This window comes from Rana temporaria, chromosome 2 (genome assembly GCF_905171775.1).
Source record: "Rana temporaria chromosome 2, aRanTem1.1, whole genome shotgun sequence".
Lineage (NCBI taxonomy): Eukaryota > Metazoa > Chordata > Amphibia > Anura > Ranidae > Rana > Rana temporaria.
The window spans coordinates 506587079-506875436 of NC_053490.1; the positions used below are offsets into that span (position 1 = coordinate 506587079).

At 44.1% G+C, this 288358-nt stretch overlaps 1 protein-coding gene across 2 annotated transcripts; it reads right to left on the reverse strand.

The window, feature by feature from the left end:
* Nucleotides 1-64984: 64984 nt before the first annotated feature.
* Nucleotides 64985-205184, reverse strand: RUNX1 (RUNX family transcription factor 1). Of its 2 annotated transcripts, XM_040338943.1 has the most exons (6): nt 203692-205184; nt 184210-184366; nt 144092-144196; nt 119436-119627; nt 71689-71850; nt 64985-65803 (listed from the first exon to the last, which is right to left on the reverse strand). In XM_040338943.1, exons 1-6 carry the CDS (start codon nt 203962-203964, stop codon nt 65313-65315), a joined length of 1380 nt encoding a protein of 459 aa, XP_040194877.1. In that variant the 5' UTR covers nt 203965-205184; the 3' UTR covers nt 64985-65312. The 2 variants fall into 2 exon arrangements, with proteins under 2 accessions (XP_040194877.1, XP_040194878.1); XM_040338944.1 differs by lacking the exon at nt 119436-119627.
* Between the last annotated feature and the right edge of the window lie 83174 nt (nt 205185-288358).

A 288358-nucleotide genomic window follows, 5' to 3' on the forward strand; every position in this document is an offset into this window, starting at 1 on the left:
GACTCCCATGTTAAACGGTAATTTCTCCTGTGAAGTTGGGGAACCCATTATCAGCCTGTCGTAAGTCCCATGGACCCGGAACGTGGCACACATGTAGCCCCATTTCTCCTCTACAATTGTGCAAAGCTTATTGTCTGGGGGACCTACGGCTGGGGAGCACCTATTTTTCAAAGCCAGGCACCCCTTCCATAGACTCCCATGTTAAACGGTAATTTCTCCCGTGAATTTCGGGAACCCGGTACTGGTCTGTCGTAAGTTCCTTGGACCCGGAACGTGGTACACATGTTGCCTCATTTCTCCTCTACAAGTGTGCAAAGCATATTGTCTGGGGGACCTACGGCTGGGGAGCACCTATTTTTCAAAGCCAGGCACCCCTTCTATAGACTCCCATGTTAAAAGGTAATTTCTCCCGTGAATTTCGGGAACCCGGTACTGGTCTGTCGTATGTCCCCTGGACCCAGAACGTGGTACACATGTAGCCCCATTTCTCCTCTACAAGTGTGAAAAGCTTATTGTCTGGGGGACCTACGGCTGGGGAGCATCGATTTTTCAAACCTGGGCACCCCTTCCATAGACTCCCATGTTAAACGGTAATTTCTCCCGTGAATTTGGGGAACCCGGTACCGGCCTGTTGTAAGTCCCCTGGACCCGGGAACGTGGCACACATGTAGCCCCATTTCTTCTCTACAAGTGTGCAAAGCTTGTTGTCTGGGTGACCTACAGCTGGGGAGCACAGTGAGGCATGGGCACAGTGAGGCATGGGCACAGTGAGGCAGGGGCACAGTGAGGCATGGGCACAGTGAGGCATGCAGATGGACACCCTAGGCTTATACTCAAGTCAATACGTTTTTTCCATTTTTTGTGGTAAAATTAAGTGCCTCGGCTTATATTCGGGTTGGCTTATACTCGAGTATATACGGGTATATAGGAACAACTTTGGTTAGTGGGCGCAGGTACAACAATCAAACAGAATGAGGGGAAGAGCCGCCCCTCTCCGGACACCCCAAATGGGTACAAGCTGTGTCATGGAAAGGGGAGTGGCACATCCAACCCACAGCTCAAATGCTATGGGAACTGGCGGGGATGTGTCCTTCTAGAGCAGGCATGTCCAAAGTCCGGCCCGCGGGCCAGTTGCGGCCCGCAGCCTGGTTTTATATGGCCCCCCACTTGCAATTTGCTTTTATCACTTTTGTGGCCCCCCAATCTCCGCACGGGGTAAGGATGAGCTTGGTTTAAAAAAAAAAATATATATATATATATATATATATATATATATATATATATATATATATATTCTCTAATCTAATAAAAAAAATAGCTCATCCTTGCCCTGAGTGGAGCTTGGGGGCCACAGAAGAGATAAAGGCCAGATTTCTCAGGGGATAAAGAAGAGAAAATATATATTTTTTTTTACAACCTGAGCTCATCCTTACCCTGAGCGGAGCTCTGGGATTTGTTGGGGGCCAAAGAGGAGATGAATATATATATATATATATATATATATATATATATATATATATATATATATATATATATATATTCATCACACACAGCCACAAAGGTAGGAGAATTATTTTTGGGCAGTGTATTAGTGCTCGGATAAACACACTGACACAGAAGAATTTTATTGGTTCAAAGAATGTCAGGCAAAATGGTCGGCCCTCACGCACGTTCACTTCATCAAATCTGGCCCTCTTTCAAAAAAGTTTGGACACCCCTGTTCTAGAGTCTGCTACCCACTTAACCAGGTGATATTTTAGCAAAGGTGGTAGTAAGGAGTAAGGATAAAGAGAGAAGGAAAGAAAGAAGATGTATAAAAAGAAGAATAAGATGTCCTTCCGGAATGTTCTACCAAAATCGTTTCATCCAATTCACAGCATCGTCACCTCCCCCAGTCAGTCCCCTCCCCCCACACAGTTAGAACACACCCAGGATACACATTTAACCCCTTCCTCACCCCCTAGTGTTAACCCCTTCACTGCCAGTCACATTTATACAGTAATCAGTGCATTTTTATAGCACTGATCGCTGTATAAATGTGAATGGTCCCAAAATTGTGTCAAAAGTGTCCGATACGTCCGCAACGCAATATCGCAGATCGCCGCCATTACTAGTAAAAAAAAAAAAAAATCATAAATCTATCCCCTATTTTGTAAGCGCTATAACTTTTGCGCAAACCAATCAATATACGCTTATTGCGATTTTTTTTAAACAAAAATATGTAGAAGAATACGTATCGGCCTAAACCGAGGGAATTTTTTTTTTTTTTTTTTTAAATTGGGATATTATTATAACAAAAAGTAAAAGATATTGTGTTTTTTTTTTCAAAATGTTCTGTCTTTTTATGTTTATAGCGCAAAAAATTAAAATCGCAGAGATGATCAAATATCACCAAAAGAAAGCTCTATTTGTGGGGAAAAAATGATAAAAATATAATTTGGGTACAGTGTTGTATGACCGCGCAATTGTCAGTCAAAATGCGTCAGCGCTGAAAACTGAAAATTGGTCTGGGCACGAAGGGGGTTTAAGTGCCCAGTAATTAAGTGGTTAATTAGGCAAATTAGGCGATCGCCTAAGGCCTTGCACTCACAGGGGCTTCGCAGCTGCCTAACTTGCCCAAGGCATTACCCCAGTTTTGAGGGACAGGGGACCTTAACGCTGCTGTGCTCAGGCAGCGTTATGCGCCCCGACTCAGGAGTGGGGCCGCCAGCGTCCCTAACCACCAGTGAATATTAGTGACACCACCCCTTGTGACGTCAATGACCCAGCATGCCCTCAGTCAATGTCATCACAAGGGGCGGGTTCACCAGGTGACATTACGGGCCACCCCTTAGTTATTAAAGAGCAGGATCTGGGGGCCGCCTTGTTAAAAGGGGCTTCCAGATTCCAATAAGCCCCCTTCCCACAGACCCCCACAGCCAGGGTTGTGGGGAAGAGGCTCTTGTTCTTGAATAATTTTTCCCATCATGGGCGTGAGTGGGGCCCCATGTCAAGTTTTGCCTAAGGCCTCACAAAGCCTAGAGCCGCCTCTGGCATGGCGTTATGCTAGGTGGTAAGGGTTTGGATTCCGAAACAGAGTGTAGGAAGTGAGAGATTTGTTGGTGTCTGTAAGTTTCAGTTGGGGGCATTTCAAGGATATTGATATAGAGATTGAGGGTGAGTGGACCCGATGAATTCAAATAATGACCTATTCTGTATAGATTTAATTATTTCATGAAAATATTGCACTATGGCCACTAGGTGGAGCTGACGATCTTTGTAAATAAAGATCAGGGGTAGGCAACCTGGGGCCCTCCAGCTGTTGTGGAACTAAATTTCCCATGAGGCATTGCAAGGCTGGCAGTTACAATTACTCCCAGAGGCATGATGGGACTTGTAGTTCTGCAAGAGCTGGAGGGCCCCAGGTTGCCTACCCCTGCAATACGGCGATCATTGCTAACGGTTGTGCAAATGCTTGAGGCACCATGGATTGCTTTTTTTAGAGGAGCAGAAAACTCTGCAACCAGTGTGAGGGAGGCCTCAGAGGAATGTTGGATACCTGCTCTCCCTTCCATCCACCGGCCCCTAGCTCATTACAAGGACCCACTTGTGATTTAGGGACAGGAGGATGGAACCGCGGAGCGTGGCGGGGGACGTTGGCACCAGACACTCCTGGCACAGTGTCAAATGTGAAGATTCTTCAGGCGGCCAAAGCTCTCATTACAGCAAATATGTGGGTCAGTTCCAGGGCCATGATAAGGGGTGGGCAGAAGGGGGTGGCTAATCTGGGTGCCATGTGTGTTGTAGGGATAGGGGGCTGTAAGCTCAGTCTACTTTAAGGCCGACAGGAGTAGTGACATCGGCATCACTACTTCTGTCCGGAAGCAGCAAAGGGAGGAAGAGAAAGCTGTGAGGAGGTGCAGGCTGTGCTCTCTCTCCCTCCCCCTTTTCCTTATAAGCTCACACATAATGAAGAGGGGAGGGTGCAATTTGCCACCTTTTCAGTGGGCACTGGGTGATCTTATCCTAGCACTGGTGAGTGCCGCCAGAGTGTTCCTGTGCAGGCAACTTTTTATTTATTTTATTTCCCGATAGCAACTTGATAGGTTGAAAATTCCTAAAATGTCTTTGTTCACCACAGGTAGCTTATGGTGGGCTTTAGTTAGCGATCGGGCCGAGTTCCGGTGAATAAACCTCTGTGATTGGTCACCGGTGTTCTTTGTGTTTTTTTGCTTAAAGAATGATTCTCATGCATTTGCATTGTACACATGCCTTAAACATTTATTAAAGTATTGCATTTCAACATGTTATTCCAAATGGTTTTCTCATTCTTCTAATTCAGATTTTAAAATGAGCAACAAAAACCTGAAGTGGTTGTAAACCTCAGACATGAAACAAAGCATATCCCTCTATACTGTGTACTTCTCTCCATCCAGAGCGCTAAGTGTCATTTCTGTCTGCTGCTCCGTTCCTCTCTTATCAGCATGAATCACCTCTGACAAGTTTTCCTGACACCAAGAGATAAAAAGGTGACAGGGGAGGGAGCTCCAGCACACAGCCTGTGATCGACAGCCTCAGCTCTGTTCCTGTGTGAAGGAGGGTGTGTCCCTTCCCTCCAATCAGCTCTCCTCACTGAGCTCTGCAGAGTGTAACTTAACCACTTAAGGACCGCCTCCTTCAGATATACGTCGGCAGAATGGCGCCAGCTGGGCACAAGCATGTACCTGTAGGTCCTCTTTAAGTGCATTTTTAGCTGTGAAAGTGACAATGGTCCCAAAAATGTGTCAAAATTGTGCGAAGTGTCCGCCATAATGTCGCAGTCACGAAAAAAATCGCTGATCGCCGCCATTAGTAGTAAAAAAATAATAATTAATAAAAATGCAATAAAACTATCTCCTATTTTGTAAACGCTATAAATTTTGCGCAAACCAATCGATAAACGCTTATTGCGATTTTTTTTTACCAAAAATAGGTAGAAGAATACGTATCGGCCTAAACTGAGGGAAAAAAAAGTTTTTATATATTTTTGGGGGATATTTATTATAGCAAAAAGTAAAAAATATTGTTTTTTTTTCAAAATTGTCGCTCTATTTTTGTTTATAGCGCAAAAAATAAAAACCGCAGACGTGATCAAATACCACCAAAAGAAAGCTCTATTTGTGGGGAAAAAAGGACGCCAATTTTGTTAGGGAGCCACGTCGCACGACCACGCAATTGTCTGTTAAAGCGACGCAGTGCCGAATCGCAAAAACTGGCCAGGTCCTTTACCTGCATACAGGTCCGGGTCTTAAGTGGTTAAGCTCTCCACCCCCTTTTTTTCTTACAGCCCAGTTTTCTGTACAAATTCAATGCAAAATGGCCACCTGGAGGCGTTCTGTTGGTGTACAGAACTCCACAGAGATGTCAATTCCTGCTCGCGTGATTGGTTCACTGATTTTCTCAGAAGTCTACAAGTCAGAATTTAGGTATCACCTGCAATAGGAATTTATTTTTTGGGGGTGGGTTACTCCCCAAGGGCTAATTACTGCTAAAGGGATGCAGACACTGCAACTTTCCACATTAGAATACTGAAAGTGCACCAGGTGATTATAATGAATCAGACCCTCCCACTTACAATCAGTCTGCACAGGACATGGTGAAATAAACAGCAATTATTTTAGGGCAGAAACAGGTAGGAATGTGCTACAACCCCTGCAGTGTGCATTGATCAGCTAGAGGGTATTGTTTTTTTGTTTTTAACTCAACAAAAGTGGAGTTACTCTTTATGAGCTTTAAAGGTTGTTAAAGCGTCACCTATGAACTGTTTTCTTATATGTATTTCATGTGTGTTTACCTGGATTCCATCTTTTGTGGACCTCTAACACCCCTAAAAATATCCATTGGGTCTCTGCTGTGGGAGGCTTCAGAGGTCCTTTACGTATTTTTAAAGACATCAGAGACCCAATGGGTGCTGTAGGAAGTATCAGAGGTATTTTACATATTTTAGAGACATCAGAGACCCAATGGGTAAAAGACCTCTGATACCTCCTACAGCACCCATTGGATCTTCTGATGTCTCTAAAATTACCTAAAGGACCTCTGAAGCCTCCCACAGCATCCATTGGGTCTCTGATGTCTCCAAAAATACGTAAAGGGCCTCTGAAGCCTCCTTCAGCATCCATTGGGTCTCTGATGTCTCTAAAAATACATAAAGGACCTCTGAAACCTCCCACAGCATCCATTGGGTCTCTGATGTCTCTAAAATTATGTAGAGGGCCTCTAAAACCTCCTACAGCATCCATTGGGTCTCTGATGTCTCTAAAAATGCGTAAAGGACCTCTGAAGCCTCCTACAGCACCCATTGGGTCTCTGATGTCTCTAAAAATAAGTAAAGGGCCTCTGATACCTTCTACAGCACCCATTGGGTCTCTGATGTCTCTAAAAATATGTAAAGGGCCTCTGAAGCCTCCTACAGCATCCATTGGGTCTCTGATGTCTCTAAAAATAAGTAAAGGGCCTCTGATACCTTCTACAGCACCCATTGGGTCTCTGATGTCTCTAAAAATAAGTAAAGGGCCTCTGAAGCCTCCTACAGCACCCATTGGGTCTCTGATGTCTCTAAAAATAAGTAAAGGACCCTGAAGCCTCCTACAGCACCCATTGGGTCTCTGTTGTCTCTAAAAATACGTAAAGGACCTCTGAAGCCTCCTACAGCACCCATTGGGTCTCCGATGTCTCTAAAAATAAGTAAAGGGCCTCTGAAGCCTCCTACAGCACCCATTGGGTCTCTGATGTCTCTAAAAATAAGTAAAGGACCCTGAAGCCTCCTACAGCACCCATTGGGTCTCTGTTGTCTCTAAAAATACGTAAAGGACCTCTGAAGCCTCCTACAGCACCCATTGGGTCTCCGATGTCTCTAAAAATAAGTAAAGGGCCTCTGAAGCCTCCTACAGCACCCATTGGGTCTCTGATGTCTCTAAAAATAAGTAAAGGGCCTCTGATACCTTCTACAGCATCCATTGGGCCTCTTATGTCTCCAACAATATTAAAGGGACTATAAAGCTCCCCTTTGTGTCCATATAATACATCTACAGCAAGTACACAAAATAACACATTTAAATTAAACCTGTATTGAGAATATACAAAGGCAGCCATTGTAGAACTATAATTCTGAAAATTCTAGTTTCCTGGCAGTATATAGATTTAGTATTTTCTGAGTCATTGACCCAGAACAGTCATGCAGATCAGAAGGTGTTCAGTGTCCTCTGATTTCACTTGCTACATGCTTGTTTCAGGTCTGTGACTCAACGTTTGAGGTTAAAGGCAGCCAAGCAACTGGCATTCTCAGTATGTTTCTCAGCACAGGTCTCGTTTGAAAGTAAATATTGCAAGAGTTTTTGTTTTTTCATTACAGATCAGTTAGAAAGATTTAGGATTTCTCTTCCTCAATGTCCTTTCAGTTGCTTTAATTTAAACATAAAGTACAGTATATCACAAAAGTAAGTACACCCCTCACATTTTTGTAATCATTTGATTCTATCTTTTCATGTGACAACACTAAGGAAATGACACTTTGCTACAATGTAATGTAGTAAGTGTACAGCTTGTATACCAGTGTACATTTGCTGTCCCCTCAAAATAACTCAACACACAGCCATTAATGTCTAAACCGCTGGCAACAAAAGTAAGTACACCCCTAAATGAAAATGTCCAAATTGGGGACAAAGTGTTAATATTTTCTGTGGCCACCATTATTTTCCAGCACTGCCTTAACCCTCTTGGGCATGGAGTTCACCAGAGCTTCACAGGTTGCCACTGGAGTCCTCTTCCACTCCTCCATGATGACATCACAGAGCTGGTGGATGTTAGAGACTTTGCGCTCCTCCACCTTCCATTTGAGGATGTCCCACAGATGCCCAATAGGGTTTAGGTCTGGAGACATGCTTGGCCAGTCCATCACCTTTATCCTCAGCTTCTTTAGCAAGGCAGTGGTCATCTTGGAGGTGTGTTTGGGGTCGTTATCATGTTGGAATACTGCCCTGCGGTTCAGTCTCAGAAGGGAGGGGATCATGCTCTGCTTCAGTATGTCACAGTACATGTTGGCATTCATGGTTCCCTCAATGATCTGTAGCTCCCCAGTGCCGGCAACACTCATGCAGCCCCAGACCATGACACTCCCACCACCATGCTTGACTGTAGGCAAGACGCACTTGTCTTTGTACTCCTCACCTGGATGCCGCCAAACACGCCTGACACCATCTGAACCAAATAAGTTTATATTGGTCTCATCAGACCACAGGACATGGTTCCAGTAATCCATGTCCTTAGTCTGCTTGTCTTCAGCAAACTGTTTGCAGGCTTTCTTGTGCATCATCTTTAGAAGAGGCTTCCTTCTGGGATGACAACCATGCAGACTAATTTGATGCAGTGTGCGGCGTATGGTCTGAGCACTGACAGGCTGACCCCCCACCCCTTCAACCTCTGCAGCAATTCTGGCAGCATTCATACGTCTATTTTTCAAAGGCAACCTCTGGATATGACGCTGAGCACTCAACTTCTTTGGTTGACCATGGCGAGGCCTGTTCTGAGTGGAACCTGTCCTGTTAAACCGCTGTATGGTCTTGGCCACCGTGCTGCAGCTCAGTTTTAGGGTCTTGGCAACCTTCTTATAGCCTAGGCCATCTTTATGTAAAGCAACAATTCTTTTTTTTAGATACTCAGAGAGTTCTTTGCTATGAGGTGTCATGTTGAACTTCCAGTGACCAGTATGAGAGAGTGAGAGTGATAACACCAAATTTAGCACACCTGCTCCCCATTCATATCTGAGACTTTGTAACAATAAGGAATCACATGACACGGGGAGGGAAAATGGCTAATTGGGCCCAATTTGGACATTTTTACTAAGGGGTGTACTAACTTTTGTTGCCAGTGGTTTAGACATTAATGGCTGTGTGTTATTTTGAGGGGACAGCAATTTTACACTGTTATACAAGCTGTACACTCACTACACAACATTGTAGCAAAGTGTCATTTCTTCAGTGTTGTCACATGAAAAGATACAATAAAATATTTACAAAAATGTGAGGGGTGTACTCACTTTTGTGAGATACTGTATATACTGTTGCGTTACATTTTAAGTTCTGGAACAGAACGACAATGTTCCTGGTCTCTAAAGTCACTACGGTAAGTCTTCAAGATGAAGATTTCACTGTCAGGTCCTTCAATTCCGCGATCGTCGCACGCGGTCGTCTCAATCACTCGTTTTGATGCAGTATTTCCAAAAGCAAGCTGGAAGAGAAGAAAAAGGGAGATTACAATGGAAGTTCTTTAATGGGGGCTTCCATCCAACAAAATAAACGTGCAATATCAGTATGATAACACAATGCATCCAAATACTTTGCATCACAATTTCTAAATGTCAACTTTTCTTTATTTACATGGGGTTGGCAGGTGACCATGTTTACATATCTAATGGATAATGGCTACACGTAAACAATCGGGTAACACACACTATGGGGTAGATTCAGGTAAGGAGCGTGTATTTGTGAGCGGGCGTAATGTATCCTATTTACGCTACGCCTCCGCAACTTTGACAGGCAAGTGCAGTATTCACAAAGCAAAGTTGCGGCGGCGTAGCGTAAATAGGCCGGCGTAAGCCCGCCTAATTCAAATGTGGAACATGTGGGCGTGTTTTATGTTAATTTATTGTGACCCCACGTAAATGACGCTTTTTACGAACGGCACATGCGCCGTCCGTGAAAGTATACCAGTGCGCATGCTCCAAAATAACCTGCAAAAAGCCAATGCTTTCGACGTGAACGTAAATGACGCTCAGCTCTATTCGCGAACGACTTACGCAAACAACGTAATCGATGGAAAATTCGACGCTGGCCCGACGTCCATACTTAACATTGGCTGCGCCTCATATAGCAGGGGTAACTTTACGCTGAAAAAAGCCTAACGTAAACGGTGTATTTGTACTGCGACGGCTGGGCGTACGTTCGGGAATAGGCGTATCTAGCTGATTTACATATTCTAGGCGTAAATCAGCGTACACGCCCCTAGTGGCCAGCGTAAATATTGCGTTAAGATACGACGGCGTAGGAGACTTACTTAGACAAATTCTGGCGTATCTGATTCTTTGAATTAGGCGCCAAGATACGACGCCTCACACTCAGGCCGGGTACTCACGACCAAACATGTATGGTGAAAGCGGTCCGTCGGACCGTTTCCACCATACATGTCTGCCAGAGGGCTTCTGTACGATGGTTGTACACACCATCGTACAGAAGTCCGCGCGTAAACAATACGCGGGGCGTGTCCGCGGTGTCGCCGCGTCGATGACGCGGTGTCGCCGCGACAATGACGCGGCGACGTGGGCGGCCCGCCTTTAAAATGCTTCCACGCATGCGTCGAAGTCATTCGACGCATGCGAGGGACGGCGGGCGCCTGGACATGTACGGTAGGTCTGTACTGACGACCGTACATGTCCGAGCGGGCAGAATTCCAGCGGACTGTTTTAAAACAAGTCCAGGAATATTTGTCTGCTGGGAAAAGGCCCGGCGGGCAAATGTTTGCTGGAATTCGGCCCGCTCGCGCCCACACACGACCAAACATGTCTGCTGAAACTGGCCTGCGGGCCAGTTTCAGCAGACATGTTTGCTCGTGAGTATGGGGCCTTAGAGATACGACGGCATATCTGGAGATACGCCGTCGTATCTCCTACCTGAATCTGGCCCTATATTGCCAAAAGCAAGGTCCATAAAGACATGGATGAGCGAGTTTGGGGTGGAGGAACTTGACTGCCCTGCACAGAGTCCTGACCTCAACCCGATAGGAAACCTTTGGGATGAATTGCGTGGAGACTGCGAGCCATGGCCTTCTCGTCCAACATCAGTGCCTGACCTCACAAATGCACTTCTGGAAGAATGATCAAACATTCCCATAGACACTCCTAAACCTTGTGGACAGTCTTCCCAGAAGAGTTGAAGCTGTTATAGCTGCAAAGGGCGGGCCAAGTCAATATTGAACCCTACAGACTAAGGCCTCGTACACACGACCGAGGAACTCGTCGTAAAAGAAACATCGTTTTCCTCAATGAGTTCCTTGTCAGGCTTGTCGAGAAACTTGACAAGCTTTCTTTGCGTACACACTGTCAAGACAAAATCTCGTCGTTCTCAAGCGCGGTGACGTAAAACACGTACTACGGCACTATAAAGGGGAAGTTCCATTCCACTGGCGCCACCCTTGGGGCTGCTTTTGCTAATCTCATGTTACTGCATGTTAAGTAAAAGTTTGGTGAGAGGCGATTCACGCTTTTCAGTCTGTTACAGCGTGACGAATGTGCTATCTCCATTACAAACGCTACTTTTACCGAAGGTGCGCTCCCATCTCATACTTTATTCTGAGCATGCACGGGTTTCTAAGCATACACACGAACGTGTTTCTCGTCGTAAACCAGCCTGACAAGAAACACGACGAGGAAATTGAGAATCCTGACGAGGAAAAAGAGAACTTTTTTTCTCGTCGAGATCCACAACAGTTTTCTCGGTGATTGCAGTGCTGTAACTCAGAAGGGCCTCGGCACACAGGGGTCAGGGACATTCCCTGCTACCCTGGGTTTGGCAATACATCAGAGAACCTTAGGCCTTGTACACACGGTCGGACAAAACCGATGTGACTGGTCCGTCGGACCGTTTTCATCGGTTCACCTCTGAAGTGGCCGTACGGCCTGATATGCGTACACACCATCAGTTCAAAAACCGATCGGGTCAGAACGCGGTGACGTCAAACACACGACATGCTGAAAAAAACGAAGTTCAATGCTTCCAAGCATGCGTCGACTTGATTCTGAGCATGCGCGGCTTTTGAACCGATGCTTTTCTGTACTAACCATCGGTTTGGTCCGATGGGGCAGCGGTCCATCGGTTCGGTTTTGAAGCATGTTTTGAAATTTTGGACCGAAGGAAAACAGACCGATAGCCTATACACACGGTCGGTTTGGACCGATGAAAATGAACTTCGGTTCATTCTCATCGGACCAAACTGACCGTGTGTACGGGGTCTTAGTGAACAAACAGCATCATGAAGGCCAAGGAACACACCAGACAGGTCAGGGATAAAGTTGTGGAGAAGTATAAAGCAGGGTTAGGTTATAAAAAAATATTCCAAGCTTTGATCATCTCACAGAGCACTGTTCAAACCATCATCCGAAAATGGAAAGAGTATGGCACACCTGCAAACCTACCAAGACATGGCCGTCCACCTAAACTGACAGGCTGGGCAAGGAGAGCATTAATCAGAGAAGCAGAGAAGCAGAATCTGGTAACTGGAGGAGCTGCAGAGATCCACAGCTCAGGTGGCAGAATCTGTCCACAGGACAACTATTAGTCGTGCTCTCCACAAATCTGCCCTTTATGGAAGAGTGACAAGAAGAAAGTCATTGTTGAAAGAAAGACATAAGAAGTCCCATTTGCAGTTTGTGAGAAGTCATGTGGGGGACACAGCAAACATGTGGAAAAATGTGCTCTGGTCAAATGAGACTAAAATGTAACTTTTTTGTCTAAAAGCAAAATGCTATGTGTGGTGGAAAATTAACACTGCACATCACCCTGAACACACCATCCCCACTGTGAAACATGGTGGTGGCAGCATCATGTTGTGGGGAAACTTTTCTTCAGCAGGGACAGGGAAGCTGGTCAGAGCTGATGGAAAGATGGATGGAACCAAATACAGGGCAATCTTAGAAGAAAACCTGTGACTGTTAGAATGACTGCTGTTAGAATGGCCCAGTCAAAGTCCAGACCTAAATCACATTAAGAATCTGTGGCAAGACTTGAAAATTGTTGTTCACAGACGCTCTCCATCCAATCTGACAGAGCTTGGGGCATTTTGCAGAGAAGAATGGGCAAAAACGTCCCTCTTTAGATGTGCAAAGCTGGTAGAGACATCCCCAAAAAGACTTGCAGCTGTAATTCCCCCCTGACTCAGGGGGGCGCTATACAAATGCACACCACACTTTTCACATATTTATTTGTTAAAATGTTGAAAGCAATTTATAATTTTCCTTCCACTTCACAATTTTGTGCCACTTTGTGTTGGTCTATCACATAAAATCCCAATAAAATACATTTACGTTTTTGGTTGTAACATGACAAAATGTGGAAAATTTTCAAGGGGAATGAATACTGTAGATACATATGATATGTGAACTTGTTTAAAGTGGATGTAAACCCACTCTCATCCTCTCTAAACTCCTGCCATAGTGCTGATCTATAAGGATATAGATGCCTCCTGCATGTATCCTTACCTGTCAAATGTCTCCCCCTCTGTCTGTTATAAGAACTGAAAAACTGCAGATTCTGTGGGTGGGTCTGTTGTCTGGAGCTCTGTGGGTGGAGTCGTGATGTCAGTAGACTCCCCGCCCTCCTCTACACTCCCCTTGTCAACGTGCATTTTTTCCTGTGTATTCCTTACACCAAATTCTGCTATGATCACTAAAATCCAGTCAAAATCCAGAAAAGTAACCACATGACTTCAGAAAAGGAGTGGGAATTAAAAAATAATGCCTGTCTCCAGGCTAGTGCATGAGATATGTAAATAACCTGTCACTCACAGCAAGGGGGAAGAACGGACTAAGGTTTTTCTCTGTAAGTCTGTTTTATTTCACTGAACAATAAAAGAGGATTGCTCAGAGCTGCATTAACTCTGTGTGGCAAGACTGGGCACAGATGATAGGAAATCTTGTTCTCTACATTGTGACATCAAAACAATAAAAATAAACTGGGGTTTACATCCACTTTAATTAAGGTAGAACTAATCTAATTATCCATTTTTCTATGCCTGTTAAAAATCTGTCTGGGGGTGTGTGACAACAATGCTCAGCAGGTTCAGTGCCAGAATCTCTGAAAGGGGAGGGGTTAGGGGGTAGAAGACCCTCCCCTGAGGATGCTAGTGATCTTTGAACAAGGTATAGTACAGAAGGTCTGTGTCTCCAGATCTGAGTTTTAATATAAAAGCCTGTGGGCCAGATTCACAGAGACTTACGACGGCGTATCTGGAGATACGCCGTCGTAAGTCCGATTGTGCGCCGTCGTATCTATGCGTCTGATTCTTAGAATCAGTTACGCATAGATTTCCCTAAGATCCGACCGGCGTAAGTCTCTTACACCGTCGTATCTTAGGCTGCATATTTACGCTGGCCGCTAGGTGGCACTTCCGTTGATTTCAGCGAGGAATATGCAAATTAGGTAGATACGCCGATTCACAGACGTACATCCGCCCGGCGCATTTTTTTACGTTGTTTACGTTAGGCTTTTTCCGTCGTATAGTTACCCCTGGGTCTATGAGGCGCAGCCAATGTTAAGTATGGCCGTCGTTCCCGCGACGAAATTTGAATTTTTTACGTCGTTTGCGTAAGTCGTTCGCGAATAGGGCTGGACGTAATCAAAAGCAATGATGTTTTGCGGCGGATTTTCGAGCATGCGCACTGGGATGTTTTCACGAACGGCGCATGCGCCGTTCAAAAAAAACGTAACATGCGCTGGGTCAAGCCAAATTTAAATAAAACACGCCCCCAACATCCCCATTTGAATTAGGCGGGCTTACGCCGGCCCACATACGTTACGCCGCCGTAACTTAGGGCGCAAGTTCTTTCAGAATACGGAACTTGCGCCCAAAGTTAGGGCGGCGTAACGTATTTGAGATACGTTACGCCAGCAGAAAGATCCGCTGATCTATCTGAATCTGGCCCTGTATGTTTTGCCTCGAGGCAAAAATAAAAATTAAAATCCCCCATGCTCTGTATATTTTTTTTTTTCAATAAATACAGAACATGCCCTCTGTGTGCCTCTCCCTCCAGCAGCTGAGAGCCTACAGAGAATCACTCTGTAATTGCCGTGCCAGTCGCTTTAATTGGGGGGGGGCACATGGGGGGGGCAGTATGATGTTGGGGGGGGCAGGGCCCCCTGTGGCCCCCCCTGGTGACGCCTCTGAGTACACATAAGTGATTTGATTTGAGTCCTCACCTCGTTTTTTGGACTTCCTGGGTAAGCCTTGTGAAACTTTCCTAAAATGCTTCCCTTTCATAGGACTGTGGTCTCCCAGTTCATCGACTTGGTCAACAGATTCTTCCTGATGGAAAGCAGGGTTGGCTTGTTCTTCCCGTAAGTCTTCCTGCAACGGACCAATCACAACAGAACAATTATCTTATTATCACACATACGTGGTCCATATAGAGAATTCGGTGTTATTCACTTTGAGGTCATTACAAAGGTGAGGAGGAAAAGAGATGAAACCTCCACATACAGAAAGGCTTCTTCACAGTTCTAAGCCTCGTACACACGATCGGATTTCCATCGGACAAATCCGTGGAATTTTGTGCGAAGGGCGTTGGCCATGAATTACTTCTGCATACAGACGGCAGAACTATGTCAGCCAACATACACGAAACAACGTGTTTTTTCAGCTCTTTAGCACCACCCTTTGGGCAACTTCTGCTAATGTTGTCAAAGGCCCCGTACACACGAGAGGATCTATCCGCTGGAATTGATCTGCGGATCAGTTCCAGCGGATAGATCCGCTGGTGTGTACATCCCAGCGGATCTTTTTCCGCGGATTTTTTTCGGCCCGACCGATTTCCAGCAGATAAAAATTTCTTAGCATGCTAAGAAATCTATCCGCTGGAATCGGCTTCAGCGGATCGATCCGGTGGTCTGTACAGACTCACCGGATCGATCCGTCCGATTCCCTCCCTCGCATGCGTCGTAATGATTAGACGCATGCGTGGGTATCCTTATATGACAGCGTCGCGCACATCATCGCGGCGACGGCGCGACACGTCATCGCGATGGGATTTCGGCGCGGATTTCGATCCGATGGTGAGTACACTCCATCGGATCCAAATCCGCGGAAATCCTCGAGAGGATTTATCCGCGGATACGGTCCGGCGGACCGTATCCGTGGATCAATCCTCTCGTCTGTACCCGGCATTATGGTTAGCATTGGTTCGGAGCATGCGTGTTTGGACTTCTGTACACACGATCGGATAATCTGACGGCACACATTTGTTGTCGGAAAATTTTAAAGCATGCACAGCCAACGTTTGAAATTCTGACAACAATTGTCCGATGGAGCATACAGACAGTCGGATTTTCCGACAAATCCCTGCCTTTACACACACATGAACTTTAATGGCATCCCAGTCTTAGTCTGTAGGGTTCAATATTGAGTTGGTCCACCATTTACAGCTATAACAGCTTCCACTCTTCTGGGAAGGCCGTCCACAAGGTTTAGGAGTGTCTATGGGAAGGTTTGACCATTCTTCCAGAAGAGCATTTGTGAGGTCAGGCAGGACGAGAAGGCCCGCCTTGCAGTCTCCACTCTAATTTCAGGTTGAGGTCAGGACTCTGTGCAGACCAGTCAAGTTCCTCCACCACAAACTCGCTCATTCATGACTTTATGGACCTTGCTTTGTGCGCTTGTTCAAATCATTTGGTGGATGCTCCAAAGTTGCTCCCAACTTTGTGGGAACAGTTTGGGGATGGCCCCTTTCTGTTCCAACATGACTGCGCACCAGTGCACAATGCAAGGTCCATAAAGACATGGATGAGCGAGTTTGGGGTGGAGGAACTTGACTGGCCTGCACAGAGTCCTGACCTTAACCTGATAGAATACCTTTGGGGTGAATTAGAGTGGAGGCTGCGAGCCAGGCCTTCTCGTCTAACATCAGTGCCTGACCTAAGAAATGCGCTTCTAGAAGAATGGTCAAACATTCCCATAGACGGCCTTCCCAGAAGAGTTGAAGCTGTTATAGCTGCAAAGGGTGGGCCAACTCAATATTGAACCCTACAGACTAATAGCTAGATTCAGGTACTTGGCCGCAACTTTGCGGTGGCGTAGCTTAAGGCATTTAAGCTACGCTGCCGTAAGTTAGCGAGGCAAGTACATGATTCACAATGTACTTGCCTGCTAAGTTACGGCGGTGTAGCCTAAAGCGGGCGGGCGTAAGGGCGCCTAATTCAAATTTCTCTAAGGGGGCGTGTTTTATGTTAATGGTGCTTGACCTGATGTTTTTGACGGGTTTTTTAACTGCGCATGCGCCGGGCGCCTACATTCCCCAGTGTGCACTGCGGCTAGGTACGCCGCACGGGCCTATTGATTTTGACGTGGACGTAAACAACATAAATCCCTATTCACGGACGACTTACGCAAACAACGTCAAAATTTCGAATTTCGACGCGGGAACGGCGGCCATACTTAACATTACTATTCCATCTATTTGATGGAATAACTTTAGGCCTGTAATGCGTTACGTAAACGGCGTAAATGTACTGCGGTGGCCGGGCGTACGTTCGTGAATAGGCGTATCTACTGATTTACATATTCTACGCCGACCGCAATCGAAGCACCACCTAGCGGCCAGCCTCAAAATTGCAACCTAAGATAGGACGGCGCAAGCCATCGTAACTTAGATATGTTTAAGCGTATCTCTGTTTGAGAATACACTTCAACATAGGTCGGTGCAGATTCTGAGTTAGGTCGGCGTATCTACTGATACGCCGGCCTAACTCTCTCTGAATCTAGCTATAAGACTGGGATGCCATTAAAGTCCTTGGCCCGGATTCACAAAGCACTTACGCCGACGTATCTCCAGATACGCCGCGTAAGTGTAAGTATGCGCCGTCGTATCTATGCGCCGTGCCCATAAACTGAGATACGCCTGAAAATAGGCTTCATCTGACCGACGTAACTTTCCTACGCTGTCGTATAGTGGGCGCATATTTACGCTGGGTGCATTTTCCGCTCCCATTGATTTGCTATGCACATATGCAAATGAGGGAGATACGCCAATTCACAAACGTAGTTGCGCCCGGCGCATAATATACGCGGTTTGCGTAAGTCGTACGTCCGGCGTAAAGTTATTCCCCATATAGGAGGCGCAACTCATGCAAAGGTATGGACCAGGGAACACAAGCCGTCGTATCTTTTGTCGTTTACGTTGTACGTGAATATGACTAGGCGTAGGTTACGTTCACGTCGTAGGCAGTGATCCGTCGTATCTTAGGGAGTAGTTTCCGACGTGATTCTGAGCATGCGCACAGGGATGCGTCCACGGGACGGCGAATGCCCTGTATGTTATTCGTAACTTTATGACGCTCAGTCCTTCATTTGCATGGGGTCACGCCTCATTAGCATGGCTCACGCCCACTTCCACCTACGCTGGCTCACGCTGAGGAAACCCAGCTTATCTTTAACAGCGAGTGGGAGCGAGGGCTTTGTGAATCCAGTGCTTACCTCTGTGCGCTGCGACGGCGTAGCGTAAAAGAGATACGCTACGGCGGCATAAATATGCACCGATGTATGTGAATCCGGACCCATGTGTGTAAAGGCAGGTGTCCCAAAACTTTTGACAATATAGTATATATTCAACCACATATAAAAATAATAGTTGGTGGCTACCAAAACACAAAAACGAATAAGCCAAACATGCCCCCATCAAAAAGGAACAAACACATGAGCACACCGGGGGACTTTACTATGTCCATGGCTCATGGCTGTGGAAGTGCTGCACAATAAATGGGATCTTATCAACGTGTTTCCTTTCACAGAGCAGCAATATAGTGGAACAAACACAAATGTCTAAAACCTGCAGCCTGGAAACTTACCATTCTGTTCTTCTTTCCAAACAATTTGTTGGCTGAAAGGGAAAAGGAACATTAAATTAGATGTTGGTATACTGATTTTGGGCATGTTCATTTCACAACACTGAATCTATTCAGTACTATGGGAAGTTGTGTTAACTTAGCTGAATGTACAAACTAAGTTATCCTATCAAAAACGATTTTACGTTTTAAAATGCAAGTGTATAGACGACTGTATCCTACAACTAGGACTAACTCAAGAAATATAGGTGTCAGGATCTGGATCACCTGCTGGTGGCACTGTGCTTCCCAGAGCTGAAGTTTGTAGTTCCAGTGTCCACCAGCTGGTGTCATCCAACAGATCCCAGTAATGAGCACCACCTGGTGCTGGCTGCTGGGAGGGTATTTAGTCCCTGTTCTGCTGTTACACCTCACGCTCCATTGTTTTTCTTGCTACAAAAAACTGCAAGCAGGTATCTTCCTCTTTGATCGTGCTCTCTGCCTAGTATCTTTACCCTGAACCAGAGGCATAACTAGAACCTTCAGGACTCTTTCCATCAGTCCCAGTGCCCTTTCCTCTGGTGCATGTACTAGGCGCATGGGTGCTCAACCTGTGGCTCTCCAGCTGTTGCAGAACTACAATTCCCATGAGGCATTAGGGCATGGGTCTTCAAACTACGGCCCTCCAGTTGTTCAGGAACTACAATTCCCATCATGCCTAGTCATGTCTGTGAATGTCAGAGTCTTACAATGCCTCATGGGATGTGTAGTTCCGATAAGCTGGTTTGCATTGGTACCAGTGAAGTGTGATACATTAGAAGATTTGAGAGCTAAACAACTGACAGAAGGGTCCAAAGATGCGTCTAAAGTCCGAAAAATAATGGCGTTGATTTTTTTTTTATTGGAGGTTAGAAAGCCTTAGATACATTCGGACTGGTTGCCAGGTGCAACGCCTCTCCTTTTCCTTTCTGCTTGTTTTTCTTATGTAAAAAACAGTGGCCCGGATTCAAGTAGATTTGCGCATTTTTTACGGAGGCGCAGGGCAACGTTTTTGCCCCGCGCCCCCGCAAAGTTACTGCGCTGCCCTTGATTCACGGAGCAGTAGCTCCGTAAATTGCGTGGGCGCGCCGGCAAAATGCCCGGCGTAAGCGCGCGCAATTTAAAAGATCCCGTAGGGGGCGGGAATCATTTAAATTAGGCGCGTTCCCGCGCCGAGCGTAGAGCGCATGCTCCGTCGGGAAACTTTCCCGACGTGCATTGCGGCAAATGACGTCGCAAGGACGTCATTTGCTTCAAAGTGAACGTGAATGGCGTCTAGCGCCATTCACGATTCACTTACGCAAACTACGTAAATTTCAAATTTCGCGACGCGGGAACGACGGGTATACGTAACATTGGCTGCCCCTGCTAATAGCAGGGGCAGCCTTACGCGAAAACCGCCGTACGGAAACGACGTAAATTGCGTACGCAGGGCTCGCGCAACGTTGTGAATCGGCGTTAGTATGCAACTTGCATACTATACGCTGAGCACAACGGGAACGCCACCTAGCGGCCATCGCAAGAATGCAGCCTAAGATATGCGGGCATAAGAGCCTTATGCCGCGCATATCTTAGGCTGCAGTCGGCGTAACAAGGTTCCTGAATCAGGAGCATTCGTTACGCCGGGGCAAGTAAGCAATTGCGCTGCGTAACTTATGGTTACACAGGCGCAATTGCTTCTTGAATCCAGGCCAGTGTGATTTAAAAAATGTAAAACAAAAGTTGATCAAGTACAGACAATAGATGTACGTCATTCCAACATTTCAAGTTGATAAATAGTCTGTAGCCGTGATTAAACATTTTCCTTGATTACTATGCAGCTATGCTGCCATATTGGGCATCTGACGCAGCTTGACGTCTTTCTAAAACCGTTTTGTCAAACCGAGGTAAGACAGTAGAATTAATGTTTGGAAACAAATTACTGTATGTTCTTTCCCCTCGTAAAAAGTCCTTTATTCGACTCCAACAAATATGACCTCCTGACCTTGGACAAAGGATGGTAAAAATGTCTTCTTGTTTTGTCTTTATCAAGATGGTTGGCATTTTTTGAACTTGATTCTATTTAATAGATGGATAACGTGTCCGCTCTTCTCAGAACGGCCCTCTGTTCTAGTGCTCTCCGTGTACATAGTCTCACATTCCTGTTATTTAGAAATTCAGTCTCTTGGAGATCAGGAGGAACGCCATAGAAGAGTGTGAAGTGAGTGCCCCGGGAGTTCACAATGAGAAGGATGTGCTTGACACGGTCACCTTCTCTTGGCAACAGGTGCCTAGCCGGGTAATAGATTTTGGCAAACCATCAATATCTGAATACTTATTGCTTCAGCCAAGCCTTTGAATTATGAGGGTGACATGACAAGGGGTCAACAAAGACACCCAACACAGTCAGAAGCCCTTAAAGCCCTTGCGAGAAAATAAAACACTACACCAGTGGCGGCTGGTGCTCAACATTTTTGGGGGGGCGCAAACGTAAAAAAAAATTGCAGCCTCACTGTGCCCATCAAATGCAGCCACTGTGGAATCAATTGTCACCACTGTGCCATGCCATCAAATGCAGTCATTATGCCATCAATTTGCACCACTGTGCCATGCCATCAAACGCAGTCACTGTGCCATGCCATCAAACGCAGCCACTGTGCCATCAATTATCAGCACTGTGCCATGCCATCAAATGCAGTCACTATGCCATCAATTCGCACCACTGTGCCATGCCATCAAACGCAGTCACTGTGCCATGCCATCAAACGCAGCCGCTGTGCCATGCCATCAAACGCAGTCACTGTGCTATGCCATCAAACGCAGTCACTGTGCCATGCCATCAAACGCAGCCGCTGTGCCATGCCATCAAAACACAGCCACTGAGCCATGCCATTAAACGCAGCCGCTGTGCCATGCCATCAAATGCAGTCACTGTGCCATGCCATCAAACGCAGTCACTGTGCCATGCCATCAAACGCAGCCGCTGTGCCATGCCATCAAACGCAGTCGCTGTGCCATGCCATCAAACGCAGTCGCTGTGCCATGCCATCAAACGCAGCCGCTGTGCCATGCCATCAAACGCAGTCACTGTGCCATGCCATCAAACGCAGTCGCTGTGCCATGCCAAACGCAGTCACTGTGCCATGCAATCAAACGCAGTCACTGTGCCATGCCATCAAACACAGCCACTGTGCCATCAATTGTCACCACTGTGCCATGCCATCAAACGCAGCCACTGTGCCCCTCAATTGTCGCCACTGTGCCAATTGTCACCACTATGCCCCTCAATTGTCGCCACTGTGCCAATTGTCACCACTGTGCCCTTTAATTGTTGCCACTGTGCCCATTGTCACTACTGTGCCCATTGATGCCACTGTTCCCATTGATGCCACTGTGCCCATTGTCACTACTGTGCCCATTGATGACACTGTGCCCATTGTCACTACTGTGCCCATTGTTGCCACATGGCCGCCGTAACTTACAGGAGCAAGTGCAGTATTCACAAACACTTGCTCCGTAAGTTGCGGCGCCGTAGCGTAAATGGGGTCGGCGTAAGCGCGCGTAATTCAAATGTGTAAGGGGGGGCGTGTTTTATGTTAATGTGTGTTGACCTGACGTGATTGACGTTTTGTACGAACGGCGCATGCGCCGTCCGTGTACATATCCCAGTGTGCATTGCTCCAAATGACGTCGCAAGGATGTCATTGGTTTCGACTTGAACGTAAATTACGTCCAGCCCTATTCGCGAACGACTTACGCAAACGACGTAAAAAATTCTAAAATCGAAGCGGGAACGATGTCCATACTTAACATTGAGTGCGCCTCATAGAAGCAGGCACAACGTTACGCCGAAAAAGCCTTACGCAAACGAAGTAAAAAACGAACGCCGGGCGCACGTACGTTTGTGAATCGACGTAACTAGGTAATTTGCATATTCTACGCCGAAAACAACGGAAGCGCCACCTAGCGGCCAGCGTGAGAATGCACCCTAAGATATGACGGCGTAATAGAATTACGCCAGTCGGATCTTAGGCTAATGTCGGTGTATCTAGCTTTCTGAATACAGAAAGTAGATACGCCGGCGCAGCTTTGAATTTACGCGGCGTATCTATGGATACGCCAACGTAAATCTTTGCTGAATCTAGCCCAATATGTTGTACTTTTTGCTATAATAAATATCCACAATTTTCTTTTTTTTTAAAAGCAATTTATTTCTCAGTTTAGGCCGATACGTATTCTTCTACATGTTTTTGGTAATAAAAATCGCAATAAGCGTATATTTATTGGTTTGCACAAAAGTTATAGCGTCTACAAAATATGGGATAGTTTTATGGCATTTTTATTATTTTTATTTTTTTATTAGTAATGGCGGAAATCAGTGATTTTTATCGTAACTGCGACATTATGGCGGATACATCGGACACTTTTGACACAATTTTGGGACTATTGTCATTTATACAGCGATCAGTGCTAAAAAAAATCACTGATTACTGTGTAAATGACACTGGTAGGGAAGGGGTTAAAGCAGAGGTTCACCCGTATATATTACTTTTTTCCCCTAGATTGATGCTCGTTTTGTCTAGGGGAATCGGCTAGATGTATTAAAATATGATCCGTACTTACCGTTTACGAGATGCATCTTCTCCGTCGCTTCCGGGTATGGGCTGCGGGACTGGGCATTCCTTCTTGATTGACAGTCTTCCGAGAGGCTTCCGACGGTCGCATCCATCGCGTCACGATTTTCCGAAAGAAGCTGAACGTCGGTGCGCAGGCGCAGTATAGAGCCGCACCGACGTTCGGCTTCTTTCGGCTACGAGTGACGCGATGGATGCGACCGTCGGAAGCCTCTCGGAAGACTGTCAATCAAGAAGGAACGCCCGCTCCCGAAGACCCATACCCGGAAGCGACGGAGAAGATGCATCTCGAAAACGGTAAGTACGGATCATATTTTAAAACAAATAGCCGATTCCCCTAGACAAAACGAGCATGAAGCTAAGGGGAGAAGAGAAAAAAAAAACGAATTGGGTGAACTCCCACTTTAAATACTAGGGGCCGATGAAGGAGTTAAGTGTGTCCTAGGGAGTGATTCTAACTATGGGGGGGGGGGATGGGCTACTACTCCCGATCACAGGGAGCAGTAGATCACTGTTCTGTCACAAGGCAGAACAGGGAAATGCCTTGTTTACACAGGCATCTCCCCGTTCTGCCGCTCCGTGACACGATTGTGGGACACCGGCAGACATCGAGTCCACGGATCCCGCAGGCAAGGTCATGAAGCTTACTACGGGGGCGCACGTGCTCACACGGCGGGATTTTAAAAGCAACGTACAGGTACATTGCTCTGCCCAGCCGAGCCATTCTGTCAAAGTATATGTTCGTTAGGCGGTTGGCAAGTGGTTAAAGTGAGCCATTAAAAAAAAAATGCCCAATTCCCATAAAGAACATGCCTGGGGGGGTGCAGGGTGTGGTGCCCTGCTTGCGATGGAGGGATAGTGGTTACTTCATTGCTCAACAATGGCCAAATTTAGGCAATGATGTAACTCCTCCAATCCTCGCTCATTTGCTTACGTGGCCTGGGAGTCCTGTCCATGTAAATAAATGGGCCGGATGCCATCAGTGGTCGGTAAGGATGCAGTGGTTGCAAGCACCTGCTGCTTCCTTAATAAGCATTGAAAGCTGAACCTCCAGTGTTCGCTCCAAACTTACGTATAGCGCTATCCAAATATAGAAAAAAAAGATTTGTCAGGAAATATATTATAAGGTTTTTCTGAAATAAAATAGTCCTGCATTTGGCTACAGAGAGTTTTGCAAAACAAAAAATCATTGTAGACCGTTATCAGGTCACTGACATGAAGATGATGAGCCCCCCCCCCCCCTAGTGACGCCACTGCCGAGACCGGCTGCCCTATACTGTGACCATAGCAGGAAACCTTACCTCTAATTCCTGTGATCTGAGCTGCAAATCTAGAACTGGCAATTTGTTCTGCTTTCTCCAATAAAGCTAAAAAAGTCACAATTCCATCGCGCTCGTCAGTCTCCGGGCGTCCTCCTTCTGTTTGTTCTGATTCCTCTAAAATAATAAAATGTGTTTATTTTTGGCATATAAATTCATCAACTATTTTTTTATTTTTTTTATTTGCTCTCTTTCAGTTTCTACATTATATATATATATTATTCTATTGCTGACCGATTATAACAGGAAGCTGTTTTGTTATATGTAAATCAACCAGACAGGATTTTTTTATGTGAACCTCAGGAAAACAGATGAATACACAGATAAAATACATAAAACAAATATTTTTTTTTTTTTTTGTCATATGATTTGCATTTCTGTTCATCCATTCCTGAGATTTACAAGGCTCTGACACATAGGGGTTGATTTACTAAAACTAGAGAATGCAAAATCTGGTGCAGCGCTGCATAGTAGCCAATCAGCTTCTAACTTCAGCTTGTTTGATTAAGTTTTGAAAAATAAACCTGCAAGCTGATTGGCTTCTATGCAGAGCTGCACCAGATTTTGCATCCTCCTAAATAAACAGCACAGTCCTGTATGGCAGGCTGTAAACCTGATTTTTTTTTTTTTTAATCTCTGCTGGTATCCCTCCTTATGACTGGACAGTGAAGGGAGAAGCAAAATACAGCTGAGATCACCTCTCTGCTCTCTCCTCCTATCAGGATTCTTGGACTGAAACACAACGGATTGACTCTTTGTGCTGCTTTTCCCTCTCCTGCTCTGAACCCTGCTGTATAGGCGACTGAAAAAGGCTGATACCAAGTCAAATACAGATATAAGCTAAACTTAAGGGCTGAAAAAAAGCCATAAATGACTGCACCTCTGTAATAATACATCAGGGTTGCCAACCTCCTGCAGCATTTTTTACTGACAAAACATGGAAAACATTTTTCCTGGCAACCTGAGAAATGACAAAACTCCTATTGAAAACTAACACAGAGAATATTTGAACAGTATAAACATGGGGGCAGATCCACGTAGCGTGGCGCATTGTTGCGTCTGGCTTAGCGTATCTTTGATACACTAAGCCGCTGTAACTTACAGTGTATTTTCCTTATCCTGAAAGAATTTGCGCCGTAAGTTACGGCGGCGTAGTGTAACTTTGGCGGTGTAAGGGCGCGCAATTCAAATGGATGTGATGGGGGCGTGTTTTATGTAAATACGTCTTGACCCAACGTAAATGAAGTTTTTTTTAAACAGGGCATGCGCCGTCCGTGGGGGTATCCAAGTGCGCATGCTCGAAATTAACCCGCAACAAGCCAATGCTTATGACGTGAACGTCATTCTACGCAAAGCCCTATTCGCAAACAACTTCCGCAAACGACGTAAAATTTTCAAAATTCGACGCGGGAACGACGTCCATACTTAACATTGAGTACGCCTCATATAGCAGGGGTAACTTTACGCCGAAAAAAGCCTTACGCAAACTACGTAAAAAAATGCGCCGGCCGGATGTACGTTCGTGGATTTGTGTATCTAGCTAATTTGCTTACTCGACGCAGAAATTGACGGAAACGCCACCTAGCGGCCAGCATAAATATGCACCTTAGATCCGACGGCGTACTAAGACATACGCCAGTCGGATCTAGCCCAGCTTTAGGCGTATCTTGTTTTGTGGATACAAAACAAAGATACGCCGGAGCAAACTAGAAGTTACACGGCGTATCAATAGATACGTCAGCGTAACTTCTTTGAGGATCTGGCCCATGATATGGAAACACTGACAATACCCATAACAAAGTCATTTGCCTGATTTACACTTAAAAAGTCAATACAGCATGAAATTATCAGCCCCTGATATTTACTGACAGTTGTAAAAAAATATACAGATTTTTACAAACTGTCAGTAAATTTACTGGCGGTTGGCAACCCTGTAATACATTATTACATTAAATGGAAGCATTGTAAGCAATGCTTCCATTAAAATTTAATAATGTATTATTACAGAGCTGCAGTCATTTATGTGGTTTTTTTTTTGGGTTCCTTGAGTTTAACTTTAAGGATCTATCTTACATTCATGATTTTCATTTTTCGAAAATAACATTGATGGGTATATTTTTTAAATCGGTCAAGCTGACATTCACTGCAGGTGAATAATTCAGTTATCTGGATTCACGTAGAGGTGCCTAACGTTAGGCAGGCGTAGCGTATGTCATATACGCTACGCCGCCATAAGTTAGAGAGGCAAGTGCTGTATTCACAAAGCACTTGCGTCCTAAGTTACGGCAGCGTAGCGTAAATGTGCCGGCGTAAGCGCGCCTAATTCAAATTGTGAAGAGGTGGGCGTGTTTTATGTAAATAAAGCATGACCCCACATAAATGAAGTTTTTAATGAACGTGGACGTAACCCAGTGCGCATGCTCCAACTTACGCCGCAAAGACTCATTGCTTTCGACGTGTACATAAATTACGGCCAGCCCCATTCACGGATGACTTCACGGACGACTTACGCAAACAACATAAAAATTTTAAAATTTGACGCGGTTCCGACGTCCATACTTAACATTGGCTGCGCCATCTTTTTGGTGGAATATCTTTAGGCCTGAAAACGCCTTACGTAAACGGCGTATCTTTACTGCGACGGGCAAGCGTACGTTCGGGAATAGGCGTATGCCGCTGATTTACGCATTCTAGGCGTAAATCAGCTTACACGCCCCTAGCGGCCGGCCTAAATAGGCAGCTAAGATACGCCGGCGGTCGTATCTTAGCTAGATTTAAGTGTATCTCAATTTGAGAATACACTTAAATATACGACGGCGCAGATTTAGAGTTACGGCGGCGTATCTACTGTTACGGCGGCGTATCTACTGATACGCCGGCGTAACTCTACCTGAATCTGGCTAAGTATATTTAAAACATGTGCACCAGTAAGATACACCTTCAGCAAAGATTCGGTAAAAATCACATTGGCTGCTTTTATAGACACCAGTATCAACTAAGCACTGGACAAGCACATTTTAAAGTTAATTTTGCATAATTAAAAAAGATCTAAATGTCAGAAAGTGATTTAGTAATATAATAATTAATATTAGCAGAATTTTTCTTTGTGTATAATTAGAAATTATATATGATTAAGTAATATAATAATTAATGTAAGTAGGATTTTTATTTGTGTATAATTAGAAATGATATATATTATATATGATTAAGTAGTATAATAATTAATATTAGCAGAATTTTTCTTTGTGCATAATTAATAGAAACAAAATCTTATAGAAATTAATATTATTATTATTTTTATTATTATTTATATTATTACTTCAATAATAGTAATAGTAGTACATTATAATTAAAATGATAATATTCGGTTGCTTAATTAAACTTACGGATTTAACAGAAACAAAGGGAAAAATACGATAGACTAAAAATGAAACATTGTTATCTCAGTTTATTTAATAATTTTATTATTTTAATTGTAAGTGGTTAATAGATGCAATGCTAGCATTTAGTGTTTTCATTAAATTTTCTAATATGACCTTTACTGACATTTACATTCAGACATTTAAACAGGTACAAAATCGAAACTTAAAAAAACTACTATAACATTACAAGGGGCACTTCCAGCAAATGTTTTTTTTCATTATTATTATTTTTTTTTTTATAAGTATAATTAAACTTTATAAGCACCCCTGGAACAAAATAAAGACTTGTAATAACTGTATTCATGAATCAGGATACTGTATTTCTAACTAGAGTGTTAAAGTGTATCTAAACTTAAGAACAAATCAGTAAAATATATTGCAGCTTGCCCCTTTATCATTAGATATGGTGGAATTCGTTTTTTAAGCCTTTTTTATTTTTATTTTTTATTTCACCTTGTGACCCTGCCAGTAACACACTTCCGTATCTACGGAGGAAAAGCATTGTTGACCTAGGAGAGGAAGGAAGTGTGTTTGGACTACAGAACACATACTTCTTCTCCTTAACAAAGGTGGGGGGTGTTATGTAGTCCACAGAGATAGCTGCGAACATTCCTATCTGATCAAAGAGCACAGGAGAGTCATCGGCTCATAAGAATTATTGGCAGAACCAGCAGGGATTTCTTTGCACTTATCAAATAGATATAACAAATCACTTTCACTAAAAAGGGATGAAATAAGAGAAAGTCATTGTGTGGCTTTACATATACATGAGCATTTGAGCAACCCCTGGTGTAAGTCCTCCTTGTAGGAGAATGCATGGGAAACCTAAACTCTGGGTTCATGGGAACACCTAGCACTTGTGTGCACAGCCCTAATAGTAATGGGATTGATGTACTAAAGGAATAGAGTAATCTTTCTCAGCCAGAATTCCATGGAACCCCCGGGGTTCCTCCAAAGGTTACTAGGGGTTCCTTGAGCTATAAAACTATTTTGTGTCCCATTAACCACTGCAATCAATAATAGCTATCTTTAAAGAGGAAGTAAACTCATTTTTTTCTTCCCTGCAAAGTAAAGGCATAATGTGCTAGTATGCATCGCAAACAGGCACATTATTTAACACTTACCTGCAAACGAAGCCCGCGTCATCCTTGCTGCAGGCCGCATCCATCTTTGCCCGTTGTCCTTCCGGACTATGTGACTGACCGGAGCTGCGTGACATCATTACCACGCATTCGCGCGGGTGCCGTCAGTCACGGCACATGCTCCTGAACATTTAGGAGATGTTTACAGTACCTAAAGGTATGCCTTATTCTAGGCTTACCTATAGGTACAAAATATAAAGGAAAGTTTACAACCTCTTTAGGGAGAGTAGTCTTCCCTCTGATGTCAATGCAAAAGTGTTCTTCTCCCACTGACCACTAATATAAGAGGGTCCATCTCCCACTGACCACTAAAATAAGAGGGTCCATCTCCCACTGACCACTAATATAAGAGGGTCCTTCTCCCACTGACCACTAATATAAGAGGATCCATCTCCCACTGACCACTAATATAAGAGGGTCCATCTCCCACTGACCACTAAAATAAGAGGGTCCATCTCCCACTGACCACTAATATAAGAGGGTCCTTCTCCCACTGACCACTAATATAAGAGGGTCCATCTTCCACTGACCACTAATATAAGAGGGTCCATCTCCCACTGACCACTAATATAAGAGGGTCCTTCTCCCACTGACCACTAATATAAGAGGGTCCATCTCCCACTGACCACTAATATAAGGGGGTCCTTCTCTACTGGAAATTAATATAACTGTGTCCGCCTCATACTGACCACTAATAAAAGGGGATTATTTTCCAATTGACCACTAACATAAGGGAGTCTTTCTTCCACTGACCACTAATGTAAGGGGCCACTAACATAAGGGGGCCAATTCCATTGGCCACTAACATAAGGGGGGTTTCTTCCCACTGGCCCCTATCAAAAGGGGGTCCTTCTCCCATTGACCACTAATATAAGGGGGTCCTTCTCTGCTGAATATTAATATAACTGGGTCCTCCTGACAACTAATAGAAGCAGGTCCTTCTTCCACTGACAACTAATGTAACAGGCCACTAACATAAGGGGATTAGTGTTGCTCACGAATATTCGTATTGCGAATATTCGGCTCGAATATGGCATATTCGAGTATTCGCGATATATTTCGAATTTCGCGGTGAATATTCGCAATTCCGAATATTCGCATTTTTTCAATTTTATTTTTAAAACAGATCACATCCTATCGACGTCTAAAAGCATTGCTGGTATGATTAGAGACCCTGGGCCGAGTAGCTAAGCTGAGGCGATCCTTTTATGTTGCCGAATATAAAAAAAAAAAATTGCGAATTTTCGCTAATGCGAATGCGAAAATGATTGCGAATTTTCGATAACTGTGGTAGGAGAACTCTGATTGTCTCTGATGCAAAAGGGGGGGGCTTTGTGTATGTTTCTGTTATGAATATTTGTATGTTTGATATTATTTTTTTTTGTAAGAAGGAAAAAATTGCGCATACCTTAAAAAAAGGGGAGAATACAGCAGCAACTCAAAAATGTTATACAACATAAATTAATACAAGACAGAAAATGGAGTCGCTCTACAACAGCCGTCACTAAATGGCGGCCCGCGGTCCGAGTCCGGCCCGGGTGGCGCTTCTGCCCGGACCGCCATTATCATTTTAAATTTCAGCGTTGGTTTGCTGGGGCCGCGGGTTTCCCCAGCAACCAGTGACGCTGAGAGCGGAGAAGACAAGCAGTCACGGGCCGCGAGGTAGGGGCGTGACGTCACGTGCGTGCCCCGCCCCCTGCTGCATGCGGGTCCACTCCTGGCTCTCCTTGCGAGATTGGGGCGTGACGTCACGCGCGCGCCCCGCCCCCCTGCTGCTCGCATTTCCCGGGCTCTCCTTATCGCGCAGCATGCAAGGTATGTGACAAGTTAATTAGTTGTCACTAATGGTCAGATTTGTTTGTTATTGTGCTGTCATTAATGGTCACGCTGATGGGCACCTTTTTTTTATGTTAAGGGGCACTCTGATGGACGAATTTTATTTTAAGGGGCATGCTGATGGGTATATTTTTAATGTGCACACTGATGAGCATATTTTGTTAAGGGGCACACTGATGGACACATTTTGTTGTGCCCATCAGAGTGCCCCTTAACATAAAATATACCCATCAGCGTACCCCTTAAAATAAAATGTGCCCATCAGAGTGCCCATTAACAAAAAATGTTCCCATCAGCATTTCCCTTAACATAAAATAAGGGTCACGCTGATGGGCACCTTTTATGTTAATGGGCACTCTGATGGGCACATTTTATTTTAAGGGGTATGCTGATGGGTATATTTTATGTTAAGGGGCACTCTGATGGGCACAACAAAATGTGTCCATCAGTGTGCCCCTTAACAAAATATGCTTATCAGTGTGCACATTAAAAATATACCCATCAGCATGCCCCTTAAAATAAAATGTGCCCCTCAGAGTACCCCTTAACATAAAAGGTGCCCATCAGCGTGACCCTTATTTTATGTTAAGGGGCATGCTGATGGGAACATTTATTGTTAAGGAGCACTCTGATTGGCATATTTTATTTTAAGAGCAACACTGATGGGCCCTTTTTGTATTAAGGAGCACTCTGATGGGCAGATTTTATGTTAAGGGGCACATTTTCTTGTGCCCATCAGAGTGCCCCTTCATATAAAATGTGCCCATCAGGATGTCCCTTAACATAAAACTTGTCCATTAGAGTGTCCCTTAACATAAAATGTGCCCATCAGTATGACCCTTATTTTATGTTAAGGGGCACGCTGATGGGCACATTTTATGTTAAGGGGGACTCTGATGGGGACAGCTGATGTAAAGAGGGACTCTGATGGGAATGCCTGATGTAAATGAGCGCTGTGATGGGGACCCCTAATGTAAAGGGGTGCTGTGATGGGGACCTCTGATTTAAAGGAGTGCTGTGATATGGACACCTGATGTAAAGGAGCTCTGTGATGGGGACCCCTGATGTAAAGGGGCACTGTGATGGGGACCCCTGATTTAAAGGAGTGCTGTGATAGGGACACCTAATGTAAAGGGGCACTGTGATGGGGACACCTGATGTAAAGGGGCACTGTGATGGGGACACCTGATGTAAAGGGGTGCTGTGATGGGGACACCCGATGTAAAGGGGCACTGTGATGGGGACACCTGGTGTAAAGGGGCACTGTGATGGAGACACCTGATGTAAAGGGGCACTGTGATGGGGACACCTGGTGTAAAGGAGTGCTGTGATGGGGACCCCTGATGTAAAGGGGCACTGTGATGGGGTCCCCTGATTTAAAGGAGTGCTGTGATAGGGACACCTGATGTAAAGAGGTGCTGTGATGGGGACCCCTGATTTAAAGGAGTGCTGTGATGGGGACACCTGATGTAAAGGGGAACTGTGATATGGACACCTGATGTAAAGGAGCTCTGTGATGGGGACCCCTGATGTAAAGGGGCACTGTGATGGGGACACCTAATGTAAAGGGGCACTGTGATGGGGACACCTGATGTAAAGGGGTGCTGTGATGGGGACACCTGATGTAAAGGGGCACTGTGATGGGGACACCTGGTGTAAAGGGGCACTGTGATGGGGACACCTAATGTAAAGGGGCACTGTGATGGGGACACCTAATGTAAAGGGGCACTGTGATGGGGACACCTAATGTAAAGGGGCACTGTGATGGGGACACCTGGTGTAAAGGGGCACTGTGATGGGGACACCTGGTGTAAAGGGGCACTGTGATGGGGACACCTGGTGTAAAGGGGCACTGTGATGGGGACACCTGATGTAAAGGGGCACTGTGATGGGGATCCCTGATTTAAAGGGATGCTGTGATGGGGACACCTGATGTAAAGAGGTGCTGTGATGGGGACCCCTGATTTAAAGGAGTGCTGTGATGGGGACCCCTGATTTAAAGGAGTGCTGTGATAGGGACACCTGATGTAAAGAGGTGCTGTGATGGGGACCCCTGATTTAAAGGAGTGCTGTGATGGGGACCCCTGATGTAAAGGGGCACTGTGATGGGGTCCCCTGATTTAAAGGGATGCTGTGATGGGGACACCTGATGTAAAGAGGTGCTGTGATGGGGACCCCTGATTTAAAGGAGTGCTGTGATGGGGACCCCTGATTTAAAGGAGTGCTGTGATAGGGACACCTGATGTAAAGAGGTGCTGTGATGGGGACCCCTGATGTAAAGGGGCACTGTGATGGGGTCCCCTGATTTAAAGGGATGCTGTGATGGGGACCCCTGATTTAAAGGAGTGCTGTGATGGGGACACCTGATGTAAAGGGGTGCTGTGATGGGGACACCTGATGTAAAGGGGCGCTGTGATGGGGGCACCTGATATAAAGGGGCGCTGTGATGGGGAAAATGGGGACTTGAGATTCGGACCTCGGCCCAAAGAAAATTTTAGTGACCGGACCTCCTTGAATTTTAATTCAAGACCCCTGCTCTACAAGAATAAAAAATATGTCTAGTGACAAGACATGTGGGCAAATTATAAAATAAGCAAGCGCAAATAACTTGTGAAATACACAGTGAAACAAATATATAAAGAAATATAGTCCCAATAATAGAAAAATAATCTTTCATAAAAATGTCTTTGATATGTGAAGTGAAAAAAAGTCCAAAGCATGCAGCATGAACGTGTTCAATCTTCAAGGTGTTTGATTGACAAACGGCTGTGACAGATGGATAGAGTAAAGAATCACCACCAATGCAAAACACTTTTTATTTTCTATTGTAAAATATCACAAATATTCTGAGCCAATCAGAGTGCTCCTTCCGCATTTGCCGAATATTCGCAATTATTTTGTATTGTAAAATATCAAGAATATTCTGAGCCAATCAGAGTGCTCCTTCCGCATTTGCCGAATATTCGCAATTATTTTGTATTGTAAAATATCACGAATATTCTGAGCCAATCAGAGTGCTCCTACCGCAGTTATCGAAAATTCGCAATTACTTTCGCATTCGCAATAGCGAAAATTCGCAATCATTTAATTTCGATAAAATATCACGAATATTCGAATTTAGCAAATATATCTTGAATATTCGACTATATATTCGAGATATATCGCGAAATCGAATATGGCGTATTCTGCTCAACACTAAAGGGGATCCATTCCATTGGCCACTAACATAGGGACGTCTTTCTTTCCACTGGCCCCTATCAAAAAGGGATCCTTTTCCAAATGACCACTAATATAAGGGGGTCAATACCCCATGGGCCACCATTGTAATGGTCTACTACAAAGAACACCAATGTAAGAGGGCACTACAATTTTGTGTGTCTTTTCATTATTATTGAAAATAATTTTGTGTTAATAAGTGGGGGTTGTCCCATACTATCCACCCTGGGCATACATAATCATTTAGCAGGGATTCACTGAGACATAATCCAATCATGTGCGTGCAAACCTGAATTTTTAGTCTCCCTTGCAGATGGTTGAGTTTACAAAGTGAACCCAGCTTCATTTTACTTACTAAGCTACGTGTACCTTGACATTGCTAAGTAAACAGCTTTAGTAAATCAATCCCAATGCATCCATAAATATGATGACCCGTATAATGAATGAAGTCATGGAATGGTACTTTGGCTGTCCTCTTGCTCAATAGAAGCAATGCTATACCTGTAATGTATATTTTGCCATTTGCACATACCTTCTCCAAGTCGCAGAGCGTCATCTCGTCCCTGTGGAGCACATTGCACAAGTTGGGTGGTGGAGAAAAGTGCCATCACGATGAGACTAAGAATTACTATAGAGTCCATGCCTATGTACTAAGAGTGTTGCTATTGGTGAGCGCCTTTAAGGAAGGCTTGTCAGAGCTTTCTGGCACCAGGCGAGCTGCGGCCCCTCTTATAACCCAGTGTCCCCCCCAACACATCGGAGACCCCAATCAAATTCCACTTTGCTCACTCACATTGGTGACATTTGGCGGCCAGTCCCTGACTCTTCTGTGTGGCTTTCATTGTGTCCTCTCGGTAATAGCCTTGCCAACGTCAGAGGCTCATTCTCTGCCTGTGCAAACAACATTAAATGTGTGTTATCACTGCTTGTACAGGGTCCCCCCAGATGTGCGCGCAAACTGTGCAAAGGATTCTCTGATTCAGCTATCTGTGTTCCACTAAATATCTCAGGACCCTCATTGTCCTGGAACTGCATGCTAATAAGGGGCTAATTGCCAGCAAGATTCAGGAGGCCCAATGACGTCAGCAGTTGCCACAGTAAATCTCTGAATCGGAGATGTATTAGTAATTGAACCTGCGATCATTAACCAGTTCAGCTCTCCCACCTGTACACCCCCCTATGGACCAGAGCAATTCTTACATTTTCTGCTATGGGCCACTTTATTCGGCAATAACATTGTCATTGCAAATCACTACAAATATTGGGCTAGATTCAGGTAGCCCTGCGTAATCTTGTGCGGGCGTAACGTATCTCCGATACGTTACGTCGCCGTAAATTAGGGCGCAAGTTCCGTATTCTGAAAGAACTTGCGCCCTAAGTTACGGCGGCGTAACGCATGTGCTCCGGCGTAAGCCCGCCTAATTCAAATTTGGATGATGTGGGCGTGTTTTTTGTAAATTTAGTGTGACCCCACGTATTTGACGTTTTTTACGAACGGCGCATGCGCCGTTCGTAAAAGAATCCCAGTGTGCATGCTCGAAATTCCGCCGCAAATCGTCAATGCTTTAGACGTGAACATAACTTACGTACAGCCCTATTCGCGAACGACTTACGCAAACGACGTAAAAATTTCAAAATTCGACGCGGGAACGACGTCCATACTTAACATTGCGTACGCTTCATAGACCCAGGAGCAACCTTACGCCGGAAAAAGCCTAACGTAAATGACGTAAAAAAATGCGCCGGGCGCACGTATGTTTCTGAATCGGCGTATCCAGGTCATTTTCATATTATACGCTGAAATCGACGGCAGCGCCACCTAGCGGCCAGCGTAAATATGCACCCTAAGGTACGACGGCGTAAGAGACTAACGCCAGTCGGATCTTAGCCTAATTTCGGCGTATCTTGCTTTCTGAATACAGAAAGAAGATACGCCGGCGCAGCTTAGATTTTACGTGGCGTATCTATAGATACGCCGGCGTAAATCAATGCTGAATCTAGCCCATTGTTTTTTTAGTACAGAAGTCTTCCTTTTCGAGGTTTCCTCTCAATCCAAAGAAAAAAAAAATGACTAGTTATAAAATAAAATAAAAGGCAAGCTTGGATGAACCACCCTAGAGCTTCTAATTATCTAAAGAACTGAAACGTGTAAAAAAACTGACCTTCAAATTCAACTTAGGAGTAAATGATCTCTTCAATATTGAATGTAACAGCTTAATAACCGCTCTCCGCTTACACTTAGAACCCAATTGGGGTAAGCGAGACCAGATATTTTAAAGGGGTTGTTACCCTTCCTTTCAGGCCTCGTACACACAACCGTTTTCCTCGACAGAATCCATCAAGAAACTTGGTGGCAGAGCTTTTTTGCCGAGGAAAACGGTCGTGTGTATGTTTTTCATCGAGAAAACTGTTGCGGAACTCGATGAGAAAAAAAGAGAACAAGTTCTCTTTTTCCGCGTCGGGAGTCTCAATTTCCTCGTTGTGTTCCTCGTCGGGCTGGTTTTCGACAAGAAACCCGCACATGGAGTGTCAAGCTCGCCCCCTCCCTTCGACTACAGGAGAGTTAGGACACTCTCTACGTTGCAGATAGAGAAAGGAGCTTGTGTTAGTGGGCGTCCTGACTCTCCTGTAGTCCAAGGGAGGGGGCGAGCACGACACTCCACACCAGGGAGAAAGCCTCGCATTACGGTGTGTAGTTACAGACAGAAGAACAGGAAGTGAGGATTTCTCAGAAGAAATAAGGACATTTAAAAGCAAAATGGAAGGATGAGGTAAGTGAAGGAGGACTGCACTAAGGTAAAGGAAGCTATTTAGGGAAAACATTTTTTACCTCTACAACCCCTTTAACTGGCAATTGCACGGCCATGTAACGCTGTACCCAAATAAAAATTATATAATTTTTCTCACACAAATAGAGCTTTCTTTTGGAGGTATTTGCTCACCACTGGGTTTTTAAATTATTATTATATAAACAAAAAAAGACCAAACATTTTGAAAAATGCAAACAAACAATATTTACTTTCTGCTATATGAAAAAAGGAAACAACAACACAAGTATAGAGTAAAAAGTATTTATTATTACACATATGATTTGATAATACCAACATGTAATGATCAGTTAAAAATATATCATAACAAAAGACAAAAAAATAAACGAAAAACATAGCAAAATTACACAGCAATCATAGAATAGTATCATAAATACTCTCCAGTAATTGAAAAATCTCCGGTACCCAACGTGTTTCTGGTTCAAGCCCTTCATCAGGGGTTTTGGTATATTCTACTATGCGAACAAAAAAGTTGGTAAAACACTTCAGAAGATGGCGTCACTGGAAGCCTTCTGAAGTGTTTTACCAACTTCTTTGTTCGCATAGTAGAATATTCTCTTTCAAATCAGCGTCTACTCACCTTTCGGTAGGTGTCCCATGAGCAATTTTTTTGTCTTATTTTTTCCTTTATGGTTGCCAATATCCATGTCATATTGCTATGATATTCCTCTTTTTATTTTAGACAAATTTAAGATTACACATGCTCCTATCCAATACCCTTGACGAAGGGCTTGAACCAAAGTTGAGTTGGGTACCTGAGATTTTTCAATTACTAGAGAGTATTTATGATACTATTATATTCTATGCTTGCTGTGTAATTTTGCTATGTTTTTCATCATTTGTATTATTTTATTTTTCTGTCTTTTGTTATGGTATGTTTTTAACTGATCATTACATGTCGGTATGATTAAATTTTATGTGTAATAATAAATACTTTTTACTCTATACTTGTGTTGTTGTTGCCTTCAAATTCCCAAGCAAGGGGTGTTTCCTTTTTTCGTTTATACAGTGGAACCTCGGTTTAAGAGTAACTTGGTTTGAGACCGTTTTGATTTCCGAGCAACTTTTTTTGAACAATTCTGACTCGGTTTGCGAGTGTTGACTCGCAAGACAAGCAGAATTCAAGCTAAATATGCCTGAGGTACGGGGGCGCAAAAGCCGAGCAGAGCCGAAAATAGGCCTGCAGTACCTCATTTGGCCTGAGGTACGGGGGCGCAAAAGCCGAGCAGAGCCAAAAATAGGCCTGCAGTACCTCATCTGGCCTGAGGTACGGGGGTGCAGGAGCCGAGAAAAGCCGAACATTGACCTGCAGTACCTCATTTAACCTGAGGTACAGGGGCACAGGGCACAGGAAACGAGCCGAAGTGTCTTCGGGCCTTTTCGGTCATTTTCGGCACTCATTGGCGCCCCCCACCTCTGGCCGCATTTGGTATTGCATCCCATTGAAGTCAATGCGGAACAGATTATTTTCATTTCCATTGACTTCAATGGGAAAACTCGATTTGATATGTGAGTACTTTGGATTACGAGCATTCTCCTGGAACGGATTATGCTCGTAATCCGAGGTACAACTGTACTAGGGATGTGGCAACAACACACAAATTTCTAATACAGTGAAAACTCATTTATATACATACATATACATAACATATCTAATAAAAATAATACAATCTCTTCATAAATGTATTGGTTTATTAGATATAGGTAACCACTACTCTTTGAATTCGGTCTTTTAGTCAGATCGCTGTTTTCTGTACACAGAGTTTTGCGTGTTTGTAAACACAAAACTCTGTGTATGATTGGACACAGCCGATCAGCAGGTTTTTAGCCAAAATCACTGGCAAAAATATGCTGCCAAACTTGTGCTGTGTCCAATCACATTACAGGTCGGCAGGAGGCCAAGAAGCAAGCCAGCAACATACATGTACGTTGCCGGCCTGCACTTGCTGCCGTATATTCAGGGGAGGGCTTGCAGGGGGGGCAGGGTGGAAATCTCACCCCCGGGCTGGTGACACTATGCACAGCCACCGGCCGCCACTACCAAATGCTGTTTTTGCAGAGCAGGAATATGCCTGCTGGAGCTCTGTTAACACAGGTCACGGCTGCTGCTCACCTCCCACTGTGCAGCCGTGCCTGTGTCAGCTCCGAGGTAGATGGCTGCAGAGCTGAGCTATGTCTCATCTCACACATAGCTCAGCCTCAGCGCACACCAGCGCTGACATCCGCTTCTCTCTCTGCACAGACACGAGGAGAGATAGAGCTCATCTGCTCCTCCTCCTTCTGAGTCTGCCCTGCCCACACTCCCTGGGCATGTGTGGGCACTGGACAGGAAGTTTGAACCCAAAAAAGCATCAGACAGCCTGCCTGCGCCTCGGCCTCCATCCTGGTAAGCTCACCCTTTCTAGTCTCTCCTGACTCCCAGTGTATAAAAAGGGGTGCTCTGTGGACTTTGTTAAAGGGGAGGGGGGCATGCTTTGGTGAGCAGAGACCCTCTTTACACAATAGTCCACAGCATGCACCCTTAAATAAAGTTTCCCAGAACACCCCTTACATCAGATCTGTGCGGACTCTGATGCATATGGGGTCTGTGTGGACTCTGATGTAAGGGGGGCCTCTGTGTGGACTCTGATGTAAGGGGGCCTCTGTGCGGACTCTGATGTAAGGGGGGCCTCTGTGCGGACTCTGATGTAAGGGGGGCCTCTGTGCGGACTCTGATGTAAGGGGGGCCTCTGTGCGGACTCTGATGTAAGGGGGGCCTCTGTGCGGACTCTGATGTAAGGGGAGGCTCTGTGCATGTGATCATGAAAAATCTTAGACTGTTTTCCCCGATCCATCACTTTTCCACGCTCTATGGGCCACTTGACTGGACTTGCCCCCCAGGCCTAAGGCTGCCAGCCCTCCCCTGCGTATATTTACTGTAATCGGTCAGCAGGTGGTTAATGGTTTTGAAAAAAAGGGAATAAAAATGAAATTTCAGGAAAATAGTTAAGAGGAGAAGGAGAAGAAGGAGTTAATAAAGCTGATTAGCTGGGGGAGAGAACACAGAGGCGCCACTCTAGTGCAGTATGTTGCATGTAATTTATTGAGCAAGTAAAGCAAACATACTCACAAAGGTAAATAACATTGAGTGTGTAAAACCATGGAACGTCCGGGAGCGGTGGGCCGTGTCGATGATGGTACTTCCGGGTGACTCGAGGGAACAATAGGCCTATTGGTCCCTCGAGTCACCCGTAAGTGGCGTCATCGATGCGGCCCACCGCTCACCTGGAACTGACGTCACAGCCCCGTCTCCCCGTGTGACTGAGATATAGGAAGTGTTGGCACCCACCAGCGCTACCCACTTTACTACACAGCCATTTGAAGTGACTTTCTTCCCGGGCTTTCAATGGTTTTACACGCTCAATTTTATCTACCTTTGTGAGTATGTTTGCTTTACTTGCTCAATAAATTACATGCAACATACTGCACTCAGAGTGGCCCCTCTGTGTTCTCTCCCCCAGCTGTTTCAAGATTTGCTTCATATCGTCACATTTACTAAAGACAAATAGCAGTTGCTCCAGAGCTTTGTAAAGCTTCACTTTACCAAGAATACCCAATCACACGCAAGGAAAATTAACCACTTCCCGCCCGGTCAATAGTATATTGACGTCCAGGAAGTGGTTCTGTTATCCTGACTGGACGTCTATTGATGTCCTGCAGGATAACAGCCGCCGCGCGCCCGTGGGGGCGCGCATCGCGGCGATCGTGGTGCGGTGTGTCAGTCTGACGGAGGCTCTTTACCACATGATCAGCCGTGTCTAATCATGGCTGATCACGATGTAAACAGGAAGAGCCATTGATCGGCTTTTCCTCACTCGCGTCTGACAGACGCGAGTAGAGGAGAGCCGATCGGCGGCTCTCCTGACAGGGGGGGTTCGGGCTGATTATTCATCAGCCATAGCCCCCCCTTGGATGCCCACACTGGACCACCAGGGAAGCCGCCAGGACCACCAGGGAAGCCTTCAATATGTGGATGGCCAGGTACATCCCCCATGGCCATCCACATGTTCCAAAAAATGCCAAAACTATACCAATCAGTGCCCACAAATGGGCACTGACTGGCACAACAGTACAGTAGTTAAAACAGTGATGCCCAGCAATGCCACACACCAGTAATCAGTGCCAGTCGGTGTCTCTCAGTGCCACTTATCATTCCCCCTCTGTGCCCACCTATCAGTGCCCATCCGTGCCCACCTATCAGTGACCATCAGTGCCCAGCTGTGCCACCCATCAGTGCCGCCCATAAGTACCCATCAGTGCCACCCATAAGTACCCATCAGTGCCGCCCATGAGTGCCCATCAGTGCCGCCTATCAGTGCCTACCAGTGCCGCCTATAAGTGCCCATCAGTGCTGCATACTAGTGCCACCTATCAGTGCCCATCAGTGCCGCCTATCAGTGCCCATCATCAGTGCTTATCAGTGCCACCTCATTGGTGCCCATCGGTGCCGCCTTATCAGTGCCAGTCAATGCAGCCATATCAGTGGTAGTCATTGAAGTAGAAAACGTATTTAAATAATAAAAACAAAATTAACAGAAAAAAATACAAACTGTTTTAAGTGCCTGGTATGGAAGTGGTTAAAAAAAACATGGGGCCAGATTCACAGAGCAAGTACGCCGGTGTATCTACTGATACAGCGGCGTACTTTCAAATTTGCCGCGTCGTATCTTTAGTTTGAATCCTCGAACCAAGATACGACGGCTTCTGGCTTCGATCCGACAGGCGTATGCCTTCAGATCGTAGGTGCAATACTTCGGCGCCCGCTGGGTGGAGTTCGCGTAGTTTTCCGTGTCGGGTATGCTAATTAGCTTTTTCCGTCGATCCACGAAGGTACGCGCGGCCGTCGCATTCTCTTACGTCGTCTCTAGTCGGCTTTTCCCGGCGTATAGTTAAAGCTGCTATTTTGTGGCGTATAGATAGACTTGCCATGTTAAAGTATGGCCGTCATTCCCGAGTCAAATTTTAATTTTTTTTTTTGCGTAAGTCGTACGTGAATAGGAAAGGACGTAACTCACGTCTAAGTTCAAAAAATTACGTTGGTGCGACGTCATTTCGCGCAAAGTACGGCAGGAAATTTCAAAACGGAGCATGCGCAGTTCAATCGGCGCGGGGACGCGCTTCATTAAAATGAATCACGCCCCCTACCCGCCCAATTTGAAATACACGCCGAGAGATACACTACGCCGCCGTAACTTACGGCGCGAAATCTTCCTGGATTCGACTTAGAGCCAGGTAAGATACGGCGGCGTAGCGTATCTCTGATACGCTGCGCCAGGGCAATTCTATGTGAATCTGGCCCATTATTTTTGCTTGCACATGATTGGATGATGGAAATCAGCAGAGCTTCTGTTCATTTACTAAGCTCTGGCGCAACTGCCTTTAGTAAATCAACCCCAGTGGCTAACATAAAGGTGATTTTACAGGCTGAAAAAAATAAAAATAAATGCCAAGTGGCTGTAAAAGAGGCATTTTTTGTATTCATGGTGTGAATGAGGCCTTAGGGATGTTTGATAGGCAGAATATATAGTGGCGGAAAATATTGTACAATATATGGTTTCACTCTCTGACATATTGTCTTGGCAACCCTGTGGCATTCCACTTGTGTTCTGGAAATGTCACCTTCACCGGTATTGCTGGCCGGATATCTCGGTAAACACCATAATCTGTAGTGAGCAGATGATGTCATACAGAGCGTTGTTAGCACAGGACGCTGTACTATCACTCTTGTGTATATTGGAATCCAGAGAGATTGATCGTTGAGAATGTTATATTGTGCGCTGTAACTTTTTTTCCTTTGGTCCCACACGCAGTTTGCTTACGTGTGGGACCAACACGCGCTTTCGCCTTTGCGTACGAGCATGGGAGGATGAAGGCACTTAAATTTTTTATTTTTTTCATTATTCATTTATTTTATTTTGTTTTTTTTACACTGTTGGTTTATTAACCACTTAAGCCCCGGACCATTTTGCAGCTAAATGCCCAGGCCAGGTTTTGCGATTCGGCACTGCGTCGCTTTAACAGACGATTGCGCGGTTGTGCGACGTGGCTCCCAAACAAAATTGACGTCCTTTTTTCCCCACAAATAGAGCTTTCTTTTGGTTGTATTTGATCACCTCTGCGGCTTTTATTTTTTGCGCTATAAACAAAAATAGAGCGACAATTTTGCGAAAAATGCAATATTTTTTACTTTTTGCTATAATAAATATCCCCCAAAAACATATATACATTTTTTTTTCCTCAGTTTAGGCCGATACGTATTCTTCTACCTATTTTTGGTAAAATAAATCGCAATAAGCGTTTATCGATTGGTTTGCGCAAAATTTATAGCGTTTACAAAATAGGGGATAGTTTTATTGCATTTTTATTAATTTTTTTTTTTTTACTACTATTGGCGGCGATCAGCGATTTTTTTCGTGACTGCGACATTATGGCGGACACTTCGGACAATTTTGACACATTTTTGGGACCATTGTCATTTTCACAGCAAAAAATGCATTTAAATTGCATTCTTTATTGTGAAAATGACAGTTGCAGTTTGGGAGTTAACCACAGGGGGCGCTGTAGGAGTTAGGGTTCACCTAGTGTGTGTTTACAACTGTAGGGGGGTGTGGCTGTAGGACTGATGTCATCAATCGTGTCTCCTTTATAAAAAGGATCACTCGATCGATACGCCGCCACAGTGAAGCACGGGGAAGCCGTGTTTACATACGGCTCTCCCCGTTCTTCAGCTCCGGGGAGTGATCGCGACGGAGCGGCTATAAACGAATAGCCGCGCCGTCGTCCCGGATCGCTCCCCGAGGGAATTCGCCCGCCGCACGCAGCGAGAAGGCAGGGACTTATATATACGCCCATCTGCCTGTCCGTGCCATTTTGCGGACGTAAATAGTCGTGCGGCGGGCGTTAAGGGGTTAAAAAAAAAATTACTTTTATTGCTGTCACAAAGAATGTAAACATCAAGCAATAGACAGTGACAGGTACTCTTTAGAAATAGATCTGGGGTCTAAAAGACCCAACATCCCTCCTCTGCATTTAAAAGCATTCAAAACACCAAGATCAGTGTTTCTGAATGCTTTAGATTTTTTAAAACTGGCGCTGATGGTTTCCGAGTAAACCAGAAGTGATTTCATGTCATCGCTTCCAGTTTACTGTTATGAACAGCCGATCAAAGCCGATCCAAGCTTTGCTTGGCTGTCCGGGGGGGGGGGGGGGTGCGGTGGGACCTGAGAACCCAGAGAGAGCCGTGGAAAGCGGCGGAAAAGGGGGGGTGGCGTCCCCTCCTGCTGCTTCTAATAGCAATTTAGCAGCTAGTAAGTCGCTCTGATTGATATTACAAGAGAGCCGACCGCCGACTCTAAAAAACGATAGCATGTAATGCCTGGTCGAATCCAGACCTCCAGGCCTTGTCATGTGACCCTCACACTAGGTTTTGCAGCTGGAATTCCCATCTGCCACCTTCTCACCCTCCGCTCCCCACTGTCACTTGTAACAAATACTTGTGGCAAATAATATAAAACAATAGAAAAAATTCTATAAAATAAATAATAATAAAATAATATAAAATATATAATATTTAAAAATTAAACCGGTGGACCCGACTGTCAACGACAAAAGGTCAGTATGGCCTCGTACACACGGCCGAGAAACTCGACGGGCAAAACACATCGTTTTGCTCGTCGAGTTCCTTGTGAAGCCGCCGAGGGTCTCGGCGAGCCAAATTTTCCCATTCCCGTCGGGGAAAAAGAAGACATGCTTTCTTCTTGGCCCGACGAGATCCTCGTCGGTTTCCTCGTCGAAAAGTGTACACACGATCGGTTTCCTCGGCAAAAAAAACAACCCAGCAAGCTTCTTGCTGGTTTTTGCCGAGAAACTCGGCCGTGTGTATGAGGCCTCAGGCAAAGATATCCAGGACAGCAGGTCAGCCAAAATGATCCAAAGGCTCCAGAATCCACTCAGTAGGATCTCGATGGTGACGACAACAACTGGAAGGTAGGTGACCAGATAGGATTGCCACAAAAAGCTCACATCCAGGAAGGTAAGTAAAGAAAAAAGGGGCTTCCAATGGTACAGGTCAAAAACTAATTTTTTTATTGATAAAAACCAACATACATGAGTTAAAAAGTTATCACGAGTAAAAGCAATATGGGGAGCCGTGAACCAAATCCATATTGCGTTTACTCGGCCTCAGACGACGTCTATGACGAAACGCGTAAGGCGGAGCCATGCAAATTACGTTACTTCTGGTTTACGAGTGCCTCGGGTGGAAGCGCACACTGTGAACCCCCTCCCATCCGACTCTGGATTACTCTGCTATATATTAGCTTGCGCTATTCTCTTTTGGAGTAAACACCTATGGCGTATTGTACTGTTTTTTATTGATAAAACCCAACATACATGAGTTAAAAAATGATCACGAGTAAAAGCAATATGGGGAGCGGTGAACCAAGCCCATATTGCTTTTACTCGACCTCAGACGACGTCCATGACGAAACGCGTAAGGCGGAGCCATGCAAATTACGTTACTTCTGATTTACGAGTGCCTCGGGTGGAAGCGCACACTGTGAACCCCCCCCCCCCTCCACTCTGGTTTACTCTGCTATATATTAGCTTGCGCTATTCTCTTTTGGAGTAAACACCTATGGTGTATTGTACTGTTTGTTTTTATGTTTTTTTTTTTTTTTATAAATAATTTTTGGTACTACACCATGGGAGCCATTGCTGTATCTACAATTGCCTTAAAACTCCTGGACACCAAGTGATTCCTAAGAGTCTGCAGACCCTGCGATCAGAAGGATTAATCGCTCGAAATCATCAGGACCGGAGTTTATTTGCGGAATACCCCTGCAGGGGTTATAGGAGCTGGTGAGTGGGGACCTATGAGGGGGAGCACGAAAGTCACCCGCTGAATAGCTGCCACAACGCGCACCATTCACTGCGGAGCTTTTTGTTGACCGTTTCATGCAATTTGTGTGCAAATTGCCTGCCTTGGAATCTTTGGAAGCAAACTTGCATGGACAGTTCATCGTATATTAACAGTTTTTTTCACATACATTATGTGGTTTTGATCATCTTCATTTTTATTTATATATCTTTCACTGATTTATCACACTATTGCATATTAGTATGCTGAGCTTTATTAGCATTTTTACGGGAGGCGTTCTCCGAAATGTTTACACTGTGTTCTTTGGTTATCACAGGCACTATGTATTAGTAGGTATTTACTAACACTATTTTAGAGGAGTAGATCTCCTAATCATCACAAAGGCCCAGATTCTTGTACACTGGGCGTATCTCTGCGGCGGCGTAACGTATCTGATTTACGTTACGCCGCCGCAAGTTTTTCAGGCAAGTGCTTTATTCACAAAGCACTTGCCTGTAAAGTTGCGGCGGCGTAGCGTAAATCAAATTCAAATTCGGCGGGTAGGGGGCGTGTATCATTTAAATGAAGCGCGTCCCCGCGCCGAACGAACTGCGCATTCGCTGTCCGTAAAATATCCCAGTGTGCATTGCTCCAAATGACGTCACAAGGACGTCATTGGTTTCGACGTGAACGTAAATGACGTCCAGCCCCATTCAGGGACGACTTACGCAAACGACGTAACTTTTTAAAATTTCGACGCGGGAACGACGGCCATACTTAACATTGGCTGCGCCTCATATAGCAGGGGCAACTTTACGCCGGGAAAAGCCTAACGTAAACATCGTAACTTTACTGCGTCGGCCGCACGTACGTTCGGTAATTCGCGTATCTAGCTAGTTTGCATACTCAACGGGGAATTCGACGGAAGCGCCACCTAGCGGGAAAAAAAAATTGCAGTTTAGATCCGACGGCGTAAGAGACTTAAGCCTGTCGGATCTAATGGATATCTATGCGTAACTGATTCTAAGAATCAGACGCATAGATACGACGGGTCAGATTAGGATTTACGACGGCGTACATGGCGCTGCACCGTCGTAAACCCTTTAAGAATCTGGGCCTTAATACTGATTTAGTGTTTCACTTACACTTGTACCACAGAGGCGTATGGTTTTACCCTCCTATAGCATTGCACAGGAGATTTTGTCCCCACACACGTTTTACCTACTGCATTTATTATATGTAGCTACAGGGAGGGGGCAACAATATATCACTTTGGTTTTTTATGTACATATTTTTTTTTTATAATAGGTGACCCCACTTAGCTTGTTGGTACACACAGCCATATAAATAGAGACCTGATAGATCACACTTCAGGCTATAGGTAGTGCCACTGACCCCAATATCTTTTTTATACCTAGAGCTTTCCCCTTGGGGGCTCATTAGGGGAGGCTGCAACCTTTTTTTACCTAAGCGCAGAATTTCCAATCTTTGGAGTTCAGGAATGTGGTATACACATAGTGCAGGTTTCAGGAGTGTGCTACATACAGAATACAGAGTTCAGGAATGTGGTATGCACAGAGTGCAGGTTTCAGGAGTGTGCTACATACAGAATGCAGAGTTCAGGAATGTGGTATGCACAGAGTACAGGGTTCAGGAGTGTGCTACATAGAGAATTCAGAGTTCAGGAATGTGGTATGCACAGAGTACAGGGTTCAGGAGTGTGCTACATAGAGAATTCAGAGTTCAGGAATGTGGTATGCACAGAGTACAGGGTTCAGGAGTGTGCTACGTACACAATACAGAGTTCAGGAATGTGGTATGCACAGAGTGCAGGCTTCATGAGTGTGCAACGTACAGAATGCAGAGTACAGGAATGTGGTGTGCACAGAGTGCAGGGTTCAGGAGTGTGCTACGTACAGAATGAAGAGTTCAGGAATGTGGTGTGCACAGAGTGCAGGGTTCAGGAGTGTGCTACGTACAGAATGAAGAGTTCAGGAATGTGGTTCATGAGTGTGCAACATACAGAATGCAGAGTACAGGAATGTGGTGTGCACAGAGTGCATGGTTTAGGAGTGTGCTACGTACAGAATGAAGAGTTCAGGAATGTGGTGTGCACAGATTGCAGGGTTCAGGAGTGTGCTACGTACAGAATGAAGAGTTCAGAAATGTGGTATGTACAGAGTACAGGGTTCAGGAGTGCACTACATACAGAATGCAGAGTTCAGGAATGTGGTATGCACAGAGTGCAGGTTTCAGGAGTGCACTACATACAGAATGCAGAGTTCAGGAATGCGGTATGCACAGAGTGCAGGGTTCAGGAGTGTATTACAGAGTTCACGATTAATGATGTGTACAGAGTGCAGAGTTTAGGAGTGCGCTATGCACAGTGTGCAATCCCAACCACCCTCCCTGAACTTCCTCACATATCTCCTACCCTGACTGGCTTTAGTACCTCTCTGTGTAGGTGGCTCTGCCTCACCTTGCAGGGAGCTGGGGGTGAGAATTGAGTTCTGCCATGTTCTAGCTGCAAAACTGGGTGCAAGGGCCGCATGACAAGGCCTGGTGGGGCCGGATTTTGCCCGTGGAACTTGTGTTTGGCATATGTGCACTAGGGGGAGGAGAAGAGGGGAAACTAGGGGTGGAGAGCTGCTGTTTAGGCAGAAAATGAGTGACTAAAAGCACATAAAACGCTCAAGTCAGGCATAACACGGGCACATTATAGTATGAACAAGCTAATACCATTTAGGGCTCATTTCCATACAATGTCACACAGCATTCAGTCTACAACTATTTTTATTTCTTTTTTTTAACGTTTATTTGGATAATGAAACAGCAAACATTGAACATTCGCCCTTATGCAAACTCCCCATTACAGCGACCTCTGATGTCACTTTTTTTTTTTTTATTTGTAAACCCTCTTATACGAAAGAGTTAAACATTTCCATGCTCCTTATGCTGTATATAAAAGTGAACAAGAAACAAAAAAAAATAAAAATAAACAAACCCCAAAACAAGTCTCAATTCAGTGTTTTTTTCTTTTTTTTTTCTTTTTTTAAGACAAGGCAAACATTTTGCGAAAAAGTCTGTAAAGCCGTTTAATTAAAAAAGCATCAGGAATCTCATGCTAAAAAAAAAACAAAAAACAAAACAAATAATAATAAAAAAAAAAACAATTGAAATCTATTTACAGGTATATAAATACAATTATTATTATATCACAAAGATAAAAAAAAAAAAAAAAAAGATAAATTATTTTAAAACATCCCAGAAAATGCACAATGAACATAAATGCTACATATGTTTATGATATATTTTTTAGATGGCTGTATTTCCAAAAAAAAAAAAAGGTTCACAAAATACATAAATATATATGGCTTTCAGAGGAACCTCATTGCCTAACATGGATATATTGTGCATGGAGCTCCAGGCAAAAAAATTAAAAATATATTTAGATATATCCATAGATGTATCTATATCTATAGATACATCTATATGTATATATAGATATATATATACAGAGAGAGAGAGAGAGAGAGATCTATCTCTCTCTCTCTCTCTCTCTCTATATATATATATATATATATATATAGGTATCTCTCTCTCTCTCTCTCTCTCTCTCTATATATATATATATATATATATATATATATATATATATATATATATATATATATATATATATATATAGGTATCTATATATATGTATATATATATATATATATATATATATATATAAAATTAATCTATCTATATATATATCCTGTTTTTTACCTGTGAAATGATTTGTGATTCCGTTCAGCTAGATCTGTGATTCTATTCATCTAATCCAGTGATTCCCACAGGTCTAGCACACTGCACAGCCGGCCGGGTGACACTCATTTTCTATTTCATCTTTGCAACTTCCTGTGTCACCGGCCTGAGCATTGAACCAGTCATTTGATAATGCTGATTCCTTGTTTAACAAGCATAGTAGTGATAGAGGAATCTGCAAAGTTAAATTAATCAATACAGTATGGATAGGCAAAAAATTTTTTTTTTTTTTTTTCCTAGAATGGAGTAGGGAACAGTTAAAACCTTTGCAAGTTTCATTTTTCACAATTTGTGTCCCCTTGGGGAGATTTCCCTTCATTTCCTGTACCGGTAATGCAACAGGAAGTGAGAGGAAGTGGGGAATTCCACCTGTCACTGGAACAGGGGTCCCCATTTAAAGCTTTCCCCCTACATCTTATTATGGGGACACCACTAAAGTTTTCAGCATTTGTGTCGTCTTGGGGAGATTTCCTTTCATTTCCTGTACCGGCGATGCAACATGAAGTGGGGGAAGTGGGAAATTCCACTTGTATGCCTAACAGGGGCCCCCATTAGAAGATTTCCCCTTACATCCTATTATGGAGACAGCACTAAAGTTTTCACCATTTATGTCGTCTTTGGGAGATTTCTCTTAATTTCCTGTACCGGTAATGCAACAGGAAGTGAGTGGAAGTCTGGAATTCCACCTGTCACTGGAACAGGGGTCCCCATTGGAAGATTTCCCCTTACATCTTATTATGGGGACAGCACTAAAGTTTTCACCATTTGTGTCACCCTCGGTGGGTTTTTCCCTTCATTTCCTGTACCGGTGATGCAACAGGAAGTGCGAGAAAGAGGGAAATTCCACTTGTATGTGGAACAGGGGTCCCCATTAGACGATTTCCCCTGTCATCCTATTATGGAGTCAGCACTAAAGTTTTCACCAGTTGTGTCCTCTTGGGGAGATTTCCCTTCATTTCCTGTAGCAGTGATGCAACAGGAAGTGAGAGGAAGTGGGGAATTCTACCTGTCACTGGAACAGGGGTCCCCATTTAAAGATTTCCCCCTACACCTTATTATGGGGACACCACTAAAGTTTTCACCATTTGTGTCGTCTTGGGGAGATTTCTCTTCATTTCCTGTACCGGTGTTGCAACAGGAAGAGAAAGGAAGTGTGAAATTGCACCCGTCACTGAAACAGGGGTCCCCATTTAAAGATTTCCCCTTACATCTTATTATGAGGACAACACTAAACTTTTCACCAGTTGTGTCCCCTTGGGGCAATTTCTCTTCATTTCCTGTACCAATGATGCAACGGAAGTGAGAGGAAGTGGGAAATTGCACCCGTCACTGGAACAGGGAAGATTTCCTCTTACATCTTATTATGGGGACAACACTAATGTTTTAAATTCCACTTTCTCTTCCCGTGACAACAGTCATCAGGACAAATAGAGGTGAAGCATCCCAACAGGTGACAAAGATAGCAATCTAAAGCTGAGAGGGTCCTTCTCTAATTTAACCAATCAAAAAAAAAAAATCATTTGGGTTATATATATATAAAAACACACATATATATACACATACACACACATATATATATATATATATACATACACACACATATATATACACATACATATATATATATATATACATACACACACATATATATACATGTTGTTGCTGTTTCTCTCTGGCTGTGCATTATGGCAGATGTGTGCAAATCACAAGGCTGGCTTGAGTTCTGCTTTAGTGAATGAAGCAGGTTATGGCCGTTCATCTGATTCTTCACAGACAATATGGGCCAGATTCTCGTAGATCCGGCGTATCTCTGCGGCGGCCTAACGTATGTCATTTACGTTACGCCGCCGCAAGTTTTACAGGCAAGTGCTCTATTCACAAAGCACTTGCCTGTAAAGTTGCGGCGGCGTAGCGTAAATCACCCGGCGCAAGCCCGCCTAATTCAAATTAGCCGGGTAGGGGGCGTGGAGCATTTAAATTAAGCGCGTTCCCGCGCCGAACGTACTGCGCATGCGCCGTCCGGAAAATATCCCAGGGTGCATTGCTCCCAAAGACGTCGCAAGGGCGTCATTGGTTTCGACGTGAACGTAAATGGCGTCCAGCCCCATTCACGGACGACTTACGCAAACGACGTAAATTTTTTAATTTCGACGCGGGAACGAGGGCCATACTTAACATTGGTTGCCCCTCATATAGCAGGGGCAACTTTACGCCGCGCAAACCTAACGTAAACGTCGCAACTTCACTGCGTCGACCGCGCGTACGTTCGGGAATTTGCGTATCTTTGCATACTCGACGGGGAAAACGACGGAGGCGACACCTAGCGGCAAAAAAAAAAAAAAATGCATTTAAGATCCGACAGCGTAAGAGCCTTACGCCTGCCGGATCTAATGGATATCTATGCGTAACTGATTCGTAACTGATTCTAAGAATCAGTCGCATAGATACAACGGCCCAGATTAGGACTTACGACGGCGTACATGGCGTTGCGCCGTCGTAAGCCCTTTGAGAATCTGGGCCTATGTTATTAAAGGATCCGGGTGATAAAAGCATGGACCCAGAAGGGGAACATTTTGGGGCCCATTTCCTTCTTTGCCGCGTGTTAGGGATCGTGCGTTGCATTGGGGCATCCCATTGAAAATGAATGGGCCGCCACCAGATCCTAACGTGCCTAAAATCGCATTTTTCTTGCAATGTTTCCTTAGTGCGTCGGGGTGCCATCCAAAATGAGTTGCGCCACAATGCAGCAACACATCACGTGCATTACTGCAACGCGTTAGTGCAAATAACTGGAACGTTTTTAGTCTTTTTTTAAATAAAGTTTCGAAAAACTTGGCGCTGAGTTCTCTGAAGAGCGAGAGATAAAAGGTTGAATGGGAGTGGAGGAGAAAGCTCTGGCGGGACTAAATTTATGGCGATAGGAGGAAGGTCAGGGACCCTTGTCTCAGTATTTGCTCTGGGTGAATGACTCACGGCGCTCTGACGCCAGAGGTCCAATCAGTCAAATCAATCACTCAGAAGGAGATGCTAACAATGGGCTAGATTCAGGTAGCGGCGCCCATTCTTACGGCGGCGCAGCGTATCGTATTTACGCTGCGCTGCCGTAAGTTAGAGAGGCAAGTGCTGTATTCACAAAGCACTTGCCTCCTAACTTACGGCGGCGTATCGTAAATGGGGCCGGCGTAAGCGCCCCTAATTCAAATGATGATGAGGGGGGCGTGTTTTATTTAAATTAATGGTGACCCCGCGTATTGTACGTTTTTTTACGAACGGCGCATGCGCCGTTTGTGAAAGAATCCCGGTGCGCATGCTCGAAATTCCGCCGCAAATCGTCATTGCTTTCGACGTGAAAGTAAATTTCGTCCAGCCCTATTCGCGAACGACTTACGCAAACGACGTAAAAAATGCAAATTTCGAAGCGGGAACGACGTCCATACTTAACATTGGCTGCGCCTCCTAATAGCAGGCATATGGTTACGCCGAAAAAGCCTAACGTAAACGATGTAACTAAATTGCGGCGGGCGTACGTACGTTTGTGAATCGGCCTATCTAGGTCATTTGCATTATCTACACCGAAAACGACGGAAGCGCCCCCAGCGGCCAGCGTAAAATTGCACACCATTATACGCCGCCGTATTCAAGTTACGTCGGCGGAGGAAGCCTATTTTTTTAACGTATCTGCCTTTGAGAATCGGCGTAAAGATACGACGGCGCAGATTTGAAATTACGGCGGCGTATCTGGAGATACGCCGCCGTAACTTCTACCTGAATCTAGCCCATTGCGTTTTGGGCTTCACACCTTTTTGCTTTTTCGATGGATGTGTTTTCCATTGAAATGAATCAAAACGCGTTAAGACGTATGTGAGCGCACAGCAACTCGTCACAGAATAATGTGCTTTTTGACACGTATTGGCATTCAAAAGTGAATTGTAAAATGCGTTAAAAATGGCAAAACGATGCCGGGCGGCAACACACCAACCTACATTTTGATGCGTTTCCATTGATTTCAAAAGCAAATGCATTGATGTGTATAGACTAGGGGCCTCATTTTCTTGCCTTATAAATACTCATATGCTCTTTACCTCACTTGGACCCAAGCCACGCCTGTTGAAACAAATTCTGGCCCCCCCCCCCTTCTATTCAGCAGTCCAAAATCAAACTTTCTATTGGCTGCTGAGGCTCTGGTACAGAACTGCGGGGGCGGGTACAAGTCAAGCAAGTCACACCCAGGAAGGGAGGATTTGAAAGGCGAGATTGTTACTTTGTACATATCTGGAAAAGTTTAGTGGAAGGTGATACAGCCAACGTCCCATCCAGCCATCATGTAAAGCAGTAGTCTCCAAACTGCGGCCCGGGGGCCGGATGTGGCCCTATGCTTGCCTTTATTGGGCCCTTGAGGCACTATTCTACCAACTGACACCATCAATGGGGCACTATTCCTTCCATCAAAGCCAATAATGGGGCACTGAAGCCAGGGCATTTTCTACAACCACTGGCCACAGTCTGCCCCCCCCCCACCCAAAGCCTGAAGGACAGTAGACAGAAAACTGGCCCCTTGCTTAAAAGGTTTGGAGACCCCTGATGGAAAGGAACGCCACTACCCGTTACTATGGCATTTCCCTTAGCCTTGAATGGAGGCTTATGGAAGGTAATAGGCTGCACAGATATGTAAATGTCGTATATTTGGGATTTCTATACATGTATGGCCACATAGGGGCAGATTTTATTGGCTTCCCACTCATGTCATCAGTGTAATTGGCTATCACAGTGATCACATGATAGAGAGCCTGTCCTACCAGCTCTTAATTACCACTCAGAGCGACAGCATGGTCACAGTGCTGGAGGCTTACAATGGAGCGCAGTGCAGAGACAAGATCCTCCAGTGCCCAGGGTAAAGATTCCAAATTTCACCCCCCTCCCCAATTTTGTGCGAGCCTATGAGGAGGAGGGGGAGAACACAGCCTGCACCTATTCCCATTTCTCCGCTCCTCTCCTTGCCGCTTCCAGTGCTGAGCTGACAGAAGTAGTGATGCCACTGTCACTACTCTCATCAGCCTTATAGTAGAAGGAATTTGCGGCGCCCTCATCCCTGAAAAACATGCTGCGCCCAGGGCAGCCGACCCTTCTGCCCACCCCTGATGGAGCGTCCTCCCAGCACAAAACCTGCAGCAGCAAGGAATAGACCCACCTTCATTACGGCATATTAATGCGTCGGATGGTGGGAAGGGGTTAAACTATATTTAAAGCCACAACTTTTGGAAGATTTTCTTTTTTGGTTAGCTGTATATTACTGGGGAGATTTTCACTTCCTGTCTTGAACAAGAAGGAAGAAACGTCTCTGAAGTCAGGGATATCCTCCCAATGTCCCCATTGTGAATAAAGTCTCCATTGCCTTTTTCCTGTTTCCAGTGACAACCTCAAATGTTGGATTTTCTGACCCAGAGACAGTGGTCACAAGAACAAATATAAGGGTGAATCTACCAGACAGACACCCCCCCCCCCTTACCCTTTTGGCTTTAGATACACTTATAGGCCCAGATTCTCAACCGAGATACGACGGCGTATCTCCAAATACGCTGTCGTATCTCTGCGTAGCGCCGTCGTATCTATGCGCCTGATTCTTAGAATCAGTTACGCATAGATATCCATTAGATCCGACAGGCGTAAGTCTCTTACGCCGTCGGATCTTAACTGCAATTTTGTTTTGACCGCTAGGCGGCGCTTCCGGCGAATTCCACGTCGAGTATGCAAATTAGCTAGATATGCGAATTCCCGAACGTACACGCGGCCGACGCAGTAAAGTTACGACGTTTACGTTAGGCTTTTCCCGGCGTAAAGTTGCCCCTGCTATATGAGGCGCAGCCAATGTTAAGTATAGCCGTCGTTCCCACGTCGAAATTTTAAAAAGTTATATCGTTTGCGTAAGTCGTCCGTGAATGGGGCTGGACGTCATTTACGTTCACGTCGAAACCAATGACGTCCTTGCGACGTCATTTGGAGCAATGCACACTGGGATATTTTACGGACGGCGCATGCGCAGTTTGTTCAGGGCGGGGACGCGCTTCATTTAAATGATACACGCCCCCTACCCGCCGAATTTGAATTCCGCCGGGTGATTTACGATACCCCGCCGCAACTTACGGAGCAAGTGCTTTGAGAATACAGCACTTGCCCGTGTAAGTTGCGGAGGCGTAACGTAAATCAGATACGTTACGCACAATTTTGCGCGGCTGTACGTGAATCTGCCCCTAAGTAAATTTCCATTATTAATTTTCTCCTCTCAAAGCCATCAAAACCTTTTAAGGACTTCTAATCACAAGAGACAAGCGTCATTAGCCAACTCGCTCTGTGAAAAGCGGTCATTACCAATGATCTGTCACATGGGAAAACCTGACGCCAAAGTTTGGAAAGGGAAAAGTGGAGCTCTGCTGCCACCTGGTGACAACCATGGTGCATAACCAGGACATACACTGTTGTACACTATTGCTGCCAGTGTGGAGATAGAAGCTTTTAGCAGGGCATGAATTGATGATGTAATTAAATATTTCACATATGTGAAGAGGTTCTCCACTTGCTCACCAGGAGCTGGTTCAGTGATTGACAGCTCAATAAAGAATGGCTCCCACCTAAACTTAAAGCGGAGTTCCGGCCACAATTTCACTTTTTAAATATAAATACCCCTGTAATACACAAGCTTAATGTATTCTAGTAAAGTTAGTCTGTAAACTAAGGTCCATTTTGTTAGGTTGTTACAGCATTTAGACACTTTATAAAATAGAAATTGACTGGGGCCATCTTAAGTGTGGGCATCATGAAGCCAGACTGTATGACTCCCTGGATTTCAGCCTTGCAAATCTCGCACATGCTCAGTGCTGCACAAGCAGTGTCAGATCAGGTTTCAGCACCTGTGCTGTCCAAGTCACATGATTCTTTGAGACTGGGGAGTGCACAGATTCCTGGAAAGTTACACCCACTACATTCCCAGGAGTCTGTGCGGTGTAGGTTAGGAAGCATTAAGCACCTAGGTGCAGGAAGTGGGAAGATTAACTATTCTGCCTAGCAACAACACTTTGAAGGCATCTAAAAAAAAAAAAAAAAAATTGTAAAGGACTAATGACATTTTTCTTAAAACTACTGATGTAATGTTATATTTATGGGTGGAACTCCACTTTAAAACTCAACTCCAGGAAACTTTTTTTTTCTAGTGGAGGATGCGGGCAAAGATCCTGCTACCTCTCCCATGCCAAACTTAAAAATGATCACTTGAAGTTGGGCTGTGCCTACACTGCAAGCCTTAGCTGGTTGTTTAGGTCTAGGGAGAGTCCAAGCAGGGCTGTCTTAATAGCATCATGGGCCCCTGGGCAAAGTAATGCTCTGGGGCCCCTACAATGATGACAGTGCAGGTAAACGGACATCAAGTAGGTAGGAGGCAGACTGCCTCCCCTGTGTATATATCACTCTCAGTGCCATCATGGGGCCCCCAATTTCGAGACAGCTTGGGCTCATAGACCAGCTGCTTTGGGGAAAGTGCAGGGCCCCCCCCCCATGCAGCTGTGGCCCCTGGGCAGTGCCCAGGTGTGCCCTCTCATTAAGAGAGCCCTGAGTCCAAGCACTTTACGTCACTTGATCCTCTGGACCCTCCACTGGTCTTGATGATGTCAGGACCTTAGACTGCTGGAGCCTGGGGGAGAAGATTCTACGGGGACGAAAGGAGGATCGTGTAAGTAAATCTGCTCTTCCATGCCCCACAGACCTAAATGATGAATTAACCATTGCACAAATGTTTAAATTACCAAAGGTTGGGGCTTTAGTTCGTTTTTTTTTTTTTGTAGATGTTGGAGCATTAAACCAACCAGTGTTCTGTGGTCCTTCCATCGCCATTCTTGGGGGCTCCCATTTTCCCTGCTGGATTGTTAATTATTGGATATTATAGAGAATGTAAGGCCTCGTACACACGACCGAGTTTCTCGGCAAAAACCAGCAAGAAGCTTGCTGGGAGATATTTTTTTGCCGAGGAAACCGGTCGTGTGTACATTTTCGTCGAGGAAACTGACGAGAAACTCGACGAGCCAAAAAGAGAGCAAGTTCTCTATTTCCTCGACGGGAATGGAGAAAATTGGCTCGTCGAGTTCCTCGACAGCCAAAAAATGAAGTCGACGAGGAAAACGATGTGTTTCGCCCGTCGAGTTCCTCGGTCGTGTGTACGAGGCTTTAGGCCTCGTACACACGACCAAGTTTCTCTGCAAAAACCAGCAAGAAACTTGCTGGGATTTTTTTTTTGCAGAGGAAACCGGTCGTGTGTACATTTTTCGAGGATCCCGTCGAGCCAAAAAGAGAGCATGTCTTCTTTTTCCTCGATTGGGAATGGAGAAACTTGCCTTGTCGGGTTCCTCGACAGCCTAACAAGGAACTCGACGAGGAAAACGATGTGTTTCGCCGGTCGAGTTCCTCGGTCGTGTGTACGAGGATTCACAGGAATTGCTGGGACACACAAAGGTAGACATGAACACCCAAGTTTCCCAGGTAGACCGGAGCCAAGTCTGGAATTATGGCAGGTAGATCTCACCACTGGAGTATCCAAGACATATATCAGGCCAGGCATTGGCCAGGATCCTCCAGTAACACCGCTATTATTATTGGGTGGAGTGATCCTTTAAGAAAATGGAGTGCCATGTTAAGTTTGAGTCTTTATCTGAATAGATCTGTCCCAAGATGGTCTGGCTGTACAATTTTTTTTTTCCTAAATAGCTTCCTTTACCTTAGTGCAGTCCTCCTTCACTTACCTCATCCTTCCATTTTGCTTTTAAATGTCCTTATTTCTTCTGAGAAATCCTCACTTCCTGTTCTTCTGTCTGTAACTCCACACAGTAATGCAAGGCTTTCTTTCTGGTGTGGAGAAAGCCTCTTGAGGGGGGAGGGGGCGAGCAGGCCAGTCAGGACACTCTACTTTGCAGATAGAGAAAGGAGCTGTGTGTTAGTGGGCGTCCTGACACTCCTGCTCGCCCCCTCCCCCCTCAAGAGGCTTTCTCCACACCAGGGAGAAAGCCTCACATTACTGGGTGGAGTTACAGACAGAAGAACAGGAAGTGAGGATTTCTCAGAAGAAATAAGGACATTTAAAAGCAAAATGGAAGGATGAGGTAAGTGAAGGAGGACTGCACTAAGGTAAAGGAAGCTATTTAGGGGAGAAACTATTTACCTTTACAGCCCCTTTAAGCTGTCTGTGTCTATTGCAGATTTCAGGTAGGGGCTCAGACCTACTAAAGCCCTAATGTGGAAGTTCATAAGCCAGGGGCTGAGTGTCCCTTGAACAGCTTCCCGCTGCAAATAGAAAGAGTGGAACTTTTTGAGGAACTCTTCAAGCCTCCATTTTTTTTTTCAAATTTTTAAATATTTTCAAAAGTTACCAGATCCGTTATTTCATTATACACTTTTTTTTTTTGCAACAGCATTGTACAAATACAAACAAGCCGAAAAATATATTTATATATATTTATATTCATTCTGTAAAAAATACTAAATAAAACAAAAATTATTTTAAATAAGCCAGTTAGTGCTGCCTGCAGCCACTTTTTTTTTTTTGCATTCATATTTTTTTTTTTTTTTTATCAAACACTGATCTGAAGGCCTGCTTTAAAATACTCTTCAAAGTTGATCTGCAATAAGTTCATTTAAATATTTATTTTTTATTATTTTATATATAGAATCCTGTATTTTACAATGTTTTCAGTCAGTGCCGTTAAAACCCTTATAAACTGCGTTAAAGAAATAACATTGAAATAACAGTTATTTTTTCACTTTAAGATCACATATGACATGCAATGGCACCAAATTTGGCATGAAGCGAAATCATACAATGAAAATGTTGGCAAGAGAAAAAAATAAGATACAATGTTAAATAATATCTCCCTTACTGCAATTAAAAGAAAGGCCGTGCCTAAAATGTATCTGAAGGGCAAACTTTGTTTTTTAAAATTTTGGATAGAATAGGAAAGGGTTAGAACTTCTGCCATGTTTATTTTGCTCTGTAAAAAAAGGCTAAATGGAAGCACCAGATCAAAGATCTTTCTTTTTATTTTTATTCAGGTTAAAAAAAAAAAAACATAAAACAGCCAACACGTCCTGGAGGCTCGAGGATTTCTTCTTCAGGGTTCAAATATTATATGTGGTTCAAAGGATTCAGAAACGGCACAATTACCACTGTGCTGAATGAATGGTACAGAGTGCTGGATCTCAGATACGTTACGCCGCCGTAATTTAGGGCGCAAGTTCTGTATTCAGAAACAACTTGCACCCTTAGTTACGGCGGCGTAACGTATCTGTGTCAGCGTAAGCCTGCCTAATTTAAATGTGGATGATGTGGGCGCGTTTTATGTATATTAACTGTGACCCGCGTATATGACGGTTTTTACGAACGGCGCATGCGCCGTTCGTGAAAAAATCCCAGTGCGTATGCTCGAAATTCCGCCGCAAATCGTCATTACTTTAGACGGGAACGTAAATTACGTCCAGCCCTATTCGCGAACGACTTACGCAAACAACGTAAAATTTTCAAAACTCGACGGCCATACTTAACATAGGATACGCCTCATATAGCAGGGGTAACTATACGGCGAAAAAAGCCTAACGTAAACGACGTAAAAAAATGCGCCGGCCGGACGTACGTTTCTGAATCGGCGTGTATACCTAATTAGCATATTCCTTGCGTAAATATACGGAAGCGCCACCTAGCGGCCAGCGTAAATATCCAGCCTAAGATACGACGGTGTAAGACACTTACGCCGGTCGGATTTTAGGGAAATCTATGCGTAACTGATTCTAAGAATCAGGCGCATAGATACGACCCCGCAACTCAGAGATACGACGGCGTATCCGGAGATACGCCGTCGTATCTCCTTACTGAATCTGGCCCTTAGTTGGCAGTTTATCATCTGTTGGGAATCCTCATCCCGGGTTCTGCAAGATCCTCATAGCCAGCTTGCTCTCCAGACCTCTAATGCCACGTACACAGCGTTCGATGTGAGCTTTTGGTCGGAAATTACGACCGTGTGTACGCTCCATCAGACTATTTCTGTCCGAATTTCCGACAACAAAAATTTGAGAGCTGGTTCTTGTCGGAAATTCCAATCGTCTGTATGCAATTTCCAACGCACAAAAAAACACGCATGCTCAGAATCAAGTCAACGCATGCTCGGAAGCATTGAACATCATTTTTCTCGGCTCGTCGTAGTGTTGTATGTCACCGCGTCCTTGACGGTCGGAATTTTGTGTGACCGTGTGTATGCAACACAAGGTTGAGCCAACATTCCGTCAGAAAAAAATAAATCCACGGTTTTCTTGTCGGAATTTCTGATCGTGTGTACGCGGCTTAAGTCTAGGTGCAAGAGCAAGAGATTTGACCCACACGTTTCACCTTCCCTATTTCTCCTCTTTTTGACTTGACTTGTTTCTCTTTGGAAAGGCTTTCTCTCTCTCTCTTCCTGTTAAGTCTAAAGGACTGGAAGGGAAGAAAAAATACCCCCAATGCTAAAACAAAAATACATGACAGAAGTTGTATTTATTCCTTATTCCATGCAAAACTTCAAAAAGAAGTATTGGCTTTAGACACGAAGGCTGTGATGCTGAAGGCCAGTAAAATTGGCCAGGTGGTGGTGGTGGGGGAGGGAGACAGAACCAAAAGCTACCTCTGCAACCAACCAGAATCCATCTTCCTTTATTCTTGATGCTACAAACTAGTTTTTGATTGGTGGCCATTGCTACACACCACTGCTTGCTGCACTTTCTTATTACAAGTGTTGATATCTATACAGTAGGCCAAGTACAAGTCATTTACATCCCTCTAGGTCAGTGATGGTGAACCTTGGCACCCCAGATGTTTTGGAACTACATTTCCCATGATGCCCCCCTACACTGCAGAGTGCATGAGCATCATGGGAAATGTAGTTCGGAAATATCTGGGGTGCCAAGGTTCTCCATCACTGACCTAGGTGCTTAGAAGGTCCCAGCATGCCTTGTAGTAGCACAATATGATGGAAGAGGCACTACTCATGATTAAATCTGAGATCGATGGGACCATGCTTGACTATTGCTTGTGGTTCCTGAGGAAAGCAATGGATGTTGGGCGATGTGACATCAACCTACTCAGTGGATCAACCTGGATACCTTGTTTTCTGACTTAATAATTTATACACTTTATTCCATCCTTTCTGGTGTAAATCCAAATGTTACCATATCATGGCATGAAAATGAAGAGTACCATTTTCTCGAATCCCTTTTTTGCATCCTAAATGTTCAATACGGAGGAAAAGCTATTAGTAGTCACATCATTTATTGGGCTTGTTCTGAATTGTTGAAGATGTCTTGTAGCTTTGCCAGGCCACGTCTTCTGTGCTAATGAGTGTCAGGTAAATACCCCAAAATGTACGTCCACACAGGTATCACCTTAACCTAAATTCCATGGAATGTGTCAGGGCAGATGATGATGGTCCAAATACATTATTTTGAGGCCAGTGACATTAACTTCTCCAAGAGCATTCTTTAAAGCAGTGGTCTCCAAACTGCGGCCCGACAGCCAGATGTGGCCCTTTATTGGCCTTTATCCAGCCCTTGGGGCACCTTTCTTCCCAATGATATGGGGCACTATTCTTCCTGCTGACACCAACAGTGGGGAATAATTCTTGCCACTGATACAAATGATGGGGCAATATTCCTCCCACTAATATCATTGATGGGGCATTATTCCTCCCACTAATACCAATGATGGGGCATTATTCCTCCCACTAATATCAATGATGGGTCACTATTCCTCCCACTGATACTAACAATGGGACACTATTTCTTCCACTGATACCAATGATGGGGCATTATTCCTCCCACTAATATCAACGATTGGGCACTATTCCTCCCCACTGATACTAACAACGAGACACTATTTCTTCCACTGATACCAATGATGGGGTACTGCTCCTCCTACTGATCACCAACCCTAAGGCCACGTTGATCAACATGTACAAATATATAAGAGGTCCATACAGTGAACTTGGTGTTGAGTTATTCACTTTACGGTCAACACTGAGGACAAGGGGGCACTCTTTACGTCTAGAACTAAATACATTAGTATAGTAGTTGGGTATGGTTAGAATAGATGTTGCATTACTGCTTCCCCGGTCCCCACATGGGGAGAGTTCTCTTCACTTCCTGTCTAGGTGATGGGTATCAACGGGACAGGAAATGAAGTGAATTCTTACCATCAGAAGTATAATTGCTACCCTTACCACCTTCTGTGTCCCCCCAATGTTCATTAAGGGACCAACAGTGAAGCTTAGTAGGCAGAAGCAGGTGGGGCAATGGTAGCTCTTTACTGGCAAATTCAGCCAACTAAATCACTGGATCTACAGATTCTTTTGAATTTCTTTAAATTGTTTGCTGCTTACGTTGCTCAGGCTTGGACAAGCTTTACCCTTATGCCGCGGAAATTACGACAAGAAAACCGTGGATTTTTTCCGACTGAATTTTGGCTCAAACTTGTGTTGCATACACACGGTCACACAAAATTCCGACCGTCAAGAACGCGGTGAGGTACAACACTACAACGAGCCGAGAAAAATGAAGTTCAATGATTCCGAGCATGCGTCAAATTGATTCCGAGCATGCCTTTTTTTTTGCATTTCCAAGAACTTTTCCCGTTGGAAAAATTGAGAACCAGCTCTCAAATTTTTGCTGTCGGAAATTTCAGACAGAAAAAGTCAGATGGAGCTTACATATGGTCGGAATTTCCGACCAAGAGCTCACATCGGACTTTTCTTGTCGGAATTTCCGATCGCGTGTACATCATAAGGGTATAGTTCATGTCCACCAAGGACTCGTACGGTTGCTTACAAGATGGCTACACAAGGAGCTTCCTTATAATTTGTTCCTTAAAGAGGAGTTCCACCCAAATTTGGAACTTCCACTTATCCCACTCCTCACCCCCTTACATGCCACATTTGGCATGTCATTTTTTTTGGGGGGGGGAGTGGGGGCTTCAGGAAGAGTGGGACTTCCTGTCCCACTTCCTCCTTCCTGTAGGCGATTAAGCTTAATCGCCTACAGGAAGGGGCTGCTGTAGGCGATTGCCTAGGACACGTCACAGGTCCTAGGCAATCTCCTGGCCAATTACACGGCGCAATTGCCGGGCGCGCATGCACAGTGCCGCTCGCGCATGCGCAGTGGGTGCCTGGCCGTGAAGCCGAAAGCTGTCACGGCCGGGTGCTCACAGTGACAATGAAGACGCCGGCCGGGGAGGGGGGGGAGAGGAGCGGAGCCCCGGCCGGTGCGTCCCTGGAACGCTGGAGCAGGTAAGTGTCTGTTTATTAAATGCCAGCACCTACACTTTTTGTAGCCGCTGACTTTTAATAAACATACAAATTGGCTGGAACTCCCCTTTAAAAATCCTTTGGCCCTTCAACGTACTGAATATTGCAAACAACAGTAAAGACGAATCCGGGGATCAACATCAATCAATTGGAAGCCAACTCTTGGCTAATGTGTCTGCTGCAAGCTGCAATTTGATTGGCTACATTTGGTTACTGCAACTTGTTTAACTTTGCTTTAATAAATAAGGCGATCAGTGTCTGTTTTATCTGAAAACAAAAATAAAAATAATAATTTGAGTATTGATATCCCTGCTCTAACCCCCAGCTCCTCACACTGTTTCTTACCCCATTAATGCACAATTTGTTTTGCACAGGTCAGGCTATTTTAATTATTCAGTCTTAGCACTGCCTTCCGAGGGAACAAAAAATATGGCAAATTCAGGACAGATCATTTTTCCCAATCACGCAACAATATGTAAACAATTTTCTTGTACATCTGGGATAATACAAGGAAACAAACAACCCTGAATACAATACATATTTAAATAAAACAGCCACTCCTCAAGTGGGGCACTATTATCCAAATAATTGCATATCATTGCCCAAAATTAACAATTAAAAAACGTTAAAAAAAGACGATGCAAAAACGTATGTAAAAAAATGTAAATTATACCTGAAAGCAATAGAAGAAAGCACAAAAAAGGCTTAAGGTGCCAAAAAAGGTAAAACAAAGAAATGGGCGGCTTTTTTTTTCCTTTACAAAGAGTTTGTGTGTACAATGTAACAGGAGCATGGAAAGCTTTTTTTGAAAACATTTTTTTTTTTTTTTAAAAACATAAGCTGTTCAAATAATTTAGGGTGAGATTCCCAGCCTTTAAATCTTCTTTTTTTTTTCTGTCCAGGTTTTAAATAAAAAAAAAAAAAAAAAAATAGAAATAAAATTAAAAAATACATTTGGATGACCAGTCGCGATCAGATAGTTGACGGTCCCTCCAAACTCTGCACAATAAAACTGTCCATTTCCGCAAAGTCATATCGTTCAGCTGTACTGACGAAAAAAATTATAAAAAAAAATGAGATAGACGTATTTAAATAATTGTATTTCTTTGCCAGGTGATTTCACAGCATTCTGAGATCGGGTCTATCCTCAGTTCATAGTTTTATAGACTTTTCAGTATCTCCTGGCACTAAAGAGATTTCACATGTAAATGTCACACAGTTGACGTCCTATTTTTTTCTTAATATGGCCGCCAGACCGCTTCCTCCAGACGTGCCGTGGTGCCCATGTTGGTTGGCGAGTTGCTGTGGCTTCCTTCCGTTTCCACGTCGTTTTGGTTCGGGAGGTTTGGGTTTAAGAGAGCGGACCCCGTGGAAGCGTTAGTGCAAGGGGGAAGGATGCGAGGAGGTGACCTGTCTCCCCCCGACATCATGGAGAATTGGTATGATCCAGCCGGTGTTCCGTAATAGAGATGGTACGAAGGGGAGCTGGTCTGGAAAGGTCCACCTTGAGCCTGAGAAGATCCTGGGTAGGGCGGTGGTAAGTAGGTGTGGTACCTCGTAGCAGTGTTCATGGCTGACATGCCGATACCAATTCCTGAACTTACTGGAGTTGGGGCGTACGTGAAGGCTCCAGGATAGTGCATGCGGGGGTCTGAAATGGACGGCAGGCCGGAGAATTGGCGATCGATTCCGACTCGGGGGTCGCTAAATGCCGTCAGGTCTGACGCTCCTGAAAGGAAACAAAAAAAAAATTACAGATAAGGGGCAGGTTACAAATGTAGGGGAAACACTGCTCCAGGTGAGCAAGAAGAGCCAATCCTGTCACTAGTCCCTTCTGGCAGGTGCTGGCATGGCTGGCCAACCAAGAAGATAGAAGGAGATAGCCGCACACCGCAACAGGATAGTAAACAATGCTTCTTTAATCCCTATAAATTACTGGTAATACAGCACAGGAGTCCAAGGATGTTAACGTGTTTCACACAACATAGTGCTTAATCATAACATATGGTGTTAACGTGTTTCACACAACATAGTGCTTAATCATAACATAGTGCTTAATCATAACATATGGTGTTAACGTGTTTCACACAACATAGTGCTTAATCATAACATATGATGTTAACGCGTTTCACACAACATAGTGTTTAACCACTAGGGTACCGCACGCCGTCAAATGACAGCGGGCGGAATACCCTATTGTTCTGACAGGACGTCATATGACGTCCTGTCATTTAAAGCCTCTAGGGCGCGCGCGCCCCCGTCGCGTCACTGGGGACACAATGCACGTGCCCGGCGGCCGCGATGGCCGCCGGGCACCCGCGATTGCCCAGTAACTGTGCAAGGACCTGGAGCTCTGTGTGTAAACACAGAGCTCAACGTCCTGTCAGGGAGAGAGGAGACCGATCTGTGTCTCTTGTACATAGGGACACAGATCGGTCACCTCCCCCAGTCACCCCCCTCCCCCTACAGTTAGAACACTCAATAGGCTACACATTTAACCGCTTCCCCGCCCCCTAGTGGTTAACCCCTTCCCTGCCAGTCACATGTATACAGTAATCAATGCATATTTATAGCACTGTTCACTGTATAAATGTGAATGGTCCCAAAAATGTGTCAAAGGTGTCCGATCTGTCCGCTATAATGTTGCAGTCCCGAATAAAGACGCAGATCGCCGCCATTCATAGTAAAAAAAAAATATAAAAAAAAATCATTATGTCCCCTATTTTGTAGGCAATATAACTTTTGCGCAAACCAGGTTATTGCGATTTTTTTTTTTACCAGAAATATGTAGAATAATACGTATCGGCCTAAACTGAGAAAAAAACATTTAAAAAAAAAATGGGATATTTATTATAGCAAAAAGTAAAAAATATTGTGTTTTTTTTTCAGAATTGACGCTCTTTTTTTATTTATAGCCCAAAAAATAAAAACCGCACAGGCGATCAAATACCACCAAAAGAAAGCTCTATTTGTGGGGAAAAAAAGGACGTCAATTTTGTTTGGGAGCCACGTCGCACGACCGCGCAATTGTCAGTTAAAGCGACGCAGTGCCGGAAGCTAAAATCTCGTCTGGGCAGGAAGGGGGTGTATGTGCACAGTAGGCAAGTGGTTAATGATAACATATGATGTTAATGGGTTTCACACAACATAGGGCTTAATCACAATATATGATGTTAACGTGTTTCACACAACATACTGCTTAATGATTAAGCACTGTGTTGTGTGAAAGGCGATAACATCCTTGGAACCCTGTGCTGTATTACTTGTAATTTTTTGGATTAAAGAAACGTAGTTCAGTATTCTGCTGCAGTGTGCTTATTATCTCCTTCTATCTTCAAGGGGCAGGTAAGCTTAAAACACGGGCAGCCACATTCTATAAAACAATGGTTGTCTTAACAGAACACTTTGAATTTGCTTTTTTGTCACCTGCATCCCTTCCATCATCTCCTGTCTAACTTCTTGTTACGTAGACACAACTGAGAATGGGAGGAAATATGTTCTTACAGGAACAGGTGTCCCCCATAAGTAAATTTACCCTTTATTCCTGTTTAGGTGACAACTCAAAATGTTGGACTTTCTTTCACTTTTAAAGCGGAAGTCCGCGACTCGCACATGCGCAGTAGGGAATCGGGAAATGAAGCTGCAACGCTTCACTTCCTGATTCCCTCACTGAGGATGGTGGCGGGGGAAGCCGAGAGCCGAGCGATTGATCAGTTCGGCTGCCGACATCGCGGGCACCCTGGACAGGTAAGTGTCCATCTATTAATGTATTTGTAGCTGCTGGCTTTTAATAATTTTTTTTTAGGCGGACCTCCGCTTTAAGGCATAATTTAACTTACTAAATAAAACATTTCCTATTTTGCCCCTCTCTCCTCTCTTATACAACTGCTAAAAAAAGAAAATGTTTTATTTTTACAGTTATGTGTTTTTTTTGTGCTTCAAAGCAGCACTTTCTGATTTCCAGCCTTGGCCGGGTCCCTCTGCCTCCTGGGACTGCTACATCACAGCTATCCCAGGAGGCGATGTGTTAGGAAAGCTACACCTTTGTGCTGCATGTGCGCACACGTGGCTAATTTCCAGGGCCGATCCCAGGGTCACAGACGCCTGGGTGCAGAAATATTTCTGGCGCCCCTACATGGGCGTGGTCATCTTACTAACTCCTCCCCTTTACAAACGTTTCTATGGCTACAACTCAAACACAGAGATGCTCCCCTAAGAAGTCTTCATTAGTGTCCCCCATCAGAGCCCCCCCAACAGGTGTCCCCCATCAGAGCCCCCCACAGCAGGTGTCCCCCATCAGAGCCCCCCACAGCAGGTGTCCCCCATCAGAGCCCCCCAGCAGGTGTCCCCCATCAGAGCCCCCCCACAGCAGGTGTCCCCCATCAGAGTCCCCCCACAGCAGGTGTCCCCATCAGAGCCCCCCACATCAGGTGTCCCCATAGATCAGTACTTGTCCAATAGATCCATGTAGCTCGGGCGCGCTGGGAGCAGAAGCACATTACAAGGGGGAGGGGCATACGTGGCATCTTTGGTTACTTGGAGGGTGGCACTCGGAGAGCATTTCTGGGAGTGCATGGGATGATTGGCAGCAGCTCCGGCCAACCCAGAAGCCTCTCATCACACCGCCTATGGGAAAATAGCTGACACACGCAGAGGGGGCGGGGCGGACAGGAGACTGCTCCATGCGCACCGGACAGAATAAATTAGTGGAGCCTAGTCCCGAAACGTGTTTCAGTACTAGGCTCCGCTGTGCTACCCAGCCCGGATTCCGGGGACAGCGGGAGGTATGCGCACTTGTCAGTTGCCAGCAGAAAGAACAAGCGGGGTGGGGAACCGCAGCACCCGCTACATGGACACAGACAAGGAGGAGAGAGGGGAGCACTTTGGAGCTTCGGCACCCCCACCTCTGCGGCACCCCGTGCACCCTGCCTCGGATCAGCCCTGCTAATTTCAACTATAAAGACATGGGTGAGTGAGTTCGAGGAACTTGACTGGCCTGCACAGAGTCCTGACCTCAACCCAATAGAACACTTTTGAGATGAATTATAGTGGATACTTCGAGCCAGGCCTTTTTGTCCAACATCAGTGCCTGACCTCACAAATGTGCTTCTGGAAGAATGGTCAAACATTCCCAAACCTTGTGGACATCCTTCCCAGAGGAGTTGAAGCTGTTATAGCTGCAAAGGATGGGCCAACTCAATATTGAACCCTAGGGACCAAGACTGGGATGCCATTAACCACTTGCTTACTGGGCACATAAACCCCCTTCGTTCCCAGGCGAAATCTCAGCGTCCGGCACTGCGTCGCTTTAACTGACAATTGCGCGGTCGGGCGACGTGGCTCCCAAACAAAATTGGCGTCCTTTTTTCCCCACAAATAGAGCTTTCTTTTGGTGGTATTTGATCACCTCTGCGGTTTTTATTTTTTGCGCTATAAAGAAAAAAAGAGCAACAATTTAAAAAAAATATATATTTTTTTTACTTGTTGCTATAATAAATATCCCAATTTTTTTTTAAAAAACTATTTTTTTTCTCAGTTAAGGCCGATACGTATTTTTCGACGTATTTTTGTAAAAAAAAAAAAAAAATCACAATAAGCGACTGGTTTGCGCAAAAGTTATAGCGCCTACAAAATGGGGAACAGAATTATGATTTTTTTTATTATTTTTTTTTTTACTAGTAATGGCGGCGATCTGCGATTTTTATTGGGACTGGGATATTGCGGCGGACGTATCGGACACTTTTGACACAAATTTGGCGCCATTCACATTTATACGGCGATCAGTGATATAAAAATGCACTAATTACTGTATAAATGTGACTGGCAGTGAAGGGGTTAACACTAGGGGGTGAGGAAGGGGTTAACTGTGTAGCCTGGGTGTGTTATAACTGTGTGGGGGGAGGGGGGTGACTGGGGGAGGGGACCGATGCTGTGTCTCTATGTACAAGAGACACAGATCGGTCTCCTCTCCTCTCACAGCACGTGGAGCTCTGTGTTTACACACAGAGCTCCACGTTCCTGCTGTCACCTACCGTGTCACCGACGATCGCGTGTACCCGGCGGACATCGCGGCCGCCAGGTACACGCATCGGGTCTTCGGCGATGCGTCGGGACAGTTTTTACCCGCCGCGCGCCACCCAGTGGCGCGCGCGGGTAATGCACATAAAGGCCGTTTTTAAACGGCCACTTGGCACTTGAGAGCCGCGCTGCGGACGTATTTCGTCTATAGCGCGGATCTCAAGTGGTTAAAGTTCATGTGCGTGTAAAGGCAGGCGTCCCAATACTTTTGGCAATATAGTGTACATATACGGAAGGAAAGGCAGACCCCCGTATATGTATTTTAGGTGTTCATTTATAACTATAACCAGCTGAGTATAATCAATACATAATGAAATGTAACATATTGTGGTCATGTGACTCCATATGTCATCCCTTTAATAGGAGGAGACCGATCATCTCACCTGACACCTTGCCATGGTCTGGGATCTCTTTCATGAACAGCAAATATTCAGCAGACGAATTGTTAAGACAAACAGTAATTACTTCATCCCTGTCTGCCTGGCTGAGTTACGTAAATGCAGCCACCGTGGTGAGACGCGGCTCGGCGACAAAGCCAAAGCAGGAGCTTCAGCGCTGAGTTCTTGGAAGAGCGAAAAGATTTTCTGAACTGATAAACCTCCCTCCTAATGGAGTCATCGGCACTAATGAAAGCAGCCTGTCAAGGCATCGCCTGGCAGCTGCACACAGCGCAGGTTGCAGAACACAAACAAGCCCCGGGTAAGACACACAGCCCAGGCGAGGTGTGCCGCCTGTCTGATGAGGAGGCCTATTCAGCCTGTGCTCCTCTCTCACCCATTGTAGTCAGGAGATCCAACAATGAAGACTGAGGTCACAAGGCTTGGATGTGAGTTGAACATATTTCCCAGCTGGAACCAGTAGGTGGTGCACTAAGGTGCCATTTATACCGTGCCACTGTGCTGGAAAATATGTGTGCATTTTAAAACAAATTTCAACAGGTCTTTTACATTTATTTTATATGCAGGGTGGGCATTCTTTTTTATTGGGTATTCCTGTGTTTGGGAAGGAAGGAAACCAAACAATATTTTTTTTTTAAATGTATATAAAACGTGTTTTATGTGCATCTTATGTTTTTCTTATTTCCGGGAAAATGAGCTATGAACATTGCTCACGGCATTTTAAGTGCACTGATGGGCAGTGATAGGCAGCACTGATGGTCACTGATGAGGAGGCAATGATAGGCAGCACTGATGAGGAGGCACTGATGGCCAGCACTGATGAGGAGGCACTGATGGGCACCCACTGATAATGCTCTGATTATCTGTGTACATGTCCCCTGTCAGGATTGTCAGTTACCGGCTCTCCTCTCCTCACGCTGTGACAGCGCGTGAGGAAAGTATTGCGGATAACCTGCAAGTCTGTTTACACTGTAGTCAACTGTGATTGGACACAGCTGATCACATGGTAAAGGGCTGCTGTGGCTATTTACCCCGATCTGGTGATCAAATTCCACAACCGCTGAGCTCTCCTTTGAAAATGCTGTCTGCCTGGCTGTGATTGCCCTTTCAGCAGAGTATGGTAATCCCGAGATCTTACCTGATAATCGGCTGGAGATCTCTGCGCTGAGCGAAGACATGCCGCTGGCTCGTCCCGGTGAGATGGGTGTAGCTGGGTGAACGGACGGGGTGGCGATGTATCCGAGGGACTGGTAGGACTGGTCATAGGACCAGGAAGGAGATGTCTGCACTTGTCTGGTATCTGCGGGAAGAAAAGCAAAGAAGCCGGTTAATAGGGATGGACGAGAGGGAATGGCGCTGTGCTGGGGGTCGCCCACATCGTACCGGGCTCAGGAGGAGCCACACACACACCTGAGAAATACACTTCACACACCTGACACCCATTTATGCTGCAGACTTACTACTGGGGACTAGAGCTGCATGAGTCCGGCCAATACAAGAATCACAATTTTTTTTGCTTAGAATGAAGATCACGATTCTCTCACACGGGCCGCAGTCTCTATCACCCTCTGGGGGAAAAAAAGAGATCTGCAGTGGATTGCTTTTCAGAGAGGGGTGGCGTGGTGGCTTCCAGGAGGTGATCCTACCACCTCCTGAATGTGTCAATGGAGCTTTTACCATTGCTTTTGGATCGCAGTTGCGGTGTGGTCCCATTGACCTCAATGGATGAATCTGATAGGCTGTGGCTGTGCCACTTCACAAAGATGGATGCAGCACATGCACCACCCTGTCCAGCTGACGTATGGGACGTATGGTGGGGAAATACCTTTTTATTTTACATAGGTGACCACGGGTGGTAAAAACAGCCAGTTGAGCCACTCCCCGACTGCCCACCTACCATGTCAGCTGAAGGGGGTGGTACACATGCCAGGGCCATGACTCCTCGAGGCTGCAGCACATCTAATTTGCCTTGGTTGTGCGATGCTGCAATGCTGTTAACATGGGCAGTGGTGCAGCAACGTTTTTCTTACAGTAACAGTACAGCTGCCAATCGTGACCAGTGTTGCCAACCTACCAGATTGAAATTTACTGGCACGACACCCGAAATTTACTGGCGCAGCCACGTTTTTACTGGCATTTCACAAAAGTTACCAAGTTAAATTTTTAGGTGCAAATTTCAGTATTTAGGCTACAAACAAGTACGCTAGGCAAATAGCAATGTGATTTAAGGTAGATATTAAGGTAAAAAAACATATTTTTGTTAATTTCGATATAATAAGGGCAAATTATTTAGTCACATCACCCCCTGCCACCAACACCCCCTGCCTCCACCCCCCTCTGCCACCAACACCCCCTGCCTCCACCCCCTCTGCCACCAACACCCCCTGTCTCCACCCCCCTCTGCCACCAACACCACCTGCCACCAACACCACCTGCCTCCAGCCCCCTCTGCCACCAACACCCCCTGCCTCCACCCCCCTCTGCCACCAACACCCCCTGCCTCCACCCCCATCTGCCACCAACACCCCCTGCCTCCACCCCCCTCTGCCACCAACACCCCCTGCCTTCACCCCCCTCTGTGGTGCCACAATCTCCCTCTGCCTTCAATCTCCCCCAGGCCCCCTGCCTCCAATCACCCCCTGCCTCCATCCCCCTCTGCGGTGCCACCAACAACCCCTGTCTCCATCCCCCACCCTCTGCGGTGCCATCATCCCCCTCTGCAGTGCCACCAACACCCCCTATCTCCAATCACCCCCTGCCACTAACACCCCCTGCCACTAACACCCCCTGCCTCCAATCTTCCCCTGCCTCCATCCCCTTCTGCAGTGCCACCGCAGCCACCATAACCCCCTGCCTCCCCCTGCCTCCACCCCCTTCTGCCACCAACACCCCCTGCCTTCACCCCCCTCTGTGGTACCACAATCTCCCTCTGCCTTCAATCTCCCCCAGGCCCCCTGCCTCAAATCACCCCCTGCCACCAACAACCCCTGTCTCCACCCCCCACCCTCTGCGGTGCCATCATCCCCCTCTGCGGTGCCACCAACACCCCCTACCTCCAATCACCCCCTGCCACTAACACCCCCTGCCTCCAATCACCCCCTGCCACTAACACCCCCTGCCTCCAATCACCCCCTGCCACTAACACCCCCTGGCTCCAATCACCCCCTGCCACTAACACCCCCTGCCTCCAATCTCCCCCTGCCTCCATCCCCCTCTGCAGTGCCACCGCAGCCACCATCACCCCCTGCCTCCAATCTCCATGCGCAGTTCCAAGCCAAACCGATCTCAGCTATTTTTACTGGCACATTTCCGCAACCACGGACATTTACGAACGGGGGAAAAAAGTGCCCGTTTTTACGAACTGTCCGTAAAAATACGGACGGTTGGCAACACTGCCCATTGAAAAGCATAGGACTGCAACCAAGAGCTATTTGTCTGGTGCAATATTTCTATTCAAGATCCCTATTAAGCAGCAAAAAATAAATAAAATAAAATAAAAAAATAGACATCTAAGAGGTGGCAGTATCACCTCCTCACCTTATGACATGACAGGTGCTCTTTACCATTGTAATAACCGTTAAGCTGTCATATTTTCTTTTCTGCCACTAGATGGCAGCGATGCCATGCAGATGAAGCAGCGGAGAGCGCCACCTGCAGGTGTAGAGGAGTAATTTCATTCCATAAAGAGGAAACTCTACTCCAGCCAGTGCTGGGAGGGTTTCCCACACAATGCTGGGCTCTGACACCCTCAGTAGGTGATGAATAGCAATGCTGACCTCAGGACACAATTCCGAGTGTCATTACTCACCAGTACAAATCCCAGAATCACAGCATTGCACAATCCCCGCTGCTTTCATGTCCGCCAACAGCTCGCTGATCATTCCAAACAGCTGGGATAATCATGTCTGTGGCCTGGGGCGCCGAAGAATATGGTGGATTCCCATCGAACCTTCGCATTGCATGCCTTATATGTGATCACTGGGTCTCTGTGACTCCAGGGACAGGAAGTGAGGGGAAATCTTCCCACTGGGGTCACAGAAATAAAAATTGTAGACTGGGGGAAGTGATCAACCTCCTGACAATTGATCTGCTGTCATTGCTTTCCGGTCCCAGGTGACACACACCCGCCGTGTCACAGGGACAGGAAGTGAGAGAAATCTCCACACTGGGGTCACAGAAAAAAACAAACAAACGCAGTTTTATCCAAAACTAAAATACCTGAAGACTGAATACAGTTTGGGATGGAGCGATCGGATTGGTACATTTGTGGCCGGCGAATCCGACCCGAGAGCCGGCAGACAGAGAGACCCCGCCGGGGGCAGAGGAGCTTTTATTATTATTATTATTCGCTGCAAGAAGAAGCAAAAGTCGTCTGATGGGAAGTAGGTGGTTTCAGGTAAGGAGCTGAACGTGGGATTTGAGGATATGAAACTTCCTGTCAGGGGGGTAAGCAGAAGAGAGAGAAGGAGAGTGACACCACGGGGGGCCACAGGAAGTGAAGGGCTTCATAGTCTGTTAAAGGGGCCATCACCTAGAGATCTGCTGTTCTCTTTTGTTTTGGGATCACTTCCAACGCTACTTTACTGACACCAATGATGGGTCACTATTCCTCCCACTGACACCAATGATGGGTCACTATTCCTCCCACTGACACCAATGATGGGACACTATTCCTCCCACTGATACCAATGATGAAGACACTATTCCTCCCAATGATGGGTCACTATTCCTCCCACTGACACCAATGATGGGAAACTATTCCTCCCACTGACACCAATGATGGGACACTATTCCTCCCACTGACACCAATGATGGGGCACTATTCTTTCCACTGACACCTATGATGGGACACTATTCCTCCCACTGACACCAATGATGGGAAACTATTCCTCCCACTGACACCAATGATGGGACACTATTCCTCCCACTGACACCAATGATGGGAAACTATTCCTCCCACTGACACCAATGATGGGAAACTATGACTCCCAAGGACACCAATGATGGGGCACTATTCCTCCCACTAACACCAATGATGGGGCACTATTCCTCCCACTGATACCAATGATTGGGCACTATTCCGCCCACTGATACCAATGATGGGGCACTATTCCTCCCACTGACACCAATGATGGGACACTACTTCTCACACTGACACCAATGATAGGGCATTATTCCTCCCACTGACACCAATGATGGGACACTATTCCTCCCACTGACACCAATGGGTCACTATTCTTCCCACTGACGCCAATGATGGGTCACTATTCCTCCCACTGACACCAATGGGTCACTATTCATTCCACTAACACCAATGGGGCACTATTCCTCCCACTGGCACCAATGGGGCACTATTCCTCCCACTGACACCAATGATGGGACACTATTCCTCCCACTGACACCAATGATGGGGCACTATTCCTCCCACTGACACCAATGGGGCACTATTCCTCCCACTGACACCAATGATGGGACACTATTCCTCCCACTGACACCAATGATGGGACACTATTCCTCCAACTGACACCAATGGGTAACTATTCCTCTCACTGGCACCAACGATGGGGCACTATTCCTCCAACTGACACCAATGATGGGGCACTATTCCTCCCACTGACACCAATGGGTCACTATTCCTCTCACTGACACCAACGATGGGGCACTATTCCTCCAACTGACACCAATGATGGGGCACTATTCCTCCCACTGACACCAATGGGTCACTATTCCTCTCACTGACACCAACGATGGGGCACTATTCCTCCCACAGCACAGTCTGGCATGGCAGGAGACTTGATTTATTTATTTATTGCTGCAGTTGAGCAACACTTCTAAGTCCCAGCCTGTGATTGGACAGTGAAAGGAGAAGCAGTTCATCACTTTGTCACTCTGCTTGCCTCTCCTATCAGCATGCTCCTTGTTAGCATATGACCTCAACTGATTGGCTCCTTGTCCCTCCGTCTACACTCTGCTCTACGAAAGGCTTATACTGCTTGTATGTAAGCTGTTTCCCATCATGCCTCTGTGTTTGGGTGTCATGCTTGTACCTGTCAGTCTTGCATTGCCTCATGGGACTTGTAGTTCTGCAACAGCTGGAGGGCCACAGGTTGCGCACCCATGCTCTATAATAATGAGCACAGAGCTGCGTTGCTTTGTGTCTTCTCTATGTGCAGTGAGTGGAGGTGACAGGCGGTGACCCCCCTCCCTGGAAGCAGCAGAACGAGTCCCCCTGGTGGCGGTGCGGATCCTCTACGCTTCATTACCCGGATCAGTCACTGTGTCCGGAGAGTCAATATGTGTTCAGTTCTGCCCAATGGACTTTCCTCGGCTGCTGCACTACAAAGAGACAAATGATCAAATGGTTTTTGTGCGGCGTCTGGTGCGCTGACAGAACACTGACTCAGGGCTCTGCCAACACGCATCACTTATTACTCACCACCAGGTGTGAGCCAGACACAGGGGTGGCAAATCCTGGCATCTCCTGACACGCCCATTCTGGTAAAGACAAAAATATTCACCCTTCTCAGAGATGTCACCCTGCAGGCAGCTCTCCATTGTGGGATCACATCTGTAATCACAGGAGAGCACACATCCCAATAGAAACCCACATAGAGAGGAGCTCTGCCCATAAAGAGATGCGCTTCGCCCACATAGAGATGAGCTTCGCCCACATAGAGCTGAGCTCCGCCCACATAGAGATGAGCTCTGCCCACAAAGAGATGAGTTTCGCCCACATAGAGCTGAGCTCCGCCCACATAGAGATGAGCTCTGCCCACATAGAGCTGAGCTCCGCCCACATAAAGGTGAGCTCTGCCCACATAGAGCTGAGCTCCGCCCACATAGAGAAGAGCTCTGCCCACATAGAGCTGAGCTCCGCCCACATAAAGGTGAGCTCTGCCCACATAGAGCTGAGCTCCGCCCACATATAGCTGAGCTCTGCCCACATACCTGGGCTCTGCCCACATAGAGCTGAGCTACGCCCACATAGAGATGATCTCTGCCCACATAGAGCTAGGCTCTGCCCACATAGAGCTAGGCTCTGCCCACATAGAGCTGAGCTCCGCCCACATAGAGATGATCTCTGCCCACATAGAGCGGAGCTCTGCCAACATAGAGATGAGCTTCACCCACATAGAGCTGAGCTCCAGAACTGAGCTAAGCCCACATAGAGCTTAGCTCCGCCCACATAGAGATGAGCTCTGCCCACAAAGAGATGCGCTTCGCCCACATAGAGCTGAGCTCCGCCCACATAGAGATGAGCTCTGCCCACAAAGAGATGAGTTTCGCACCACATAGAGCTGAGCTCCGCCCACATAGAGATGAGCTCTGCCCATAGAGCTGAGCTCCGCCCACATAAAGGTGAGCTCTGCCCACATAGAGCTGAGCTCCGCCCACATATAGCTGAGCTCTGCACACATAGAGATGAGCTCCGCCCACATAGAGATGAGCTCCGTCCACATAGAGATGAGCTCTGCCCACATGAAGCTGGGCTCTGCCCACATAGAGATAAGCTCTGCCCACATAGAGATGAGCTCCGCCCACATGGAGATGAGCTCTGCCCACAGAGATGAGCTTCCCCCACATAGAGATGAGCTCCGCCCACATGGAGATGAGCTCTGCCCACAGAGATGAGCTTTCCCCACATAGAGATGAGCTACGCCCACATAGAGATGAACTCCGCCCACATAGAGATGAGAACCGCCCCCATGGAGATGAGCTCTGCCACTTCCCTTCCTCTCCTGTACTCAAATCACTGACTCTGATTTCACTGCACACTGCGAGCTCCTAGGGCAGTCATGAAGCTACCTGCAGCCCCTCCCACCAACCACGGTCTGCCTGCATTGCATCCCTCTAAGTGCTACATCTGCAGGAGAGCTTTTTGATTAAAAAAAACAAAAAAAACAGACTTACTGGCCAGATCACCAGGTCAAACATAAAGGAAAGAAAGCTTAAAAAAAGAAAACTAATGCAGCCATCACATCTAAGAAATGGTAAGCTGCAATATAATGAATAATACTACTTTAGAGAGATTCATCTGCTTATATTTTGCCTTCCCTGGTCCCCCCTCTCTCCTGCATAGAGAAGAACAGAGACCAAATGATGACATCACACGTGGGCGGTCAGCCTGCCTGGAAACGCCCACTCCTCCACACTAAGCTCCACCCATCAAGACGTTTTGACAGGATTTATATAGCACCAAAAGTTTGTGCAGCACTTAAATTTGCATAACTCCTCCCAAGAGCCCGCCCACTGCTTACATCAGGACTGAGGGGTCTGTAGAGGAGTACTGAGGAAGGGGGCTGGGATCTTTCCAGGAATCTATGTACTGCTGGCCCCTCCCACCGGCTATGATCTGTCTGCATTGCATAGAGAAGAGCAGAGACCTGGTGATGACGTCACCAAGTATAAAATAATATTGGCATGAAAATGGAAAGTTTTTATAAAATAATTTGATTGGTATGTTAATCGGGGGACTCGTCATTGATCAACATAGTAAGAAAATTATTATATAATTATATATCTTGTTTTATACTTGGTGGCCATAGATACGCAGCGTAATTGCTAAGTAGCGCCGGCGTATCGACTTTCTGTATTCAGAAAGCTCGATACGCCGACTGTTGCCTAAGATACGACTGGCATAAGTCTCTTACGACGTCGTATCTTAGGCTGCATTCTGCCGCTGGCCGCTAGGTGGCGCACCCGTAGTGGTCAGCGTAGAGTATGCAAATTGCATACTTACACCGATTCACAAACGTTCGCGCGCCCGGCGTTCGAGTTTTACGTCGTTTGCGTACGGCGCTTCCGTCGTAAGGCTGCTCCTGCTATTAGGAGGCGCAGCCAATGCTAAGTATACCCGTCGTTCCCGCGTCGCGTTTTTTGAATATTACGTCGTTTGCGTAAGTGAATTGTGAATGGCGCTGGACGCCATTTACGTTCACGTTGAAGCAAATGACGTCCTTGCAACGTCATTTGCCGCAATGCACTTCGGGAAAGTTTCCCCGACGGAGCATGCGCAGTACGTTCGGCGCGGGAACGCGCCTAATTTAAATGATCCACGCCCCCTACGGGATCATTTAAATTACGCGCGCTTACGCCGGCCGCTTTTACGAAACGCCCCCGCAAATTACGGAGCTACTGCTTCGTGAATGAAGCGTAGCGCAAGTAATTTACGGAGGCGTAGCGTAAAAACGGAACGCTGCGCCTCCGTAAGAGTGTGCAGCCCTACCTGAATCTACCCCACTGATTATAAATTGTTAGCTGGAGTTTGGCTTCACTTTGTTAGTGTATCTAAATCTGCTAGTCCATCTGACACTCCCCCCACCCCCAGACTGACAATACTACTGTCTGCTGTGCCTCCTGTGCTCATTCATCCAGAGTGGGGGACTCTAATACAGGAGGTGTGGCCAGATCACCAGGTGAAAACAGAGGGGGGGGAAAGAAAAGGAATGCAGCCACCACATCTAATGAATGTGTAATAGAGGACATGTGTGGATTGTTACGTGTCCCATTGTCCGTGTATGATGAGGGATGTGAATTGTAGATTAGGGTGGGGAGACCGTTTGTCGGGGGTGGGGAGCCCGTTTGTCGGGGGTGGGGGGGATTTCTGGAAATGTGGATCTCTATGATGATCTCAGGATGATCGGGTTCAGTTTCCTGCCTGGAAGAAGAAGTCAGCCGGCGTGTATCAGATGAATCTCTCAGTCTGGCGGGGATGAGGTCACCTTGGGGGGGGGGGGGATAAACGATGGTGGGGGGGTTGGGAAGCTCCCTCTAGGGCACGGCTTTGATTAACAAGGTGAAGTCAGGTCCCCTTCATGTGTACAAAGAAAAGACGGATTGTTTCACGGAGAGGCTTTGAGTGCCGGATTGATATCCGCCGTACACCGCCGTGTAATGAAAGACAAGCAACCTGTCACTGAGCAACCGGCGCCGAGGGGACACAGCGAGCCATGGGGACTCTCCTACGGGACGAATAATCGCATCGGGCGCCGAGGGGACACGGCGAGCCACGGGGACTCTCCTACGGGACGAATAATCGCATCGGGCGCCGAGGGGACACAGCGAGCCACGGGGACTCTCCTACGGGACGAATAATCGCATTGGGCGCCGAGGGGACACAGCGAGCCACAGGGACTCTCCTACGGGACGAATAATCGCATCGGGCGCCGAGGGGACATGGCGAGCCACGGGGACTCTCCTACGGGACGAATAATCGCATCAGGCGCCGAGGGGACACAGCGAGCCACAGGGACTCTCCTACGGGATGAATAATCGCATTGGGCGCCGAGGGGACACAGCGAGCCACGGGGACTCTCCTACGGGGAAAATAATCGCATTGGGCGCCGAGGGGACACAGCGAGTCACGGGGACTCTCCTAAAGGACGAATAATCGCATCAGGCGCCAAGGGGACACGGCGAGCCACAGGGACTCTCCTACGGAAAAAATACATTGCATCAGGCTCCGAAGGGACACGGCGAGCCATGGGGACTCTCCTGCTGGACGAATAATCGCATTGGGCGCCGAGGGGACACAGCGAGCCATGGGGACCCTCCTACGGGACGAATAATCGCATCGGGCGCCGAGGGGAAATGGCGAGCCACGGGGCTTCTCCTATGGGTCGAATATATCGCATCGGGCGCTGAGGGGACACAGCGAGCCATGGGGACTCTCCTACTGGACGAATAATCGCATCGGGCGCCGAGGGGACACAGCGAGCCATAGGGACTGTCCTACGGGACAAATAATCGCATTGGGCGCTGAGGGGACACAGCGAGCCACAGGGACTCTCCTACGGGACAAATACATTGTATCGGGCTACGAACGGACACGGCGAGCCACAGGGACTCTCCTACGGGACAAATACATTGCATCAGGTGCCAAGGGGACACGGGGACTCTCCTATGGGACGAATAATCGCATCAGGTGCTGAGGGGACACGGCAAGCCACGGGGACTCTCCTACGGGGTGAAGACATTTCATTGGGTGCCGAGGGGACAGAGCGAGCCACAGGGACTCTCCTGCGGGATAAATACTTTGCATCAGGTGCCAATGGGACACGGGCGAGCCACGGGTACTCTCCTATGGGACGAATAATCACATAAGGCGCCGAGGGGACACGGCGAGCCGCAGGGACTCTCCTACGGGGTGAAGACATCGCATTGGGCATGGTGCGTGGCTGGAGATCTTCCAGACCCTTATCAGGAAAAGGGGTGAGACAAGCGAGGGAGTGCCCCCCCCTGAATCATACGACGCCACATGCCCTCAACATGGGGGGGGGGGGGGTGCTTTGGGGAAGATGGGGATTGGGACAAAGGCCTCTTCCCCACAACCCTGGGCGGTGGTTGTGGGGGTGCAGTAAAATCAGAAAAGGCCATGTCAGTACAGGAGAAGAGTCGGTACAACTGTACAAGACTGAAGGGAAGGGTGGAGTTCAGCTTTAAGAGTTCCCCCCTGTGTTGGAACGATCCCGTCAGCGATGTAACGATCGTCCTTGCCCCTTCCATCATGGAATACATTTGAATGTTGATCTTCCCTCTGGCTGCCCTGAAATACTCTCTTGTTTGTCAGGACGCCGGAGCCAGAAATATACTTCCCTTTTCTGCATTACAAAAGACGTTCTGTTACAGCTCTCTGTTCTTCTTTCTGTTTCCGGCTGTCGTGTGACGGGACCCTGAGCTCGGCGCTGTCACGACACATGTGGTCCCCTCTCATGTCCCCCCCCCCCCCTTCCTCTAGATTCCGAGTCCTCAGAAGCCATTCGGTGTTATTGGGAGAATTTATACAACATATGAGGAGACAGAACAATGTATCAAACAGGAAAAGACAAAAAAAAGTACGTGTGCCCCTCTGCGCAGGCGGGCAGGCACATTTTTTTGCCACGAACCTACAGTGCAGAGAAAGGCGCTGATGCCATCAGTCTCTGCATCATCAAAGACCTCCAACTGTTTGCAACCATTTGCGCAGAAGATGACCCAACGTGGTCGGCCTGAAGGACCCCAGAAAAAGGTGACGCACTATGGGTGCAGAACCCGGCTTTAAGGCCTACAGTGGCATCCCAAGAGTTTCTGTGCGTCGCATGTAGGGCAGACCAGTTATTTCAATGGGCAGGCCAACGCATGAGAAGTCCCTGACTCTAAAAACGCACCAGCATCAAGGGGTTTGGCACATGTGTTTGCAGATGCATGGGGCGCCATTAACAGGCAGGCTGTACACAGGGCCGTACTGTGCCCTCCTGCCCCCCGTAAAGTGCCTTCCCGCCCTCCGTACAGTGCTTGCCTGCCCCTTCCTACTGTGCCTTCCTGCCCCTCGTAAAGTGCCTTCCTGCCCCCTGTACAGTGCCTTCCTGCCCCTCCCTACTGTGCCCCTCCGTACAGTGCCTTCCTCCCCCCCTGTACTGTTCCCACCTGCCCCATACGGTGCCCTCCTGCCCCTTCATACTGTGTCCTCCAACCCATTCCCTCCAGTGCCCTCCTGCGACTCTGTACTGTTCCCCCCTGCGCCCCAATACGGTGCCCTCCTGCCCCTCCATACTGTGCCCTCCTGCCCCCCCCCCATATGGTGCCCTCCTGCCCCTCCGTACTGTGTCCTCCTGCCCCTTCATACTGTGTTCTCCTGCCCCCCCCCCACCATACTGTGGCCTCCTGCCCCTTTGTACTGTGTTCTCCTGGCCCCCCTGTACTGTGCCCTCCTGCCCCTTTGTACTGTGCCCTCCTACCCCCCACCATACAATGCCCGTCCTGCCCCTCCATACTATACCTTCCTTACCCCTGTACTGTGGCCTCCTGTCCCCCTATATGATGCTCCCCTGCCCTCTGTACTGTACCCTTCTGCCCCCCCGTACTGTGGCCTCCAGCACCCATACGGTGCTCTCCTGCCCCTCCGTACTGTGCCCTCCATACGGTGCCCGCCTGCCCCCCACCATACTGTGCCCTCCTGCCCCCCACCATACGGTGCCCTCCTGCCCCTTAATAATGTACCTTCCTGCCCCCCTGTACTGTGGCCTCCTGCCCCCTGATAACAGCTCCAAAGATCAACAAATTTTTGTTTTCCTGAGTCCAGGACCAACTCTCCAATTAGTAGCTCCGGCCTGGATTACAGCCTGTGATCTCTATAAAAAATAAAAATGTATTTCCAATCTCATCCCAATCATTCCAATAGGTTGGTTGGTTTTACAAGATAGTCCTTTTTCCAGGGACAACTCTCCAGGCCTAGGAGGACCATTTGTGGAAAATGGGGACATTTGACAGCTCGGGCCCGGATTACAGCCTTCTCCGTGATCTCTATCAAATATTAAAAACACATTTTTTTTTATTTTCAACCTGGTTGGTCAGTTTTTATAAAATAGTCCAGTTTTCAGGTACAACCCTCCAACCCCCCGGGACGGTCCCGGGACATTTGGCAGCTCGGGTCCGGATTAGAGCCTTCTCTGTGATTCCTCCTAATCCTAAGAATCGTCCTGAGCTGCCACAAGGCGAGACGCTCCTAACAAGAGCTTCATTGTGTGAGACAGGTGTGAGGTTGGAACGGATTCCAGGCCAAGAGAGCGGGTATCAGCGCCAGCTCCCAGAGATGAAAACATGCAGCAACCATCCAGTAATACCGCCGCAGACATCCAGAGACTCAACAATTTAAGGCTTAGCACACACACACAACATAAATCAGACGAGGATGTACCAAGCCAACCGTCAGCAACTTGGGCACATGCCTGCAGACTGTCTGTGCTCATCAGACCTCTCCTGTTTGGGTTATTGGAATACCTTTCTCCGTCTGGGTGGTGCAGCTCATTCAGGCACATTTTTACTTTGTCTTATCTTGTCCAGACAAACAGTTTAAAAAAAAAAAAAAAATCTGTTTACTTGGTCTACCGGATTTCTTACAAGGGATGATGATCCCCTGTTATGTGAGATGATGTAAAGCAGCCGCGCTTGAGAAAGGAAATAGGCGAATCGCGGTAAGTCATAGCGGGGCAAATTTGCACTTTTTAAGGATCGGTCAGCTCAAAAGTGGTGGACTGAGTCTGTCCTGGCTTCTTATTGGATACTTCACATTCCTACGAAATATTTCATAAAAGCTCAGAAGATCAACAAAAAAGCTGGAAATTTTTGTTTTTCAACAATTTTTTTTTTTTTAATTAGTATTTATCCGTCGTAAGAAAAATCAAACAATTGTACAGAAGGGACCACCAATAGAAATCAAGGGGCCCCGTACAGCCTAGCAGGAACAAAGATTGTCTCTGGACAGCCGCACTCTGAACAAAATGTAGCCTTTATTAAAAGAAGGACAGCACTACAAGTCACAGCAAAATAAAATAAACCTGACTTCTGACGTGTTTCGCACTGAAACTAGTGCTTAGTCATATTTCAGTGCGAAACGCGTCAGTGTTTATTTATTTTGCTGTGACTTGTAGTGCTGTCCTTTTTTTTTAAGTGTATTTTGTGCGTGTACTTGAGAGAGGAGCCGGACTGCAGGAGTTGGGAGTAGGCAGGCCTCCCCCAGAGGCAATCTGCCACCTTTCTCCATGCCCCGGGTGGCAATGGCGGGTGTGTGAGGGGGTCCTCCCACACAGCCCGCCCTACCTGCTCCGCTTTGAAGCCCAACGGGGCAGAGGGACTCCATATAAGGGAGTGAGAGGATCTAGCCCACTCAACCAGCCCCGTTAGTCCTTCGCCTCTCTTTTTAGAGACCGCGTGGTCAAAGTGCGTGCATGTTAACCCAATTTCGAGTGCGTGTGTAAGTGTGATGTTTTTTTTGTGGGGGGGGGGGGGGGGCGTACTAAGCGCAGGCTTACCTCGCATAGCACACCCACCGGGAGCCGGGCTGAGACCACCAAACTCAATTCACATGCAGCCGGCACCGGGATCCGAACCCCTAGCTGCAGAGGTGAATGGCTTGTCAGCGCAGTGCCAATCGCGTTGAGCCACCGCAGCTCCCCATGTCCTTCTTTTAATAAAGGCTACATTTTGTTTAGAGTGCGGCGGAGGATATTCGTCTTGTTTGTCTGCAGCGGAGGATATTCGTCTGGGTTCCCACCTGGAGCGGCTATTCCCCTTGCCCCGTACAGCCTACCTAACAGGGGGTTCAAGTCACTTCAACAGGTGCCGCTACAACTGTATCCTGCACTGCGGCCACTAACTCCCCCCGTCCTCTAAGGCCCCTTTCACATTACTGCGACTGCAAAGTCGCGCGATTTTGCGTGATTCGCGGCCACGATTTTGCTGCGATTTCAGGGAATGCCTGTGTAAGTGGCATCAAAATCGGACCAAAGTAATGCAGGGACTACTTTGAAGTCGCAACGACTTGAAGTCGTACTAATATGAATGGTTGTCATTGGAAATCATGGGAAACGACTTGTCATGATACTTCAAAAATGGGGGAGATTGGGATTTTAGATGAAGCACATCAAAAATGCGCTTCCATCCCGGGTACGAATCACAAAAAAAAGGGGAAATTTGGGACTTTGCCATCACAAATCGTGGGACAAGTCGTATAAGTGTGAAAGGGGCCTTAGGCTGTGTAATGGTATTACTCTGCCTAGGACAGTCCTTCGCAGGCTGGAACTTTCAATTAACTGGTGGGATCCACAAGCCCTATGGTTGTGCCCAAAAGATACGACAATCCCTTCTCTGCCCCTCCCCCGTGGAACTGATCGGCTCAGGGAACTTTACCTTACTTTTGCATGAGTAATTCCCCTGCCTGAACGCAGTATAAAAAAAGAGTCTCCGCTCTGACTCCAGTCCCTCCGCTCTGACTCCAGTCACTCTGTGGTTCTGATGGACCCAGGGAACTTTGCTTTACTTGCGCATGAGGAGTACTCCACCTGAGCACATTGGAAAATAAAGAGTCCCCCCTGAACCCTGATCCCTTTGCAGTACTGATGGGCCCAGGGAACTTTACCTTACTTGCACATGGGGAATACTCCACCTGAACGCAGTAGAAAAGAAAGTCTCCACACCCGGTCCCTCTGTGGTTCTGATGGACCCAGGGAACTTTGCCTTACTTGCGCATGAGGAGTACTCCACCTAAGCACAGTGGAAAATAAAGTGCCCCCCCCCTGACCCCTCTGTGCAGCTGATGGGCCCAGGGAACTTTACCTTACTTACGCATGGGGAATACTCTACCTGAACGCAGTAGAAAAGAAAGCGTCTTCGCTCTGCCCCGGTCCCTCAGTGGATTTGATGGGCCCAGGGAACTTTACCTTACTTGTGCATTGGGGAATACTTCGCCTGAATGCAGTGGAAAATAAAGAGCCCCCTCTCTTCCTCTATGCCCTCTGCAAAACTGATGGGCCCAGGGAACTTTACCTTACTTGTGCATTGGGGAATACTTCGCCTGAATGCAGTGGAAAATAAAGAGCCCCCTCTCTTCCTCTATGCCCTCTGCAAAACTGATGGGCCCAGGGAACTTTACCTTACTTGCACAAGAGGAGTACTCTGGCTGAGCACAGTGGAAAATAAAGAGTCCCCTCTCTGCCCCCCACGGCCCAACTGTTGGGTCACAGGCCTGGTATAGGAGGACTGGCTCTATACAGTACATATGTATGCCCCCCCCGTACCTAGATACAACACTTTAAAGCCACCTGGCACTCATGTAGGCATGTACTGTAAGTCATTTTTTTTTTTCAGTACAGAAAATTGTTCCTGTAGGTGTAACAATCTGTCTTCCAAAGCAGACCAGACTTTGGAACGGGACCTCATTGCTTTTTTCTGTCAGCCAATCAAGACAGCTCCTCTGTGATTTTGCAAGGTGAAAGACAGCAAGTTTTTAGCTCTACTTCCTGCTTTGCAGGTGTCGGCTACATAACTTGGCTGGCTGGTTGACTTGTCAACATGCATCTCAGTGCCAGGACTGCGGACAGCCGAGTGTTCTCTTCTGTTTTACTTGAAAAAATGCTAAGAGAAAGGAATAAAAAGTTGTGGACGTGGCTTTTTTGTTATGAAGTCTACAGGCCAAGCCAAACAGGTGAATGAATTATCCAGTGCTTGCCTTTGACTGTCAAAAAAGTGGAAAATGTCCGTTACATTTTTTGTGCTGGCAGAGCGGGTCAAAGGGGAACTATCAAGTCTCTTGTTATAAACTTCTGCACCACAGTGTATGATGCCGTCTGGTTCCTCCAATTATCTGGTCCAGGTTGCAGGTGTCTAGAGATACTATTCGTAATTGCTGGAGGATTGATAAGCCATATTTTAAAGCTTGTTTTTGAGTAGTATTCTTATTATTATATTTTATGAATAAACGTTGTCATTGGTAATGCACAAGATCGGTGCACCCTTCTTTTCTTTCTATATACTTCTGCACCACCACCAGAGAGTGCTGCATCTCACCGGGGAATACTACATATCACCAGAGAGTGCTGCATCTCACCAGATAATACTATATATAACCAGAGAGTGCTGCATCTCACCAGAGAATACTACATACCACCAGAGAGTGCTGCATCTCACCGGAGAATACTATATATCACCAGAGTTTTGCATCTCACCAGAGAAAACTACATACCACAAGAGAGTGCTGCATCTCACCAGAGAATACTACATATCACCAGAGAGTGCTGCATCTCACCGGGGAATACTATATATCACCAGAGTTTTTCATCTCACCGGAGAAAACTACATACCACCAGAGAGTGCTGCATCTCACCAGAGAATACTACATACCACCAGAGAGTGCTGCATCTCACCGGGGAATACTATATATCACCAGAGAGTTTTGCATCTCACAGGAAAATACTACATGTCACCAAAGAGTGCTGCATCTGACCAGACAATACTACATATCACCAGAGAGTGCTGCATCCCACCAGACACTACTACATATAACCAGAGAGTTCTGCATCTCAGAAAAGAAAACTGCATATCACCAGAGAGTGGTGCATCCCACCAGACATTACTACATATCACCAGAGAGTGCTGCATCTCACCGGAGAATACTACATATCCCCAGAGTGCTGCATCTCACCAGAGAATACTACATGTCACCAAAGAGTTCTGCATCTCACAGGAGAATACTACATGTCACCAGAGCGTGCTGCATCCCACCAGACCACACTACATATCTCCAGAGAGTGCTGCATCTCAGAAGAGAATACTGCATATCACCAGAGAGTGCTGCATCTCACCTGAGAATACTACATATCACCATTGAGCGCTGCATCGCACCAGACAATACTACATATCACCTGAGATTTCTGCATCTCACCAGACATTAACACATATCACCAGGGAGTGCTGCATCGCACCAGACAATACTACATATCACCAGAGAGTGCTGCATCCCACCAGACAATACTACATATCACCAGAGAGTTCTGCATCCCGCCAACCAGAGGGTACTACATATGACCAAAGAGTGTTGCATTTTACCAGAGAACACTACATATCACTAAAGAGTGCTACATATTACTAGATAGCTCCATGTCTTACCAGAGAGTGCTACTTACTACCACAATGTGCTACATCTAACCAAGAAAAGCTCATTTGTATCAGAGAGTACTAAATCTTGTCAGAGATGGCTACATACTGTATTATCAGAGAGTTCTACATCCTATCAGAGTGCTACACCTTACCAGAGAGTGATACACATTATTAGATACATCTATATTCTACTAGAGGAGGCTACATATCCTACTAGAGGGGGCTACATCATATCAGAGAGTGCTACATATTAACGAAGAGTGCTACATCTTACCAGAGAATGTTGCATCTTATCAGAGAGTGCTACATCCTACCAGAGAGATCCATATCCTACTACAGAGGGCTACATATCACCAGAGTATTGCATGTTCCCAGAGTACACGTCATATCACCAGAGAGTGATACATATTACCAGAGAGTGCTATGTCTACAAGTTACAAGAATTCACACTCATTACCAGCCTCTGAGGATTCATCCCTGGTCTGTGAGAGAGCTGGAGGGGGTATGGCATGGTAGGAGGGGAAGTAGGGGTCTATGGGCACAGCACACCAGAAATTTGGGGTTCCCCCGGGGTACAGAAGGGTACCTCGATTTTTAGAAGTATTGTTAATGGGTAAAGTTCCATTCATGACACAAGTTCTCTTTATGATAAACACACTTTGCTGACCCTAACTCATAACTCCAACATAAAATGTTAAAAATCCAGGGCCAGTTCACACCTGTGTGTTGCGTTTTCGGTGCGTTACCATTGAATTCTACATCATTTATTTTCTCTTCATTTAGTCATTTTATTATTCTGCCTTTTCCATTATTGCAGTTTTTTGTTTATTTTTGTTCTGTTGGAATTTGGATAAAGTTAGCAGTGCCCTGAAAAATTTGCCTTCCATTCTCAGCCTTCCCCTCATCTCGAGGAGGCCTTCCAGTAAAGAGCGTCTGAGCTCTATCTGAAATTTCTGTTCCGTGACTAAGTCTCTGTTTGTTGAGTGAGAATCTGCTGGCTGCTTGTGCTTCCTCTCTGTCGCTCAGGGCTCGCTGCTGGCTGTTGGTGCCAATAATAGACGCTGGGCCTGCAGGCGCAGCTGCGGATCTGTCGCCATCTTCCTGTCACTCACACCTGTCGGGCCTTGTGCGTTCTGACTGGACGCTCTGAGTCACAGCTGCAAGTGGGCTGTTCTGTGGCTTGGGCTTATGACTGCGGTCAACTTGATACCCTGGCACCATCTCCTACTATCTGGCTTAAATCATCCCACGTACCGCTGAAACCGAGCTGCCGAACAAAATCTGAACATCAGCAGCGCTGATTCTGTCTACAGCCGACAGTCACGTGATTATTTTTCCTCAATAACAGCCTTTTAACACGAATGGGGTTTTCTAAGTCTCTCTTCATACAGAGGAGCAAGTTGTGCTCCACCACTTTGCACGCGTTCTCATCAAGGATCATTCCCGATCCAAAAAGGTACAACTAATCTTAAAGCGCTCCTCCTTTGACATATTGGAACTGAACGGCTGTGTTTTGAAGGATTAAAGCTGGAGACAGCCAGGCCAATAGCATTTTTCAGATAAAGATTATCAGTGCCGATCCTTTGTATTTGTATTGAACGGAATATACTGGTGCGTGTCAAAATGTCAAAAATTGTAATTGTTCTTTTTCCAATATAGTACTGCCGGCTTACATCCATTGCTCTTCACCTGCTCTCCACTAGACATCTCACATCTTTGACCTTTCAACTTCCGTCTCATATCTGTGGCCTTTCATCTATAAACTCATATCCATGTCCCATCACTTACAGCTTCTATCTGTGGCCCTTTGGCCTACCAACTCACATTCATAGCCTTTCACCTGCTAGCTCACAAGGGTAGACATTCAATAGCTAGCTCAGATCAATGACCCTTCATCAGCCAGCTTAGTTCTGTTGCCCTACACTTGCCAATTCACAGTGACGGCCCTTTATTTACCAGCGTACATCCATAATTCTTCACCTTCCAGCTCACATCTTTGGTCCTTTGTCTACTAGTTAACATCCATGACCATGGCGCCTCACCTGCCTTATTACATCAGTTACCCTCCACTTGACATCTCACATCTTTGGCCCTTCATCTACTAGTTCACATCCATGACCATGGCGCCTCACCTGCCTGATTACATCAGTTACCCTTCACTTGACATCTCACATCTTTGGTCCTTTGTCTACTAGTTCACATCCATGATAATGGCGCCTCACCTGCCTTATTACATCAGTTACCCTCCACTTGACATCTCACATCTTTGACTTTTCACCTTCCAGATCACATCTGTGGCCCTTCACCTGCCAAACAGAACCACCAGCCAACTTTTTTGAGGACCACCAAGTTAAAACCTTGCCTATTTGCAGGTATTCAGGATCAGTAAAGTGGGATCCTTTCAAGGGCGTTAACTTGAAGGCCTACCATGTAAACAAGGCATACACCCAGAAGTCACATCTCACTTTCAAGAAATAAATTGCCTCCTCTGAATAACATACAAACATTACATCTTTCTAAACATGAGCCAAAGAAACTGCTTGAAGTACCAAGATGTCCTGTAATGTCCAAAAATACTCATAATGTGCTGCCAGTTAAGTGCCATTATTTGTATAAAGTTACAAAAACCTTCCTAAGCCCAGACTGTGCAGAAGAATCCGGCTCCGTATGGTCCGAGGGACCGGCCAGATTAAAGTATGTCGCACATGCTATGGCTAATTTGTTGACAAATAAGAAATCTCTCCCCCAGCAGCTGAGGCAGGTCTCTGGTATCCGGGACACCATCGCATTCTTCTTCCTCGCATACCCCGACAACGTGGCTGAGGATTAACAAAGCGTTACTCATCTCAACTGGAGAATTTCATGTCCGGAATTCCTGTTGGATGTTTTTACATATAAAATAGCCGTCTTATGTTTAGGCTTTTCTCTCCTCCTGACAGGAAAAGGATTTATTTGCCGTGAAATGGAAAAATCTTAGGGATGTATATATACATTTTTTTTTTTTTTTAAGGGAAACTCTATTACAATGGCAAGAATACACAAGTGAAACGGACATGCAGTAGAGGAACTGGCAAACTATTTCTAATGCCGCGTACACACGATCGGAAATTCCGACAAGATAAGTTTGATGTGAGCTTTTGGTCGGAAATTCCGACCGTGTGTAGGCTCCATCTGACCTTTTCTGTCGGAATTTACAACAACAAAAATTTGAGAGCTGGTTTTCGATTTTTCCGACAAGAAAAGTTCTTGTCGGAAATTACGATCATCTGTATGCAATTCCGACGCACAAAAAAACACGCATGCTCTGAATCAATTTGATGAATGCTTGGAATCATTGAACTTAATTTTTCTCGGCTCGTTGTAGTGTTGTACGTCACCGCGTTCTTGGCAATCGGAATTTGGTGTGACCGTGTGTATGCAACACAAGTTTGAGCCAAAATTCCGTCCGAAAAAAATCCACGGTTTTCTTGTCGGAATTTCCGATTGTGTGTACACGGCATAAGTCCCACTCTTGTTCAGCTCACCTCTGTTATGCTGTATGGAAGAGTGACCACACTTTTATACGTGTGAAGTTCTGCAGACTTTGGGTCACTGCCCATCTCTTGACTGGTTCTATCATCTAGTATGGCACATCCCCACTGTTGCCTATTACAAAGTAAAATATATACAAGCTCACAAGGCAGTAATCCTATTTCAGGGTCTACTTTGCACAAAACATTTTTTCTGTTTTACTGGTTGGAACCTAAAACAGAATATTGCGGTAATGATTACTATATGAATCGCGACAGTGCGAAGCCCTGCCACTGTGAAAATGGACGTAGACGTGATACAGGGATTGCATGTATGCAGAGTGTGGGGCGCCGTAATATTGATTCAATGAAAAGTAAACTTATCTTCTGGATTTCTCTTGGGTTTTTGGTATTCCTGGATTGGGTTCCAGAGTATGGAGACTTCGAAGAGCTTTGGAAAAGAAGAAGTCTCCCACCCAGTGTCCAGGTATTGAAGACCAGCGGGCGGAGTGTCCAGCTGTGCACACCTTTTATAATGACAGGCTTGGAATAGCTCAGGGCTCCCATTAGGAGATAGTTGTGCTTCAATCAAGAGACAAAACTCAATGCTTGAGACAGGAGATTCCTTGTCTAATGGGCTGAGAGAGTCAAGACAGCTAAGCGTGTCTGAAGGATTGAGGGAGCCGAGATGATTAGGCGAGCCCAGGGGAATGAGGGAATTTAGGGATCTCAGGGGACTGAGGAAAACCACAGGACTGAGAGAGCCAGGAGAGCTGAGTGAACCCGGGTAGATGTGAAAGCCAAGAGAGCCATAAGAACTGGGTTAGCTGAGAAAGGGGCACAGGAAGACAGAGGTTCTGTGTGAGTTGGTCTGAGGGGGAAACCCGCACCCAATTCGCAATAGTGTGAACCCAGCCTAAGGCCCCTTTTACACTTATACAACTTGTCCCACAATTTGTGACTGCAAAGAAGCATGACAAGTCGTTTCCCATGATTTCCAATGACAACCATTCCTATAAGTAGGACTTCAAGTCGTTCCGACTTCAAAGTAGTCCCTGCACTACTTTGGTCCGATTTTGATGCCACTTACACAGGCAATCCCTAAAAAAACACGGCAAAATCGTGGTTAAATCGCACCACTTTAAAGTCGCAGTATTGTGAAAGGGACCTTAAGGTGGTATGCTGACCACATTCTTCCTACTGACCATCAATACAAAGGGCATTTATGCCATGTACACCCGATGAATTGGGAAGGGTTCCCCAAGACCTAAAAATTATTTTAGGGGTCCCTTTGGGGTAAAAAGGTTCAGAAAAGCTGATATAATAGCAAAACAAAATACAATAAAAGGAATACATTTTTACCCAATTTGTAAAAAAAAAACATAATTAATATACTTTATTTTAGGTTTTCCTAGAACAATTTAAGTTATATTCTTTTTAATATCCCCAACCGTGCCCCCTTTTGGTAGGTACTGTATATACTGTATACAAGTTGTGCTCCTTTTCTAAACATCTCCATGAAAACGACAGCTAAAAATAAGCATAATTAATAAGTAAACTTTATTACATGATAATATCTGAAATTCAAGCTGCAGGAAAGGATTGAAAAAAAAAAAAAAATCCATTATTGTCCTCTGCTTGGAGTGTCTAAGGTTTCACATGCCCAGGATCTGATGCCGGTATAGACATTAGGGGGGGAAAAAAAGACCAATCAGCAAAATCTCTTGTCCCATAAAAAGTTTAAGACATGGCGATGCAATAATAGCCTGACCTTTGATGAAAACAAGTGTTTTTAGCTGATTTCTTTGGCATTAAAGTTTTTTTTTTTTTTAAGTATATTTTTGTTTCATTCTGTTTGCCTTTGAGGATCAGAGAGGCTGGCTATTTATTTACTTTGCTGTGTAACGCGAAGCTGCATCAATACATGGAGTGTACTGCCAGGAGATTATAAGAGGTTATTCTGTGTAAGGAAGGACTGGGCTGGGAGTGTGCGGCTCTCAGTCCCAGCATTGCACAATCCTCGTATTTAACGCTCTTCGTGCTGGTGGCCCCCGGAGTCAATGATCTAATATCCTCCAATTTAATAACCCAACACCTCGGGAGCTAATAAAAGCTCTTGTAAGATTATCACCTGAGTGTTAGCAGCTCCCAAAGTGCAATAATCTGTTTGTATAAAGGTGTATCTGAAAAGGCAAAGGAAAAGCTAAGATTAGTCTTCATGCACATGGGAGGCAACCATTGGGGCACCTGGATATGATCCCCATTTACAATTATAGTACCGTGTATACTCGAGTAAAAGCCGGCCCGAATATAAGCCGAGGCACCTAATTTTACCACAAAAAACTGGGAAAACGTATTGACTCAAGTATAAGCATGCCTCACTTTGCCCATGCCTCACTGTGCCCATGCCTCACTGTGCCCATACCTCACTGTGCCCTTACCTCACTGTGCCCTTACCTCACTGTGTCCATGCCTCACTGTGCCCATACCTCACTGTGCCCATACCTCACTGTGTCCATGCCTCACTGTGCCCATGCCTCACTGTGCCCATGACTAGACTTAGGTTTAACATGGGAGTATATAGAAGGGGTGCCCGACTTTGAAAAATCGGTGCTCCCCAGCCGTAGGTCCCCCGGACAACAAACTTTGCACACTTGTAGAGGAAGAGTTGGGCTATATGTGTGCCAAGTTTGGAGGACCTACGGCCGGCCGGTACCGGGCCCCAAAGTCCGGGAGATCAGGTGCAAAAAGGTGACTCGAGTAATAGCCAAGGGGGGCATTTTGGCACCAAAAAAATGTGCTGAAAATTTCGGCTAATATTCAAGTATATACAGTAGGTGTATGGCTGGTCTGCTAAAAAAAAAAAGTGGTTTTCGTTTTGATGAATAGTAACATGGTCAAGTACGTTCAGATCCCAGGGTGCCAACCCTCTGATCATGATGAACATATCACTCAGTAGACATTCAGCTCTTGCATGTGTAGTACGGAACGTCTAGTATAGGGTGACCGGACAGTCCCCGGATTGAGAACACTGTCCCCGGACCAAGTCTGTCCCTGGTTTTGTCCCCGGATTGTATTTGAACAGGGCCTGGGCAATTTCAAAGACAGTCAGTGCAGAATTAAAAAAAAAAAAAATTCTAAATTACACCCCCCTGCTCTGCCACTCCTACTAGCTTAGAGGGGTGTGTTTTTTCCATTATCTGTGCCCCTTTCTGATGATCATGTGCTGGTCTATTCCTTCAGTTTCGGGTGCATGCCCATTCAGCTCCGCTCGCATGTTCTTCTGCCTTGGCTCAAGTCCCGGCAAGCCGCCTGCCTGCTTATCTCCTTGCCTTCCCTGGTGGGGTGATTTTCCTCCGCTCACCCAACCAGTAGTAGCCGGGGGCCCGGAGAGTAAGACTTGACAGGCTGTGAGGCAGGCAGCGGCGTAGACGGGCAAAGAGTCGCTGATTGCCGCCATTACTAGTAAAAAAAATAATATGTCCCCGGATTTAATTTAAAAAATCTGGTCACCTTAGTCTAGTACAAATGTTCATCTCACCTACACAAGTAGTTTAACCTCTTGCCACCCACATATGTGCGGCAGGAAAGCGGGTGGGCTTTAATGCCCACTTTCTGCACATATGCATCCATGGAATGCTGAGGTTTCTGTGCTAAGACTGTTGTCTCTGAGAGAGAAAGTGGGGAGCAACCCAAAATGTCACATTTGTCCTCAAACAGTAATTGACGTAAAAGTATTTGAATAACGATGACTGCTGTTAAAGGTAGGATTTTTCCCCCTTATGCTTGGGAGATGACAACTTACTTCCTGTTTGTGTCTCAAGGAGGCAGGAAGTGTGGTGAAAACCCAAGGATGAGGTCAAAGAAAGCAGTAAGAATGTGGCAAAGGTCCTAAACCTTCTATCCCTCTACATTTTGCCTGGAGTTACACTTTGAATACATGACAATTACTGACATGACTATCAGATATCTAAAAGAAAAAAGGCCGGCGTAACTCGACACAGGTGTATCTTTATTGTTTCAGACAAACTGAAACAGTCCTGCCTGGAATCTCCTCCTTCGATGCCTTTCACCAAAAAACTGGGCTTAATCATAGTCTCTGAGAATAAGCCTAATTTTTGAATGTGGAGGTTCAGTGTGGGGACTTTTTGTCTTTCTCTTCTTGGCTTTCTCTTTTGCATTTAGTTACTGGTGGTTGGGGCAAACGACAAGCCTCTGCTTGGCTTTACCCTTTGGAGTTAATCGGTTGGGGATAATAAGGACAAGCCTCTGCTTGGCTTTCTCCTTCAGATTTACTGGTGGTTGGGGCAAAGGATGAGCCTCTACTTGGTTTTCTCCTTTGGATATACTGGCGTTTGGGGCAAAGGACACGCCTCTGCTTGTTTTTTTTCCTCTGGAGTTACTGGTGATTGGGGATAAGGACAAGCCTCTGCTTGTTTTTTTCTTTTGTATTTGTTGGTGGTTGGGGCAAAGTAGAAGCCTCTGCTTGGCTTTCTCCTTTGAAGTTACTGGTGGTTGGGGCAAAGGATGAGCCTTTGTTTAGCTTTTTCCTTTGAGTTTACTGGTGGTTGGGGCAAAGGACAAGCCTCTGCTTGGCTTTCTCCTTTGGATTTACTGGTGGTTGGGGCAAAGGATGAGCTTCTGCTCGGCTTTCTCCTTTGAATTTACTGGTGGTTGAAGGCAAAGGATGAGCTTCTGCTCAGCTTTCTCCTTTGGATTTACTGGTGGTTGGAGCAAAGGATGAGCCTATGCTTGGCTTTCTCCTTTGGGTTTACTGGTGGTTGGGGTAAAGGATGAGCTTCTGCTTTGTTCTCCTTTGGATTTACTGGTGGTTGGGGCAAAGGACAAGACTCTGCTAGGCTTTCTGCTTTGGGTTTACTGGTGGTTGGGGCAAAGGACGAGCCTCTGCTTGTCTTACTCCTTTGGGTTTACTGGTGGTTGGGGCAAAGGACGAGCCTCTGCTTGTCTTTCTCCTTTGGATTTACTGGTGGTTGGGGCAAAGGACGAGCCTCTGCTTGTCTTTCTCCTTTGGATTTACTGGTGGTTGGGGCAAAGGACGAGCCTCTGCTTGTCTTTCTCCTTTGGATTTACTGGTGGTTGGGGCAAAGGATGAGCTTCTGCTTGGCTTTCTCCTTTGGGTTTACTGGTGGTTGGGGCAAAGGATCAGCTTCTGCTCGGCTTCTGGCACACAGTCAGCAAAGAGAATGTGTAAAGGGGCTTGTGAACGAACATGTGTCTTCATGAATATCATACATACCGATATGTAATGAGGATGTAGTAAATGATTAAAGGGAACTGTTTCTGTCACTTCCTAATGAGATACAATTGATGTAAGATCAGTCCATCTGACACTGAGGTGTTCCTCTAATAGTGCACTGATGGGATTCCATAACCCTTTAGTGCATTGTGTCATTCCCCCCCCAGTGGAGTATTACCAGCAGTGAGTTTTTTTATGCAAAGCATTTTCAGGTGCGGAGCACCACCGTACAGTAAATGACAACCCCGCGGTGACTGAAAATGCATTTGGGGTTGAAGATCATTGCGAAATAAAGCGATATTAGAAAAAACTCAGAGCAGTGAACAAAACAAAAGGTGAGGAATAAATCAGTCCTATATTTGTAATCCATTACATCTGCACAAAGTCTTCGGCGTCGGCAGCCAAGAGAAAATGACTTGGCTAAACTTGGCTAAGCTGAAACGTATGTGGTTTGCACTTGTTAAGCCTTGCAACGGCTGTGTGCCATACTTGCTAAGTGGTGTTAAGTCATAAAGTGCATTTCTGCTCTTTGGAGGTGCCATATGGTCTAGCAGAGATTAACATAAACAGCAGCTATGATCTAGCTGGCTGTTATCACTCCACTGCGGGTATTAATTCAAGGTGCACAATTAATTAAATACAAAAAAAAAAAAAAGTACACGGTCAAAGCTAAACTTCTGGCAAACAGCTAAATATATATATATACATGTTCATACAGAGCCGCAGCACACACCACGGCCAGGTGAATGACACCATTTACTGTTAAGAAATACAGTGGTGTCATCTTCCCACTCTCAGCCTGCTAACCTGACAGTAAAAGAGCAGCAGCAGTCTGATGAGGTCATCTTTCTGCTCACTCTGCTCTCTTTCTGTTGCTTTTTCTTGTCATACATTTGCATGCAGTACACCTAATTAGTCTTTTATATGTTCCTCGAGTTCAGATTTAAAGATGCGTCCCAGGTGTATATGAACATTCTGCCCTTGTGTGGTTCTAATGTTTATTATCACATGCATCCTGTGCTAAATCGCTTCCATTGCTGGTATCCCAAATTTCGGAACAGACCTGCAAACACGGCAGCCCAATATGTTTGCAGGTTCTGAACACTGTGTAGGTATCGGGGCGGCTGGGGCTGCATAGCTGGAAAAAAACAGCTGGAAATAGGCTGACATGAACTACTGTATATACTCAAGTATAAGCCGAGGCACCTAATTTTGTGACAAAAAACTGGGAAAACGTATTGACTCGAGTATAAGCCTAGGATGTCCATCTGCATGCCTCACTTTGCCTCACTGTGTCCGTGTGCATGTCTCACTGTGCCCATGCCTCACTGTGCCCATGCCTCACTGTGCCCATGCCTAGACTGACGTTTAACATGGGAGTCTATGGAAGGGGTGCCCGGGTTTGAAAAATCGGTGCTCCCCAGCCTTGGGTCCCCCAGACAACAAACTTTGCACACTTGTAGAGGAGAAATGGGACTACATGTGTGCCAAGTTCCAGGTCCAGGAGACCTATGACCGGCCAATACCGTGTCCCCAAAGACACTGGAGAAATTACTGTTTAACATGGGAGTCTATGGAAGGGGTACCCGGCTTTGAAAAATCGGTGCTCCCCAGCCGTAGTTCCCCCAGACAACAAACTTTGCACACTTGTAGAGGAAGAGGGGATACAAGTGTGCCAAGTTTGGGGTCCAGGGGACCTATGGCCAGTCGGTACCGGGTCCCCAAATTCCGGTAAATCAGGCGCAAAAAGGTGACTCGAGTGTAAGCCGAGGGGGGCATTTTCAGCACAAAAAAATGTGCTGAAAAACTCGGCTTATACTCAAGTAAATACAGTATATAAAATTCAGCCTAAGGCCTAAGTCATATGATCAAATCACCCATGGTGCAGCAAGTGGGCTTGGAACATCTGTGACTGGGAGCCCGTGTGGTTGAAAACAGCTATGGGTAAGAGGGTAGTACAAGTCAATGACAGGCTGACAGGTGCTGCGGCTGTCCACTGCTGTGAGCATATATCCACACACAAACCAGTTACCTGTGTTTATGGACAGATGACTGGTCCTGGATACAATCCGTCTACGTTCCAGGGGTGATCAACTGTCCCTAAACGCATGTAACCACATGTGTGGATACATGCTTACAGTGCCAAACAGTCCTGGCTCCTGTCATTGACTTGTACAAGCCTCCTGCCCATGGCTGTCAGAAAACCACATGGGCTCCCAGCCGCAGATATCCGAAGTATACTTACCGCACCATGGCCTGTACATGTCAATGACGGGAGTTGTGGCTGTCTTCCACTATAAGCCTGTACAAGTCAATGACAGGCTGACAGGAGCCATGGCTGTAGTAACTTCTGGTGTTTCACTAAATACTGTGTGCAGCCCTTCAGTGCCATCAGGGGCAGTGCCGGCCCAAGACATTGTGCTGCCTGGGACCAAGAATGAAATGCTGCCCCCCCCCAGAAAAAAAATCACGCCAACCAAAAGGCTCCCACATTCTTTATTTTATATCATGATAACTAAAGGGGACCCGTCATGGCTCTATACATGTATAAAGAAGTATAAAGAGGACCTGTCATGGCTCTATACATGTATATAGAGGACCTGTCGAGACTCTTTACATGTAAAGGAATATAAAGAGGACCTGCCATGGCTCTATAAATGTATATAGGAGTATAAAGAGGACCTGTCATGGCTCTATACATGTCTAAAGGAGTATAACGAGGGCCTGTCATGGCTCTATAGATGTATAAAGAGGGCCTGTCATGGCTCTATACATGCATATAGGCGTATAAAAGGACCTGCCATGGCTCTATACATGTATCCAGGAGTATAAAGGGACCTGTGAATTACCGGCGGCCACAGTGTCTTTTGCGCAAACTAATCAATGTACGCTAATTGTGGGGTTTTTTTGGTACCAAAAATATGTAGAAGAATACATAATGGCCTAAACTGAAGAAAATTGTTTATTTTTCTAAATTTTGGGAATATTTATTATAGCAACAAGTTAAAAAATATATATATTCATAGCACAAAAAATAAAAACCGCAGAGGTGATCAAATATCACCAAAAGAAAGCTCTATTTGTGGGAAAAAAAGGACATCAATTTTATTTGGGTGGCGGAACGGGCTGGCGGGCATCAGTATGCTGCCCCGCTAAAAGTGCTGCCTGGTACCCATGGTACCACCCGGTCCCATCATAGGGCCGGCCCTGGTCAGGGGCCACTGTTGAGGCTCCTGTCAGCTCACAGGTTGCCAACCGCTGCAATAGATGATGGGCATAGAACCAATCTCAGGAGGACACCTACCTGTCTATATGAAGCCTGAGAATTTGGGACTTGATCAAAGTATTGACATCTACCCAGCCAGCAAGGCAGAGGGACAATATGGCTGCACCGACACAGCCACCTTCCCTGACACTACGCCTCCATACCCCAAGTCACAGCCGAAGGTTTGGTACGGAGCCACTTTCTACAATGTTCAAAGACCTGCCTGGCTGTACAGACATGTTACCTGCAGACGTGCCTGCCAGCAGCCTGATAAACAAGGCATTGTGCTGCCTACCCTACAGCATTCCGCGTGTGAATACACTTTTGTGTGCGAGATTGATGTTGTTCTCTCTTGTTGCCCCAAATCTGGCTATACGCTTACCCTGAGATGGAACTTTGGCACTATAAAATAAGCATAAATAATTGCTTCTCATATTTTCTTCTAAGAAACTCACCTCAGTTTTAATTTAAGCAGACAGGCTGAGTATTTACTTTCATTGACCTTAACGGCTCTAGGTAATTGTTAAGGCGTCTTTTTTTTCCCATGCGCCCCGTATAGAGGGGAATTTTTTTTTGCAGCGACAGATCCAACAGTAAACTCAAAGATCCCCGAGCTGGGAATAAACACAAGATTTTAGATTACCGGTATATTTAAAGTGGAACTCTGGGCAAAAACAAAGGGGGTAATCCACAAAAGAGATACGACGGCGTATCTACTGATACGCCGTCGTATCCCTGTTTCTATCTTTGGAACTGATCCACAGAATCAGTTTCCAAGAGATAGACAGAAGATCCGACATGTGTAATTGAATTACACTGTCGGATCTTAAGGATGCAATTGTAGGCTGGCCGCTAGGTGGCGAGGCCATTGCGGCCAGCCTAGAATATGCAAATGAACACTTACGGCGATCCACGAACGTTCCGACGGGTCTGTCGCGCTAATTCTACGTCGTTTACGTCGAGTTACGCCGTGTAAAAATAGGGCTGAGTCCTATTTGACTAAGCCCTATTAAGTATGGCCGTCGTTCCCGCGTCGAAAATTCAAACTCTACGTCGTTTGCGTAAGACGTCCGTGAATGGCGCTGGACGCCATTTACGTTACCGTCTAAGCAAATGACGTCGGAGCGACGTCTGTTAGCGCAATGCACGTCGGGAAATTTACCCGACGGAGCATGCGCAGTACGTCCGGCGCGGGAGCGCGCCTAATTTAAATGGGAATCGCCCATTTGTATTAGGAACGCCTTGCGCCGGACGGAGTTAAGTTACACAGCCAAAAATTTCCAGGTAAGTGCTTTGTGGATCGGCACCTAACTTGGGAGATTTGCGGCAGTGTAACTTAACTCTGAAGTTAAGTTGCGCTCGGCGGCTGTGGATCTGGCCCAAAATTGGCATCTATGATGCTGTTTGTCTGCAGCACTAACATGGCAATTTCAGTTTTTCAGAGTCCCTCCCCTGAAATATAATCGTATTATCTGTGGATCCTGCCAGTGGATCTGTTATTTGTACACTTCCTGTAATAGAGGGACAACTCTGTTCGCTCTCCAGTGAAATTGCACGGCGGCGTTGTCAATCTGTGGATAGAGTAGGCTTTTATGGACATGTCGTTTCAGGCTCCGTTCACATATGAGCTACATACGGCTCGCAGCAGGGGTCCGGTGCGTCCCCGTTCACCGTTTTAGGTCCTATTTTTTTTTACGTCGTTTACGTTCGGCTTTTATCGGTGTATAGTTACCCCTGCTATATGAGGCGTAGCTAATGTTAAGTATGGCCGTCGTTCGTAAGTCATTCGCAAATATGGCTTTACGTCATTTATGTTCACGCTGAATCCAATACGTCCTTGCGTAATTTGGAGCAATGCACACTGGAATATTTTACGGACGGCGCATGCGCCGTTCAAAAAATACGTCAAAAACGCGGGGTCAAGTCAAATTTAAATAAAACACGCCCCCAACATCCCCATTTTAATTAGGCGGGCTTACGCCGCCACACATACGTTACGCCGCCGTAACTAAGGGCGCAAGTTCTTTCTGAATACAGAACTTGCGCCCAAAGTTACCGCTATCTGAATCCGGCCCAGTGCCTGCTGCAATCTGTGCATTGCGTATTAAAAAAAAAAAATCAATCTATCTGCCTTTTAGGCTAGGCTCCTGCCTTTGCCTTTCTGTTTTCAAGCGTTTATTTTTTTATTGATATGCACTTTTGTATGTTTTTCACATTAGCTAATAAAAAAATATTTGCTACCAGGGGTTGAAAACACATGAAAAAGCATCATACATGGGCTTCAAAAGACATGAAAGCAAACAAAGCTATAAAAATGCCTTTGATGACACATGCAATCTAGACCATACCGACACACGAGTTAAAAAGAGAATTTATGAATGGGGCCTTAGTGCATCGGGGGGCCCATAGAAGTCAATGGCAATGCAACAAAAAGCATATACATGCACTGGCAACAGCTATTAACAAGCTTTAGTCAATGGCTGGTAACTCCACTCTGAATCCTAAATTCAAATCTGCATTAGAATTACACATTAACATGTGTGGCTTTAATAAAAATAAATTAAAAAAAAGTTCAAAAGGGTGCACAAGCTTCTTTGCAATTTAGCTCAATGGGATGCCCTATAAGTGTAGCACGACAGCATGCAAAAAAAAAAACATCTGCATGACGCCTGATGTCATGAGCCCTAGTGTGAATAGGGCCTGAAGCTTCTAGCTTGAAAAAGTACATGAACGACTTTAGAGCTACAAGCCTCAAGCATTGTTGGCTCCAAAAGACCTCAATGGAAGCATCTAAAAAAAAAACATGCGCACACACACACGCAAAAAAAAAACAAAAAAATATATATCTTGTGCGTTTTATTTTTCATAGTAACTAGCTTCAGCTGTACCATCAAAAAAAAAATCAAAAAAAGCTTGCAAGACCACCAATGACGCTCAGCTCAAGTGTGAATGCAGCCTGACCGCCACTGTTGTTGGACAGCTTGGTCCGCTAAGGGAAGTGGAAAAAAAACTGATTTACTGTCCATGTTACTAGATAATAGGATAAGTTGGAAAAAAGATTTTAGTCCAGTATTACATTCTTATATATATATATATATATATATATATATATATATATATATATATATATATATATATATATATATATATATATATATATATAAATAAAATAAAATATAAACATATAAAATATAGAAGACTTTAAATATAATGAAATATGTATGGACTGTCCTTTTTCACATAAGTTGAACTAAATAAATATATATATATATATATATATATATATATATATATATATATATATATATATATTACATCCTTTATATTTGACCACAAAAAATTTTAAAATAATTATATATATATATATATATATATATATATATATATATATATATATATATATATATATATATATATAAAATAAAATATAGACATATAAAATATAGAAACATTTAAATATAATGAAATATGTATGGAATGTTCTTTTCATATAAGTTGAACTAAATGTATGTATGTATGTATATATATATATATATATATATATAAAATAAACTATAAAAATATAAAATATAGAACATTTTAAATATAATGGAATATGTATGGAATGTTCTTTTTCACATATGTTGTACTAAATGTATATCTATCTATCTATCTATCTATCTATCTATCTATCTATCTATCTATTCGTTCTCTTTCATACAAGTTTAACTAAATGTATGTGTGTTTGTATATATATATATATATATAAAATAAACTATAAACATGTAAAATATAGAACATTTTAAATATAATGAAATATGTATGGAATATTCTTTTTCACATAAGTAGAACTAAATGTTCTGATATATTCTTCTATAATTGCAGAGTTTATGGTCTTATTGCTTGTCTTGCTGATGAAGCAGGCTTCTGACCCATGAAACGCGTTGAAGCATAGGAGGCAACCCAACACTCTACACATGAAAAGAATGATGGGAAGAACATCATGTAATGTTTTGTATTATAAGGCAGATGTATACTATGGGCCAGACTCAAAGTCAGCTTACGCCGACGTATCTGTTGATACGCCGCGTAAGTTCTGTGATGTGCCGCCGTATCTATGCGCCGTATTCAGGGAACAAGATACGCCTGAATTTTGCCAAGATACGACCGACGTAAGTCTCCTACGCCGTCGTATCTTGGGTGCATATTTACGCTGGCCGCTAGGGGCGCTTCCGTTGACTTACGCGTCAAATATGTAAATGAGCTAGATACGCCCATTCACGAACGTACTTGCGCCCGTCGCAGTAATCTACGCCGTTTACGTAAGGCGTACGTCCGGCGTAAAGTTACCCCTGCTATATGAGGCGCAGCCAATGCTAAGGTATGGACGACGTAAGTCGTACGTGAATGGGGCTGGGCATAGGTTACGTTCACGTCGTTGCCATTGAGCCGTCGTATCTTAGGGCGTAAATACGACGTGATTCTGAGCATGCGCCGTTCGTACGGCGCTTCATTTACATGGGGTCACGATTCATTTCAATACAACACGCCCACTACCAGCCTACTTTTAATTAGGTGGGCTTACGCCGGCCCATTTACGCTACGCCGCCGTAACTTAGGGAGCAAGTGCTTTGTGAATACTGTACTTGCCTCTCAATGTTACGTCGGCGTAGCGCATATAAGATGAAGGTGAATCTGGCCCTTAGTATTTTGCGATAGGTTTTGTCGATTCTAATGAATACATTTTAACATTCGTACAAATAACGTTTGATACATTTTATAAATACTTTTTGCAGTACAGTTAAAATCCCATTTAGTTTTTCTCTGATGTCTTTATTTTTTTTAGTTACCAGATAATACAAGGGGGCTAAAAAAAAACTAAAACTACTTTTATTGCTGATCACAGAAGCTACAGACTGCATCTTATCAAAATAATAATAATAATAATTTATCAGCGAACGATCAAACTAGTAAACAACGTAAGAAAGGAAATGATAGTAACCTAATAAAAGGATACAGCTAAATCAATATTCTAGGCCCCAGAACAGGGACAACGATTAACATTCTGGGCTGGGAAACCCTCGGTGGATTTGCTAGGATTGCGGTAAAAAGGACATTTTCAGAAGATCAGAAGCCCTCGTACTGCCTGACAGGCAGAAGAAAAATTTGATTGCACCTGGGAGACTACAAAAGCTCGGTGTGAAGAACAAGAATATCACTTTGCACGGTTCAGCATGCCCGGAGAAGCCGTCTTCAGATAAGTCTTGCCTTTGTTGCTTTTAATTTATGTTGGGTCTACAGAGAGGGTAATCTTTCAACCTGGTGATCATTTGATGTGGTGTTCCTCCATTCTCCTCTTTTGTCTATGTACTTGTTTGGTTAGATGTTTCAGATTAACAGGTGTACTTTCCCTTGTGCATGCTGTGTGCGTATGTGCGCCGCATACGGGGGGACAACATTTCACCGCGGCACGTATTTATTGCCCTTCCTGCTGAGAACGAACAATTTGTGCCACTGAAATGAAACTTATTGCGGTAAAGAAAACCTCCATTTAAAGGAAATATAGAAAAACTTTGGACTAAATATCTTGGGCCAGATTCTCATAGATACCGCGTTGGCGTAGTGTAAGCCATTTACACTACGCCACCGCAACTTACTGGAGCAAGTGCCGTACTCTCCAAGCACTTGCTCCGTAATTTGCGGCGGCGTAGTGTAAATGGCCCGGCGTATGGCCGCGTAATTCAAAGGGGGCGGCTTGTATTCAAATTAAGCGCGCCCCCGCGCCGAACTGCGCATGCGCCGGGCAGAAAAAAGAGCCCAGTGCGCATGCTCCAGCTCACGACGGAAAACGTCAATGACGCCGACGTGAGCGTCATTGACGTAAAGTCGTATTCGTGGACGACTTAGTAAAACGACGTAACCGATGGAAAAAGATGACGCTGACCCGACGCAATACTTAACATGGCATACAGCGGACTGGCGTAAGGTTACCCCTCATATAGCAGGGGTAACCTTACGCTTACGGAAACGACGTAAACGACGACTACCCGGTGCAAATTTGTTCGGGAATCGGCGTATCAGGCTCATTTGCATAGTCAAATGAGAACTGAACGTAAACGCCACCTAGCGGCCAGCGGCGAATTACATCTAAGATCCGACGGTGTAAGTGACTTACACCTGTCGGATCTTGGCCGTATCTATGTGAAAACGATTCTAGGAATCACTCGCATAGATACCCGGGGCCAAAAACAGAGATACGACGGTGTTTCCTGAGATACACCGTCGTAACTCTTTTGAGAATCTGGCCCCTTATGAATTGCTATTATAACACATAAAAATAATCAGTCCGTAATTATTATTATTTTTAAATTTCCTTTGTTTAAAGTCCAACTGAACTTGGAGTTTAAGCCGCCGTTCACAATGAGTGCGGTTTTTCACCAAAGCCACAAGACTTCAGGTGCGACTTTGAAGACATCTGTGCGGCTTCATGCACAGATGTCTATTGAAGACGCACCCGAAATTGCCAAAAGTAGTGTACTATTTTTTCAAAACAGCAAATTTGGCATTGCATCAATTTGAACACTGCCATTGTCCGCAATAGGATGCGACTTGTAATGCGTTTTGACCTGTCAAAGCACATGACAAATCGCTCCAATGTGAACCAGGGCTAAATCAGATAAATACATTCCAGGTGCATCAAAAAGAACGGTATGCAAAGTCTTACTTGTCTACTAGAGAAATCCTGAGTAGAAAAGCCTGTCCCCCTGCCAACAGCTGTGGAGAAGGATCCTTGCCTTCTGTTTAGAAGCAGTGGTCACTCTGCAGAGATACAGAGTCAGACCAAGAACTCTGCTGTTAGTAAAGCTAGTGCTTGAGCTGCTCCAGTGGCAGCTGGTGCTCAATTTTTTTGGGGGGGCACAAACAAACAGAAAAATTCTGTAAAAAAAAAAACATCAATTGCTGCCACTGTGCCCATCAAATGCAGCCACTGTGACCATTAAATGCAGCCACTGTGCCCATCAAATGCAGCCACTGTTCCATCAAACGCAGCCACTGTGACCATTAAATGCAGCCACTGTGCCCATCAAATGTAGCCACTGTGCCATCAAATGCAGCCACTGTGCCATCAAATGCAGCCACTGTGACCATTAAATGCAGCCACTGTGCCCATCAAATGCAGCCACTGTGCCAATAAATGCAGCCACTGTGACCATTAAATGCAGCCACTGTGACCATCAAATGCAGCCACTGTGCCCATCAAATACAGCCACTGTGCCCATCAAATACAGCCACTGTGCCCATCAAATGCAGCCACTGTGCCATCAAATGCAGCCACTGTGCCATCAAATGCAGCCACTGTGCCATCAAATGCAGCCACTGTGCCCATCAAATACAGCCACTGTGCCCATCAAATTCAGCCACTGTGCCATCAAATTCAGTCACTGTGCCCATCAAATGCAGCCACTGTGACCCCCGGCCCGCCCACTCACTGTCTGACCCCATCTAGGTGGCGGGCCAGGCAGCAGATGACGGCGGCCAGCTGTGGGACTAACAGCGGCGTGCTGTGTCCTCCATGCATCTTTCCTTTCTTCCTGCTAGGTGTCCAATAGGAGCGCCTGTGCTTTTAGACAATCAGGTGACGGGTATTAGACCTGCGCTTCCTGACTGGCGGAGAGGCGGTTCATATTCGTTTGCTTTTCTAACACACCTGGGTGGGCTCATGGCACAATGCTCTGAGTCCACCCTATTTTGAAGCCTATTAGAGCGTATGGTGCTTCAAAAAAACACCCCCACCACTGTAATTTAGGCGCCCGGCATCCTAAAATCTATCCATGATATATATAGGGGGGTGGCATGATAGAAGGGGCTGCGCCCGTGCTCCCTTAATGGACAGGCCGCCACTGAGCTGCTCACTGTTTTCCTTGCTGGAGGGGAAGCTGTACCTAAGGACCTGCAATGCAAGTATCACCCTGCTGTTGCTTCATTGATTCGATGGATCTGTGCTTCCTTCATGTGTACTTCATGTGTTCTGTTGCTTCTTACTTCTCGGCCAAGGTGGTCACCTCCACACAGAGATACAGTGCAGAGCATGGCACAGTAAGTCAGTAATGGGGAAAAATCAGCTGCAGGTGACCACAGGCAATACTAATGGTAAATCCTTTGCCCCTTGCCTTTTTTTTTGGCACAACCCCTTCAGGTTAGGTTAAAGCAAACCTGTTCGCCTTTTTTAACTTTTCCTTTTTTTAGCCTACGAGCAAAATAAAAAAAAAAGGATGCAGTACCTAACTGCTCATGTGGTCCTTATCTCTCTTAACAGTCAGGCACATGCTGCAGGACACCAAATTTGCATCAAGGGCTGAACTGTGTATTGGACGCTATTCTTTTGTAAGGTAAGGGGAGAAAAATGCCGAAAGCAATTATTTCAATATTTTAAAGCAAGCTTACACTTTTCCCAGGTCCCGGCATCCTCCTTTAGGTTCCTGTTTTGTGGTTTCTGTTTGTACAATATCTATAGCAGCGTTCCACAAACACACAGCGCTACTTCTGTATTTCGGGCCGCGTCTAGGACATATTTCAAAGTATTCGTGTGAAAGCATCTCCTTTTTTCTTTTTTTGCTCTCTTAGCACGCACATCCGTATTATTTTAAAGCATACCACTTACCGCCTTGCATTGTGGGTAAGACTACTGGTGTGCTTCTTTTAACACTAGATTGCTGGGGAACAGCTGGGATCCTTGTCGAAGGGAGGCGGAGCTAAAAATAGCGCACACTGGGGCTCTGTACACTTCGGGGATTTCGGACAACCAGCCTTAAGTCAACCGTATTCACTTACATCTTATGACGTCCAGTACAGAGGTCTTCTATGAGGCATCGAGAAGGTCTCTACTCAGAACTACACATTTAAAGGGTTGAGGCAGACTAACAAAGCTCACCTGTACTGAGATAAATAGATAGGCGGCCATTGCTAAACTCTCCTTCTAAAAATGCTAGCTGCCTGGCAGTCAGGCTGATTCTCTTGGGTGATTTCTGAGTTGAGGACGAGAATGAAAATTAGGTGTTTCAACTTCACCGTGACTCCACCTGCGGCATGGAAAGCCAGAGACAGACAGATAACTTGCATTTTGCAAGGTGTTCATTAATGACAGCCTTCTATATATTTGCCACGAGCATTGTAACTATATATATATATATATATCCATATATATATATAGAACCCCAGTGTATTGCAGCCAGTGACAAAAGGACTACCAAAATTGTGAGAGAGATTTGTAGTTGCTACAAGTTTCTGCCACTAGACTTCCTTTGCTGATCTACGCACTGGATCCAGAGAGTCCTATCATTAATATAGACCTGGTCCTACCTCTTCTGCCCCCAGCACTGGATCCAGACAGTCCTACCATAAATTTAGACCTGGTCCTATCTCTTATGTCCCCAGCACTGGATCCAGAGAGTCCTACCATGAATATAGACCTGGTCCTACCTCTTCTGCCCCCAGCACTGGATCCAGACAGTCCTACCATTAATATAGACCTGGTCCTACCTCTTCTGTCCCCAGCACTGGATCCAGAGAGTCCTACCATTAATATAGACCTGGTCTTACCTCTTCTGTCCCCAGCACTGGATCCAGAGAGTCCTACCATTAATATAGACCTGGTCCTACCTCTTCTGTCCCCGGCACTGGATCCAGAGTGTCCTACCATAAATATAGACCTGGCCCTACCTCTTATGTCCCCAGCACTGGATCCAGACAGTCCTACCATTAATATACCCTGATCCTTCCTCTGCTAACCCTGGCACTGGATCTGGCGAGTCCTACCATTAATAAAGACCTGGCTGGTCCTTCCTCTTCTGTCCCCAGCACTGGATCCAGACAGTCCTACCACAGTCCAAAGACATGCTGGTAGGTTAATTGGCTCCTGTATAAATTGGCCCTTGTATGTGTATGTATGAATGTAAGTTAGGGACCTTAGATTGTAAGGGGGCATGGACTGATGTGAATGTACAATGTATATGTAAAGCACTGCGTAAATTGACAGTGCTATATAAGTACCTGAAATAATAATAATAATAACTATACCCTGGTCCTTCCTCTGCTAACCCTGGCACTGGATCTGGAGAGTCCTACAATTATTATAGACCTGGTTATTTCACTTCTGACCCCGACACTGGATCCAGACAGTCCTAAAATTATTACAGACCTTGTCCTTCCTCTTCTGACCCCAACAGTGGACCCAGACAATACTACCAGTAATATACTGTAGACCTGGTCCTTCCACTTATGACCCCTACAATTAATATAGACCTGGTACTTCCCCTACTGAACCTGGCACTGCATCTGGATCTGGAGAGTCCTACCATTAATACAGGCCTAGTTCTTTCTCTTCTGGATACAGTGCTGGGGACAGACAATCCTACCCTTTTGTGTACCCTGGTCCTTCCTCTGCTGACCCCAGCACCGGATCCAGAGAATCCTACCATTATTATAGAACTGATGACCTTTGCACTGGATCTGGAGTACCCTAGCACTGGATTAATTTCATAGTGTTTTATCATAAATACAGACCAGGTCCTTCCTCTATTTACCTAGACACTGGATCCTGAGTACCCTACCCTTATTATAGACCCTGTCCTTCCTCTGATGACCCCAACACTGGATCCAGAGAGTCCTCCACCATTATTATAGACCTGGTCCTTCTTCTGCTGACCTTTGCACTGTATCTGGAGTACCCTACCATTATTATAGACTTGGTTCTTCCTATGCTGATCCTGGCACTGGATCTGGAGTACCCTACCATTATTATAGACTTGGTTCTTCCTATGCTGATCCTGGCACTGGATCTGGAGTACCGTACCATTATTATAGACTTGGTTCTTCCTATGCTGATCCTGGCACTGTATCTGGAGTACCCTACCATTATTATAGACTTGGTTCTTCCTATGCTGATCCTGGCACTGGATCTGGAGTACCATACCATTATTATAGACTTGGTTCTTCCTATGCTGATCCTTGCACTGTATCTGGAGTACCCTACCATTATTATAGACTTGGTTCTTCCTATGCTGATCCTGGCACTGTATCTGGAGTACCCTACCATTATTATAGACTTGGTTCTTCCTATGCTGATCCTGGCACTGGATCTGGAGTACCCTACCATTATTATAGACTTGGTTCTTCCTATGCTGATCCTGGCACTGGATCTGGAGTACCCTACCATTATTATAGACTTGGTTCTTCCTATGCTGATCCTGGCACTGGATCTGGAGTACTGTACCATTATTATAGACTTGGTTCTTCCTATGCTGATCCTGGCACTGGATCTGGAGTACCCTACCATTATTATAGACTTGGTTCTTCCTATGCTGATCCTGGCAGTGGATCCAAAACATTTTACCATAAACACAGGCCTGGTCCTATCACACAAGTTTCAAATGTTCAGAGCTCTTTAAGATGTTGTGCAATTTGGTTTTTATTGACGGGAAAATCCACATAGCAGACAACAGCGGCATTGTAACTCAATCTTGGACCTTATTCAAGTTTTAAGATTCCCATGTTTTCATAATATACATAAAATCTGCTGGCTTAGGGCAGAACTCTAACCTAAAGACAAATCTTCCTACATTTACATCTGCTTTTTCCTAAGAAGCTGGAAGAACCTCGAAATATAACTTGTTGTGTGTTCATTTTTGGATCTGAGAGAGACTATATGGAAATTAGCTCATCTCTACAAGAAGATGCACAAAATCTTCAAAGTTGTGATTCTTAGTGCCTTCTCTATTTCAATACTTTCACCAAGCGAAGGCAAGTACGAAATAAAAAGGGTTTACTTAGTCTGGAGTAAAGGGTTTGGTCATTGTTCCAGCAAGGACCAGGGGTTGAGGTAAGTTTAGGGGTTACGTGGTTGAGTGCTAAGCTATGCTTTAGGGTTCACATTGACTGACAAGAGTTCATTTTTAAGGGTTAGATTAGGACATAAAGCTAGGGTGAGGATAAGATATCAAGGGTGGGGTGAAGATGGGTCAAGATAAAGTTAGAGTCAAGCCGGCGTGGTGGCTCACTTGACTTTTCCACTTGTATTCGGCACCACAAATCCAATTGCGAGAATTACCGAAAGCCGTTTGGGAGCCATGAGGCTTTTGTAAAGGTTATGTATAGCTAAAGGGCCAGATTCACGTAGAACGGCGTATCCTTGCGGCGGCGTAACGTATCCGATTTACGTTACGCCTCCGCAACTTAGACGGGCAAGTGCTGTATTCTCAAAGCACTTGCTCCGTAAGTTGCGGCGGCGTAGCGTAAATCGGCCGGCGTAAGACCGCTTAATTCAAATTTGGATCAGGGGGGCGTGTTTTATGTAAAACTACTGTGACCCAACGTGATTGACGTTTTTGCGGAATGGCGCATGCGCCGTCCGTGGAATTTCCCAGTGTGCATTGCTCCAAAGTACGCCGCAAGGACCTCATTGGTTTCGACGTGAACGTAAATGACGTCTAGCCCCATTCACGGACGACTTACGCAAACGACGTAACTTTTTCAAATTTCGACACGGGAACGACGGCCATACTTAACATTGGTACGCCGCACTTATGCCTCATATAGCAGAGGCAACTATACGCCGGGAAAAGCCTAACGTAAACGTCGTAACTTTACTGCGTCGGCCGCGCGTACGTTCGGGAATTCGCGTATCTAGGTAATTTGCATACTCGATGCGGAATTCAACGGAAGCGCCACCTAGCGGTCAAAAAAAATGCAGTTAAGATCCGACGGCGTAAGAGACTTACGCCTGCCGGATCTAATGGATATCTTTGCGTAACTGATTCTAAGAATCAGGCGCATAGATACGACGGGTCGGATTAGGACTTACGACGGCATACATGGCGCTGCGCCGTCGTACGTCCTTTCAGAATCTGGCCCAAAATGTATATTTTTTTTATACTGAATGGAGTAGGGACACCCGGGAAATTGTCACCGGAACAAGAAGGGAGGGTACATACAAAAGAGGTGCTAGAGCTTCTATCAATAATATCCAATTTAGTAAAAGATCAAGGTGACTCAGTGAGGCAGAGGACTCCCAAGAAGAAGAGGAGTCTTGACAAAAGGCCAACTATACAGAAGGCAGTAAGGGTGCCACAGAAATGGTCAAGGAGTCCAAAATGATGCTTCATAAATAATAGGTAGCGAGAGAAGTCCAACATGTTTTGGTTTAGGCCTAGTACACACGAGAGGATTTATCCGCGGATACGGTGCACGGATCCGCGGATTTGGATCCGATGGAGTGTACTCACCATCGGATCGAAATCCGCGCCGAAATCCCCTCGCGATGACATGTCGCGCCGTCGCCGCGATGATGACGCGGCGACGTGCGCGACGCTGTCATAAAAGGAATTCCACGCATGCGTCGAATCATTACGACGCATGCGGGGGATCCCTTCAGACGGATCGATCCGGTGAGTCTGTACAGACCACCGGATCGATCCGCGGGAGCCAATTCAAGCGCATAGATTTGTAGACATATCTACAAATTTTTATCTGCTGGAATTGGGAAATTTCCGCGGATAAATATCCGCAGGAATGTACACACCATAGAATCTATCCGCTGAAACCGATCCGCTGAGATTTTTCAGCGGATGGATTCTATCGTGTGTACGGGGCCTGAGACATTCCCCTTCATCAGTGCTTGTGTATTTTATAACCTCCACCAGTTCAGGACACAATATACTGTGCATACAACTATCACTGAAAACCAATTAAGTCCAGTCATATTTAAGGTTACAAAATAAATAAGCCCTGATGAAGGGGGAATGTCTAACCTGAAACATGTTAGCCTTCTCCTTCTACTTGTACCTATTACTGTACCTAGTTCAGCCATGGGCACATTAGTACATGGCAGTTTGGGTGCATTTAAAACAGGCCTGTGACCAGACAACAAATAGTGGGTACCGCTCAAGGCTCCAGCCGGGTTCTCTCCTGTAGTACACTGCTGGGAGTGCAGGCAAGGACAGAGCTCACCCCAGCTCCAATGATACAATTGACAAAAAAGATCTATGCGCCGCACATCACCGCAGGACCCTATAAATATGTGAAATGACAACCTCAGCAAAGCCTCCCCCAACGCGTTTCATTCCCCACCAGAGCTTACTCATCGGGCTAATTAGGTCCATTCCTATTTGAGATTACAAAATAAACAAGCCTTGATGAAGGGGGAATGTCTAACCCGAAACATGTTGGCTTTTTCCTTCTACCGTGTTTCCCCGAAAATAAGACCTACCCCGAAAATAAGACCTAGCGTTATTTTCCAGGAGGGCTGCAATATAAGCCCTACCCCGAAAATAAGCCCTAGTTTAAAATGTTTGTAACATCCTATAATCCATACTATTACAGTAGTATATAATGTACAATGTGTGTGTTTCTGTAATATAATTGCGGGGAAGAGAGCGGGTCACAGAAGCGCTGAACGAAGGTATTTGGCACAATTCTATTACAGAAACACACACATTATACATTATATACTACTGTAATAGAATGGATTATACAAACATTTTAACTCCATTTACACTGGGGATTCCTGTCAGGCAGGGAGAGAAAAGACAGCACATTACATGGTAAGACCTACCCCGAAAATAAGCCCTACTGTGTCTTTTGTTGCCCAAATTAATATAAGACCCGGACTTATTTTCGGGGAAACACGGTACCTATTACACAGTCCAGCCATGGGCACATCAGTACATGGCGGTTGGGGTGCATTTTAACCACTTGCTCACCTCCTAACTGGGAATGTACGTCATGATTTATCTGTGTATCGTTTTTTTCTTGTTTTTTTTCCCGTGGCCGGCTTTCAGATAAAAGCGATTTTGGCAGCGGATTTGCCACGGGATCACTTTTATAGATGGCAATAGAGGTGCAACCCCCCCTCCCACAGGTTCCTGGTAGTTTTTGAGCTTACCGGAGCCGTCGGTAAGCCCGGAACCAATCCGATGCGGCCGATGGCTAGGCAGGAAGCCGAGTGAGGGCAAGATAGCCCCCACTCATCTCTATGCCCTTGGAGGACAGCAGCGACCTCCGTCACTTCTGGTTCTCTGGCATTTTTTTGGGGGAGGGGGGGGGGTTGGGCTGGGGCATATGGGGAGAGGGAGGATTTGAGCCGGAGGGGATGTTAGGGCAAAGATTTGGGCTGGGAGGGGTGGTTTCAGCAGGGGGGCAGATTTGCACTGGGAGGAGGGGGAATTTATGGGGGGGAGTGGTGGGTTTTTCGCTGACACATAATGCTCATACATCTTGAGGGAAAGGGGGGTGCAATTTGGCATGTTCGCCCTGGGCTCTTGTCCCAGCACTGCTGGTATCATGAGAAAAAAATGTGTGCTTGTCCCTTTGAATAATTTCGCACGTTGTAATCGTCTCTCGAAAGTTGTGTACTAACGATCAGATTATCGTACGATCGATTCGAAAGCAGAATTTTTCATACGATTTTTCGATCGTGTGTGCGGGCCTTTAGTCTTTAGGAAGTCTCCCTGGAATAAGCCGCCCATTGTTCAGGCTGATTGTTCCCTGAGTAGGGGAGTTAAGCCGTTAAGCAGCGTGGCCTGGGTGGGATTTGATGCACACGGGGAGGACATGGCACATGTGTGTCTGTGTGTGGGACTCGTCACCTGTCGTCTCTTTAGCCCCCCCCCCCCTCCGTATCAAATTTAAAGACCACAGTAAACATTTGAAGTAGTCGTCCTGGGATTTCACACGGCACGCAGGAGATCCTCAGAGCGCTCTCATTGTTTATATAACGGCTCCCGACTAAACCTCCCAAAAAGACGTTTTCATACTTCGGATTTTAAAACCTTTTTTTTTTTCTTTGATGGAATAAACACAACTTTAGACAATGAGCAACGTCAAGCCGCGACCTGCTAATATTATTCGGGGAACACTGCAACTGACACTCCACTCCTATACACATTTTGGGGTAGATCCACGTACAATGGCGCATTATTGCGCCGGGCGTAGCGTATCTAAGATACACTACGCCGCTGTAACTTACTTATTTTTGTTTCGAATCCTCAACGAATTTGCGCCGTAAGTTACGGCGGCGTAGTGTATCTTTTGCGGCGTAAGGGCGCGGGATTCAAATGGAAGTGATGGGGGCGTGTTATGTAAACGTAACCAAACGTTGACCCAACGTAAACAAAGTTTTTTTAAAACTGCGCATGCGCCGTCCGTGGGGGTATCCCAGTGCGCATGCTCGAAATTAACCCGGAACAAGCCAATGCTTACGACGGTGATGTCATTCTACGCAAATTCCTATTCGCGAAAGACTTACGCAAACTACGTAAAAAATTCAAAATTGTACGCAGGAACGACGGGCATACTTAACATTGAGTACGCCTCAGAACAGCAGCTTTATCTATACGCCGGAAAAAGCCGAACGCAAACGACGTAAAAAAATTCGCCGGGCCGACGTACGTTCGTGGATCGCCGTAACTAGCTCATTTGCATATTCGACGCGGATTTCGACGGGAACGCCACCTAGCGGCCGCCGAAAAATTGCAGCTTAGATCCGACGGCGTACTAAGACGTACGCCTGTCGGATCGATCCCAGATGCCGCTGTATCTTGTTTTGTGGATACAAAACAAAGATACGACGCGGGGAATTTTTAATTACACCAGTAGATACGCCGGCGTAATCCTTTTGTGGATCTGCCCCTATCACTGTAGATGAATTATCTGCGGGTCTGCAGCCTCTTGTCACATGATATACGGCCATTGCAATTTTTAGAGTGCTTAAAGCGGAACTTCAATTATTTTTTCATCTTTCCATCTATTAAATCTGTCCTTGTTGTTTTAACTTTGGGTAGTAAAAAAAAATTCTGCCAGTAAATACCTTATACAGCCCACTTCCTGTTTCTTGTCTGGTCATTAGCCTAGGCGTATGACATCATGCACAGCTCTCTCTCTCTCGTGAGAGTTTTCTCAGGAAGGGAGGGGGGATCAGTCATAAGAGGGCCAATGAGAGCTGCAGAGCTGGAGGGGTGTCTGTGTAAATCCAGGAAGTGAACAGGCAGCAGCTTCAGCTGCCCACAGTTAAAATGGCTGCAGCCAGACTCAGTGGAGGGAGATTTCTGCAGCATATTTGGCAAGTACAGAATCACAGTATATATAACATAATATGCAAATAGCTGGATTCAGGATGGCGGGCGCATAGTTGCGGCGGCGTAGCGTATGGCATTTACACTACGCCGCCGTAAGTTTGCAAGGCAAGTACTGTATTCACAAAGTACTTGCCTGCAAAGTTACGGCGGCGTAGCGTAAATGGGGCCGGGGTAAGCGCGCCTAATTCAAATGAAGATGTGGGGGGCCTGTTTTATGTATATGAAGTGTGACCTGACGTGATTGACGTTTTTTAAGAACGGCGCATGCATATCCCAGTGTGCATTGCGGCTAAGTACGCCGCACGGACCTATTGGATTCGACGTGGACGTAAATTATGTCCAGCCCTATTCACGGACGACTTACGCAAACGACATCAAATTTTAAAATTTCGACGCGGGAACGACGGCCATACTTAACATTGGCTACGCCACCTAGGGGGCATGTTTATCTTTAGGCGGCCTATCTACGGAAACGGCGTATCTTTACTGCGACGGGCGGACGTACGTTCGTGAATAGGCGTATCTAGTGATTTACATATTCTACGCCGAACGCAATGGGAGCGCCACCTAGCGGCCAGCCTAAATATTGCACCCTAAGATAGGACGGCGCAGGCCGTCGTATCTTAGATAGGTTTAAGTGTATCTCTGTTTGAGAATAAACTTAAACTTAGGACGGCGCAGATTCCGAGTTAGGTCGGCGTATCTACTGATACGCCGGCCTAACTCTTACTGATTCCGGGTAAAAGTGATTGGAGGGAAGCTTCAGAATGGCAAAGATGTTTTTATTACAAATTATGTGAGCAGACTGCAGTTCCTCTTTAAGGCTAGGGTTACACTTTTCGGCTGCGGCACATTATAGTAATGCTCAACTATAATTTTTAAATTCTGGATAGCATAGGAAAGGGTTGGAACCCCTGTCTTTTTTTTTTTTTTTAATGCTGGCTGTGTCCCCACTGGAGAGCTTCGCCCTTCCTATTGGTCCTGGTGACCACTGTCACCGAGACAGAAGGTGACAGGAAATCCATACTTTTTATAAAAAAAATAAAGTTTTGCCTATAGTTCTACTTTCAATGCAAATGTCGCATGAAGAATCTGGACCAATGAGAGCTGATGACAACAGTCGCCATAATTAATAAGACAACTAATACAGCTTAGGGCCCCCCCCCCCAAACCGCAACCACAGGTTCCCTCACTCTACAACCCCTGCACCACTCTTATATAGCGCCATGTGACTGGCGAGCGCCAAGACTGGTAAGGTGACAGAATATAATAAGCACACACGGCATCCGAATGAGCAATTCCAGAACGGCCAATGAGGCGCGCTGTAGGGCTCACCTTGTATCTGGCTCTGTGCCTGAGGGTTGAACGCCGTCGAGTGGTTGAGAGATGCTCGTGGGTTGGGGGTGGGAGTCGGGTGGTGCGGGCTGACCCTCACTGCCGCTCGGCGCAATTGTTCCAGTTCGCTCAGCCGCTCAGAAAACGACAAGCTCCCGGGTTTGGTCTGCTCATCCAGTTTTTGCCTGTGCCCTGGTAATGGAGAGTGGTAAAAATAAATAAATAAATAAAAATCTCCTTAAATACCAAATTTTTATTTAAACTATAAAATACAACTACAGGCGGCCTAACACTCTGCAATGGAATTGTACAATTGTTGGGTTTGCTGCGGTAATGCGCAAGGGGCCAATTCTTCTTCTTGATGGTGTTAAAGCGGAGTTCCACCCAAAAATGGAACTTCAGTACAGGAATTTCCTATAAGACTTAGCACCATCTAGTGGCCAAATACAGGATTTCACACTTTAAATCATGGGCGCTCAACCTTTGGCCCTCCAGCTGTGGAGGAACTACTAGTCCAATCATGACTCTGGGGGTTGTGCTTCTAACAGTCAGCCTTGCAATGCCTCATGGGACTTGTAGTTCTGCAACAGCTGGAGGGCCACAGGTTGAGCACCCATGCTTTAAATCAATGAAAAACATTCGACCAGCGTAGGAAATAGCCTAATAACATTAATATATGTCCCATTCACAGATAACAAACATACATGCACTTTTACTGAACTGCTATGCATTTATTTTGTTTATTTTAAATACCCCCCCCCCCCCCCCGTCCTATTTCATCTACTACATCAGGGGTCTCCAAACTTTCTAAACAAAGAGCCAGCTTACTGTCCTTCAGACTAGGGGGGCTGGACGTTGGTGTCAGTAGAAGGAATAGTGCAGAATCGTGGGTGTCAGTAGGAAGAATAGTGCCCCTTCATAGGTATCAGTTGGAGAAATAGTGGCCCATAATTGGTATCAGTGGGAGGAATAGTGCCCCATACTTTGTATCAGTGGGAGGAATAGTGTCCCATAATTGGTGTCAGTGAGATCAATAGTGCCCCGTCATTGGTGTCAGTGGGAGGAATAGTACCCCATCATTTATGTCAGTTGGAGGAATAGTGTCCCATAATTGGTGTCAGTGGGAGGAATAGTGTCCCATCATTGGTGTCAGTAGGAATAATCGTACCCCATAATTGGTGTCAGTGGGAGGAATAGTGTCCCATCATTGGTGTCAGTAGGAATAATCGTACCCCATAATTGGTGTCAGTGGGAGGAATGATGTCCCATCATTGGTATCAGTGGGAGGTATAGTGCCCATTCACAGGTGTCAGTGGGAGGAATACTGCCCCTTCATTTGTGTCAGTGTGAGGAATAGTGACCCATAATTGGTATCAGTTCAGTGGGAGGAATAGTGCCCCATAATTGATGTCAGTGGGAGGAATAGTGTCCCATAATTGGTGTCAGTGGGAGGAATAGTGGCCCGTCATTGGTGTCAGTGGGAGGAATAGTGGCCCGTCATTGGTGTCAGTGGGAGGAATAGTGACCCATAATTGCTGTCAGTATGAATAATAGTGCCCCAATCATTGGTAGTGAGAGGAATAGTGCCCCATCATTGATGTCAGTGGAAGGAATAGTGCCCCACTCATTGGTAGTGATAGGAATACTGTCCCGTTGTTGGTGTCAGTGGGAGGAATAGTGTCTTGTATCAGTGAGAGGAACACTGTCCCGAGGGCAAGATAAAAGCAAGCAAAGGGTCGCAGTTTGGAGACCATTGCACTACATTGTAAATTTTACGGGTTTTTTTTCACAGAAAAAAGGTTGTTTTAACTATCACAGACCATGTGATAGTTAGAGAGAAACATTAGTTCTTTTAAGGAAAACCTTTCCAAAGAAAAATACACTGTTGACCTCCTTATGAAAATGCTGGTTGCCTGGCTTTCGTGATCCTTTATCTTCAATCATTTCCAAACTGCTTACCTAGATCAAGTCTGCAGATTAGGGCTGCAGGGGGGGGGGGGTGCATTTATTTAGATTTCACTTGCTGTATGCTTGTTTTCTGGGTCAGTGATCCTGACAGCTTGGCGAGCAGCATATTCAGAATAAGGTCACAATGGCAGCCTATTCAGTTCTATTGGGCGTTGCTAAGGACGTTGCTAAGAGAGGCCTAGCTGTTACTGTATACCTTCACCATCACAGAAAAAAGCTCATTCTTCGATTCCAACTCCCTCACACGAGCTTTCTCTCCCCGACGCAATAGCTCAGTGTTTAAGAGCCCACGTCTGTGATGGTGGGGGGTGAACATTAACAGCTAGGCGTCTCTTAGCAACGTTCCTAAGAGTTTTCCAGTCAGGCTTCATGAGGTACATAAATGACCTACACCTATAGTAAGGGTATTAACCATCTTTAGTCAAAGCTGCACAGCTTCTTCTATCTAGAGATGTCGATTACTTGCCTAGGCAGTTTTGTTTTTGGTAGGTGAATTAACCCTTTATCGTTCGCATACACTGCATTGGAAATTTCCTACGGAAGGGCCCAACGTCTAGACTGCATCACATGACATCTAAATACCGCTGTCCGTTCGCCATCCTGAATAATTGTAATTTTTTTCCTCTTTCCTTTTAACGGCGAGCAAACTAATTTTTTCCAGCTGTCCGAAATTTACATTTCAAAGCGAACTTCCAGTTGCTCCTCTATTCTGTAATGGCAGTATGTGTAAACTTTTATTGGGCCTGAAGATCTGAGCCCTCTGCTTCCAGTTCCTCTGGCCGAAAGCGGCGCTGGATCACATTTCACACCGCGCTCAGAAATGGAGACGGCTTCGCTGCCGTGATTTTTATCTGGTGAACAGGGAAAGAAAGTAAAAAAAAATCTTGTGCGGATTACATTTTTTTTTTAGCTTTGGCAGGACGAATGTTGCTCGAGCTCATTCACTTGTCAAGCATGCAAATCTGGGCCTTCTGTTTAGCTGGTAAGAGTGGAGGCGAATGCAAACACACAGAGTCACGCGAGCTGTTTACGTAGGATCGCCGTCTGATACACACGCTCTATTTTAAGCTTCGTCCTCCCATAGTGAAGGCCCGAGGGCTGGACTGCCAGTTCTGAGTGGAGGACGCACTATTCCCACCTCAGGTGGGCCAAAAATGGAACGGACGTGTTCAGACAATATACATGGAAAGATTATAAATCCTGTCAGGTTTGTTCTGTGAGATTTCCTCCCCAAATTCCTGTCACGGTGACAACGGTTTCAACTCCCAGAAAGTAAGGGAGAATCTGCAACATTGACACAGACAATAGGGATTCTAACTTTTCCAAATAAAAAAATAAGGATTTGTATTGCTGTTGTCGTTGGTAATTTTCCTGCACTTCCTGTCTGTTTAAGGTATGAGGGGTTACATAGAAGGAGAAAGATCCCAGGATATCACTAAGGCCCCTTTCACTCTGGGGTGGGAGGTGCGGTGGCGGTATAGCAGCGCTATACTGTCGGAATTGCGGTGGTATTTGGCCGCTAGCGGTGTGGTTTTAACCCCCGCTAGCGGACGAAAAGGGAATACCGCCGGCAATGTGCCTTTGCAGAGGCGCATTGCCGGCGGTATAGCTGCGGTGTCCCATTGTTTTTAATGGGAAGGAGCGGTAAACACACTGCTCCTCTCACCGTTCCAAAATCCCCTTGTGGAGGCTTCCATTTGTGGATGGACATTTTATGGTTACACAACCTATCACATTCCTATAATATTTTTATATGGACTATAAAAACTGAAGGACTTATGATTAAATGGTTGTAGAACGAATCATTTGAGTTTCCATTCTTTCTTATGGGGAAATTTGCTTTGATATACAAGTGCTTTGGATTACAAGCATGGTTCCGGAACAAATTATGCTCGCAATCCAAGGTTTTACATATATATATATATATATACTATCCACTTAAGGACCGCCTCACACCGATATACGTCGGCAGAGCGGCACGGCTGGGCATAAGCATGTACAGGTACGTTGCTCTTCAAGAGCCCAGCCGTGGGTCGCGTACGCGCCGCCTGCGGTGGCGCACTTGCGACCAGGTCCTGAGCTCCGTGACCACGTCCGCAGGACCCGATCGCCGCCGGTGTGCCGCGATTGGGTCACCGAGCTAAAGAACGGGGAGAGGTAAGTGTAAACAAACCTTTCCCCCGTTCTTTCTAGTGTGAGTGTCACTAATCGTCTGTTCCCTATCATAGGGAACGACAATCAGTGACATCACACGCCAAGCCACGCCCCCACACAGTAATAATCACTCTCTAAGAAACACTTAACCACTTTAGCGCCCCCTACAGGTTAACCCTTCCACTGCCAGTGTCATTTTCACAGTAATCAGTGCATTTTTATAGCGCTGATCGCTGTAAAAATGACAATGGACCTAAAATAGTGTCAAAAGTGTCCGATATAATGTCGCAGTCACAATAAAAATTGCTGATTGCTGCCATTACTAGTAAAAAAAATAATTATTAATAAAAATGCCATAAAACCATCCTCTATTTTGTAGATGCTATAACTTTTGCGCAAACCAATCAATAGACGCTTATTGCGATTTTTTTTTTACTAAAAATATGTAGAAGAATACGTATCGGCATAAACTAAGGAAAACATTTTTTTTACATGTTTTTTGGGGATATTTATTATAGCAATAGCTCTATTTTTGTTTATAGCGCAAAAAATAAAAACCACAGAGATGATCAAATACCACCAAAAGAAAGCTCTATTTGTGGGAGGAAAAAAGGACATACATTTTGTTTGGGAGCCACATCGCACGACCGCGCAATTGTCAGTTAATCGAACCAAATCGCAAAAAGGGGCCTGGTCCTTTAGCTACAAAATGGTCCGGGGCTGAAGCAGTTAAATTACCAAAAGTATTGGGACACCTGCCTTTACACGCACATGAACTTTAATGGCGTCAACTCAATATTGAACCCTATGGACTAAGACTGGGATGCCATTAAAGTTCATGTGCATGTAAAAGCAGGTGTCCCAATACTTTTGACTATATAATGTGTGTGTGTATGTATATATATATATATATATATATATATATATATATATATATATATAGGAAGTCCACTTCCTGGGATATAACATGACCATCCAGAAGACCCCAGAAAAAGGGGTTCCTTTGAAGGGAAACTTTGAAACCAATCACAGAAGGGGTGGGGTGGGGGTGTTTTGTGAAAAGCAGAGTTCCGCTTTAATAGCATTGCCCAGTTGTCACACGGGCTATGGTACCCATTCCACTCTTCACCCTCCATGACGGATTCCAGACCCCTCACAAAGGCTCAGTGTTCCGAGGCGGCCCCTGCTATACAGAGAGCCCTTCCTACCGTGTTTCCCCGAAAATAAGCCTGGGTCTTATATTAATTATGCCAACAAAAGACACAGTAGGGCTTATTTTTGGGGTAGGTCTTACTATGTATTGTGCTGTCTTCTCTCCCTCCCTGCCTGTCAGGAATCCCCAGTGTGAACTGAGTTAAAATGCTTGTAAAATCCTACAATCCACTCTATTACAGTATTATATCATGTACAATGTGTTCTTGTAATATAATTGTGCCAAATACCTTTGTTATAGCGCCATTCTGCGCTTCTGTGAACTGCCGGAGCTCTCCTCCCCGCATTTGTATTACAGAAACACACACATTGTACATTATATAATACTGTAATATAGTGGATTTTACAAGCATTTTTAACTAGGGCTTATTTTCGGGGTAGGTCTTATATTGCAGCCCTCCTGGAAAATAATGCTAGGTCTTATTTTCAGGGTAGGTCTTATTTTTGGGGAAACAGGGTATACACGGCTCCGAGTCTCAGGAAGGAAGTAGTTTAATACCAAAACACAATTTTCATAGTGAAACTGACATTTACATGCGCCTAAAAAAAATGTGTTTTTGTACAGCATAAAAAAATACAGTGTATATAAATATATATCTGTGTGAGTATAAAAAATGTTTTTCTTTAAGGTCAAGGTGCCACGTTCTGCATGTACCGGCTGCCAGCCGTTTCCGGTGTTCTGGATGTATTAAATCTCAGCGCTGCCATCGGAGAACAGCCCGCCGTAATTACGATAGAAGCCCTAACTGAAAGAAATGTAGTTTGCTTATGGATGATAATTTTATTTTTTTAAATAAAATGATTATTTAAAGCGGAGTTCCAGCCACAATTTCACTTTTTAAATATAAATACCCCTGTAATACACAAGCTTAATGTATTCTAGTACAGTTAGTCTGTAAACTAAGGTCCGTTTTGTTAGGTTGTTACAGCATTTAGACACTTTATAAAATAGAAATTGACTGGGGCCATCCTAAGTGTGGGCATCATGAAGCCAGACTGTATGACTTCCTGGATTTCAGCCTTGCAGATCTCGCACATGCTCAGTGCTGCACAAGCAGTGTCAGATCAGGTTTCAGCACCTGTGCTGTCCAAGTCACATGATTCTTTGAGACTGGGAGTGCACAGACTCCTGGAAAGTTACACCCACTACATTCCCAGGAGTCTGTGCGGTGTAGGTTAGGAAGCATTAAGCACCTAGGTGCAGGAAGTGGGAAGATTAACTATTCTGCCTAGCAACAACACTTTGAAGGCATCTAAAAAAAAAAAAAAATTTCGTAAAGGACTAATGACATTTTTTTAAAACTACTGATGTAATGTTATATTTATGGGTGGAACTCCACTTTAATAAAATATTTATTATACACCTTTTTTTCATCCTTTGTTGTATTTCAGTGCTGCTGATCTACTTGGAGCCTCTCTCCAGCCACTTCCTGTCTACATTACCCCCCAGCAATGGTTGCATGGCTTCCCTCTGACATTCTTTGAGATATGATCAATTTTGTTTCCAGTTGATCTCTTCCGATTAACTGATCTATAGTTGACTGTCCGGTGCGTTTTTAAAGCGTTCCAGTGCAATCTGCTGAGTTTTTGGTGTGTTTTATCGCATTCCAGTGCAAGAAAAATGCAGCATGTTCAATTTTTTTTGCCGGCTAAAAAAAAAAAACTATAAAAAAAAACAAAAACGCAAATCGTGGTAAAATTTCGGTAAAAACGCATGTCGAAAAATGCAGCAAGCACCGCAAAAAGCACTGCAAAAACGCTCAAATCACACCTATGCATGTTGCTTTCGTTTGAGCGTTTTTGCAGTGCTTTTTGCGGTGCTTGCTGCGTTTTTCGACACATTTTTGCCATTTTTCTTTTTTTTAGAAATTTTATTTTTAGCCAGCAATTAAAATTTTTTTTACATCTTTTTTTTTCGTTTTATTCATTTTTTGCTTTTTCCGGATTTCCGAAAAAAGCAAGAAAAGGAATAAAACGAAAAGAAAAATACGAAAAAAGCAAAAAAATAAACGAATGAAACGAAACAAAAAAAAACAAACACATTTTTCGAATTTCGGAAATAAGCAAAAAAAACAATGAAACAAAAACGAAAATAAAGAATTTTTAGGCAGTGCACATGTCTACTGGCCACAGCTGTTCCGGCGCTACGTTGAATGGAATCCATCTTGTTATTTGCGGTAGGACGCGCTTGCAGCCACAAAACGTTACTGTATACAATCTGCAATAAGCACTCGGCGAGTTCTGGCGCTCTTCCACCTGGCTGGGACGGCCGAGTGTACCGCGAACAAGGCCGAGCCTCTTGGCAGACCCTCAATAATCTTTTTTCAGTCCTAATAGTAACTGTAAATATGATTTCCTTTCATGAGTGAATTGTGGTTTCCCAAGGAGATAGAATTTTGTCACCTTTCATTGGCGGTTTTATCTGCCGGGATAAAAGGCGATTATTGTTTTAATTTGAAGCTTGCATGCAAAGCCTGAGAGTTACTAAACTTCTTTCTGCAGGTGACAGACTGAGCTGACGTTAAAGGGGAGCTCCAGGTTTACAAATTCCAAAAGTATTGGGACGCCTGACTTTACATGAACTTTAATGACATCCCAGTCTTAGTCCGTAGGGTTCAATATTGATTTGGCCGAAAGAAAAATGTAGGTGTCCCCTACACGTGTACACAAGGAACCAATATCTGATATTGATTTGGCCCACCCTTTGCAGCTACAACAGCTTCAACTCTTCTGGGAAGGCTCCACAAGGTTTAGGAGTGTCTATGGGAATGTTTGACCATTCTTCCAGAAGAGCATTTGTGAGGTCAGGTACTGATGTTCCTACAAAGTTGGGAGCATGAAATTGTCCAAAACGTCTTGGCGTGCCGACTCCTTAAGGCTCCATTCACACTAATGCGTTTTTTGATGCATTGTGCGTTTTGCAGAAATGCAGGGAATTTTTTAACATGGTTTCCTATGGAACATGTTCACATCAATGCAGTTGGGGACTTAAAAAAAAACAAAAAAACGCAAATCGTGGTAAAATCATGGCAAAAATGTGTCGAAAAACTCAGCAAGCACCGCAAAAAAAACAAAAAACCGCTCAAAAGCAACATGCATAGGTGTGTTTTGAGCGTTTTTGCAGTGCTTGCTGCATTTTTCGACATGCGTTTTTACCGCAATTTTATCTCGATTTGCGTTTTTTTTTATAATTTTTTTTTTTTTAGCCACCAATTTTTTTTTTCTTTTTACATTTCCTTTAACAACCAGCTATAAACAGGTAAAAAAAATTCAAACCGCGGCAAAAAACACGATGAGGTTCCATTGAATTCTATTACATGCAAAACGCTGCTTTTTGCAGGAAAAAAAGTCCCCGACCCTTTCCAAAAACGCAGGGGCACAAAAAAGCATCGATGTGAAAATGTTCCATAGGAACCCATGTTAAAAAAAAGTCCCTGCATTTCTGCAAAATGTATCAAAAATCACGCATTAGTGTGAATCGAGCCTAAGGGCTCTTTCACACGGAGCGGACCGTTTCTGGGTCCGCTCCGTGTGTCCGCCAAAGCTCAGCGGGGACCCCCGCTGAGCTGTCGGCGGATAGGGCGGTCCCCGCACACAGTGCAGAGACCACCCTGTCTCTGCTCCGCTGTCCCCTATGGGGGACCGGATGCAGACGGACCGTCTGTCCGTCTGCATCCGGTCCGCTCCGCCGAACGGAAGAAAAATAGGGTTTCTTCCGTTCGGAAAAGCGGATCCCGACTGACGCGGACGCTAGCGGATGCTCCATCCGCTAACGGACGCGTTCCTATAGGGATTCATTACAAGTCCGTTAACGGACTTGTAATGAACGGACGAACGGTCCGCTCGTGTGAAAGGACCCTAAGAGTTCCCTTCACTAGCTGCCAGTGCCTTCAGTGCTTTCTGAGAACACACGTTGATGGTTCTGACTTCACTGGCTGCATGCTTGCTTTTGATTAGAACATTTTAGTCAGTAACAGCCAGGCAATCAGCATTTTCAGACAGAGGCCAGGTCAGGTCTCCTTTCAAACCACAGCCCTGGATGAAAGGAGGCCTGTAGCAAACACAGAACATTGAGGTGTCTTGTTTATCGCTGACCTGCAATGCCCTTCTCACACAAATGCTTGGCGGCATTACCAGCTGCGCCCTGCTTTACTCTGCCCTTGCCAAGATCCTTCTTGTTTACACTTTTTCTTTATTTCCGGGAGTCGTATATTTTTTTCTCACATGACGGCTATTCAAAGCCTTGTGCCTTGTGGACACTGCCGGTGAGATAATTGTCTAAGGCTCAATCACACACAAAGACCTAGGTGTGGAGCGCTAAAAACAATGCGACTTGTCAGTCTGTGTGACGGGACAACTCCCAGAGCAATCAGCCAACGCTGACGTAATGGAGAGGTCATTCGCTCGACTTCCTGGGTGCTGCCAACGCATTGCACAGAACTTACTGGCCAACATCCCCACAAAGGGGCAAGAATGAGGCCAGAACCGGCTGATAAAGGGGAACTATACTTAAAGTGGAAAAAAATGTGCAAGTCCAAGCTTGTTGCCTTCAGCCTATCAAAGTCTATGGCAGGCTGAAATATGCTGCAGATGGACGGGACCAGGGCCGCCATCAGGGGGGTACAGGCATTACACCTGTAAGGGGCCCGATCGCCATCAGAGGGGTACAGGCATTACACCTGTAAGGGGCCCGATCACCATCAGGGGGGTACAGGCATTACACCTGTAAGGGGCCCGATCACCATCAGGGGGGTACAGGCATTACACCTGTAAGGGGCCCGATCGCCATCAGAGGGGTACAGGCATTACACCTGTAAGGGGCCCGATCACCATCAGGGGGGTACAGGCATTACACCTGTAAGGGGCCCGATCACCATCAGGTGGGTACAGGCATTACACCAGTAAGGGGCCCGATCGCCATTAGGGGGGTACAGGCATTACACCTGTAAGGGGCCCGATCGCCATCAGAGGGGTACAGGCATTACACCTGTAAGGGGCCCGATCACCATCAGGGGGGTACAGGCATTACACCTGTAAGTGGCCCGATCGCCATCAGAGGGGTACAGGCATTACACCTGTAAGGGGCCCGATCACCATCAGGGGGGTACAGGCATTACACCTGTAAGGGGCCCGATCACCATCAGGTGGGTACAGGCATTACACCAGTAAGGGGCCCGATCGCCATTAGGGGGGTACAGGCATTACACCTGTAAGGGGCCCGATCGCCATCAGAGGGGTACAGGCATTACACCTGTAAGGGGCCCGATCACCATCAGGGGGGTACAGGCATTACACCTGTAAGTGGCCCGATCGCCATCAGAGGGGTAAAGGCATTACACCTGTAAGGTGCCTGATCACAATCAGGGGGGTACAGGCTTTACACCTGTAAGGGGCCCGATCGCCATCAGAGGGGTACAGGCATTACACCTGTAAGGGGCCCGATCACCATCAGGGGGGTACATGCATTACACCTGTAAGGGGCCCGATCACCATCAGGGGGGTACAGGCTTTACACCTGTAAGGGGCCCGATGGTCCCCCCTTTAGCAACTCTCGGCATTGCGAGGGGTGTACTCACTTTTGTGAGACACTGTATATATATATATATATATATATATATATATATATATATATATATATACACACCCACACACACATACATACACTGTATATATAAAATAAATTATTATATATCATATGAAATTATTTCTATAAATATAAATTAATAATAAAAGCAATAGTAATAGATATAATATATATATTGCTATATCTACATTTCTCTATTATATAATATACAATATATGTGTACACAAAAATATGAATATAATAACTTGCATATCTGGTAAAATTCCTACATCTCTCTAATATCTATCTGTTAATAGACAAATATCTTCTTTTCCTTTTTTTTTAATAGTACCTAATCATTTTTCCTTTAATACACAATAATAATAGGAATAATGATAATATTAATATTTTATCTATTTGTATATTTACATCTCTCTCTCTCTCTCTCTGTGTATATATATATATATTTATTTAATTTTCACACACGCACACTGTATACAGTATATATAAATTAAATAAAAAATATATAATATATAAAAAATGTATTATGTAAATGTAAATGTATTAATATAGTAACATTTCTACAGCCCTCTAATATCTATTTATCTGTTAATAGACAAATATTTTATTTAAATAAATACTTGAATGAATACTTATATATTCGCACTATAAAATAAATTAGTGCTCAATCATAGCTATGATCAAGCACTAATTTATAGTGTGAAACGCGTCAGCGGTTTTACTCCCGTGTTGTGTGCTGTGACTTGTAGTGCATCTTTCCTTTTTTAAATAAAGACAACCATCAAGGTTTTTTGGAGTGTGGCTGTCCATATTTTCTTTTTCCATTTGTTAACAATATATAAATACTATAATAATAATGATACATCTATTGACATTGCTATATCACTTTTCCTTTAATACAGTATAATAATAGTAATAATGATAATATTAATTTATATCTATTTATATCTACATCTCTCTCTCTCTGTGTGTATATATATATATATATATACCGTATATATATATATATATATATATATATATATATATATATATATTTAAATATTTTTTTATATACTAACAATATATAAATACTATAATAATAATGATACATCTATTAACATAACTATATCACTTTTCCTTTAATACAGTATAATAATAATAGTAATATTGATAATATTAATATTATATCTATTTATATCTACATCTCTCTCTCTATGATATATTTAAATATTTTTTTATATACTAACAATATATAAATACTATAATAATAATAATGATATATCTATTAACATAACTATATCACTTTATTTCATATAGTGCATTGGGGGGTTAAGAAAATACTTCCAAATGTACCTAAACAACCCTGCCCCTTCTAAACCAAGATCATGGCACTTGGTCCTGTGATAAGTCACCGTCATTCAGGAAGAGTTTAAGTCACAAGGGTCTCAAACTGGCGGCCCTCCAGCTGTTGCAGAACTACAAGTCCCATGAGGCATTGCAAGGCTGACCGTTACAAGCATGACTTCCACAGGCAGAGGCATGATGGGACTTGTAGTTCCGCAACAGCTGGAGGGTCGCCAGTTTGAGACCCCTGGTTTAAGACTTCTGGGGCAGTTTTTTTTGGCCCTGCCTATACCTGTCCTGGACACACGATTTGCCCCTTGAGAAATGGCCGCATTCTTCTCAGAATGAGAATTAATTTTTTTTTCCCCTTTCTGTCGGAAATTTGAAGCAAGGATGCGCCCTTTCCGTGGTGTAACAGTCTCTGCTCTGTGCGTTCCTCCCCGAAGGGTCTGCGAGCTGAAATAGACCCTTTCCGTGACAGCTCATAGATTTCAAGTGTCAGAGTCTATCCTTGGCTAGCAAGTCCTTAAGCTTCCAAGGCTCGCTCCACAGCTGCGGAGGAGATATAGTAAGCTACTGTATGCTATTATGAAACCGAGGCCTCTGAGCCGCTTCCAAGCTGCAGACAAGCGAGTTATTCTTTGGCCTGTTTTCTTTGGCTGGGCGCGGGCTGCACAGAATGAATCAAATCGTATTAACTTTCAGGAGGGAAGCGTGTGGTCGAGAGGAGCTGTTTGCGGCTAGATGGTGAAGATAGGGGCCGGCGGGTCACGGCGAGCGTTCTGCGGTCCTGACACGCTGCTGGGCCCCCGAGCTGGGGGCCGCTGAACCTTAACCGCCACTTTATGTTTTCAGGCTGAGACACAGAATAAAAAAAAATAATTAAAAAAAAAAAAAATGCCGCAACGGCAACAGGAAAACCGGTGCTGGGCTTAAGAAACTCCGAAACCACAGGCATCTTTACAATGGAAAACAAGGCTTAGGATGGGTAATAGAGTCTGGCCTTTCTTTTAATGGAGGGGGGGGGGGGGGAGCATACAGAAAACACTCGTACATGATCTCGTTACAGGCCTTTAGCATATAAACCAGCCAAGCCAAAGAGGAAAAACATGCGTGTGCTAAAAGAAACATTCTGGGCTTCCGTTAGTATTGAAAAGTCAATGCACAGCGAAAGACGGCCGCTTGAGGCTAAAGTTTAATCAGCTTAGATTTGGCCTTCCCTCTTCATCAACAATAAAACCTGTTTTCATTACATACCCTATTTTAGGCCCAGTGATGTCATCACAGTGATGTCATCACTGGATCTCTGTGCCTCTCTATGCAACGGTCAATACTACAACAGCCTTCCCCCCAACCCTCGTCCAATGCAGAAGGTAGAGTTCAATGAGGGACTTTCAATGTGCCAGAAAGGGAACATACACTAATATATCAATAAAAAAATCTCCAACATCTTTATTACATTAATTAAAAACATCAGGTCAGGGTTTCCATATGTAGTTGTGTTTAACTGGTGCATGTAGGTTGCTCCAGTGTGGCATAATGGGTCTACGCGTTTCACAATAGTCTTCAGCATCCATGCCTTTATATTTGCAACCAAAATTCATCCATAGAAATTCTGGGGGGGCTCAATCCACACACTTGGGACAAAAAGTCATGCCACCCCTAATGTCTAAGGCTCCGTTCACATATATGCTTTTTGAACCGCATCTGATTCACATGACATGTGAACCAAACCGGCTTTCTATGGAGGTGGTTCACATATCTGCGGAGCGGCAGTGCATAGGGAAGACACCATACACAAAGAGGGGCATAGGGAAGACACCATACACAAAGAGGGGCATAGGGAAGGCACCATACACAAAGAGGGGCATAGGGAAGGCACCATACACAAAGAGGGGCATAGGGAAGGCACCATACACAAAGAGGGGCATAGGGAAGGCACCATACACAAAGAGGGGCATAGGGAAGGCACCATACACAAAGAGGTGCATAGGGAAGACACCATACACAAAGAGGGGCATAGGGAAGACACCATACACAAAGAGGGGCATAGGGAAGGCACCATACACAAAGAGGGGCATAGGGAAGGCACCATACACAAAGAGGGGCATAGGGAAGGCACCATACACAAAGAGGGGCATAGGGAAGGCACCATACACAAAGAGGGGCATAGTGAAGGCACCATACACAAAGAGGGGCATAGGGAAGGCACCATACACAAAGAGGGGCATAGGGAAGGCACCATACACAAAGAGGGGCATAGGGAAGGCACCATACACAAAGAGGGGCATAGGGAAGGCACCATACACAAAGAGGTGCATAGGGAAGGCACCATACACAGAGGGGCATAGGGAAGGCACCATACACAGAGGGGCATATGGAAGACACCATACACAAAGAGGGGCATATGGAAGACACCATACACAAAGAGGGGCATATGGAAGACACTGTAAAGTTTCTTGGACCAATGATCAGCCAAGAAGATGTAAACCCAAACCAAGGAACACTGGAGAGTCTCCCCTGGGTTGTAGCAGTGTATGAATCACAAGACTGACTCAACAGAATTACAAACCCTGAGGCAGGTAAACACTTGGCACAAATTATTATATAAATTATATATTTTGCTGCTGCCGATTCTGCTTTAAATTTTGTGCTTGATTAAAGCGAATACCTACCAGCCCAATATGAGATATCATAAACAATGGATCAAGTAGCATGTCAAAATCCCACATTATCTGCCGTTTGCGTCACCGATAAGTACCGTGCAATCTTGTAAGATCGTGTAACACGCTGCCATTAATTTCATCTTATTCTTTCTCATTCTTTATCTCCGATGCCCGAAGGAAAACTTTGGTCAGCTGCAATAAGTCGCAACTGTGATGAGATAAAACCTTTCCCTACATTCATTTCAATAGTAAAGCAGCAAATTATCAAACCAAGTACCCGACACCCTCACACACCCCGTCTGGAGCTGCCTTCTCCATTGCTGCAACTTACAGAGGGGATGGTGCTGTTACATTGCAGGTGAAGAGCTTTTTCAAGATTTAGGGTGGTCGAGGTGGGGGATTGGAGTTATGGCTGAGCTGCTTCTAGAACAACTTGGATGACTAAAGTGCTTCTGTGGTGAATTTAGACAATACATTACTCCAAGATACCCATAGCTTCAGAGATTATTGGGCCCTAAATGTTTACTTACCAGTTCTCAATTCTTCGATGGCCATAGGTCCAACTGAAACAGGAGATATCAGAAGTGAGAACTTCTTAGTCTCCTAAATGGGCCCCTAAAGTTTTCTTACTGCTTCTAAATACTTCATTGGCCATAGTCTGGCCACAGGACCACTTGAAACAGAAGGTATCAATAGAAGTGGGAAACCCCCAGATCCCTCAAAGTTTTCTTACAGCTTCTAAATACTTCAATGGCCATAGTTGGGCCACAGGTCCGTTTAAAGCAGAAGGTATCAAGAGAAGTGGGAACCCTCCAGGTTTCTCAAAGGGCCCTAAATGAGCTCTCAAAGTTTTCTTACAGCTCATAAATACTTCAATGGCCAAAGTGGGGCCACAGGTTCATTTAAAGCAGAAGGTATCAAGAGAAGTGGGACCCCTCAGGTCCACCAAAGGGTGCTAAATGAACCCTCAACATTCCCTTATTGCTTCTAAATACATCAATGGCTGTAGTCTGGCCACAGGTCTGGGTATCAGGAGAAGTGGGAACCCCCCCAGATCCCTCAAAGGGCCCTAAATAGGCCCTGCAAATATTCTTACTAGTTCTAAATACTTCAATGGCCATAGTCTGACCACAGGTCCACTTGAAGAAGAAGGTATCAGGGGGAGTGGGAACCCCTCAGGTCCCTCAAAGAGCCCTCAAATTTTTCTTCTAATCTGGCCACCGGTCCTCTTAAAGCAGAAAGTATCAGGAGAAGTGGGAAACCCCCAAGTCCCTCAAAGTTTTCTTGCCACATCAAAATAGTCAGGTCACAGGTCCACTTGAAACAGAAGGTATCAATAAAAGTGGGAATCCCCCAGATCCCTCAAAGTTTTCTTACAACTTATAAATACTTCAGTGGCCATAGTTGAGCCACAGGTCCATTTAAAGCAGAAGGTATCAAGAGAAGTGGGTACCCTCCAGGTTCCCCAACGGGCCCTACATGAGCCCTCAAAGTTTTCTTACAGCTTCTAAATACTTTAATGGCTATAGTCTGGTCACAGATCCACTTGAGGCAGAAAGTATCAGGAGAAGTGGGACCCCTCAGGTCCCTCAAAGGGTGCTAAATGAACCCTCAACATTTCCTTACTGCTTCTAAATACCCCAATGGCTGTAGTCTGGCCACAGGTCTGGGTATCAGGAGAAGTGGGAACTAGTTCTAACTACTTAAATGCCCATAGTCTGACCACAGGTCCTCTTGAAGCAGAAAGTATCAGAAGTGGGAAACCCCCAAGTCCCTCAAAGTTTTCTTGCCACATCTAAATAGTCAGGCCACAGGTCAACATGAAGCAGAAGGTAACAGGAGAAGTGGGAACCCCACAGGTCCATCAATGGGCCCTTAAAGCTTTCTTACTGTTTCTAAATACTTCAATGGCCATAGTCTGGTCACAGGTCCACTTGTAAGGGAAGGTAACAGGAGAAGTGGGAACCCCACAGGTCCATCAATGGGCCCTCAAGGCTTTCTTACTGTTTCTAAATACTTCAATGGCCATAGTCTGGTCACAGGTCCACTTGCAACAGAGGGTATCAGGAGAAGTGAGAACCCACCGGGTCCCTCAAAGGGCCCTTAGAGTTTTCTTGCCACTTCCAAATAAATTAATGGCCATAGTCAGGCTACAGGTCCACTTAAAGCAAAAGGTATCAGGAGAAGTGGGAACAGCCCAGGTCTGGCAGAGGAATGCCCTAACTTTCAAGGAGGACGGGAACAGAGCCAGGATTGGCAGTAGAAAGAGTTTGCCATATTGGCCCCTAAAATACATAAAACACGAGCAGAACCGACCTTCACCAACCACTAAAATATCTCTTCTGGGTGGAGTGATCCTTTAATTCCAATAAGAAAAAAATTCCTCTTGGAGCTTGTGGAAAGATCTATATAAAAGCCCTCCCACCCGTTACAGTAAAAGCACTTATTTATTTTTTTCCACATATAACGCTCCCCTGATGCCTGTTTTACCAAAGTACATTCCGCTGCTCTATTAAGGAGGATTAAAAGATAATATATCTGATGACGCGGAGCAGTCAGCACACCACTTGGACGGGAGCCCCAAGTTCAATCTGCATTTGCAGTTTGACTCACCCACTAAGCAGCGAGAAGCTACGGCACAGAACGATGCCCGCTATCGCTGCCAGCCGTGGAAATTGTGGTTTTGGAAAATAGGCTGTTTTTGTGTTAAGATTTTACGAATGTACAAAAAAAAAAAAAACGTTCTGGAGCCGCAGATCAGAGAGCAGTTAAGGTTGCCGACACGGATTCCCAGTCAGTTATTATATTAGATTAGAGGCCGCGGCGGGCGCAGCATAAAATTAACATTCCAACGGCTTTCTCTGAAGTTTTTCATGTCTCTTGGTTCTGAAGCATCTCTGATCAGGAAACCATAGACGGGAGAATCGATCGTTCCATAGACGGCTACAGCCTGCGAAAAAATCAATGAACTGCACGCTAAATGGCCTGGATGGAGGAATCTTCACCAACCGCCGCACTGCCAACTCCTCATACAGTAGTGTTGCTGAACAGTGATGGCATCTGATAAGACGCAGTCAACGTTCAGCCAATCATTTTCCACCCTTTTCAATTGTCGAGTCCAGTGGTGCTTTTTTTATGGAATTCAGTGCCCCCCAACGCACCGTAGTGCCTTGCTGCAGGTTGTGGTCCACTGCATGTTGGCAGCGTGCTATAAAGCCTCATGCACACTGGGCATCAAAAACGCAATTTTTAAGGGCGTTTGACATTTTTTTCTTGTCTCTGAACTCCCCGCTATGATAGTCTATGTGACCATGCGCACATAGGCGTCTACAGACAGAACAAAAACCCCAGTACCAGCGTTTCAACATTTTGGCGCAATAAAAGCCCAATGCACATAAACACGTCTAAACGTGCTTAAAGGGGTTGCAAAGGTAAAAAAAAAAATCCTAAATAGCTTGCTTTCCCTTAGTGCAGTCCTCCTTCACTTACCTCATCCTTCCATTTTGCTTTTAAGTGTCCTTATTTCTTCTGAGAAATCCTCACTTCCTGTTCTTCTGTCTGTAACTCCACAGTGACTCAACCGTGCATTTTTAAGGCCCCCTGACTTCAAGTCTAAACTAGCCCCCAGGACTCATTCACACTTGTGTTGTATGCCCCAATCACACCACAATGCTGATGTGATATGTGTCACACTGTAATGCATTGTACACACGGTTGGACTTTTGACCGCGTAAAAGTCCGCCGTGAGTCCGTCGGAAGTCCGACGGAAAGAAAGTCCGTCGGACTTCCAACAAAAAAAGTCCGATGGAGGCTACACATGGCCGGTCTTTCCGAGAAAAAAAGCCCGCCTGACTTTTTTTCTCTGAAAGTCCGGCCGTGTGTACAAGGCGTTAGGCACCGCATGTCACCGCAGAGCAGCGTAATGCACTGTGCCACTGTGCAATGCCATGAATGAAGTGTCACTATGTGATGCTTCAAATAAAGTTAAAAAAAAAAAAACAGCAGGGCAATGCATTGAAAAGTGCACCACACTGTCCCCTGCTGGAGGTAACGCTTCACATGGTAAAATGCTGTTTTTTACTAGTGTGAACGTAACCTAAACCTATGGGGCTCTGTTATTTGTTAATGTTATGCACACTTAAGGGCCCCAAGGCAGCACATATCCTCTGAGGGAGCCCTGCAGCTGTTTATGTTCCACACCGGTAAAATTCATAGGTCACCAAATCATCGGAGTATAAAAAGTAGGGTTGTCCCGATACCAGTATCGGTATCGGGACTGATACCGAGTATTTGCAGGAGTACTTGTACTCCCACAAATGCCCCCGATGCCTGGCCGAATACTCATAACCCCCACCCGCCGCCGCCGCATCCCGCCGCAACGCCGCCGTCGCTTAGTTAAGACGGGCGGGGAACATTACAGCTTTCATTTGAATAGCTGTAGTGTTTCCCGCCGCGACGCGTATAGACACTCCCCCTTCCTCGGGATTGGATGGGTGATCTGTCCAATCCCGAGCAAGGGGGAGTATCTATACGCGTCGGGAAACACTACAGCTATTCAAATAAAAGCTGTAATGTTCCCCGCCCGTCTTAACTAAGCGGCGGGATGCGGCCGCGGCGGCATCTAGGTATGGGGGACATGGCTGCTTATATGGGGGGGGGGAGATAGCTGCTTATATGGGGGATATGGGGGACATGGCTGCATATATGGGGGATATGGGGGACATGGCTGCATATATGGGGGACATGGGGGACATGGCTGCATATATGGGGGACATGGCTGCATATGTGGGGGGACATGGCTGCATATGTGGGGGATATGGGGGACATGGCTGCATATGTGGGGGGACATGTGGGGGGACATGGCTGCATATGTGGGGGATATGGGGGACATGGCTGCATATGTGGGGGGACATGGCTGCATATGTGGGGGGACATGTGGGGGGACATGGCTGCATATGTGGGGGGACATGGCTGCATATGGGGGGGGACATGTCTGCAAGGTGCCCCAACAGGTCATGTTTTCAGGATTTCCATCCGATGAAACGGCTGTGGTAATTACTAAGGCAGTGAAACGGATCAAATCACCTGTGCCAAATAATGGAGTGCCTGAAAACATGACCTGTTGGGGCGCCTTGAGTTGAGAAACACTGGAAGGTCTGAGGTTATCTGGAGCATTGTGGACATTTCACATCATTAGGACGTGCAGAGACAATGTGCACATGTACAAATATACTTACAAACTACATATAGAATTTTTTTTTTTTTGATGAAATGAACAAACACTGATAAGAACGATTGCACTGAACCGACCCCCTTCACACGTATCTAAAACACAATAAAAAGTCTGCAGTTTCCTTTAAGCCTTTGTAGTCAGATATCACTTTCAGGATCAGAAAACGGGAGTCTTGGCGTAGCCGCACAAAACGCCAGGACTGGGGGAACAGCTGCGTGGAGAATGAGATTTGCCTGCTATGTCGGGGCCATTGTCAGTGCTGGAGAACAGCTTTCCTCCTGTGATCGGAGTGTCTCTTTAAACTCTCCTGTAGGTAAAGCACTCAGAGCGGATTAGTGAGCTGCTCCTGTCTGTACTGCTCTTTTTGTTCGCTCTCTATAGGACGTACATGTAGTCATTAAACGCACAGTAATTGCTTAAAGGTGAAATGAAAGAACAGGTTCTGCTGCCACCCACATAGACAGCGGCGCTCTCCGGTTACCTGTGTGCTGTCAGTGAGTCACCGGCATACTGCTGGGATTGCTCAGAGCTGTGTCACTTCCCCTACCAGAGCGCCGTGGCCAAAACTACCGTCTGTTCTAGCAGTGCTGGCCCAGGTAGTTCCCTTATTTAACACCTTAAAGCCATGTAAAAAAAAAAAATCTCTTGCAGTTAACCCCCATACTACAAAAGTCAATCGCACCCATACTGCCGAATAATTCCAAGGGGCAGGTTAGGGCAGTATATGGACAGGCTAGGGAAGTATATGGACAGGCTAGGGAAGTATATGGACAGGCTAGGGCAGTGTATAGACAGGCTAGGGTAGTATATGGGCATGCTAGGGTAATATATAGTCAGGCTAGGGTAGTATATAGTCAGGTTAGGGTAGTATATGGACAGGCTAGGGCAGTATATAGTCAGGCTAGGGTAGTATATAGTCAGGCTAAGGTAGTATATAGTCAGGCTAAGGTAGTATATAGTCAGGCTAAGGTAGTATATAGTCAGGCTAGGGTAGGGTATAGACAGGCTAGGGTAGTATATAGTCAGGCTAGGGTAGTGTATAGACAGGCTAGGGCACTGCATAGACAGGCTAGGGTAGAATATGGGCAGGCTAGGGTAGGGTATAGACAGGCTAGGGTTGTATATAGTCAGGCTAGGGTAGGGTATAGACAGGCTAGGGTAGTATGTGGACAGGCTAGGGCAGTGTATAGACAGGCTAGGGTAGGGTACAGACAGTGTAGGGTAGTATATAGTCAGGCTAGGGCAGTATATAGACAGGCTTGGGTAGTATATAGTCAGGCTAGGGCAGTGTATAGACAGGATAGGGTAGTATATAGACAGGCTAGGGTAGGGTATAGACAGGGTAGGGTATTATATAGTCAGGCTAGGGTAGGGTATAGACAGGGTAGGGTAGTATATGGACAGGCTAGGGCACTGTATAGACAGGCTAGGTCAGTGTATAGACAGGCTAGGGTAGTATGGGGACAGGCTAGGGCACTGTATAGACAGGGTAGGGTATTATATAGTCAGGCTAGGGTAGGGTATAGACAGGGTAGGGTAGGGTATAGACAGGGTAGGGTAGGGTATAGTCAGGCTAGGGTAGGGTATAGACAGGGTAGGGTAGGGTATAGTCAGGCTAGGGTAGGGTATAGACAGGGTAGGGTAGTACATAGTCAGGCTAGGGTAGGGTAGTATATGGACAGGTGCCTTTTCACCAAAGTGAGGATGAGCAATAAAGAGCTGGAAGGGGGTCTAACCTCTCCCTCCTTCACCCAAAAGGAAACAAGTTCTGGGTGGAGTTGCACTATAAACTTTCCAGAACTCCAAAATCTTCTATTGAATTTCAACGACAATAAATCACCTGAGCAAACAGTTTGTGTTCTCAGTGGATTTACATTCGCTTTTCAGCTCGCTGGGTAATCATTAACTGAATATTTATTTATGTTTAAGTCACGGCGGTGTCAGTTAGACTGATGTATAGGAACACAAGGAAAGAAGACAATGGCTGATAGCAGAATCAGTTCTGAACCATTGCCGACAAACACCAGCAGCAGCCAGGACGGCGGAATCTTGGCAGCGCCGGCAAACGACTACGGGAAGGATGTGAGATTCCAGGCAGATGTACTTTCCATCCAGGTGACAACAATCAGAACAAGTAGAAGGGTGAATCTCTCCATTGGGGGGCCTGTCAATCAGTGGAGAGGATCTGATCTTTCACTGCTGCAGTTTCACTTTCACTTACAGGTACTCCCCACTCCTACTATTTAAAGTGGTTGTAAACCCCTCACATGTACCCAGTAAATTACAAAGCTGAATATAGAGCTGCATTCATTTGTACCTTTTATATCGAGCTGGAGTTCAACTTTGGGGCTTATTGCTACTTGTGCATTGCAGCAACCCACACTGAAATGTATGTGGTAATGTGCATTGCTACAATGCATGCCAACATACCTGCTCTAAGTGCTGTTCATTGTGGTGCCATTCAATGTGAATGACACCCCAAAGCACTGGACAGAAGAGCAGTGGTTCTCCACCACCGAGCTGTGGCCCACTGCCAAGATGTGGCCTCCTTCCTACTGTGTCTCCAGCCAGCCTCCACAATGCCCCCTAACCTCCCACAGTGCTCCCAGGCCCCCTCAGCCTCCACAGTGCCCCATAACCTCCCACATTGTTTCCAGGCCCCCTCAGACTCCACAGTGCCCCGTAACCTCCCACATTGTTTCCAGGCCCCCTCAGACTCCACAGTGCCCCGTAACCTCCCACATTGTTTCCAGGCCCCCTCAGCCTCCACAGTGCCCCATAACCTCCCACAGTGCTCCCAGGCCCCCCCCCAGCCTCCACAGTGCCCCGTAACCTCCCACATTGTTTCCAGGCCCCCTCAGCCTCCACAGTGCCCCCTAACCTCCCATAGTACTGCCCCCTCAGCTTCTACAGTGCACCCTAAGCTCCCATAGTGCTCTCAGGACCCCCTCAGCCTCCACACTGCCCCCTAACCTCCCACAGTGCTCCCAGGCCACCTCAGCCTCCACAGTGCCCCCTAACCTCCCATAGTGCCGCCCCCTCAGCTTCTACAGTGCCCCCTAACCTCCCACAGTGCTCCTAAGCCCCCTCAGCCTTCACAATAGTGCCCTATTATATGTATCAGTGGGAGGAATAGTACCCCATCATTGGTATCAGTGGGAGGAATAGTTTCCCATCATTGGTGTCAGCGGGAGGAGTAGTTTCCCATCATTGGTATCAGTGGGAGGAATAGTTTCCCATCATTGGTATCAGTGGGAGGAATAGTGCTCCATTATTGGTATCAGTGGGAGGAATAGTGTCCCATCATTGGTATCAGTGGGAGGAATAGTGCCCCATCATTGGTGTCAGTGGGAGGAATAGTGCCCCATCATTGGTGTCAGTGGGAGGAATAGTGCCCCATCATTGGTGTCAGTGGGAGGAATAGTGCCCCATCATTGGTGTCAGTGGGAGGAATAGTGCCCGATCATTGGTGTCATTGGGAGATATGATTCCCCATCATTCATATCCAGAGCTTTTTTTCTCAGAAAATAGGTGCAGGAACTCAACCACGACCTCGTTCAGATTTCACAAACAGTAGAAGGGTCTTAAAGGGGCATTAAATACCAGGATTGCATTACATACAGAGTGTAAAGTTCAGGGGGTTACACACAGAGTGCAGAGCTGTCACTTGTAAACACAGAAACCAGACTTCTGTGTTTACAAGTGATTGTGGTGAGCGGGCACCAAAGGGTCTGAGCCAGAGGTGGTGGAACTGAGTTCCCCCAAGTTCCCCCTGAAAAAAAGCCCTGTTCATATCAATGAAAGCAATAGGGACCCAAGGGCCAAATAAAGGCAGGCAAAGGGCCACATCAGGCCCCCGGGCCGCAGTTTAGAGACCACCAATACATCGTTTCCATCTCTTTGGGAGTCTCTCACTAATTGGGTTGCATTCTCCATGAGGACAAGCACATTCTTCCCCAGCAGGGGCAGTGGGACCCTCATGTCGGGAAGGAGCTGTAGAAAGGGACAGATCCATCCATTGTATACAAAACCCAAGTGGAAAGAATTCCCTCCGCCAGCATGGAACGCTTCAATATAGAATTGATGTGTATAAATTAAAGATGAAAGGAAAGGTAGTGCTGGAACATAATCTGCCTGCGTCCGGAAATGCACTTATAAAGCATTACATTGACAAGGGTGCAATTGGAGAAATGTGCTCAGTGGTCCTAGGACTGTGCAATAAAACACACAGAGGATTTAAAGTGAACCTGAACCTTTAAGGCCTGAACCATGCTGCATTGGTGTGGTGGCATTGGAAGGTCAATCCTGCCCAGAAATTTCATTTTACCATAATCACAGATGATATTTCACACTTCGCTGCCCCCTGTAGGTGATAAATGGTACAACAACCTGACCATATGTAGTAATTCAACCATACCCAGCAGGAATAGTACACAGTACAGAGGGGTCAGAGGTCGTAGCCCTACTTTTATTTATATTTGAGAACCTTTTTTTAAAAAAAAAAAAAACTTACTTCTTGGTTCTCTTGGTCCGTCCACCGTGATTTTAATGGCTCGATGGTAAGTGGCCACTTGCGGAGGATTGGTGAAGACGGTGATGGTCAGCGTAAAGCTTTTACCTGTAAATAAAATATACAAATAAAATGTTTTCATTGTATTCATCAAAGGTTTATACAAAAAACAGATAAATCTACTATGAACTTTGCAGTGCAGGTTTTCGTGAATCTTTTTCCTGGACTGGATTGTACTGGAACACAGTGAAACACGTGAAAAACGCACTGGAATGCACTGAAACGCATCAATAATGCAGTATGTAAAAAAAAATGGTCTGGTTCACACCACAAAAACTCACTCCAGATCCATTCTAGATGGGTTTTTGCATGCGCGTTTTTGCATGCGCGTTTTTGGCGCGTTCTTGATGCGTTTTTTTCAATTTTGTTATACTATACTGCATTATTGATGCGTTTCAGTGCATTCCAGTGCGTTTTTCATGTGTTCCAATGCAGTCCAGGAAAAATGGAACATGTTCTACTTTTTTTTTTTCTGGAACTGGCCGCACTGGTGTGAACTATGCCACTGGAAACCATATAACCTACTTTCACACTGGAGCGTTGCGCTAGCAGGGCGGTAGAAAAAGTCCTGCTAGCCGCATCTTTGGAGCGGTGAAGCAGCGGTGTGTATACCGCTCCTCCACCGCTCCTGCCCATTGAAATCAATGGGCACCGCGGCTATACCGCCGGCAAAGCGCTGCTGCAGGTGGTTTTAATTCTTTTTTCGGCCGCTAGCAGGGGTTAAAAGAGCCCCGCTAGCGGCCCAATACCTCTGCAAATACGATTGTAAAGCGCCGCTAAAAATAGTGGTGCTTTATCTCCGACGCCGCGGATGCCCCAGTATAAAAGGGGCCTTAGTGTGGCGCTCTTACTGCTTCTTGTTTGGTAAAGCGATAAAAACCCAAAAGACCGGACTAGGCAGATGTTCTACCCCTTTGCCATTCCATACAAAACTAAGAAAAAAGTTTAGGCTTTACTTTTTTTATAATTTTTTTTTTAATACAATTCATCCAATATCTAAAAAAACAAAAAACAAATGTAAAGGAGTGTACGTTTCATTAATACAAAGTGTAATAACCATGCTTCCTTTTCTTCAATGGGGAAAGGTAGACACAAATCTAACTGGCAGCATAGAGTGACCCCGCACTTCGTGGGCGTTAGTTTTCTAAACATCTGATTGGTCGCTTTGCTCAGCTTTTTATAAATGCAAGAGCCAATCCTAAGGTGACAATAATAGTGGTCTCCCATAGAAGATAAATAGCTTGTTACAGGTAGCCGAACACTTTTATTTAACCCCTTGTACCCCTTAAGAGTTCTAAAAGCTGGGAGGCGGGAATTTAGGTCATGTGACCGCTATGATTGGATGTCACAGCAGTCACGATTGGAAAGCGTCATCGGGAGCTTACCGATCCATGCCGGCTACCTTGCCTTTTGACCCCTTTCACACTGGGTCGATTTTCAGGCGATATAACGCTAAAAATAACGCCTGCAAAGCGACCTGAAACAGCCGCAGCTGTCTCTCCAGTGTGAAAGCCCCATGGAGCCCCGAGGACTTTCACACTGGAGTGGTGTGCTAGCCACATCTTTGGAGCGGTGTGTATACGGCTCCTACCCATTGAAATCAACGGTGCACCGCGGCTATACTGCCGGCAAAGCGCCTCTACAGAGGCACTTTGCGGTGGTTTTTAACCCTTTCTCGGCCGCTAACGGGGTAAAACCGCCCCGCTAGCGGCAGAATAGCGCCGCGAAATTGAGGGTAAAGCGCCGCTAAAAAATAGTGGTGCTTTACCGCTGATGCCGCCCCGGCTCCAGTGTGAAAGGGGCCTTTAGGAGGAGCAATGCAAGTATGTCTTGATGGGTGGGTGTCAGTCTGGAGGAGTGGGCGGTCCTAGGCAGGCTGTATTTGCATGCAGACCGCCCACTTATGAGATGAGCCTCCATGATTGGAAGAACTGAAATCCACTGAATGAAAGGGGCAGGTCAGGGAACATCAGGCTGGGGAAGAAAAAGCTAGATGGTGCTGGATGCCCTCCAGCCAGGAAGTGAGGCTCTATCTGACTTGCTGCAGCTTTTAGTGCACACTGTGAGAAGCTCACAGTGTGCAGTGAAATCAGAGTAAGCTATTTCAGTCCAGGAGAGGCGCCTGTACAACTGTGCAAGACTGAAGAGAAGGGTGGAGTTCAGCTTTAAATATGTTTTTTTTTTTGAAGCCGGGTGTCATTTATATCAAGGAGTCTCATATTAATATCTGAAGAGGGGCAGTGGTTGAAGCAGCACACTCGAGGGCCTGAGATGCCCTGCGATGGTATCTGGTCTATGGCTCGCTCCGAGTAACACGATCCCCGGGACAGTATGTTGGGTGGAGGTGAGAGAAATGAAAGGGACATTTACACAGGCCTGGTGCCCCTCCTCTGTGGCACGGTGCCAATGCAAAGCAACCAAAAGGATAATGCTTATTTGGAACATGCCCGATATCTGTGAGAATCATAAATATTTACATTTTATTAATGTTTGGACAAAGGCGGTGGAAGGACTTCGGCACCAAACTGCTCCCTTTCCCATGAAGAACAGACAATGGACGGTAATAAAGTGAATGACAGGTTTAGCGGGAAAGGTGATTCGCCACTCCGTATTAAAGAGCACCTGTTATTATTACTCAGAAATGATCGGAAATAATTCCTTTAATTCTTCCTTAGCATACCCTGAGTGATTGTACTATTTTGTTAGGTCCCAAGCCCTACTACACAGAAGCCATGACTTCCACACACTGCCCTACTCCATAGAAGCCATGGTTTCCATACACCTTCCTACTCCATAGAAGCCATAGTTTCCATACACCTTCCTACTCCATAGAAGCCATGGTTTCCATACACTGCCCTACTCCATAGAAGCCATGGTTTCCATACACTGCCCTACTCCATAGAAGCCATGGTTTCCATACACTGCCCTACTCCATAGAAGCCATGGTGTCCATACACCTTCCTACTCCATAGAAGCCATGGTTTCCATACACTGCCCTACTCCATAGAACCCATGGTTTCCATACACCTTCCTACTCCATAGAAGCCATGGCTTCCATACACCTTCCTACTCTATAGAAGCCATGGCTTCCATACACTGCCCTACTCCATAGAAGCCATGGTTTCCATACACTGCCCTACTCCATAGAAGCCATGGTTTCCAGACGCTGCCCTACTCCATAGACGCCATGGTTTCCATACACTGCCCTACTCCACAGAAGCCATGGTTTCCATACACTGCCCTACTCCATAGAAGCCATGGTTTCCATACACTGCCCTACTCCACAGAAGCCATGGTTTCCATACACTGCCCTACTCCACAGAAGCCATGGCTTCCATACACTGCCCTACTCCATAGAAGCCATGGTGTACATACACAGCCCCACTCCACAGAAGCCATGGTTTCCATACACTGCCCTACTCCACAGAAGCCATGGCTTCCATACACAGTCCTACTCCATAGAACCCATGGCTTCCATACACTGCCCTACTCCATAGAACCCATGGTTTCCATACACCTTCCTACTCCATAGAAGCCATGGCTTCCATACACCTTCCTACTCTATAGAAGCCATGGCTTCCATACACTGCCCTACTCCATAGAAGCCATGGTTTCCATACACTGCCCTACTCCATAGAAGCCATGGTTTCCAGACGCTGCCCTACTCCATAGACGCCATGGTTTCCATACACTGCCCTACTCCACAGAAGCCATGGTTTCCATACACTGCCCTACTCCATAGAAGCCATGGTTTCCATACACTGCCCTACTCCACAGAAGCCATGGTTTCCATACACTGCCCTACTCCACAGAAGCCATGGCTTCCATACACTGCCCTACTCCATAGAAGCCATGGTGTACATACACAGCCCCACTCCACAGAAGCCATGGTTTCCATACACTGCCCTACTCCACAGAAGCCATGGCTTCCATACACTGCCCTACTCCATAGAAGCCATGGTGTACATACACAGCCCCACTCCACAGAAGCCATGGTTTCCATACACTGCCCTACTCCACAGAAGCCATGGCTTCCATACACTGCCCTACTCCATAGAAGCCATGGTGTACATACACAGCCCCACTCCACAGAAGCCATGGTTTCCATACACTGCCCTACTCCACAGAAGCCATGGCTTCCATACACTGCCCTACTCCATAGAAGCCATGGCTTCCATACACTGCCCTACTCCATAGAAGCCATGGTTTCCATACACTGCCCTACTCCATAGAAGCCATGGTTTCCATACGCTGCCCTATCCCATAGAAGCCATGGCTTCCATACACCTCCCTACTCCATAGAAGATATGGTTTCCATACACAGCCCTACTTCATAGAAGCCATGGTTTCCATACCTTCCTACTCCATAGAAGCCATGGTTTCCATACACTGCCCTACTCCTTTCCATACACTGCCCTACTCCATAGAAGTCATGGTTTCCATACACTGCAATACTCCATAGAAGCCATGACTTCCATACACTGCCCTACTCCATAGAACCCATGGTTTCCATACACCTTCCTACTCCATAGAAGTCATGGTTTCCATATGCTGCCCTACTCCATAGAAGCCATGGTTTCCATATGCTGCCCTACTCCATAGAACCCATGACTTCCATACACTGCAATACTCCATATAAGACATGGTTTCCATACACCTCCCTACTCCATAGAAGCCATGGCATCCATACACTGCCCTACTTCTTAGAAGCCATGGCTTCCATACACTGCCCTACTCCATAGAAGCCATGGCTTCCATACACTGCCCTACTCCATAGAAGCCATGGTTTCCATACACTGCCCTACTCTATAGAAGCCATGGTTTCCATACGCTGCCCTACTCCATAGAAGCCATGGCTTCCATACACCTCCCTACTCCATAGAAGATATGGTTTCCATACACAGCCCTACTCCATAGAAGCCATGGTTTCCATACACCTTCCTACTCCATAGAAGCCATGGTTTCCATACACTGCCCTACTCCATAGAAGCCATGGTTCCCATACACCTTCCTACTCCATAGAAGCCATGGTTTCCATACACTGCCCTATTCCATAGAAGTCATGGTTTCCATACACTGCAATACTCCATAGAAGCCATGGCTTCCATACACTGCCCTACTCCATAGAACCCATGGTTTCCATACACCTTCCTACTCCATAGAAGTCATGGTTTCCATATGCTGCCCTACTCCATAGAAGCCATGGTTTCCATATGCTGCCCTACTCCATAGAACCCATGACTTCCATACACTGCAATACTCCATATAAGACATGGTTTCCATACACCTCCCTACTCCATAGAAGCCATGGCATCCATACACTGCCCTACTTCTTAGAAGTCATGGCTTCCATACACCTCCGTTAAAGAAATAACCCTGATGGGGTATTATATGTTAGCCCTAGCCTTATCCCAAACAAAAATAGGTTTTGCCTTATACAGGTTATATCGCACCAGACATCTATTATACGGCCTCAGGAGCAACATGGTATACAAAAAAAAGAAAAATGAAGGTAAATTGTGACTTCTACAATGACATGCCATAAACCTGTCTGTCCAGGAGGACTTCAGATGTAGAAGAGAAGACTGTCATTGGGAGGCTCTTCTGGTGTCCACCTTACAAAGGACAGAGTGACTTAGATAATCACTATTATTATGAGGCTAAAAATAAGGCCAGTAGCTATTTTAACAAAAATGAAGCTTGTGGCTATATTTATCCCAAAAACGGAAGACAGGTCTCTACTTTGAATAGGACGAGCGTTGTCCTCCTGTTAAAGAAGTTCTCAACTTCACCCTGAAACGCTGCTAAACCTGAATGGAACTTAGAACACAAGTCATATAAATGTCAAGTATTCCTTTTATACTATTTTTTTTTTATTTTTTTTTACGGTAGTTTACAATTTAAAAAAAAAAATCTTTGTTGAACTCCAGGTAGATACAGTAAAACCTTGGTTTGAGAGTAACTTGGTTTGAGAGCGTTTTGCAAGACAAGCCAAATGTTTTAATACATTTTGCCTTGGTGTACAAGCGATGTCTTGATATAAGAGTAGCGTCACAACTGAGTATAAAAAAGAAGAGAGGAGACTCTAAGTGTAGCAATATGGTTACAGACGATCGGATATCTCATGGAATCTAATTCGATGGATTTTTCGGCGGATATCCGATGAAGCTGACTTTCATCAGTCTTGCCTACACACCATCAGTCAAAAATCCGACTGCGTCAAACCGCTGTGACGTAAAACACTACGACGAGCCGAAAAAAAAGTTCAATGCTTCCGAGCATGCGTTGACTTGATTCTGAGAATGCGTGGATTTATGTCCGATGGAGTTCCATACAGACGATCGGATTTTTCTATCGTTTTTTTAGCCATAGGAAAAATTTTAAACATGTTCTATTTTTTTCCACCGATGGAAAAAAAACGATGAGGTCCACACACGATCGGTTTGTCCGATGAAAACAGTCCGTTTTTATCGGACAAACCGATCGTGTGTACACGGCTTTAGAGGTGCCTCTCTTCTCTCTTATACCCTGTAAAAAAAATGCTTTGAATTACAAGCATATTTCTGGAACGAGTTATGCTCGCAATCCAAGGTTTTACTGTATACACATATTTACAAGAAAGCCAATGCATGCAGCTATGCATTTATTAAAGTAAAAAAATAAAATAAAAAAGGAAATATATATATATATTATGATGATGTCACTCATACGCACGCGTGCGGGACTGGCAGATCCATGCGCATGCACAGGATTACGGCATTACCCCTCCCCCCCCACTATCCCATTGACAAAAAAAAACTCACGCTGCATGGAAAACTCTGGATTGAGGCTGCATTCACACCTGAGCGTAGCGTTTTTGGTCGTTTTTTCCGGCGTTTTGTCATGCATTTTGTCGGGCGTATTCACACGTATTCGCGCGTTTGCATACAGCGTCGTCCGACGTTTTTGTACTGCAACATTTTTTATTTTAGCCAATAGGAAAAATGATCATCTTTTCATCACTTGTTGCTATGTTTGTAAATATTTTTATCTTCTGCCTGAGTGAAATGTTCTATTGATTAAAACGACAAAACACCCGTAGAAACGCTCGTTGTCGCGCTAGACGCTTGAATCAAGCGTTTCCATTACTTTCTATGGGAATACAAACGTTCTAAAACGCCCAAATCCGCCCAATTCGCCAGATGGGCCAGATCCACAAATAAGTTACGTCGGCGTATCTATTGATACGCCACGTAACTTCTAGGATGCTCCGGCGTATCTTTGTTTTGTATCCACAAAACAAGATACGCCTGAATGGGGGCTAGATCCGACTGATGTACGTCTTAGTACGCCGTCGGATCTTAGGTGCATATTTACGCTGGCCACTAGGTGGCGCTTCCGTTGATTTCCACGTAGAGTATGCAAATTAGCTAGATACGCCGATTCTCAGAAAGTACGTCCGGCTGGCGCATTTTTTTATGTTGTTTACGTAAGGCTTTCTTCGGCGTAACGTTACCCCTGGGTCTATGAGGCGTACGCAATGTTAAGTATGGACGTCGGGCCAGCGTCGAATTTTCCGTCGTTTGCGTAAAACATTCGCGAATAGGGCTTTGCGTAAATTACGTTCACGTCGAAAGCATTGACTATTTGCAACGTGATTTCGAGCATGCGCACTGGGATACCCCCACGGACGGCGCATGCGCCGTTCAAAAAAAATTTCATTTACATGGGGTCAAGTTGAATTAACATAAAACACGCCCACATCTTTGTCATTTGAATTACGCGCCATTATACCGACACATTTACACTACGCCGCTGTAACTTACGGCGCAAATTCTTTGTGGATAAGGAACCTCTGCACTAAGTTACGACGGCGTAGTGTATCTGAGATACGCTACGCCAGCTTATATTTACACCGAGGTACGTGGATCTCGCCCAATGTTTTTTTTTTCCCCTCTAGCGTTTTGGAGCTTCACGCTTCAGGCGACAAAACGCTCGGGTGTGAATGCAGCCCAAAGGTGAACATTGCAGCAAAGGCAATGTTTTTATTTTATTTTATCTTTTAAGTAATATTTATTTTTATTGTGTTATATTTGGCCGGAGTCCGGCTATAAACAGAACCATGAGCTTCAATAAACAATGCAACATAATAAAGCCGCCCCAGTATAATTTCTGGTCTACTAAGACCCTGTGCAGTTATAAATCCTATATCCCGGCGTGTATATATATATATGGGTAGCGTTTCCTTTCTAAGGTGACTCTGTTATCCTTGCCTTTAGAGATGTGATTTGCGGAGCCCTGAAGGGAAAGACGCGTTCTTGCATTCTGAAAGCCCAGCTATAAAGTGCTCACACGTCTATGAAGGAGCAGAGTCCTCCAAGTCGCACTCTAGGCAAGCTTACATATCTTACAAGAGAAATCAGCCTTCGGCAATGACGAGTGGATTCAATGACAATTTTTTTATTTTTTTATTTAAAAGTTGTTTCTGACCTTGACTACTCAATTTGTCTTTAAACCAATAACTTAGCCAGGAACAGCGTCATCTTTTATTCCAAGGTATTCTGGGATTGGGAGGGCCAAAAACACTTGTAGACTAGTGAACATGTCACTGAAGACATTTAGGGCCTATTCACACTTGTGTGCGACTTTCCATGCGACTTTGCACATGACAAGTCGCAGACCACTGTTTGCAATGGCAAACGTTCAGATCGGTGCGACTTAAAGTTGCAGCGTCTTTGAAAAGGTGCCTGCGCTTTTTTTTTTTACTTTTGATTCGACTGGTCCAGAGCAGGGTTTGACAAATTTGCTTGGAATCTAGGAGCCAGCTAAAAAAGTTAGGAGCCAGAAAACGCGCCCCGTCCCGATGAGCTTGCGCGCAGAAGCGAACACATGCGTGAGCAGCGCCCGCATATGTAAACGGTGTTCAAACCACACATGTGAGGTATCGCCGTGATTGGTGGAGCGAGAGCAATAATTCTAGCCTTAGACCTTCTCTGTAACTCAAAACATGCAACCTGTAGATTTTTTTAAACGTCGCCTATGAAGATTTTAAAGGGTAAAAGTTTGTCGGCATTCCACGAGCGGACGTAATTTTGAAGCGTGACATGTTGGGTATGAATTTACTCGGCGTAACATTATCTTTCATAATATTGAAAAAAATGGGGATAACTGTACTGTTGTCTTATTTTTTAATTAAAAAAAGTGTAATTTTTTTCCCAAAAAAGTGCGCTTGTAAGACCGCTGCGCAAATACGGCGTGACAGAAAGTATTGCAACGATCGCCATTTTATTCTCTAGGGTGTTAGGATAAAAAATATATATAATGTTTGGGGGTTCTAACTAGAGGGAAGAAGATGGCAGTGAAAAATAGTGAAAAATGACATTAGAATTGCTGTTTAACTTGTAATGCTTAACTTGTAATACCAACGGCCACCACCAGATGGCGACCGGGATTTGTCGAGCCCTGAATAAAATACATAATTTTTTTTTTTTTTGAGGCACCTTCTGTAATAGGGTGACAACGCTGTCCTGCGTTGTCACCCTGTCACAAAGACTTCCAATGGAGCCTACAAATGGCCGTTTCAATACACATTGTTCCAATGTTGTCACCATCAGGAAACCCGGTCTGAGAAATGCCATGCAGCCATCACTGGAGTGCATGGAGACAAGAAGTAGCTGCAAAGGGTTAGCAGGAGGTCAGCAACACTGAGAACACGTATTCTATAAAAGTCATTCGTTTAAGGCATACATTTCATTTTAGCTTACGATTAGAGGCTGTATTTACAAGGTAAAGTTAGCACTAGGTTCTTTTTCACATGTATACCAGGCTAAACATGACTGCTCTGCTGAAGAAACTAAGTTAAAGTTAGCACTAGGTTCTTTTTTCAGAACCTAGTGAAACCTAGAGAGGGCTAAACATAACAGGCTAAACATAACTGCTCTGCTGAAGAAACCAAGTTAAGGTTAGCACTACGTTCTTTTTTCACGTGTTTACCAGGATAAACATGACTGCTCTACTAAATAAACTAAGTTAAAGTTAGCACTAGGTTCTTTTTTCACATGTTTACCAGGATAAACATGACTGCTCTACTGAAGAAACTAAGTTAAAGTTAGCACTAGGTTCTTTTTTCAGAATCTAGAGAAACCTAGAGAGGGCTAAACATAACAGGTTAAACATAACTGCTCTACTGAAGAAACTAAGTTAAAGTTAGCACTAGGTTCTTTTTTCACATGTTTACCAGACTAAATATAACTTCTCTGCTGAAGAAACCAAGTTAAAGTTAGCACTAGGTTCTTTTTTCACGTGTTTACCAGGCTAAACAAAACTGCTCTGCAGAAAAAACAAAGTTAAAGTTAGCACTAGGTTCTTTTTCACATGTTTACCAGGCTAAACATGACTGCTCTTCTGAAGAAACTAAGTTAAAGTTAGCACTAGGTTCTTTTTTCACGTGTTTACCAGAATAAACATGACTGCTCTACTGAAGAAACGAAGTTAAAGTTAGCACTAGGTTATTTTTTCACATGTTTACCAGACTAAACATAACTGCTCTGCTGAAGAAACTAAGTTAAAGGGTCACTAAAGGAAAACGTTTTTGGCTGAAATGACTGTTTACAGGGTATAGAGACATAAAAGTTAACTGATTCCTTTTAAAAATGATTAAAAATCGATTAAATTCAATCATATAATGTGCCTCTAGTTTCACTTTCGGTTTTAAACTGGTTTCATGTTTTTGTGAAGTAAAGAGACCCACAGAACAAAAATAAACAAATCCAGGGCAGTGTTTTGTTTTTAAAATGAATCTGATTGGTTCTGAGGAGTTTTAGACACACAGTAATGACAGCTTAGACCACCGTGAAAATCTCCCAGTACGATGGTTATAAGGAAACAGACAAGCAGGAAGTGTGGAGATCACAGCAGAATTACAGCAACTTCAAAGCAAAAATGAACAATGAGGACATGAAACCAGTACTGCAGTAAGGTAAAGGAAGCTATTTAGCTAAAAAAAAAAAAAATCCTTTAGTGATCCTTTAAAGTTAGCACTAGGTTCTTTTTTCACGTGTTTACCAGGCTAAACATAACTGCTCTGCTGAAGAAACTAAATTAAAGTTAGCACTAGGTTATTTTTTCACATGTTTGCCAGACTAAACATAACTGCTCTGCTGAAGGAAAGAGGGTAAATGGAAATTGTGTGTTAGCTACCATATGCAGTTTTTTTATTATTATTGAAGGAAACACATAAATGTAACTTGTGTGCTATATATACACAGTATATTATTTTCCTAATGTGGATACCAGCTTCCCCTTCAGGTCCTGGAGACGGCAGAGGATTCCACACATCTGTACCAAGTCAAACAGCAAATACTGCATTGGCTCTCTGAAAGGTAAAGCCGTCCTAACAGATTCACCTTCTAGTCTTCTCACCTAAGTAATAATTCCGCCCAAATGTTCCGCTCTCTCTCTCTCTCTCTCTCTCTCGGCGAATGGAAAAATCACCCCGGCTCTGCCGACACGAACATCTATTACTTGCTGGGCAGACATCTGCTTTAACCACGGGGAAGATGTGGCTTTTCTGCTGAGTCTGCAGAGAATAACACCGAAGAAAAGCACAACTATTATTATTAACCGGGGAGAAGCCAGAGGAGAGGCGTAGAATGGGCCCCCGCCGCGGCACTCGCACCACACCACCCATCGCCAGGGTTCTAAGGAAGGCTTCGTAAAGAGGAACTGCGGTCTGCTCACGTCATTTGTAATTTAAACATCTTTGCCATTCTGAAGCTTCCCTGCAAACACTTTGCATATTAGTATTTATCGGCGTATACCGCGCACTTTTTTGCCCTGAAAATCAGGGCAAAATCGTCGGTGCGCGATATACGCCGATACTCGCTTCCCGCGCTGTGTTTGAACCACCCTGCCGACATATACCGAGCGCAGTACACTCGTGTATAGTCGGGCAGGCTCGGCTCCGCTCGCGGTCACGTCCTCTACGTCCTTTACGCGAGCGGAGCCGAGCCTGCCCGACTATACACGAGTGTACTGCGCTCGGTATATGTCGGCGGAGTGGTTCAAACACAGCGCGGGAAGCGGGGATCGGCTGAAAAACACAGCGGGGAGGACACCACAATGGCCGCAGAAGGACGCCGGACCGGACAAGGCCGCCGATGGACGCCGGGCAAGACACAGACGAGGGGTATCCAAACTAAGTTTTGTTTTTTTTCCAGGAATTTTCCTTCCAGGTGGTGGGTGTGCGCTATACGCCGGGGCGCGTTATAGCAAGATAAATACGGTACTGCGATTCTGTACTTGCCAAATATGCCACAGAAGTGGCCGAAGTTAAAACAACAACAAGAGCAGAAGACTTAATAGATGGAAAAATGAAAAAAATTGAAAAATTTGCGCTATAAACAAAAAAGACCAAAAATTGGGAAAACAAGCAATATTTTTGACTTTTTGCTATAATAAATATCCTCAAAAAATATATATAAAAAAACATTTCCTTCCTCAGTTTATATATTCTTCTACATATTTTTGGTAAAAAAAAAAAAAAAATTGCAATAAGCGTATATTGATTGGTTTGTGCAAAAGTTCTAGCGTCTACAAAATAGGGGGTCGTTTTATGGCATTTTTATTACAATTTTATAAAAAAAAATTAAATGTAATAACATTTTTTTTTACTAGTAATGGCGGTGATCTGCAATTTTTCTCGGGACTGCAAAATTGCGGCGGACACTTTTTTTGACCAGTGACATTTATACAGCGATCAGAGCTAAAAATAGCCACTGATTACTGTATAAATGACACTGGCAGGGAAGGGGTTAACACTAGGGGCCGATGAAGGGGTTAAATGTGTTCCCTCGTGTGTGTTATAACTGTAGCGGGGATGGGACTGCCTGGGGGAGGAGACTGATCGCTGTTCCTCAGTACTAGGAACAGATGATCTGTCTCTTCTCCCCTGACAGAATGTAAATCTGTCTGTTTACATTGACAGATCTCCATTCTGTCCTTCTCAGGAGCGATCATGGGTAGCCGGCGGCCATCGCGGCTGTCGGCCATGCGCATTGGCTCCTACGTCACGTGGCTATATTCCTTAAAGCGCCTGCCGTGCAGCTATGGCGCAGGAGTACCATACTGCCGCAGTCAAACGACGCCGGGTGGTCGTCGGGAAGTGGTTAAACATTTTTGATCCCATTGAAAAAAAAAAAATGCTTAAAAACGCTAACGCTCAAAAACGCAAAAAAAAAACATTTTAATAATGTCCAGTGTTGTGCATAAAGCCTACTAATAAGATAATACTAAATATAATAATAAGTATTATCATTATTATTTATTATTATTATTGATAATAATAATAATAATAAAGTAAAGCTAGAACTACAAATAAACAAGTTCATTATTAATATTATAATAAACACACAAAAAATAAAATTGCATAATAAATAATAATAAAAATGATTAATAAAAACTGATCTGGCTTTTATTTCTGTTGTCTATCCTTATTTTACTTTTAAATGTTTTCTTCAATTACTTCACTTTCTAATTAGCAGTGTGTGACAATCCGTGTATTCTTCTACGACCACACGGGAGATTTTTTGTTTCATTTTATCTTATTTATAATAATATTATTAATCATTTTTTTATTTTTTTTTATTTACATTTTTTAAGCATTTTTTTGCCGGCGTCGGCAAGTGGTTAAACATTTTTCATCCCATTGAAAGAAAAAAAAATGCTTAAAAAATGTAAATAAAATAAAACATTTATAAAAATTATTAATCATTTTTATAAATTTTTTATTTAATTTAAATTTTTTAAGCATTTTTTTTTTTCAATGGGATCAAAAATGTTTAACCACTTGCCGACGACCGCCCGGCGTCGGCAAGTGGTTAAACATTTTTTATCCCAGTGAAAGAAAAAAAATGCTTAAAAACGTTAACGCTAAAAAACGCAAAAAGAACGGTATTGCAAAAACGTTGAAAAACTCACTGCAAAGCTACTGGTGTTTTTATAACATTTTAATAACGCCCAGTGTGCATATAATAATAATAAGTATTATCATTATTATTTATTATTATTATTATTATTATTAATAATAATAATAATAAAATTGCATAATAAATAATAATAAAAATGATTAATAAAAAACATTGAAAAACTCACTGCAAAGCTACTGGTGTTTTTATAACATTTTAATAACGCCCAGTGTGCATAAAGCCTACTAATAAAATAATAATACTAATAATAAACATAATAATATTAAGTATTATCATTATTATTTATTATTATTGATAACAATATTAATAATAAAGTAAAGCTAGAACTACAAATAAACAAGTTCATTATTATTATTATAAAAATAAACACACATAAAAATTAAATTGCATAATAAATAATAATAAAAATGATTAATAATATTATTATAAATAAGATAAAAATCTCCCGTGTGGAAGAAAACACGAATTGTCACACACACTGCTAATTAGAAAGTGAAGTATTTGAAGAAAACATTTAAAAGTAAAATAAGGATAGACAAGAAAAATAAAAGCCCTATCCGTGTCGCGCAGACTAACAATGGGCTGCTGTGGGATCAGGACAAGCAGGTTTGGCCGGGAACTTGTTGAACTTGATATGAACGGTTGTAGATTTGGCTATCGGCCAATAGCAGACTGCCGCTCGCTTACAGAACAGCTGGCACAGCACGCACCTCCAAACCTCGCCTTCTGAGCAGAACTTCCCCGTCCGTCCCTGGACTGATATTAATAAAACATTGGGGGGGGGGGGGTGTAAGAAGGGAATTGGGGGGGGTGCATTTGGAAGTCAGTAAATTGGAGATTTATTATGAGCGAAAAAAGCCCCCCCACCCCCCATCCCAGCAGGAACAGTCTATGAAAGCCTGCTGCTATTTGTTCTAATAACTGACAGCGTCGTAATGCAAATAAGCACGTGTCCCGTCCAGTGACAGCGAGGAGATCCCATACTCAGATCTTCTCTTAGGCCCCTTTCACACTGAAGCGTTTTTACAGCGTTTTAGCGTTAAAAATAGCGCTAATAAAACGCTCTCCATGCATCTCAATGGACCCTTTCACTGCAAGCAGCATCTTTGGAGCAACTTTTGGGCGCTGAAAAAAAAAACGCTCCAAAAATGCCCCTCTCCATTGAAATGAATTGAAAGCGCTTACAGCGCTTTCAATTCATTTCAATGGAGAGGGGCGTTTTTGGAGTGTGAAAGGGGCCTAAGAGAAGATCTGAGTATGGGATCTCCTCGCTGTCACTGGACGGACACGTGCTTATTTGCATTATAACGCCTTACCCTTTCACACTGAGGCACTGCAAAAACGCCCTAAAACGTTAGGGTCTTAGCGATGCTTTACCAGCGTTTTTCGGGGTGCTGGCAGTGTGAAAGGGCACTGAAAGCACTCGGGCTTTCGCATTGCAGATGAGGCTTCGCTTGAATAACGCTCGAAAATCGCTCGAAAATCGCTTGAACAACGCTCGAAAATCGCTCGAACAACGTTCGAAAAACGCTTGAAAAAACGCTCGAATAACGCTCGAAAAACGCTCAAATAACGCTCAAACAAAGCTTGAAAAACACTCGAAAAACGCTCGAATAACGCTCGAAAAAACGATCGAATAGAGCTCGAAAAAACGCTCGAATAACGCTCGAATAACGCTCGAAAAAACACTCGAATAACGCTTGAAAACGCTCGAATAACGCTCGAAAAAACGCTCGAAAAACACTCGAATAATGCTTGAAAAACGCTCGAATAACGCTCGAATAACGCTCGAAAAACGCTCGAAAAACGCTCAAATAATGCTTAAATAACGCTTGAAAAATGCTCAAATAATGCTCAAATAACGCTTGAAAAACGCTCAAATAATGCTCAAATAACGCTCAAATAACGCTTGAAAAACGCTCAAATAATGCTCAAATAACGCTCGAAAAACGCTCAAATAATGCTCAAATAACGCTCGAAAAACGCTCAAATAACGCTCAAATAATGCTCAAATAACGCTCGAAAAACGCTCAAATAATGCTTAAATAACGCTTGAAAAATGCTCAAATAATGCTTGAAAAACGCTCAAATAATGCTCAAATAACGCTCGAAAAACGCTCAAATAACGCTAGAAAAATGCTCAAATAACGCTTGAAAAACGCTCAAATAATGCTCAAATAACGCTAGAAAAATGCTCAAATAACGCTTGAAAAACGCTCAAATAATGCTCAAATAACACTTGAAAAACGCTCAAATAATGCTCAAATAACGCTTGAAAAACGCTCAAATAATGCTCAAACAACGCTCAAATAATGCTCAAATAACGCCTGAAAAACGCTCAAATAACGCTCAAATAACGCTTGAAAAACGCTCGAATAACGCTCGAAAAACGCCCCAGTGTGGGGCGTATTTCGAGCATTATTGGAGCGAAGCCTCATCTGCAATCCTAATGTGCTGGTAAAGCGCCGCTAAGACCCTAACTTTTTAGGGCGTTTTCGCTGTGCCTCAGTGTGAAAGGGTAAGGCGTTTTTACAGCGCTTTCAATTCATTTCAATGGAGAGGGGCGTTTTAGGAGCGTTTTTTCCAAAGATGCTGCTTGCAGGACTCAGTGTGAAAGGGTCCATTGACATGCATGGAGAGCGTTTTATGAGCGTTATTTTTAATGCTAAAACGCCCCAGTGTGAAAGGGGCCTTCGATAAACACGACTTCACACACAAAGATACAATTCCAGGGAATCACCGAAGAGGAATACATCCGGTATATGGAAGATGTATGGCAAAGGATCCATCCTGAGACCTGTCCCCTCTCTGACTGCAGGAAACCAATACAGCCTGGTCACCTCCCTCCAGGTCTGTGATTGGACGGTGAAGGAGCAGCAGAATACTGATGAGTGATCCCTCTGCTCTGTCCTCCTTTCACAGCCCCCCCCCCCCCATACTGGCCTCTGTAGCTAAAGGGGGGGTATCAAAAATGCAGCTCAGCCACAAGGTTTTACCGCCCATACACAGCTAGTGCGTTCACAATGATAGGCGCCACAAGAATGCGCGTTACGTGTGTCACCAGGCCTTACAATGCCGCATGTGATAAATGACGCACACATTGCGGTGACGCCGAGGTTTAAATAGCGCCGCTCCCTGGAATTAATGTCAGTGAAAGGGGTTTTGTTTTTGGATATCCTCGCCATCTAGCCGCAGAAATGAGATCCCGGCCCTCCAGAATTAATTGATTCACCTGTTACACAGTCAGATTACATAGGGCTTAGCTGTAAGCGAGACCTATGTAATATATACACTTCCATATACCATGACACTCACATTCCTCCCTCCGCTGTTCCAAGACGTCGGCAACCTGTGCGTGACAGCTGTCCGCAGACCTAGACCCCCGGCAGCCCGCTAAGAAGAGGGGGTCCCAAGAGAAACCATCTTGTTGATAATGATGGGGCACTATTCCTCCAGGTGAAACCAACAATGGGGCACCATTCCTCCCACTGACACTAATGATGGGGCACTGTATCGCTCACTGAAACCAACAATGGGATACTATTCCTTCCACTGACACCAACAATGGGACACTACTCCTTCCAGTGCTGTGGGACACTACGGGTCCAGGAGAGGTCTGCAGGAGGAGAATTATCCTCAGACTCTTGGTGTGATTTGTGTATTTCTTCCAGATCTGTGCAGCAATCCAATGTGAGACTTCCTGTAATAAAGACCGCTCCCTGCTGCTCTCTCTTCTTGTGCAGGATGACTGGTCTTGTCTCCGCCCCCTCCTAAAGTTTTCTGCAGACAGAAAGTAGTGGGTGGAGCCTGCGAGGTCCCTCCCACAGCTCTGCCCCCATGTACAGCACAGTGATGTTGTCACTGCTGCTTTTCCAAGTAATATCTGGATTTGTAAAGACTTTTTAGTGCACATAAAATTGGACTGAAATCCTTTGTGACTATTGAAGAACTTATTTAATTTAAAGTTTTTATGCCTGGTGTTCCACTTTAAGAAACTCCTTCATTTTAACTGCCACTTAAAGTCAAAGAACTGTGCCCTTAATGTGCAAGAAAACAAGAGAAACATCTGCAGAAATGGAGAGAACTGAGCATTATTTAGTGAGTAGGCGGAAGGGTGGGGGGGCGTTAATATTGTGAGGCTCGAGGGAAAAGCTCCACCCCCTTGTCATTACCAAGAAAAATAAGCTTGCAAGGAAATGGTTATTATGGACACAAATATACTGAAGTCTTAGAGGAAGTATAAAGTACTCAGCAATTTCCTATTGGGAAGTCATTGAACTCCCTATTGTCCAAATCCGAGAATGCCTGCCAGACTCCGAAAGCTCCAATAATGGATGTCAGGCCAAGAGAGAAGACTGCGCTGGAAAACACGCCGATCGCCAACAGACCGGCTTCTAATAAACATCAGCAAAATGAAAAACATCCAAATGTTTCATTATTCACTTATTAAAAACATAAATATAGTCCCAGCTGTACGTATATACACTGCGCATGCGCAACATACACCAGCAGGCCCGCGTTATGTGCATCACATGGCTGTGTGAATGAGCCCTTTACTGTCAGGTTTGGGTGATATTTTATCATTGTTTATTGAATTGCTCTGATAAAATGTTGCTTATGCCAATATTAAAGGGGTGCTCTGCTTTCAAAGAGTCAAAAACTACTCCTGCCTCTACAATGATAAAGGATAGAGGACCACAAACAAGCATGGGATAGAGGACCACAAACATGATTGGGATAGAGGACCACAAACATGATTGGGATAGAGGACCACAAACATGATTGGGATAGAGGACCACAAATATGATTGGGATAGAGGACCACAAATATAATTGGGATAGAGGACCACAAACAAGCAAGGGATAGAGGACCACAAATATAATTGGGATAGAGGACCACAAATATAATTGGGATAGAGGACCACAAACAAGCAAGGGATAGAGGACCACAAATATGATTGGGATAGAGGACCACAAATATAATTGGGATAGAGGACCACAAATATAATTGGGATAGAGGACCACAGATAAACATGGGGCTGAGGACCACAGACAAGAACAGCATAGAGGACCACAGACAAGAACAGTATAGAGGACCACAGACAGACATGGAATTGAGGACCACAGACAAGAACAGCATAGAGGACCACAGACAAGATCAGTATAGAGGACCACAGACAAGCAAGGGATAGAGGACCACAAATATAATTGGGATAAAGGACCACAAACAAGCAAGGGATAGAGGACCACAAATATAATTGGGATAGAGGACCACAAATATAATTGGGATAGAGGACCACAGATAAACATGGGGCTGAGGACCACAGACAAGAACAGCATAGAGGACCACAGACAAGAACAGTATAGAGGACCACAGACAGACATGGAATTGAGGACCACAGACAAGAACAGCATAGAGGACCACAGACAAGATCAGTATGAGAACCACAGACAAGAACAGCATAGAGGACCACAGACAAGATCAGTATAGAGGACCACAGACAAGAACAGTATAGAGGACCACAGACAAGATCAGTATAGAGGACCACAGACAAGAACAGCATAGAGGACCACAGACAAACATGGAATTGAGGACCACAGACAAGAACAGTATAGAGGACCACAGACAAGAACAGCATAGAGGACCACAGACAAGATCAGTATAGAGGACCACAGGACAAGAACAGCATAGAGGACCACAGACAAACATGGAATTGAGGACCACAGACAAGAACAGTATAGAGGACCACAGACAAGAACAGCATAGAGGACCACAGACAAGATCAGTATAGAGGACCACAGGACAAGAACAGCATAGAGGACCACAGACAAACATGGAATTGAGGACCACAGACAAGAACAGCATAGAGGACCACAGACAAGATCAGTATAGAGGACCACAGACAAGAACAGCATAGAGGACCACAGACAAGAACAGCATAGAGGACCACAGACAAGAACAGCATAGAGGACCACAGACAAGAACAGCATAGAGGACCACAGACAAGAACAGTATAGAGGACCACAGACAAGAACAGTATAGAGGACCACAAACAAGAACAGTATAGAGGACCACAGACAAGAACAGCATAGAGTTGAGAAATATTGGAATAGAGCACCACAGATGAGCGTGGGAGAAGACCACAGATGAGAACAGGATGGAGGGCCACAAAGGATCACAACATAGATGGCCCCATACAAGCATGGGATAGAGGACCACAGATGAGCATGGCATGGATGGCTGAATAGGAGCGTGGGATAGAGGACCACAGGCAAGAACAGGATTGAGCACCACAAATGTGCATGGAATAGATGGCCACAAATGAGCACAGGATAAAGGACCATTGACAAGAGCGTCACATGCAATATATATATATATATATATATATTTTTTTTTTTTTCGGATACACTTTGTAAGAAACAACTTCTATTTTTTTAATACTGTTTTCACCATTTTTGGTTTAAAGTAAGCATTTTATTACATGGGGAGTTTCGATCTTTCCCCAGAGTTCTTCTTTAATAAAAGCTGCAGAATTTTAAAGGAACCTGCTGAGGCTTATATGAGATTTTAGTGATCGGGTTTAGAAGTACTTTATATGTTCGGTCCAATGAGAATGTACTTGCAGCAGGTAGTGCCCCCCTCCCCATTCTCTAGGCTGAACCCGTTTCAGTGTCCCCGGCAGCGCAGAGTCAGAACAATGCCGACACACACTGCAAATTGCAGCCGTGGTTTTACTGACCACACTTGTGGCTTTCACACAAAGAGAAGAAGAAAAAAAACCTCCACATTCAAATTAGTGGTTATAAGTCACTGGCACTCGTGTTTTGTGGGTAGTGAGACGGCATTATTCAAACATGACACAGACAGAGCAAACACTATCCCGTCTGTTCTCCGAGCCTGCGGTGAGCTCCGCAGCCTTTGTTCCTCCTGCGTACTCAGCGCGCTGCATATGTACGCTCTCACTGTGCAATAGAAGAACGTTAGTCAGAGCACCAAGATTTCTCACCTGGGAACGAAGGACATCTTTTTACGGTCACCACACATGTGACAATCTGACCATACAATTTTGGTACAATCAATTTTTAGTTCACCAAGACTATGTAATATAAGGACCTACCTAATCTATCAAATCAATTTATATCCAAATAGACAGGCCCTTGCACACGATAAAGGACCACAGACAAGCGTAGGCGAGAGACCCACAGACAGGCATGGGATAGAGGAGCAAAGATGATCATTGGATAGAGGATCACAGACAATGCTTGGGATAGGGGACCACAGACATGCATGGGATAGAGGACCACAGACATGCATGGGATAGAGGACCACAGACATGCATGGGATAGAGGACCACAGACAATGCTTGGGATAGAGGACCACAGACAATGCTTGGGATAGAGGACCACAGACATTCATGGGATAGAGGACCACAGACATGCATGGGATAGAGGACCACAGACAATGCTTGGGATAGAGGACCACAGACAATGCTTGGGATAGAGGACCACAGACATGCATGGGATAGAGGACCACAGACATGCATGGGATAGAGGACCACAGACATGCATGGGATAGAGGACCACAGACATGCATGGGATAGAGGACCACAGATGAGCATTGGATAGAGGATCACAGACAATGCTTGGGATAGAGGACCACAGACATGCATGGGATAGAGGACCACAGACATGCATGGGATAGAGGACCACAGACATGCATGGGATAGAGGACCACAGACATGCATGGGATAGAGGACCACAGACAATGCTTGGGATAGAGGACCACAGACAATGCTTGGGATAGAGGACCACAGACATTCATGGGATAGAGGACCACAGACATGCATGGGATAGAGGACCACAGACAATGCTTGGGATAGAGGACCACAGACAATGCTTGGGATAGAGGACCACAGACATGCATGGGATAGAGGACCACAGACATGCATGGGATAGAGGACCACAGACATGCATGGGATAGAGGACCACAGACATGCATGGGATAGAGGACCACAGATGAGCATTGGATAGAGGATCACAGACAATGCTTGGGATAGAGGACCACAGACATGCATGGGATAGAGGACCACAGACATGCATGGGATAGAGGACCACAGACATGCATGGGATAGAGGACCACAGACATGCATGGGATAGAGGACCACAGACATGCATGGGATAGAGGACCACAGACAATGCTTGGGATAGAGGACCACAGACATGCATGGGATAGAGGACCACAGACATGCATGGGATAGAGGACCACAGACATGCATGGGATAGAGGACCACAGACATGCATGGGATAGAGGACCATAGACATGCATTGGATAGAGGACCACAGACATGCATGGGATAGAGGACCACAGACATGCATGGGATAGAGGACCACAGACATGCATGGGATAGAGGACCACAGATGAGCATTGGATAGAGGACCACAGACATGCATGGGATAGAGGACCACAGACATGCATGGGATAGAGGATCACAGACAATGCTTGGGATAGAGAACCACAGACATGCATGGGATAGAGAACCACAGATGAGTATAGTATAGAGGACTACAGATGAGTATAGTATAGAGGACTACAGATGAGTATAGTATAGAGGACCACAGATGAGTACAGTATAGAGGACAACAGATGAGTATAGTATCGAGGACTACAGATGAATATAGTATAGAGGACTACAGATGAGTATATTATAGAGGACTACAGATGAGTATAGTATAGTATAGAGGACTACAGATGAGTATAGTATAGAGGACAACAGATGAGTATAGTATAGAGGACTACAGATGAGTATAGTATAGAGGACTACAGATGAGTATAGTATAGTATAGAGGACTACAGATGAGTATAGTATAGAGGACAACAGATGAGTATAGTATAGAGGACTACAGATGAGTATAGTAGAGGACTACAGATGAATATAGTATAGAGGACCACAGATGAGTATAGTAGAGGACTACAGATGAGTATAGTATAGAGGACTACAGATGAGTATAGTAGAGGACCACAGATGAGTATAGTATAGAGGACCACAGATGAGTATAGTAGAGGACTACAGATGAGTATAGTATAGAGGACTACAGATGAGTATAGTATAGAGGACCACAGATGAGTATAGTATAGAGGACCACAGATGAGTATAGTATAGAGGACTACAGATGAGTATAGTATAGAGGACTACAGATGAGTATAGTATAGAGGACTACAGATGAGTATAGTACAGTATAGAGGACCACAGATGAGTATAGTATAGAGGACTACAGATGAGTATAGTATAGAGGACTACAGATGAGTATAGTATAGAGGACTACAGATGAGTATAGTAGAGGACTACAGGTGAGTATAGTATAGAGGACCACAGATGAGTATAGTATAGAGGACTACAGATGAGTATAGTGGACCACAGATGAGTATAGTATAGAGGACTACAGATGAGTATAGTATAGAGGACTACAGATGAGTATAGTAGAGGACTACAGATGAGTATAGTATAGAGGACTACAGATGAGTATAGTATAGAGGACTACAGATGAGTATAGTAGAGGACTACAGATGAGTATAGTATAGAGGACCACAGATGAGTATAGTATAGAGGACTACATATGAGTATAGTAGAGGACTACAGATGAGTATAGTATAGAGGACTACAGATGAGTATAGTATAGAGGACTACAGATGAGTATAGTATAGAGGACCACAGATGAGTATAGTATAGAGGACTACAGATGAGTATAGTATAGAGGACTACAGATGAGTATAGTAGAGGACTACAGATGAGTATAGTATAGAGGACTACAGATGAGTATAGTATAGAGGACTACAGATGAGTATAGTGGACCACAGATGAGTATAGTATAGAGGACTACAGATGAGTATAGTATAGAGGACTACAGATGAGTATAGTATAGAGGACCACAGATGAGTATAGTATAGAGGACTACAGATGAGTATAGTATAGAGGACTACAGATGAGTATAGTATAGAGGACTACAGATGAGTATAGTATAGAGGACTACAGATGAGTATAGTATAGAGGACTACAGATGAGTATAGTATAGAGGACTACAGATGAGTATAGTAGAGGACCACAGATGAGTATAGTATAGAGGACCACAGATGAGTATAGAATAGAGGACCACAGATGAGTATAGAATAGAGGACTACAGATGAGTATAGTATAGAGGACTACAGATGAGTATAGTATAGAGGACTACAGATGAGTATAGTATAGAGGACTACAGATGAGTATAGTATAGAGGACTACAGATGAGTATAGTATAGAGGACCACAGGTGAGTATAGTATAGAGGACCACAGATGAGTATAGTATAGAGGACCACAGATGAGTATAGAATAGAGGACCACAGATGAGTATAGAATAGAGGACTACAGATGAGTATAGTATAGAGGACTACAGATGAGTATAGTATAGAGGACTACAGATGAGTATAGTATAGAGGACTACAGATGAGTATAGTATAGAGGACTACAGATGAGTATAGTATAGAGGACTACAGATGAGTATAGTATAGAGGACTACAGATGAGTATAGTATAGAGGACTACAGATGAGTATAGTAGAGGACCACAGATGAGTATAATATAGAGGACCACAGATGAGTATAGTATATTGCGGATCACAGACATGCATGGGTTAGAAGACCACAGATGGGCACAGGATTGAGCAGATGTGCTGCAGAGCGTTGCACCTACTGAAACAGGAAGTAATACAACTTCTTCTTCTACCCTCTAAAAAATAACAAGCATTTAACCCTTGCTGTGCAGGGACACCCCAATGCAAGAGAACTTTTTTTGGGTTCCAGAGCTCGTCTTTAACGTGTTCTGCCAAAATATTTTCTTTTTATGATATAGTGGGAAGAATTTAGAACCCCAATTGGGTTTTTACTGATATCAGAGATTTTATCCTACACACATTCTCATAACAAGCAATTCAGGGGTGCTATTAAATCAATCAAAGAACAACCCCATCTCCCTTTTTTTGTATGTATAAGAAATTAAAAAAAGGAAGCGACCCCACAAACTATATGATTCAAAAGAAAGCAATAAATAGTATCCAAATATATTACAATGTATTAGGTGACATATGAACCCCGGAATATATAAGCAAAGGTTAGGAGTACAATATATTGCTACAGCACACATGAAAATACAGCAACTTGGAATAGAAGGAATACAAACAGCATACCAAGAATAAGGGAGAAGTCTACCTATACCACCATATGGCGACAGGTTCAATTTCAAGTTCTTACACTGCTTGCATATAAAACAGATTTGCTGATAGCAGGAGAGAGAAGAGTGACAGAGAGGAGAGTCCCTCCTCTTTTCACTGTGCAGTCACAGGCTGGGGGGCGGGACCGGGATGACCAGGGATGGCTATTTCTGGCCATCAGACTGAGGACATCTACTGGAAGAAAAAAGGTACTGCAGGGTAAACCTTTATTAAAAGTAACTATTGCAACAAAAGCTGATTTTTGTTATTTTATCTTTTAATGAGCTTTTTTTATCTTGTTCATTTTGGTTGGATTTCTGCTTTAAGGATATATTTGCAGAGACTTTGCTGTATGAAGAATATTGGAGGGAGGGTTCATTCACACCCATCTACCTAGAACATAATTCTCAGATACTTTCCAAAAGTTATACGCATCTTAAAGAAAGAAAAAAAAAAAAATTCTCATTGAATTCCCTGACAAACCAGACACACTAGACATAACTCAGCGTTTGAGTAAACAGAGTAACAGAACATTGCAGTCCATGCAGGGATAAGTAAACAGCGTACACCTTAGGAAAACAGCCAGGCATTGTGCTGTAAATAAGAGAATGCCTTAGTCATTGGCAGCCAGGAGAGTGTGGGGGGGGGGGGGGGCAGCATTACAATCACCAGATTAATAAACCAGACGAGTCACTTACAGGAACCGCCGAGAGATATCAGCCAAAATTAAACACCCACTCCACCCGAAAGTGACAATTCCGTTCCGGTTGGATGATGCGGTTTTATTCATCTCTCTGGGTGGTAAGAAAGATAGAGACAGTCCTTTTTTTTTTTTCTTTGGCACCCTTGTTTTTTTTTTTTTAAAGGTCCCTTTCAGACGACTTCGCTGTCAGAAAGGATCTGCAGTGGATCACTTTCTAGAGGCGGCTGCAATAATTACATTCAATCCAGAGGTTTCTCCTGCAGTACCCTTTTTCTTCCACTAGATGTCCTAGTAATCAGGATCAGGGATGAGCTGGGTACATGATGGCATCCCTTGCAGCCTAGTGAGCTGTGGGTGGGGGGGATACCTTTCTCCGCAGCTGCATGTAGTAAATGGGAGGGGCCATATTTTGTTGATGACATCACAAGTATCTCCGCCCTTTTTTTTTTAATGCAGCTCATTGGTCTGGCTAACTTCCCAATCCTTGTTCATAAGACAATTAGCCAGATTCAGAAACACTGGCTTAACTTTGAGGCGGCGTAGCGTATACGCATATACGCTACGCCGCCGTAAGTCAGAGAGGCAAGTGCTGTATTCACAAAGCACTTGCCTCCTAAGTTACGGCGGCGTAGCGTAAATGGGCCGGCGTAAGCGCGCCTAATTCAAATGAGGAACAGGGGGGCGTGTTTTATGTTAATGACTCGTGACCCGACGTGATTGACGTTTTTAACGAACGGCGCATGCGCCGTCCGTGGACATATCCCAGTGTGCATTGCTCCAAAGTACGCCGCAAGGACGTATTGGTTTAGACGTGAACGTAAATTACGTCCAGCCCCATTCACGGACAACTTATGCAAACGTCGTAAAAATTTCAAAATTCGACGCGGGAACGACGTCCATACTTAACATTGGCTAGGCCAGCTTTTTGTTCGACTAACTTTACGCCGGAAAAAGCCTTACGTAAACAACAAAGTAAAAAAATGCGCCGGGCGCACGTACGTTTCTGAATCGGCGTATCTAGCTCATTTGCATATTCTACGCCAAAATCAACGGAAGCGCCACCTAGCGGCCAGCGTAAATATGCACCCTATGCACACAATGGAATATGTACACGGACAGCGCATGCGCCGTTCGTAAAAAACGTCAATCACGTCAGGTCAACCTCCATTAACATAAAACACGCCCCCTCATCCTCATTTGAATTAGGCGCGCTTAAGCCGGCCCTATTTACGCTACGCCGCCGTAAGATAGGAGGCAAGTACTTTGTGAATGCAGTACTTGCCTCTCTGACTTAAGGCGGCGTAGCGTAAATACGATACGCTACGCCGCCTTAAAGTTGCGGCGGCGTCTCTGAATCCAGCTATTTGATTTTATTATGTGATTGAAGCCATTTGATCAAAACAAAATCAGAAAGCGATCGATTGGCCATACCTTCCGTTTTCCGAGTGATTCGATCAAATTGAGTTGATTGTCCAGGGCGGAATATTATTGATCGTTTCCCTGGAATATTATTGATCGTTTCCCTGGAATATTATTGATCGTTTCTCTGGAATATTATTGATCGTTTTGAATCAGCAGCGCTGGGAAACTTTATTCTTGAATACGGTCGAATTTTAATCAATCGGATTGTGAGATCGCATGGTGGAAACAGAGGCGATCGATAACGTACGATTGTATAATTAACTAATAATCAAAATCGACTTCTCTGTGTGTCATGAATCGAATGGGGTGTTGACTATAGAACAATTATACCTAAAGAGAGATCGATTGGAAAATAAATCGATTGGCTCACGTACGGCCGTCATTACAGCTGCCAAATGACCATCGCAGATATATAACAGAAGGTTAAAGCCAGAAGACACCGGAGCGTGCTACCCCACCCCCACCCCCACCGCGGCGTATCGTTTCCTCCAAATTAACAGATGCACTTTAAGAAACGTGGAGAACATTTGGGATTTGGATTTGGGGAATTACGGTGAAAAATGAACACAGGACCCCCGAGCAGCTGAAGGCACGTATGGTGATGACACGTGTACAGGCTGGACGGACGCCAAGCGACAGACGCTAATGGTCCTTCTGACCCGGGAGACAGATGTACTGAGGCCAATCAGCATCTACAAAACATTTCTGGATATTTCAGGCTCGGTGGATAATGGTGAACAATAAGATCCAATAAGATTCAGAGATCCAATGAGATTCAGAGATTCAATGAGATTTAATGAGATTCAATGAGATTTAATGAGATTCAATGAGAATCAATGAGATTTAATAATCTCCAATGAGAAAAAAATGCACGCGCACCGCAGACAACGGCGCAGGCGCACTGAGCGTGCCACTCTTGTAGGCGATCATGCTGACACTGCCGGCTCCTGCGTGCATGCGGGGGAGTGACGTCATCGATGCTCCGGCCAGTCACAGCGCCGGAGCAGCGATACCCGGAAGTCACTCCGGGAGAGATGGCGGCGGTGGAGGAGGTGATCGAGGACTGGTTGTGAGGCTTCGATCTCAGGTAAGTCATTCATAATGAGCTAGCATGCTTTACATACTAGCTCATTATGCCTTTCTCTTGCAGGGTTTTTTTTTCTGTTTTTTTTAAAAAGGTTTACTTCCTCTTTAACCCATCACTGCGCTGCTTCTCCTTTCACTGTCCAGTCACGGGGCGGGGGTTCCGAGTGGGTTGAATGATGTCAGTCATCAGACTGAGGACATCTAGTGGAAGAAAAAAAGTACTGCAAGAGAAATCTCTGAATTGCACTGTCTCCTATTAAAGGGGTTGTAAACCCTTGAGTTTTTTTTTTCACCTCAATGCCTTCTATGCATTGAGGTGAAAAACCTCCTGTAATGCCGCAGGACTCGGGAGCGCACCCGCACGGGTGTCCCGAAGGAGAGCGCTTCCACTCGAGAAGAGGAGGAGCTACCAGCGCCGCTGAGGGACCCCAGAAGAGGAGGATCAGGGCCGCTATGTGCAAAACCAACTGCACAGAGGAGGTACAGTAAGTATGACATATTTACTGTCATTACTCCAAAACGGCGATATTTGGCCGTTTTGGAGAAATCGTCATCGGCCGATTTTTATCCAAATTAGGCCGATATTCAACATGGCGACTAGCGGTGTCACAGATCCGCAGCTAGACCGAAGCCGCTGCCTTTCCTGATGCTGTGAGCTGCGGCAATCCACGGGTCCGTGGATTGCCGCCGCGGTCACAGCATCAGGAAAGGCCGCGGCTTCGGCCTAGCTCCGGAGCCGCGGCCATCTTGGTACACCCAGCGCGGCGGCCCTCCTCTCTGTTTACACACACCGCTCTCTGGTGTCTGTACCACGGGGGGCGGGGGGGTCTGTACTGAGGAGGGGGGGTGTCTATACTGGAGGGAGAGGGGGTCTGTACTGAGGGGGGTGACACTATTTTTTTTGCACCAGTGCCACCTGCCAGTGCAAATTAGTGCCACTTGCCGTCCAGTGCCATCTGCCAATGCCTCCTGCCAGTGCGAATACCAGTGCCACCATCCAGTGCCAATTAGTGCCACCTTCCATCCAGTGCCATCTGCCAATGCCACCTGCCAGTGCCAATACCAGTGCCACATTCAGTGCCAATACCAGTGCCAATTAGTGCCACCTTCCATACAGTGCCACCTGCCAGTGCCATCCAGTGCCAACTAAAGCCATCAGTGCTACCTGCCAATGCCAACCAGTGCCATCTGCCAGTGCTAACTATTGCCATCCAGTGCCAATTAGTGCCACCTGCCAGTCAGTGCCACCTGTTAGTGCCACCTGCCAGTGCCACGTGCGCATGCGTGGGAGTGACGTCATTGCGGCTCCAGCAAATCACAGCGCTGGAGCCCTACCAACCTGGAAATAACTCCGGATATCACAGCGGATGGAACTACAAGTTCCAGCACGAGAAGACACAGAAACATAATTTGGAGTTGCAGCCCGTTAGTAAGTTCTTTCTTTCATTCTGAACATGGAGAAGACCCGGCTCCTAGGGCTTGCCGGACCCTAATTTCCACAATTCCTGGGAGCCGGGGCATGCTGCAACTTGTAGTTCTTCAGCGCCTTTCGCAGTGTCGGTGGTAAGAGACACCCCCCCCCCCCCCCCGGTAGATGTCTGTGCGGCTGCCTCCGAGCCGGTGAACTGTCTGCCGTCTTCATACAACAAACACATAATTAATTTGTAATGACAGCAAGTACAGTTAATCTTCTGCTCCACACCTACATGCCTACAAATTACGGGCAGGGCTTATACCTTACCTGGGTGACATTCCCTTTCCTAAAGATTGTAAGCTCTAACGAGCAGGGCCCTCTGATCCCTCCTGTATTGATTGTATTGTGACTGTACTGTCTTCCCTGATGTAAAGCGCTGCGCAAACTGTTGGCGCTATATAAATCCTGTATAATAATAATAATAATAAAGCACTGCATATCAGAAATAATTCACCTAATATAAAATACTTGATTTTTTTTTTATCCTTTGTTGCATCCCAGTGCCGCTGATCTCCTGCGGCCTCCTTGCGACCACTTTGCGTCTTACAGGCACTCCATTGATGGCTCTGCATGGTAATTCTCAAGGGCCGCTTTCCATATGGTGACAATGGTGGACCAGGCCGGCCTATGTTAAAGGCAGCTTGTGATCTCCGTTGGGAGATTGGAAACGCCGCCTGGCTGTGATGGGCGATGCCGGCACATAAAACACACAAGGGCCGTCATAAATAATAGAACTCAAACAACTCAGGCTAAATATTTTCCCTTGGGGCAATTAAGACAATAAAAAAAAGCACATAAGGCTTATTACTTCATATAGCATTTCTGGTGCTAGTTGGCGTCACAGTAATTACTTGTAATAGATCATGTCAACGGTTTTAATTGCAGTCTGTGTGGCCCTGTGCCAGAACTGGTATGGGCCCCGTGTTTCAGTAGCATGTTATCAGACTGTACACTGGGTGGCGCTGTTTCATTGGTGGTCTTTGGTAGGCCATTTATCAGACTGTGCACTGGTTGGTGCTGTTTTATTGGTGGTCTCTTTTAGGCTGTTATCAGAATGTCCAGTGGGTGGCGCTGTTTCATTGGTGGTCTATAGAAGGCTGTCATCAGACTGTGCATTGGGTGGTGCTGCTTCATTGGTGGCCTCTTTTAGGCTGTTATCTTATTGTCCAGTGGGTGGCGCTGTTTAATTGGTGGTCATTAGTAGGCTGTTATTAAACTGTGCACTGGGTGGTCTAGTGGGTGGCGCTGTTTCATTGGTGGTATTTGGTAAGCTATTATTAGACTATTCAGTGGGTGGTGCTGCTTCATTGGTCTCTTTTAGGCTGTTATCTGATTGTCCAGTGGGTGGCGCTATTTAATTGGTGGTGTTTGATAGGCTGTTATCAGACTGTTCAGTGGGTGGTGCTGCATCATTGGTGGTCTCTTTTAGGCTGTTATCTTATTGTCCAGTGGGTGGCGCTATTTAATTGGTGGTCATTAGTAGGCTGTTATCAGACTGTCCACTGGGTGGTGCTGCTTCATTGGTGGTCTTTGGTAGGCTGTAATCAGACTGTCCACTAGGTGGTGCTGTTTCATTGGTGGTCTTTGGTAGGCTGTAATCAGACTGTCCACTGGGTGGGGCTGCTTCACTGATGCTCTATTATAGACTGTTTACTAGGAGGTGCTGTTTCATTGGTGGTCTTTGAAATGCTGTGACCAGACTGTCCACTAGGAGGTGCTGTTTCATTGGTAGTCTCTGGTAGGCTGTTATCAGACTGTCCACTGGGTGGTGCTGTTGCACTGGTGGTTTGTGGTCACAGAGGGGACTATAACAGCATCCTCTGTATTTGCCTTTTATTGAGCGCCTTAGGAACTTGCAATGTTTCTGCATCATTTTTTGTTATCATTAAAGAGGAAGTGTGAGAGGGAACCAAGAAAACAGATTTTACACATCGGAGGTCCCTCCTTGGGTGCCATTTCCCCAATTTTCATATCTTTACACTTTCCATGGCGAGGAGCCAATTTCACATCTGCAGAGAGCAGTAATCCACAGCAGCCAATCAGAAGCTGGCTTTCATGGTTGAATGAGTAGACGTAGCTTACTGATAATTATTCCTGACAGCCCCGACCTTATGAGGCTTTCACCAAACATTCACTGGAAGTGAATTCATCGCTGACATTAAAAAACTCATGCAGCAGGATGATTCACCGGCAGTAAATATCATGTGAATGTCAGATTCACTCTTTAATAAATACAGCCATACGTGTGTCAAGATTCATTGTGTGATTATATAGCACAGGAGTCCCAAAACTTTTCAGTACAAGGGCCATATTGTATATTTTACAAATATCGCAGAAAAAAAAAACACATTAGGGTCCCCATCAAAGCCCCCCTTATATCAGAGTCCCCCCTTACATCAGCATCACCAACAGTCTTCCTTTCAGTCAGGGTCCCCATTAGAATCGCCATTGTATTTGGGTCCCCATTAGAGTCCTCCCTAAATCAGGGTCCCCATCAGAGTTCCCCTTCACATAAAGACCCCCATGACAACCCCCTTTATATCAGTGCCCCCTCTTACATCAGAGTTCCTATCAGTTCTTACATCAGAATCACCAACAGAGTGCCCCCTTACATCTGGGTCCCCACCAGAGTCCTTACATCTGGGTCCCCATCAGAGTCCTTACATCTGGGTCCCCACCAGAGTCCTTACATCTGGGTCCCCATCAGAGTCCTTACATCTGGGTCCCCATCAGAGTCCTTACATCTGGGTCCCCATCAGAGTCCAGCCTTACATCAGCGTCTCCAATCTCTATTAAGGTCCACCCTTACTTTGGGCTCCCCATTAGAGTCCCCCTTACATTGGGGTGCCAATCAGAGCCCCCACTTACATCAATGCTCCCCATTAGAGCCCTACTTACATCATGATCCCCATGACAGTCACCCTTATTTTTAGAGTCTCCTCTTACATCAGGTTCCTCATCACAGTCCTTACATTAGGGTCACCATTAGAGCCCACCCTTACATCATGATCCCCATGACAGTCACCCTTATATCAGAGTCTTACATCAGGGTCCCCCTTTAGAGCCCTACTTACTTCAGGGTCCCCATCAACGTCCCCACTTACATCATGATCCCCATGACAGTCACGCTTATATCAGAGTCTGCTCATACATCAGGTTATTCATCAGAGTCCTTACATCAGGGTCAACAGAGTCCCCATCAGAGTCCTTACATCTGGGTCCCTATCAGACTCCAGACTTACATCAGGGTCTCCAATTTCCATTAGGATCCACCCTTACATTGGGGTCCCCATTAGAGCCCCTGTTATATTGGGGTCCCAACCACTTATAGTCCCCACTTATATCGGTGTTCCCATCAGAGCCCTTCTTACATCATGATCCCCATGACAGTCACCCTTATATCAGAGTCCCCTCTTACATCAGGGTCCTCATCACAGTCCTTACATCAGGGTCACTATCAGAGTCCCCCTTACATCAGGGTCTTCGTTAGGGTTCACCCTTACATCAGGGTCCCCATCAAAATCCCCACTTACATAATGATCCCCAAAACAGTAACACCCTTATACCAGAGTACCCTCTTACATCAGGGTCCCCATCAGAGCCCTACTTACTTAAGGGTCCCCATCAGAGTCCCCCCTACATCAGGATCTCCATCAGAGCAATACTTACATCAAAGTCCCCACTTACATCATGATCCCCATGACAGTCGTCCTTATATCAGAGTCCCCTCATACATCAGGCTATTCATTAGAGTCCTTACATCAGGGTCAACAGAGCCCCCCTTACATCAGAGTCCCCACATCAAGGTCTCACTAGGGTACACCCTTACATAAGGGTCCCCATCAGAGTCCTCCCTACATCAGGATCGCCATCTAAGTCCCCCCTTATATTAGGATCCCCATCAAAGCCCCCCTATTTCAGAGTCCCCCCCTTACATCAGGGTCCCCAACAGAATCCCAAATTACAAGAATTTCATTGTCAATACTTTAAAATCTTGGGGAAGTGTGGTTTGAATAACAGAGCAGGGCGAGGGATCCCCGTTGTGCTGTGCATAATGGTGGCCAATGGGACACGTATGAGTTTCCCAGTCCTGGATGACCTGGCTCCGCCCACACAACTGCGCTCAATGCAAATGATCACAAAACCCTGCAAATCAGGTAAAAGGGAAGGGGACTTGGATTTTGGTGATGTATCCAACCACGTGACACCCTAAATATAAGTGTAGCATGAAGCGTGGTCTACAAGGTGGACTTATCCTTTAAGGATGATGATGGCTAATACAAGCCAGGACGTAACGAAGGCAAGCGCCAGACTGCTCCCACCTCCGCCATCGATTCAATCTTCATTTTCTGGAGAATTTCTTTCCTCCAGGATCTGACGGGATGTCCCTCAGACGTGAGCCATTAACGAGAACCACAAAAGTACTTTTCAATTTGCCTGAATGACTCGCCGAGTCCTAACCGTCAATAAATGCGCAGGAAGCGGCGGTTTCAGTTCAGCGGGGAAACAAAATAGACAGATATTTGTGATTGCATAATCTTTGTTGTTTTGCTCTCAGAAATTCCTCTTTTTTCTCTCACAAGGCGGTGCAGTGAGGAAAGACAGGAAATGTAGAGTGCGAGAGAAGCGAGTGGTGGAGGGGGGGGAATGGGGGGGCGCGTTTCCGACCGTTGGCCAAGGATCATTTTTATCATACATCTTCGCAAGGGAGTTCTGCACGCTTCTTGCAGATTAATGAGCTCCTTTCTGAAAGGCGGCAGGTTATTTTAAATCAAGGAATCATAGAATTATAGAAAAGTTGCGGCAGAAAAAGACGCAGTTTACCCACTGAGTCTGCCCCCTAAATGTGATTTTTTTTTATAGACTTTTTTGTCTAAGTATAAATTTATGTTAGTCCCAAGCATGTTTAAAGCTGAATTCCAGGAATTCAGCCACTTTGTAACAAGTGAAGGCACACTAAGAGTCCAAGGAGGTGTATGACATCTTTTGGACTTCTCTCTATTATTTATATTTGACAGGTTTATGGCTCTGCTGCAGCACTTGGGGCTGTAAGAGTGGAGAGAGAAACACAGAGCAGCTATGCCTGTCTCTCCTCTCTGCTGTCCATTCACAGAAGCCTTTGTATTTTGTGAATGAGTTCACATTACAAAGGCTTCTGTGATTGGACAGGAGGAGGGGAGGGGCAGTTGCACTGACTCTAATGATGAAGATGCTTAGACCTGAAGCATCAGCGTCAGGCTCCCAGAAATACAGCGATAGCCCTCTTTCAGGAGTGCAATAAACCTGTCAGATATAAATAATAAAGATAAGCACAGGAGATGTCATGTACCTCCTTGGACCTGAAACGGCCCAAAAGACAAATAGCACCAGACCCGCGGCAGGGATATGTGAACCGGCTCCATCGAGAGCCGGTCAAAATCTCCTGCTATTGCGAATTGGATGCGGGGAACACGCAATGGTGATCACCCAGCCTTAACCTCTTGCCGCCTACATAGGTGCCCATGTTTGATGGTAGATGCCAACACATCACACATATGTGCCCATGTTTGACGGTAGATGCCCACACATCACACATATGTGCCCATGTTTGATGGTAGATGCCCACACATCACACATATGTGCCCATGTTTGACGGGAGATGCCCACACATCACACATATGTGCCCATGTTTGATGGTAGATGCCCACACATCACACATATGTGCCCATGTTTGATGGTAGATGCCCACACATCACACATATGTGCCCATGTTTGATGGTAGATGCCCACACATCACACATATGTGCCCATGTTTGATGGGCACATATGTGTGAAAAAAATGAAATTACAAACATGTTATACTTACCTCCACTGTGCAGCTCGTTTTGCACAGAGTGGCCCCGATCCACGTCTTCTGGGGTCCCTCGCGGGCTGTCTTGGCTCCTTCCCACAAGAATGAACCCCCTTCATGGGAGCTCTCTCCCATGGGGGTTAGTTGATGTGGGCGCACTCCCGTGATACAGCCAGCAGCCATAGCCACCGACTGTATTACTCGGCCCCACCCCCTGGCGCGCCGCCTCATTGATTTTATTGACAGCAGGGGAGCCAATGGCTGCGCTGCTATCAATCAAACAATGAATGAGCCGGGAAGCCCGGCTGAGAAGCCATCGCGTTCACGGTGCGGGACTTTTGAGGGGTCAGGTAAGTAAACGGGGGGCTCGGGGGGCTGCTAATCCTCGGATGTTGGAACCTTTACAACCCCTTTAATGATAGATGCCCACACATCACACATATGTGCCCATGTTTAATGATAGATGCCCACACATCACACATATGTGCCCATGTTTAATGATAGATGCCCACACATCACACATATGTGCCCATGTTTGATGGTAGATGCCCATACATCACACATATGTGCCCATGTTTAATGATAGATGCCCATACATCACACATATGTGCCCATGTTTGATAATAGATGCCCACACATCACACATATGTGCTCATGTTTGATGGTAGATGCCCACACATCACACATATGTGCCCATGTTTGATGGTAGATGCCCACACATCACACATATGTGCCCATGTTTAATGATAGATACCCACACATCACACATATGTGCCCATGTTTAATGATAGATGCCCACACATCACACATATGTGCCCATGTTTAATGATAGATGCCCACACATCACAAATGTGTGCCCATGTTTGAAGGCAGATGCCCACACATCACACATATGTGCCCATGTTTGATGGTAGATGCCCACACATCACACATATGTGCCCATGTTTGATGGGCACATATGTGTGAAAAAAATGAAATTACAAACATGTTATACTTACCTCCACTGTGCAGCTCGTTTTGCACAGAGTGGCCCCGATCCACGTCTTCTGGGGTCCCTCGCGGGCTGTCTTGGCTCCTTCCCACAAGAATGAACCCCCTTCATGGGAGCTCTCTCCCATGGGGGTTAGTTGATGTGGGCGCACTCCCGTGATACAGCCAGCAGCCATAGCCACCGACTGTATTACTCGGCCCCACCCCCCGGCGCGCCGCCTCATTGATTTTATTGACAGCAGGGGAGCCAATGGCTGCGCTGCTATCAATCAAACAATGAATGAGCCGGGAAGCCCGGCTGAGAAGCCATCGCGTTCACGGTGCGGGACTTTTGAGGGGTCAGGTAAGTAAACGGGGGGCTCGGGGGGCTGCTAATCCTCGGATGTTGGAACCTTTACAACCCCTTTAATGATAGATGCCCACACATCACACATATGTGCCCATGTTTAATGATAGATGCCCACACATCACACATATGTGCCCATGTTTAATGATAGATGCCCACACATCACACATATGTGCCCATGTTTGATGGTAGACGTCCATACATCACACATATGTGCCCATGTTTAATGATAGATGCCCATACATCACACATATGTGCCCATGTTTGATAATAGATGCCCACACATCACACATATGTGCTCATGTTTGATGGTAGATGCCCACACATCACACATATGTGCCCATGTTTGATGGTAGATGCCCACACATCACACATATGTGCCCATGTTTAATGATAGATACCCACACATCACACATATGTGCCCATGTTTAATGATAGATGCCCACACATCACACATATGTGCCCATGTTTAATGATAGATGCCCACACATCACAAATGTGTGCCCATGTTTGAAGGCAGATGCCCACACATCACACATATGTGCCCATGTTTGACGGTAGATGCCCACACATCACACATATGTGCCCATGTTTGACGGTAGATGCCCACACATCACACACATGTTTTGGAACTATATTTCCCATGATGCTCAACTACACGGCAGAGTACATGAGCATCATGGGAAATGTAGTTCCAAAACGATGCCAAAAGGTTCGCCATCACTGCCCTAATGCAATAGGCTGTGTGCACCTATGACATTGGGGTTGATTTACTACAGGAAAAAATACTGTGCACTTTGCAAAGTTGCTTCAGTGCTTAGTAAATGAGCAAAAACTGCTGGCTTCCATCCTCCAATCATGTGCAAGCAGAAAATGCTGTTTTTTTTTATTTTCCTTGCCTGTGATTGGGTATTCTTTGCAAAGTGAAGCTTCACCTCATTTACTAAGCTCTGGAGCGACTGCACTTTGCAAATTGCACAGTCTATTTGCCTTTAGTAAATCCCATTACATACACATATAATCCTATGGGAAGATTGCTGTTAAAATAAATAATCTGGTGACAGGTTCTCTTTAACCATCTGTAAGCCCAGTAGGTGGATACAAGCATGCACAAAAAAAAGAAAAAAGGAAATCAGCACAATACGGCCACAAAAGGCTTTTCAAGCAAGAGCGCTCTGCACAAGCACGCAACGTCTTTTCACATTTCACGGGTCACAAGAAGTTGTGTTGGATCTGCTTTTCAGCAACGTCCCCCGTCTGTCATCCCTGACACTGCACACTGCTCCGTCTCCTACTGACGGATAAATATGTCAGGTAAAAAGGAGCCCGGAGAGGAAGTCACACAGGACGGCTGTCAATCAAACGCTCGTCATACAACGGGCTGTCTATGACATCACAGTCACATGACCCCCATGTCTACGTCTGGACTGGCATGCCAGTGATGCGGGTGTGTTCTGTAAAATCCATCCTGGCCCTGTGACCTCAGCACTCTACAAAGCTGGAATAATAACCTCTCAGAGCTGTCAATCACGGCGCCGCAGTATGGCGAGCGGCGCGCTGGGAGTGACAGGGCGGTTAGAAATGAATTTGTAGCAATCAAGTTTTCAAATTTTGGGAACGTTAAAGTTTATTTAAAGTGACAAGAAACTGAACTTAAAATAATGATATCCAAGTAAGTATTTTTAAAGTTTTTTACCCCAAAACTTCAAAATCCTGATATGTGGCTGCTGTGTTCTTCATTAACAAAGGATACATTTTTTTAGGAATCATTCACAAAAATAAATAATAATAATGATATTTTAATTAATTCGTAATATTTCTTCTGAGCTGCATATCTGATCTAATTGTTGGATTGTTTAGTCTAATGATGGGAAGAGGATATCGTATATACTCGAGTACAAGCTGAGTTTTTCAGCACATTTTTTTGTGCTGAAAATGCCCCCTTCGGCTTATACTTGAGTCATCTTTTTGCGCCTGATCTCCCGGAATTTGGGGACCCGGTACCGGCCGGCCGTAGGTCCCCTGGACCCCAAACTTGGCACACATGTAGCCCCACTATTCCTCTACAAGTGTGCACAGTTTGTTGTCTGAGGGACCTACGGCCGAGGAGCACCGATTTTTCAAAGCCGGGCACCCCTTCCATAGACTCCTATGTTAAATGGTAATTTCTCTGGTGATTTTGGGGACCCTGTACCGGCCTTCGTATGTCCCCTGGGCCCAGGACTTAGCACACATGGAGCCCAATTTCTCCTCTACAAGTGTGCAAAGTTTGTTGTCTGGGGGACCTACGGCTGGGGAGCACCGATTTTTCAAAGCCGGGCACCCCTTCCATAGACTCCCATGTTAAACGTCAGTTTAATCATGGACACAGTGAGGCATGGGCACAGTGAGGCATGGGCACAGTGAGGCATGGGCACAGTGAGGCATGGACACAGTGAGGCATGGACACAGTGAGGCATGGGCACAGTGAGGCATGGGCACAGTGAGGCATGGACACAGTGAGGCATGGGCACAGTGAGGCATGGGCACAGTGAGGCGTGGACACAGCGAGGAATGCACATGGACACAGTGAGGCACGGTGAGGCATGGACACAGTGAGGCATGCACATGGGCACAGTGAGGCATGCAGATGGACACCCTAGGCTTATACTCAAGTCAATACGTTTTCCCATTTTTTTGTGATAACATTGGGTGCCTCGGCTTATATTTTCAGGTCGGCTTATACTCGAGTATATACGGTACATTGATCTATATAGGAGATATATCGTATCTATACCGGGGGGGTTAGATGTAGCCTAAGCATCTCTCCGAATCAGACATAACCATTCAGAATCTGGATAAAGCATTGTTAAGATTCTTCTGCTGCAAATTAGATAATGAAGGGGAAATCTGATTGGCTTCCACAGACAACGCCGACACATCTCCAATCAGACGTATTCCATGCTGGTTCATTGGCCGATTTAATGCATTAATTTATAACAGAGTAATGGGGGGGGGCGCCTTTACCTCTTCCCGACCTCCCGACGAATCTTAGGTCATTGAATCGGGCGACCTGGCTCTTCATCGCCGCTGTGGCATTGCGAAGCTCAGCTGAGTAATTTTCATCGTTGCCCGCCATCACGGTGACCAGTGTGCCATCTGGAACGTCCCCTAGCGCCACCACCTGGCCAAAAGAAAAGCAGTGAAATGTCAGACGTTATCATTTTTAGACTCCTGTATCCAATCTAATCTTATGAGGTGCCCTGGGACATCAAGGAACAACCATGTGTGAAAATTGGCGGATTCCGCAAGAATTGGATGAAAATCAAGCTGCTCTGACCAGCTTTAGACTGTCTGAGGCCCAGTACACACGACCGAGGAACTCGACGTGCCAAACACATCGAGTTCCTCGTCGAGTTCAGTGTGGAAGCCGCCGAGGAGCTTGGCGGGCCGACTTTCCTCATTGAACAACGAGGAAATAGAGAACATGTTCTCTTTTCGGCCCGACGAGTTCCTCGACGGGTTCCTCGCTGAAAAGTGTACACACGACCGAGTTTCTCGCCAGAATCCAGCTCCGACCGAGTTTCTGCCTGAATTCTGCCGAGAAACTCGGTCGTGTGTACGGGGCCTGATGCCTCGTACACACGACCAGTTTTCCCGTCTGGAAAACCGCCGGGAATCCCGGCACGAAAAATGAGAGCATGTTCTCTTTTTTCTTGCCGCGATTCCCGGCGGGCTTTTTCCCGGCAGTTTTCCTATGGGAATTACTGCGGTGGAGCATACACACGGCCGGCTTTCCCGGCCAAAGCTCTCATGGCAATTTTCCTGCCAGGAAAACCGGCCGTGTGTAGGGGGAAAAAGCTGCCGAGCCGCTTCTCAGCTTTCCCCTCGGGTTTCCTGGCGGTAAAAAGTCTGCCGGGAAACCCGTACGTGTGTACGGGGCATAAGGGATGACAATAAATGGAAGACCTTCTCACTTAGTACAGCTTGTGGTAAAATTATTCAGAACACAACAAGTAAAAATAGAGCATTTCAAAAAAAATTCGCAGGAAATTTCGATTTCCACGTAAATGTTACTTATTATTTAGCTTGGCTTATTCTATTCAGCCAGAGGACTGAATGAGAGAAATATACAGATGGTCATACACTGAGAATTTGGGACAGTTCCTGGTAAAGCGGCTAAAATTTAAGGGGTGGTCATGTTGGTACTCTCCCCCCGGACATCCAGTGGCGGAAAAACTGTAGGCCGTATCCAATCAGATACAATAGCCTGCACTGCAGATTCAGCCATCCGTGCTGTATAGTGCTAGGAGATGGAGGAACAGAGGATGTGGGATCCTGTTGGATCATATAGCATTATATAGATGAAGGAATGGTGCTATATAGATGAGGGAATGAAGGAATGGCACTATACAGATGGAGGAATGGCACTATATAGATGAGGGAATGAAGGAATGGCACTATGCAGATGGAGGAATGGCACTATATAGATGAGGGAATGAAGGAATGGCACTATGCAGATGGAGGAATGGCACTATATAGATGAGGGAATGAAGGAATGGCACTATACAGATGGAGGAATGGCACTATATAGATGGGGGAATGAAGGAATGGCACTATACAGATGGAGGAATGCCACTATATAGATGGGGGAATGAAGGAATGGCACTATACAGATGGAGGAATGGCACTATATAGATGAGGGAATGAAGGAATGGCACTATACAGATGGAGGAATGGCACTATATAGATGGGGGAATGAAGGAATGGCACTATACATATGGAGGAATGCCACTATATAGATGAAGGAATGAAGGAATGGCACTATACAGATGGAGGAATGGCACTATGTAGATGAGGGAATGAAGGAATGGCACTATACAGATGGAGGAATGGCACTATATAGATGGGGGAATGAAGGAATGGCACTATACATATGGAGGAATGGCACTATATACATGAGGGAATGAAGGAATGGGACTATACAGATAGAGGAATGGCACTATATAGATGGGGGAATGAAGGAATGGCACTATACAGATGAAGGGATTGCACTATATAGATGAGGAAATGAAGGAATGGCACTATACATATAGAGAGATGGCACTATATAGATGAAGGAAGGGCACTATACAGATGAGGGAATGAAGGAATGGCACTATACAGATGAAGGAATGACACTATATAGATGAGGGAATGAAGGAATGGCACTGGAGAAATTACACTATATAGATGAGGGAATGAAGGAATGGCACTATACAGATGGAGGAATGGCACTATACAGATGGAGGAATGGCACTATATAGATGAGGGAATGAAGGATGAAGGGATGAAGGGATGGCACTAACAGATGGAGGAATGGCACTATACAGATGAAGGGATGGCACTAACAGATGGAGGAATGGCACTATACAGATGAAGGAATGGCACTATACAGATGAAGGGATGGCACTATACAGATGAAGGGATGGCACTATACAGATGGAGGAATGGCACTATACAGATGGAGGAATGGCACTATATAGATGAGGGAATGAAGGATGAAGGGATGAAGGGATGAAGGGAGGGCACTAACAGATGGAGGAATGACACTATATAGATGAAGGGATGGCACTAACAGATGGAGGAATGGCACTATACAGATGAAGGGATGGCACTATACAGATGAAGGGATGGCACTAACAGATGAAGGAAAGGCACTATATAGATGGAGGAATGAAGGAATGGCACTATACAGATGGAGGAATGGCACTATACAAATGAAAGAGTGGCACTATATAGATGGAGGAACAGAAGATGGAGGGCTCTGTTAGATTTTATAGTGCTACAAAAATGGACGAACAGAGAAATGGTGAATATATAGAAGGAGGAATGGTGCTACACAGATGGAGGAATCATAGATTTGATTATATAGATGGAGGAATGGAAGATGGAGGAGTCTGTAGGCTGAACAAAGAAAACCCAGCAGTGTACGGCCCATATAAAGCAATTGGACAACAACAACAAAATTGAGAATGAGTAAAAAAAAAAAAAAAAGTGCCAATAAAATAAATGGATGAGTTTTCCATTCCCTGTGCCTTCCAGCCCCGGTATTATAAAGTGGGGAGGAGATCCGTCCCACTCCATGCCCAGAATGAAGTCTGGGGGGGTGCTAAGGGTCGGCCAACCATCTGAAAAGCGACTAAATAAACTCAAGTCTACATTTAGTTCACAAGCCGAGCTGAATGTCTCATCTTTCCAAAGACATAAAACAGGAGGGGAGAAAAAAAAATGAAAAGATGAAAAGCATAAAATATTCCAAAGCTTTTAGAAGGTTCTTTTTCTTACACTAAACCTGAAATAAACTGAAAACACAAGAGGCTGGAAGCAGACTAAACTGACAAGACGGGACACGCAGCGCTCTGACAGCATTGTCTTTAAATGCTCCGTCTTAAAGATTAGCTGTAAGCTGTCTACATTTACTGTACTTGATGAATCAACCTCGCTAAGTGTTCGCTGCCTCATTTATTGGGTTATTTTACAAAAGGAGGAATGTTTACACTGGTTCGGGGTATATGTTTCTACTGAATCCGGAGAGTTGAAGAACTCACAGGCTCAGTAATAAAGATGACTCCTCCAGTCATTTGTTCTCTTAGCTCAAGGAAAGACGGCAAGTTTTACAATGTTATCCTATAGCGGATATGAACTACATGTCCCCAACCAGAAGGGGGCGCACAACCAAGGGTATATCAGTTGCAGATTCAGACTGTAAAATAGTTAATAAAATGTGACAATGTATCAGTTGTAAATAGGTATATAAACTGATTGCCGTGTTTCCCTGAAAATAAGACCTACCCCAAAAATAAGACCTAGAGCTGCAATATAAGCCCTACCCCGAAAATAAGCCCTACTGTGTCTTTTGTTGCCAAACTTAATATAAGACCCGGGTTTATTTTCGGAGAAACACAGTAGGTACATTGCTGCCAACTATCTTGAGTCTGGTGGTATCTTTCTGTGTAGCGGTCAGCACAGGGGAGAATACAAACAGGTATTACCTCTACTCAAGGAAGGGTTAAGCCTCGTACACATGGCCGAGGAACTCGGCGTGCCAAACACATCGAGTTCCTCGGGCAGTTCAGCACTGAAGCCGCCGAGGAGCTCGGCGGGACGAGAGCTCCCATAGAACAACGAGGAAATAGAGAACATGTTCTCTATTTCCTCGCCGAGCTCCTCGTCGGCTTCCTCGGCCGAAAGTGTACACACGGCCGGGTTTCTCGGCAGAATTCAGCCAGAAACTCGGTCGGAAGCTGAATTCTGCCGAGGAAACTGGTCGTGTGTACGAGGCCTTAGTGTTAGGGTTACAGGTAGGGCTAGTGTTAGGCTTGGAATTACAGCAACAGCAACCAGAGGTTAGGATTAAAGAGAAGGGAAGGGTTAGGATCACTGAAGAGTTAGTGCTAGGGTTACAGGGAGGGTTAGTATTAGTTATATGGAGAATTAGTGCTAGGGTTACAGGGAGTTAGTGTTAGGCTTGGAAATATAGCATGCGCTCATGTTGGGGTTACATATAGGTTAGTATTAAAGGGACAGGGAAGGGTAGGATTACATGAAGAGTTACGTGTTGGTGTTACAGGAAGGGTTCGTTTTAAAGATAGATGAAGAATTAGTGTTACAAGGAGGGTTAGTATTAGTTATATGGAGAATTGGGTTACAGGGAGTTAGTGGTAGACTTGAAATTACAGCAATGGCTCATGTTGGGGTTACATATAGGTTAGAATTAAAGGGAGGGAAAAGGTTAGGATTAGATGGAGAGTTAAAGCGGTTCTCAACCCTAAAGTGAAGTCGCGCTGATCGGCACCCTCCCCCCTCCGGTGTCACATTTGACACCTTTCAGGGGGTGCAGATACCTGTCTAAAGACAGGTATTTGCACCCACTTCCAGCCCGGCATTCACGGGCAAAAGACGGGCATTGCGTCGCCCCCCCCCCCCCCCCCCGTTGTCTGCTGGGAACACTCGGCTCCCAGCATAGAGCGGGAGCCAATCGGCGGGCGCAGCGCGACTCGCGCATGTGCCGTAGGGAACCGGGCAGTGAAGCCGGAGCGCTACACTTCCTGGTTCCCTCAGCGTGGATGGAGGGGGGAGCAGCAGAGTGACGAGCGATCGCTCGTCCTCTGCTGCGGACGGCGCTGGACTCCAGGACAGGTAAGTGTCCTAATATTTAAAGTCAGCAGCTGCAGTATTTGTGGCTGCTGGCTTTTAATATTTTTTTTTGAGCAAACATCCGCTTTAAGTGTTGGGGTTACAGGGAGAATTAGCGTTTAAGATAGATGAAGAGTTAGTGTTAGGTTTACAGGGAGGGTTAGCTTTGTTTGAGGTTAGGCTTTAAATTACAGCAAGGGCTCATGTTGGGGCTATATGAGGGTAAGGATTAAAGGGAGGGGAAAGGTTAGGATTACATGAAGAGTTAAGTGTTAGGATTACAGGGAGCATTATTATTAGTTATATGGAAAAATAGCGCTAGGGTTACAGGGAGGGTTAGTGTTAGGCTTGGAATTACAGCAAGGTCTCATGTTGGGGTTACATGAGGGTAAGGAATGAAGGAAGGGGAAAGGTTAGGATTACATGAGGCGTTAAGTGTCAGGGTTACAGGCAGGTTTAGTGAACAATCACTAAAGATGAAGAATCAGTGTTAGGTTTACAGGGAGGGTTAGCTTTATAGTCTGAATGACAAGGAGGGTTAGTATTGTGGTTATAGGGAGGATTAGGCCCCGTACACACGACCGAGGAACTCAACGTGCCAAACACATCGAGTTCCTCGTCGAGTTCAGTGTGGAAGCCGCCGAGGAACTTTTGCCATTGAACAACGAGGAAATAGAGAACATGTTCTCTATTTCCTCACCGAGGTCCTCATCGGCTTCCTCGGCCGAAAGTGTACACACGGCCGGGTTTCTCGGCAGAATTCAGCTCTGAACCGAGTTTCTGGCTGAATTCTGCCGAGAAACTCGGTCGTGTGTACGGGGCCATAGTCTTAAGGAGGGTAATACCCTGTACACACGATCGGTCAATCCGATGAGAACGGTCTGATGGGTTTTTCCATCAGTTAACCGATGTTCAGAACACGGTGACGTAAAACACAACGACGTGCTGGAAAAAAATTAAGTTCAATGCTTCCAAGCATGCGTCGACTTGATTCTGAGCACGCATAGATTTTTAACCGATGGACGTGCCTACAAACAATCGTTTTTTTTTTCTATCGGTTAGGTATCCATCGGTTAATTTTAAAACAAGTTTCACATTTTTTAACCGATTGATAAATAACCGATGAGGCCCACACACGATCAGTTTGGTCTGATGAAAACGGTCCATCAGACCGTTCTCATCGGATTGACCGATCGTGTGTACGTGGCATAAGTGTTAAATGGAGGGTTAATGTTTGGCTTGGAATTACAGCAAGGGATCATGCTGGAGTTACATAGAGTTGGTTAGTGTTTGTGGTTACATAGTTAGTGTTAGGAATTAATAACAGGGGCGGGGGTAGGGTTATGTGAAGAATTAGGAATAAATGGAAAGTTAGTGCTGGGGTTACAGGTAGGCTAGAGTTAGGATTACAGGGGGCAGTGTGACAGACTCACCCGGGATATCCCCGGACCCTCTTATGTCTAAAATCATCCTATGCCCACTAGGGGCATAGGATGACTGAGAAATGATAATGTGTATTGCATAGCAGGTAAGCAAGGAGACGTGACGTCTACCATGAAAAGGTCATATCTATGAGTCGCCTAGTCTGGGTAAATGATTAGTTAATTAGCTCATGTTAATTTATGTTCTGGTTACCTCCTCTAACTGTATATAAGGTTGCATTCTTGGTTCTATTAAACACTCCATGTTCAGCAGACAAACAAGTCTCGTCTCGTTGTGTGCTTGTGAGCAGCTGGAATATCTGATATCTATTTCCAGACTGATAGGAAGCGGTATATGACGGAAGCACTCAAGCGGAGTGTGGGACGTTCCGTTACAGGCGGGTTAGGGTAATATGAAGAGTTAGGGTTACAAAGAGAATTAGTGTTAGGGTTACAGGGAGGGTTAGTTTTAGGGATACAGTTAGGGTTAGGGTTTAAATTACAGGGTGGGTTAGTATGGGGTTTATAGGGAGGATTAGTGTTGAGTTCAAAATTACAGAGAAGGTTAGTCTTTGGATTACAAGGAGGGTTAGTGTTGAGTAAAGTTGAATAAAGTCATCAGTCCATCCAGTTCAGCGTGTGTATGTGTTCATGTCTTTATGTGTGTGTATGTGTTCATGTCTCTACCATTTCCCATATCCCTGTATATTGTGATTGCTAAGATGCCTACCTAAGAGTATTTTAATGACGATGGCACTTCATATTTCCCTGCGATACTCTGATAAGGATATCACTTGATATATAAATGCAGTTTAAAATTGCTTTCTTGGCTACAAAAAGTTTGTAAAAACACTGTTAGGTTACCCATATTCTCATATAGGTGCAAGATCCATCTCTTCATGTCTGTGGGTGCAAGCAGACCACTACAGACGTCCCTTGCCAACCAATCTCTGGGTAAATACTGATCAGCCATGGTGAATTATATTAGTTAATTTCTATTGTTTTCCCCCCCATTAAAGGCCAGTAATGAAGGCGCTTACTTATGTTCCATAAGCATGCACGGTTGGGTAATCTGATCGTGCATGTTTACCTTAAAACTTGGTCTTCTGGTGGTTGGATTGTGTCCATACCTACAACTACCTAAAGAATTAAGCAGTTGGTTGCCAAGAGTTTCTAATGAGCGATCATTATCTCAACACTATAGACTTTCTCTACCAAGAACATTAATGTATGATATCCAGAAATAGTGTAACACCGCCCAGACTGTGGATAAAGATTTCCTCGTGGGTGCGGGCCTCGGCTCACCACCGTCAATAGTAGTTGAAGAAAAAGAAGATTGGTCACACATCATGGAAGGAAGAACTTCTGTAGAATAGTTACTTTATTGTCAAGGTCCCGAAGGACGTAGACAGGACGTTACAGGAACATTGGTACCAATGTAACGTCCCGTCTACGTCCTTTAGCCTCTTGACAATAAAGTAACTATTCTACAGAAGTTCTTCCTTCCATGGTGTGCGACCAATCTTAATTTTCTTCAATTAATGTATGATATCTAAAGTTTAAATGATGTCTACAGTAAATGTTCACTTATGCCGATCCTTTAAAAAAGGCATTTGAATAGATTGCTAGGAAAAAGACAAACTACAAGTCTACTACTTCTACCGTTGGAATTTTCCTGGCAACATCGGCCTATTGATGTCACAAACAATTCATTTAATTCTTCCTAGGCCAATGAATGACTGATTCAAAATGACATGCCCTGGAACCCCGTTATCTTTGTACATGTAGCCCAATGTCTACGGCCCCAACACCGGCATCCAACGTTTTCTGAGATGCCACCAGACCCATCCTCCTCATCTCCAACCAGATCTACTTAGAAGACTAAACCCCTCCAGATAAAATGATATTATAATCTGAAGGAGTCAACTGAACTTTTCAGCTTCTTCAGACTTAAAAGGGAAAGTATCCAATTTGTATAACTTTGTCAATGATATGCCCATTACGCCAACAGAAGGGGGATTTGTTGGCAAGGTTTTTGATACAATTTAACTAACGGCCTTACCCTGGGAGGCGTGTAATGTTTTATGAAATTGTCCTACAAAATGTCATCTATTTTTAATCTAAAACCAGTCACAAGACGGACACCATTCTCTTTGTTGTATTCTTCTTCTCTGACATTCCTGTCTGTAATGTTTTGTAGAATAGATGTTGGGCCGAGCGCAGCCAATGGCTGCATTCCTGCCTTTTGTATGACACCTCTCTCCGTCTTGTAAGTTCACCTTTTTATTCTGAAGCTTCCAGAAGGCAAACAATGTTAACACAACCCGGGCGCCAAACTCTCCTCTTCTTCTTTTCTTTAGCTTTATTGACTGAATGGTGTAAAAAACAAACCTCTTGGGGTGAAAGTTCACCAATGCGCTTTTTACATCACGCTATGCTGAATAGACAGCAGGGGCGTCCAGATTATAGAACTAAAAAAATGCACTTACATTTATATACTGTACTAGTGTGGGGGGCTTGGAACTTACTTTACTATGTGTGTATGTGTGTGTGTGTGTGTATAGATAGAGAGAAATAGTGAAAGAAAGATAGATAGATAGATAGATAGATAGATAGATAGATAGATAGATAGATAGATAGATAGATAGCGATAAATGCATACATATATGACTACAGGGATAGATACATAAAGAGGTTGTTAGATTGATAGATAAAGATAAATAGATAGATAGATAGATAGATAGATAGATAGATAGATAGATAGATAGATAGATAGATAGATAGACAGACAGACAGATATATAGATAGATAGACAGACATATATATAGATAGACAGACAGACAGACAGACAGACAGACAGACAGACAGACAGACAGATAGATAGATAGATAGATAGATAGATAGATAGATAGATAGATAGATAGATAGATAGATAGATAGACAGATAGACATACAGATAGATAGATAGATAGATTGATAGATAGATAGATAGATAGATAGATAGATAGATAGATAGTCATAAATGGATACATATATGACTACAGGATAGATACATAAAAAGGTTATTAGATTGATAGACAAAGATAGATAGACAGACATATAGATAGACAGACAGACAGACAGACAGACAGACAGACAGACAGACAGACAGACAGATAGATAGATAGATAGATAGATAGATAGATAGATAGATAGATAGATAGATATAGAGGCAGTCAGACAAAACTAGACACATATATTGGGGTTGATTTAGCAAAACTGGAGCACTCAGAATCTGGTGCAGCTCTGTATGGTAGCCAATCAGCTTCTAACTTCTAGCTTGTTTAAATAAGCTTTGGCTATAAAACGTGGAAGTTTGGTTTTTATCTAGAGCTGCATCAGATTTTGCACTCTCTGGTTTTAGGAATCCCTCCCTTACTAAAAAATATTTTATCTATCTATCTATCTATCTATCTATCTATCTATCTATCTATCTATCTATCTATCTATCTATCTATCTTTATTGATCTTTCTGTCTATCTAATCCTCATTCTGTGGTATAGGACCCCAGGAGTTATGTCCGTAGGATACAGGAGACACATCAGAAATATTTGTATTAACAGATTAAGATGTCAGTAAAAAAAGACCCCCCCCCCCCCATATAAAAGCAGGTATCAGCACAAACGTGTTCCTGTTTATAAACATCATTGATCAGTTGGAAAATATCTGAATAATAATAGGAGGACTAATGGTAGCTATGGCTGTCTAGGGGGTGGGTGAGCACAGATGATCCACTTCCAGGGGTGACTTGATAGACAATGGATTTCATATGGAGTATTTTTTAAAAAAAACTGCCCAAACACCTGTCTAGCATAGTCTATCAATATGCAAATTAGCCAATCAACACATCTTTCATTTGTATTTCTATCAATCTATTAGTCTTTATTTATTATTGTAGAAGTTTCTCTCTGGGGAGGATCGACTAAGAATATATTTTACTTGTTTATTTCCTTTTCGTGTTAGCGGATGATTGAAGAGAATACAGCTTTCATGGGCTAAGCAAAAGTGTACTAAACCAATGTCTATCTGTTTATCTATCTATCTACCTATCTATCTATCTATCTATCTATCTATCTATCTATCTATCTATCTATCTATCTATCTTTCACCCTCTCTCGATCTGCTCTCTCTCCATCTACTCTCTCTCTTTCTTTTTTTTTTTTCATTCTATTTTCTTTCTTTCTTTCTCTTTCACTCTCTCTCTCTTTCTTTATTTTCTCTCTCTCTCTCTCTCTCTTTTTATCTTCTATCTCTCTTTTTCATTCTTTCTCCCTCTCTCTTCTTCGCCAACTCTTTATCTTCTCTCTCTGTATTTCATTCTTTATTTCTCCCTCTCTAGCTTCCCTCTCTATTTCTTTATCTCTTTATCTTCTCTCTCTCTTTTTTATGTTCTATCTCTCTCTTTCCTTTTTTTTTCTCCCTCTCTCTATCTTCTCTCTCGCTCTTTCCTTCTCCACCTCTTTATCTTCTCTCTCTATATTTCATTCTTTCTTTCTCCCGCTCTCTGTCTTCTCTCTTCCTTCCTTTCTTCCTCCATCTCTTTACCTTCTCTCTCTCTCTCTCTCTCTCTCTCTTTATCTCTCTCTCATTTTATTTTCTATCTCTCTTTCCTTCTTTCTTCATCTCTGTATCTTCTCTCTCTCTCTCTCTCTATTTCCTTCTTTCTTTCTCCCTCACTCTCTCTATCTTCTCTCTTTCTTTCTCTCTTTATCTTCTCTCTCTTTCTTTATCTCTCTCTCTCTCTCTCTCTCTCTCTCTCTCTCTCTTCCTTTCTTTGTTTCTCTCTCTACTCTCTTTCTTTCCTTCTCATCTCTCTCTTTTTTTCTATTTCTCTTTCCTTTCTTTCTCCCTCTCTCCATCCTCTCTCTCTCTCTCTTTTTTCTTTCTTTCATACTCCCTCTCTCTATCTTCTCTCTCTCTTTCCTTTATTTGTTTCTCCCTTTCTCTGTCTTCTCTCTCTCTCGTTCTTTCCTTCCTTTCTTTACCCCCCTCTGTTTTTATCTATCTTTTTGTTTTTCTGTTTTTTTTTTCCTTTCTCTTTCCTTCTTTCCCCCTTTCTCTACTCTCTTTCTTTCCTTCTCCACCTCTCTATCTTCTCTCTTTCTCTTTACTTCTTTCTTTCTCCCTCTCTCTATCTTCTCTCTCTTTCTTCTTTCCTTCTTTCATTCTCCCTTTCTCTATCTTCTCTCTCTCTTCTCTTTATTATTTCTCCCTTTCTATGTCTTCTCTGTCTCTCTCTCTCTCTCTCTCTCTCTCTCTTTCTTTCTTTCCTTCCTTCCTTTCTCCCCCTGTTTTTATCTATCCTTTTGTTTTTCTGTCTATCTTCTATCAATATTTCACTCTCTCTTTATCTGACAGTGCGTTTTCTCTCTCTCCATCTCGTTCTCTCTAGTTTCTTCTTTTCTCTATAGATATAAATAGATAGATACTGTATATCATGAAGCTAGTATATTATAGAGTTTGACTAGATATATAATAGATATATAATTTACACTGATATATATATATTATATATATATATATATATATATATATATATATATATACACACATATAGATAGATAGATAGATAGATAGATAGATAGATAGATAGATAGATAGATAGATAGATAGATAGATAGATAGATAGATATTATATTTATTGTTTTTAACCTTGCAGGCAGTGCTGTAAAATTTAAAGTGACATCAATTCTGTTACGGTTAAACTAGAGACATCGTATATTAGAAAATCAAATTATCTGGCTGATAGACTAATATCGTTCCTACAGATATTTGGTTTAAAAGTAAAATGCAATTTCCCCTTTCTGTGATTGATATAACATTTGAGCAATTTTATACAGTCGAATGCAAAGAAGAATTTTCTATTTATTTGAAACATTTGGTTTGTCAGAAAACAATATTATTTGTAATCTGAAGGATGATATCTGTTACAGACAAGATCTCATCGGCTAATGCCAACATGATATTAAAATTTCCTGACTCTTGTATTTAAGTCCTTATTTATTTTCATATCTAATGATCTTAAAATGGTTTACATAGACTGTAATTTTGGCTAAAATGATAAGAAATTACATAAAAGAGAGAGTCATGATGTACGAATTAAAAGCTTATTTAAAAAAAATAAAAAATAAAAAAACAACTGGAAATATTAATCTATTGGACTTGCAATGTTTAAAATGATTTTTTTTGTTTACCAAAACTGTAAAACAATTTTTTTTTTTTTAAATATAACCGCGAGGATTGGCGCGAAGCTGACTCATATCTTCACCCTAACATATTTTGCTGAGACGGTTTATCTAAAAACGTGCTGAAAAGTAGGCGTATGGCACAGCGAAAAAGAGCAAACATACAGTCATATCAAAATGAATCGGTCAATTCTTTCGAATATTACTCAACTGTTTTAACTACGCAACCGTCAGTCATTTCAGAAAACCAAACATCTGCAAAATAATATAACACACGATTGCTGTGCAGATAATATTTAACGGATTCTACTGCAAAATAGTTAAAAAGGTGGCAAAACTGCTGCTATTTTTCCACTGTTAGTTACTCAGTATCGGCAACATACATTTAGAAAAATTTGGCAATAGTTCAGTCTGCTCTACACTTTTTTTTTAAAACTAAGATTTATTTTTTTATATTACATTTTTTTTAATTTACACCAAACGGAAGACGGTACTGTTATTTTTCAGTTCAGTATCATACTGCCTGCTATATGATGATGACTGAATACTTTAAATAATTATTTATACTATATTATAGTTACAAGTATGAAAGAGGGATACAATAATGGACAGGGTTCTGGAAAAAGTTTTTACCTTCCTTTAAGGGGCAATTTACTGGTTTTAAATTCAAAAATGTGCATCAGAATTTTTTTTCTTCAATACTTCTTAAATTGTTTGGATATTTAAAGCAAACTTCTATAAAAATGGCTTAGTAATTATCATACCGTTTTCTTTTTTTGCTTTCTTTTCACATTATTCTATACTTTTTATGTATACCAATGCTGAAATGTGTATGTTATTTTTATGTATATGACATATTTCAATCAAAATATTAATCTTAATCACCTAAACCTAACCTATTGGCTTCAGAGGTCCTGCTCTACTTCATGTTCTTGTCAGGTAAAAAGAAAAATCTTCTACCATGTGATAAAAAAACACACAGTTGGTCTTTAAAAAACACTTGGCTAGACACATTTCAGGACAATGAGTCACATCATGTGACTAAATAATTTTTACAAGAACAAGTCCCTTCCTGGAAACATCAAAAAGGTCCAGACATGACCAGGGGAGCAGAGAGGTGTTTGGGGGGGGGGGGGGGGGGGGTGTACGTACGCTGGGGTCCGAAGCAGCTGCTGCTGGGGAGGAGAAAGGGAATGTGAGGGAATCACTTCATTCTTCTCTATTGAAGATTATGATGTCACCCGGGCTATGGTGTGACCCAGCTGCACACAGGTAGAGGAGAGGACAGCTTTTTGTTTTGTGTTTGCCAGACAGTTATGCAAAATATAAATAAATTACTGGTTGCAAAAATAAATAAATACACTTATATTGTTTAGATTGTACTAAGTTAGTACATTTATATACTTTAAATAAAAATTATATATATATATATATATATATATATATATATATATATATTTTTTTTTTTTTTTAAATGAAGGAAACAATAATTTAGTATAGTTTAGCCATTATAGATTCATGTGTGTATATATATATATATATATATATATATATATATATATATATATATATATATATATATATATATATATAATCTTTATTATTAATAAATAATAAATATATAAAAATCAAATTATTAATATCAATGTATGAAACATCTAAATATTTAATATATATAAATAAAAGATATAAATATATATTCATATATATATATATATATATTTCTTTTTTTCTTAGATTTTTTTATTAAAGAAGGAAACAAAATAGTTTAGTATAGCCTAGCCATTAAAGATTTATATATATGTGTGTATATATAATATTTATATATATATATATATATATATATATATATATAAATCGTTATTATTAATAAATAATAAATATATAAAAATAAAATTGTTAATATCAATGTATGAAATATCAAAATATTTAATATATAGAAATAAAAAATATAAATTATATTAAATTATATATATATATATATATATATATATATCTATATATATTTTTTTTCTTATATTTTTTCTTATTAAAGATGTAAACTAAATAGTTTAGTATAGCCTAGCCATTAAAGATTTGTGTATATATATATATATATATATATATATATATATATATATATATATATACACACAAATCTTTAATGGCTAGGCTATACTAAACTATTTAGTTTCCATCTTTAATAAAAAAATAAAAATAAAAAAAAATCTTTGTTATTAATAAATAATAAATATATAAAAAAATATATTAATATCAATGTATGAAATATCTAAATATTTAATATATAGAAATAAAAAATAAATTATATATCTATCTATCTAGATAGATAGATTTCTTTTTTTTATTAAGGAAGGAAAATAGTTTAGTATAGCCTAGCCATTAAATATTTATATATTTAAAACTTTTATTTATCCTGCAGATATGAGAATGAGAATGAGAATGAGAATGAGAATTCATCCATATTTCTATCTATCTATCTATCTATCTATCTATCTATCTATCTATCTATCTATCTATCTATCTATCTCAATCTATGCCACATTTATCAAAACATAATATAAACACATCTCTGTATTTTATTTAAGCCCTTCGATTTACAGTATAAAAAGCTGAATTTTATTAAGATAATCAAACGAAGCATATAGAAAACTGAGATTTCATGGCACAGTTAGGGTAGGGTAGCTGAGTTTTGTAAATGAATAGAGAATTACAATGTGATATAATGCATCTCTCGCTATACATTAGACAGCGTACTCACAGGGCTGTTGGAACTAGATAAATGTTGTGTTATAACAATATTATAACAATATTAATAATAATAAAATAATTAAAAGACATGCTGCAAATCCTCCAGTCCTGGGATTATCCCTGGAAATCAGCACAGGTGTTAGTACATACCCCTGGTACAATGACTTGTGAGTACATACCTTTCCTACACTGATGCTGTCAGTGTTTGATGCCCACTTAATTCTGAATAATTGGTCTTTATTTACATTTTTTTTTTTTTTTGCATTTGTTAAGATTTGATTTACATGATTTTATGTTTTTTTTTTTTTTTTTTTTTAAACTGCAAGGCAACTACTAGGGTTTTTTTTTCTTTTTATATTAAAGTGAAAATCCTCTTAATAGCCAGATAAGCTACTGTTTCCCAATGACCAAACATTTAACGTCTCATGAAAATGAATAATATGGAGGCTGATAACAAGGAACATCTGTCTGGCACTGGTCAGAGTCAGCAAGTAAAAATGCGCTGGGGTGCCAAAAAAAGAGCAGAAGTGTTCCATTGATGACTATTCAAGTTTTATTTTTTCTAATCTAAGCTCAAAACCCACATAAATAAGGATAACCCCGGGACTCGTCCGCTGGGTGTGGGTTCAAATCGTGTCCTCATATTGCTGGCTGGTGGCAAGGTATAATAAATTGACTTTGAACTTGCTTTTCCTGCGGGGCAATTCCTTATATAATAACAGTGACGTGTGGGAAGCAAATGTAGACAATTAAATATTCATATTTATGGTCAGAATAAAATCTTAAAAATCTGGTAATTAAATATGTTTGCGCTACTAGTTCATATAGGACTGATGTGTGTATAAAGCTTACTGGCTGCGAGGGAGAAACTCGTATTCTCTATAGGCAACTCCTTATGTAATATGGATAGGAGGAGAGTAGGAGAAGCAAGAATGGACTGTAAATGTAGAATCAGTGGGCAGATGGATGAAGTTTTAAATTATGATTTTAATGACAGAATGTTTTTGGTTAAAAAAATGTGATTGGTCCTTACTGTTGCTCCTATATAGGGCTGATGTATAGAATGGGTTTACAATGCAACACTCATATAAACTTAGTGTATATATAATACACACACACACATAGATAGATAGATAGATAGATAGATAGATAGATAGATAGATAGATAGATAGATAGATTTATATCTATAGATATATATCTATATATATATATATATATATATATATATATATATATATATATATATATATATATATATACATACGGTATATATATATATATATGTATATATGTCTATCTATATAGATATAAGATATCTGTATAGATAGATAGATATATACCTGTATAGAGAGAGTATATTATATATACATACATATATATATATATATATACGGTATATATATATATATATATATATATATATGTCTATCTATATAGATATAAGATATCTGTATAGATATATATATATATACCTGTATAGAGAGAGTATATTATATATACATACATATATATATATATATATATATATATATATATATATATATATATATATATATAGCTATATACACACACACACATATATATATATGTGTATACACAAGATCACATGTGTGGAGCTGTTTGCTTGTGTATACAGAATATACTGTGTAAAAAAAAAAAATATGAATAAAAAAATAAATAATAATATGAATAACAAATAAAAACTATATTTAAATGTGTATATATATATATATATATATATATATATATATATATATATATATATATATATATATATATATATATATATATATATATATATATATATATATATATATATATATATATATATATTGTGTATAATAAAAATAATATATATGTATTTATAAAAATATATGTGTATATATAAATATATATGTGTGTGTATATAGCTATAGATATATATATATATATATATATATATATATATATATATATACAGAGCTTTTTTTCTCAGAAAATAGGTGCAGGAACTTAAGCACGACAACGTTCAGATTTCACAAACACTAGAAGGGTCTTAAAGGGGCATTAAATACCAGGATTGCATTACATACAGAGTGCAGAGTTTAGGGGGGGTTACACACAGAGTGCAGAGCTGTCACTTGTAAACGCAGAAACCAGACTTCTGTGTTTACAAGTGATTGTGGTGAGCAGGCACCAAAGGGTCTGAGCCAAAGGTGGTGGAACTGAGTTCCCCCAAGTTCCCCTTGAAAAAAAGCCCTGTATATATATATATATATATATATATAGATTATATACTCTCTCTCTCTATACAGATATATATATGTCTATATCTATACATATATCTTATATCTGTATAGATAAATATTTTTATATATATATATATATATATATATATATATATATATATATATATATATATATATATATATATATATATATATAATGTGTGTGTATATTATATATACACTAAGTTTATAATCCAACATGGAAGCAGAATCTGTCTATCTAATGAGCAAATGGGGATGCCAAAATAATATATACAGTATATAAATACATATATTAATATATATATAGAGAGAGAGATACAGTATACCTATATATCTCTATATATATCTATATATATAATGTGTGTGTATATTATATATACACTAAGTTTATAATCCAACATGGATCCATAAGATATAGCTGCGAGGTATATAAAGCGAACTTGTTTTCTCTATAGGCAATCCCTTATATCATAAGGATAACAGTAGTGTAAGGGAAATAATAATAGAATAATAGACTGCAATGCAAAGGTATAACGAAAATGATTATTTGATGATATAATGTTTGGGTAAAAAAAAAAAAATGTGATCCTTACTGTGGCTCCTATACAGGACTGATGTATATAATCGGTTTACAATACAACACTAATATATAATAACATAATACATATGCAAAGGTATGGAGCTCTCTGCACGTGTGTATACTGTATGCTAATGTATATAATACAACACTGATCCATAAAAGATATATGCAATGGCTGACAGGTATAACAAATGAACTAATTACATCTATAGGCAATCCCTTATATAATAAGGATAACTGTAGTCTATGAGAAGTAATAGTAGGTTTCAAATGTAGAATTAATGATCAAATAAATCAAGATCTGATGATAAACTTAAAAAAATGTGTAAATAAAAGTGGTCCTAAGTATGATTCCTAGCTCCTATGGGACTAACGGATATAATGGGTTGATAATACATATATACACAAGATCATGTGTGTGGCGCTGTCTGCACATGTACAGTATATATACAGTATGCTTATTGTTATCTACATGCTTTATATAGATATCTACTGTACTATTATTATTAATACAGGTACTTACATAGCACCATCAATTTATATATATACAGGTATCTGTAAGTAATAATAGTAGTAGTAACGTAGTAATAGTAGTAGTAATGTTATTATAGTAATAAAGTTGTAAAGTGCTGCGCAAACTGTTGGCGCTATATAAATCCTGTATAATAATATGAAGAAGAATCCAATGTAGGTAGAAGTAACAGCACTATGTAATACGTATAGGGATGATCCAGGGAATATGTGAGTAAGAGGATCAGGAAGGTCCTTGTTGGGGCAAACTGGAGCAACTGTACCTAATATGAGTTTTTTTGCCTTCCTCAGGACCAAAGTGTGGGTACAGGTTCTTCTGGTGGGACTCAATTTTTCTTTTTTCAACCCGGCTATCTATATATATGTTATAGATCTATATATGTATTATATATATATATATATATATATATATATATATTACCATTGTCTGTTCTATTTGTAGCATTTCTATCTATGGTGTCCTCTGTGTTCATTTCCTTCAAATATCAGACAATGATGGCAACCACACATAGCATTGATCCCCCCCGAATACCCCTCTGCCACCCAACAATGCTCCCCCACCCCCCACCAGTCTTACCTTGAAAGCGATGGGCAGGGTCTTGTTGCACCTCCAGTGGGTCGGCAGCACCGAGCAGAGGAAATTCGGGCTGTCCGTGCGGACCAGCTCCCCGGGGTGGTCGGACAGCACCTCCACCATGTTCCGATCCGCGCTCCTCAACTTGCTCACCAGGGCGGCGCTGTTGCCATCCGGGGCGCTCAGCGACATGGGCTCGGTCATCTTCCCCGGGCTCAAGGTGGTGGAAGGCGGCGTGAAGCGGCGGCTGGTGCTGGTATCTACGGGGATACGCATTACAACAACCCGTGTGAGTAAAATCTACTCTCTTTTAACACAGAGGTGGGGGTGTGGGGGGAAGAGGAAGAAGAAGAAGATCAGCAGCAACCAGATAACCAGCACAAAAATACACCCCCCCCAACCTGGGGGGGATCAAACAGTCCACAGAGCAATCACAAACTCTTCCAAAAGTTTTTTCTTAAACAGTCACACTTGGGTGGGGGGGAAGTCTAGACAAGGATTGAGGACATCCTAGGACCTGGTTTATGGTAGTCCCAATTGAGCTCAGCTTGAAGTAGAGGTCCCTTCCTTGAAGAAGAGGTCACCTCATTGAAGAAGAGGTAACCTTGTTGAAGAAGAGGTCCCCTCCTTGAAGAAGAGGTCCCTTACTTGAAGTAGAGGTCCCCTCCTTGAAGAAGAGGTAACCTTGTTGAAGAAGAGGTCCCCTCCTTGAAGAAGAGGTCCCTTACTTGAAGTAGAGGTCCCCTCCTTGAAGAAGAGGTCCCCTCCTTGAAGAAGAGGTAACCTTGTTGAAGAAGAGGTCCCCTCCTTGAAGAAGAGGTAACCTTGTTGAAGAAGAGGTCCCTTCCTTGAAGTAGAGGTCCCCTCCTTGAAGAAGAGGTCCCTTCCTTGAAGAAGTGGTCACCTCCTTGAAGAAGAGGCAACCTTGTTGAAGAAGAGGTCCCCTCCTTGAAGCAGAGGTCCCTTCCTTGAAGAATTGGGTACCCCTTTTGAAGAACAAGACACCTCTTTGAAGAAGTGGACTCCCCCTTGAAGAAGAGGTCACCTCCTTGAAGAAGTGGACTCCCCCTTGAAGAAGAAGACCACTTGAGTCCTCTGGCTTAGTTAGCCCCCCAGTAGCCCATCACAATCCATCAAAGCAAAGGGAAGAGCAAGAAGCAAGTCAGTGGTTTGCTCCTGTCAAGTCCTAGTAGACATCTCTGAAGGCTTCCTTGCGCTGCTCTGCTCTTGTGGCCACCTTGCCGCAGAGGGTGAGGTTGGGGTTTTCTGGTGGCTCTCTTGTGGCTTGCTCTGTGGTTTTTCTGGGTACACACAATAGTAAGTGAGGCAGACAATGCGGGCGCCCTATGAGGGTGAGTCAGGGCTGCCGATGATGAGTTTCCTGGGTTAGGAGCAGCAAGTTCTTACAGGCTGGATAGAAGTTTCTTCTTCCTGATGAGCGCAGAGCCGGCTCCGTCCCTCCGCAGCGCCTGCCCTCCGCTCTATGAATGAGCCGCCTGCAAATCTATTCGCTTTTACAGTAACAAGTCCGGAGGAATGTCACACTCATTTGCATGGAGGGGGGGCTGGCTGGCCAATGGCGGGGCGTCTCTGGGCACGAGGGGCGTGGCTGTAGTCCCCGGGAGCCGCTGCTGCTGCTGGCACTGAGCTACTGTGAGTGTCAATGGGGAGGCCGCGCGCTGCGGGGATAAGTGTGTGTGTCTGGTGACAGCTGGGGGACTACAAGGCCCAGCATGGCTAATGTAGGACTGCAACTCCCAGCATGGCTAATGTAGGACTAGAACTCCCAGCATGGCTAATGTAGGACTAGAACTCCCAGCGTGGCTAATGTAGGACTGTAACTCCCAGCATGGCTAATGTAGGACTAGAACTCCCAGCGTGGCTAATGTAGGACTGTAACTCCCAGCATGGCCAATGTAGGACTGTAACTCCCAGCATGGCTAATGTAGGACTGCAACTCCCAGCATGGCTAATGTAGGACTGCAACTCCCAGCATGGCTTATGTAGGACTGTAACTCCCAGCATGGCTAATGTAGGACTGCACCCCCCAGCATGGTTAATGTAGGACTGTAACTCCCAGCATGGCTATTATAGGACTAGGACTCCCAGCATGGCTAATGTAGGACTGCAACTCCCAGCATGGCTAATGTAGGACTGCAACTCCCAGCATGGCTAATGTAGGACTGTAACTCCCAGCATGGCTAATGTAGGACTGTAACTCCCAGCATGGCTATTATAGGACTGTAACTCCCAGCATTGCTAATATAAGACTGCAACTCCCAGCATGGCTATTATAGGACTATAACTCTCAGCATGTCTATTATAGGACTGTAACTCCCAGCATGGCTAATGTAGGACTAGGACTCCCAGTATGGCTAATGTAGGACTGAAACTCCCAGCATGGCTATTGTAGGACTGCAACTCCCAGCATGGCTAATGTAGGACTGCAACTCCCAGCATGGCTAATGTAGGACTGTAACTCCCAGCATGGCTAATGTAGAACTGTAACTCCCAGCATGGCTAATGTAGGACTGTAACTCCCAGCATGGCTAATGTAGGACTGCAACTCCCAGCATGGCTAATGTAGGACTGTAACTCCCAGCATGGCTATTATAGGACTAGAACTCCCAACATGGCCAATGTAGGACTGTAACTCCCAGCATGGCTAATGTAGGACTGTAACTCCCAGCATGGCTATTATAGGACTAGAAATCCCAGCATGGCTATTATAGGAATAGAACTCCCAGCATGGCTATTATAGGACTAGAACTCCCAGCATGGCTATTATACTTGCAGCCCTACATTAGCCAGGCTGGGATTTGTAGTCCTACATTACTAATGCTAGGACTTGCAGTCCTACAATAGCAGCTATGCTAGGGGAGTTGCAGTCCTACATTAGCCATGCTGAGAATTGCAGTCCGACATTAGCCATGCTGGGAGTTCTAGTCCTATAATAGCCATGCTGGGAGTTACAGTCCTACATTAGCCATGCTGGGAGTTACAGTCCTACATTAGCCATGCTGGGAGTTCTAGACAGCCCTGACTCCCAGCATGGCTATTATAGGACTGCAACTCCCAGCATGGCTAATGTAGGACCGTAACTCCCAGCATGGCTATTATAGGACTGCAACTCCCAGCATGGCTAATGTAGGACTAGAACTCCCAGCATGGCTAATGTAGGACTGTAACTCCCAGCATGGCTAATGTAGGACTGTAACTCCCAGCATGGCTATTATAGGACTAGAACTCCCAGCATGGCTAATGTCGGACTGCAATTCTCAGCATGGCTAATGTAGGACTGCAATTCTCAGCATGGCTATTATAGGACTGCAACTCCCAGTATGGCTAATGTCTGACTGCAATTCTCAGCATGGCTAATGTAGGACTGCAACTCCCCTAGCATAGCTGCTATTGTAGGACTGCAAGTCCTAGCATTAGTAATTTAGGACTACAAATCCCAGCCTGGCTAATGTAGGGCTGCAAGTCCCAGCATGACTAAAATTGGACTACAAATCCCAGCATGGTTGCTAATGTAAGACTGCAAGTCCCAGCACAGCTAGTGTAGGACTGCAAGTCCCACCATGGCTAAAATGGGACTATCTCAGCATGGCTGTTAAAATAAGACTGCAAGTCCCAGCAAGGGTAAAATAGAACTGCCTGATTAATGCAACGCTGCAAGTCCCAGCATAGCTGAAATTGGATTGCAAATCCAGCGGCACCCCGTCCATAAGGGGCGGCCCCTAATCTGCCCTGAAACCTCGTACACACGACCGAGGAACTCGACGGGCGAAACACATCGTTTTGCTTGTCGAGTTCCTTGTTAGGCTGTCGAGGAACTCGACAAGGCAAGTTTCTCCATTCCCGTTGAGGAAAAAGAAGACATGCTCTCTTTTTGGCTCGACGGGATCCTCGACAGTTTCCTAGTCGAAAAATGTACACACGACCGGTTTCCTCGGCAAAAAAAAAACACAGCAGAGAAGATATGGTCTGAGATGTATGCCAGGCTCAGGTATAATCAGGGCTTTTTTTCAGCAGGAACGCGGGGGAACTCAGTTCCGGCACCTCCAGCTCTGAATGAATGTAATGGTGCTCGGAGGTGGGTAGGGGGTGGAACCAAGGAACGGTGCTCGGAGGTGGGTAGGATAGGGAGAAAAGTAAAGGTGGTCGGAGGTAGATAGGGGGTGGCACAAAAAATGGTGCTTGGAGGTGGATAGGGGGTGGCACAAGGAATGGTACTCGGAGGTGGGTAGGGGGTGGAACCAAGAAATGGTGCTCAGGGGTGGGTAGGGGGTGAAACCAATGAATGCTGCTTGGAGGTGGGTAGGGGGTGGAACCAAGGAATAGTGCTCGTAGGTGGAACCAAGGAATAGTGCTCGGAGGTGGTTAGGGGGTGGAACCAAAGAACGGTGCTCGGAGGTGGGTAAGGGGTGGACAAAGGGAATGGTGCTTGGAGGTTGGGGTCGGGTGGAATCAAGAAATGGTGCTCGGAGGTGGGTAGGGGGTGGAACCAAGAAATGGTGCTCAGAGGTGGGTAGGGGGTGAAACCAGTGAATGGTGCTTGGAGGTGGGTAGGGGGTGGACACAAAAGGTGACTCAGAAGGAGGGAGTTCCTGCACCTATTCTCTCAGAAAAAAAGCCCTGGGTATAATAAAGATCTTTTTGGAGGGGATCATTAAGAGTAACTACATTTTTTCCCCCTAAATGTCAGACTTCCCCCTTCCAATCACTCACACACTCTCCATACAGTGACAGAGATATAACACACACACCATACATAGTGCAGAAGAAACATGTTCATGAAATAGCAGACACACAGAAAGGCCGACCTCAGCAGGAAAAAAGGATATACAAAACCACAAATAACACATTGCTACTTGTTTTGGGGAATAGTTGTGCTGCCCACAGCAAATCAGTTCCACCATGTTTCTGGAGTAAAGGTAGCCATGGACATCCTATGGCCACTCATTCTGGTTACATCAGGGAACATCTATATGGATAGGGGTCACACCTGATCTATGCAGCCCCCACTTTGGCCAACCAACTTTGGAAATCAACTATTTAGGATTAATCTTCTGGAGCCAAATGCTATAATTTCCCAATGATGAGGCTGAAACAAGTGTGCACTTTCGGAAACACAGGAGGTTGATTTACTAAAGGCAAATAGTTGGGAAGTGCAGTTGCTCCAGAGCTTAGTAAATGAGGTAAAGCTTCACTTTGCAAAGAATACCCAATCACATGCAAGGAAAATAAAAAATAATGCATTTTTGCTTGCACATGATTGGATGATGGAAGTCAGCAGAGCTTCTACCCATTTACTAAGCTCTGGAGCACCCGCACTTAAAGCGTGCAACTGCACTTTGCAAAATTACCAGTCTCGTTTCAACCCCAGAGGGTCAATGGGTGCAACTGTACGTGTTTATACCCTATCTGTCCTACAGGAAAACCATGTAGTATTATCTTCTGACCTCCACCTTCTTAAAGTGGAGGTTCACCCAAAAACCTTTTTTTTTAACATTAGATTGAGGCTCATTTTGTGAAGGGGAATCGGGTGTTTTTTTTTACAATCGAAGCCGTACTTACCGTTTTAGAGATGCATCTTCTCCGCTGCTTCCGGGTATGGGCTGCGGGACTGGGCATTCCTACTTGATTGACAGGCTTCCGACAGTCGCATACATCGCGTCACGATTTTCCGAAAGTAGCCGAACGTCGGTGCACAGGCTCCGTATAGAGCTGCACCGACGTTCGGCTTCTTTCGGCTACTCGTGACGCAATGTATGCGACCGTCGGAAACCTGTCAATCAAATAGGAATGCCCAGTCCCGCAGCCCATACCCGGAAGCGGCGGAGAAGATCGCTCTCTAAAACGGTAAGTACTGCTTCGATTTTAAAAAAAACTACCCGATTCCCCTTGACAAAATGAGCATCAATCTAATGTTAAAAAAAAAAAATTTCGGGTGAACTCCCGCTTTAAGCCAAGGGTGTCATTTGGAGCCTACGCATCTAAGCCTATGCCTAGGTATCTATGCCGCCTCTATGCCTGTCCCACTCCTGGACAGAGGTATTGGGTCATTGGGGGGGGGGGGCAAAGTCCAAGTTTTACCATAGCCCTGTTTCAAGCCACACAGGGAGTGTATTGTTTTTAATGAGTTAGCTTAGTCAATGGTGTTGATTTACTAAAGGCAGGGGAAATTTTAACTTAGAAAACTGAAGATGTATACATTTCAAGCATGCCTGGTTATTCAATGTGAATGCAGCTTCACTTTGCTACTCTAAACATAATATTTGCAAAGTCTACTCCTTCAACTCCATAGACTTATATTGTGAGAAGGAGCAGTAAAGCACAATCATTGTGTACCATTGTAAAATAGGAAGCAGAATCTGTCTATGTAATGAGCAAATGGGGATGCCAAAATAATATATACAGTATATAAATATATATATTAATATATATATATATATATATATATATATATATATATAGAGAGAGAGAGAGAGATACAGTATACCTATATATCTCTATATATCTCTCTCTATATATATATATATATACACACACACACACTTATCTCTCTCTCTCTCTCTCTCTATATATATATATATATATATATATATATATATATATATATATATATATATATATATATATATATATATATATATACTGTACACACACACACATATATATAGATAGATAGATAGATAGATAGATAGATAGATAGATAGATAGATAGATAGATGATATATATTACAAACTATACATAGAATTTAGGTTACTTACATCATTAACAAAATATTAGAATAACAAACAGTAAAAGTAGATAATAATAAATATATATAAAAAATAAAATAATAATAATCAAATCATAAAATGAAGAAAAATACAAACAGTTAAAATAACATAATCAATGCAATTTAGATAATTAATAACATTTTTACGTGAAATCTTTTTTTATACATTTAATTTTAAAAAAAACTAGCAGGAGGAGGAGAAAAGACGGACAGAGGGATTGGGGTCCAATGATGTTGGGAGCTGTGTTTTTAGCATGTTACCTTATAATTGCAGGATAGCGATTAGCAATTAAAATACTGCTCATTGCTTCCAGGAGTGATTTGACAGATATCTATGAACAAGGGAGGGTTGGTAAAGAGGGAAAGGCCCACGCGGGTCACCTTATTTTTGAAAGGAGAGCCAGCATTAGGCATTGTGTAATTAGTCATATAGCACTTACATTGTCATTCAGTGAGAGGCACAGTTACCAAGGGGCCCTTGTCCAAGACCAGGTTTGGAGAACTCCATTTAACAAGTGGCCAAGTAATCACACAAATTTTGCTGTTTATCAAATAACAACTAAATAGAAATAAGTTGTGTTAAGACCCCAAATCAAAGATGACAGGGGAGTTCAAGTACCCACATCTAGTAAAGATGGGCCCCTAACTCACATAGGGCCCCTTTGCAGCTGTCACTGACCCATATAAACCCAAATATCACTGGTCTGCCCAGAGTTATAATCATCCTGCTAAGTACATTTATTGGCTTCTTTCTCTGCATTTCTTTCCATAATTCTTACTGATTGGACACCTGAAGCTTGAAGTCACAGAAGACCAGATCTAAAAAACAGAGTTCTCATAACTGATCAGATTTAAGTTTTTCCTAAAAGGATAGATCAGATTAGAGGCTGTAAAGAAATAACTCCATTGGTTAGTTCTGGCATGTTTGATACATCAGGCCCATGAAGATGGTGATGTATAAAATGGGTCCTATTCCCAAAGGAGGAGAAAACGATTGATCCATCATTGCTGGCTCTTCTCAATTCTTCTATATTACTTTAAAATTTTAGTTGGGGGCTGAACTCAACTGTTCAAAAATAACACTCTACAGGGTGGCAGGATTAGGACCATGCTGGGTAACCACCACCCTACCCTACCACCCTACCAGCCTTGAAGAAACAAGGCCCATCAAACTAGACAGGAACCACGTTTATTTCTACCAAAAATCTGAAGTTTAGATTTTAATCCTGTGACATATGTTCTACGATTTGTCTATAATTTTCTAAACTTGGGTTAAATCCAAAAGTTCATACAATAATGATTTTTTATTTTTTGCGAGAAACGCCAAGCGCACAATTATTCCTGGATGTGCTTCGTATGTATGCAGAACAAGAAGCACATGTCTCCAGCTCCACAGGTTGTTCTTTGTAATGACTATGGAGCCTCGGGGCCATGCTAAGTGACAGGAAGACAGAGCACGAAGAGTTTTGTACAAGGCCGTGAGCGTAAAAAAAAAGGATTTGTGGGTTTAGGATGGGCAACAGCTTATCCCCCGAAACCATAGAAAAGGGGACGGGTGGTCTTGTGGCCTTCCCCCAGCATATAAACACATCATTAAATGTCTTTCAACTAAGAGCACATCTTTACAATCCAATATAAAAGAACAGTCTCATGTTCTGAAAATTGCTTGTAACCATTGACATTGGTTAGCTGTGTAGTTTTTGAAATGCGGGTGTTTCATTTGGGGTAATTTTATGGTCTATTTGCTTGAATAGATCTTCAAATCGTTTATCTGTGAATTATTATATTTTTATGAAAGTTGAAAATCACCTAACAACACATACATAATAAAGATTTGCCAAATTATTAATATTTCTGTCTGTCCAGTCCTGAGATTTAAACAGCCAAACAGCAAAGTCACCATTGGACCCACATTTTTTTACGGCCGCAGGTAAGCAAAACAGCGAGATCACCTCCCTGCCCCAGCTTGTAATTAAACAGAACAAAAGGCAGCGGAAGACTGTTGAAGCCAACTCTCTGCTCTCCCCCTACTGCCGCATATCTACATGTAGAGTACCTGATTGGCCCCAGTTATACCCCAGTGATCTATATAGGGGATTATAAGTGGCTATAATCAAGGGTTTGACAAACTGTGCCAAATGACCTGGGGGTCGTAATGGTAAACTGGGCCACTACTCATTGGGCTCATAGTTATACTCCATATCTTTCTGCAATACAAGGTCTCCAATTTCCATCCAGTCAATGGCTTCAGGGTTACCAAACTCAAAATTGTTCTTGCCTACAAGATTACAGAAAGATTAGTGTTTTTGCTCAGACGTCCTGCTAGCAACACCAAATTATCATAGTGTATTCTTTAGCATTGCCACTTATTAATAATATTTTCAGTCATGGGTTAAGACATAACTTTTGTGTTTTGAGTAGTGCCGGGACAACGTCATCCAGTGCCGAGGGCAAAGATGCCAAACTGAACCCCCCTTCATTCATAATGTTCAAGCCCAGCCGTCAATCACTTGTCAAAATAACTGTGCAGCATATGCTTGTGTTGATGGCTCTCTCCTCCACTTGTGGCTCTCTCCTGGACACCTCTGCGCTCGGTGGTGCAGGCTGTACTCTCTCCCCCTACTCTTCCTTCCTGCTATTGCAGCTCCTGTGAGTCTGTGAACACCGCCACCTGCTTGATAATACAGGAGCACTGCATTGGCATAAAGGAGGAGGGGGGGGGGCAAAAAACACAGCCCGCACCGCCTCCCAGCTCTCTCTTCCTCTTCTTGCTGCTCCCAGCATTGGCTGACAAATGTAGTGATGCCGTTGTCATTACTCTTGTCAGCCTTGCAACAGAAGGAAGTCACCCCCATGCCTACAGTAAACTATTGTGCCCTGGGCAGCTGTCCCTTCCTCCCATTCCTTGTCCCAGCCCTGGTTTTAGGATTGCCACCAACCCTACCCAGCATTCACCCTTTATATAATGAAGAAAATAAAAAAAGTGATGTCATTGGCTGCAACACTATTGTGCTCATGCAATCTATGGCCAGCCTTTCACAAGCTTTTAAACGTGAAATAACTTCTGGTATCAGCGAACACTGGCTTATATTTACTCTATCTACAGCTCATGGTACATTAGTGGGATGGTAAAGGGGACAAATGCTCCTTACTTTTATGGTCAGGGGGAAGAATCACACACACATTACAGATAGCTAAAAAGATCATTAGTGTCAATGGGAACTTATCTGAGAGCCAGAAATTGCTCCTAGAACCCATAACAACCTCTGGAGGAACCCTAGGGTTCCATGTGTGCCTGGTTGAGAGAGCCTGATATAGGCCGATATCTTTCAATTACCCTGGCTGTGTAATGGCGATCAGACAGCTAGCAGATAGAGATTCTTGGATGGAAAAAGAGACCTACCCCATGTGGCGTTGTTGTGGTGGAGGGATGGACTCATCCCTAAGGCCCCGTACACACGACCGAGTTTCAGCCAGAAACTCGGTCGGAGCTGGATTCTGGCGAGAAACTCGGTCGTGTGTACACTTTTCAGCGAGGAACCCATCGAGGAACTCGTCGGGCCAAAAAGAGAACATGTTCTCTATTTCCTCATTGTTCAATGAGGAAAGTCTGCCCGCCGAGCTCCTCGGCGGCTTCCACACTGAACTCGCCTAGGAACTCGATGTGTTTGGCACGTCGAGTTCCTCGGTCGTGTGTACGGGGCCTTAGTTATGGCCAAGAAGGGGAGATATACTTGGTGCCTCCTTGTTAAAAAAATACATTCTATCAAGTTACCCATTTATGTATTGTAACCATACAGCTATTTTTAAGAGTCAATCCATGAAATATGCTCAGCCTTCTCTACGCTACATAATATTTATTGGTAAGGAAAAAAAGGCTAATCAGAGATAAAAAAAAAAGCTGTTAAGAAAAACTTTCTCCTGTAAATCCACTTCGTATCATGTAAGCCGATGAGACGGCATCAGATTGTTTTCTTCAAAGCTAGAAGCCACAAAGGGCTAGATTTCCAGTAAATGGTAAATAAGGAATTTGGCCATGGTCTCACACTCATACACAAGATCTTGTGGGATTGTGGGAAAGACAGGCGGATTGGAAAACCCTCATGTGTCCAATTGCAGTGTATACGTAAGTAAGAAATAAGTGCACTGTATACATGTGAGACTGCGGTATACATCACAATATTTCATTTTGAACCAAAAGTGTGTTTAGTTAAGCATTATCTATTGTATTGTTGTTCAGTTTAATCTAATATTGGCCACACACATGGCCTTTTGCTTGCACAATATCCTTTAGATTTACCAACAACTTTGTAATGTGAAGGCCTACCTAAATAAACAATTCAATTTATATCCAATCCAGTGAGCTCTCCCACTACATTGTATTAGGGAATATTGGGGGTGGAGGGCTGAGTCAGAAGTTGGGCTTTATGGTTAAAGCAAAGATGGGCTCTTATTGTTATTAATCTCATATTAGCATAACAGGTAATGTGAATGCGGGTCTGGCATTTAACTCCCTGTTATGCCAATCCTTGACTTTTTATGATGCAATATTTTCTTCAATCACTCCAGCCCTATGAAGGAGGAGTTGTGAGGCCCCGAAACGCATTGGCTTTACCTTATGTCCTTTTACCAAGCCTAACAAATGTATACTGGACTTGTAATAAACCCGTGGCACTCTTATCCTTTACATTTTCTTTGGACCACTCTGGGGACCCATAGGGAAACCTTGTAAGTTTAGAAAGCGGCCTCTTGGAAATGAACATCGTGCTTCATTATACTTACTCTTGGGTGCTGCCAATGCTTCCTTTGCATTACCTACCTGTCTGTAAACCTCCAGCGGGGCATCCAGCCTGTTCAGTAGTAACCTCCATTCATCATAGACCAACAGCCGCTGTTGACTATAAGTTCAGAACTCTCAGCTGCACAGCTATGTAAGGCCATTCCTGTTGGACATTTGGCCCCTCCACCTCTCGGGATCCCTGGCTGAAAAACTCCCAGTTAAGCCTCGTACACACGACCGAGGAACTCGACGGGCGAAACACATCGTTTTCCTCGTCGAGTTCCTTGTTAGGCTGTCGAGGAACTCCACAAGGCAAGTTTCTCCATTCCCGTCGAGGAAATAGAGAACATGCTCTCTTTTTGTCTCGTCGAGTTTCTCGACAGTTTCCTCGACGAAAATGTACACACGACCGGTTTCCTCTGTAAAAAATATCTCCCAGCAAGTTTCTGGTTGCTGGTTTTTGCCGAGAAACTCGGTCGTGTGTACGAGGCCTAAGTCATCTCACAGCCTGCTAGTATATGAAAACCGTTGAACGCTCACAACAGGAGGGAAAAACAACAGTTTTCACCCCCTACCAACAAGGTAACAAACATGGGGAAGAGTGGTCCACATTTTACAAAATTGCAGTTTTTTAATACCTACTGGGGCCCCTTGACTGCATACGATATTCTCTGGAAAATTTGAAGATATAACTGCCTTTGCATTCCCAAATACATGTATGGGAAAGAGAAACCCTATGGGGTTGATGTACTAAAGGCAACTAGGCTGTGCACTTTGCAAGTGTTGCAAACTCTACAAGGGCATTTGCTTCAGAACTTAGTGAATATACGGGGAAAGCTCTTTTGCCTTCCATCATCCAATCGCGTGCAGGTTCAAATGCAATTTTTTTTTATTTTCCCTGCATGTGATTGGATATTCTTGGCAAAATAAAGCTTCAACTCATTTACTAAGCTCTGAAGCAACTGCCCTTGTAAAGTTCACACTCTATTTTCCTTTAGTAAATCCACCCCTTTGAACAAAAGCCCATCAACACAGGCCTAAAATGATAGAGAATGAAAAAAGGAGAGAGAGAATGGGAGAGAAAGGAAAGAAGAAAGATAAATACATGCTACTTCATAAATGTAGATAATGCTTTCCCTGCAGAGACATCAATGGCAAATATTTTACTTATTTCTAAAAAAAAAAAAAAAAATCAACAATATGTGAGAGTTATCGGGCAATCTCCCTCTTTAATAACAATATCACCGAATTTAACTTCCACAGAATTAAAGAACACATTACCAATCTTGATCAATTTAGATCATACTGGATTTACACCTGATCTCCTAAGATAATACAATCAAAGTTTTGATCCTCATACCTCCAAATAGAAATTAAAATATTACATTTTTACGCCTATTATTGGAAAAAGGCATTTAATAGCATTGATTGGATATTGCTGAAAATTACATGTGAAAAAATAAGATATTATTGGCAAGGTTGCATCAGAATGAATGGTGCAATCTCTGAAAACACTGGAATTAGATATTGTACAAGACAGGGCTAACTGCTCTCACCAATGTTTTTCATGATGACTAAAAAATAGTTTATTAAAAAAATTTGTGAAAAAACTAAATTGTCAGGATTAAAATAAATTACCATAATTTTAAAATATCAGCATGTACGTTATGTTATTTTTTTAACTCAACTTATTTGGGTATCTATATAGTCTAAAATATGTCAAAGTTTGAGTTACTAAATTTAAATATAAAATTTTTGGAGAAATATAAGCTTCTTTCTCCTAGGAACATATCAGGTATCGGGGGATTTTCTTACCTAATAACCTTTAAGAACTATTTAAAATTATTAAAGACTGTCGCAGAAGAATTTTCAAAATAGTCCTCCTTGGGAGGTACAAATAATATTAAGATTATATTAATCCCCAAAATATATCAGCTACAAACAGTGCTAAATAAAATCCCACAAACCTTTTTTTTTTTTTTTAAAGACTGAACTTGCTATTGTTAAATTTTATTTCAAATTGAAAAAAAAGAAAAGGCAAAAAGATTGAATTGCATTATTTCTAAATAGCATGAAAAAAAGATAGAGGCCTAAAACGTTCACATCACTCATAGCAATGATTATTTAATGGAACACCCAATACTTTCACAAACAATAAATCCTTTTGGAATTTTGACCTTTAAAACATTGGTTGGGAAACCACCAAGTCAGAACACTTGTAAGGAATACTGTACAGGCACAGATAGAAATACAGATAGAAATTCAAACAACGAGCTGATTCCACCACTCGCATACAACACCATAAGGAGACCAGATCTTTTTGCACTTATCAATAGAAGCTGGTCAAGATGTGATCCACCACTAACTATGAAAATTATTTATTTATAAAAGGCAATTTAAATATCACAGTCAAACCCTAATTTAAGAACAAGTGTAAGCAATCTCTGGTGAGGGTGCACTAGAAACAAGCCTATTCGATCTTTACCATCATTAGGAAACATTCTGATTTGCAACTACCGGTCTCAAGAAACTCAGTACAGGATATTATGTAAGTTGCCACTACTGATGACTTCTTACAGCGTATTAATATTTCTCTAGACTTTACACATGGGTCTACTGTCCTAACATCTATTTCTTTTGGAATACAATAAATGTGTCTGTCCCCATTGGTAATAACACTCGCTAACTTCACCCCCCCCCCCCAGAAAATCTATTACTGGTCCTTGGTTTGGCTTTAATAAAAAACTTAAAAAGAGAGCTAAAACTAGATTTTTATTTCAATGGACTGAACATGTAATCCACAGGTACGGGAGAAAAAAAAAACAACAACTTCCCTTTGAGAATGGTTCAATAACAAATTAATTTCTTCTATGGAGGAAACGAAATGGTTATAAAAATAAATAAATAAATTAGGATTTGGCAGTGTATAACTGACTGATATTTAAGAAAACCAATATATATATATATATATATATATATATATATATATATATATATATACACACACACTATATATATATTATATATACATATACATATATATATATATATATATATATATATATATATATATATATATACATACACACAAATATTTATAGAATATATTGTATATAATGGATGTGAAAAGTATATTTTATATTTGATAGATAATAGTGAAAAAAAGAAACACAGACATATATATATATATATATATATATATATATATATATATATATATATATATATATATATATATATATATATATATATATATATATACATATAAAATATTTATAGAATATATTGTAAATAATGGATGTGAAAAGTATATTAGATTTTACATATATATATTCTAACACCTTACCTAATTAAACTGGTATCACCCATGATCACCGTGTCTCTAAATTTAGCTATGATGGATCACATACATGATATCACTATCTATTATATACTGTATTATTATACCAATGATAGATCACATCCATTATATAATATCTATCTATATATATATAATATCTATCTATCTATATACTGTGTGTGTGTGTGTATATATATATATATAAAAATAAATAAATATGTGAATATATCATAGATGTGATATATCATAGATATACCGATATCTACTATACAATATATAGATGTATTCTATCAGAGGTACAATCATATTTGATAAATAAATAAAAAATAAATAAAATACATATATATATTTATTTTTAGATATATTTATTTTTCCACTATTATTTATCAAATATGATTGTACCTCTGATAGATTACATCTATATATTGTATAGTAGATATCAGTATATCTATGATATATCACATCTATGATATATTCACTATTGGATATAAAAAACCCATCCATGATATTTTTGCTGTCACTATCAGATATGAATGTGCCTGTGATTGAAAGATCAAATCCATGATATAGTCACTATCCATCAAGTATTAATACACCGATAGTAAATCACAGCTATGATATATTCATTATCACTATCAGATATGAATATCCTTATGATAGATTACATCCACGACATCGTTTCCTCTATCAGGTATGAATATACCTTGAACTTCTTTGTTTTTTGCCTTCCTGATTCTGTTTGTTTCTATAAAAAAAATTGGGATATTTATTTTACATATGTATAATTGTCTTTACAATATTTAACACTGGAGATGTTACCTATGTAAACCGGTAAAATCTTCCAAAATAATATATATATTTTATATATATATATTACAAATATATAATGAAAAATTATACATTTTGAAAATGGAAGCATCGACAGGATTTCTACGTAATGACAATTTTACACAGAAAAGTGCCCAGAATTTCAGCAATAAAAACATTTGTAGAGAGGAGACCAGCACCCCTCCTAATGGGTACACAGTTCCTTGTGTAGTACAGAGCAGCTACCGCTAGAGGGCACCCATAGACCTGCTTGCTCCGCACACACGGCCGGCTGGCAGCGCGGCAGATCAGTCGATGTTCGATCACATTGGAAAGCTCCCAGATCCGATCATCAGATGTGTCCCGATAACCGGCCACATTCGTCATATTATGTCCTCATCGATCTCTGCATCCCACAATAGACACACACAGGGCTTCTGCCATCACCTAAGCTGGATACATGCTATACAATTTTCTTTAGATTTTTTCCTTTAGATTTACCAAAACCATATAATATGAGGTCAAAACTAAACACTTTCCATTTGCATGCATTCAGGGAGGCCCTTGCACTACATAGTTTAAGGTAAATCTAAAGAATAATCAAACAACAAAAGTTGCATAGTGTGTATCCAGCTTTAGGCAAGGAAACAGATGTCTTCTTCTTTGTTACATTTCATCCAGACACGTGTCCGTCCTGATTGGCCTGTCACCGGCTCTGTGCGATCACCATTACCGGGTCCCACCAATCTGCTAGATTTATTTATCATCTCCTGGGTCTATAACATTTCTATACAATTCTTTACTCTATGTGTGTGTCTGTATTGTTATAAACACGTTTTTATAATCACTATTATCTGTGATCATCTACTAGGGAGACTGATATACACAATCCGACCAATACAAATCTTTAGACGGCTTCCACCTCCTCAGGGCTTTCATTTAGATTTTATTTTAATAACTTAATTCCTCGCCAAGATAGTTATTATGTCATCATCATTATATTTATTATTATTATGAAATGATTGTCCTGTAGACACATCCAGGGTGTGACCGATCCTTCACTGGAAGTGCTGGGGGAGAAGTACAATTCATTCTCTGTAGAGTCATCAGAACATTGGAGAGAGCAGAGGGGTAGATGGAGGGAGAGAGAATGAAAGAGAGAGAGAGAGAGATGGAGGGAGAGAGAATGAAAGAGAGAGAGAGAGAGAATGAAAGAAAGAGAGAGAGATGGAGGGAGAGAGAATGAAAGAGAGAGAGAGAGAGATGGAGGGAGAGAGAATGAAAGAAGGGAGGGAGAAAGAGATGGAGGGAGAGAGATATGGAGGGAGAGAGATAGAGATGGAGGGGTAGAGAAAGAAAGCAAGAGAGATGGAGTGAGGGAGAAAGAGAGAGATGGAGGGAGAGAGAGATGGAGGGAGAGAGATAGAGATGGAGGGGGAGAGAGAGGGAAGAAGAGAGAAAGAGAGAGATGGAGGGAGAGATAAAGAAAGAGAGATAGATGAAGGGAAAGAGGTAGAGGAAGAGAGAAAGAGAGAGAGATGTAGGGAGAGAGAAAGAAAAAGAGATGGAGGGAGAGAGAGACGGAGGGAAAAAGAAAGAGAGAGAGAGAGATGGAGGGAGAAAGAAAGAGAGAGAGACAGATGGAGGGAGAGAGAAAGAAAGAGATGGAGGGAGAGAGAAAGAGAGATGGAGGAAGAGAGAGATGGTGGGAAAGGGAAAGAGAGATGGAGGGAGAGAGAAAGAGAGAGATGGAGGTAGAGAGAAAGAAAGAGAGAGATGGATGTAGAGAGAAAGAAAGAGAGAGATGGAGGGAGAGAGAGACGGGGGGATAAAGAAAGGGAGAGAGATGGAGGGAGAGAGAAAGAAAGAAAAAGAGAGATGGAGGGAGAGAGAGAGAGAGAAAGAGAGAGAGATGGCGGGAGAAAGAGAGAGAGATGGAGGGAGAGAGAGATTGAGGGAGAGAGAGAGATGGAGGGAGAGGGAATGAAAGAGAGAGATGGATGGAGAGAGAAGAGAGGGAAAGAAAGATAGAAGGAGAGGTAGAGAAGGAATGAGAAGAGAGGAGAAAGGAGAGGGGGGAGCAAACAAAGAGGAAAGGGGGTGGGCAAAGAAGAGAGAAAGTGAACACAAGAAAGCAAGACAGGGAGGGAGAGAAGAAATAAACAAAGAAACGGAGAGAGACAGAATGAATAAGAGGGAAGGAGTAAGAATAAGGATGGAGATAGAGAGGATAGAAATGATGGGAAAGAAGAAAAGAAAGAAAGTTATGAAGCAAGAGAGAGAGAGAATGAGAAAGGGAGGGAGAGAAAAAGCAAGAGAAGGAAGAAAATAACAAGGGGGGGGGGGGGAAGAGGGCAAGATGGAGAGCGAGGAAGAGAGAAAGTGAAAGAAAAAGCAAGACAGGGAGGAAGAGAGAGAGGAAAGAAAGATTAGATTGTAGTGAAAAACATTTTTTTAATTTGATGAAAAAAGTGAGAGAGAATGAGAAGGAGAGATGGAGAGAGAGAGAATGAATGAGAAGGAATGAGTGAGAAAGAGGAGAGAAATTAAGAAAGAAAAGAAAGAAAGAAAGAGTTTAATTTATGATGGCGTGATTAGGGGCGGGGCAGGGTAAGGGTTGGGTGGGGCAACTGGTGGCGAGTAACCCTTGAGACCTGGCTAGTAGCTTAGGACTTGAAATTTTGAGCCTTGCGATAAATAGATAGATAGATAGATAGATAGATAGATAGATAGATAGATAGATAGATAGATAGATAGATAGATAGATAGATAGATAATAAGTGGACTATGGTGAACCCATGTGTCTTCCAACATCAAAAATATTGGGGATCATCCATTTCAGGGGACAACAGAGAACAGTTAAAGAGGTGATATAAGTTCTGCTGAGCATTTGATAAATTCCCAGACTGTGTTAAAGGCTTGGGGGCACAAGGATGGAGGATCCAGATGAGAGGGGAACTAGATGGATGTCTAGGATGTCCCAAAAGGTCCATAGTTGTAATTGTGGAGTGTAGTTGGGCAGCTTTATAATATTAGCATTTACTAGGTACCCCTAGGCCTCTGCATAGCTTGGATTTATATAAAGTACGCACATATTTGTTTAATAGTAGGCCATAGTTCAACTTTCAGGTGCATTGTAAACTACACTTATCGGCCACTTTATTAGGTACACCTGTTCAATTGCTTGGTAACAAAAATTGCTAATAAGCCAATCACATGGCAGCAACTCATTGCTTTCTGGTATCTAGACGTAATGAAAATGACTTGCTGAAGTTCACACCGAGCATCCGAATGGGGAAAAAAGGGGATTTAAGTGACTTTGAACGTGGCATGGTTGTTGATGCCAGACGGGCTGGTCTCAGGCCCCGTACACACGACCAGTTTCCTCGGCAGAATTCAGCTTCCGACCGAGTTTCTGGCTGAATTCTGCCGAGAAACTCTGTCGTGTGTACACTTTCGGCCGAGGAAGCCGACGAGGAGCTCGTCGAGGAAATAGAGAACATGTTCTCTATTTCCTCGTTTTTCTATGGGAGCTCTCGGCCCGCCGAGCTCCTCGGCGGCTTCAGGGCTGAACTGGCCGAGGAACTCGATGTGTTTGGCACGTCGAGTTCCTCGGCCGTGTGTACGGGGCCTAAGTATTTCAAAAACAACTGATCTACTGGGATTTTCACACACAACCATCTTTTGGGTTTACAGAGAATGGTCCAAAAAAGAGAAAATATCCAGTGAGCGACAGTTGTGTGGAGGAAAATGCCTTGTTGATGTCAGAGGCCAGAGGAGAATAGGCAGACTGGTGAGATGATAGAAAGGCAACAGGAACTTAACCACTTGACAACTGGGCACTTAAACTCCCTTAATAACCAGACCAATTTTCAGCTTTGGGTGCTCTCAGGCCTCGTACACACGACCGAGAAACTCGACGGGCGAAACACATTGTTTTCCTCGTCGAGTTCCTTGTTAGGCTGTCGAGAAACTCGACAAGACAAGTTTCTCCATTCCCGTCGAGGAAATAGAGAACTTGCTCTCTTTTTGGCTCGTCGAGTTTCTCGACAGTTTCCTCGACGAAAATGTACACACGACCGGTTTCATCGGCAAAAAAATATCTCCCAGCAAGTTTCTTGCTGGTTTTTGCCGAGAAACTCGGTCGTGTGTACGAGGCTTCACATTTTGAATGACAATTACTCAGTCATACAACACTGTACCCAAATTAAATTTTTGTACTTTTTTTCACACAAACAGTGATTTCTTTTGGTGGTATTTAATCCCTGTTGGGTTTTTTATTTTTTGCGCTATAAGAGAAAAAAGACTGAAAATTCTGTAAAAAAATGAATTTTTCTTCTTTTCTGTTATAAAATTTAGCAAATTAGTATTTTTGCCGAGTATTGTGGGGTATTGCCGAGTATTGCGGGGTACTGCAGAGTATTGCGGGGTATTGCAGGGTATTGTGGGGGTTTGCAGAGTATTGTGGGGGATTGCAGAGTATTGTGGGGGTTTGCAGAGTATTGTGGGGGATTGCAGAGTATTGTGGGGGATTGCAGAGTATTGTGGGGGAATGCAGAGTATTGTGGGGGAATGCAGAGTATTGTGGGGGATTGCAGAGTATTGTGGGGGATTGCAGAGTATTGTGGGGGAATGCAGAGTATTGTGGGGGATTGCAGAGTATTGTGGGGGATTGCAGAGTATTGTGGGGGTTTGCAGAGTATTGTGGGGGATTGCCGAGTATTGTGGGGGATTGCAGAGTATTGTGGGGGAATGCAGAGTATTGTGGGGGATTGCAGAGTATTGTGGGGGATTGCAGAGTATTGTGGGGGATTGCAAAGCATTGTGGAGGATTGCAGAGTTTTGCAGGGATTGCACAGTATGGGGCAGAGTATTGCAGAGTATTGTGAGTATTGCACAGGCATGGCTGATCATGGAGGGATGGCTGGATCTGTGACTGCAATTGTCACAGATCCAGCCCACAGCACTGCTGCTGCTTCCGCTCTCTCCCCCTCTCCTCTCACACTGTACCGATCGGTACAGAAAGGGGAGGGAGGAACCGGCGTCATCACATGAAGCCGGTTTGTTTACAAGTGATCGCTCCGTCATTGGACGAAGCGACCACGTGGTAAACCGCCGCTATCAGCGGCGATTTACCATGATCCGTGATGCGCCGGGTCATCTCTACCCGGCGGTCACGGACACTCCCCAGGGGGCACGCAGGAGTGCGATTCTGGAAGGCCGTTAATTAACGGCCTCCCAGAGTTAAGCAACCGCCCTGTAGCCGTACTTTGGCTATGGGCCAGTTGCTAAGTGGTTAAATAACCACTTGTTACAACCAACATATGCAGAATACCATCTCTGAACATACAACACATCAAACCTGGAAGCAGATGGGCTACAGCAGCAGAAGACCACACCGGTTGAAACTCCTGTCAGCTGAGAACAGAAAACCAAGGCAACCTTGGACTTTCGTGGTACAGTTTAGACTTACTTTAAAGAAAAAAATAAGCTGTTTCAGCATTGCAAGTCTATACCGTACCACGGTAGCCTCAGTTTGACTATCTCTATTGCATTTTTATTCTTTACTCCAGTAGAAGATTGGAAAAAATGTTGCCTGGCCTGATGAGTCTCGATTTCATCTGCGCCATTCAGATTGTAGGGTCAGAATTTAAATTTGAAAGCATAGATCCATCCTACCCAGGAGATTTGCATTTAGAACCCCTGTGAGTTTTTATTGCTGTGTGCCCCCATTAACCACTTAACCCCCGGACCATTATGCAGATAAAGGACCTTGCCTCTTTTTGCGATTCGGCACTGCGGCGCTTTAACTGACAATTGCGCGGTCGTGCGACGTGGCTCCCAAACAAAATTGGCGTCCTTTTTTCCCCACAAATAGAGCTTTCTTTAGGTGGTATTTGATCACCTCTGCGGTTTTTATTTTTTGCGCTATAAACAAAAATAGAGAGTCAATTTTGAAAAAAATTCAATATTTGTAACTTTTTGCTATAATAAATATCCCCAAAAAAGATATAAAAAAAATATTTTTTCCCTCAGTTTAGGCCGATACGTATTGTTCTACATATTTTTGGTAAAAGAAATCGCAATAAGCGTTTATTGATTGGTTTGCGCAAAATGTATAGCGTCTACCAAATAGGGGATAGTTTTATGGCATTTTTTTTAATATTTTATTTTTTACTAGTATCCGCAATCAGCGATTTTTATCGTGACTGCGACATTATGATGGACACATTGGACACTTTTGACACATTTTTGGGACCATTGTCATTTTTACAGTGAACAGTGCTATAAAACTGCACTGGTTACTGTAAAAATTACACTGGCAGTGAAGGGGTTTACCAGGAGGGGGCGCTGTAGGGGATAAGTGTGCCCTAATGTGTGATTCTTACTGTGGGGGGGGGGGCGTGGCTGGGCGTGTGCTGTCACTGATCGTCGTTCCCTATGACAGGAAACAGACAATCAGTGACAGGCTCACTAGGAAGCACGGGGAGAGGTTTGTTTACATTTACCTCTCCCCGTTCTTCCTCTCTGTGACCCGATTGCGGGACACCAGCGGTGATAGGGTCCGCTGTTTCCACGGGGACGGTCACGGAGAAGAGGACCGGGTCGCGATCCGGCGGCACGCTCGCGACCCACGGCTGGGATCTTAAAGGGAACGTACATGTACACCCTTGTGCCCAGCCGTGTCATTTTGTCGACGTGTATCGGCGTGTGGCGGTCCTTAAGCGGTTAAAGAGATTCACACTCTCTATTTGTCCTGTTCATCATTATCATTGAAAGTGAAGAAAATCCCAAAGTTTGGGTTGTCCCCAGAAATGTAATAAAGGGGGAATCTTCCAATGGGGACACTAGTTCTGGTGACCTGGGGGTCCCCAAGGAACTCCCTTAATTTTCAGATATTTCCTCTCACTTCCTGTTTGGCTATGGGACAGGAAGTGAAAACCCCAATGGCACGCAGACCTATCCAAAATGAAAAGAAGTTTTGCCTATAGTTTTACTTAGAAATAATCCTGGAATTCCACTTTAAGACCTGAGCATGCTGCTGGAAATCAGGGACATTTGGTAGCCATTTGGGAGCCACGCTCTGTTAGCTTGATTTACGTAGGGTTACGCCGGCGTATCAGTAGATACGCCATCGTAACTCTGAATCTACGCCATCGTAAATTTAAGCGTATTCTGGAAACCAGATATGCTTAAGTGGCACTTCCGTTGAGTTTGGCGTAGAATATGCAAATGACTAGATACTTCGATTCACGAACGTACGTGCGCCCGTCGCAGTAAAGATACGCCGTTTCGGCAAGAGGTACGCCGGCGTAAAGATAAAGCTGCCCCCAGGTGGCCTAGCCAATGTTAAGTATGGCCGTCGTTCCCGCATCGAAATGTGAAAACTTTACGTCGTTTGCGTAAGTCGTCCGTGAATGGGGCTGGACGTAATTTACGTTCATGTCGAAACCAATGACGTCCTTGCGGCGTACTTTGGAGCAATGCACACTGGGATATGTACACGGACGGCGCATGCACCGTTCGTAAAAAAACGTCAATCACGTTGGGTCACCAATCATTTACATAAAACACGCCCCCCTCATTTGAATTAGGTGCGCTTACGCCAGCCCCATTTACGCTACGCCGCCGTAACTTAGGAGGCAAGTGCTTTATGAATACAGCACTTGCCTCTCTGACTTAAGGCGGCGTAGCGTAAATACGATACGCTACGCCGCCTGAAATATGCACCCATCTACCGGAATCCAGCTATGTATGTTTAACGGGTATTCGTAAGGTTGGATGTCTTTGACTTTTCACTGAATAAACTGTCTTATATAACCTTTCAACTATGTCACTGAGGAAAAACCAATGCAATCAAGTGCAATGCCACAGACCACTAACCACAAGTCACCACTACACTACAGCCACAAGCCAACCGAAAACCCAGAATGGATTAGATATGGATGACCCCGGACAGGCACGGGATGGTATCTCTGTGGTGTAACAGATAGGTCATGATATCACCAGTATCTCCAGTGAATCTTTAACTCCTCCAGGACTGACCGAGTAAATAGAATTCTCCACACTAAAACAAACCTTAAAGCGGTTCTAAAGTTTTTCTGTTTGTATTAATATAACAAACATGTCATACTTACCTACTCTGTGCAATGCTTTTGCACAGAGTAGCCCCGATCCTCTTCTTCTGGGGTCCCCCAACGGCTTTCCAGGCCCCTCCTCTTTGTCCGGTGTTCCCACGGAAAGTCGCATCTATGGGGGCACCAATCATGCTCGCTCCCGAGCTCCGCTGCTGCAACCATTGACATAGCAAGCAGGCTCAGCCCTGCCCCCCCCCCCACTACCATGTCACAGGATTCGATTGACAGCAGGGGGAGCCATCAATGCTATCAATCTGCCCAATGAGGAGAGAAACAGTGGCTGGAGCCGCTGCGCTTGATGCACATTGCTGGATTGGATCTTGCTCAGGTCCAGAAAAAGGCAAGAAAAAAGGAAGGGGGGGGGGGGGGGGGCTGGGGCGAGCTGCAACACAGAAGGTTTTTCATCTTGTATCAAATGTATGTCCTTTCATCATGAGTTTTTATAATATAAATCCGGTCACTTACTATTTTACATTCCGCCGCCGCTCCGCATAGTTATTCAAAAAATATAGTTTATAAAACTATGTCCACACCGTTGTCATTTTGCTTGTGGGCATTGTGAAGCCCACAAGCACTTACGTCCTGGAAGTCTTGGATGGGGAGTGATAATTGGACAGCGCACTGCATCCTGGGAAATGATGACACACATTTCCCAGGAGCATTAGAGGGAGATGGTGTCAGAATCCTAGGTGATTCCAAAGGCAGATTTCGTGGGACCGCATAGCAACAGACATTTCCAGATGAGTAACATTTTATTTTTTAGGTCTAATGAGCACAATAATTAAAAAAAAAAATGTGGGGATGGAAACTCCACTTTAATGCATAGAATTCATTAAAGTAGAACTTCAGTCAGAAAATTAAGTCCTGCTAGATCACGTCAGGCTGGCACCTTTTGCAGGTAAAGTTATGTGAATTAAATATGCAGTGGAACCTTGGATTACGAACATAATCCGTTCCAGGAGAATGCTCGTAATCCAAAGCATTTGCATATCAAAGCGAGTTTTCCCATTAAAGTCAATGGAAGCGAAAATAATTTGTTCCGCTTTGACTTCTATGGCATACAATACCGCATGTGGCCAGAGGTGGGGGGGGGAGGTCAGAGAGCCTCAGTAATACTTAGAAAGGCTCGGGACAGCTCGGCTGAACTCGTAAATAACCTCGGAAAGGCCCATGAACGGAGTTATTCTGATCGGCTCCGGCGCCCCCGCACCTCAGGCCAAATGCGGTACTGCACACCACTTTGTCTTGAATTCTGCTGGTATTGCGAGACAATACTCGCAAATCGAGTCAGGATTTTCCAAAATACAGTGTTCGTATTGTAAAATGTTCGTTAACCGCGTTACTCGCAATCCAAGGTTTCACTGTACTTATATTTGTGCCTATACTGTTTGAAATCCAGTAACACACTGCCTCACACTGCTCTGCACATGCTCAGTTGCTCTCTATTTTTAGGCATTTTTAGGCACTGCCAAGTTTGTAGACAGCCTTAAAACAGATTAAAACCCTCCTTTCCTTTACAGCCAAGAAAGCTGCTTCTGTTGGATCTGCAACTGCCATGGTGCGTAGGCTCCAAATGACTCCCTTGGCTTGAGGAAGTGACAGTCAGAAGATAATGCCGCATGGTTTTCCTGTAGGACTGGTAGGGTGTAAACATGTACAGTTGCACCCATTGAGTAGGTCTGCCACCTTTTCTTCAAGCCAAACCCGAACACTTTAGCGGCCTGGGACACCTTTGGGTGCCCCAAGGAGATTAGTAATGCGGTGTGCATAGCGTGCAGCAGCGAACAGTGGGTGTGGGCAAATTGCTCTTGCTGACATTATCGCCCCTCCCCCCCAGTGATGTTGAACCTGCCCCCAGACAGCTGCCTGCAGCTCCCGGACAGCAGCAGATTTGTGTGCCACAGCCCGGTCTGAATAACGTGTCTGGGTTTCAGTCTGCCTGAAACCCGGACACATGATTCGAAACCTGGACTGTCCGGGTGAATCCCGGACAGGTGGCAACCCTACCATTGAGCCTCTGGGGTTGATTTACTGAAGGTAAATGAGGAAAAGCTCTGCTGACGTGCATCATCCAATCATGTGCAAGCAAAAATGCTGTTTTTTTCTTCTTGCACACGATAAAGTGCACAGAATGATTATCTTTAGTAAATTAACCTCATAGGCTAACATGAAGGGCGGTTAGAGGCAGAAAAAAAAACTCACGCCCCTAACAGCAGCATTAAAAAAAATCCAGTGTGCCTGAGGCCTAAAAGCTCTTCCAGACTTCCATGGTAGGATGATAGGTGCAATGATGAAAAACACTGCAAAAAAATAAAATAAAAGCAGAAATGTGGACTCACCTACTATGTAAATATGTGATCCAGCAAAGTGATCTAGAAAACATGACCTGCTTTTGGCACTCGAGGACCTGTTTGGACTCTCTTTTCATGCACTGCCTGTTCTCCACTCACCAGTGAACACCCTCTGTGAACCTTTAATGTATTCAATGATTTCACGCTTATAGATCAGGTAAACCACAGGCAGTGACCTCCTAATGGCTGAAGTCAGGTTATTTTACCGTAGAAAATTCAGGAATGGTCTGAAGATTTAAACATGATTTTATTGGGACTAATTCCAGGCTCTGTGCTCTTCTTCCCTACATGACTCATTTGTAAAGGGATCTGCGTCCATTGTTAGTACTACGAGGTAAAACCTGGCTGCAAAGGATTATGTTGTTCCTACATAGGGTTACCAGGGCAGTGCTGAATTTACTTTTTGGAAGTTAGATGTAAACCCAATCACTTACATATAACATAAGCTTTCATTTCAAAGTAATTTTCATTATTTATCTGTAGCTTGCAAAAAAATAAAAAATCCCGGAGCTGATATTATGAAAATACTTGTTCAAGCACTTGCTGTTATACCCTCTGAAGAAGTCCCTGCTCAGGGACGTAACGCGTAAGGGTGGAGTGAAGGCAGTGACACCATCAAAGCCACACTACATATAAAATGAGATTGAAACAGTATTGAGAAATATGAGAACTATAATGTGATCCAGTCCACAAAAGTAGTGAAAGAAAGTTTAAAAGTGGTCTTTATAAGAAATCTAATTTGGGACACCCCGTGTGAGAAGAACTTACATGTATGTGAGTAAAGAAATATATAGAAAATAAAGAATTATGAAAAAAAAGATCTTCTATTGTGAGTACTGCTACCTCTAGTAAAAAGGGCGCTTGCCAGATCCTCATGAACCTCTATTTCTAGAGGCCCCGGAAGATGTATTTTTTTGACGAAACATGTAGGGCGGTGCTGCGTGCTGACGTCATCGCATGTACACTGTTCCAGGAAGCGCGGGTATATTGTTTTTGCTGGCGTGTGAGACTATATAGTATGCGCATTTAACTTCAGCTTCATGTAATTATATATTTTATTCGTTTTAATAAACGCTAAATGATTTTACACTATTGGAGCATCCTTTTTCCTCTATATATCGGCCCATGATACATGATGTGGATGGTCGGGAGTTAAGGAGAGACAATCCTGGTTCCTTTAACCACTAGAGTACCGGGCCATCGTCAAATGACGGCTCCACGGTGACTCTGAATATTCAACAGGACGTCAATTGACGTCCTGTATTCCTGCGGCCCGGCGTGTCCCCGAGATGCCGATGCGCGTGCCTGGCGGTCGCAATGCCTGCCAGGTACCCGCGATCGGTAACGACAGAGCAGGGACGTAAACACAGAGCTCCACGTCCTGTCAGGGGAGAGAGGAGACCGATCTGTGTCCTTTGTACATAGGGACATAGATCAGTCACCTCCCCCAGTCACCCCCCTTCCCCCACAGTTAGAACACAATACAGGTATACATATTAACCCCTCCCTCACCCCCTAGTGTTAACCCCTTGAATGCCAGTCACATTTATACAGCAATTAGTGCATATTTATCGCATTAATCGCTGTATAAATGTGAATGGCGCCAAAAACGTGTCAAAAGTGTCCGATGTGTTCGCCGCAATGTCACGGTGACAGTAAAAAAATCGCAAATCGCCGCCAATACTAGTAAAAAAATTAATAAAATAAAAATGCCATAAATCTATCAGCTATTTTGTAAACGCTATAACTTTTGCGCAAACCAATCAATATATGATCATTGCGATTTTTTTTACCAAAAATATGTAGAAGAATACGTATCGGCCTAAACTGAGGAAAAAAAAAAGTTTTTTTAAAAAAAATTGTGATATTTATTAAATAAAAAAGTAAAAAATAGTGTTTTTTTTTAAATTGTCACTTTTCTTTTGTTTATAGCGCAAAAAATAAAAACCGCAGAGGTGATCAAATACCACCAAAAGAAAGCTCTATTTGTGGGAACAAAATGATAAAAAAATTGTTTGGGTACAGTGTAGCACGACCGCGCAATTGTCATTCAAAGTGCGACAGTGCTGAAAGCTGAAAATTGGCTTGGGCAGGAAGGGGCGTAAGTGCCCGGTATGGAAGTGGTCAAGGGGCATCCAACATCTTACCAAGGGTTATCTCTGCTCGTTTGACTTCTCTAGAAAGGTCATGAAGATCTGGTGGAGAAAGGAAATTACCGCTAAAGGTAAAGTGGTGAATCTCTTCACTAGATCTGAAGCCACGGGTGCTGGCAATGCATGTGATAATGCAAAATGAAGGAAAAATATTTGGACAGCCGCACTCCAAAATTTTTGCTTTAATTGTAAAAATAAAATCACAGCATACATGTCACAGCAAACAGGATACCAGCTGACACGTTTTGCCCGGTGCGAAATGCGCCAGCTGGTATCCTGTTTGCTGTGACATGTATGCTGTGATTTTATTCATACAATAAAAGCAAAAGTTTTGTGGCTGTCCATATATTTTTTCCTTCATTTTGCGTCATGAAGATCTGGTAAGCACCCTTTTCACTTGAGGTGGCGGTACTCACAATAGGAGCTCTTCTCATGTGGGGTGTCCCACATGAAATTCATTAATTTGTTTTTGTTGTTTGTTTTTTTCGTTTTTCGGGTCATTCGTTATAATCGCAATTCGCTATGCATAAATAAGATTCGTCCTTTTTTTAAATTAGAAAATTAGAAAATTCGTAATTGTGTAAATTTTAAAATGAGTAAATTCGAATATCCGAACATAAGAAAGAAAATACAAAAATTCGAAAGAGCGAAAATCATAAAATCCTAAATAATAACGAACTAACTAACTATTTAATTATAGGTATTGGAGTTTCCTTTCAAATTTGACTGTTAGTGAACGTAATGAATACGAATTTATCCGAAGTTACAAATTATCCAAAATAACGAATGCCGCATCTAAACAAATGGAGTGTAACAAGTGAATAATAAATAATAATAATAATAATAATAATAATAATAAAAACGTTTTAATTATTATTATTATTGCTATTAATTATTATTAATTTGTTACGTTCCATTCGTTTAGATAAGGCATTTATTTTCAGATAATTCGTAACTTTGGATAAATTCGTATTTGTTATGTTCACTAAGAGCCAAATTTCCGAATTTAAAAATTTCCGAATTTTCAAATATTCTAATTTATGAATTTTCTAAAAAATGTGTTGAAAAGTTTTTTCGTTAATTCGGATGTTTGCGAATTAGCGAATTTGTCGAAATTCAATAAAAAACTAATTTGGAACTAAACTAATTGCACATGTCTAGTCCTGAATTGGATTTCTTATGAAGACCACTTAAACTTTCTTTCACTACATTTGTGGACTGGATCACATTATAGTTCTTATATTTCAATATCACTTTATATGTAGTGCGGCTTCGTTGGTATTTATTTGTATTGTGCCGTGTTGATATCGCATGGTTAAGTCGCTGCTTTTTAATTCTGCACTTTTTGATCTGCACGTGTATTTTGGAGAAAAATATCGACAATTTATTTTGAGTATCTGAGTGACATCATAACGTTGGCTGGCTCGGCTCAGGTAAGAGGGTGGTAATTACAGGCTACTAGCATATTAAATGGACAGGCGTCCCCCGATGTGATGTGCTTTTTTAGATGGATACAATGTGATTAGTTGTTTTGTGTCTCTTACAATAAATATTGGTTTTAAACAGAGAGCACTATATCCTCCGGTATTATTGCTTTGAGGGAGGCTCGGTACTATTATCCAGCATATGGATTTGGATTGGATCGCAGCTATTACAATTGTGGGTGGAGTCAAGACTAGAAATGACGGCTGATCGCTGTCATTACTATTATAAAATAAATTAATAAAAAAAAAAATCCAGTAAATACAGTATCTCACTAAAGTAAGTACACCCCTCACATTTTTGTAAATATTTTATTCTATCTTTTCATGTGACAACACTGAAGAAATGACACTTTGCTACAATGTAAAGTAGTGAGTGTACAGCTTGTATAACAGTGTAAATTTGCTGTCCCCTCAAAATAACTCAACACACAGCCATTAATGTCTAAACCGCTGGCAACAAAAGTGAGTACACCCCATTTGTGAGTAAACGTAACGTAGTGCCGTATAGCAAAAAATGGCCTGGCCATGAAGGGGGGGGGGGGGAGTAAATCTGCCGAAGGTCAAGTGGATGTGATGATTAAATTGAATATATATATATATTTATTTTTTCGAACACCCTAGAGGATAAAATTGGGGCCATTGCAATACTTTCTGTCACACCATATTTTCTCAGCTGTCTTACAAGCGCATTTTTTGGAACGTTGTCTAAGGAGGCCTGTAATGCTACACAGTGCTCTGGATAGTAGTCTGAGAGGCCTGTAATGCACACAGTGCTCCTGACAGTTGTCTCAGCAGGTCTGTAATGCTGCACAGTTCTCTGGATGGTGGTGTGAGGAGGCGTGCAATGCTGCAGAGTGTTCTGGACAGTTATTTAAGGAGGCCTGTAATGCTGCACAGTGCTCTGAATGATGGTCTGAGGGGAGGCCTGTAATGCACAGTGCTTTGGGACCATGGTCTCAGAGGCCTGTAATGCACACAGTGCTCTGGACAGTTGTCTCAGGAGGCCTGTAATGCTGCACAGTGCTCTGGACGGTGGTATGAGAGGCCTGTAATGCTGCAAAGTGCTCTGGACAGTGGTCTGAGGGGAGGCCTGCAATGCACACAGTGCTCTGGGACAGTGGTCTGAGAGGCCTGTAGCGCACACAGTGCTCTGGACAGTTGTTTCAGGAGGCCTGTAATGCAGAGTGCTCTGGATGCCGGTGGTAAGAGGAGGCCTGTAATGCACAGTGCTCTGGACGGTGGTCTGAGGGGAGGCCTGTAATGTACACACTCACTGTGCTCTTCTCTGGATGGTCGTGAGTCATAACTCTAGTCGGGAGGCCTGTAATGCACAATGCTGCTCAGGACGTTCATTGGAGGAGGCCTGTGATGCTGCACAGTGCTAGCTGCTAAGCATGGAGCTCTGTGGAACCCAGAAGTTCACAAGGGTAAAACGTCCCTCACTCACATTTTCGTTTTGTTTTCGCTTGTAAATTGAATTGATTTTCGTGAGTGGACGAAAACGTGTGAAAAAATTTCACGCTGGTGAAAATTTTGATTAAAATGTTTTTGTTGATGAAATTAACACTGATCGCAAACGCTTAACCTCCCTGGCTGTATGATTCTTTCTGAAAAAACATGCTGAAAGCGGTACCATTATTTGCAAGGAAATTTGGTGTTTTATACTGTAGACCTGTGATTTTTAGGAATAACTCACTTAAATCTGACCAAACAAGAATCTAATAGGCATCCCGGGTATGACATTTTTTTAAAAACAAAATTTTAAATTATAATATAATAAATAATTATAAATAATTATAGCAAGTAATAATATAATTAAAATAAAAATGATTCAATAATGTAATCAACTCAAAATCACTGAAATTTGCTCAGTTGCAGAATTGTTGCTGTCATTACTTTTATTTTTTTATGACGAATTTCCCCACAAATCGCTATCGCACAATTCTGCAAGTGATTATAATTTATTTTCGCTGTTTTCTAGCTGATCTAAAACCATTTTTGACATAAAAAGACACTTTTGGTTGCTATGGACAATCTACAGTTTTCAGACAGAAAGAAAGGTTTTTATTATATAAAAGTACATGTAGGACACTGGACAGACCACTAGGGACAAGGGGTGTGTGTTTTTTTTACATACAGTACTGTAATCTATAAGATTACAGTATACTGTATGTATAGTGTTTGTTTACTTTTTTGAATTTGGCGCCGATCTCCGCTCCCGTGCGTCGTAACGTCGCAGGGAACGGAGATCGGCGGCACAGGAGGACGCTGTGTGAATCGAGCAAGGTCCCGCTCGCTCACATGTTGGATCCAGGACAAGGTAAGCCAGCGCGCGCTGCAGGCTCTGCATATCTACCCCGAGTGTGACTCGGGGTTACCGATTTTGGTAGAAAAAATCAACCCCGAGTCACGCTCGGGGATACCGCCAAACTAGTTAGAAGTATATTGGCTACCATGCACAGCTGCACCAGATTTTGCACTCTCCAGTGTTAGTAAATCAACCCCCTATGAGTCTGTTGCTCCTCCCAGGGCCGATCCTCGGGTCACAGACGCCTGGGTTCAGAAATATTTCTGGCTCCCCCACATGGGCGTGGTCATCTTACTAACTCCTCCCCATTACAAATGTTTCTATGGCAACGGGGCTGGGCACAGCCTCAGAGGGAGCTCAGCTCTCGATCATCAGTACCTAGGTGGGTGGGACAATTGGCAGATCCTCCCTGTGCTTGGTTCTCTCTGTGCTCTCCTGTGCTGTGCATGCTGGGCGACAGACAGATAAATCTCCCAACTGCTGCGTGCTGCTGCATGTGATCCCCTGGCCCCCCGTGGAAAAACGTGCTCTCCCCTTGCAATGCCACTGTGTACGTGGCACAGACAAGGCCAAGGAGAGGAGGAGAGAAGGGGAGCACTCTGAGTTTCGGCGCCCCCACCTCTGCGGCGCCTGGGTGCGGTGCACACCGCGCACCTGCCCAGGATTGGCCCTGGCTCCTCCTTCACTGTCCAATCAATAAGCTGGGGGCGTGAACGTGACCATGCTGTACAATCTACCTGCACTGGAGGTCAGGCGCTTGGCTATGCTGCCTGGCAGATGAGTCTGGATCGCAAGCCTAGCTAAACACAATTACAAATCTTTTGGCGAGTAGATCTGTCCACATATATGTTCATCAATCGTGTATTTAGCAGATCTCGGGGAGTTTAGCTTTAAGTCAACAGAAATGAAGAGCCTGATTTGTCTCCCCGGCCCTCTCCTCTGTAGGTCTGTCTTTGAGCCCTAATTGCTTTCAGAGAGAAATGTCTGCAAGCCAAAATATTAGTCTCCAGCTTATTTTTATTATCCCAACCTTAAGTGGCATATGAGCCCCCCCCTCCCCCCCTTCCCATTCGCCACTCCTCTCCCACACGCACAACGCTTCCGTCACATGGCGATGGGGGATTACATATTTGTAGCCCTGATGGGGGGAACATGTTTCTAATAAGTGCTGAAAAGTGTTTTATTTGAAGGCAGAACCAAGAAGGAACCTCCAGGATGGCTCGGGCTGGGCTACATGTGAGATGTTCATATCACCGCCAGATTTAACTCCTTGCTACCTAATTTGCAATACTGTGGGGTTGATTTACTAAAGGCAAAAAAACTGTTCACTCTGCAAGGGCATTTGCGCCAGAGCTTAGTAGCTGAAGCTTTACTTTGCAAAGAATACCCAATCGTGTGCAAGGAAAAAAAAAATGCTCATAATTGGATGATGGAAGCCAGTAGACATGTGCAGACTGGAATATTTCGTTTCGTTTTTTGTTTTCGTTTGGAAAATAAATTTATTTAGTTACTCCCGAAAATCGTTTTGATTTATTTCGTTTTTCGCTGGGGAATAACTTTCATCCGAAAATCCAATTATACTTGGTTTCTGTCGAATGGTCAAAAGAATACTCGCGGGAATGTCGAATCTTTGTTGGTTTCTGTCTAATGGTCAAAAAAATATTCGACAGAACGTCGAATCTTTACGTCGAATCGTACATTTCCGTTCGAATATTCCGCCTACAAGAATTCTAATGTTGTATGACTAGTAATAATGTTGAATCTATTCTCTATAATGTCGAATCTATTTTCTCATAAATCGAAATCTATTCTCTGTAATGTCGAATCTATTATTTCTATAATGTCGAATCTTTTCTCTATAATGTCGAATCTTTTCTCTATAATGTCGAATCTCTCTATATCAAATTTTTACCGCAACGAAAACGAAAATAAAGCATTTTTTATGTTGGATCTTTCGGTTTTCTTTTTTTTGCACTTTCGTTATCGTTTGTTAAAACGATAACGAAAAAAACAGATTTTCGGACGAAAATGCATTCTAACGAAAACGAATGCACATATCTAGAAGCCAGCAGAGATTCCCCTTGCAGAGTACAACTTGACACATTTTTCATTATTCATATAACAAAAACAGCATTATTTCGAAATGGTACTCTAATGACACACAGGGGCAGATCCACAAAGAAAGTACGCCGGCGTATCTACGGGTACTTTAAAATTTCCCGCGTCGTATCTTTGTTTTGAATTCTCAAAACAAGATACGACGGCATCTGGGTTAGATCCGACAGGCGTACGTCTTCGTACGCCTTCGGATCTTAGATGCAATTCTTCGGCGTCTGCTGGGTGGCGTTCCCGTCGTATTCTGCGTCGAGTATGCAAATTAGCTATTTCCGACGATCCACGAACGTACGAGCGGCCGTCGCATTCTTTAACGTCGTTTCTAGTCGGCTTTTTTCGGCGTATAGTTAAATCTGCTATCTGGTGGCGTACGCAAAGTATGGCCGTCGTTCCCGTGTCGAATTTTAAATTTTTTATTTTGTTTGAGTAAGTCGTCCGTGAATGGGGCTGGACGCCATTTACGTTCACGTTAAACCAATGACGTCCTTGCGACGTCATTTAGCGCAATGCACGGCGGGAAATTTTAGGGACGGCGCATGCGCAGTTCGTTCCGCGTGGGAACGCGCTTCATTTAAATGAAACACGCCCCCTACTCGCCGCATTTGAATTCCGCGCCATTACGCCGCTAGAGATACACTACGCCGCCGTAACTTACGGCGCAAATTCTTTCTGGATTCAAAGCTTCGAAAAGTAAGTTACAGCGGCGTAGCGTATCTCACATACGCTGCGCCCATGCAATTGTACGAGAATCTGCCCCACAGTCTTTGATTTCAGAAATATGTTTACAGTTCGAATTCAAATGGAATTCGATGTAAAATTTGATTCAAATTTCAATTTGAATTTTGGAAATTTGGGCAAATTTTGTTTTGTTATTCGGAGAATTGGGTCGCTGGTTAGACTTAGACACAGCAGCGCCACCATTGGCTCCTGCTGCTGTCAATCAGTCAGTCAGCCAATCAGGATAGAGAGGGGGTGGGGCCAGAGCTCCATGTCTGAATGGACAAAGGGAGCTGTAAATCGCCTCGGGTGCCCCCATAGAAAACTGCTTGCTGTGGGGGCACTCGACAGGAGGGAGGGGCCAGAGAAGAGGACGATCCAGGCTAATCCACTGCAACAGAGCAGGTAAGTTTAACATGTTTATTATTTTTATAGGGAAAAAACAAGACTTTATAATCACTTAAAATGGTGAACTTGTGCAAACAGTGCATGGGTTTTGACAAAAATAACCCTTTACTGGAAACCCTAAAAAAAACCAAATGTCTAAAAATAGGGGGGAAAATGCCCTGTCTATGGTCAACAAGTGGGTTTCCTTCTTGTGCTCGATCAAAGTTTGTTATGTCTAACACAAAAGAAGCAATACACCTCTCCTCTCTACTTCCCTCCGTCCAACTCTACATCTGTTTTTGCGCACTGCGGGGGCAATATATATTTTTGTAACCCTGGGGCCAAATAAAATAAAACAAATAGTGTAGTATAAAAAAAAAAAGGTATTTAGAACAGCGCTCCCCTATTAAATGAATTACAATCTCTGTAGCGTTGTTAGTGCTTCCATATTTTGAACGGCAGCGTTTATTTATCCTGCAGATTATATGACATAGGCGCGGGTCTCTCTACAGGAGCAGAATGGACGGTGTAATGCCCAGAGACAGGAGGCATGGTAAGTATTATTTTCATAGCACAAGCTGCTGATTACACAGGGCCGAGGGTGACGAGCACACGACAAGGGTACATATGTGTATATTTGTAGCTGGGGATGATATGTAAGGAGCATTATTAAGGATATAGGAGGGGTATTGTGACCTGCCATGAGTCTGTGCAAACACATTCTGAGAGCCAGGAGGTGTGTGCGCCTCTGTGCACATCATGTGTCACATTTAGAAAGGGAAGTTCTTTAATTCTGCATGTCCATGTATGTAGTGTGTTAGATAGATAGATAGATAGATAGATAGATAGATAGATAGATAGATAGATAGATAGATAGATAGATAGATAGATAGATAGATAGATAGATAGATAGATAGAGAATAGATAGAATAGATAGATTATAGATAGATAGATAGATAGATAGATAGATAGATAGATAGATAGAGAATAGATAGAATAGATAGATTATAGATAGATAGATAGATAGATAGATAGATAGATAGATAGATAGATAGATAGAGAATAGATAGAATAGATAGATTATAGATAGATAGATAGATAGATAGATAGATAGATAGATAGATAGATAGATACAGAGCTTTTTTTCTCAGAAAATAGGTGCAGGAACTCAACCACGACCCTGTTCAGATTTCAAAAACAGTAGGAGGGTCTTAAAGGGGCATTAAATACCAGAATTGCATTACATACAGAGTGCAGAGTTCAGGGGGTTACACACAGAGTGCAGAGCTGTCACTTGTAAACACAGAAACCAGATTTCTGTGTTTACAAGTGATTGTGGTGAGCAGGCACCAAAGGGTCTGAGTCAGAGGTGGTGGAACTGAGTTCCCCCAAGTTCCCCCAGAAAAAAAGCCCTGGATAGATAGATAGATAGATAGATAGATAAGCAAGAAAAAAAATGATAGAAAAGAAAAAGGAGGGAAAGGGAAGGGAGGGGGAGAGAAGAGGAGACTAATAATTAGATAGATAGGACAGGTAAAGATAGATATCAATGAAACAAAAGGAAGGACTAATAATTAGATCATTGATAGATAGATAGATAGATAGATAGATAGATAGATAGATAGATAGATAGATAGATAGATAGATAGATAGACTTGAAAGCAATAAAAACTGATAGATAAAAAAGAAAGAGAAGAAAAGGGAAGAGAAGGGAAGAGAAGACAAATAATTAGAAAGACGGGTAAAAATAGATAGTAAGAAAAGAAGGAAGGACAAACGGATTTATAATTAGATGGAGAGAAAGAGAAGAGAAGAGAAAAGAAGAGAAGGGGAGGGGAGGAGAGAAGACTAATAACTAGATAGATAGGACAGGCAGGGGTGTCCGCTAAATTATTTTTAGGGGGGGGTGCTTCGGCAGCGGTGATACACAGTCGCATTTAACCCTTTCTTCAAACGCTAGCAGGGGTTAAAAGCGCCCCGCTAGCGGCCGAATAGCGCAGCTAAAACGATGGTAAAGCGTCGCTTTTTAGCGCCGCTTTACCAATAATGTGACCAGCTGCCAGTGTGAAATAGCTCTTGAGGTACAGACCCCCCTTCAGCACAGATGGACCCCCCCTTCAGCACAGACCCCTCCATTCAGCACAGATGGATCCCCCCTTCAGCACAAACCCCCTATTCTGCAAAGACCCCTCCATTCAGCACAGATGGACCCCCCTTCAGCACAGACCCCCCCTTTAGCACAGATGACCCCATTTAAGCACAGACCCCCCCTTCAGCACAGATGGACCCCCTCTTTAGCACATACCCCCCTTCAGTACAGAGCCCCCCTTCAGCACAGATGGACTCCCCATTCAGGACAAAGAGAAGAGAAAAGGAGAGGAGGGGAGAGGGGGAGGGGGGGAGAGGAGAGAATAATAATAATAATTAGTTAGATAGGACAGGTAAAGATAGATAGTAAGAAAAGAAGGAAGGAAGGAAGAACGGACTAATAATTAGATGGAGAGAAAGAGAAGAGGATCTGACAGGAGGGGAGGGGAGGAGACTAATAATTAGATAGATAGAACAGGTAAAGATAGATAGTAAGAAAATAAGGAAGGAAGGACAAACAGACTAATAATTAGATAGAGAGAAAGAGAAGAGAAGAGATGAGAAGACTAATAATTAGATAGATAGGACAGGTAAATATAGATAGGAAGGTAGGAAGGACTAATAATTAGATAGATAGATAGATAGATAGATAGATAGATAGATAGATAGATAGATAGATAGATAGATAGATAGATAGATAGATAGATAGATAGATAGATAGATAAACATGAAAGCAAGAACAAAAGATAGTTAGGAAAGAATGGAAAAAAAAAGAAGAGGAGAAAAGAAAAGACAAGACACAAGACAAGAGAAAAAAAAGAAAAGAAAAGAGAAAAGAAATGAAGAGAAGACTAAAGCTAGATAGATAGATAGATAGATAGATAGATAGATAGATAGATAGATAGATAGATAGATAGATAGATAGATAGATGGATAGATAGATAGATAGATAGATAGATAGATAGATAGATAGATAGATAGATAGATAGATAGATAGATAGATAGATAGATAGATAGAGATAAATAGATAGATCGATAGATAGAGATAAATAGATAGATAGATAAACATGAAAGCAAGAAAAAAAGATAGATAAGAAAGAAAGGAAAAAAAAGGGAAGAGAAGGAAGAAGAGGAGAAAAGGAAAGACAAGACACAAGACAAGAGAAAAAAAGAAAAGAGAAAAGAAATGAAGAGAAGACTAAAGCTAGATAGATAGATAGATAAATAGATAGATCGATAGATAGAGATAAATAGATAGATAGATAGATAGATAGATAGATAGATAGACTTATAAGCAATAAAAACTGATAGATAAAAAAGAAAGAGAAGAAAAGGGAAGGGATAATAAGAGAAGCGAAAAGAAAAAGAAAAGGGAAGAGAAGGGAAGAGAAGACTAATAATTAGAAAGACAGGTAAAGATAGATAGTAAGAAAAGAAGGAAGGAAGGACCCCCCCCCCCTTTAGCACAGATTAACCCATTTAAGCACATTTTAGATGGAGAGAAAGAGAAGAGGAGATGAGAGAAGGGGAGGGTAGGGGAGGAGACTAATAATTAGATAGATAGAACAGGTAAAGATAGATAGTAAGAAAATAAGGAAGGAAGGACAAACAGACTAATAATTAGATAGAGACAGAAAGAGAAGAGAAGAGAAGAGATGAGAAGACTAATAATTAGATAGATAGGACAGGTAAATATAGATAGGAAGGTAGGAAGGACTAATAGATAGATAGATAGATAGATAGATAGATAGATAGATAGATAGATAGATAGATAGATAGATAGATAGATAGATAGATAGATAGATAGATAGATAGATAGATAGATAGATAGATAGATAAACATGAAAGCAAGAAAAAAAGATAGATAGGAAAGAAAGGAAAAAAAAGGAAGAGAAGGAAAAAGAGGAGAAAAAAAAGACAAGACACAAGACAAGAGAAAAAAAAGAAAAGAAAAGAGAAAAGAAATGAAGAGAAGACTAAAGCTAGATAGATAGATAGATCGATAGATAGAGATAAATAGATAGATCGATAGATAGAGATAAATAGATAGATAAATAGATAGATAGATAGATAGATAGATAGATAGATAGATAGATAGATAGATAGATAGATAGATAGATAGATAGATAGACTTTTCAAAATTACGTACATGTATTAAAGGAAAAATATTCATTAGGTACTATAAAAAAGAAAAAAAATAATATTAGTAAACATTAAATTAATTATTACTAAGTTGGCAGATATGCAGGTAAATAGATAGATAGATAGATAGATAGATAGATAGATAGATAGATAGATAGATAGATAGATAGATATTTTGGGGAAAAAATGTCACCCATATAATAATAACCATCTGAAATACTATAGAAATCGTAAAAAACAAATACATTTTTTTTTATTATTTATTATAATTAATACTGATATGGTTTGTGTCACGATCTCCCCCTAGGACTAAAAGGAATACACAAAGAAGGTAATAGCAGCTACATAAAATAAACAAATCAGTAGTCTGCAATACAAATGTGATACTCACAGAAAAAGCATACCGTACAAGGAACTTGCTTAGTAGGATGCAATAGCAATGTGGAACTCACTAAGATGTTATAACATAAGGAATTTTGAAGTCATTAAAAAAATAATTACTGCAAGCTACAATTTTCTACCATGGTAAATTCTGTAATTTCTTGTAAAATCATTCGGAAACATTCCTTGTGAAAATTGGCAGATACACCCCATCTGAGCTCGCAATATTATTTATTGCAATAAATGCAATTATTCACTCACAACTAGAAAAAAAAAAAAACAGAGGGGGGTTGCTGCACACCATTTATTCCTTGCAATCTTTTTTTTTCATTTTTTTATTAAATGGCAACAAAAAGCCTCCAGAAATTGCTATAAAATAGCAAGCTTTTATTAAATACCTCTAAAAGTAAAATTAAGTTATATTACATGTACGATAAATCAGGTATGAGGGTAAACAACCAAAACACAACTGAGCTAAAACTTCTCGGAGGGTATCAAAAAATTAGCAGTTTAATAACTACCGAAAATTAAAGGGAAACACAAATTAAGCTACTACATCGAGCTTTTATACTCTTCTTGATTGATAAATCGGATCCCTCAAGTCTCGTACACATGACCGAGTTTCTCGGCAAAAACCAGCAAGAAATTTGCTGGGATTTTTTTTTTGCAGAGGAAACCGGTCGTGTGTAAATTTTTCGACGAGGAAACTGTTGAGGATCCCGTCGAGCCAAAAAGAGAGCATGTCTTCTTTTTCCTCGACGGGAATGGGGAAACTTGCCTTGTCGAGTTCCTCGACAGCCTAACAAGGAACTCGACGAGGAAAACGATGTGTTTCGCCCGTCGAGTTCCTCGGTCGTGTGTACGAGGCTTCAGCCTCAACCTGTTCTTGGTGTGGCACCATACGACCCATACTACTTCATAGAATGTGGAGCTGTGCCAAGATATCTATCTTCTAAGACCAACTTCTAAACAACATACATACTACAGTATATCGAGGATAAAAATCGACAAGGATCCTATAATCTGCCTTTTTGGATGTTTTGGCCCCTCCTCCTTATCAACATCCTTAACACCAGTTACAAGACCATCATGGTCTTCACTATCTTTGTTGACGGCTCGCAACACCACCATGGGAATCCTGGACATCACCTATTGCTCCCAAATGAACTACGGGGAGAAGGGAACTGAAATCCTTGCTGTATATTGAAAAACCGAACACAATAACACAAGCTCTTAACTCTACAATTCGTTTTTTTAACCGATGGCAAAGATTTTTGGAACATTTTCAAATATCCCAACTGATGCCACCATTTCTTAATACTGAATGGTACATTAACTGCTTCCCGGCCGCCCCGCACACATATACTGCGACAGGGCTGCCCTTCAGCTCGAAATCACGTACCTGTACATCTTTTTTTCTTTAGGTCTGGGAAGCACATGAGCGCTGCCGGAAACCCGCTCCTACCATGATTGGATACAGCTGGAGCCAATCAGTGGGTCCAGCGGACCCGATAATCGCCAGCACTCGCCGCTCGTTTCCGAGAGAGGCAGAATGGCCTTCTGCCTAGGTAAACAAGGAAGATCGTCGTTGTGTCAGAGGGAAAGATGGAGATCTTGGCCCAGATTCTCAAAGGACTTACGACGGCGTAGCGCCATGTACGCCGTCGTAAGTCCGAATGAGTGCCGTCGTATCTATGCGGCTGATTCTTAGAATCAGTTACGCATAAATTCGGCTAAGATACGAGCGGCGTAAGTCTCTTACACCGCCGTATCTTAGGGTGCATATTTACGCTGGCCGCTAGGTGGCGCTTCCGTAGATTTCCGCGTCGAATATGCTAATGAGCTAGATACGCCGATTCACGTACGTGCGCCCGGCGTATCAAGATACGTCGTTTACGTAAGACATACGCCGGCGTAAAGTTACCCCTCATAAAGCAGGGGTAAGTCATATTAGGTATGGACGTCGGAAACGTCGGAACAGCGTCGTATTTTACGTTGTTTGCGTAAGTCGTACGTGAATGGGGCTGGACATAAGTTATGTTCACGTCGACTAGGCATTGAGCGGGCGTAATTTAATTTGAAAATTCGACGTGATACTGAGCATGCGCGCGCATGCGCCATTCGATAAAAGCGTAATTTACGTGGGGTCACAAAACATTTACATACAACACGCCCCCTACCAGCCTAGTTTGAATTAGGCGGGCTTACGCCGTGTCAGATACACTACGCCACCGTAACTTAGAGCGGAAGATGTTTCTGAATACAGACCGCTCTAAGTTACGGCGGCGTAGTGTATCTGAGATACGCTACGCCCGCCTAAAGATAGGCGCTTTTTTGAGAATCTGGGCCATTGTGTTTCCGGTATACCAAGATATCTTTCCCCAGTCAAAGCACCTCCCCCACACAGTTAGCAAGCACTACCAGGGAACACATTTAATCCTTTGATCGCCCCTGATGTTAACCCCTTCCCTGTCAGTGCCATTAGTACAGTGACAGTGTATTTTTTTTTTAGCACTGATCACTGTATTGGTGTCACTGGCCCCAAAAAGTCTCACTTAGGCCCCTTTCACCCTGAGGCGCTTCTAAACTGCTAGTAAAAACACTGAGCGCTTTTGAAGAGCTTTTCAGATGCTTTTGAAGAGCTTTCCATTCATTTCAATTGAGAGGGGAGTTTTTTCACTGCCCTGCCAGCACACTGCCCCAGTGTAAAAGCATTCATTGATTTTAATGGAAATAGGTTTTCGTGAGCTATTTTTAGCGTGAAAGCGCCTGAAAAGCTTGTGAAAGTGGTTTAAGTGTCAGATTTGTCCACTGCAATGTCACAGTCCCACTAAAAATCATTGATTGCCGCCATTACTAGTAAAAAAAAAAATAATAATAATAAAAAAAATCCATAAATCTATCCCATAGTTTGTAGACACAATAACGTTTGCGCAAACCAATTAATATGCGCTTATTGGGATTTTTTTTACCAAAATATGTTGCAGAATACATTTCGCCCTAAACTGAGGGTGACATTTTTACATTTTTTTGGGGGATATATTTTATAGCAGAAAGTAAAAAATATATATTTTTTAATTAACTGTATTTTTTTGTTAATAGTGCAACAAATAAAAACCGCAGAAGTAATCAAATTACACCAAAAGAAAGCTCTAATTGTGGGGAAAAAAAGACATCAATTATATTTGCGTTATTTTAACTGACAATTGCGCGGTCGTGCAAAGCTGTACCCAAATAAAATTGACGTCCTTTTTTTTCCACAAATAGAGCTTTCTTTTGGTGGTATTTGATCACCTCTGCGGTTTTAATTTTTTGCTCTATAAACAAAAAAAAGAGCAACAATAAAAAAATATATATATTTTTTTTACTGTACACACCCAATAAAAATATATTTGGTAACAAATCCCAATTAACGTATATTGATTGGTTTACGCAAAAGTTATAGCGTCTACAAATAGAGATGAGTTTGTACATCAGGTTCTTCTTACTTAGTATCTGTGATTTATCTTCTCTGTTTGTGTCACTTGAAATTAAAGTTTGGTAAAATCACAATTTTTACACCACAGTATCCATTCAGAATACTAACATTTACCCTGATATAATGATTTAAATGAGGACGGATGATAAAGATGGGTTTACACAATTATTAATGAGCAATTTGCAGTATCCATAGCAAACAGAATTAATCATTTGCTTATCTTACTGTAATCAACTGAAGACTGCTGGTAGCTATTTCTTAAACTCAGCTTAACTGAATAAGCCCATCTGTACTCATTGCGAACTGTAAGAGCAAACATCAGCAAAATGTTTGCTGGCTGTGATGGATTTGTTTTTCTATTTGACTCGCTGACACTTTGGGCCAGATTCACGAAAAATTACGGCGGCGTAATGTATGTCCTTTACGTTACTCCGCCGCAAGTTTTCATCGTAAGTGCTTGATTCACAAACCACTTGCGTGTAAACTTGCGGCGGCGTAGCGTAAAGCCGTCCGGCGCAAGCCCGCCTAATTCAAATGGGGCGGGAACCATTTAAATTAGGCGCGTTCTCGCGCCGAACGTACTGCGCATGCTCCGTTTTTAAATTTCCCGCCGTGCTTTGCGCGAAATGACGTCGCCCCGACGTAATGTTTTGAACGGCGACGTGCGTAACGTACTTTCGTATTCCCGGACGACTTACGCAAAAAAATAAAAAATTGAAATTCGACGCGGGAACGACGGCCATACTTTAACATGGGCTGTCTATTGTTACACCACCTAAATAGCAGCCGTAACTTTGCGACGCGAAAAGCCGACTAGCGACGACCTGAGAGAGTATGCGACGAACGCGCGTACCTTCGTGGATCGCCGTAAACAGCTAATTAGCATACCCGACGCGGAAAACGACGCGATCTCCACCCAGCGGCCGCCGAAGTATTGCATCCTAAGATCCGAAGGTGTACGAAGCCGTAAGCCTGTCGGATCTTAGCCAAATGCCGTTGTATCTTTGTTTGTGAATTACAAATAAAGATACGACGCGGCAAATTTGAAAGTACGCCGGAGTATCAGCAGATACTCCGGCGTACTTCTTCTCTGAATCTGGCCCTTTGTTTTCAATTGTCAGTGCAGGAATCTGTTTTGGGACTGTTTACATGTACGGTGGTGTTTACCATACTCCTGAACAGTGATCTGCAGTGGATTGCTTTCCCAAAGGCGGCTCAGGGGTGATATGTTGCCTGGTTTTATCCAATGACAGCATGTCACACTACAACCACCTGCATTACACACAGTTGCAGCACGGTCACATTCAGTTAAATGGTTCACTTTCCCGGCAAGCATGGCAATGTGTACTAACTGCCTCTTGCCAAATTAAATTGCAGGTTGACAGTTGTGGGAGGTAAGACCACGGCTCAACCGCCTATGTGAGAAAGGCAGTGATGAGTAAATTGGTTTGAAAACAAGATTAATTGCACAGTGGCTTAGTGGTTAGCACTTTTACCTTGCAGTACTGCAGCTCCTGGTTTGAATCCCACTCAGGATACTATCTACATGGAGTTTTCATGCATTCCTTGTGCCTACGTGGGTGTCCAGAGTGTATGGAAACCATGTCTTCTATGGAGTAGGGCAGCCTATGGAAACAATGGTTTCTATGGAGTAGGGCAGTGTATGGAAACCATGTCTTCTATGGAGTAGAGCTGTATTTGAAAACCATGGCTTCTAAGGAGTAAGGCAGTGTATAGAAACCATGTCTTCAATGAAGTAGGGCAGTGTATGGAAACCATATCTTCTATGAAGTAGGGCAGTGTATGGAAACCATGTTTTCTATGGAGTAGGGCAGTGTATGAAAACCATGGCTTCTATAGAGTAGGGCAGTGTGTGGAAACCATGGCTTCTATGGAGTAGGGCAGTGTATGGAAACCATGGCTTCTATGGAGTAGGGCAGTGTATGGAAACCATGGCTTTTATGGAGTAGGGCAGTGTAATGAAACCATGGCTTCTATGGAGTAGGGCAGTGTATGGAAACCATGACTTCTATGGAGTGTGGCAGTGTATGGAAACCATGGCTTCTATGGAGTAGGGCAGTGTAAGGAAACCATGGCTTCTATGGAGTGGGGCAGTGTAAGGAAACATGGCTTCTATGGAGTAGGGCAGTGTAAGGAAACCATGGCTTCTATGGAGTGGGGCAGTGTAAGGAAACCATGGCTTCTATGGAGTAGGGAAATGCATGGAAACCATGGCTTCTATGGAGTAGGGCAGTGTCTGGAAACCATGGCGTCTATGGAGTAGGGCAGTGTAAGGAAACCATGGCTTCTATGTAGTAGGGCAGTGTAAGGAAACCATGGCTTCTATGAAGTAGGGCAGTGTATGGAAACCATGGCTTCTATGGAGTAGGGCAGAGAATGGAAACCATGGCTTCTATGAAGTAGGGCAGTGTATGGAAACCATGGCTTCTATGAAGTAGGGCAGTGTAAGGAAACCATGGCTTCTATGGAGTATTGCAGTGTATGGAAACAATGGCTTCTATGGAGTAGGGCAGTGTAAGGAAACCATGTCTTCTATGAAGTAGGGCAGTGTATGGACACCATGGCTTCTATGGAGGGGGGCAGTGTATAGAAAACATGGCTTCTTTGGAGAAGGGCAGTGCATGGAAACCAATGGCTTCTACAAAGTAGGACAGTGTAAGAAAATCATGGTTTCTATGGCTTAGGGCAGTGTATGGAAACCATGGCTTCATTGGAGTAGGGCTTGGAACCCAAGGAGACAGTATAATCATACAGGTTATGGTGAGAAGGAACTATAGGAATCAAAAAGCCCCTCAACCACATCACGGAGTAGCACAACAAAGCCTTCTTAACACTATATGGTTATATTAAAACTTGTTCAGAAACGCATATTAGTATATACTGGGTACCAAAAAGATCTGTATTCCTAATACTCATTTCTAGACATGACCAAGTGATTCTTCAGTGCTTAAAGAGAACCCTGAAGCATTCACTAGCAGTCCCTAGCTAAAAAAGAGCTTACGATCTAGTGTTCCTTTCATACCCACACTATGGGCCAATTTTGGGTGGAAGCCGGTGAATACCAATACGTGCTTGGATCATGGGACGAAGCAAGAGAACCTTGTAGAAACCAATACAAGCAATGGAAAACTATACATCTCAAAATTAAAGACCTGCAAGAGATATATTTTGGCCACCATGGCTTACCAGTTTCTGAAAATGCCAGGCTGTATGTAGCTTTGGTCACTGTCCTGGTACAAGCACGTGACAAGACAGTTTGCAGTCAAGTCAGTACGCCTGATTTGCATATATGTTTTGGGTCAATGTCTCAGTGTACTTATGCCAGTGGATTGGCATGACTAGTGGTCCTTTTAGCACCCAAGACGAAAAGCCAAAGTCCCGCATGAACTACTTCAGCAGCATAGATTGCAGGTCCTGAGCTTTCTGCTACCCTCTTTGAAGCACCCAAGGTGACCCTTTTGCCTAATCCCCCCCAGCTCTGAGCATGGAAGCCAGACAACTACTATCAACAATGGAAGCCTACATACTTCTTTTAGTAAAGGCGACTTTTAAACTGTGCATTGTATAACCAAATTCAGAAACATAACGCTAGGTTAACTGGATACCACCCAAAATATCACTGCCATGTGCACCTCCCTGTGCTTGTATGGTGAGCCACTTCCAGGGCAGAGACAGATGGGAACAGTATATGTACTCCACATAGAGCTGCTGAATTTTCTGAAGCCTCGTACACACGACCGAGTTTCTCGGCAAAAACCAGCAAGAAACTTGCTGGGAGATATTTTTTTGCCGAGGAAACCGGTCGTGTGTAGATTTTCGTCGAGGAAACTGTCGAGAAACTCGACGAGCCAAAAAGAGAGCAAGTTCTCTATTTCCTCGACGGGAATGGAGAAACTTGCCTTGTCGAGTTCCGACAGCCTAACAAGGAACTCGATGAGGAAAACGATGTGTTTCGCCCGTCGAGTTCCTCGGTCGTGTGTACGAGGCTTTAGAGTATAAAAGGAAGAACGTGTAAAGCTAACACCAGTATATGGCTAATATAATGAAGAAAAAAAATGACTTTACCAAAGAAACTGGCATGAGCTCTGTTCTTCCTCATCAGGTACATCGCCCACGAAAGCGTTGACGCCACTCCAAACTGCCCGTGATTCATGGCTGCCTCTGACACCTCAGCCCGAAAGCCAAAAACTACGACCTTCTCCTGAGCTGAAGATTTTTAAAGCTCCTCTCTTCACTCGTTAGCCACCCCGGAGACCATTATTTAGCGCAAGTAAATTGAAAAATGACAGCCAGTCACGCTTATTATATATATATATATTTTTTTTTTTGCACAAACCAAACTCACCAGAGACTTCACTTCTCTTTTGCCTGAGGCATCTTTAGGCCAACAATTTTCATTTAGCTCTTCAAATGATTTTTTTTTTAACAGGGAGGAAAAATCCTTTTTTCATAATGTCTTCTGCTTCACTTACTTTCTTAAGTCAAGTCAAAACAGTCTCGGAGAGGGACGAGCTGTGTTCTTTACTATTTGTTTTGGGGGGACAGGAAAATGCATCCTGTGCTCATTTATTAGGAGCAGGCTTTTGTCTCAGCTCATGCTCCTAGTAAAGAACGCTCATTCATTTTCTGGACTGTCAGCCTATGTATACAGGTACTCGGAAAACGTGCTTCAGTTCACATCTCCTGAATAGCAATAGTTTGCCTTTCCTCTTTTACCTAATACAGACGCCTTCAATATGACCGGTGAAAAATTGGAAACAATCATCATACGGGGCATTTACAAGTGTGGAAGAAGGCATGTCATATTTCAGTGTGTGCTTGTTCTACAAGTGCCAGGGTGTCATTAACCACTTCAGCTCTGGAGGATTTGGCTGCCCAATGACCGAGCCATTTTTTGCGATTCGGCACTGCGTAGTTTTAACTGACATTTGTGCGGGCGTGCGACGTGGCTCCCAAACAAAATTGACGACCTCTTTTCCCTTACAAATAGAGCTATTTTTTGTGGTATTTGACCACTTCTGCTGTTTTTATTTTTTGCGCTATAAACAAAAAAAGAGAGACAATTTAGAAAAAAAGCTATTTTCTTTACTTTTTGCTATGAATGAATGACTTCTATAGCGCTACACATGCGAACTGAATCGCCTCTAGGCGCTTTTTCCAGCCAGTGTCTGCTTAGCTGGTGCGGTCATTTTACCCCGTAGGATCTCGACACGCTTGGGACACACAGTCATACACACAGATATACTGTATTTATCGGCGTATACCGCGCACTTTTTTGCCTGAAAATCAGGGCAAAATCGTGGGTGCGCGATATACGCCGATACCCGCTTCCTGCGCCGAGTTTGAACTACTGCGCCGGCATATACCGAGCGCAGTACACTCGTGTATAGTCGGGCAGGCTCGGGTTCTCTCGCAGTCACGTCCTGGACGTACAGGATGCACAGGACGTGACCGCGAGAGGAGCCTAGACTGCCCGACTATTCACGAGTGTACTGCGCTCGGTATATGCCAGCGCAGTAGTTCAAACTCAGCGTGGGAAGCGGGGATCGAGCGGGGAGGACACCGCAGAAGGACGCCGGACCCAACGAGGAGGACACCACCGAAGCCGCAGACGGACACCGGACCCGACGAGGCCGCCGATGGACGCCACAGACACCAAAACTGTAAGTACTAAAATCTTTTTTTTACAGGAATGCGGGTCCACTTTAGGGGTGTGCGCTATACGCCGGAGCGCGCAATACCCCGATAAATACGGTACATATATATACTGGGCCAATTTGGACAAGATCCAATTTACCTACCAGCATGTCTTTGGAGTGTGTGAGGAAACTGGAGTACCCGGAGGAAACCCACGCAGGCACAGGGAGAACATGCAAACTCCAGGCAGATGGTGTCGTGGTTGGGATTCGAACCAGCGACCCTTTTTGCTGCTAGGCGAAAGTGCTACTCACTACACCACTGTGCTGCCCCTATAATAAATATCCCCCAAAAATATATAAAAATTAATTTTTTCCTCAGTTTAGGCCGATACATATTTTTCTACATATTTTTGGTAACAAAATTGCAATAAGCATATACTGATTGGTTTGCGCAAAAGTTATAGCGTCTTAAAAATTGGGGATCGATTTATGGTATTTTTATTAATATTTTTTTTACTAGTAATAGGACGTCAATTTTGTTTGAGAGCTACATTGCACGACCGCACAATTGTCAGTTAAAGCGACACAGTGCCAAATCGCAAATTACAGGTACATCCCTTTGCGCAGCCGTGCCATTCTGCCGACGTAAATGTTCGTGCGGAGGTCGGCAAGTGGTTAATATGGGACCCCCCAAAAGCACAAAAGTGTCCAGACCCATGTGAGGGCTTTAGCACAGTATGGCTTATTTCAGGCCGATAGTGGCCACTTACATAGAAGGAAGCCTCAACCAGTTTTTGCATAAATAGCACTGGAAATGCACAAAGAAAATGCAGATATAAAACATTGCCCATGACTATGGTAACACAAATCTTTTAGTAAGTCACGGCGGCGTAGTGTATCTTTGGCGGCGTAAGGGCGTGCAATTCAAATCGATGTGATGGGGGCGTGTTTCATGTAAATACGTCGTGACCCGACGTAAACAACGTTTTTTTTTAAGTGCGCATGCTCGAAATTAAACCGGAACAAGTCAATGTTTAGGACGGTGACGTCATTCTACGCAAATCCCTATTCGCGAACGACTTACGCAAATGACGTAAAAAATTCAAAATTTGACGCGGGAACGACGGCCATACTTAACATTGAGTACGCCTCATATTAGCAGGGGTAACTATACGCCGGAAAAAGCCGAACGCAAACGACGTAAAAAAATGCGCCGGACGTACGTTCGTGGATCGCCGTATCTAGCTAATTTGCATACTCGACGCGGAAACGCCACCTAGCGGCTGCCGAAAAAATGCACCTACGATCCGACGGCGTACTAAGACGTACGCCTCTCGGATCGATCCCAGATGCAGTCGTATCTTGTTTTGTAGATACATAACAAAGATACGACACGGGAACATTAAAATTACGCGGCGTATCAATAGATACGCCGGCGTAATTCTTTTGTGGATCTGCCCCTATGCCCGGAAGTGGGTTCCAAAAAAGCAGAGGTTCCATTTTTGTCCACTTTAAGTCCAAAGTACAAACACACATGCTCAGAACCAATGCTAAAGATCAACCAGCAATAGCAGAATTTGCCCAAAGGGTGGCACTTAACCCCCCTTGCGGTGTTCCCTAGTCTGACTCGGGGTTAGATTTCTGTGCTGCGATCGGTAACCCCGAGTCAGACTCGGGCTCGCCTCGCTGCTGCAGCAGACAAAGTTACTTACCTTGTCCCTGGATCCAGCGATGTCACCGCGCTGTGTGAGAGAGCGGGACCTCGCTCGATTCACACAGCGTCCTCCTGTGCCCGCCGATCTCCGTTCCCTGCGACGTTACGACGCACGGGAGCGGAGAACGGCGCCAAATTCAAAAACGTAAACAAACACATTACATACAGTATACTGTAATCTTATAGATTACAGTACTGTATGTAAAAAATACACACACCCCTTGTCCCTAGTGGTCTCCCCAGTGCCCTGCATGTTCTTTTATATAATAAAAACCTTTCTTTCTGCCTGCAAACTGTAGATTGTCCATAGCAACCAAAAGTGTCTTTTTATGTCAAAAATGGTTTTAGATCAGTTAGAAAACAGCGATAATAAATTATAATCACTTGCAGAATTGAGCGATAGCGATTTGTGGGGAAATTCGTCATAAAAAAATAAAAGTAATGACAGCGACAATTCTGCAACTGAGCAAATTTCAGTGATTTTGAGTTGATTACATTATTGAATAATTTTTATTATAATTATATTATTATTTGTTATAATTATTTATAGTTATTTATTATATTATAATTTATGATTTTGTTTTTTTTAAAAAATGTCATACCCGGGATGCCTACTAGACTCTTGTTTGGTCAGATTTAAGTGAGTTATTCCTAAGAATTACAGGCCTACAGTATAAAACGCCAAATTTCCTTGCAAATAATGGTACCGCTTTCAGCACCTTTTTTCTGAAAGAATCATACCGCCAGGGAGGTTAAGAGCAGAAAAACCACGTCAATTACGTCACTATGTTTGTGTTTGGTGTCGGAAAATGTCCTGCCGTGTGTATGCATACCAATTTCACGGCCAACGCCCTTTGGACAGAAATCCACTGAAAAGTTGGTTGGAAGTCTGATCGTGTGTATGAGGCTATAGATGGTTAATTATCTCACAGGCAGATTTGGTGAGACTACCCAATGCTATAACCCACCAAGACCACTGCAATGGTAGTTTGTGCCTCAGTTGGTAAGCAGAAGTGGAGCACTTTTGACTAACAACTCCTTCCCTTTTCTAAGATATGTTAAGGATCAGTTTACCAGCTGGAAACCCGCTGTGCGTGCAATAATGAGCTCCTCTGGCATTCAGAGGGGTTGTTATCACCTCCCGGGGAGGCTTTAAATGGATGTGTGTAGTCATCCTTTGGCTAGCCATCATAAGACTGTGTTTGCCGGGTTTGTGTAAATTACCTTTACATGAACAGTCTCACCCTAATCAGGGGCTATCCCATCAGCCAAAAAAGATTGTTTGCTTGCAAAATACAAGTGCGACATATTAAAGAGGAAATGTGCATGGGTGCAATAAATGTGCTAGTGTTTTTCATACTTTTCAATAAAAAATGTACAGTAGCTGTGTTGATTGAACTGTATGACACTGAAAGATAATTCATACAAAAAGAATTTCCCTAGATAAAAAAACATTTGGATCAAAATCTATTTGATTTGTAGTTTCAGATTGATCCAGAAAGAATTGAGAAATTTTGGTGAAATTTTGGTAAAATGCTTGCCGAGGAAACCGGTCGTGTGTACATTTTCGACGAGGAAACTGTCGAGGAACTCGACGAGCCAAAAAGAGAGCATGTTCTCTTTTTCCTCAACGGGAATGGAGAAAATTGGCTCGTCGAGTTCCTCGACAGCCTAACAAGGAACTCGACGAGTAAAACGATGTGTTTCGCCCGTCGAGTTCCTCGGTCGTGTGTACGAGGCTTAAGAGTGCAATTGGCTTTAAATGGCTCCTGAGCTTTATGGAATCTTTTTTCCACCATTCTGGACATGTTCTAGTGTCAAAAATGGCCACTCATTACCCTCATCAGTTTATGTTTTAATGCATAGTTGGTGAATCAAATACACAAAATGTAAAAACAAAAAAACAAAGAATATTAAAGTTTTACTAAGTCCAGAACCTGCATTCATTATATCTGGTCTCCCACAGTACACAGAACATGGAAATGCAATTATTTTAGTAAATTTAAACAGCTAAATACCTTTTATCATCAGCAGTATATAGCAGTCTTGTGACTTCTATCAGTTCCTGGTGAAGCTTGAAGGAGGAGTTCTCATATTGCACTGAGCTATCCTATGAGGCTGCAGGGCTCCTGACCCACTGTCTGGACTCTCTAGCAATACACACCAAACTGAGCATGTGCAGCCTGACTCCAAAGGCTCTGTTGTATCCAGATTTGTCCACCTTTAAAGTGGTTGTATACCCTTTTTTTTTTACTTTTACCTACAGGTAAGCCTATAATAAGGCTAAGGCCCCGTACACACGTCCGAGGAACTCGACGTGCCAAACACATCGAGTTCCTCGTCGAGTTCAGTGTGGAAGCCGCCGAGGAGCTCGGCGGGCCGACTTTCCTCATTGAACAACGAGGAAAAAGAGAACATGTTCTCTTTTCGGCCCGACGAGTTCCTCGTCGGCTTCCTCGCTGAAAAGTGTACACACGACCGAGTTTCTCGGTAGAATCCAGCTCCGACCGAGTTTCTGGCTGAATTCTGCCGAGAAACTCGGTCGTGTGTACGGGGCCTAAGGCCTCGTACACACGACTGAGTTTCTCGGCAAAAACCAGCAAGAAACTTGCTGGGAGATATTTTTTTGCCGAGGAAACCGGTCGTGTGTACATTTTCGTCGAGGAAACTGTCGAGAAACTCGACGAGCCAAAAAGAGAGCATGTTCTCTATTTCCTTGACGGGAATGGAAAAAATTGGCTTGTCGAGTTTCTCGACAGCCTAACAAGGAACTCGACGAGGAAAACTATGTGTTTCGCCAGTTGAGTTCCTTGGTCGTGTGTACGAGGCTTTACCGATAGGTAAAAAGAGTATCTCCTAAACCTGTACGGTTTAGGAGATATTCCCCTTGAAATGAGCCGCTGACTTCAGCGGGGCATGCGCATCGGGGATTCTCGGCTGAAAGTCCAGCAGACGCCAGACCTTCCCTGGTGCATGGTGCATGTCAGCATAGAAACCAATCAGCTCCCATGTTTTATTGTCAAAGCTTAGTTAAACAAACTAAATTTAGAAGCTGATTGGCTACCATGCACAGCTGCACCAGATTTTGAGTTCTCCAGTTTTAGTAAATCTCCTTCTTTCGAGTTGTCACAGCAATAGGGACTACCGTGGGAAGGATATCCCTCACTTTAGAGCGATTTCCTCTCACTTCTTACACAACAAAATATATTTTGCAATCTGTAAATTCATCTACAGCCAATGTGACCATGGATGGCTTACCATTGTGGAGAATGGCTTAGAGAGCGGCCGCTATGCTTCAAGTCTACAATACCACATGTAACCACTGATCTCTGCTAACGCTCTCTACTGGATTTTGTTGGCATGAATTCAATTTATTCATTCCAAGAGCATCAATCTCCTCCTCATTACTGAAGATATCATTTCTGAATCCACCTACGTCCACCAAAACCCTGCATAAAAAACATACTGATTGCCTATATTAGAGCTGAGCAAATTTCCCTAAATTAACTTCAGTTTATTTGATCTGCGATTGTAAAACTGGGGAATAAAAGGCATAGACCACCTGTTAAAAATCTGCACCAAAAAGAACAAAATAATAAATGTGCAATCTTTAATCACTAGGGCCATTAAAGTCCCGTTAAGGGGGAAATGTTTTCACTTGATCCAAAACCATTGCACAGAGCAGGTAAGTATAACATGTTTGTTAATGAATTAATTTATTTTTTAAAACAAAGGTTTAACCCCTTTGCGGCGAGCGTACGCATATATATATGCGGCCTTGGCTTTAGGAGGTTATACCAGGATGATGCCCGCAGCTGCAGGGTTGGCTTTCCAGGGATAACAACCGATGTGACTAAAAGACGCTTGGTTGTTATCCCGGAGGAGCGGGAGGGGACGTTACCCCCTCCCGCCTCTCTCGCCGGGCCTCCCGTCTCTTCGGGAGACCTGATCCTCGATCCGCCACTTCCGGCGGCTAGAGACAGACTGGACGGAAGCCGAAAATGGCTTTGTTCCAGTCTTCTCTCTGTAAACACGGAAGCGTCACAATATCACTTCCGGTTTACTCAGCTGCCGATGGTGCCAGTTTAAAAAAAAATATTCACATTATTCAGAATCTGCGTTTTCGCGATCTGAATACTTTGAAGTGCAAAGGAGGGATATAGGCCCAGATTCACAGCGGAGATACGACGGAGTATCTCTCAGAGTATCTATGCGACTGATTCATAGAATCAGTTACGCATAGATAGCCCTAAGATCCGACATGTGTAATTGTTTTACACTGTCGGATCTTAGGATGCAGTACCGCGGCCGCCGCTGGGGGGAGTTTGCGTCGTAAACCAGCGTCGGGTATGCAAATTAGGAGTTACGGCGATCCACAACGGTTTTTTGCATTCGCTACGTCGCCGCTAGTCTAGTTTCCAGTCGCAAGTTTCCGGAGGCCGCCGGCGTAGTTTTCATCGTAAGTGCTTTGTGAATCAGGCACTTGCGATGAAAACTTGCGGCGAGACTTGGTGAGAGACGATTTGCACTTTTCAGTCTGTTACAGCGTGACAAATGTGCTATCTCCATTACAAACGCTACTTTTACCGAAGGTGCGCTCCTGTCTCATACTTTATTCTGAGCATGCGCGGGTTTCTAAGTATACACACGAACGTGTTTCTCGTCGAAAACCAGCCCGACGAGGAACACGACGAGGAAAATTAGACTCCCGACGAGGAAAAAGAGAACTTCTGTTTTTTCCTCGTCGAGTTCCTCGACAGTTTTCTTGATGAAAAACGTACACACGACTGTTTTCCCCGGCAAAAAAGCTCTCCCACCAAGTTTCTTGATGGATTCTGTTGAGGAAAACGGTCGTGTGTACAAGGCCTGACATGTTTGGTATCTATTTACTCGGCGTAACATCATCTTTCACATTATACAAAAAAATTGGGCTAAGTTTACTGTTTCATTTTTTTTTTTCATAACAAGTGTATTTTTCCCCAAAAAATTATTTTAAAAGACCGCTCCACAAATACGTGTGACATAAAATATTGCAACAATCGCCATTTTATTCTCTAGATTCTCTGCTAAAAAAATATATATATATATATATATATATATATAATGTTTTCTAGCAAAAAATATGGATTTTAACCTGTAAACATCAAATGTCAGAAATAGGCTTAAGCCGCGTACACACGACCGTTTTTCATGTCATGGGAAAAACAAAGATTTTCTCGCCGTGATTCTTGTCAAGCGTGCCTTGCCTACACACGATCGTGAAAAAAAATGCTCGAGCAAAGCGCGGTGAAGTACAACACATACGTCGGCACTATAAAGGTGAAGTTCCATTCACATGGCGCCACCCTTTGGGCTGCTTTTGCTGATTTAGTGTTAGTAAAAGTTTGGTGAGAGACGATTCGCGCTTTTCAGTCTTTGTGCTTTTCAGTCTGTTACAGCGTGACGAATGTGCCAGACTCGGGCTAGCCTCGCAGCATCCACAGGCACAAGTTACTTACCTTGTCCCTGGAACCTGCGATGCCGCCGCGCTGTGTGAGCGAGCGGCGTCCTTGCTCGATTCACACAGTGCCTGTGTGTCCCGCCGATCTCCATTCCCTGCGACGTTGCGACGCACGGGCGGAGAGCGGCACCATATTCAAAAAGTAAATAAACACAGTACATACAGTATACTGTAATCTTATAGATTACAGTACTGTATGAAATAAATACACCCCCCCCCCTTGTCCCTAGTGGTCTCCCCAGTGTCCTGCATGTACTTTTATATAATAAAAACAGTTCTTTCTGCCTGAAAACTGTAGATTGTCCATAGCAACCAAAAGTGTCCCTTTATGTCAAAAGTGATTTTAGAGCAGCTAGAAAACAGCGATAATAAATTAGAATCACTTGCAGAATTGAGCGATAGCGATTTGTGGGGAAATTCGTCATTAAAAAAATAAAAGTAATGACAGCGACAATTCTGCAACTGAGCAAATTTCAGTGTTTTTGATTTTATTACATTATTGAATAATTTTTATTATAATTATATTATTATTTGTAATAATTATTTATAGTTATTTATTATATTATAATTTATGATTTTTTTTTCAAATTTTATTATACCCTGGATGTCTACTAGACTCTTGTTTGGACGGATTTACAGTATTTATTGGCGTATACCGCGCACTTATTCCCCTTAAAATCAGGGAAAAATCGTGGGTGCGCGATATACGCCGATCCTCCTCAGAGACAGCCGATCCTCGCTGTTCCGAGCGCCGCTGACAAAGCCCGACAAAGACCGAGCCGAGCAGAGTGTAATGCGCACTCGGCTAGGCTCGGCCGCGCTCGGCTCCCCCCGCAGCCAAGCGAGAGGAGCTGAGAGAAGCCGAGAGGAGCCGAACACACCGGAAATCCGGCTCTGCACAGCTCGACTGAGGCGCCAAATTCAACGCTGCAATCCCCGGCAGACAGACGCGACGGACACCGACAAGGCTGGACGGACCCCGCGCAAGGCCGCAGACGGACGACGGACAAGGCCGCCGATGGACGCCGGGCAAGACAGCAGACGGACACCGACAAGGCTGGACGGACCCCGCGCAAGGCCGCAGACAGACGACGGACAAGGCCGCCGACAGCAGACAGCAGAAAGTAATTTTTTTCCCTAAACTTCTCTTCTCAGGTTGGGGTGCGCGCTATACGCTGGTGCGCGATATACGCCGATCCTCTTTAGAGACAGCCGATCCGAGCGCCGCCGACAAAGCCCGACAAACACTGAGCCGAGTGTACTGTGCACTCGGCTAGGCTCGACCGTGCTCGGCTCCGCCCGGAGCCACGCGAAAGTAGCTGAGAGAAGCCGAGAGGAGCCGAGAGGAGCCAAACACACCGGAAATCCGGCTCTGCACAGCTCGACCGAGGCGCCAAATTCAACGCTGCAACCCCCGGTAGACGAAGGCGACGGACACCGACAAGGCTGGACGGACCCCGTGCAAGGCCGCAGACGGACGCTGGACAAGGCCGCCGATGGATGCTGGGCAAGACAGCAGACGGACACCGACAAGGCTGGATGGACCCCGCGCAAGGCCGCAGATGGACACCGGACAAGGCCGCTGACAGCAGACGGGCACCGACAAGGCTAAGCACCCAAAAAGAATTTTTTTTCCCTAAAATTCTCTTCTCAGCTCAGGTTGGGGTGCGCGCTATACGCCGGTGCGCGGTATATGCCGATAAATACGGTAAGTGAATTATTTCTAAGAATTACAGGCCTACAATGTAAAATGCCAAATTTCCATGCAAAATAATGGTACCGCTTTCAGCACCTAAAATCTGACATAATCATACCGCCAGGGAGGTTAAATACAGGTAGCCAGAGTATTCAGAAGGAGGTCAGCAAGGTGACCATAAATACATGATAAAATAAAAATAAAATCGATTTTACGTCTCCAGGTTGCTGGACGGGCAAAGCCCATGTCCACTTTAAATATCAGACACATTTACTTTAATTCTAAAGATATCAAAGCGTTATTTCAAAAATAACATCGCCATTGTTCCAGATGTGTAGAGCGACTGCAGATAATATCTTCCAATGCTATCGATCGTCGCCGCTCACAAACATTTCCCATAACCGCTTCCTTCTCGCAGGTTGAGCAAGCTCTTGGGACGGGTGATGGTCGCTGATATGAGGCAACTTTAACTATTTCGGCAAAACTCTTTCACAACCTCCTGTTCTGCCGGTCTTTTTCTTCCCTGGCAGATGAAAGTTGGGGGAGGACCCGGACTGTTTCATCAGCTTTTGGGGGCCAGGTGTTTCCTGCCTGGTCAGACAGTCATATGCCAGGGACTGGTGAGCCCCCTGATAAGACATTGGTCCTCCTCCATATCTACAGTGAGTGAGGATTAGGACCTATCAATGGCTTGCAGGGGAACAGTGCAGACATGCACAAGCCTTTGTTGCTCAGATGTTTCATGTTTTATCAGGAGGTTGTCATCTTTTCACCACCGCAGAGCTGTGCCAGGAGATTATTTTATAAAGGAGACTTCCGACTCACAGTGGTTTGCCCATACCGGGGAAAATAACCGGTCCATTAAATGGTGCCCTCTCCAGCTGTACATGCTTACCCTTCCTTCGCTCCCCACTATTCTAAGAAAATAATCTTATGCAGGAATAGGCACTCCTTCCATGGGCGTCCGCTGAAATATTTTCAGGGGAGGGCGCTTCGGCAGCGGCGATACACAGTCGCATTTAACCCTTTCTTCAAATGCTAGCTGGGGGTTAAAAGCGCCCCACTAGCGGCCGAATAGCGCAGCTAAAACTATGGTAAAGTGATGCTTTTTAGCGGGCGCCTTACCGATAACGCGGCCAGCTGACAGTGTGAAAAAGCTTGAGATAATTCAGCTTTACTCCATGCCCATATAAATATAGCCTAGAGAATGTACAGACCCCCCTTAAGCACAGATGGACCCCCCCTTCAGCAAAGATGGACCCCCCTTCAGCACAAACCCCCCCATTCCGCACAGACCCCTCCATTCAGCACAGATGGAGCCCCCTTCAGCACAGACCCCCCATTCCGCACAGACCCCCCCATTCAGCACAGACCCCCCTTCAGCACAGATGGCCCCCCCTTCAGTACAGACCCCCCTTTAGCACAGATGGTCCCCCATTCAGCACAACTCCCCTTCAGCACAGACGGACCACCCTCCCCCCATCCTATTCAGTACCTCAGGTCAGCCATCAGCGCGGCACAGCACAACACTGGAGGGGGAGGCGGCTTCACTCTGCTCGCTGTGCCTGTGTGACATCCGGCCAGGGACCGCTCACACAGACCGCGGCCGCGAGAGAAGGGGATGGTTGATCAGGTGCAGTGGCGTCACCCTGCACCAGACCACCCCCTGCCCCCCCGCCTAGAGAATGTACATACCGCTTCAGCAAAGATGGACCCCCCCTCCAGCACAAACCCCCCCCCATTCCGCACAGACCTCTCCATTCAGCACAGATGGACCCCCTCCTTCAGCACAGACCCCCCATTCTGCACAGACCCCTCCATTCAGCACAGATGGACCCCCCTTCAGCACAGACCCCCCATTCCGCACAGACCCCTCCATTCAGCATAGACCCCCCATTCAGCACAGATGGCCCCCCCTTCAGTACAGACCCCCCCTTCAGCACAGATGGTCCCCCATTCAGCACAACCCCCCCTTCAGCACAGACGGACCCCCCTCCCCCCATTCCATTCAGTACCTAAGGTCAGCCATCAGCGCGGCACAGCACAACACTGGAGGGGGAGGCGGCTTCACTCTGCTCGCTGTGCCTGTGTGACATCCGGCTAGGGACCGCTCAGACAGACCGCGGCCGCGAGAGAAGGATGGTTGGTCAAGTGCAGTGGCGTCACCCCGCACCAGACCACCCCCTGCCCCCTCCTTGCAACACCATGGCCAACAGCTCGCCTCTCTCTCCCTGTTCTAACCTGCATGTCACTGCGGCGCTGTCACTGCTTCAGTCGCGGAGGGGTGTCATTAGTCTTCAACTCCTTCTCGATTTTCATGGGGGGGTCAATTGCCCCCCTTGCCCTATGGAGTGGACACCCATGACTCCTTCCCCGTCTGAATGAGGCAGCAATAGCGGTTTAGGCTCAGCGAGGAAAGGGTGAGACCCTATATTAGCCTGTTCACTACCTGGACTTACACAGACACAGAGGCACACCTCCAGCTCTGCAGCTCTCATTGGCCCTCTTATGACTCACCCTCTCACAAGAGTAAAAGAGAGCTGTGTATAATGTCATAAGCCTAGGCAACTAAAATGTGCATGTTGCAAAGTGCTGTTGCACTCTGCAAGTGCAATTGCAATTGCTCAAGAGTTAAAGAGAGCAAAGAATACCCAATTACATGCAAGGAAAAAAAAAAACATTTTTGCTTGCACATGATTGGATGATGGAAGTCAGCAGAACATCCCCTCATTTACTAAGCTCTGGAGCAACTGCACTTGCAGAGTGCAACTACACTACTTTGCAAAGTGCCCAGTCCATTTGCCTTTAGTAAATCAACCACACTGTGCCCATTCAGGCAAATAGACTGTGCACTCTGGAAGAGCAGTTGCTCCAGAGCTTAGTAAATGAGGGGATGTTCTGCTGACTTCCATCATCCAATCATGTGCATGCAAAAATAGCAAATAAAGAAAAAAATAATAAACATATTTTTGGTAAAAAAAAAAAAAAAATAACGCAATAAACGTATATAGATTGGTTTGCACAAAAAGTTATAGCTACCATCTACAAAATAGGGGATATATTTATGGCATTTTTATTATTATTATTATTTTTTTACTAGTAATTATTATTATTATTTTTTAGGTTCTTATATAGCGCTGTCAATTTACGCAGTGCTTTACATATACATTGTACATTCACATTAGTCCCTGACAGGTACCCGCTCATACTTACCGAAATAGGTGTGCGCAGCCTATTGGATTAGGGTGTGCACCCCAAAGCTCAAACACACCCTACCGATCACTCACTGTGTTCACTCAAAAAGGGAAGGTGCCAGTAAATCACATATTTACCGGCCCCTTCCAAACTCATTCTAAAACATCCCCCTCTGTGTGCCCGCAGCAGCAGCTGGTGGGAGAGTAGAGGAGGGAAGCTGGAGGCACTGTGGGGGGAAGGGGGGATGCCCAGGCTATTAGGGGGCAGGGCCGATCCTAGGTTCACAGGCGCCTGGGTGCAGAAATATTTCTGGCGCCCCCACATGGGCGTCGTTATTTTACTAACTCCTCCCCTTTACAAATGTTTCTATGGCAATGACTAAACCACAGAGATGCTCCCCCAACAAAGTCTTCATTAACCTGGGATCCTTACATGATCTCTTAACAATAAACAGGAAGAGAAGCAGAGTACTTTTTTGGGACCTGGAGGGGGGCTTCTGTGATGGACACAGAGAGGGCTTCTGTTAGAGAGTCTGTTAGATGTTCGGCGCCCCCACCTCTGCAGGTGCCTGGGCGCAATGTACCCTGTGCACCCTGCCTAGGATCGGCCCTGTTAGGGGGAATCTGTGCTGTACAGGGTGATTAGGGTGTGCCTGGGCGCAATGTACCCTGTGCACCCTGCCTAGGATCGGCCCTGTTAGGGGGAATCTGTGCTGTACAGGGTGATTAGGGTGTGCCTGGGCACACCTGGCACACCCTGTGCGCACGCCTATGCTTACCGGTTGTATTGCTATGATGATCCGAGTGAAAGCTCGCCCTCCCATCCTTCCCCTGCAAAAAAAATCAACTTTTTTTTGGTTTGATCAATGTCAATTTTAAAACAGCGAGTGCAAATAAAAGATAAAAATTGCAAATATTTTTTATAATTTGTAGATTTTACTGTATAATAATTGTCAGATTGAATTTCTGATACGAAGCTAGGCAACATTTTTTTCTAAATATTCAATTTTTTTAAATGTCTTCTTTTTAAATTTGGTATATAAAAAAAAGAAAATAATAAAAAAAGAAAATAAACAGAAACTACTAATTTAATTAAAAAACTGCAGAAAAATAAAAGGGGATAAATAAAAGAAGGGGTTAATTAGGGCTGATTAGCAGGGTAAGAAGGGGTTAAATACATTTGATTTTTTTTTCCTGCAGATCTTTGATCTGCACAGGACCTGAAAGAGTTTAAATATGACGTAACAATCATTTTGTTACATTGTATTTTTTTAATGGCACTCGCAGACCCTGTGAAGCCATATTTTATGTTGTATATATTGTTGTAGATATTTCTGTCATTTTACCACATTAATAAACAATCCCACATCTCCAGAGTGGTGAAACCAAACTTTCTTCCCATCCCTGTATTGCTCAGGAGATAATCCTGAATTGCAGAAGTGTAATCTATGGAGGAAGTTCAGGTCAGCTTGCAGACACAGATAGCAACTGTGGACACCTTGGGAGCCAGACTGCTGAACACCCGACTCTTACCCAATGCTTAACCCCCGCAACTCCAGAAGCTTTTTAGGAACCAAGTTTTAAATTGTTTTCTTCTGCGCTTTTTTTTGCATTAAATAAGGTATTCATATACCGTATTTATCGGCGTATACCGTGCACTTTTTTGCCCTGAAAATCCAGGCAAAATCGTGGGTGCGCGGTATACGCCGATACCCGCTTTCCCGCGCCGAGTTTGAATACTGCGCCGACATATACCGAGCGCAGTACACTCGTGTATTATCGGGCAGTCTCGGGTCCTCTCGCGCTGACGTCCTGGACGTACAGGACGCCAGCGCGAGAGTTGCCGAGCCTGCCCGACGATACACGAGTGTACTGCGCTCTATATGTCATATGTCGGCGCAGTATTCAAACTCGGCGCGGGAAACGAGCGGGGAGGACGCGAGGACGCCGCAGAAGGATTCCGGACCCGACGAAGAGGACACCCGAAGCCGCAGACGGACGCCGGACCCGACGAGGCCGCCGATGGACGCCGCGCAAGACACCAAAACTGTAAGTACAAAAAAACTTTTTTCCACAGGAATTCGGGGCAACTTTAGGGGTGCGCGCTATACCCCGATAAATACGGTATATTCACATTTAAATAATAAAAGTGTAATCGCGGTAAAGAGTGCAATAAATCCCAGTTGCTATCACACCAACAAATACACTCATAGGTGTGCGCACAGGGTGTGCCTGGGCACACCGTAATCACCCAGTGTGGTGCAGATTCCCCTGCTTCTAAAAGCTTCTAAAAAAATAGCAAAAAATTAAATAATTAATAATTAAAAAAATATAAAAAATAAAAATTTAAATAACCAAAATAAAAACTATTGACACTTTCCACTGCCCTACTGACACCAATCTATGACCGTATGACACCGTTCACTGCTCTACTGACACCCTAATGCAGTGTTTCTCAACTCCAGTCCTCGGGGCGCACCAACAGGTCTTGTTTTCAGGCTTTCCATTATTGTGCACAGGTGATTTTATTTTCAACTTCCGCGTTCCAACGTGGAGCGCAGACGTCCGCGCACCGGAAGTGACGCGGACGTGTATCTGAATGGAGCGCAACTGTCATAAGTGACAAGTCTGCGCTTCATGTGGAAGGAGTAACGCTGACGGCGTTACATACCCCCCTCCTCAAGGGGGCACCTCCGGAGCGCCCAGTGAGACATGGTTTATCAGGATATTTATGATGAAACTGCTTAATGAGCCGAGGAGCATGAATATTTGAAGAATATTCCCAGGAATCATCTGTGGGAGAATAGCCTTTCCAACGAATCAAATATTGAATAGAGGATCCTCTTTTCCTAGAATCAAGAATCTTCTCTACCTGATATTCAGTTTCACCAAAAACTTGAATTGGAGGAGGAGGTTGTGGATCTCTATTTGGAAAGGGGTTAGATTTATAAGGCTTGATTAGTGAAACATGAAAAGATGGATGAATCTTCCAATCTGGAGGTAGAAGTAATCTAACAGCATTTTTATTTATTACATGAGAAATTGAGAAAGGTCCTGTATATTGACGACCAAGTTTCTTTGAAGGAATATTAAGTCGTAAATTCCTAGTGGATAACCATACCAAATCTCCAATCTTGTATGGAGGTGATATTGTTCTATGAGAGTCGTAATATTTCTTTTGTCTAATTTGAGCAGTCTTTAGATTAGAACGAAGAGTGTTTAGAGTGTTTTTTATGGTTGATAAGAAATTCTCAACAGCCGGAACATTACTTGGAGAAAAAGTAGAAGGTAAATTATTGGGATGAAACCCATAATTTGCGTAAAAGGGTGAAAACTGAGAAGATGAATTGGAAGCATTGTTATATGCAAACTCTGCATGTGGAAGTAAGTCAACCCAGTCATCTTGAAGATGGGTGCAATAACAGCGCAAATATTGCTCAAGAGTTTGGTTAACACGTTCCGTTTGCCCATTTGTTTGGGGATGATAAGCAGTAGATCTACGATGATCTATTTGCAAGGTTTGGCAAAGGGCTCTCCAAAACTTGGAAATAAACTGTGACCCACGATCCGAAATGATTTGGGATGGAAGGCCATGCAATTTAAGAATATTAGATACAAAAGCCCTTGCTGTTTCTTGAGAAGTAGGTAACTTTTTCAAAGGTACAAAATGGGCCATCTTGGTTAATATGTCAACAGTGACCATGATGGTGTTAAATCCATTTGATCTAGGAAGGTCTACTATGAAATCCATGGATATAACATCCCAAGGTCTGTCAGGTATTGGGATGGAGGTTAATAACCCATAGGGTGGTTTCCTCGAATGTTTGTTGATTGCACAAGTGTGGCAAGAACTCACATAGTCATGAACAGTCTTTGTCATATGGGGCCACCAATAACTTCTCTTCAGTAAAAGAATGGTTTTACTAATACCAGGATGACCTGCAAGTGGGGCATCGTGGAGTTGTTTTAATAGTGTGAGTTGTAAACTTGGTGGAACGTAGATCTTGTCGTTGAAAGTAAATAGTCCATTAGACTGCTGTTGTAGACCTTTAGGGAGTTGAGATTTATCTTTAGAAAGAGTTTGAATGAGCAATTTATCGAATGTCAAAGTTGTTCCAATAATTCGGTTGGAAGGAATAATGGAAAGTGGTGGAATGTCCATGGATTGATCTTCATTCATACGAGATAGAGAATCTGCTTTGATATTTTGAGTACCAGGGAGGTATGAGATGACAAAATCAAAACGATCAAAAAATAAACTCCATCTGACTTGACGGGCAGAAAGAGTTTTACAAGTTTTGAGATGCTGTAAATTACGATGGTCAGTGAGGATAGTGATAGGGTGTGTAGAACCCTCCAGAAGGTGTCTCCAGTTTGCGAGAGCGTCCTTTATTGCTAACAGTTCCTTTTCTCCAATCGGATAGTTCTTTTCAGCTGGTGATAAAGTTCTGGAATAAAAGGCAACAGGATGTAGTGGGTGTGATAATGTGGGTCGTTGGGAAAGTACAGCACCCAAGGCAAAATGTGAAGCATCAACTTCCAACGTAAAATGAAACATTGGATTGGGAAGTTGGAGAATGGGAGCTGAAGAGTAACTAAGCTTAAGTGTTTCAAAGGATTTCTGTGCTTCCTTGGACCAAATGAAAGGTATCTTAGAACTGGTTAGACTAGTAAGTGGTCTCACAATTGATGAGAAATTTTTAATGAATTTTCTATAATAATTAGAAAATCCAAGGAATCTCTGAAGGGCCTTTCTGGACTGGGGAGAAGGCCAAGACAAAATGCAATCCACTTTAGTATGGTCCATCTGAACTCCATCTGGAGTGATTTGATAACCAAGAAAGGAGATAGTAGTCTGACTGAAGACGCACTTCTCAAGTTTTGCATATAGAGAGTGAATTCTGAGTCTCTCCAGAATCCAACGCACATGTTTGTGATGTTCCTCGAGAGTATCAGAATAAATTAATATGTCATCTAAGTAGATAACAACACAAATGTCAAGCAGATCATGAAAAATATCGTTAATAAACCACTGAAAAGTTGCTGGGGCATTACATAAGCCGAAAGGCATTACACAGTACTCGAAAAGCCCGTATCGAGTTTTAAAAGCAGTTTTCCACTCATCTCCAGAGCGAATCCTTATAAGATTATAAGCCCCTCTGAGGTCCAGCTTTGTGTAGATCTTAGCTGTCTGTAACCTTTCAATAAGCTCTGGAATGAGTGGTAATGGATATCTATTCTTTACTGTGATGTTATTGAGGGATCGATAATCTATTATCGGTCGAAGTGATCCATCCTTATTTTTTACAAAAAATAGAGCTGCACTGGCAGAAGAAGTGGAGGGCCTTATAAATCCTCTTTTAAGGTTCTCATCCAAGTAAACTTTTAGGTGTATAAGCTCTGGTTGTGAAAGGGGGTAGATCCGAGCGGTAGGGATAGGACTGTCAGGAATTAAGTCAATAGGACAATCGTAAATCCTATGTGGAGGGAGTTTCTCCGCGTTAGTCTTACTGAACACATCAGCAAAATCTTGTAAGTAATCTGGTAAATTAGTAGGATGAATCTCTGAGAAGGAGATGATACATGGAGGATGACAAAATTCTGTACAGTAAGTAGACTGTAAAGAAAGAGATCTTGTGGGCCAAAGAATAGTAGGCTGATGAAGATGCAACCATGGTAAACCTAAAACTATAGGGAAAACTGGAGATGAAATAATATCAAAATTGAGAGTCTCTGTGTGGCCATTGGCACAAGAAACTATTAAAGGAACTGTCTGAGATGTAACTGGACCGAAAGAAGAGTTAGATCCATCAATAAATGTGAGTGACACTGGAATCTGCTTTAACACACTGGGAATTTTATTTGCTTTTACAACATTTGAGTCAATGAAGTTGCCACATGCCCCGGTGTCGACCATTGCTTCAATGGAAATCTTTCCTTGATCCCACTGTAGGGTGAGAGGAACAAAAATATAATGATTAGATATGGTTCCGGGTGAATTTAATTTATTAATGTGGGAGAAATTACCTTCTGAATTCTTCTTGAGAAGAGGGCAGGTGGAAACGATGTGGTCAGGAGCAGAACAATATAGGCAAAGATTGTTAGCTCTGCGACGCTGTTTCTCTGCAGAGGTTAAAGGTCCTTTAATAACACTAAGATCCATTGGAGAATCTTTGGGAGGTGATCTAGATCTCCTGAAGGGAGTGACAGAATAGGTAGTGGCACGTTCGGTCTTTCTTTCGCGAAGGCGACGATCAATAGTGACTGAGAGGTGCATAAGATCTTCCAAAGTAGTGGGTAGGTCAACACGAGCTAACTCATCCTTCATAGCTTCAGATAAACCCAAACGGAACTGGTTTCTGAGAGAAATATCAGACCATTGAGTTTCTCTGCACCAACATTTAAATTCTGAAATAAAATCTTCAACAGGACGCCTTCCCTGTCTAAGACTCCTGATTGAATTCTCAGCTGTTAACTGTTTGTTGGGATCTTCGTATAACAAAGACATCTCATCAAGAAATGTGTCAAAATCTCCTAAGAGATCTCCGTGTTCTTCTACATAGGTGTCAGCCCATACCCTGGGCTCACCTCTAAGAAAAGAAATTAATGTAAGGATCTTTATCCTATCAGAATGATAAGTACGTGGCTGTAGTTCAAACATCAGTCGACATGAACTAATAAATTGTCTGTAATTTTTTCTATCTCCAAAAAATGGTTCCGGTGAACAGGCCTTTGGTTCAGGTCTTTGCCTGGCTTGTGCCAAATTTTGATCTCTTAAAGCATCATTCTGCATACGTAACTCATTCATGTTGTTAGTAAGATTATCAACTCTTTGAGAGAGTGCAACTAAATGATTTGCAAGGTCAGCTGGATCCATTTAAAAGATATATGTAATTATATCCTTTATCTTTTTGGGTTCGGATATTATGTTATGACCCTGAAAATGATAAGACTCTACTTAATGTTTAGACCGCAGGTGTAGAGGCTTATCAGAAATCAACCACCACTTCACTCTCACAGAACAATAAGAGTTTGGGGTATTATCATCATATCCTCTAATGAAGGTAACACATAAAAGTAGTAGCTTAATTCCTCTTAAGCTTAATTGATAGACACAACCCAGATACTATAATCGTAAATCTAATTTAGGTATTTGCATCAAATAAAGGTAGTAGAAATTACTGGTATTGTAGTATCTCACCACACACATATGAATAGTATGAAGTACTCTGCTGTATCTGGTGCTAGTATATAGTAATAAGTATAGAGTCTAGGATATAGTTCAGGCATATACTAGCAATCACTATTAGCAACAAGCTGGTATTACATATACTTGCGGTTTAGGAGGTGGTCTGTACCAGGAAAGTCCGCACAGGTGTTGATGGTACCTTATACAGCAGTAATGTGGTTTAGATATACTTGCGGTTTAGGAGGTGGTTTGTACCAGGAAAGTCCGCACAGGTGGTGGTGGTATCTAGCCTGTAGTGAGCAATGGTGGTGAATCTCCAGCAGAAGCTAGTGATGTCTTGGGTCTCTGAACAGGTGCACTGTGAAGAGAGGTGCTACAGGGACTCTGTAGCTCGTTCTGGGTTCCCAGGTGGCGGCAGGGTCCAACAGGAATATCCGAACACCCTGCCGCCATTCCCGGGAGTTTAAATAGCCCGGGCAGTGGCTGGGCTGAGCGCCGCACGTTGGAACGCACTTCCGCGTTCCAACGTGGAGCGCAGACGTCCGCGCACCGGAAGTGACGCGGACGTGTATCTGAATGGAGCGCAACTGTCATAAGTGACAAGTCTGCGCTCCATGTGGAAGGAGTAACGCTGACGGCGTTACATTACCACAGCAGTTTGATCTGAGGGAAATCCTGAAAACATGACCTGTTGGTGCGCCCCGAGGACTGGAGTTGAGAAACACTGCCCTAATGCAATAGGCTGGGCACATTTAAGAATACACTATATTACCTAAAGTATTAGGACTAGGGTGACCACGTGTCCCGGATTGCCCGGGACAGTCCCCGCATTTTGCAGGTCTGTCCCGGGCACCTTCATTCCAGGACAATACAGTGTCCCAGAATGAACCTGACACAGCCACCCCCCGGGCCAAACTGATGCCTCCAAAAAAGGCCGCCACATCATCACTTTACTCACTGACAGTACTTGTCCTGGTCGGGAATGCCTGGAGGAGCACAATCCCACCCCCTGCTTGTGATTGGAGAAATCATAAATCCCGCCTCTTGTGTCCAATCACTGTGCTGTGATTCGTTACAGCACAAGCTCATTTTTGGGAATGGGGGTGTCCCTGAATGGTAGTTTGGAAATGTGGTCACCCTAATTAGGACGCCTGCATTTACACGCACCTGAACTTTAATTGCATCCCAGTCTTAAGCCCTGTACACACGATCGGATATCTGATGGAATCTAATCCGATGGATTTTTTCGTCGGATATCCGATGAAGCTGACTTTCATCAGTCTTGCCTACACACCATCAGTCAAAAATCCGACCGTGCCAAAACGCGGTGAGGTAAAAAACACTACGACGTGCTGAGAAAAATGAAGTTCGATGTTTCCGAGCATGCGTCGACTTAATTCTGAGCATGCGTGGAATTTTGACCGATGGACTTCCGCACAGACGATCGTTTTTTTCTATCGTTTTTTTATTCATAGGAAAAATTTAAAACATGTTTTTTCACCGATGGAAAACACACGATGGGGCCCACACATGATCGGTTTGTCCGATGAAAACAGTCCATCGGTTTGTTTTCATCGGACAAACCGATCGTGTGTACAGGGCTTTAGTCTGTTGGGTTCAATATTGAGTTGGCCCACTCTTTGCAGCTATAAACGCTTCAACTGTTCTGGGAAGGCTGTACACAAGGTTTAGGAGAGTCTATGGGAATGTTTGACCATTCTTCCAGAAGTGCATTTGTGAGGTCAGGCACTGATGTTGGACAAGAAGGTCTGGCATACAATCTCCGCTCTAATTCACCCCAAAGGTGTTCTATCGGGTTAAGGCCAGTCAAGTTCCTCCACCCCAAACTCGCTCATCCTTGTCTTTATGGACCTTGCTTTGTGCACTGGTCCAAATCATTTGGTGGAGGGGGGATTATGGTGTGGGGTTGTTTTTCAGGGATTGGGCTTGGCCCCTTAGTTCCAGTGAGGGGAACTCTTAAGGCATCAGCATACCAAGACATTTTGGACGATTTCATGTTCCCAACTTTGTGGGAACAGTTTGGGGATGGCCCCTTTCTGTCCCAACATGACTGCGCACCAGTGCCCAAAGCAAGGTCCACAAAGATATACATTTGGACAGCACCCCTGAGGAAGCCCCATTGTAGGTCGAAACATGTTGGGAACCACACCATTGTGCTGCACCTTAAAGGACTGTATTTTATGAGGCTTTTCTAATGCAACTGTGTTGTTTTTATGTATTAATAACATTTACACTTTTTTAACAATTGTTTTCTATTGATTTAATCCTTAAAAATCCCACAAATCTCCAATATACAAATCAATTAAGGGATGTGGTGCTATATTGTCAGTATATTGTCCAGAAGCTGAGTTTGCTCGCATCCTTACCGGTGCAGTGTCATATTCTGCTCCCTATCTCAGAATGCTCCGGAAGTCACGTGGCGGCGAACTACGCATGCGCAATGCGTTCCAACGCCAAATGCGATGCGTTCCAGGGTATTCACGACACTACCCTTCAGTGAACCATCACAATTTGTCACAGAAGTGACGTATTACCATACACGGAGCGGGGGGGAGAGAGAGAGAGACCCATTCACAGCGCGAGAGAAATAGAGATATAGAGATAGTGAGATACATTCAGAGCGAGAGAGAGATCGGGTACATATATTATAGATAACGAAAGTAATGCACATAGGAGAGGTAATCCCCTCCCTGAGCCCCGGTTCTCTCTCAGTATCTCTATATCTGTATCCCTCTCTCGCTCTGAATGTATCTCACTATCTCTATATGTCTATTTTTCTGTCGCTCTGAATGGGTCTCTCTCTCTGTCCCCCCCGCTCCGTGTATGGTAATACGTCACTTCCGTGACAAATTGTGATGGGTTCACTGAAGGGTAGTGTCGTGAATCCCCTAGAACGCATCACATTTGGCGTTGGAACGCATTGCGCATGCGCAGTTCGCCGCCACGTGACTTAGGCAGCATTTTGTGATAGGTAGCAAACGGTGACACTACACCGGATTGCTCGGGAGCGCCCGGTAAGAGAGCTCCCTTCCACTGCCTTCCACTGCCTGTAAATGTAATCAAGTGGCTCAAAGGAAGCCGGCTGATTAATACTGGCCATCAGACTGAGGACATCTAGCAGCTTTGTGTGGAGTTGGATTGTAATCTGTGACTATATATATATATATATATATATATATATATATATATATATACACACACACACACGTCATTATGAAAAATAACCAAAAATCATAGCAGTGCTGGTTTATGCGGGTTTCTTTTAAACTTTATCAGTCTAAACACGCTTTGAAAACTTTGTCAGCAATGTAAATGCTCTTTTCTTTTTTTTTTATTCCACCCCTGAAGCCTATTCAATACTTTTAATTGGGCTCCGGGGCAAAAGCAAGGATTTGCACTTTGGTTAAAGGCAGAGTTTCAGTTGGGGAAAAAAATCAGCCTGGCTTTCTTTAATAATTCAAATGTTGGAATTGTGTGCATTCTCTTAACTGCTACTTAAAAGTAATTAATTGATTTTCTGACATATCAGTTAACAGCATATTGCACTGACATGAAGTTGTGATTCTGCCGCTGATTGGGCTGGGGAGGAAAGAAAGAGTTTATACTCCCAGGCTAAAAACATAGTTAGATCAGGAGAAGCCGGGAGCCGTAGGATGCATCCTACAATGCACTGCAGGGTTCTATGTACTGGGGCCAAGGATAAGGGTCAGAGATCAAGTCGATCATACGGCATAGAGTGTGCCTGGATTTTGGGGCTTCCCAGAAGGATTCGGTTTGGATAAAACTGGCTATACACTTTGCAGGGAAAAGAAACAAAGCGACTGTTCTCTCTGTTCAGAGCCCTGTGTTATTCGGGGGAAACACACATCCAATTCGCAATAGTGTGAACTCAGCCTTAAAGCAATACAAGGTTTTTAACAGATAGATAGTAAAAAAAAATGATAGGTCTGTAAAGCACATGACATCTGTACATTAGATCTAAAGTGGGATAGTTGAGGAGGAAAGCGAAGCAGAGGACATTGGTTTTAAAATATAGACCTTTTCTACAAATCTGAGGCAATTATACAAACATGTTTTTTGGGCCCTGATCATCCTGTGCCCTGGCATTTCTATGTCCTGCCTCTCCTGTGCCCTGACTCTCCTGTGCCCTGACTCTCCTGTGCCCTGACTCTCCTGTGCCCTGACTCTCCTGTGCTCTGACTCTCCTGTGCCCTGACTCTCCTGTGCCCTGACTCTCTTGTGCCCTGACTCGCCCTGTGTCCTGACTCTCCTGTGTCTTGACTCTCTTGTGCCCTGACTCGCCCTGTGTCCTGACTCTCCTGTGCCTTGACTCTCCTGTGCCTTGACTCTCCTGTGCCCTGACTCGCCTGTGTCTGACTTGCCTGTGTCTGACTCGCCTGTGTCTGACTTGCCTGTGTCCTGACTGCCCTGAGTCCTGACTTGCCTGTGTCCTGACTGCCCTGAGTCCTGACTATGTTTTGACCTGTGCCTTGACTCTCCTGTGTCCTGACTATGTTTTGACCTGTGCCTTGACTCTCCTGTGCCCTGACTCGCCTGTGTCTGACTTGCCTGTGTCCTGACTGCCCTGAGTCCTGACTATGTTTTGTCCTGGCTCTCCTGTGTCCTGACTCTCCTGTGTCCTGACTCTCCTGTGTCCTGGCTCTCCTGTGTCCCAGCTCTCCTGTGTCCTGACTGCCCTGAGTCCTGACTATCTTTTGTCCTGGATCTCCTGTGTCCTGACTCTCCTGTGTCCTGGCTCTCCTGTGTTCTGGCTCTCCTGTGTTCTGGGTTATCCTGTGTCCTGGCTCTCCTGTGTCCTGGCTGTCCTGTGTCCCGACTGCACTGAGTCCTGACTATCTTTTGTCCTGGCTCTCCTGTGTCCCGACTATCCCGTGTGCAGGGAAAAGAAACAAAGCGACTGTTCTCTCTGTTCAGAGCCCTGTGTTATTCGGGGAAACACACATCCAATTCGCAATAGTGTGAACTCAGCCTTAAAGCAATACAAGGTTTTTAACAGATAGATAGTAAAAAAAAATGATAGGTCTGTAAAGCACATGACATCTGTACATTAGATCTAAAGTGGGATAGTTGAGGAGGAAAGCGAAGCAGAGGACATTGGTTTTAAAATATAGACCTTTTCTCCAAATCTGAGGCAATTATACAAACATGTTTTTTGGGCCCTGATCATCCTGTGCCTTGGCATTTCTATGTCCTGCCTCTCCTGTGCCCTGCCTCTCCTGTGCCCTGACTCTCCTGTGCCCTGACTCTCCTGTGCTCTGACTCTCCTGTGCCCTGACTCTCCTGTGCCCTGACTCTCTTGTGCCCTGACTCGCCCTGTGTCCTGACTCTCCTGTGTCTTGACTCTCTTGTGCCCTGACTCGCCCTGTGTCCTGACTCTCCTGTGCCTTGACTCTCCTGTGCCTTGACTCTCCTGTGCCCTGACTCGCCTGTGTCTGACTTGCCTGTGTCTGACTCGCCTGTGTCTGACTTTCCTGTGTCCTGACTGCCCTGAGTCCTGACTATGTTTTGTCCTGGCTCTCCTGTGTCCTGACTCTCCTGTGTCCTGACTCTCCTGTGTCCTGGCTCTCCTGTGTCCCAGCTCTCCTGTGTCCTGACTGCCCTGAGTCCTGACTATCTTTTGTCCTGGATCTCCTGTGTCCTGACTCTCCTGTGTCCTGGCTCTCCTGTGTTCTGGCTCTCCTGTGTTCTGGGTTATCCTGTGTCCTGGCTCTCTTGTGTCCTGGCTGTCCTGTGTCCCGACTGCACTGAGTCCTGACTATCTTTTGTCCTGGCTCTCCTGTGTCCCGACTATCCCGTGTGCTGGCTATCCTATGTGCTGGCTGTCCTGTATTCTAACTCTTCTGTGTCCTGGGTCTCCTGTTTACTTGCTGTCCTGTGTTTTGACTCTCCTCTGTCCTTGCTGCCCTCTTGTGTCCTGGCTGTCCTATGTCCTGACTCTCCTGTGCCCTGACTATCCTGTGTCCTGGCTCTCTTGTGCCCTGTTTCTCCTTTGTCCTGGCTGTCCTGTGTCCTGACTCTATCCTATGTCCTGGCTCTCCCCTATGTCCTGGCTGTCCTATGTCCTGACTCTGTGTCCTGTGCCCTGACTCTCTTGTGTCCTGGGTGTCCCATGTCCTGACTCTCCTGTGTCCTGGGTGTCCTGTGCCCTGACTCTCTTATGTCCTGGGTGTCCCATGTCCTGACTCTCCTGTGTCGTGACTCTTCTGTGCCCTGGATTTCCTGTGCTCTGACTCTCCTGTGCCCTGACTCTCATTTGCCCTGACTCTTGTGTGCCCTGATTCTCCTGTGCCCAGATTCCCCTGTGCCCAGATTCTCCTGCGCCCTGACTCTCCTGTGCCCTGACTCTCCTGTGCCCTGACTCTTCTGTGCCCTGACTCTCCTGTGTCCTGACTCTCCCGTGCCCTGACTTTCCTGTGTCCAGATTCTTCTGTGTCCTGACTCCCTTGTGCCCTGACTCTCCTGTGCCCTGGCTGTCCTGACTCTCCTGTGTCCTGACTCTCCTGCGCCCAGATTCTCCTGTGCCCTAATTTTCCCGTGTCCTGAATCTCCTCTGCCGTGATTTTCCTGTATACTGACTGATTCACTAGGTGACTCTGGATTGAATCTCTGCATTGAAGGTGAAACCGGCAGAAAAAGCAGAGTTTGTTATTTTACCTTTTATTGGGCTACTTTCTTTTAGTTTGTTATTTTTGGTCGGAATTCTGCTTTACCAGGCACCCTGGGCAGGAGAGAGGAAAACAGAATGACACAACTGTAACAGGACAGGGTGTGTGCACTATGAAGTCTATGTACTGTATATTGTATGCCCACTATGATTGGGGAATGGCACCATACATACTGTGTGCACTATGAAGTCTATGTACTGTATACTGTATGCCCACTATGATTGGGGAATGGCACCATACATACTGTGTGCACTATGAAGTTAAGGTAACCAGATTTTTAAAATGAAATCCGGGAACATATTTTTTCTTTACTAGTAATGGCGGCAATCAGCGACTCTCTGCCCATTGCCGCCCGCCTCACAACCTCTCAAGTCTTACTCTTCGGGCCCCGGCTACTACTGGATGGGGAGCGGAGGAAGGTCACTCCGCCAGGGAAGGCAAGGAGATAGGCTGGTGGCTGGCCAGGATTTGAGCCAAGGCAGAAGAACATGCGAGGAGCTGAATGGGCATGCGCCCGAAACTGAAGAAATATTCCCTCCGCTCTGACCAGCACATGATCATCAGAAAGAGGCACAGATAATGGGAAAAATACAACCCCCCCTATGCTAGTAGGCACGGCGGAGCAGGGGTGTGTAATTAAAAAAAAATTATTTTAATTCTGCACTGACTGTCTTTGAAATTGCCCCTGCCCCCTATTAAATCCAATCTGGGGACAAAACCAGGGGCAGACTTGGTCGGGGACAGTGTCCTCAATCAGGGGACCAAACTGGGGATGTCTGGTCACCCTATATGAAGTCTATGTACTGTATACCCACTATGATTGGGGAATGGCACTATACATACTGGGCCAGATTCACGTACAACGGGCGCAAGTTTACGTAACCGGTTTACGTTACACCGCCGCAATTTTTCCGATTTAGTGCCCGATCCACAAAGCACTTACCTGGAAATTTGCGGCGGTGTATCGTAAACAGGTCCGGCGCAAGGCGGTCCAATTCAAATGGGGCGGGTACCATTTAAATTAGGCGCGCTCCCGCGCCGGACGTACTGCGCATGCTCCCGTCGCAAATTTCCCGAAGTGCTTTGCGCAAAATTACGACGCGCCGACGTTTTGTGAATCGCGACGTGAAAAAAGATTTACGCCGGGAAAAATAAAAGATTTAAAAAAAAAATCAAAAGCGACGCGGGAAAGACAGGCATACTTTAACATGGTGGAGTACTTTTACACCATGTTAAAGGTGCCCTATATTTGCGACGGAAATCTAACACTCACGACGACGTAACGACGGGAAAAAGCTTTGTGGATCGCCGTAACTCCTAATTTGCATACCCGACGCTGGTTTACGACGCAAACTCCCCCCAGCGGCGGCTGTGGTACTGCATCCTAAGATCGGACAGTGTAAAACTATTACACCTGTCGGATCTTAGGGATATCTATGCGTAACTGATTCTATGAATCAGTCGCATAGATAGAAACAGGGATACAACGGCGTATCAGGAGAAACGCCGTCGTATCCCTTTTGTGAATCTGGCCCACTGTGTGCACTATGAAGTCTATGTACTGTATATTGTATGCCCACTATGATTGGGGAATGGCACTATACATACTGTGTGCACTATGAAGTCTATGTACTGTATATTGTATGCCCACTATGATTGGGGAATGGCACTATACATACTGTGTGCACTATGAAGTCTATGTACTGTATATTGTATGCCCACTATGATTGGGCAATGGCCCTGTACATACTGTAGTTAGTTACCATGGATTACTGTAACGTGTGATGATTATATGCGTGTTGTTCAGCACATTACTGGAACCCAAAGATGTGATGCCAGGCTTTAACTTGAGCAGAGTTTCAGTGATTTGTCGGTTCAATCAGATTTCACTTGTCTGAAGCTCCTCTTCGGTGATGAAATTTCATCCCGTCCTCCATGAGTTCATATCTGACTAAGACTGAGAATGCATTGCAACTTAGTGTTGAAAAAAATAATGAAAAATCCAGGAAAATTCAGCAAACTTGTGATATACGTGTCTTAAATGACAAGGAAGACGACCTATGAATAATTAAAGTCTGCTGATAGATGGCAGAAAGTATTCCGATCGCTCTGAAGTCATAGATTGATTTTCTGACACGGGCAGTGAGAAGCTGGTGCGGAGTCACTTAGAGGCGGGTGTCAGGTGTACCATCCGCTGACAGACGGAATGATTCACCCGCCTGCTACCCATTACAGCACACTTCATTCAAAACGGCAATAAATAAAAGCTTCAGTCAGAACGGCCCAACATTACTGAGGAAGTGTAATGACACATGGCTGGATAGAAAGGCTCATTTGATAAATAAAAGGACAATATCAATCAGCGAGCAAAACGAATCTGGGGACTGTTATTCCTAGTGCAGCCCCCTCTAGACATGTTCTAGAGTCAATGTGTGTCTGTTAGAGGAGGCAAAACATAGTTGGCTCAGGGCTAGGCCCGAGTTTTGTAATCTGGGGCAGGGTTTCTTTAGGTCAGGGCTAGAGGACTCATCTGGTACTCCCCCTGGTCTGGAAGTTGGTAGAAACTTCCAGAAGTGGAGGGTGGGATCAACTAGAGGCTGCCATGCATTTTTATGAGGCCTGAGCCAATCCCCAGAATTGTGCTGGCAGGGGTGCAGAGTTTACCTCATAAATAGGGGCACAGGGGCCCGCCCTGATCTCTATGCACCGGCCCCTCCATGCGGTGCGCCGGACGCATAGAGTTCTGTGTTTTTTTTTTGCGAATTGCATGATTGGAGCTGGAGGCTCTAATTTAAGGTGACCAGACATCTCTAGTTTCTGGGGACAGTCCCCGGATTGAGGACACTATCCCCGGATCAAGCCTGTCTCCGGTTTTGTCCCTGGATTGGATTTGAACAGGAGCTGGGGCAATTTCAAAGACAGTGTTTCCCAGAAAACAGCGGGGGGGGGGTGACGTGCCAGGCTGGATTCCCCGCGGGGATCCGAACCCGGAAGTGGAGCAAATACCTGTCTCAGTATCTGCACCCCCCTCCCCCTGAAAGGTGTCAAATGTGACACCGGGGGGGGGGGGGAGGGATCCAAAAAGCGGAGGTTTACTTTTTGTGTGAACTTCCGCTTTAAAAAACAAAAATGTCCCCAGATTTCAGTTTAAAAATCTGGTCACTTTACTCTAATTGACTTTAAAAAGTCACCCCGAGCATACCCACTTGTAACAATAGCGAATCAACATTTGCCATTGTCTTCCTGCTTCTCCTCCTGGCAAATCAGGACTGGAAGCGGGTCCTGAGACTGGATTGCCCGGGAGGAGAAGCGACCGCATTGGTCAGGAGGAGAAGCTGGGGAAGCTGTCTGCGACATGGATGGAGTGCGAGGCTGGCAGCCTACGAGCGGGACTGGCCAGCAGGGCTGGGGAGCTGGGCTGGCAAGCGGGCGGGGGGAGGGGGGGCAGCAGGAGCAGTCTGGTGGAAGTGCTGAGGAGGCTGTCAGTGGCCCTCTGGGGTACCCCTGTGATGCATTTGCCTATATGTCTCAGTTTAATTCTCCCTGCTTGCCATGTGTGATTCAGTCCTCGGCTAACAGGTTAAGTGCTAATGTCCCCTCATTATTTCTAAAGGTTAATTGATCTATTGTGTTGTGTGAAGGAGATCTGTGTTTAAGTGGCTTGTGTTAATTATTCTGATTGCTCCATTGTGGTAATTATCTCTCTATATGCGGGGTCGAGCTGTCTAGTTAATGTATTCAGTACAACTAGTATTTAGCGTCACTGATGTCATTGTCTAAAGAAATGTGTCTTCAAGAATCGGCACCGAGATGTCTGCCTGTCCTCTGTATGAAGAGCCCCCACTGTGTGAAAAGGGGGTGGAGATTTAATTGTTCTTTGATTGGTGATTAGCTTGTAAACTGTATATATATCTAGCTGAATGCTGCCATTAAAGCTGTGTTGTTCCAGCAGTAAGCTTGTCTCATGTATGGCTTTTTGGGGCGACTCCAGGAATATCCCTCCTCGTGGAATATTGGGGTGATTTTCGTTATGGGAAGAAGGGAACGTTGACGGGGATATCATTGTAATACCGTCACAATTGGTTGGCAGCAGCGGGATTTTCCCTTCTACTCTCCTTTACACCCGGATTCCAAGCAGACACAGGAAGAACTACTGGAAGTTCGTGGAAGGATTGCTAGCAACAAAACCAAGCGGGTCATCATAGCAGAATTAATGGAGATAGACCAGGAGGACAGGATTGCAGCAACGCCAGCAGTACAAGAGATGGAGACACCAGTGATTCAGGAAGAGGAATCGCCAGCCAACAAGCTAATGAGAGAGAAGCTAGCATGGTTCGGTCCGAACCCAACGGCGGATGTAGTGCTGAGAGTGATGGAGCTACAGGAGGCTAAAGAAATAAGAGACGCAGAACTACAGTTAAAACTGGCAGCAGTCCAACAAGCAGCCGCACATTCTCCAAACAGTGAGTACAGCACAGCAGACGCAAGGAAGATTCCGTTTAGCGCTTTTAAAGCTTTTGATGAAAAGGACTGTGAAATTGATAACTACCTGGCAGATTTTGAGCGACAATGTAACCTGCACCGAATAGCTAGAGGAGAGTGGGTCGCAATATTGTCAGGCAAACTGTCAGGCAAAGCTTCTGATGCTTTCCGGACCAGGCCAGATCAGGATATCCATAGCTACGCCCGGGTTAATTGTAATACCGTCACAACCCCCTACTCTAAAGGGGGGGTGACCTTGGGTCCGGCGCTGGAAGGATCCTGACGTTACACCTGGAGGCACATGAGCTACAGAGAGGACAGTGGGGGTTAGAGCAGCACTTCTGGGGACTCACAAGGGGGGAGACGTCGCCATTTCTCCCTGAAGAAGACCACGATATGTGCCAAGTCTTCATCCATTACCTGGGAGATCTCCTGCGAGTCAGCCAGGTGGGCTAGTGTAAAGGGGCAGATGCAGCCAGATGGGTTGGCATGGCTTGAAGATGTGGTACTGGGCTCAGTGACCACAGCGAGGAAGTTGTGTAAAAGACAAAGCTGTGTCACTCCTGTATGCTATCCCCAAGGGACTGCAAGTTCCTGCCTGTAATGGGCTGTAGACCTGGTCAGCTCCCCAAAAGGAGTGAGGCAGCTAGAACCGAGTGTGTGCAGGAGGCTGAAGAAGGAAGGACACTGTATATAGAGACTGTTTTGAGGAAGTTGTCCCTGAGGTTTGTTATAGTCAAGTAGGCATCCCATAATATCCCATTCCTATCCAAGTTAGCCAGCAAACAGATTTTGTTGTCTAAAGTTAGAACCTTCACCCAGCTTACCTTAAAGTGGACCTGAACTCAAAAAGTGAAGATTTGATATGTAATAGGAAACAAAAAGTAGCAGAAAATTTCCTGGGATGTGACTGTGCTTAGGCACTCCTGTATGCCCTGTCCTCGTAGCTGCATATTTGCAGTGTGAGATCATCTAAGGCACTGCTGCCTCTGACTGCTAGTCTCCGCAGATCCTGATTGAGATTTTGGTATATAATTACTATGCTGCTCACTGTTCTCCTTGCTGGAGAGGAAGCTGTACCTGAGGACCTGCAATGCAAGTATCTCCCTGCTTCTGTTTTATCTATTCTGTGGATCTGCGCTTCCTCCACCTCTCCTAAAACATCTTGATTATTACCCCACCAGTAATGCACAATTAACTGTATAAATATTAATAAACTGTATCTAAACCCCAAAACAAAAATGTAATATATTGCAGTTTACCATTCCTTAGATGTTGTGGCTGCAATCATTTTTAGGGCGTTTTTGCCTTTATTTCCGACCTTTGAATAATACACGTTCTATCCTAGGGGGGCTACGCTTTCTGCTCTATTGAATCTATGGAGAGAGCCATGGTTGTCATGCTAGGCTACTCTACTGTTTGGAGCTAAAAACCTGTCTTCCTCTCTTTTTCTGCATTACATAAGTGATGGGGAAATTATATGGCTAGATTCACAAAGAGTGATCAGTAGATACGCCGTCGTAACTCGGAATCTAAGCCGTCGTATGTTTAAGTGTATTCTTAAACTGAGAAACACTTAAACCTAGCTAAGATACGACGGCCTGCGCCGTCGTATCTTAGCTGTCTAGTTCCGCCGGCCGCTAGGGGCGTGAACGCTGATAAAGATACGCCGTTTACGTAAGGCGATTCCCGGCGTAAAGTTAGTCGAACAAATAGCTGGACTAGTCAATGTTAAGTATGGCCGTCGTTCCCGTGTCGAAATTTGAAAAATTTACGTTATTTGCGTAAGTCGTCCGTGAATGGGGCTGGACGTTATTTACGTTCACGTCAAAACCAATACGTCCTTGCGGCGTACTTTGGAGCAATGCACACTGGGATATGTCCAAGGACGGCGCATGCGTCGTTCGTAAAAAATGTCAATCACGTCGGGTCACGAGTAATTTACATAAAACACGCCCCCCTCATGCTCATTTGAATTAGGCGCGCTTACGCCGGCCCATTCACGCTACGCCGCCGTAACTTAGGAGGCAAGTGCTTTTTGAATACAGCACTTGCCTCTCTGACTTGCGGCGGCGTAGCGTAAATACGATACGCTACACCGCCTCAAAGATGCGCCCAGCTACCTGAATCTAGCTAATAGTTTACAAAATATAGCATGAAAAGAAGATAGTGTTGTTCACAAGAATGGCCAAGGGGTGGTAAAAACAGATGGTTGAGACTTACTGAATGCATATGCTAATTTCATTTTTATAGATAACTAACCCTTTATAAGAGAAGTGCGGGATCCAAAAAATAATAATCATACTCACCTAGATGGCTGCAGCATTAATCCCAGGTGCAGCTCTAAGCCTGAGAACTGAGCGATCAAAACCGATGATTACTCAGATGATCACTGGCTCAATGTACTGCCCCTCCAGCGTGGGCTTGCGGAGGAGGTGGGAACAGCTGGACAAGGCCCTCAGCAGAGCACTGAGAGACAGAGTCAGCTGCCAGTCAGGAAATTGAATGGATCCTGACATTATTGTCGGGATCCCTGAAGAGCTTGGACCGGCTCTGTCAAGTCAGCTGACAGCGGGCTTTAGCCTGCTGTTGGCGGAATCTGGGAGAACTAACTGCATTCCTGTGATCTAAAAGACAAATATGACCAAATAAGATTCGGCTCTTTTCATTTAACGTTTTACTAAACCCAGGACTCTGCATTCACTATATCTGGTCTCTTACAGTACAAAGAACACAGAAATGCAATCATTTTAGTAAATATAAACTGATAAATACCTTTTTCTCATTAGCAGTATATAGCAGTCTTGTGACTTCTATCAGTGTCTGGTTAAAGCTTGTAGGAGGATTTTTCATTCTTCTCTGACTGTCCTATGAGGCTGCAGGACCCCTGACAAGTCTGGACAGTGCTGATTGGCTGTGTGCTGATCACATACACCCTCCCAGGAAAAAACAGGTTTTATTCTGTTGTAGTTCTATATCAGAGCAGATGAAGGAGGAATTTATGAATGAAGTTGCATAAATAAAATGAATCTGTCTGAATGATTCTGTCTCGGTGTTTAGCACTGCGTTGTCATGTGACAGAACCGATTCATGTCCTCGTAAGGAATTTGGATTTGGATGCTGGTTGTGGCAGGATATCGGTGGTGGAGTTCAGCGATCGTTTGTATAGAAACTTCCCGGGATTGATTTAATGACATCTGTTAGGAAGACCACACACTGTGCAGGCCGAAACCCGCAGCAGCGCAGCCCTGCTGTCATGTGCTGGCCGGCTGATATTAATGTACGGCCCGGGAAACCACCCAATTATATATACTGCAGGTTTTTTCTTCACCCCCCCCAAAAAAAAAGATCATTCAGAAAACTTATATTTTTTTAAAGTTGCCATTTAATAGAGAAATCAATCTCTCCACTAATCTGTATTCCTGAAAGTTTTTGCGCATTTGCAGTGCGGAAAAATGCAGCATCCTCGACTTTTCTTGGGCTGCACCGCACTAATGTGAACTACGCCCATAGGATTACCTTGATATTGGGCTGTCTATGCAGTCGGAGTGCAATCTAAAATGCATCCAACTACATAGCTCCCAACTGTCCCTGATTTGGAGCAATGTCCTTCTGTCCCTCTTATCCCCTTAATTGTCCCTCGTTTTGGTCTGATCCATATACTTGTTTATAAAATGCACTTTTTTTGTAGGGCTGTGCAAATTAACTTTAAATTAATCGATTAATCTTTAATTTTTTTGATCGATCAAAATATTTTTGATCGATTAAAATTCTTTTGATTGGTACTCACCTCTCCGCCCGCTTCTGGGCCTTCAGGGAGTTCCGTCGGAGATCAGGTGATGTCACGGACACCGGCGGGGCTTGCCGTGTCCATCTGAAGGGCTCCTTTGCTGTGCCTTCATATCTGCATGCCGGCGGGACCTTACTATCTGCCACACGCAAGGGCTGTTACACTTCCCTCTATCACTTCCCTCTATCAACCTGGGATTCTACAGCCATCCACTGGGAGATGTGATAATTCCCTTCATGGGACATCTACATGCCGACGGGCTGATGTTGACCTCTGCTCATCTGGATTCAGCAGTGGTATCGTTGTACACATTTTTATACCATTATCATACTTAGCTACATGTTTTTATGACTGCTTTTGGTACCGTTTGGTATTACTCGCACCATTTTTACAGTTTATGTAGCTACATCGATTTTATCTCCAGTGCAATATTTATTTGGTTACCTACTTGAAGACTATAAAAGTTTTAATGCTATTCCCATTGAGCGCTGCCTTTGTGTGTTTTTGTATCCTGCTATCCATTTTTCCAGTGGTTGGTAGCTGCACTGGGAATCAGCCTGCAAGGAGGAGATCAGCTAAAAGTAGTTGGATCTGTATGTGCGTTATAATTAATCGAAATTAGTCGATTAATCGATTAAAAAAAAATCGATTAATCGAACAGAAAAATCTTGATCAGTAACAGCCCTACTTTTTATCTATCAAAAAGTGTTTCCCAGCGCTAAACCTTTCATCCAAATTCTAAATGGCTGCATTTGTAAAATTTAAAAGCCAATATAAAGGAATAGTAGTGCTAAGAAAAAGTTCTTGTGGATTTAATTAAAGCGGGAGTTCACCCGAAAAAAATTTTAACATTAGATTTAGGCTAATTAAGGGGAGCAGAAACGGGTATTTTTTTTAAAATCAATGCAGTACTTACCGTTGTAGAGATAGATGTTCTCCCGCCGCTTCCGGGTATGGGCTGCGGGACTCTGCGTTCCTATTTGATTGACAGCCTTCCGACGGTCGCATACAGCGCGTCACCAGTTGCCGAAAGAAGCCGAACGTCGGTGTGGCTCTATACAGCGCCTGCGCACCGACCTTCGGCTACTTTCTGAAACTCGTGACGCGCTGTATGCGACAGTCGGAAGAATGTCAATCAAATAGGAACGCAGAGTCCCGCAGCCCATACCCGGAAGCGGCGGGAGAACATCTATCTCTACAACGGTAAGTACTGCATTGATTTAAAAAAAAAATACCCGTTTCTGCTCCCCTTAATTAGCCTAAATCTAATGTTAAAAATTC

Bases quoted from the DNA above. Each gene is read 5' to 3' on its own strand.
- RUNX1 (XM_040338943.1), bottom strand. From the start codon at position 203,964: ATGCGTATCCCCGTAGATACCAGCACCAGCCGCCGCTTCACGCCGCCT. The intron at 119,628-144,091 runs GTAAGTTTTTTT...CTCCATTACCAG, and splicing joins CGGACCAAGAGAACCAAGAA to GGCACAGGCAAAAACTGGAT. The intron at 71,851-119,435 runs GTGAGCCCTACA...TTCTTCCCGCAG, and splicing joins GGCACAGAGCCAGATACAAG to ATACCAGACAAGTGCAGACA.